This window comes from Chiloscyllium plagiosum, unplaced genomic scaffold, assembly GCF_037043375.1.
Source record: "Chiloscyllium plagiosum isolate Xiang-an unplaced genomic scaffold, Cpla_swu_hap1 HiC_scaffold_30, whole genome shotgun sequence".
Taxonomy (NCBI): Eukaryota; Metazoa; Chordata; class Chondrichthyes; order Orectolobiformes; family Hemiscylliidae; genus Chiloscyllium; species Chiloscyllium plagiosum.
The window spans coordinates 2,947,127-3,235,484 of NW_028270168.1; the positions used below are offsets into that span (position 1 = coordinate 2,947,127).

Sequence of the window (288,358 nt, forward strand, 5' to 3'; positions counted from 1 at the left end):
CTCACTCACACTTACCAATGTTATGTAAAAGCCACTGTTGTAATGACTACTATTCAATATATGAAATAGAAGATCAAGGCAGGAGTTTATGATTATGAATTCACAGCAAGTTTAGCAAAAAAACCCAAATCGACATATAGCAAAGCAAAGCAAATTTTAATCCTATCTTGCTGTAAAATATTGCCAATCTTAAATTGTGGCTGTGAAATTCTGAGAGAAAAATCCTGTTTGAAACTCTTTCTTGGACAAATCAAGTCTTCATTGTGTACACACCAGATACATCAGGTACAGGTGCCTAAACATTAATCATTTCAAAAACAAGAACAATAATACACTTAAAACAACACTACTGATAAATCAATGTGTGCTCAAGCTCAAACAGATCAATTTTAATTTCAGAACATTAATGAAACAGTCCTTTGTTTCAGTGCACTAATTCAGAATGCAATTTATAAAGTTAACTGATCTAAACATTCTTTCAATTTCATCAAAGCCAATTTTTATTTAAAAAAAAACCAAGAACTGGTGCTATCCATTGCAAAGTGGCCCCTACTATATATGTGCAATATGAAATTTTAAACAGGACAAATGATGATTTTTCTGTTTAAATCTTTGTAGTCACACTGTAAAACAATTTACTATGCAAATCTCCATTTGCACAGAACAACTGAATTGATGAGATATAGAGTATATAAATGATCATAATATTCTTCTGTATTTTTTTATTTAACAAAATAATTCTAGCAATACAATTTGAAAGCAATGATCTTTTTATTCCTCAAAATTCCATCTCAAATTCAAAATACTGTGGATCAAAATGATGTATTCTCACGTAACCATCTTCACCTCCACTACTGTAACTGTAAAGAACAAATAATATTGATTAGATTAGGCCCTATCCCAATTTGCATTAGAAAGCAAGGCAATAAACATTTAAGTATAAAGATGGTATTTGTGTAGACATCCACAAAATTAATTACAAAATTAAGTTTCTGCACTCATTCCTTCTTTATCCCACTGCTCATTACAGTCCATTGTTTTTGCAAAGTTTTGATATGAGCTCCCCAGAATTTGATCTGTTCAGGCAAATTTAAATTGTTACCACAGTGGCTGCTGAAGTCATTTGTTGCTCATGATACCCATAAAATAGTGAAGAACATTTATCTGGTGTCACTTTTCCAAGAGTTATGACATGGGGTAAAGCCTTCTGCTAATTTAAACCAGCAACATGGAAAAGGTTCACCCCATGCTGTAATCTGTGGAAATTCGAGAGGCCAAGAACTATTTATTTAAAGTAAAAAGTAACAACTTTATTTCTTAAAATATAACAGAGAATAATTAACCAACAACTATTCCCAACTCCTTCTACGATACCTATCTTTTATTTTCCCTTCTATAATACTAGTCCGATAAAAACCCCCAATTAAGATTTACCAACATTCAAATTTCAAAACTAGGCAGCTGTCGAATCTTCCCTTTTGTATTTTCCTCTGTAGATTTTCTTCTTCTTAGGGATTTCTGTTTCACAGGTCATTGATAGGTAAAGGTACCTTTAAGAGAGCTGTGTTTCTGGCAGTCTATACATGCTGGTGGCTTGGCAGTTCTCCCCTCAACTGTTCAATTTTTCACGGTCTTACATCCCAAAGCACGGATTGTTTCATTTTTTAAAAATATTGTCAATATACTAAATTCAAACTTGATTAGAGGTTGGTATTTTGGAGTGTAATTTAAACTGATTGGCTGAATTTGAATTTGTTTTTGTCTCATAGCAACCTAGTCAGCACTAGCTGTTCTGAACCAAAAGTTACATTGTAAATTTTTCAGTACACTGTGTGCTTCTCCAAGTCCTTGCTAGCTTTCAACTTTCTTAACAGTACACTACCCCCTACACCTTCATAACACAAGCAACCATTTGGCCACATTTTTGTAACTTATGTAATAACGTGATTAGATTAAAAAGGTAAACTAAAGACAATGATGATAATAGATCCACAATATCATTCAATTTACATGATATTCTTTTATTTTATTAAATATCCTCAGAACCAAGAAAACTAGAAACCCCAAAATATAATTGTCTCTAAACATTTCTAAACATGTCTGGAACAGATCAATTGAAAAACAATGACAGTCATGAGTGAAATGAATAATTTATTTTTTTTACAAACCCTTCTGTTAGTTTCAGTGCAATTCAATATACTTCATCAAAAACCTTCAAATGCAATTATCAAATTATTGTGCTAACCTTTTCCCATCAGGATGGAAAGCCACACTGTTGATTGGACCAAAGTGACCCTTCACTCGACCAAACTCCTCTTCAAATGACAAATGGAAAAATCTAAAAAGAGAAAAGGAGTTGGTTAAACTATCTTACAATTCTACAGCAATCCTCAGATAACTGCCCCCTTCATCATTACACTGTATTTTCTCTGAAACTATGAGCATGAATTAGTTGATTTACAGGACTGTCAAAAACTCCAGCCGATATCATCCTGATATTAAAAGGTAAACACCCCAAAGTCTCAGATGACCATAGGACTACTCTCTCATTAGAGAGAGAGAGACAAGTGGAGGTTTACCCGAGAGTCACCATGCCTCAGGTGAGGGGAGAGGTTGAGAAAGAGAGTCCTTCAAGATAACCTCAGCCAGTGCAGGAATTGATCCCGGCATCATTCTGCATCACAGACCAGCCAACTGTGCTTTCCTTGCAAGTAATGGTATTTTCTTGTCTAGAACAGGGTCTTTCCTGTTTACTTTTGTTTCCCTAAAGGTGGGCTATTAATGATAATTTTTAAAAAGACAAACATGTTTGACTATTTCACCATATCTCTGATCAGCACTGGCTCTATTAATTATTAACTTCTCATAATTACTCAATAACAGTTTATAGTGATCACACAATCAAATAGATTAAATCTTAGTTGGAGTCCTTAGGCAATCATGAAGTCAAGAAGCAGAAATATTAATTTAAATGCATGACAAGACTCTGAGTTCAAGGTTAAATGGTCTATCAATAAAGTCCTAACTAATATTAATTCGAAACAGGTATGAAAAAGTATTTTGAAGATTAAAATAAATTCTCTCTCTCAGTCATCAAGACTGGAAAGGTCCGTATTTGAATTGCAGGTTTGTGTCAAAGTAGTTCGATCACAGAAAAGGCAGAGTAACGACAGTCTGGCGGAACAGCCCGCAATTTCAGGCTGTGCACATATGGAGCAACTGACATTCCTGGCATGGCAGTGAGGATAAGCCCAACAAAATACCATGGTCAGGATGGTTTCATTTACCATCAATAAGAGGTAGAACACAGATGGTAAGAGAAGACATGCAACAGAATGATGTCAAAAGTAACATGAAAAATTGACAGAAATAGTGACAAACAACTGAAGTATAGATAATCCAAATTGGAGTGGCATCAGCAAATGACATTCTTCCGTAAGTAAACCTTTCTGAAACACAACAATTCCAAGCTGCACTATGAACAGTACTACCATCTCAACGGCATACAATAATTTCTCTTTAATAGTTGTGAGCAGGACCCCGAGCTTAGTGAGCGAACAGTATGGAAAACAAACAGCAATAATAATGCTGGGCTAAACTCTCAAAATGAAAAGAACATATCAAAATAAAAGGTTAATGAATTAACTCCACAACATTGTCACTTACCGAGCCTCAAACTTGCCAATTCTGGTAGAGGTCGTTGTGACATCCATTGCTTCCTGACCACCACCAAGGACAACCTATTACACCAAAATCCAGTACAGATACAATTAACCAAAGCAAACTGTAAGAATACTATATTAACAGCAGCAATACTTTATTCACTGGTCAGACTGACAGGATGTTCTGAAATGTAGTACAATGACCTTTGGCAACTAACTGAAAGAGAATCATTTCCAGATATGAAAACATGAGTATCACACTGCACAACCCAGTCCAGCTCTGAGAAAAACTGCAATATTCAAATGCATGTTACAGCTGTAAAATGACAGCTTTGCAGAATCAGCTTGGAAATTATATGGCACAACAGGTAAAAATCCTCTACACAAAGAAACATCCTCACAAACTATAAACTGCAAGCCAAACTCTGCACAGTTAACAGTTTAACGGAAAAACACAATCACCCTTTAATGTTCAGTGCATGTACTGCAAAGGGTGGTCTCATCACTATTTAGTTCTATATTGGATATGGTCAAATAAGCAGGGAAGTGTGTCATTTTTCATAAACATTGCTTCTGTACAGATCTGCCCTGAAGATCTGTTAGATGACTTAACAGAGAAATGATTCGTTCTCATGATGATTTAATTTCAAATGAACAGTGTGCTGGGTCACAAAATTACATTGACACTTTAACCTTGACTGAACAAAATTTGAAGACAGCAATGTCAAATAACCAACAATGTTGCAAAACTAAACCCAGCCAGTGTTAGTTCGAAACCATCAATGTGATGGGTTCAGAATCGGTCTACAATCTACTGCATCCTTTTTGCTGGCAGTTCTGATCACAAGTTCTGGATTAGTTGAACTTGATCAGAAGTGGTCAAACTTTTTGACTTTGTAGGTTGTTGAGATACAACCCACAAAGATTACAGTTAATACTCTGATCAACTTGCATACAACTCAAGCCATATACATGATCCTGGTTTTGGATTTAGAATTTTTGCAATAATGATGTAACAGTGGAAAGAGCAAACTTCTCTAAATGGCTGGCTCACAACATTCAGACTGGATAAAAGTGTGAATAAAGTAGTGACATTAGAGCTAAAACACTGGTATTATAGGTCAGATTCCTGACTCCTAAGCTACATGACCCAAAGAGGATAGAGTGTAGAACTCCCCCACCCCTGTGTAAGTAAAGGTTCTGCTTACCATTCCTAGCTGCTACAATAGCTCACTGCTTATTCTTGTACAACCACCTAAAACATACAATGAGGTTTCATTTCTCCTACTTGAAGAATATTCTTTTGGGGAAATCTGTAGATATACCGACCACTCTGATTTCCCCAGCCACAGGATCAACACAACTGACGTTGTGAAAGCTTAGATCTGTACTAGTTCCAGATTCAGAAACTAAAAAGATCAAGCACTGCTTAAAATTTGAATGCTGTTGAATAATTTAGATTAAAAAATGTTCTTCTTGAACCAACAGGCAATATTAAATATTTGCTAATATTCCATGAGATGTAATTTAGTACATTTAGATAAAACAAGTCATTTCTGGGTTAAGGAATTTGATAATAGTTACACTCTCACCATTAGACTGGCTTTTAATTCCAGAATTTATTGATTTCAATTGTCACCATCTGCCATATGGGATTCAAACCTATGCTCACAGACCATGAACCTGAGATTCTGGATTGCTAGTCCAGTTATAATGCCACTATTTCCCTGTTCTCCATTACTAAATCTCCATTTAAGTGAGAGATGTGTTATTTTTAAGAAGTGTTCCTTAGGTCTAGTGAACGCAACAGCTGAATGGACACAGTGCTCTGGTTTCAGATGAACCTGCAATCATGGTTTTACAGATCTGAAAGAATAGGCGAAAGGAAATTTGTAGCTAATGGTTTAAATAATAAATCTATGGTAAACTGTTAGGCTTTGGAAGGGGTGGAAGGTAGCATCATTGCTTTAAAGGATCAAAAATGGAAGCTGAAAACTAGTTGTTGCAATCTTAGATTAGGTCTCAGCAAGTAGAAAAGCAGATAACAGTCATACCAACACATGAATACCTTTCATCTCCAAGCCATTGAGACAGAAACAATTTAATTGAAAACGACTTTTCCTATTAAGTCAAATGCATACAATGCATGATATATGAGGGAGTTATTGTATCCATTGAAGTAATGATAACATTATCAGCTGTCCTCTATCTACACCATCAGTGGAAAAAGATGGTAACTTCTGGGAAGAGAGCTGGAAGGTAAAAGTGAAAGCTGGTCTCCTACATTTCAATGCAGTTAATGAAGTGTAACTGAGATTTAATTTGAATACTAATCCAATGAGACAACCTACACTAAATACAGTAGGACCGGTCCCACGTGAGCGATAAATACAAGTCAGAGTATAAAGCTTAATCATACCCACAACAATCAAACCATCAAAAATTACTAAACAATTATTTTTCATGTAATACCTTTGACTATTTCATAAAAACATCTTTCTACCTCCAGGAATTACATATTTAAGCATAAATGACATTTTTTAAAAATACCGTTAATACCTGGATGTTAGTCTCTAAGCAGATAAATGGGTAGATACAATAAATGCAAACATAAAGCCCTCACACCCCAACTCCATTATAAATGGAAAACAAATCACTTGTTAAAAAGATATGAATGGGTAAGGTCCTCTCCTTTAACACTCCTGCTCTACTCCGCGGTGTATCTGAAAGAGTGATCCTTCTGCGTTATGACAGATCTCCTACTGGACTCACATTTCTGGATGCTTATAAAGCAATAACTACATGAGCCAGAGGCATGAACGTTCAAGGTAATGAGAAGCAACAGTTGAAAGCAATTCAACTTATGGCACAAACTGTATTTTCTATTTACAGTGAACAACAATGTGGCATGAAGCATAGGTGCAAATTGTAATAGCACATCTATCTAAACTTATTACAGACCCCATTTATCCAGTTTGAACATCAATGAAAAATCAGGATGAAACCTGTGACATAGCAGCCAGATTAAATCACACTTAATGATAAAGGTTAATAGGAGGGCCCTGGGGCAGTGTTGTTGAACAGAAAGACCTGGAGGTTCAGGTATAGTTCTTTGAAGTTTGCATCACACGTCAACAGGGCAGTCAAGATGGTATTTAGCACACTTGCCTTCATTGCTCAGACTATGGAGGAGTATAGGAGTTGGGATGTCCTGTTACGGTTGTACAGGACATTGGTGAGGCCACTTCTGGAGCACTGTGTACCATTGTGGTTTCCCTGCTGTAGGAAAGGATATTAGCAAATTGGAGAGGGTTCAGAAAAGATTTACAAAAGATGGCGCCGAGACTGAAGGGTTTGAGTTATCGGGACAGGCTGGATAGGCTGAGACATTTTTCCACTGGAGTGTAGGAGGCTGAAGGGTGACCTTATCGAGGTTTACACAATCATGAGGGCCATAGGTAAGATGTTTAGGAAAGGTCTTACCCCTAAGCTAAGGGAGTCTAAGACTAGAGGACATATTTTTAAAGTGAGAGAAGGAAGATTTAAAAGGGACCTGAGGGGCAACACTTTCACACAGAGGGTGGTTCATGTGTAGAATGAACTGCCAGAGGGAGTAGTAGGTGCAGGTACAGTTACAACATTTAAAAGACATTTGGATAGGTACATGAATAGGAAAGGTTTGGAAGGATATTGTCCAAACACAGACAGGTGGGACTAGTTTCATTTGAGAAACATGGTCAGTGTGGATAGGTTGGACTGAAGGATCTGTTCTGTGCTGTTCAACTCTGTAGAATCCAATTCAATCATGTGAAATAGAAATTGATCAAACAAACCTTTATAGCATACAACAGAATCAGTTATGTAACCATTTAGGTAAATTTGCATGAATTGTACAAGCCATTTGCTATTATATAAACATACTGCATTCAGTACATGAAAGCATGCTTTTCTCATAAGGTATAGGAGTAGCCTTAGTTCACTCGGTCCTTTGAGCCTGTTCAATATTCAATAAGATCGTGGCTGTGCTAATTGTGACTACACATCCACTTTTCTGCCTGCTCCCCATAATCCCAACTCCCTTGTAGAAGGAAGCTGGAACAATTCTGATGAAGCTGATGAATATCAAATGATTAAATTGCACCTGGACTAGTGAATCATGAGAAGTCATTGTGACAGTAGTGAGTTCCCCACTTCGCCAGCCTTTCTTTAAACAAAGGGTTTCCAGAGGATACTGAAATAAACTGAGGTGTTTAAATAAACTGCAAAATATTCCAGGAATCACTGGGCCACAGATAGATTACTCTGATAAAGGGTCATTGGGCCCAAAGTATTGACTCAGTTTCTCTCTCCATAAAAAGCTGACAGTCCTGCTGAGGTGCTCCAGCAGTTTCTGTTTTTGCTTGAGATTGATTACTCGTCATGTGTAGTCCTAAAGACAGATAAGGGAGGTGGGAGGATCATCAAATCAGTAATTCTCACTAAACCCAGCATTGTAACTTAGGACGAAAGTAAATATAGTGATAAAGTGTTGATTTCATGAGTCAGCTTTGAATGGTTTCTCATTTAACATTTTTATTTGTTACTTACATGCTCCACAATAGGTGAAATAGCAGCTGAATTGACAGGCCGTTCAGTCCTGTATGTTTTCAAGTGCTCAAAACTTGCAGAATCAAACAGCTGAAATATGGAACAAAAAATTAGAAAACTTTAAGAAAACTGAAAAAATTAGTTCTAACAGAGTTACCGTGGCGATAGTCTTTGGTGTTGCTATGTCACAAGTTGTGACTGTTCTTAAAGGGAAGGCGGCTAAAGGAGATCTGATAGAGGCTTTTAAAATCAAGAACAGGTTTAATAGGAGTAGATAGTGGGAAACTGTTCCTTCTCATTAAAGGATTAAGAACCAGACGACACATATTTAAAATGAATCCCCTGCCATCATAATCCTGGAGCTCGGTACTGACTAAACTGAACTGGACATGCCACATAAATACTATGGCTAGGAATCCTGCAGTGGGTCACTCATCTTCTTACTCCCAAAATTATGTCAACATGGAATACTCCCCATTTGCCTGGTTGGCGGCAGCTCCAGCAACACAAGAAGCTCAATACCATCCAGCAAAAAGCAGCCCTCTTAATTGGTACCACATCCACAAGCATCCACTTCCTCCACCACTGACAGACACTAAAAACAAGATGCGCTACAGAAATTCAAAGATCTTCCAAATCCACAACCACAAGAGTTGCACATACATGGGAACAGAATCCCCTGCAAGTTTCTGTCCAAGTCACTCAGCATCCTGACTTGGAAATATATCAACGTTACCTCAGTGTCGCTCGGTGAGAATCCTGGAATTCCCTACCTAAGGGCATTATGGGTCAACCTACAGCACATGGACTGCAGTGCTGTAGAAGGCAGCAAGAAGGCAGCTCAACCCTACCTTCTCAAGGGGCAACTTGGGATGGGCAATAAATGCTGGCCCAGCAAGTGACACCCATCTTCCACAGTGAACCAAAAAAAATTACAAAGGAGCAGATATGATGCAACACAAGTATTTTCACATTGCCAGAAGTGAGGGGATGGAATCCATTTGACGGAGGCAAGATGAGTTTAGGTATTCGAGATGGTATAGGATGGTTATTTGAATGGAAGTCGTGAGCAAGGATATGGGGAAAAAGCAGGAAAATGGTACTCAGTAATGATGCCCATTCAAGGAACTGGTGCAGGCATGATGGGTCAAATGGCTTTCTTCTGCAAAACTCTGTGTTAAATTTGCTTGGAAACAGAAGGGGATGGTCATAGGATAGGGTGAACATCAATGTGAAATTTCTGGGTTGGCTTAAGTGGCCCTGATGACCTTTCGCAAACGTCTATTCATAGTTCAAGCTGCACAGAAAATGACACCAACCAAAGTGAGAGATCATTCCTCTACAAAGATGCTTACATTATCAATAAAGAACACTTATTCAACAAAAACCTACAGAATATTTCATAACATAAGTGGTACTTTGCTATCTAGCTTACATTAGATCTAAAAGCACAACACACTTAATAAAAATGCCAACAGTGTGAGCATCAACATTTAGTTCAGGTTGTGCCAGAAACATGCAATTTGAACATGTTCCAGTTCCAACTCACACATGAAGAAAGTGAGGACTGCAGATGCTGGAGATCAGTGTCGAGAGTGTGGTGCTGGAAAAGCAGAGCCGGTTCGGCAGCATCCGAGGAGCAGGAGAATCGACGCTTCGAGCATAAGCCTGATGAAAAGTTTGAAACGTCGAATCTCCTGCTCCTCGGATGCTGCCTGACCAGCTCTGCTTTTCCAGCACCACAGCCTTCGAGTCCAATTCAAACATGGAAACAACAGCTAAATATTTCAGGCTGGGGAATTACTGCCTCCAACAACACGACGACATTTGATGGAATAAGGCATTGAGAAGGTTTAGCAAAATGAATATCTTCAGATAGCCAGGCCAGTCAAACCTTATTCTTCAACAAAAATCCTCCTTTTTAATATTGCAAAACAGACTTTGTCCCTAATGTAATAATAGCTCTACAAACTTAATTTGGAACAGAACATTGAACCTGCATGAATTAACAGTTCAGCTTACACCAGAAAAATGACAAGTTGTGACACTGGAAAACACTGTTTACCTTGGCAGTACTGTCCTTTGAAGCAGTGATAAACATGGTCAGGTCTAAGGAAGTTTGAATGTCATTAATTTGTTTGGTGTGTTCTTTTACTTTTGTCATTATTTCCCCAGACTGTCAATAAAGTAACACAAGTGTCAATAATTGCAAAATAAAACAAATAAATCACCAGTATTCAATCACTTCATATATTTGATAGAACAGGCATGACTCCAGAATAACAAAGGAGTGCTCTTTAAAAATCACTAATCCATGTAGAATTGAGACATTAATACCAGGTCATCCTCTCAAATAAATAAGTTTTCCTCAAAACATTAGATAACGGTATTGGGCATTATCAAAGCTAGTCACTTTGGTGTAATAAAATGTAACTACAGCTTGTAAAGCTTTCTATGTGAAGACAAGCAATAAAAAAGATTATTGCTGAGGAAGGGTCCTTCAAGATGAACCATCCTCAAGAGCTGTGATTTTTCAAACACAGTCGGTTTTAAATTAAAGCTATTTCTTTGCGAAACACCTTGAATTTCAAAGGAAATAGAAGCGCTATTCCTTGTCAAGGGTAATATTAAAATGAATATATAAAATGAAAATGTTAAAATAAATAGAAAGAGGATGGAGGAGGAAATCAGTTATCACACTGAGGCAATCATAATTTTAAATGTTTCAGAATTAACCAATGATTGCAGATGGTGTAGTTTCTCTGGATAACAGTAGCACAGCGCATCATTTATATTCTGTTGTTGCCACTGGATTGCAATCATTGTGCAATTTCTCCTTACCTTAGCACTGTATTGCACTAATTCACCATTTTCATGTCCTGCAATGACAAACTCTCCAAGAGGTCCCCAAACAGCACTGGTTATTTTTGACTCACTGGCTGGAACCTTCATATATGGTTCATTGTTACCTAACAATTAATAAGGAGTGTAAATATAAAATTAAAGCTCTGAGATTACTTAATAAAAGGTCAAAAGAGTCTTACATTTACATAGCAGCCTTCCTAACTTCAGGTCATCTCAAAGTATTGTCCAGCCAATAAGTCCTTTTGAAGTGTAGTTACTATTATCATGTTAAAGAAAGGCAGCCAATGTGTACACAGAATTGTATACACAGAAAACTGACAGTCAATTTGTCCTTAGAAAGCTCTCACGTGCAGGTTTTATCAGGACACCTGACAAAAGTTGATTTGAAGTTTAAATGTATAGTTTATGTTTTTCAAAAAATTAAAAATCAGAGGGGAGCTGGGGTTCAAAAGAAGAGAGGAACGGTGTTTGCAAGCTCCCAATTAATGGTGGAATGGGGACAGTTTGTGGGATGTGTAGGGGATTAGAATCTTGGAGTTAAAAAGATACCGAGGGAATGTAAGGCTGGGTTAAAGTCATGGATAACACGACTAAGATCAAAATAAAAATAGATGCAGGATACAAAACTATGAGAACTTATTACAGCAACATTATTTAACAAGTGGTGGATGAAAAAATGCAGATGGCATCAAATTTAATAGGTTTTCAGTCATTAGAACACAATATTAAATTACCATATATACTCATGTAAATGTCGACCCCTTATTTTTGGCCAAAAAATCTTGTACTTTCCATATATCCCAGGTAAAAGTTGACCCTACTATATTGCGTTATAACCCTCTTACAAAGGAAGCTGCATGTTCCCATTAACCCACTTAAACGAAATCGCATTCATTCATTCATACCGGTAATTCTACTCATCACTCTTGTTTACTATATTGCGTCTCCATTCATTCATAACACTACTTAGCCCACTTGGTTTACTACTGCATGCTTTGATTCATTCATTCATTCAGACCAGTACTACGTCTATTGGTACTTATCGCACTTTCTTCACTAGACACCCAAAGGTTAATATTTTAATTGTGCCATTATATCTGAATAAAAGTGAGATATATTAGCTACATATATCTTTAATTCTTTGACAAAACTGTTCATGTTGCTGAGGTTCATAACATAGGAGAGTAAATGGGAGGGAAACGGAAAAATTTGGCAGGAAAGTTCAAGACACTTACACATTCAGAATTTTATAAATGTTTCATTTTAAGTGTGCCATTATACTAGGCTATGACGATGTTGACTAATGTGATTTTGCAGGATTTCAATGAATCTTTGACCTGTTAGTTTTGTACCCGTATATAAATGAAATTTACAACCAGTAATTCATTATTGTTTCTCTTGCTTTTATACTGTAATTAGCTTTACCGTAATTCATTGTGTATTGCTTCTTTACCTTGGATTAGTTGTGCGATCAAATCGACTTCTGCTAACAATACGGTATTTTGAACTGCAGCATGAATTTCAGCCCCTCAAAGCTAGTACCCGAGTATTAGTCAGCCCTATAAATTGAACTTTTAAAAACAGTCTAAAAAATTCGACTTTTACACGAGTATATATGGTATATAAAGGTTGGTTTGTGCGCTGCAGCATAAAAGTAGGACACAAAGTGAGTATTAACACATGTTGGAAGCAAGCATTGTAACCCCATTTCCTTTGTTCAAGGATTTCACACTGCTGTGTTCTGCGTACAAAACAAATAAATGGCAAAGTCAAAATAACAACAAAAACAAGATCAGGAAAAATATAGTGAGAAAAAGGATAAGCTCCCAAAATTAATGAGGCAACAGTTATCAATAATTGTTATTGATGTGAAATATTTTGTCAAACAGGATAGATACCACACAAGCTTTCTTTATCACTGAAAAAACAGCACCATCAGATGGAGATCACTGTGGAAGTCAAGTCCAATTTCACTTTCATCAATCTGTTCAGGTGGAGGTTAGTTTTAAGGTTAGGCCAATAACTGCTAAACATTTTCAATACCTAGCCCATTTTAAACAATATTAAGATTCCAAATTAACTTTTCAGTTGACAGTTCCAAATTATTGATCTTCAGTTATTGCATAAACAATCATAAATTGATACACACCAAAGAAAATAAAGTATGTATTATCTTTATATTCCCAAGTTCCTGAAAACTCCCTACATAAAACTATAAAATCTGCCCATTTTGTAAATGTAGGTATTGAAAACATTCATTTCATCTGTGTATCTGTAATCTGTATCCACGAAAAAATATGCATTGGTGGAGAAATCGATGAGGATTACAAGATTAGATTACTACATGTGAGCTGCTATTGTACCATATCCCATTAGTTTTTCTTATCTATAATTTAACCAGCTGGTACTAAAAAGTCAGACTTTCTTTAAAAATGCTCTTTAAGATTAACCTTTGAAGAAAAGCTTTTTCTTGCAACCATTAAAACATACTTCCTTACTTATCTGAGCAGGATCTCGAATGTCAAAGAAGCTGACATAACAATGGTAGCCCATCTGCTTGTCAGTTGTAAACATGACGATGTTTCCACTGAAGTCAAATCCACCCGTTCTGACAGCAGAACTTGTTTTAAACAAAGCAAGCTGCTTCCCTAGTAATGAAAATCGTCAATCGAATGAATGCAAAACAAGCCAAACTTGCAAAACAAATAGGCAGCGCTACAAATGGTCAAATATTGCATGAAAATAGAATTAAATACAGCAGATAATACATTTAACAAAATCAGCAAACTTTATTTTAACAGTTATACTTTACAAATTCAGGAGACTAATCCTAACATGAAGATTTACATAACCTTCGGTGTATAAAAGTTAATTGCCATTATATAAAAGTCTTTGCCATTACACATTAACCAATAAGCTGGTAAAATGAAAAGACAGTGCTTTTCATGACTACTGGATGTTTCAAAAAGCTTAACAACCAATCAAATTCTTTCAAAATGTGGTCACAGTTGCAATGCAGGATGTCTGATGGCTTAACAAGTTGACCTCACCACATACATAAAGACTGGAAAATCGCTAATCCAAGTTTTGTTCTGCCCAGTTAGCTAATGTCTGGCAGTGTGGTTATAGGGCGGTACAATTAGATTAAGGGAGAGAGAAAAGGTAAATAGTTGATGACAGTGTCAGTCCCTGACCACAGCTGTGAAGGTGCATGTGGTGAAATGAGGCGGGACTCAGCAGTAACCGTGCAGTAACATCAAACAGCATCCTCACACTTATCATCAAGATCTGCACGTCAATAGTGGTGAATTGAACATGAGAGAAGAGAGTGCAACTGTCAGAAAAGACCTTTTATATGGAATGCCTTTGGAAAGAAAGGAGGAAATCAGGGAAAAATAGAATCTTCTCAATCATCGACTTTTTTTTAGCATGTTCATGGAATATGGGCATCACCGGCAAGGTCAGTATTTTTTGCCCACTCCCTGAGGGCTAGAGTCATTTCAGAGTGCAGTTAAGAAGCAAGCTCATTGTTGTGGGTCTGGAGTCATTTGTGGGCCAGACATGTTAAGGATGGCAGACTTACCTCCCTAAAGAATTTTAGTGAATGAGATGGATGTTTGCAACAATTGACAATGGTTATAGTTGGCCTTAGATGAAATTTAAATTACAGACTTTTATTGAATTTAAATTTTACCACTTGCTATGATGGGATTTGAACCCACATTCCCAGGACATTAGAATGGGACTCCGGATTATTAATTCCATAATAACAACACTGATATTTACAAAGGTGATTGGAGAGTCTAATGATGCAATATCTTAATAAAAACTGAAAGAACTGTGGATGCTATAAATCAGAAACAAAAACACAAGTCGCTAGAAATGCTCAACAAATCTGGCAACATCTGTGAAGAGAAAGCAGAGAAAATATTTCAGGGTTGGTTGCCCTTCCTCAGATGCAATATCTTACCTGTTTCACAGTCCCAAAGTCTGCATGAGTTATCTGCTGAACCAGTTAACACTTGTTTTGTATCCCCTAATTATCAGATTAAGGAAAAAATGAAGAACCTGTTTGGAAATTCAAGACACATGTACACAGAACAACTTTAATTCCTTTGAATAACACTGCTCTACTGAATACTTGTGAGGGATAAGACAATATGCCACATTGAGAAAATTGTATCATTTAATCTGAAGGCCTTCCAAAGTAATCAAGAGATCTCAGGGAACATGAATTTCCTCATTCTGATTAAGCTTCCCTTGTAATATGCAAATAATTTATCTTGACAGGTGCATCCCCTTACCATAAAGAATATTCAGGTTTCTGGATTACTCACAATGTAAAACTGCTAGATTTTGCCTTCAAAAGTTACAAATTCCGAAGGTACAAAAATCAAAGCTGCAGTGATCAAATGAATTTTAGTACACATGAATGCATAACACCATTAGGTCTCATCAGATTTTAGTGGGGGTCAGCACACAAACAATGGATTACATAGACATTAAATATTCTGCTTTGCATTTCACAGATTTAGATAGGCTGAATGGCCTAATTTCTGCTCCTGTGTCTTAGTCATAGAGATGTACAGCATGGAAACAGACCCTTCAGTCCAACCTGTCCATGCCAACCAGATATCCCAACCCAATCTAGTCCCACATGCCAGCTCCTGGCCCATATCCCTCCAAACACTTCCTATTCATATACCTATCCAAATGCCTCTTAAATGTTGTAATTGTACCAGCCTCCACCACTTCCTCTGGCAGCTCATTCCATACACGTACCACCCTCTGCGTGAAAAGGTTGCCCCTTAGGTCTCTTTTATATCTTTCCCCTCTCACCCTAAACCTATGCCCTCTAGTTCTGGACTCCCCGACCCCAGGGAAAAGACTTTGCCTATTTACCCTGTTCCATGCCCCTCATAATTTTGTAAACCTCTATAAGGTCACCCCTCAGCCTCCAATGCTCCAGCGAAAACAGCCCTAGCCTATTCAGTCTCTCCCTATAGCTCAAATCCTCCAATCCTGGCAACATCCTTGTAAATCTTTTCTGAACCCTTTCAAGTTTCACAACATCTTTCCGATAGGAAGGAGACCAGAATTACATGCAATATGTCAACAGTGGCCTAACCAATGTCTTGTACTCAATACTCTGACCAATAAAGGAAAGCATACCAAACGTCACCTTCACAATCCTATCTACCTGCTTATGGTCTTATTACACAGAATTACATCATCACGTGTGGTATCCATTTGTATCAAGGATAAATGCAATCAAAATGGCATTCAGCATTGCAAAAGTAGGCTTCCCACAAGATAGAAACTTCTAAAACTGAAAATGTGCTTTGTTAAAAAAAAAGAAACTGCATAAAAATAGAAGTATTTATTACAGCTCAAATTCCACAATATTGTGGCAATTGCAGCAGCAGTAACCTGACGGTAAGAATGTTTAACATTCAAAATACTTAGTCTTACAATATTGGGAATCTCCCAAAGAATTTCCAAAAGTAAATGCCAATGGGAAATGTAACTTGTACTAAGGAATGTTTAAAAATTGGAACTCTTGGACTGTCTCCGCTGAGAATGGAAAAAAAGCATCAATGGCCCCATTGGGAAACTATCACCCAATTCTAACCAACTACCTTGGTCCTGTCTCCAGACAGGATGACACATCAAAAGTCAAATGAAGCATTTCACTCAGATAGAAAAAAGGAAATTTTTGGCACTGACAGCAAAGATGAGCTGAACATCTGTGAAATACTTGGTTGCATTCTAAAATCCTTCTAAAATCTAAAACCCTTTAGTAACCAGCATGACAGAAAGCACACACATCGTTCTCAATTGTGGGATTCTGGTATTGTGCCTCTTCCAATAAACTCCAATTGCTTTGGTCACTTTGATTATTGTCACGATGTGATACTTGCAAACAAGACTTCAGGCTTTCACTGTAAATATATGTAGTGAATTTATCCATGCAATATGTTGGTTTCTGCTTAATCAGATGGTAAGTATAAATCTAGCCATTAAGGATACAGTCAACATCAACACACCATACTGCTCCAGTGTGCCCATTGTAAGTGCCGAGCCTCTCACCATTCAGAGAATACCAGACATTAACAACCTGTGTAACAGAGAAAAAAACAGAATGACTAGTTGATTATTTCTGAACTTTAACTTTGTTTCTACTTGTTTTCACTTGTCACCATTCAATCCATGAAACTCACTAAAATCTCAAAGCATAAATTTTGTTACAGAAAATCCCATTGCACTGTAAAGTAGCAAGTCAATCTCAATGATTATAAATTTAAATTGTGGGTAACTTCCCTTTTTAATTAAGAAAACTTTTTAATCCAACAACTCCTTGGATCAAAGCAACTATTTGTAAAGAACTGGTCTGATTGAGCCTAGTTATAAATATGATTCCAGTTTAGCGAGTTAAGCATTTATACTACCTACAACATTTGACACATTTTGTACGTACGTGTTTGGCACTACCCTAGAACAATATCTACCTACTCAGGAAGGTTAGTACATGGAATTTATCCATTTGTATAGTATAGGTCTGGGCCAACTGAGAGGCCCATCAATGTGGAGACACCATTGTCTTTTAGAATAATCAAAAATGGACAGTTAGTAAGGATTTCAACAGTCTGACTACACATTACAGGAAACTTTCACAAATATTTAGCTTTATTTCATTTTTCATAGCAGAAAGGGTTCAAGGAAATGTCCTCAAAATGGAGAGAAGAAATTTTCTATAAATCACTGATTCAAAACTTTGGAAAAAAGAATACAAGCATGGACTACTTTCTAAACGGTGAGAAAATTCGTAAAGCCAAACTACAGAGGGATCTAGGAGTGCTAGTTGAGGATTCTCTAAAGGTAAACATGCAGGTTGAGTCTGTGATTAAGAAAGCGAATGCAATGTTGTTAATTATCTCAAGAGGGTTGGAATATAAAAGCACTGTTGTGCTACTGAGACTTTATAAAGCTCTGGTTAGGCCCCATTTGGAGTACTGTGTCCAGTTTTGGTCCCCACACCTCAGGAAGGACATACTGGCACTGAAGCGTGTCCAGCGGAGATTCACACGGATGATCCCTGGAATGGTAGGTCTAACATATGAGGAACGGCTGAGGATCCTGGGATTGTATTCATTGGAGTTTAGAAGATTAAGGGGAGATCTAATAGAAACTTACAAGATAATACATGGCTTGGAGAGGGTGGACGCTAGGAAATTGTTTCCGTTAGGCAAGGACACTAGGACCCGTGGACACAGCCTTAGAATTAGAGGGGGTAAATTCAGAACAGAAATGCGGAGACATTTCTTCAGCCAGAGAGTGGTGGGCCTGTGGAATTCATTGCCGCAGAGTGCAGTGGAGGCTGGGACGCTAAATGTCTTCAAGGCAGAAATTGATAAATTCTTGATGTCACAAGGAATTAAGGGCTACGGGGAGAATGCGGGTAAGTGGAGTTGAAATGCCCATCCGCCATGATTGAATGGCGGAGTGGACTCGATGGGCCGAATGGTCTTACTTCCGCTCCTATGTCTTATGGTCTTATAAAACCTGCATTACCAGAGCTGCGGTTATCCAAAAAATGAGCAGAGGCACAATAAAAGGAATTTATTTTGTGTTATACTGGGAGAAAATGTCTTCTTCTATGGGATGTTGACATTACCAGCAAAGTCAGTATTTGTTGTCCATGTCTTACTGTCCTTGACCTGCGGGATTGCCTTGGCCACTTCAGAGGACATTACCTTGCTGTGGATGTATAGGCCAGCCCATATTAGGTTGACAGAATTCCCTTCATAAAAGGACACAAGTGAACTAGGTGGATTTCAAGGCACCACCACTGCGATATGCTTTGGTTCCAGACTTATTTATTGAACTTAAATTGCATCTGCAGCTGTGGTGGGATTTAAATCCATATTCCCAAATCATAACATAGGCCTCTGGTCTAATAGCTCAGCCACGTTACCACTATGCTACTGCTTCCCATTAGGTTGGGGCAATTAAAGGTGAACGCTGCTGAAAATGCACAGCAGGTCAGGCAACATCCAAGGAGCAAGAGAATCGACGTTTCGGGCATGAGCCCTTCTTCAGGAATGATTCCTAAAGAAGGACTCATGCCCGAAACGGCGATTCACCTGCTCCTTGGATGCTGCCTGACCTGCTGCGCTTTTCCAGCAACACATTTTCAGCTCTGATCTCCAGCATCTGCAGTCCTCACTTTCTCCTAGACGCAATTAAAGGTGAAGACAACCATTTAGGGTTTTAATTTCAACTTGACTTCATCAATTAACTTTATAACAAATTATATTTAATTTTCTCATAAAATTTAATTATTAATTCACCCAAATAGCTACATCTCAGGTGTTAACCTGTTCATTCAGGAGACCTCAATGTTAACCTGGCAATAGGCTGGGCCATTAAGTAGACAGAATTGCGTGACTGAAGCCTCAGCCAGAATACATTAAACTTTAAACAATACTGCCATTAAAAACTTTAGATTTACTTGTGAAACATTCTCACACCTACAGTTTAAAGTATTCGCAGCCAAAGCCACACAAAATCATTTCGACTTGAAATAAATATTGTTCATTACAGGAGAAAACACAAATGGCGTTCTAAAAGTACTAAATAATCAAGGCCTAAAAAGAAGAGTGGAAATAAATACAATAACTATCACTATACAAAATGATCAGAAAACTAAAGACCGGTATTTCCCCAATAGGATGCATCCTAGGATATTAAAGGAAGCAGTTACAGAGTTAGTGGATGCACTGGTAGTAACCTTTCATGAATCCTCAGATTCTGGAAACATTCCAGAGAACTGGAAAATTGCCACCATAAGAACTTTATTAAAATGGGAAGACAACAAATAGAGACAATTGGAGACCGATTAGCTTGATGTGCTACTGAGAAACGGATACAGTCAATTCTAAAGGACATAACAGCAGTTCATTTATGAGAGACATAATATGATTAAGCAGACTCAGCATAGCGTCATGAAGGGAAAGCAGTAGAGGTAATACATTTGGATTTTCAACAACTGTATGATAAGGTACCACATGTTAGGTGATTTAAGATGGCATTGGAGGTAATATATTAGCATGAGTAGACTGGCTAACGTATAGAAGACAGAATTGGGATAAGGGGAGCATTTTTACAATGGCAACCTGCAACTTGTGGAGTGCCATAAGGGTCAGTACTGGGACCACAATTATTTACAACAGATAAGAATGACTTGCATGAGGGAAGTGATGTATTATCTGCAAACTTCGCTATAATACAAGTGCTGAGGATGATACATAGAGTCTGCAGAGGGATATAGACAGTTTAAATGGGTGAACAAAAACATGTGTGACCTTATTGAAACAAACAAGATTCTTAGAGGGCTTGATAATGTAGATGCAGAGTTGTTTCCCCTTGTGGAAGAATCTAGGACAAAAGGCTATAATCTCAGAATAAGGAGTCATCCAGTTAAAACAGATCAGTAGAATTTCTTCTCAGAGTAACCCTACAGTGGGGAAGCAGGCCATTCAGCCCTTTGACTCCAAACCAACACCTCTCAACAGCATTCCTTCCAGACCCACCCCATCCTATCCTTGCATTTCCCATGGTTAATCCACCTAGCCTACACATCCCTGCACACTATGGGTAATTTTGCATGGCCAATCTACCCCTAACCTGCACATCTTTGGACTGTGGGAGGAAACTGGAGCATCCGGAGAAAACACATGCAGACACAAGGAGAATGTGCAAACTCCACAAAGACAGAGGGTGAAATCAAACCCAGGTCCCTGGTGCTGAGAGGCTAACCACTGAACCACCGTGAGGTCAGTGAATCTGTGGAATTCTTTACTGTAGAGGGCAATCAAGGTAATTAAGTACATTCAAGGCTGGGATAGACAGATTTTAGTCCGCAAGGGAATCAAGAGGTTGTATGGAAAAAAAACCTAAAGGTAGAGGTGAGAATGATCAGATCAGCCACAAAAGGCAGAGCAGACTCGGTGGGCCGAATGACCTACTTCTGTTCCTAGGTTTTACTGTTGTAATTACATACATGCATAATGTGAATATAGTCATGAAGATAGCAAATTAATGGAATAAGTTACTGCAACACTCCATAAGTTGTGTGTTATACTTACAGTATCTTTTGCACAAGAGAACACTAAATCACCTTCTCTGTTGTATTTAATTTGAGTGATTGATCTTTCATGACCTTGTAACAGGATGGGCTTCTGCAAAAAAAAATTTAAGAAGCGATGTGTTACAGCAACAAAACAAGATCCATTAATTACTCAATTTCAAAATTTCAATTCATTGATAAAATGCTAAAACTCTGTAAATCTCCTCAGGTTTAAGGGCCACAACTCATTTTTGGACTACAGAACCATACTTCTCTCTCCCTCTGCAATACTCATCATGATCATCCCAGTATATATTATCTACATTATTACATTTTAATACACACCATGACCTCTTTATGTTATCTGCAACATTACTCTTCAATAACTCATATGATAACCAACAAACTGTCTTGGTCTTCCCATGCAACGGTCATGGCAGCGCAAAACGTCTCTTCTTCCACATGAGGCTTCGGAAATTCAGCATATCCATAAGGACCCTCACCAACTTTTACAAATGCACCCAGAAAGCATCCTATCTGGGTGCATCACGGTCTGGTACAGCAACTGCTCTGCCAGGGACCGTAAGAAACTACAGAAAGTTGTGCGCACATCCTATATCATTACACAAGCAAACCTACCATCCATGGACTCCATCTACACTTCTCGCTGCCAGAAAAAGGCAGCCAACATCATCAAAGACCCAACACATCCCGGTAATGCTCTCCTACAACCTCTTCCATCAAGCAGAAGATACAAAAGTTAAAATGTATGCACCAATAAGTTCAAAAACAGCCTTGACCCTGCTCATATCAGATTGCTGAATGGATCGTTCTACTATCAAATATTATGATCTTGTTTTTATGCACCTCCTGTATAGCTATAACTTTGTATACCTCACTCTGTCTAAACACCCTATGATCTAAGTCCTTGTACGCTATGATCTGCCTGTACTGCTCACAAAACAAAATTTTTCAGCGTACTTAGGTACAAATGACAACAATAAATCAAATCAAAAGTACTCACTGTCACCTCTCCATCTCTATATTGTCTACATCACTCTCTAACACTCACTGCATCCCCCCATCACTATATTATTTATATTACTCTCTAACACTATATTCTCTATAATATTACTCTCTAACACCATATTATCTATATTACGGGGGAAAGATTTAAAAGGGACCTAAGGGGCAATCTTTTTGCACAGAGAGTGGTGTGTGTATGTGATGAGTTATCAGAGGAAGTGGTGGAGGCTAGTATAATTTTAACATTTAAAAGGCATCTGGATGGGTATATGAATAGGCAGGGTTTAGAGGGATATGGGCCAAGTGTTGGCAAATGGGACTAGATTAGGTTAGGATATCTGGTCAGCATGAACGTGTTGGGCTGAAGGAGCTGTTTCTGTTCTGTACATCTCTATGACTCTATGGTTACCCTCTAACACCATATTATCTACATTATTACTGTCTAACACTACATTATTACTCTCTAACACCAAATTATCTACATTATTACTCTCTAACACCACATTGTTACTCTCTGATACCATATTATCTATATTATTACTCTCTAACACTCACCATGCTGCTTTTGATGATGATGTGACTCTGAGAGTCGGCCTGAAAAGAATACGGAAGTGACGCATCTGCACGCCGCCGGAACTGACCCTACGTGGGGTCAGGGGTGAGGGGGTGATCCGATGCCATGGCGACGGTCGGTGAGTGATCTCCCCCAGTCTCCACAATGTCCGCCTCTCGATCCCGATCCGGATCCGGATCCCGGGGACAGGCCACCCCCGGGTCACTCTCGGTGTTGTTAGGACTGAAAGCCCCCTCCCTCCGGTGTTAATGAGTCATTGGGATTAGGAAGGGAACCAACACGCTCACATTAACCTGTCAAACACTATCGTACATTTCTAAAATATATTGACACAAACTGTTTGCTGACATCTGCAGCGAGGTTATGCATCACTTTAAAATATACAGGAGAGAGATGAATGTCATCCTTCTTATACCTTTATCTATTTAATGAGACAAAGTTTGTGAGAAGATTTGTAGCTCGTTGTTGTGGTTCTGTTCGCCGAGCTGGGAGTTTGTGTTGCAGACGTTTCATCCCCTGTCTAGGTGACATCCTCAGGGCTTGGGAGCCTCCTGTGAAGCGCTTCTGTGGTGTTTCCTCCGGCATTTATAGTGGCCTGTCCCTGCCGCTTCCGGTTGTCAGTTCCAGCTGTCCGCTGCAGTGGCCGGTATATTGGGTCCAGGTCGATGTGTTTGTTGATTGAATCTGTGGATGAGTGCCATGCCTCTAGGAATTCCCTGGCTGTTCTCTGTTTGGCTTGTCCTATAATAGTAGTGTTGTCCCAGTCGAGTTCATGTTGCTTGTCATCTGAGTGTGCGGCTACGAAGGATAGCTGGTCGTGTCGTTTCGTGGCTAGTTGGTGTTCATGGATGTGGATCGTTAGCTGTCTTCCTGTTTGTCCTGTGTAGTGTTTTGTGCAGTCCTTGCATGGGATTTTGTACACTATATTGGTTTTGCTCATGCTGGGTATCGGGTCCTTCGTCCTGGTGAGTTGTTGTCTGAGCGTGGCTGTTGGTTTGTGTGCTGTTATGAGTCCTAGTGGTCGCAGTAGTCTGGCTGTCAGTTCGGAAATGCTCTTGATGTATGGTAGTGTGGCTAGTCCTTTGGGTTGCAGCATGTCCTCGTTCCGTTGTTTTTCCCTTAGGCATCTGTTGATGAAATTGCAGGAGTATCCGTTTTTGGCAAATACATTGTATAGGTGTTCCTCTTCCTCTTTTTGCAGTTCTGGTGTACTGCAGTGTGTTATGGCTCTTTTGAACAGTGTCTTGATGCAACTTCTTTTGTGTGTGTTGGGGTGGTTGCTTTAGTAGTTTAGGACTTGGTCTGTGTGAGTGGCTTTCCTGTATACCTTTGTGGTGAATTCTCCATTAGGTATTCTCTGTACCATCACGTCTAGGAATGGGAGTTGGTTGTCCTTTCCGTCCTCTCTAGTGAATCGGATTCCTGTGAGTGTGGCATTGATGATCTGGTGTGTGTTCTCTATTTCTGTGTTTTTAATGATTACAAAGGTGTCATCCACATATCTGACCCAGAGTTTGGGTTGAATTTGCGGTAAGACTGTTTGTTCTAACCTTTGCATTACCACTTCTGCTATGAGTCCAGAGATGGGTGAACCCATGGGTGTGCCATTGATTTGTTCATATATTTGGTTGTTGAATGTGAAGTGTGTTGTGAGGCACAGGTCCAGTAGTTTGAGTATGCCGTCTTTGTTGATAGGTTCACCGTCCTGTTGTCTGTTCTGTATGTCCAGCAGGTTTGCTATTGTTTCTCTGGCTAGGGTTTTGTCGATAGAGGTGAACAGTGCCATTACATCGAATGAGACCATGGTTTCTTCCTTGTCTATGTGTATATTTCTGAAGATGTCCAAGAATTCCTGTGTTGATTGTATAGAGTGTCTGGATCCGCTGATCAGGTGTTTCAGTTTCTGCTGTAGTTCTTTAGCCAGTTTGTGTGATGGTGTCCCTGGTAGTGATACTATGGGTCTGAGTGGGATGTCTGGTATGTGCACTTTAGGTATTCCATAGAATCTGGGGGTGTTGTTGCTTTCAGGTTTCATTCTTTGTAGGTCAAACCTGGTTATCTGTCCATTTTTTGTAGGTTCCTCAGTGTGTTATTTATCCTATTAGTGAGCTGTGGGGTGGGGTCAAACTCCATCTTTTGGTAGCAAGACCAGCTATCCCTAGTAGCCACACACGCAGATGACAAGCAATATGAATTCGACTGGGACAACACTACTATTATAGGACAAGCCAAACAGAGAACAGACAGGGAATTCCTAGAGGCATGGCACTCATCCACAGATTCAACCAATAAGCACATTGATCTGGACCCAATATACCGACCACTGCAACGGACAGCTAGAACTGACAACCGGAAGCGGCAGATTCAAACCACTTCAAATGCCGGAGGAAAGATCACAGAAGCGCTTCACAGGAGGTTCCCAAGCACTGAGGATGTCACCTAGACAGGGGACGAAACGTCTGCAACACAAATTCCCAGCTCGGCGAACAGAACCACAACATTTAATGAGATGTCAGTGTAGCTGGCTCATACAGCATTTGTTGCTGACCCCTAATTACACTTGAGAATGTGGTAGTATCACCATCATTTATGCCATAATGAACAGCGATTTGTACAAAATGAGACGTATTTTCAAATGGCCTGAAAAACTCAAACTTTTCATTTCTTGAGTTCCTTGGATGAGTCTGGAAATGGAGACTCATTTTCCTCAAAGTGTCTATCTTCGTCACGTATCAGGCTGTAATGTGATACCTCAGTGTACTTACGTTTGGGTTTACTAGGTAAAGAAGTTTAGAATATTTATTTTAGCTTTTTGGAATCAATTCCTAAAAGCTCAGCAGTCCCCAACCTTCTCAATGTAGTTCTAAGGTTACAAGTAGACACAATCAAGAATTTTGCTATTTACATAAATATAAAAATTTAACCAAAAATTAAACTGGTAATGATGACATGTACTCCTGATGTGCTTTCAAACAGTCGTGTTTTGTTTTGATAAGGGGAGCATGTTGAATAATATCTTATACTGTGCCCTTGAAATGGAGGTTTGAAATTTGTGTTGGTTCATGACATTATTGTAGGTCCTGTATTTCTGCTGTGCATGAGTACAAAGTGCTACACTAATAAGCTGATTTATAGAATTTGAAACTGAAGCACTGCATGCTCACAGGACATTGCATAATTCTTGTCTTCTTTTCTCATTTTACTCAAAATAGCCAATGTGGCTTGGCCACATATTGTAGATATTTTCTTGATATGTCACCAATGGAACAGAAAAATGAATCTATAGGATTTAGTTAGAGTCTTGGTCCATGCCTTTTATTTCAGTGGAAGTTTGCTGCCTGTTCCTTGTGGCACTCCTTTGGGGTGGAACAAACCCCTTTCTGAAAAAGGGCACGGAGGGAATAGAGAAGGTTAAGTCTAGAAACATTGTCATTCAGCTCTTCGCAGAGGTTAAGTTTTTATTTCTTAATTACAAGGTAAGAAAATTACTTTGGAATACTGTACTTTATTGCATTCTTAAAATCATGTGGACTGCCATAAGGAGAATTACCGAGTTTTAGTTTTAGTCATCTCTATTTTAATTGATAAATATTTCTAGGTTGTAAACCTGTCCATGATTTGCCATTAATGCACTTTTACCATCTTCCTTTCTCTACACTAACCAAAACCACAAAGTTAGCGTTCATTTATTATCAGCCCAAGGCCAAGCATGTATCTGTTTAGCACTTAGTTTCCAATAGCCTGCCCGCTGCAGTTATGACAGAATGCATGCCTGCTTTTCATTGCTTTTTCCCTAACCTTACCAAACTGTTCAATTAAACCCATAGAACAATTCACTGAATTGATGTTTTCTTACTGTTGTTGCCCAATTCTCCAACTCTGACAGCCATTAGTCTAACCATGAACACCATGCTTCCCCCAACCTGATCTCCGTCCTGCTCTTTAACTGTGCCAGAATGACTTTGATCCTTGCAGCTAGTCAGTGTTTGCTCCCCAGTCTTTCTCTGACAGAGTTTAAAAAACTGAAAGAACTACAGATGCTGGAAATCAGAAACAAAAAACAAATTGCTAGAAAAGCTCAGCAGTTCAGGCAGCATCTGTGGAGAGGAATCCGGGTTAATATTTTGAGTCTGGTGTCTCTTCCTCAGCAATTTCTGTGTTTGTAGCCAGGAAAAAAGTTGATTGCAATGCAGAAGATAGGCTGGTGGGGCTGGGGGCATGGTAAGGAATAAACGATAGGTGGACATAGAGTCCAAGAGGGAGAATAGTTGGAGTGGATAAAGGTAGGTTCTGGAGCATGAATGCTACCAATGGGGACTAACAGTGGCTAACAATAAGTAGCGTATAATAGCAGACCATGTGATAACAAGATTTGGTGTGTGGGGATTGCCCAATCTATAAATCAGGCAGCATCCAGGGAACAGGAGAATCGACGTTTCGGGCATAAGCCCTTCTTCAGGAATGAGGAAAGTGTGTCCAGCAGGCTAAGATAAAAGGTAGGAAGGAGGGACTTGGGGGAGGGGCGTCGGAAATGCGATAGGTGGAAAGAGGTCAAGGTGAGGGTGATAGGTCAGACTCAGCACCACCTTCCTAACCTGCAATCTTCTTCCTGACCTCTCCGCCCCCACCCCAGTCTGACCTATCACCCTCACCTTGACCTCTTTCCACCTATCGCATTTCCGACGCCCCTCCCCCAAGTCCCTCCTTCCTACCTTTTATCTTAGCCTGCTGGACACACTTTCCTCATTCCTGAAGAAGGGCTTATGCCCGAAACGTCGATTCTCCTGTTCCCTGGATGCTGCCTGACCTGCTGCGCTTTTCCAGCAACACATTTTCAGCTCTGATCTCCAGCATCTGCAGACCTCACTTTCTCCTCAATCTATAAATCAGACAATCTGTCAACTGGTGAGCCACATCAAACAGCACATCTCACTGACCATTCTCAGCTGGAAGCAGCCCATTTATACTCAACCCACCCCATGCTTGCCAGGCTCAGAAAAGTGTATCCGCCATTAAATGTGATTCTGTTATTGTAAGACATTTATTAAACAATTAAGTTTGCACTAAAAGTAAGACTGGAAACCAAGATCATCAGCGTTGCCTGCAGTGCTTATTTTCGAAGCTACGTACAAAAATACTTAGGACCCTGTTTAATGTAGGCAAAAGGAATTTATATGTACATTGCACTGTTTTCATGGAGAAATGATATGGCCATGGGGAACTGCCAATCTTTGCTGTATTCCCATGGAGATACTGGTAAATCAGAATCTACTTGCCTGCTCTGAAAATTAAAATTAATACCATTGGTGTCCCAGCCAATTACCATGCTTATAAAGTCATACAGCACAGAAACAGACTCTTCAGTCCAACCAATCCACGCCAAACATCACCCTCATACACTCCATGAAAAACATCCCAACCCATCTATATAACTCAAACATTCCATACCTGGCAACATCCTGGTAAATCTCTTCTAAACCTTCTCCAGCATAATAATATCCTTCCTATAACTGGGAGACTTAGAACTGGACAAAGTATTCCAGAGGACGCCTCAACAATGTCCTGTATGACCTCAACATGACTTCCCAACTACCAAAGGACTGAGCAATGAAGGCAAGCATGCCTTTTTAACCAACTTGTCTATATGTGTCGCCAACTTTAAACATTATGTACCTGAACTCTTGGATCTCTCTGTTCTAAAACACTACCCATGGCCCTACCATTCATTGTATAAATCCTACCCTACCTCTCCTTGTTAGGTAAACAGCACTTCCCAGCAATACTAGGAATTTTAAGAAGAATCAAAAATTGAAGGAACTACAGTTTTCAACCATTGCTATCCGACCTCGTGTTCAAACATGTCCTTTGAAACTTGTACAAACACATCACAGGATTTTTCTCGATGACATTTTCTGCCAATGATGGATACGGAACAATATCAACATGTAGCTCTACTGGGCGATCCGTATTTTAGTATCGACATACATTTTCTGTATAAATTGGTGTCCATTTTAAACATTTTTTTTGCATTCTAGTTCTTGATGAGAACTGTTTGTCTCCTTTTAGCAGTGTTTAAGCAGGAACTGTTATTATGAATGCAATGGGTAAGCATTTTCAACAAAAAGATTCCACATATGGGCACGGTGGCACGGTGATTAGCACTGCTGCCTCACAGCGCCGGAGACCCGGGTTCAATTCCCGCCTCAGGCGACTGACTGTGTGGAGTTTGCACATTCTCCTCGTGTCTGCGTGGGTTTCGTCCGGATGCACCGGTTTCCTCCCACGTTCCAAAAATGTGCAGGTTAGGTGAATTGACCATGCTAAATTGCCCATAGTGCAGGGGTAAATATCGGGGAATGGGTCTGGGTTGGTGGGTCAGTGTGGACTTGTTGGGCTGAAGGGCCTGTTTCCACTAAGTAATCTAAGTAAAAGTCAGCACTGAGATAAGTATCCAGTTACTCTGTTTGTGGTGATGTGAATTGAGAAGAAATTATGCTTAACACACTGGGAGACAGCTGGATATAATATGTTGGAAGCCTTACTCTGAGAAAATCTTGTCACTGCTTGTTTTAAAAAATTCTCAAGGTCAAGGACCAGGCTCGCAGGAAAGTAGTCTGACACAGAACAAACAGCCAAGAGGCGAGTCTGCTAGAATATAGTTTTATTCCCCGCAGTGTCCCCACAACCAGTCTCGTACTTACAACGGGTCTGGTTTATACTCACTCTACGTGTTACCAAAACTGGGAGCCGTCAGTTCTTGTAGAGCGGTTGCCAACAACCCACGCTCGGCGGTTAAACGTAACCCCGGAGCAGACTCACCGAACTGGAGACTTCTCCAGCTGATATACCCTTTTCCAGATATAAACATTCATGTGAACAGCAGAGCAAGGCTAAAAAACACATTCCATTCTGGTTACATACAGATAAGAAGATTCACACGGGAAGGTGTATAACAAGATTCACACGGGACTAAGCGACACCTTCCATTTTCGGTTAGATTCACACATGTATTGGGACACAATTTTAACCCTTTCACCACATTCCACTGCTTGGCCCAATACATGTGTTGCATAATGATTCACACATGTATTGGGACATAATTTTACACCACATTCCACTGCTTGACCCAATACATGTGTTACATTATGCCCATATGTATTCTTTCTAACAAGCGCCTACGTACACGCCAAATATACAAGCAAGTCAGGACATTACAGCATGTTAAAATCACCAGGACCGCTACCAGGATCGACAAGGGTGGGAACAGGAATGTCCCCGCAGTGGAGGACATACCACTCAATATGTCCCACCAATGATGAGCTGACTCCACGTCCACTACACGGGCAGCATGTACTACCTCCTGTCCATGTATAAAGGTAGACACCGTAACCTTGGTGACATTGGTTTGATGTTTTCGTAATATCTGCTTAAGCTCCTCGGATCGGTCCAATGCCCGCTTAAACCGATCCAGGGAAATGTTCCAGGGGTTCCTCAGCACTTTCCACTGCACCTTGGTAAAGTGGCGAGCACTGCTATAAGTGGTCAACAAATAGGTGTGATTCTGCCAGTGCCACTGATAGACATTTGAGAGGCATCCCGAGAACGGTGCTGAGGGAAGCATAGGATGTGGATTATTGGTAGCCACACAGAGCGTGTGTGGCCCAACCTGCCACATCATGTCCCTTGGAGTCTCAACAGTCCATTCGCACAGGGCCGTTCCCTTAGTCAAGCAAGGGTCCCGATACCTGTCCATCAGTAGGCAAGTTTTCCCCTGATCAGTCTGTTCACAAGCGGACAGATCATAGGTAATATTGGTATCTGGGCTAAACCACTGTCCCCTTGTCTTCAGAAAATAATATCCAGAAGATGTAATCACTGGTAATACATAATATCGACAGACCGTAACAGTGTGGGTTACATTCATGGTAACAAAGTATCCGTTACACATAGTTGCGTTACACCATGTTCGCTCTGGATGGGTTATCATCCACAATTTCTCAGATACATTCCATAGTCCCCTCCACGCCTGTACATTGGGGGATGTTACCACACACAAAAAGCGTTCTTTCTGTATTTGAGCATGCAACATTTGAATATGACAGGCAGTCCAATTTAACTGAGCCGTAATGTTCTCAAACAGTTCCTGAGTGGCGCCCCAGACATCCAGTTCCCATTGCAGAGATCGTATCATTATTTCAGCTGTCTCTCCTTGAGTCATCATTACGGATGGCATCCACCTTCCAATAGTATGTAGTCCTTGTGAGGTGGCCTGTCCCGTGTTAGATAATTTAGTACGGGTTACCTCAGAGTCAATGGCATTCGAGATACCCATAACAGTTCCTGCGCCTCCCAGCAGGGTGTCGTACCACGCTCGTCGCCGCCTCTTGGTATGACACTCGGGTATGAGGGGCAACTGTACCCGCCAATGAACATCAGTGTGCAGTACCGCCCGGGCCATCTGTTGACAAGTCGACATAATAGGGGCCAACTGTGTTCGATGCGACCGCACGCCCCCCGTGGCACCCCTCTTCGGTGCTGGCCCGCCCCGCGTGGGGTTTAATAACGCCTCAGACGGGGCGTTCGTCGAGGGCAGTACCATTATTAACCACATGAATCGATGACGATTCCGAATATCGGTGGCATTGCGCAGCCACAGATCTTCCCCCCGAGCTGTGACGCTCCAATGAGTCCCCGTTGTCCCGCATGTCTGGGTGCGTCGGTCCCACAAACACGTCTTGACTTGGGCATTTACCACCAGGGTGCAATTAGGCGGTATGAACGATATGTCATATTTTTCCCCATCCCGGCGCATGTAGCACTGTGCACACGTGTACAATTGACAGTCGCTGGTGAGAGTCAGAACAACGCACTGCTGACCGGGTTCACATGTAAAGTCGTCCTGCGTCCGTCGCTGGCTACTGGCCTCCCACCGCACCTCATGGCGGGCGACCGGTACCAGCGTCCAGGCCGTGATACCGATGCCCTGGAGTGGCCATCCGATCGCGAACATCGCCAATAGGAGTCGCAATCCCCATGACCACCCCATGTTCAAGGCGGAGGGTCAGCCTGCGGGTGCATAGCAATTACAACATTATTTAGGTCTCACGTAAGTAGCACTGGTTCGCCGGGACGTTTGCCCAGGTCGGGTCTCCGGGGTACATAATGGTGACCAGACTGTCCTTCCCCTGTGCTATGATTTCGGCCGGCCTGGGGGGGCCGGTCGTCTGGCGCACCCATACCTTGGCCCCCTTAGTGTCAGTAGACCCAAATCCCCCCGTCCCACGCTCAGTAACCGTAACGGGAGCTCCCATCTCTTCCACCGTTGTAAGGTTACATGGCTTAATGACCAATTGCGCTATTCTGTCCCCCTTCTGTATCACGTAAGGTTCAGCGGTGATGTTGACCAGGATCACCCCCAACTCCCCTTGGTAGTCTGCGTCAATTACGCCTGCCATCACATCAATCCCCTTTAGTGACAGTCCCGACCGCGGGAGGATATGCCCATAGGTTCCAGGGGGACAAATCAACCCTAACCCGGTCTTAATCACCGTAGGTTTCTGTTGGATCAAAGTCTGGGCAGTTAGTGCTCGTAGGTCCAGTCCAGCCGAAGCCGGCGTGGCCCTTACGGGAATATCAGCTTCCTCAGCGAACTTCCACATTTTAATAGGCTGAGTCTTTGGGGTATCACATACTCGTATCATCCTATTCAAGGGTGTTACCCCATTTCCTAATGGGCGGTTATTAATTTGTTTCACCACCCGAATTAGTTGCTTCCTCCAACCTGTTAAGTCATTGCAACCTCCTGCTTTTCGTAGTGAGGACTTCAGAAGCCCATTCATTCGTTCTATAAGTCCCGCAGCTTGTGGGTGATAGGGTACATGATAAACCCATTCCACGTGGTTATCGTGACACCACTGCTTTACCGCCCTTCCTGTGAAATGGGAGCCATTGTCACTCTGGACCTGTATGGGCAATCCATAAAATTGTTCAATCAAATCTAAACATCGCAAGGTAGCCTGTTGATTGTTGTGACGACAGGGATGGGCTACCAAAACCCCAGACATAGTGTCCACAGCTGTACATATGTGGTTACATCCTTGTGAGGAGGGTAGGGGACCCACAAAGTCCATTTGCCAGCTCTGTCCCGGACCATCCCCCCGATGGATATGTCCCATCATGTGTTGGGGCACTCCCTGCCGCTGATGTTGACACTGCTCACATTGGTTTACTGCAGTCTTAACATCATCTACCATAAGATCTATTCCTCGGTCTCGAGCCCAGTGCAAGGTTCCTTGCACTCCCCAGTGCCCAGCCTTAAGGTGTGCCCATCTAGCTAGGTCCACTGAGGTGCCCCTTTGCACCATCATGGTTCGGACGATACCATCCACATATCGGTTATGTAGAGCTTCCACATCATTTCGAGAGGTATGGGCATCTACGTGGGTGATGTATATGACCAGGTATTGAGCTTTCTCCCATATATCCTCCCATAACTGTTTACCCCACACTTCCCTATTCTGGATCATCCACTGATTGGCCTGCCAAGTTGGCATCCATTGTGTCATGCCGTTAACCACTGACCACGAGTCAGAGAACAAACAAACTCCCATGACCCCTGCTTGCATGACTACCATATGCACTGCCTTTAATTCTGCCCACTGACTACTTTTTCCCTCCCCTAATTCTTCTAGGGTAGTGCCTTGTTTTGGGTTAAAGGCGGCAGCTTTCCATCTACGCTGTCCCGCTTTCCATTGGGCTGACCCATCTACGAACCAAGCCGTGGCTTGTTCATCCGGGGTCAGTTCATCATACCGTTTTCCCATCTTAACGGGTGATTCCTTGTATTCAATCACCTCAAACCGTTTTTCCCCTTCCTCAGGGGCCTCCGCCACTTGCTCATGTAGGACTGACACTCCTTTCTGTCCAGTCCGCACTCTCTCCGACACATACCATTTCCATTTAATGATGCTGCTCTCTTGGGCAGTTCCTATTCGGTGGGTAGTGGGGTCACTAAGTACCCACGGAAGAATAGGGATAGCTGTTCTCATGATCACTTCATGTCCAATGGTCAGGGCTTCGGTTTCCACCAAGCCCCAGTAGCATGCTAATAACTGTTTCTCAAAGGGGGTATACCGTTCCCCTGCCGGGGGTAATTTTCGGGACCAAAATCCCAGTGGCTTACGGGTCCTTTCCTGTTTTTGCCATAAGCTCCAATTGGCATAATCCCCCTGTGCTGAGACTTGCAGTTCTACAGGTCCTGACTGTATCTTTCCCAAGGATACAGCTTGCTGTATCGCTTGCTTGGCCATTTCAAATGCAGTTTGATGGACCTCCGTCCATTCGAACGCTGCCTTTTTCCTCGTAACTCGATACAAAGGTTTTAAAATTTGTCCTAAATGGGGAATATGCTGTCTCCAGAATCCGAATAACCCAATAAATTGCTGCACGTCCTTCTGGGTGTGAGGGACGGCAAAGACCTGAATCTTATTTTTAGCTTTCGCAGTGATTTCCCTTTCCCCCTTGTTCCACACGATTCCTAAGAATTTTACCGTTTGTGAGGGACCCTGGATTTTGGCTGGGTTGATCTCCCACCCATATCCTCGCATATGTTGAACCAGTTGGTCCAGCAATTCCTGAACCTGCTTCTGACTTGTCCCCTGTATCATCATATCGTCAATATAGTGCGAGATCATCACTTCGTCAGGCACTTTAAAGGCAGCCAAGTGTTCTGCAACTATCCGGTGGCAGATAGTAGGGCTATGCAGATATCCTTGGGGCAGTCGTGTGAACGTGAATTGTCTACCCTCCCAAGTGAATGCGAACTGTTCCTGCCTATCTTCGGGAATAGGAATTGTGAAGAAGGCATTAGCCAAATCAATTACTCCGTACCACACCCCTGGATGATGTTGGATTCGTCCTATAATAGTGACGGCATCCGGGACCGCTGCCGTCAAGGCCGGAGTGTGACGGTTTAGTTGCCGATAATCTACCGTCATCCGCCATGACCCATCGGCTTTATGTACGGGCCATAAGGGGTTATTCCACGCCGTGGTGCATGTCCTAAGCACTCCCGCTTCCAAATAATCCTTAATTGTGGCGGATATTTCTTTATGTCCGCCGGGAATCCTATACTGTCTAAGACTTATTACGCGATCGGCGATCGGGATGGGGAAGGGGTCCATCTTAACCTTTCCCACTAACACCGTCCTACAGCGCAAAGCCATTTTCGTGATTCCAAATTCAAACTTCCCTTGTTGGAGGTGAAGTGTTAAACCGGCCAGAATGTCCATTCCCAGGATCCATTCTCTAACCGGTGTAATGATAATTGAATAAGTTTTAATGGGCATTGTACCTATCTTTAGGGGCAATTGTACTGTTCTTCCTTCAATCAGATTACCTCCCAGCCCAACCAGCGTGACTGGGGTTCCTTTAAACTTATGGGGCGTCCCATAGATTAAGGTGGCCTCCGCCCCTGTGTCCACTAGAGCCATAACGGTTTGGACGGATTTGCGCCAATAGATAGTCAATGATACATGAGGTCGAATGTCGTCTGCTGACCATTGGCTCGTTCGTGGGCAAACCCTTGGGGCTTGGCCCGATTCCTATTGTTCCTCCCATTCATCTTCCCCAGACAGCACTGGGTAAAGACGTTTGCCTCGCCCTTCTTTGTTCTTGCCTTTCTTACTAGGTTTCCGGCCACGCCTATCCACTTTATAACACTCTCGGAGGGGAGGCCGTACCTCCTCCTCCTCCTCGTCCTCCGAGGATTCCCACCGCTGGGAAGTGGAAGTTCTACCCCTTCGAGGCTCATTAACAACCGGACCCCGTGTCTGACATTTTTGTGTTAGTAATTCCACTAGGTCTTCCATAGTGGGTCGGGACTCCGTCTCTACCCGGGACACCTTCAGTCCCTTTCGTCTGCATAAGTCTTTTAATTCCGGTGTAGGCAGGCCATCAATCTCCGATGCTGGGACCTGCGCCCGTATCAAAGCTTGCCACAAAGCACGCCGTGAGGGGCCTTGGTTACTTCCTTGATTAGGGTTTACTTTTCCCCCTGCTCGAGCCTCAGGGCGACGCCCCTCCGTGCCCCCCTGAGAAGCACGGGTTGTGGGTCCCCAATCCCCCAAACCACCCATCTCCCTCATCATACTACGGGCATCTCCTAGGGTTTCTCCCCGTCCACTCAACATTATGGTTAATAACAGTGGTTTATAATGGGGGGGGGCAGTCTTCACTAGATGGTCTCTAGTCTGTCTACTAACATTTGTGTTATCTACCTCGTCCAGCACTCCCAGCAACAGGGCATCCCGCACACACAAACGGGTTAGCCTCTGAACCCCTTCCTTAATCGTTGTCCAAGTTCCTTCCAAGGGGGGCCAATCGGACGGGAAGGGATACTGTTCGGCCACTGCCCTGGCATACATCCCAAATAGGGTCCCCATACTGCGATCTATTACCATATCCTTGGCTTGGTTGCGGTACCCCAGGTCTATGGCAGCATCCTTTGCTAATCCACCAAACTTGGGAGCATCCTGATAGTCTACCTGCACTTGTTGCCCCCCTTCCTCGAGGAGCCGAATTAGCCATAGCTCTAACGGCTCCCCAGGATTACGTCGGGTTTTCTGGGTGATAAACAGCACCTCATCGGTAGTGAAGTCTTCCGTTAATTCAGAGAATTCTGCGGGAGGCTGGGCCCGCGGTAATTCATGCATAATTGCCTCCCCTTGTTCATTCCGTATAGGGTTTCCTTTCTCATCTAACATTACCTCCCGTTGCACTGGGAGACGTCTCTGAACCTGCTTTCTCCTAACCACTGGTTTAGCTTGGAGTACGGGTGGGTCCTCTTCGTACTGATCATCTAAATCTCCCCAAATGTTCCCATCCCAATGATCGATATCCCACCGATCCCCGTTATTTAACTGGGCTACAAACGCCCGTACTTGTACCGGGTCCGGGGTTCGAGGGACCTTCCTTTTCTCTTTCCGTTTCTTAGCAGACAAATACATAATAGTTCGTCCTGCTAGTTCAGTTAATGCTGTCAATTCAGCTTTTAACTTCATAATTTCCTGCCTCAACATAGAGGCATCTCCCGAACTGAGTCCCTGCTCATGTTTCAGGAGGGCTAATTCTGCTTCAGCTTTTTGGCGCTTGTCTGACTGTTGTCTACAAGCCGCCGCACAGGCCCACATCCTCCGCTGTACCCCAGGCAATGGGTTCTTCGGCAGGACTGGGATCCTCTCAAGGGTGGACAGCAGCGACCCTGGGGTTCCTACGCCCTCGGCCTCCCAGTCCTCCGGTCGCCCCCCACCATTTCTCAAACAAACTGCCACGCCATGCCACGGCCCATGCCATCCCGGGACGGTCAGGACCTCCACAGTTTGTTCCTCTGGTTTCTTAGCCTTTTTCCAAAACATTGTTCTGTATCAAAATCTTTCCTCAATTGCGATTGATCCTGCCGACTACGCCAAAATGTTTTAAAAAATTCTCAAGGTCAAGGACCAGGCTCGCAGGAAAGTAGTCTGACACAGAACAAACAGCCAAGAGGCGAGTCTGCTAGAATATAGTTTTATTCCCCGCAGTGTCCCCACAACCAGTCTCGTACTTACAACGGGTCTGGTTTATACTCACTCTACGTGTTACCAAAACTGGGAGCCGTCAGTTCTTGTAGAGCGGTTGCCAACAACCCACGCTCGGCGGTTAAACGTAACCCCGGAGCAGACTCACCGAACTGGAGACTTCTCCAGCTGATATACCCTTTTCCAGATATAAACATTCATGTGAACAGCAGAGCAAGGCTAAAAAACACATTCCATTCTGGTTACATACAGATAAGAAGATTCACACGGGAAGGTGTATAACAAGATTCACACGGGACTAAGCGACACCTTCCATTTTCGGTTAGATTCACACATGTATTGGGACACAATTTTAACCCTTTCACCACACTGCTTTGTTAGCAGAACTGCCTGCAATGACCTCAAAGTACTCCTACATTCCTCAATCCTGGAGTGCTACTCTTGTTGATTCCTCCAAATGTTTTCAGATCCTTTTCCTAATAATTCCAAATGACACTTCTCCTGCTAGCAATGCGATATTCCAAAACAGCTTCCACCTTTTTCCCTTGACTTCTCCAGTGCTCTGTCACAACAACCCTGTCCTTCATGGTGAATCTTGATGGCCGTGCTAATTCTCAATTACTGCCACGTGCAATTCCTTTGATCTAATACCTAACCACCTACAATCTGGAGCATCTTGCAACTTCTTTCTCTATGTTCTGTGTTTCCTTTTAAAAATAAAGGTTCAAAGATCTATTGTTCACAATTATCGCCACTGATAGAGTCATACAATACGGAAACAGACCCTTTGGTCCAATTTGTCCACGCCAACCAACTTTCCCAAACTAATCTACTACTTGCCTGCATTTGGCTCATATCCCTGTAAACCTTCCTGTTCACGTACCTGTCCAAATGCCTTTTAAATGTCGTAACTGAACCTGTATCTACCCCTTCCAGCAGCAGTCCATTCCACATATGAACCACCTGTGCGTGAAAAGGTTGCCCCGCAAATCCCTTTTAAATCTTTCTCCTTTCACTTTAAAAATATGTTTTGAACTTCCTAACCCTAGGGAAAAGACCTTTGTTATTCACCTTATCTGTGCCCCTCGTGATTTTATAAACCTCAATAAGGTGACCCTCAACCTCCTAAGCTCCAGTGAGAAAAGTCCCAGCCTATCCAGCCTCTCGTAATAACTCAAACCCTCCAGTCCTGGCAACATCCTTGTAAATGTTTTCTGAACCCTCTCCAGCTTAATAATGTCGTCCTACAGCAGGGTGACCAGAACTGTATGCAATACTCCAAAAGTGACCTCGCCAATATCCTGTACAATCGCAACATGACTCCAATCCTCAATGGAGCAATGAAGGAAAGCATGCTGAATACCTTCATAACCACTGTGTCTACTTGTAATACAACTTTCACAGAACTATTTATCTGAACCCTTAGGTTTATCGACACTCCCCAGGACCTTACCATTCACAGTATAAGTCCTGCCCTGTTCATTTTACAAAAATGCAACAGCTCACATTTATCCAAGTTAAATTCCATATATCACTCCTCGGTCCATTTGATTAAAGCCCTTTTGTAATCTTAGGTAAAATTCTTCACTTTGGTGTCATCTACAAACTTATAAAGATTAGCGTAGATTTAGACTTTGAACAATAAAAAAAATTGCTAATTCAATGCAATATGCCGTAACAAAAAAAATGAGTGTGTGTGGTTTGTTTACCCTGATAATAATTTGAGCATGTTGTAGGAAGGAACAGTATCTCCTCTCTTTGAACACAGCAAATCCAATAGACAATAGGTGCAGGAGTAGGCCATTCTGCCCTTGGAGTCTGCACCACCATTCAATATGATCATGGCTGATCATCCTTAATCAGTATCCTGTTCCTGCCTTATCTCCATAACCCTTGATTCCACTATCCTTGAGAGCTCTATCCAACTCTTTCTTAAATGAATCCAGAGATTGAGCCTCCACTGCCTTCTGGGGCAGAGCATTCCACACACCCACCATTCTCTGGGTGAAGAAGTTTCTCCTCATCTCTGTCCTAAATGGTCTACCCCGTATTTTTAAGCTGTGTCCTCTGTTTCGGCACTCGCCCATCAGCGGAAACATGTTTCCGGCCTCCAGAGTGTCCAATCCTTTAATAATCTTATATGTCTCAATCAGATCCCCTCTCACTCTTCTAAACTCAAGGGTATACAAGCCCAGTCGCTCCAATCTTTCAGCGTAAGGTAGTCCCGCCATTCCAGGAATTGACCTCGTGAACCTACGCTGCACTCCCTCAATAGCCAGAATGTCTTTCCTCAAATTTGGAGACCAGAACTGTACACAATACTCCAGGTGTGGTCTCACCAGGGCCCTGTATAGCTGCAGAAGAATCTCTTTGCTTCTATACTCAATCCCTCTTGTTATGAAGGCCAGCATGCTATTAGCCTTCTTCACACTACCTGCTGTACCTGCATGCTTACCTTCATTGACTGGTGTACAAGAACACCCAGATCTCTTTGTCCTTCCCCTTTATCTAAATTGATTCCATTTAGGTAGTAATCTGCCTTCATGTTCTTGCTACCAAAGTGGATAACCATACATTTATCCACATTAAACTGCATCTGCCATGCATCTGGCCACTCACCTAACCTGTCCAGGTCACCCTGTAATCTCCTAACATCCTCCTCACATTTCACTCTGCCACCCAGCTTAGTATCATCAGCAAATTTGCTAATGTTATTTCTAATACCATCTTCTATATCATTAATATATATTGTAAAAAGCTGCGGTCCCAGCACTGATCCCTGCGGTACCCCACTGGTCACTGCCTGCCATTCCGAAAAGGAGCCATTTATCACTACTCTTTGTTTCCTGTCAGCCAACCAACTTTCAATCCAAGTTAGTACTTTGCTCCCAATACCATGCGCCCTAATTTTGCTCACTAACCTCCTATGTGGGACTTTATCAAAAGCTTTCTGGAAGTCCAGGTACACTACATCTACTGGATCTCCCTCGTCCATCTTCAGAGTTACATCCTCAAAAAATTCCAGAAGATTAGTCAAGCATGATTTCCCCTTCATACATCCATGCTGACTCTGACCTATCCTGTTACTACTACCCAGATGTGTCATAATTTCATCCTTTATAATAGACTCCAGCATCTTTCCCACCACTGAGGTCAGACTAACTGATCTATAATTTCCTGCTTTCTCTCTCCCACCTTTCTTGAAAAGTGGTACAACATTAGCCACCTTCCAATCCGCAGGAACTGATCCCGATTCTATTGAACTCTGGAAAATAATCACCAACGCATCCACGATTTCTCGAGCCACCTCCTTCAGTACCCTGGGATGTAGACCATCAGGCCCCAGGGACTTATCAACAGTCTCTCCAACATCAATTCCTGGCAAATATAAATTCCCTTAAGTTCAGGTCCTTCAGCCACTGTTACCTCTGGGAGATTGCTTGAGTCTTCCCCAGTGAACACAGATCTGAAGTACCAATTCATAAGGATGGCAGTTTGATTAGATTAGATTCCTTACAGTGTGGAAACAGGCCCATCAGCCCAACCAGTCCATTCCGACCCTCCGAAGAGTAACCCACCCAAACCCATTTCCCTCTGACTAATGCACCTCACAATATGGGCAATTTAGCATGGCCAATTTACCTGACCTGCACATCTTTGGACTGTGGGAGGAAACCAGAGTACCCGAAGGAAACCCACGCAGAGATGGGGAGAATGTGCAAACTCCACACAGACAGTCGCCCAAGGTTGTAATTGAACCTGGGACCCTGGTGCTGTGAGACAGCAGTGCTAACCATCGAGCCACTGTGCCGCCCTATCCCACTGGGATATCTCAGTGTGTTGTCTGGCTCTGAGCTGGACCTGGATTCACATTTGCCTGTAAAATAACCTCAGTAATTAATACCTACTACAATTACCTGGATTAGTCTGTCTGGCATAAGGATTTTAAAGGGCAGAGCAAAGTACCAGGCCTATTCCAGACTCCAGCCAACACATAAACAACATCTTCGGATCTTGTGAAAAACAGTGTCTACTTGTTTTTCTTTCATTTAATGTCTTTCAGTATTTAGTGCCTTTTCTTCTCAATCAAAGTGGATCAGTCATCTACTACTTCACTTTGGCTTCTACAGGTTGGTGTCTCTGTTCATTCTAATAAATGCTTTACATTACTGATGTTTTATTAAAGTCATGACTACTTACTGCAGTTTCTTTATCAATTGCCAGTTTTTGAGGCTTTTCCCATTTCTTGAGAGAAAGTGATGGTTATTGGTTTTGTCACTGGACCTAAGTTTTGTCCAGAGACCTAGGTAATGCTTTGGGGATCAAAGTTTGAATCCCACCTCAGCAAATGGTGGCATTTAAATTAAAAGAAAATAACCTGGAATGAGGAGTCCATTGAAGATCATGAAACAATGGTCATAAAAGCCCATCTGTTACACTGATGACCTTTGAGGTGGGCAAGCTTGTACATCTCTGGACCCACAGTAATGTGGTTGACTCTTAACTGCCTTCTGAAATGGGCTATCCATTGTAGCAATTGTAGCAAAACTGGTCAGAAGTCTCAAACATTGTGGTGTACCTATACCACGGCGATTCAATAAAGCAACTCCCCACCACCTCCTCAAGAGCAATTGTGGCATGTGATAGGCAATAAACATTTACCCAGCCAGCAATGCCCACCTCTCACGAATGAATAGAATTCCAACTATTTGAGACTATAAGTGTAATTTGGAGCATATGTGTATAACTTAAAATTATTCCCATCTGTTATTGTGGGTCATCAATAGCCTCAGTTTTATTTATCCACAATTTCTAACCTCATAGCTTGGCACATTTCCCCATCATGCTATTATCATAATGCAAGGAGATCAACCCTGCAACAATTAAGAATGCAGGAGGGCATGTCAGGAGCAGCAACAGGCATTTTTATAAACGAGCTGCCATCCTGGTGAAATGATAACACAGGGCTCCTTGAGTGCCAAACAGCAGAAATTGTGTACGATAGACAGCTAAGTGATTGCACAACCATTAGATCATTTGCAGCCGTGCCATATCTAGTCATAAATGGCCAAATAAAATAAAAATATTGCAGATATTGGGTACCTGAAACAAAACCGAATATGCTTGAGAAACTCAGCTGGTCTGGCAAGTTGTAGAGTGAGAAATAGAGTTCTCAGAATGGTCCTCCTCCAGACCACACACTATCCTGATTTAGAACTACTGTATCTGTGAAATTGTTTCCCGCGATTTACCATGGCCTGACATATTGCAGGGAACATTCTAGAACAAGGGACAGGGCTGCCGGGAAGGTAAAATTCCTATTTAAATGAATGTGTTCACTCCTATCCTTGGTTTCAGGTTTCCGCGGTAGAGTCATAGAGATGCACAGCACGGCAACAGACTCTTCGAAGGTCTTGGAATGTATCCCCCGTGGTTATGGGGGGACTACTGTGTATGCTATGCATTCACTGTCACTGGACTCCCTTCCTAATAACACTGTGTGTACCTACATAACATGGCCTTCAAGATTCTGCACCACCTTCTGAAGGACAGTTAGCGATAGCCCATCAATGCTGGCTGAACTGACGAGATCCACATCCCATGAGTTAATGTAAAAAAGTCCTTCCCGTTTCCAAATGGTTGTGCCTGTGAATGAAACTTAGCTCCTGTAAATAGTGACTGGTATATCTCATTAGATCAATTTCAAGCAAAATTTTAACAGCTTCTAAAATTAAAAATGTCCTCATTGTTTAAAGAATTTTAATTTTGAGATAAATGGTAAGACCAAGGAAAGGTAAAAATATAGGTAAAAACAATGACTGCAGATGCTGGAAACCAGATTCTGGATTAGTGGTGCTGGAAGAACACTGTTTATCTTACATTTTAATTCACATTTGTGATGTGTTCATTGATAATGGACACAACAATTACTCTTCTTTCTGTAATTTTTGAGAGGTAGTTAGTCAATAATAAATATTTATTCGTTGCAGATCTGTCATTGGCTGTGCTTTTATCAAACTCGCTGACATTTCTCTTCACATTACTGACTGGAAAGTTGCTTGGTGAAGAGATTGGTGGCAAATGTAAGTGCAACATTGATACACAATGTTTCTCCTAGTGTTTACAGTATAGAACCAAACCACTTACTCATGAGACCTAGTCAGTATTCAAGTTCCAGTCAAGCATCCTCCTAGCCTTCGTCCTCCAACCCATCAACCTCCCATGTATTTCTTTTTCTCACATACATTTATCTTGTTTCTTCTGAAATGCTAGTGAGCATGGGAATAGGTCGATAGAACAAATAAATGTGTAGCTAAAGAGTTGGAGCGGAATGGAGGGCTTTAGATTCCTGGATGACTTTGTTCATTGCTGGGGAAGGTGGAACCTGTAAAACTCCAAAGGGTTGAACCTGAACTGAAACAGGATTAACGTCCTTGCAGGGGGTTTGGTAGTTCAGTTGTTTAGGGTTTAAATTAATTTGAAAAGGTCATGAGATACAGAATGGAGATACAGTAGGACATAATGCACAAACAGGTATAGAAGATCCAAGTCAGTCTAGAAGGCAGTGCAAATGTAATCGAGTTAAGGCACAAAAGAACCTGGCAAGGCTAGATGGCATTTATTTTAATGCTAGATGTTTTGCAAGTAGTGCAGATGACTTGAGGGTGTTAAGTAATGTGTGGGGATATGGCTGGCGGTTCAGTATCCTAAGATATAAAATCTTTGGGTAAGATGCAAGGTTTGTAAAAGAGGAGATGGTGTTGCAATATTGATCAAGGTGCCAATGATTGCTGTAAGGTGGAGTGATAACTTAGAAGGTTCCTCAAACAAAGTCGTAGAGGTAGAACTTAAAAACATAAAAGGGGCAATCATTTTGCTTGGGGTGTACTATAGATCACCAAACAATCAGGGAGAGATAGAAAGACACATATGGAGGCAAATCTAAGGGAACTGTAAAACTAATGTTGGTGAACAAAGAGACCTTGGAGTGCAGGTTCATAGTTTCTTGAAAGTGGAGTCGCAGATAGACATGATAGTGAAGAAAATGCCAGAAATGCTTGCTTTTATTGGTCATTCATTGGATATAGGAGTTGGAAGATCATGTTGTGGCTGTACAGGATATTGATTAGGCCACTTTTGGAATACTGCATGCAATACTGGTCTCCCTGTTATAGAAAAGATGTTGTGAAACTTGAAAGGGTTGAGAAAAGATTTACAAGGATGTTGTCAGAGTTGGAGGGTTTGAGCTATAAGGAGAGGCTGAATAGGCTGGGGCTATTTTCACTGGAGTGTCGGAGGCTGAGGGGTGACTTCATAGAAGTCTATAAAATCATGAGGGGCGTAAGTAGTGAGTAGCCAAGGTCTTTTTCCAGGGTAGGAAAGTCCAGAACCAGAGGGAACAGGTTTAAGGTGAGAGGGGAAAGATTTAAAAGAGATTTAAAGGGCAATCTTTTAAGGGGCAGAGGGCGGAGTTTGCATGGAATGAACTGCCAGAGGAAGTGGTGGAGGCTGGTACAATAACAACATTTAAAAAGCATTTGGATGGGTATATGAATAGGAAGGGTTTAAAGGGATATGGGCCAAATGCTGGCAAATGGGACTAGATTAATTTAGGATATCTGGTCGGCATGTACAAGTTGGACAGAAGGGTCTGTTTCCATGCTGTTCAGCTCTATGACTCTACTAGGGTAATGATAGAAGGGGATTTCAACTTCTCCAGCATTCATTGGGATGGACAAACTGTGAAAGGCTTAGAGGGGGCTTACAGGAGAACATTTTGAAATAGCATGTAAGTGCTACAAGAAAGGGAATTTAGATCTAATTTTTAAGGAATGAGGCTGGGCAAGTGGTAGCTGTGGCAGTGGTGGGAAGCAGGTCTGTCTGGTAATTTGGTGATAAAGTAAAATTTAAAGTAATTATGGATAACGACAAAGATAAGCCAGAAATAAAGGAAGGCCAATTTTAATAAGACAGGATAGGATATGGCCAAAGTGGATAGGAAGTAGCTACTTGCAGGAAAATCCACATCAGAGCAGTGAGTGTCTGTCATAAGGACGATAACAAGAGTGCCTGGTCAACATGTTGTTGTAAAGGTGAAGTGTGGGACCAACAGATGCAGAGATCACTGGATGTCGGGGGATGTATACAATTGAATAAGAAAAGAGAGGAAGCTTCGGGTACTTATCCAAAGGTTGAGGTAGCAGATGCCTCATTTGGTCTTTTCAGACTGTTCTAATATTTATTATGATGATAGTTGATCATCCAACTCAGTATCCTCTTCCTGGTATCCCCCAGATTGTTTGATCCCTTTAATCCCAAGTGCTATATCCAAATCCTTAACAAAGTCATACAATGTTTTGTCTGTAGCTGCTTTCGGTGGTAGTGAATTCGATAGGCTCATCATTCTCTGGGTGAAGAAATTTCTCCTTATCTCAGTCCTAACTGGTTTACCCCATATCCTTAGACTGTGACTCCCTGGTTTTGAACCATTAGCAAAATCCCTCTTGCATCGATCTGTCTAATCATGTTAGAATTTTATAGGTTTTTCTGTGATACCCCTTTCATTCCTCGGAATTCCAGCGTATAGTGCCCTCACTGATTTACCCTCTGTTCATACATTAGTCCTGTCATCCCAGTTTGCTAACCTTATAGCAAGAACGTTCTTCTTCCGATATGGAGACCAAAAGGTGCACAAAATATTTAAGTTGTTGTCCCATTAAGACTCTGTATAATTGCAGCAAGACATTCCTGCTCCAGTACTTGAATCCTGTCACTGTGAAGGCCAACATTTCATTTACCTTCTTTACTGCCTGCTGTACCTGCATGCTTACCATAGCAGCTGGAGTATGAGGACACCCAGGTCTCATTGCACATTTCCCCTCTATCAGTTTTGCAATTCAGGTAACAATCTGCCTTCAAAGTTTAGTACCAAAAGCTCACATTATATTACATGTGCCATGCTTTTGCGTACTCACTCAGCTTTGCACCACTGCATTGTCCACTGTCTGAGCAGACAGTTTTACAGCAAATGTGTCAATGTGCATCGTCTTCTTTTAAATAAAACCATTGAGGTGGCATTGGGAGTCGTCTTGCTCATTGTACATTTGTCAAGTAATTCTAAAAACATGTTTTTTCATATTTCTTTTGCAGTGGCTCTGATAGGAATGCTGCTGATTATTGTAGGTGTTACGCTGTGTGTTGCCAGCACAGTCAACAAGGAGAGTTAACACCAAGACAGCTAAAAGATTAAATCAAGCTTTTGGTGGTATTGCTGTGCTTGATCAACTCGTAAAATAAAGATGACATGAAGTAAAGAATGGCAAATGAGAACAACTCTTACCTGGACGTAACTAAGAATTGGAGAAGAATAAGTAATCACTCTCTAAGATAAACACTTTAAAGATATAAAACTGTCCCACTATTGTTGTGTTTACATTACATCATAGACCTGTACAGGGGATAAATACTCCAGCTGTCTTCAGTCAGTTGTCAGGTTAGAGTCATTTCTTTTTGGTTAGGAGTCAGCCTTTTTAGATCAAGATCTATTATTGATCTTTATTAAAATGAATGGGAGGAGCAGCCATTTCCTGATATAGAACAATAATGTGTATTTTTTCTCCCCCCCCCCCCGTGATATGTGAGGCTTGCAACACATGATAATCAAATTTTTTAAAGTCATGCTGGAGACAGATATCTCCACTCCAGTGAATGAGTGACATTGAAAAATTGTAATTGATAATGTCAGTTTGCTGTCTTCTGACCTTTTAAATGTAATCCCAGAATAATCTTGTGTGACTAGTATTTTTTAAAAATTCTGTGATGCCTTCTTTCTGCCACTAGATGGTATTAATACATTTATAAATGTACAACTACTGATTAACAATGTTGTCCCACATGTATCCATAAAATCATAGGCATGTGATAGCCATATATTTTCTATGGAATTTCCAAGATTTTCTCAAATAATTTTCTCAAATAATTATGGGCACACACATAAATAATTGCAATTGAAAATACATGGAGTTTCCCACTGGGTGCTCTGGGATATGGAAATAATTTATCCCCTGCATTAAGCAGATGAGTTTATGAATCTGAAGGACAAATTGGACAAAATGCAAATAGGTAATCATTGTGACCTATTGTGAAGGGATCCTTTTAAATAACATTTGTTATCCAGACAGATATAATGTTTGACTAAAAATGATTGTGTTTGACGTGAGTTAATTTAAATAAAAGACCATTTTGTTTTGTATTTATGTTAATCTTTTTAGTCACTAGATACATATGTGGAAGATGTTTCCACGTGGCTAGTTTGTTCCTCTTCTAAGTTATAGATCGGTTTGAAAACTGCAAAAACGCAATGAGCTGGAATATGGCAGGGGACAACTGTTCTCTTTAAAAAAATCCAATTGTATGAACAAATAATGCAGAATATAGCCACATATGGCAAAAATGTAGAGATTAGATTCATGTGCAATGTTCACCCGTTTCCTTACAAACCTGAACATTAAGCTAAGGTACCTCTCACCCTCGGAACGCGCAGCCCTCCACTCCCTCCGTTCCAACCCCAACCTCACCATCAAACCAGCTGACAAGGGAGGCGCAGTAGTAGTTTGGCGCACTGACCTTTACACCGCTGAGGCCAAACGCCAGCTCGCAGATACCTCCTCCTACCGTCCCCTTGACCATGACCCCACCCCCCACCACCAAACCATCATCTCCCAGACCGTCCATAACCTCATCACCTCAGGGGACCTCCCATCCACCGCCTCCAACCTCATAGTCCCACAACCCCGAACCGCCCGTTTCTACCTCCTGCCCAAAATCCACAAACCTGACTGCCCCGGACGACCCATCGTCTCAGCCTGCTCCTGCCCAACCGAACTCATCTCGGCATACCTCGACACGGTCCTGTCCCCATTAGTCCAAGAACTCCCCACCTACGTTCGTGACACCACCCACGCCCTCCACCTCCTCCAGGATTTCCGCTTCCCCGGTCCCCAACGCCTCATCTTCACCATGGACATCCAGTCCCTGTACACCTCCATCCCCCATCACGAAGGACTCAAAGCACTCCGCTTCTTCCTTTCCCGCCGTACCACCCAGTACCCTTCCACCGACACCCTCCTTCGACTGACCGAACTGGTCCTCACCCTGAACAACTTTTCTTTCCAATCCTCCCACTTTCTCCAAACAAAAGGAGTAGCCATGGGCACCCGCATGGGCCCCAGCTATGCCTGCCTCTTCGTAGGGTATGTGGAACAATCCATCTTCCGCAACTACACTGGCCCCACCCCCCATCTTTTTCTTCGCTACATTGATGACTGTATCGGCGCTACCTCGTGCTCCCACGAGGAGGTTGAACAGTTCATCCACTACACCAACACCTTCCACCCCGACCTCAAATTCACCTGGACAGTCTCGGACTCCTCCCTCCCCTTCCTAGACCTTTCTGTTTCTATCTCAGGCGACCGAATCAACACGGACATCTACTACAAACCTACCGACTCCCACAGCTACCTGGACTACACCTCCTCCCATCCTGCCCCCTGTAAAAACGCCATCCCATTCTCCCAATTCCTTCGTCTCCGCCGCATCTGCTCCCAGGAGGACCAGTTCAAAATACGTACAACACAGATGGCCTCCTTCTTCAAGGACCGCAATTTCCCCCCCGACGTGGTCGACGGTGCCCTCCACCGCATCTCCTCCACTTCCCGCTCCTCCGCCCTTGAGCCCCGCCCCTCCAACCGCCACCAGGACAGAACCCCACTGGTCCTCACCTACCACCCCACCAATCTCCATGTACAGCGCATCATCCGCCGTCACTTCCGCCACCTCCAAACAGACCCCAGCACCAAGGATATATTTCCCTCCCCTCCCCTATCAGCTTTCCGTAGAGACCACTCCCTCCGCGACTCCCTTGTCAGATCCACACCCCCCACCGACCCAACCACCACTCCCGGCACCTTCCCTTGCAACCGCAGGAGGTGCAACACTTGCGCCCACACCTCCCCCCTCACTTCTCTCCAAGGCCCCAAGGGAAACTTCCATATCCGCCACAGATTCACCTGCACCTCCACCCACATCATCTACTGCATCCGCTGCAGCCGGTGTGGCCTCCTCTATATTGGGGAGACAGGCCGCCTACTTGCGGAGCGATTCAGGGAGCACCTCTGGGCCACCCGGACGAACCAACCCAACCAACCTGTGGCACAGCATTTCAATTCCCCCTCCCACTCCACCGAGGATATGCAGGTCATTGGACTCATCCACCGCCAAACCACAACAACCCGACGGTCGGAGGAGGAGCGTCTTATCTTCCGACTGGGAACCCTCCAACCGCAGGGGATGAACTTGGACTTCACCAGTTTCTTCATCCCCCCTCCCCCCACCTTGTCTCAGCCGGATCCTTCCAGCCTGGCACCGCCTTCCTGACCTGCAGTCTTCTTCTTGACCTCTCCGCCTCCACCCTACTCCGACCTATCACCCTCACCTTGACCTCTTTCCACCTATCACATTTCCAACTCCCCTCCTCCAAGTCCCTCCTCCCTACCTTTTATCTTCTCCTGCTGAACACTCTCTGCTCATTCCTGAAGAAGGGCCTGTGCCCGAAACGTCGAATCTCCTGTTCCCTGGATGCTGCCTGACCTGCTGTGCTGTTCCAGCAATAAAGTTTCAACAAATATAAATATAGACATGGACTTGTGGTTAAATTTAAGATTATTCTCCAACCCATTTTGCTGTCTCCCTTGTCTATAATGCAAATGCCAAATTTCTTTTAAAAATCTAAAATGTTTGATCTTCTGTACTGATTAGAACTGCAATAAGATTTGCAAATCGCTGAAATTGTTGTATTGAACCAAAATATAATTCAGGGATACATTACAAGTAACTATTGTGCATCCCAAGGTGATAACTAATGGTCTTTCAGTGTATCTGAACAGCAAAGCCTGATTGACTGCTGAAGGTCAAGGGTAAAGAAATGTTAAGGATCTTATAATTAGAGTGGCTAGCTAGAGTTTATTCACAATACCCTTCAAACAACAATATAAGGACATTTGGAGGACAGTTGTACCATGCTGTTGCTGTGGAATCAACAAATGAGGGGTTCTTTGTGAGTGAAGTATTATGTGCATTGTGCCAAAAATTGAAAGCATCTTGATTTTTTTTTTAAAAATGTACTTTTATACAACATTTGGAATTTTACATATTCCTCTCATTTGTTTCTGCCAGTTTTCACCCATCTTTTCTTTGAAGACTTTCATACATTGCTGGGCACAATTTCATTGTGGTCATTCTCCTTTTCTATCTTCTTGAAGTTAAAAATCACACAACACCAGGTTATAATCCAACAGGTTTATTTCAAAGTACTAACTTTCAAAGTACTAACTAGTTACCTGATGAAGGAGCAGTGCTCTGAAAGCTAGTGCTTCCAAATAAACCTGTTGGACTGTAATCTGGTGTGGTGTGATTTTTAACTTTGCCCACTCCAATCCAACACCAGCACCTCCACATCATGGCTACCTTTTTGAAGGTAATGTTGTCTCTTTACTACTGTCCAAAAGACATAATTGATTTCTCGCTGGGTAAGATTCTTCAGTTGGTCTCTTATACCTCAGACACAATAGTAATCTTTCTATGAAGACCTCATCTGTGAGTGTCAGCAAATAGTGAGAAATGAGAAGAGATGGAAACAACTGCACTGGTCTGATTGTTACCCATATATTCACACTTCTTGAATGTCTCAGTGGATAGCTTTTCAGATCAGTGATCCATTTTACCTCTTTAATCTATACAGAGATAAACTATAGCACTCGCACTGGCATGCTAACTAATTCAGCTAATTTAGCATAGACTGTCAATGAAGTCTGGAAGTTTCTAGTTTGTATGAGTCATGCATTAGTCATTAAGGTTCACAAGATAGGCTAAGAGAGCAGTTAATAAGAAAACAGTGTTCAAGGCTTTTTTAGTAGGTGTAAGGATATGAAGATATGAAATAGGAGCAGAAGTACACAATCGGCCTCTTAAGCCTGCTCTGCCAATCAATCAAATCTTTGCTGATTGGTTTGTGTTTTGAATTTTACATTCCCATCAATCCCTGATAACTTTTGATTCCCTTGACTTAAAATAATCTGCGTATCTCTAAAAATATTCAGTGACCCTGCCTTCTGAGGCAGAAAATTCCAAAGTTGGATCATATTATAAGAAGAATTCTCTTAATTTCTATCCTAAAAGGGCAGCCCATAATTTTAAGTGTCTCCTGGTTCTGCACTGACCCACATGAAGAAACATTGCTTCCACATCCACCTTGTCAAGACCATTTTTTTATCGTACATGCTTCAATTAAGTCATCCCACTCCTAAATTGCAGCAGAAACAAGTTCAATGTGTCCAATCTGTTCACATTTGATAAGTTACTCATTCCAGGCATCAAATTAGTAAGCCTCCTCTGAACCCTCTCCAATGCATTTATGTCTTTACTTAAATAATAAGATCAAAACTGCACATAATATTTGAATTGTGTTCTCACTAATGCCTTGGATAACTGATGAATAACATCTTAACTTTTACAATTCCTGTTATAAGAAAGGAAAATATCTCATTAAGTTAGTTGATTACATGCTGTACCTGAAAACCAGCTTTTTTAAAAATTCAGGCACCAGAACATAAATCACTCTGCACCTTAGAATTACACAGTTCTTCTCCATTTAAGTAATACTCTGCATTTTCATCTTTCTTGACAGTGGCCAATATCATATATCCTACAATTTACTCTCATCTTTCAGATTTTTGCCAAATTTTTCTACATACCTAGATCCTTCTGTAAACTCCTTATATTTTCTTCACAACATACTTTCCTACCTATCTTGGTGTGATCTGTAAATTTAGCTACCATGCCTTCACTTTCGTCATCTCAGTATTGATGTGAATTGCAAACAGCTGAGACACTAGTCAGCAGCCCCTCTAATCTGCATATGTGCAACCATTCCAATGGCAATCAGTATTGGCAAATGGCTACTTTTTGCATTGGACTAATGTTATGATTCTGTGATATGGTTGAAGCTTTGGACTGTTTTAAAGAATTCCTTTAAGTATGTCATTTATTCTTTCATAACAGTGCAAGATACAGGTTAACTAAAGAATGAGAGAAAATAAACAGAAAATGAGCCACTTAAGTGTATGCTCCAAGCGAAGGTACATGAGAATACACAATTTAAGGGCCATGTCTTTTTATTTTGTACTTTTAAAAATTGGGGATTGAAATGAGAAAAAGTGGTTTTAAAAGCTAGTGTTTAAGAGTGGCTGTAGTTTTGAGAAGCATCTAACCTGAGATTTATGCCAGACATCATGTTTGAACTGTTTGAACAAGCAGTTATTTTGCAGTTGAAGATGATTTGAAGCTGTAGATGTGCCAAAACAGCTTTTGCTGCAATGCAAAGTTGCTCAGACTAGTGACCAGTTATTGATGACAGAGACCTTTTTGCTTGTTAGCAACTGCATGATTGGTTCTCAGATAACTGCATAGCTTGAAGCTGGGATCGGGTTGTAAATAGACAGAAAGAAGTGCGGCTCTTTCCCAGCTCAGGAGTGGTCTCCCTGTTCTCTGCAGTCAAAACTCACTATAAACCTGAAGACAAACAATTTAACTTCCCTGCAACAGTTGTTTTAATTTTAATTTTAATAAGTACTATATGTTGGCAGTTGATAGTGAAATCACCATAGTCCCACTTTCTCATGAGAGAGACAGACAACTGAGATCAACCATGCCTCAAGTGAGACCTTCATGATAATTTCAGCTGATACAAGAACTGAACCCATAATGTTGGCAACACTGCATCTCAGGTTAGCCATCCAAGTAACCAATCCCTCTGACAGTTTCTAGCTGTTTAACTGTATCTACAGTCTAATTAATTGTGTAAAAATCACTATTTATTACTTAATGCAGAAACCTGATTCACCACTTCTATCAACCTGAGTTTGAAAGTCAAATAAATTATGAAACATTGCCAAAATATTTAACTTTTGAAACAACTCCAGGAACAGCAGGGATCAATTTCCAGCAGGTTACATTAGCAAGTCATAAAACAGAATAAAAGTTAACTATTCTCTAGCTCAAGAATTATAGAATCCCTACAGTGTAGAAACAGGCCCTTCGGCCTAACAGGTCCACAGTGACCCTCCAAAGAGTAACTCATCCAGACCTATTTCCCTGCATTTGCCCCTAATGCACCTAATCTACACATCCTTGAACACGATGGGCAATTTTAATGGCCCATTCACCTAACCAGAGCACCCAGCAGAAACAGGGAGAATGTGCAAACTGCACTGACCTGAGGCTGGAATCAAACCCAGGTCCCCAGCGCTGTAAGGTAGCAGTGCTAACCACTGAGCCACCGTGCCACCGTGTGGTTTAGTTGAAGTGTCCCATTAAAGGCTAATCAGAATCCAGCAGATAACAACGACATCAGGAATCTTTCTGAATTTTACGATAAGTGCCAAGATTAGCTGACACCTCATTTCAATGCGGTGATAATAAAATATTCTTTCAGATAGGATGCTAAACTAAAGGCAATTATTTATTCTCTGAGGTGGATGTAAAATATCTCATTGCCACTACTCAGAGAACTGCGGGACAGTCTCCCTTGCTCTAGTCAATATTTATTTTTGAACAAGCATGACTTAACCATAATCTGGTCATTTCTCTGTTGCTGCTGGAGTTTGCTGTGCTGAATTTCACTGCACTTTCGTTTGCTTTACAATAGTGACATCACCAATTTGGCTGTTGCACACTTTGCAATATCCTGAAGTTGTGAAAATAGCTATATTAATGCAACGTCTTTTAAGAAATTAAGTAAATCCAGCAAAGGACCTTTGATATTGTTTGCAGTGATAGATAAGTATTATATTCTTGGTTAGTGGATTAAAAACGTTTTTTGAATGGTTGGCATATTGTATTATGGAAGCATATCTATGGACCTTTTGTAAGAATATCTATCCATTTTCGAAACTGGAAAAACTGGAAATACATCCAGTATTCAAACTGTGTAATTTTTGTGACTGTGTGTTAGTGGTGTGAAGTCAGAACAGTCTCTTTTAATAATAGAGTTAGACTTTGTTTATTTTGACACAAGGACTTCAGTAGCAGAGCCAATGCTGAATTTTGACACTCTTTGTTGAATTGTAGGGCTGCACTATGTAACTGTGCCAAATGGCTTGGTAGAGCTGTTCATTTAGTACTACTCCTTGTTTTCTTTAAAATTTATGTTTAGGATGTGGACATCTGTGGCGATACCAGCATCTGTTAGTAGTCATCCCTAATTGCCCAGAATGTGATTAAGAGTCAACCACATTTCTATGGGTCTGGAGTTACCTGGAGGCCTGACTAGGTTACAACAGCAGATTTACTTCCCTAAAAGACATTAGTGATGCAGATGGGATTTTACAACAATTGACAGTGGTTACAAGATCCCAATAGGCTAGCTTTTAATTTGAGATTTTTATTGAACTCAAATTTCACTATTTGCAATGGTGGAATGCACACCCTCAACAGGCTTGCTGAATTACTCATCCAGTTTCAATACCATATGTCACCAACTCTTCAATTCTCCATAGCCTTACAAATTTGTTTCCTTCAAACACTTAATCAGATCTCTTTTAAATGCTGCTTCTAAATCTACGCTCCCACAGCGATAGTGGAGGCAGGCCAATAACAGAAACCCTGGAGCCTGTAACCAAGACCCCCACAGCCCGTTACAGAGATTCTGGAGCCTGTTACAGAGACCCCGGAGCGTGTTACAGAGACCCCAGGGCCCGTTACAGAGACCCTGGAGCCCATTACAAAGACCCTGGAGCCCATTACAAAGACCCTGGAGCCCATTACAGAGACCCTGAGCATGTTACAGAGACCCCGGGGCGTGTTATAGAGACCCTGGAGCCTGTTACAGAGACCCTGGAGCATGTTACAGAGACCCCAGGGCGTGTTATAGAGACCCCGGAGCCTGTTACAGAGACCCTGGAGCGTGTTACAGAGACCCCAGGGCCCGTTACAGAGACCCTGGAGCCCATTACAAAGACCCTGGAGCCCATTACAGAGACCCTGAGCATGTTACAGAGACCCCGGAGCGTGTTACAGAGACCCCGGAGCGTGTTACAGAGACCCCGGAGCGTGTTACAGAGACCCTGGAGCGTGTTACAGAGACCACGGAGCATGTTACAGAGACCCCAGGGGTGTTACAGAGACCCCGGAGCGTGTTACAGAGACCACGGAGCGTGTTACAGAGACCCCAGGGTGTGTTACAGAGACCCCAGGGCCCGTTACAGAGACCCCGGAGCCCATTACAGAGACCCCGGAGCATGTTACAGAGACTCCGGGGAGCATTACAGAGACCCCGGAGTCAGTAACCGAGACCCCGGAGTCAGTAACCGAGACCCCGGAGTCAGTAACCGAGACCCCGGAGCCCGTAACTGAGACCCCGGAGCCCGTAACTGAGACCCCGGAGTCCGTAACCAAGAGCATGGAGCCCGTAACCGAGCCCCCGGAGCCCATAACCGAGAACATGGAGCCCGTAACCGAGACCCCGGAGCCCGTAACTGAGACCCCGGAGCCCGTAACCGAGACCCAGGAGTCAGTAACCGAGACCCCGGAGCCCGTAACCGAGACCCCGGAGCCCGTAACCGAGACCCCGGAGTCAGTAACCGAGACCTCGGAGTCAGTAACCGAGACCCCGGAGCCCGTAACCGAGACCCCGGAGTCAGTAACCGAGACCCCGGAGCCCGTAACCGAGACCCCGGAGTCAGTAACCGAGACCCCGGAGTCAGTAACCGAGACCTCGGAGTCAGTAACCGAGACTCTGGAGCCAGTAACCGAGATCCCGGAGCCAGTAACCGAGAGCATGGAGCCCGTAACCGAGACCCCGGAGTCAGTAACCGAGACCCCGGAGCCAATAACCGAGACCCTGGAGCCAGTAACCGAGACCCCGGAGTCAGTAACCGAGAGCATGGAGCCCGTAACAGAAACCCTGGCCGATGTCAAACAGCAACAGAGAATTAGCAGAGGGTAGCAAGAAGGGGTGATGAACCTTATTGCAGTAAAATCTTGCTTTATATTCAGTATTTCAGGATGGCATCAGAGCATGGCGACTTTTTTTTCGCATGCGAGAAAACACTTTTCGCTTTTTTGTATACATGTGACAATCAATCTAAGTCTCAGCTGTCCATTCCAGATCACAACTTTCTGCCGAAGTAATGTTTTCCTCATGTTGTCTTTGATTCTTTCACCAATTAAACCAGGATCTTCTGTCTCAATGACCTCTGTGAACCCCCCCCCCCCCACCTATTTATCTCTCAGCCCCTTTCCTTCCCTCCCCACATTCCTGATGAAGGGCTTATGCCTGAAACATTGATTCTCCTGCTTCTTGGATGCTGCTGGCCCTACTGTACATTTCCAGCACCGCACTCTTTGACTCTGATCTCCAGCATCTGTAGTCCTTATTTTCTCTGGACTCAATGACCTGCAAATACTCAGACTGATCCTTTAGGAAAGCTACTGGAGGCATGGTAATGAATGCTATGCCTGATTCACCTGCTTCCACTAAATTAAAGGATCGTTGCGGCAGGCAGCAAGGCCACAGAGACTGGAAATGTCAAATAGAAGCTTTCTGTTTAAAAAAGCTAGGTACATAGAACTTTGGACCAGAAATATGTTGCTTTGTTTGAGCTATAAGACATGATTTTTGCCATGATTCTTGGTATGTGTCCCTGTTAAAGCCGAGGGGACTTTGGACCAATGCTTCTTGCAGATGGCAGTAAGTCGCGCCAAGTAGAATGCACTTTGAATGTGCTTGCTGGAACAGCCTCGGCAGGAAAATGGGTTCTATATTGAACACATCGTCTAAGGTTTAATTTTAACATTACAGATTTTGACAGACAAGAAGATTGCAGACAAAATTCAAGGAAACATAATAGTTTCCAGTCGTAAGAAACCTTAGGTAGAGATTTTCAGTCGTCAGAAATACTAAAGATTAAAAGGTCAAAGTATCTCTTGTATGATGTCACAATTATTTGTTTAGAATATCTGTTACTAAGGCGATTGCTCGGAAACAATTGTACTTCTCACTTTTGAATCTTTGGTGTTTATGACATATCTGGACATTGCTCTCCTATTGGGTACACTGTTTCAAAACTTGAGGTTGATTTGACTCTAAGAGGTCAATCATTTTTTCCCTTAACAGTTTAGCCTTTACGCTGTGCAACAGGTAAGTTTAACAAAAATGAAACAGAATAAGACATTTCTTTCCCTTGAGGGGTAAGAATATGCAATTTCGTATGGAGTTGTTGAAAGAAAAAGCATAAGAAGGAGATTGGAATAGAAGATTATGGTGATTGGGTAAGATGGAGGAGCGTTGTGTTCTATATATTATGATTAGCATTGACCAATTGAAGTGAATGGTAGGTTTCTGTGCTATGCACTCAATTATCATGATAATATAGAATGCAGACTTTTACTCCTTGAAATCTCATCCACTAACACAAAAGCTCTGGGCTTGAGAGCAGAACAGTTAAAAATGAGCTGTGATACTTGAAAATGGCCACTAAAATCCTGCAAATAGATATACTCTCAAGAATGTACAAGAAATGTTTGATGGTTGGCACTGACGATTACATTCAGAAAAGGCTATCAAAGGGGATAGTCACCTGGACATTAAGATTCATCAGTTGGAATATATAGCTCACAATGAAACCATCAAATGTCTCTGTGGGGGTGAAAGTTCTCCACTATTGGTGTCATTGGAACAAAGACTTCAATCTAAAACCTGTTCTGCAAAGAAGAGTGAAACTTTCCTACTTTCAAAGGATACCAGGAGATCTCCAATAGTGGACCAGAAAAACTCTAGGAATTAATTGTTCCCACTACGGACCACTCACTCAACTCAACGGATCACTAAATCACCTTGAAGCCTCCTTGCATCCTTGTCACAACATTGCTCAAATTTGTGTTGTCAATAAATTTGGAAATGTTGCATTTGGTTCGCTCATCCAGGTGATTTATAAATCTTGAATAGCTGGGGCCCAAGCACTGATCCCTGAGGTACTCTACTAGTCACTGCCTCACTCAGAAAAATAACCATTTATTCCCACTCTCTATTTCCTGTCTGTCAACCAATTCGTGATCCATGACAGTATATTTTCTTCATCCCATGTGCTTTAACTTTGCCCACTAACCTCTTATGAGGGATCTTATCAAAATGGAAGTTATTAAGTTATATTTTTGTTGCAAAGTATGGATCTTCAAACAAAATAACTTGAAGTCTGAATTTTATTTTGGGTTTATTCAATGAAGCCATTAAAAACACTCAACAAAACAACAAATCATATTTGTAGAACCTTTAATGTAGTTACTGTCCTGAAGTGCTTCATAGGAATATTACAAACACGAATTGGCACCAAGCCTCCTAAAGAGGCAATAGGGCAGATAAATAAAAGCTTGGACAGAGACATGGGTTATAAGAAGCTTTTTTTTCCAGAGGAAAGAGTGATCGAAATTTGAAGAACTTTAGGTAGAGATTTCCGGACTGTGGAACCCTGTCATTTGAAGTTACAAGTGACCCAGTGGTGAAGCAATTAAAATTGGGAATGGGCAAGAGCTCAGAATTGGAGGAGCACTGACATCTTGAAGTATTGCTCGAGCTGGAGGTGATTACAAGATAGGGAAAGTAGAGATTATGGAGGGATTTGAAAACAAGGATAAAAATATAAAATTGATGTGTTTGCTTAACTGGAAGCCGATATAGGTCAAGGAGCACAGGGATGATGGATGATTAGCTTACCACAACAGAATCTTTCTCCCCTTGGACCTTACTCACCCTGAAATGCTTTACATCTTGGAAATGCTCCGAGCTACAAACATCACCTTATCACTAATGATCCACATTAAACAAGCACTGGGTCAAACAGGACTGCTCCTCTAATCCTGGTGATCAGGGTAGATTGACTATAAAGTAACAATGCTCCACAAATTGCAGCAAAGATGTTTGAGTGGAATGTAACTCTGGCTTTTTAATTCATTACCATTGCACTAGAAAGATTCAGAAAGGCTGCATTTTGATTTTTGGAAGACATTTGATAAGGTAGCACATAACAGACTACTTATTATGATAAGAGCCCATGTGGTTGGAAGTAGTGTGTTAGCATGGATAGAGGAATCGAGACTGTGGTGCTGGAAAAATACAGCAGGTCAGAAAGCATCCGAGGAGCAGGAGAATCAATATTTTGGGCATAAGCCTTCATCAGAAATGACTAACATTTTCAGATGACAACATGGAACTAGTGGAGTGCCATGAAGATCAGTGCTGGGGCCATAATTATTTACACTTTACAGTAATGATTTGGTTGAGGAAAATGAATGCACCATTGTCAAGTTTATGAGTGATGCAACAATAGGAGGGAAGAGAAGTGGTGAGAATGGCAAAGAGTTTGCAGAGAGATAGAGGCAGTTTAAGTGAGTGCACAAGAACTAGGTAGGTGGAATATAATGTGAAGAAATGTGAAATTATATATTTGGCAAGAAAAATCAAGGAGCTGAATAATATTTAAATGGAAAAAGACAGTGGAGGACATAAGAACAGAGAAATTTGGGAAATCACTACAAGCTAGCATACATGTTCAGCTGGTATAGGGCTGGCAAATGGAGTGCGGGCATCTATTTCAAAGGAATTGGAATCTAAAAACAGGAAAGTTTTGCTAGAACTGTACAAGGCACTAACCATACCACAGCTGGAATACGAAGGAGTCTAAACCTATGAAAGACTGATATTGGAGGCAGTCCAGAGAAACCTCTGGTATGGAGGGACTGCCTTATGAAGAGAGATTGAGTAGGTTGGGTCTATATTTGTTTAAATTTAGAAGAATGAGAAGTGACATTAATGAAACATATAAAATTCTAAAGGAGCTTGACAGGGTAGATAGGGAGAGGTTGTTTCCCCTTGTGGGAGAGTCTAGGTCCAGAGGGCATCATCTCAATAACAGTTACACATTTAAGACAGAGTTGAAGAGGAATTTGTTCTGTTCGATGCTAGTGAACCTTAGAATTCTTTACCACAGAGGCTTGTCAAGGTTGGGTCACTAAGTATATTCAAGGCTGAGATAGACAGATTTTTAACCAGTATGGGAATCATGGGTTATGGAGAAAAGGCAGGAAAGTGGAGTTAAGGATCATCAGATCAGCCATGATCTCATTGGATGGTGGATCAGATTCGATGGGCTGAATGGCCTGCTTCTACATCTCTGACATATGGTCTGTATTACAAATATACTTAGTCTTCTTGTTAAGGTGCCCTAATTTCTGGCAAGGAAGCGATTTTATTCTTCACAATTGAGATGCTGAATATGTAATAGATTCAAAGTTGAGCAAATTAAGTAATTTCCACTTCTATCTGTAAATTACACCAACAAAATATTTTTTGAGAAGAACATTTTAATAGTTAAAAGGCTAAATTTGAGTGGGAATTAACCTCATCCCTAGCTCTTGATATTGTACTGATGATCTGGAGCATGTGTCTTTAGCTCCTCTGGTACTCCATCCAACTGGCTATTATAATGGGAGAGTCTTAACCAATTGCTGAATCATAGCAAGCATGACAATCTCATCCCATTCTGTCCTCACCCCATATACAAACGTATGCACAGAATGGTTTACTAGATAACCGTTACGATTAAGAATTTATCTCTCACCTGCCTATTGGTACCACAATGAATATTGTTGAATTTATAAAAAGATTTATTATGAGCTTGACCCATTGTTTATCTCTCTCACCCAATAATATTGTATTTGCAAATCTTGATAGACCGTACATCTGGTGAAATCTACATTGATGGAGTAATTATGCAACAAAGTGATGTTGTTACAGTGAAATTGAAATGAACAGTATTACACTTAAACGTTTCTCAGCTCCACAGACACTGAAGCAGTCCGTGTCCAAATGCAACAAGACCTCGACAATATTCAGGCTTGGGCTGACAAGTACCTCATAACATTTGCAACACACAAATGCCAGTCAATTACCATCTTCAATAAGGGACAGTCTAACCACTGCCCTTGTGATTCAATGAGGATATTACAACACTGAATTCCTTACTATGAACTTCCTGGGGGTTATACTTGACCAGAAACTCAGCTGGATTCACCATATAAATACAACATCAGATCAGAGGCTGGGATATTGCAACAAGTAACTCACCTCCTGGCTCGTTAAAGCTTGTCCACCATCTACAAGGCTCAAATCAGAGTTGTGATGGAATACTCCCCACTTGCCTAGATGGGTGCAGCTCCACTCATTCAGGACAAAGTAGCCTGCTTGATTGAACACGTCCACAAACACTCACTCCCTACAGTACCAATGCTCAGTACCAGGTCTGTACACAGAAATTCATCAAGGTTCTTTAGACAGAACCTTCCAAACCCACAACCACTATGAGAATAGGAAGGGCAGATACATGGGAACATTACCACCTGCAAGTTCTTCTCCAAGCCACTCACCATCCTGATTCGGAAATATATTGTTCCTTTTGTGTCGATGGGTCAAAATCTTGGCAATCCCTCCCTAAGGGCATTGTGATCCTACCAATAGCACATGGAATGCAGTGGTTCAAGGCAGCTCACCCCCACTTTCTTAAGGGCAAATAGGCATGGGCGATAAATGTTGGCCCAGCCAGTGACACCCACATTCCATGACAGAACATTTTTTCGCAGTATAGAGTATGTGTATAATGTTACATTATATATTATTCAGGAGTTAGTTAGCTCAGTTGGCTTACAGCTGGTTTGTACTGCAGATTGACACCAACATTGAGGGTTCAATTCCCTTATCAGCTGAGGTTACCTTGAAGATTTTCCTTGCCACTTGCCTGAAGTGTGATGACCCTCAGGTTAAACTCACCATCAGTTGCCTCTCTCTAATGAGAGACTAGCATCATGGTGACCTTATTTACATTATGTAAGGAAATTGGTGGGCTGATAAGGCTAGAAAAGATTTCAAATTACACTGTAGATGTTGGTAGTCAGGCTGAAGCAATATTAATGTAAGATTCACAGCTTCAGTAAATTATTCCTTCTCTACAGATTTTTTAGAAGTATGACTGAGGTTTTGGGGGATTCTGAGCCACAAACTGAGTCAGTGACATTAAATTCAGAAACTAAAGCACTTGCCGAGGATGGTGAAGCACCATCGGTACGTACAAAAGTGAAGAAAGATATTGAACAGAATAAAAAATATACATGTGAGGTAAGAGGTAGAAAAATATTTTAATAAAGCAGATGTTTCAGTCTTCTCATTGTAAGAATAATCTTGAACATTTGTGCATGATATTAGATCTTATGCAAGAATCAGTACAGCCTGAGGTAGTTCTAACTGACTAATATAAATAATTCACTATTCTATCCTAGTTTCTGTTTTGGCTTCCAGACTTATCACTGACTAATGTTTCTATTCTCCCCCTTTGCTTATATAACTATACTTAATCTACAATAATTCAGGAAATTCGCAGCAGCCATAAATAGTATTTAGAAACAGTATTTAATATGCCTCAAAACAAGTAATTAGCTTCAATGGCAATTAATTAAGTAATCACTTGCAGAAGATTTTACACTTCTTTCCAAAACATTGGGTAGAATTTTCCCCAGCCTCTGAATGACGTGGGCCATGATGTGAAAATTGGGAGGATCACCTGAGTTAGCCAATCAGGAACAAAAAGGTCAATTTTCCAACCGAGTATGAACAGTGACACAAGATTGTCACGGGGGAACGGTGAGAAGACTATTTACATATATTAACATATATTAACATCTCATTTGGATGCTATTTCTCTTCATTAATAAACAGTTTTCTATGAACTTATAATCACACACGAGGACATATTTACAATGAAGCTCGTCTGTCCAAGCCCTCAGCTTTCTCTGTCCCTCCCAGAGCGTTTTGGTATACTTGAGGTGGAGGGAGCCTGCTCCACCATGGAGCCCACTGACCTTGGAATTTTGGTCCGGGGGTGTTTGCGGTTAGGGGGCCCAGGCATAGTGCACAGGCAGCCTGGAAATGGAACCCCAGTGCAGTGTCCTGAGAGGAGACACCCTGTATGTGCGTCCTCCTGGTCCCAGCCTGTCTCCCTGTGAGATACCTACAGAATTGCCTTGATGGAGCAAGTCCACATGTAAATCCAGCAGATCCTGAGGGGGCTGCACCTAACTGTCCAAGGCAGCCCCCAACCTGTCCATAGAAGCACTCTTTGCATCAAAGACAGTTTGATGCAAACTGCATTGGTGGCGCCCTCAAAACTTCAAGTCAGCTTTCCCCCACCTGCTTCTCCAGTGGGTGTCTGCTTTTGTATTTCAATAAAATCCCTGATTGCCCACACCACGGGCTCCTCTCCTGCCTGGCCCAGCCCTCCAAGCCTGGGCTGGTTCTTCCTCAGCCAGCTGCAGAGACTTGCCAGTGATGTGCTCCTGAGTCTAACTGAGCTGAAGTGGGGGAGCAGGGTGCAGGAGGCAGCTGTACCTCTCAGGGATCTGCAGTTCATCCCTCTGAGGTGGAGGAGGGGGTATGGGGGGAGTGATAGTCTCTGGGCTCCGAGGTCTGTGCAGGTACTTGCAGGAGATGAAAGAGAGAATGTATCACAAACGGGGTAGACCTTCAGGCAGGTTAGAGTGCACTCACAGGAGCAACGACGGCAGAGTAACGCATCAATGAACAGTGGTTCTTTTTTGTTGTTGGGACATGACAGTTTCAGCATCACTGAACAGTCATTGGCCAGGGCCAGGATTTTCTCTCTGTAGGGAATGAGGAGGCGAATGTTTGAGGATCTCTCCCAACTGTAGGCCAATTTCTCTTGGAATGAGAGAAAGATTTGTTTAAACAGAGGTGGCTGGCACAGGTATTAATAATGGAACTGCGTGTGTGCGTGCGTGTGTGTTTGTGCGTGTTTGTTTGTTTGTTGTGGGGGGGGGGGGGTGGAATTGGTGGTGAGCTGTCCCAAGTGAGTGAATAGGGGGTACAGGGCTCGATGGTTGGGGAGTAGGGTAGGATTGAGTGAATGAGTGAGCGAAGATGCTGCAGGTAATACAGAGGTACACTGTTAGCCTTGGTAGGGGTGTGTGCACTGATGGAGATAGAGTGAGTGTGAGGTATCACAGTGAGAGGATGGTGTTACTGAAAGAGTGGAGAAGATCATTGATCTTGTTCTGGCATTGCTGGATATTCTTCAAGACTGTAGGTAGGTACTTCACTACCGAAGTGGTAACCTTGGACCAGGCTGGCAGCATCAGCATTCCTGATGAAGGGCTTTTGCCCGAAACGTCGATTTTGCCTGTCCTCGGATGCTGCCTGAATTGCTGTGCTCTTCCAGCACCACTGATCCAGCATCACCTCTGCCCATCCTGGAGGAAGTGGACAGCCATCATCCTGTGACTCTCTATCTACCAGCACCTCCAGGTTCCTGTCGGCAAAGCAGATTGTCAATTCTCTCCTGCCCAGTATGTCCAGGACAATTGTCAGGAATTGTCTTGGTCCGTGCTGCATAGAACATGATAGCACAGAACCAATCTGATGCTCATCTATCCTATATTATTCCATTATCATCCATATGTTTATCCAATGACCATTTAAATGCCCTTAAAGTTGGCGAGTCTATTAATGTTGCAGGCAGTGCATTCCATGCCCCTACTTCTCTCTGAGTAAGTGCAGTTTAAAGATAGCACCAAGGGATCCTGGCAATGGTGAGTGGATAAGTGGGGTACAACAGGGACATGGGGCACAGGCAGCAAGGTGAGCCTGGGAGGATAATGTGAAAAATTTCATGAGGCCTCATAGAGAGAAACCTTTCAGAAAACTCAGGCTGATTTCCAGTAAAGTTCATTCATAGTTTTCATGCATATCTGTTAACCCACAAACAGTGCTTTCAGAGTTGTTCAAAGAACTTCACAATATGACATCAAGAAAACAGAGTATCATTTTTCTGAAGACAAAGGGCCAGGTGGAGGAGGGGGTATGGGCCAGCATACTAAACTCAAATGGAATATTTACACCTCAGCATTTGATTTGATTTAATTTGATTTGATTTATTATTGTCACGTGTACTGAGATATAGTGAAAAATATTGTCTTGCATTCTAACCAGACAAATCAAACCTTCCATTCTACATCAGGGTAATAGAACAGAATGCAGAATATAGTCTCACAGCTACAGAGAAGGGGCAGAGAAAGATCAATTTTAATATATGAGATGTCCGTTCATAAGTCTGATAACAGCAGGGAAGAAGCTGTTCTTAAGTGTATTCAAACTTTTGTGACTTCTCCCTGATGGAAGAGGGCTCAGGAGTATAACCGGGATGAGAGGGCTCTTTGATTATGTTGGCTGCTTTCCGAGGCAGCAGGAAGTGGAGACGGAGTCAAAAGATGGAAGGCTGGTATGTGTGATGGACTGGGCTGTGTTCATGACTCTCCGTAATTTCTTGCAGTCTTGGGCAGAGCAGTTGCCATACCAAGATGTGAAACACCTGGAAAGGATGCTTTCTAAGGTGCATGTATAAAGATTGACAAGAGTCACTGTGGACATGCTAAATTTCCTTAACCTCCTGAGGAAGTAGAGGCGTTGGTGTGCTTTCTTGACCATAGCATCGATGTGAATGAACCAGGACAGATTGTTGATGATATTTACTGATAGGAACTTGATGCTCTTGACCACCTCCACCTCAGCCGCATTGTTACAGACAGGGGTGTGCGCTCCACTCCGCTTCCTGAAGTCAATGACCAGCTCCTACATTTCGCTGACATTGAAGGAGAGATTGTTGTCTTTACAACATGCGAGTGACCTGTCTGTCTCTTTCCTGTACTCTGTCTCGTTGATGTTTGAGATTCGAGCCACCACAATGGCGGAATCAGCAGATTGTGAAATGGTGAAATGTGGCAAGTTCTGCTGTTTTATATGTTCATTCTACTTGTCATTTCAAATGGACTGCCAGGATTTCAACAGGGCAAGACAAGTGGTCAGTTGGGAAAGAGTAGGTAAGTGGTAATGTCATTAGACCAATCTTTAAGAGTCCAGGCTAATACTCTGAGAGCCAGAGTTCAAATCCCACCAACCTGGAATATATACCATGATTCTCAAAAATCATGGTAAATGGATTGTTTGTAAGAATCCAAATGATTTGCCAATACTCTTAATGGAAGGGATCCTGCCACCTTTAACTGGTCTGACCTACACGTGACTCCAGACCCACAGCAATGTGGCTGACCCTTAATGACCTTCTGAAATGCTTAGCAATCTCTCAGTTCAAAGGTAAATGGAGCTAGGAAAGAAACACCCACCTTGCTAGATGTTCTATAACCTAGGAACAGATAATGAGAAAAGAAAATTAGCTTGACCACTTTTGACATTCATTAAATCAGACAATACTTTGGTCATTTTCACTGTTTAGTTTGCTTGTATCTAAGCTGTACTTTTCTATATAAATATATGTCACAGCATCACCAAAACACCTGCCATCTCTTTCCACAGAAATGCGCTGAATGCGGAAATGGTCAGCACTTAAAGAGAAATTACCAGGGAAACGGTGAACAAACTCCAGCAATTAAGTCCTGCAGGTATTTTATGAATGAGATGAGAAGCAGCAGGAAGGTGTTTGTAAGGATAGGGTCATATTTACCTAAGTTATCGAATTTCACATTATTGTAAATAACAGCTACTTGTTTTAAGAAACTTCTGAAATTCACTTCTTTCTTCGCAATCTTTTATAAAATTGAAGTTTATCTATCAGTGTTCCAAAATACTAAAATGAAAAATAATATAGTAGCTCAGCGTTCACATTTTCTTCTGCATGAAAATGCACTTTGCAGCTAAGGTCAGTCAGACCCAATTAGTGACACAATATTGTTCACTGGGGCTTGGAATCAATGCATTGTATTCAGAGGTGGCTTGTCTTCTCTGATAGCTGCAAGAGACCAAAGTAGAAATCATTTGGAAAATCTTAAGCTACTGGAGATAGACCTATGTTGTTAAACATTCCATAATTTGGCGTAGGTTGTCAAATTGGATATTTCTGTCTGAAAACTGCTTCCATAAGAATGGAAAGTGTAAAAGTAAAAGTGATCTTCAGTGATCAGAGTTCTGACACATTATTGGGTTCTTTAGATCCTTGGTGATCAGTTCTCGTTATTTCTCAGTGCAATGATTAGTCTGTGGGAGTGATGTAACTGCCTTTAGTCTCTGGTAGACAGTTATCACTTGTCTGAAATAGCCCTGTGGTTGTAGCAAAGAATGGTGTAACAACAGCAAATTCCTCTAAAATGTACAGCCTCACACGTTGTGCAGCACCTAGTTGGAAAGGCAAATGGTACACTCACCTTCATTAGAAGAGAGGTTAAAGATGGAGCAATTAGGTTTTACTGCAGTTGTCAGAGACATCCCACCTGGAGTTTTGTCTACTTAACTCAGAAATGTATACTTGTGATAAAGGGAGTGCAGAGAAGGTTTACCAGACTGATTCCTGAGATTTAGAATTTAAAATTCTGGAATCTTAGACTCATAGGACAGATGAAGGACATTCGGCCTCAGGTGTCTGTACCAGCTCCTGAAAGAGCAACGCAGCTACTCCCATTCTCCAGCCATATCTCCGTATTCCTCTAACTTCATCCCTTTCAAATATATATCCAGCTCGTTCTGAAACCTCCTCTGGAATCTGCCTCCACCACTCTCCCAGGCAGCATATTCCAAATCCTGACAACTCGCTGAGTAAAGAAGCTTCTCCTCATCTCACTCCTAGCTCTCTTGCTGACAACCTTGAAATTGTGACCCTAGTTACTGATGTACCAACCAGTGGAAACAGAATATCCTTCTTTATCCTGTCAACATTGTTCATTACACCTCAATGAGGTCATCACTAAACATGGCTTACTCCTGTTCCTAGTTCCGATCTATGAAAAATAATAAAAACACATTAACTGGGAAAGGAGGCTTGAAAATTGTCTTACCTTAAAAAAAAGACAACTTTATGCATTCTCTTGATTTCTCTGTTTCTGAGTCAGCTCTCAAAAGTTTGCTGCATTTCGACTGATTGTCTGTGTCAAATATAAAGAAACAACAAAAAATTACCAATGAGCTGGTGGAGAACACATCAATCAATAAGTAACAAGCAGGAATGAATCCATTATGAATGACAGTTAAAAAGTTATGATTTAAACTTTCTATCAGTGAGATTTATCAATAAAGTTGATTCAAGTTGATCAACATATTTTTTAAAACCTTCTCAGACTTTTCTTAACTTCTTCACTAAACTAAATATGAGAAATATAACTATAATAAAGACATGGAGAATTTAAGGGAAGTTGTTAAGCTTTCCTGTAAAGAATATTTTCTTTGAGGAGCTCTGTATCTTTCAGAAACCTTTATGTTCTCAGACACCCCGAGGCCTTCACTCAGCTGGAAGAACATGTAAAACTTCCAGGAAGGATTGAATCTGTGCATCCATTTGGGAGAAATGTTTTGCCTTTTGATCATAATACTTGCCTGCAGACAAATCAAAGTCAGCAAACGATAAGCTGTTACAGTAATTATGTCTATTTTCATAACTTAATCTTTTTGAGGTATATTTTAACAATTTATTTGAGTTTTTTTATTGCTTAAAAAGAAGGGGAGAAACTTAAATATTTTTCATCAATAATTCCAAGGTAAAAATAAAGAATTCATGGGCCATCGTCCAGCTCTTGCATTAGAGAGAGATGATTGGTGGTGGGTTCACTTGAGAATCACCATGCCTCAGATGAGGGGCGAGGTTGAGAAGGAGAGTCCTTTATGGTAATCTCAGCCAGTGCAGGAATTGAACCCATACTATTGGCATCACTCTGTATTACAAACCAGGCATCCAGCAACCTGAACTAACTGACCCCCAAATTGGGGGAATTTGATATTCAGTCACTGAACCAGTGATCCTGATGATGCACTGTGCATTGTATGGTATCCTGTAATGCCCTTGCCAGTGCAAAACTACAGCTCTCTCTTACACATGACCAACTTTATGCAAACAATTTAGTATAAAACTATAATATATAATGTATGCATACTACTGACAAATAAACATTAACATAGTGGAATTTAAATTTTTAATGATTCAATTAACATAATTAATATATGTTTATAAATAAAGTGATGGTTCAAGTCATTTTTAAATTTTACCAGTGAGGATCGACTCGTAGAAAAGAGAGGTAGCCCAACAAATGGAAGGAAAAGTTCTCAGAAGACCATGAACTACGATGATGGTAGGTCTATGTTCAAGATCCTGAGAAATGATCAGATTCAGTGTCAACACTAAATTACAAATACTGACATAGAGCTCACAATATTGAATGGGCCCCATGTTCAGGAGGCAGCAAACAGCAACAGCTCTTAAATGCAGCACGTACCATGTGGGTATTGTCTTGGCCAACTGAAGACATAGCTGGAACAGCATCTCCTTCAGATGCTCCTTGCAAGCTGCTCACATTGGAAAGGCAGCAAAGGTTGATTGTTCTCAATGAGATGTCAATTTACTTTCAGATCCAGGTTTCTTGACTAACCAAGTAAATACAATGTTCACCAGCAGAAGGACCTGGAAATAGGTTTGTCAGAAACTTTAGCACTCGTTACAAGGTATTACACTTACTGTTCCATTTCACTTTTGAACATACTAACTGTTGGTCCTCAGAAAGGACTTCTTCTGAAGCATTGAATGAATTCCCATATCATTGTGAAGCTCTTTATTCCCAGTATTTAAAATGTATTTCGTGCATGTTTGGAAAGATGAACCTGCAAAGCATGTTTCATTTCTTATTAACACATAATGCACAGTACAAAGTCACTGGTTTATTCCCATTTGACCATGTGCTGCGAGATCTCATTCCTTCTGTTTGCAGTATAAAGCTAGTCAAAACAAAAGAGAGCAGACTTGAATCAGAGGAGGACTTTTACTGCTTAAACTCCTCATATGGTCCAATTACGCTTCATCGGATAGAGAGGATGTGGGCCATTGAAGCTGGAGGACTGAAATATCAGGAAAGTGCTGTTCTTTTCACATGACCCTGTCTCGCCCTCCTCCCACACTCACTTTCCCATTCACACAAATATTTCAGAATCCAATATTGACCAAGCCACCACTCTAACACATTATTCTTTTTTTGTTCTGTAGGTTTATGGAGAAAAAGGCAGCCTGAAGCTAGCACCCCCACAACACTCAGTGTCACTAAGTCCATCCATAGCAGCTCAGTTACATGCACCAGCCTCACCTGGTAAAGTGCAGGGTGTTGAGGTGGATACTTTCCACCAATCCCTGTGAAACAACTTACAATGTTCCACATGTGGGAGTTCTGTAAAATTCACCATAGCAAGAACAAGGAGAACCAAAATAAATTTCTTCCGTTTCGATAATTGTTACAGATGCTGCCTGAACTGCTGTGCTCTTCCAGCACCATTGATCCAGAATCTGGTTTCCAGCATCTGCAGTCATTGTTTTTACTAGTTGATTTTAACCCTACTGCGAATCCTCTTGCAAGGATGCCTGCCTTGAAGAAGTTTTCCTCCTCTCTCTACAAGCCACGCTTCAGGCTCTCTGCCTTTATTCCTGATGAAGGGCTTTTGCCCGAAACGTCGATTTTGCTGAAGCTCCTCGATGCTGCCTGAACTGCTGTGCTCTTCCAGCACCATTGATCCAGAATCTGGTTTCCAGCATCTGCAGTCATTGTTTTTACCTAATTGTTACAGAAAGCCCATTGACCTGGAGGTTTCCCGTGTTTCCGTTGGGGTTATTTTGTCACAGTTCTCTAATACAAGTGCTGCACGATATCACAGAATTTTAAGCGCACCCCAGGGATCGTTAATGGGATCTTTCCTTTTAATGATCTGGATCTTGCTGTGCTGGGGACAATTTCAAATTTTCCAGGTGATGCTAAACCTGGAAAGAATTGTAAACTCTGAGGAGGACAGTGTGGGACTGTGAAAGGACATCAACGAGTTGGTGGCATAAGCAGAAAGGTGGCAGATGAGGTTCAGTGCAGACAAGTGAGAGGTGATGCACTTTGAAAGGCAACAAGAAATAGGGTGTATAATAAAGGTGGTGCAGGAGCAGAAGGAGCTGGGTGTATACATGCACAGATCAATGAGGGCAGCAGGACAGGCAGAGGGAGCCATTAATAAAGCTTATAGTGTCCTTGGCTTTATTAATAGGACATAGGAGCAAGGAGGTGATGATGAACTTGTACAAGACACTTGTTAGACCTCAGCTGGAGTACTGTGTACAGTTGTGGGTGCCACATTATAGGAAAGGTATGAATGCATTGGAGAGAGTGCAGCTTTGCAAGAATGGTTCAAGGAATACAAACATCAGTGATGAGGATAGATTAAAGAAGATGGGAAACACAGGAATAGGAATAGGCCAGTCAGCCCCTAAAGCCTATTTCACCATTCAGTGAGGTCATGGCTGATCTGGCTAAATCCAGATTTCTTTCCTTTGCTCTGTATCCCTTAATACCTCAGCTTAACAAAAATGTACCTGTCTCAGATTTAAAAATAACAACTGATTCAACTGTCTCCTGGGTGAGAAGACAACTGAGTGGAAATTTGATAGAGGTTTTCAAAATCATAAGAGGATTATTTGGGTTGAAATAGTGTACAAGGGTACAGGGAGAAAGCAGGAGATTGGCATCAGGTAATGAAGGCTCATTTGGTAAGAGTTGGTGCAGCCAGGATGGGCTGAATGGCCTCATTTTGTGCCGTAAATATCTTGTGGTTCTGCCAAGAGGTTCAATGGCATTAAATGTTTCATGGTCTTTACACTAGTTTAAAAAACATTAAGCTAACAGTCAGGCAATTGGGAGTTTCTGCTAATTCTGCTTGTTTGCAGATTTTCAAGGAGACTCTGGGTTATCAATATCAAAGAATTAGAATGTCGTTTTACTTAATTTACTGAGGAACTGATATTGTCCTGCAATCTAACTGGAAAACAGCTATTAAATATAATGTTCTATCATTTAAAATTAGGTTGACACAGGATTGACACAAAGTAAAAGTGTTTGCAGTAACAAATGCTCAAACCCACCGTAACTTAAGAGAATCAATTGCACCCAAGGACAGTGGTGCTTTTTCCTATTTGTACATAAGATGAAGTTAAAAATCACACAACACCAGGTTATAGTCCAACAGATTTAATTGGAAGCACACTAGATTTCGGAGCATCGCTCCTTCATCAGATGAAGGAGCGATGCTCCAAAAGCTAGTGTGCTTCCAATTAAACCTGTTGGACTATAACCTGGTGTTGTGTGATTTTTAACATTGTACACCCCAGTCCTACACTGGCATCTCCAAATCATACATAGGATGAAGGCATCATTGACAAAGGCAGCATTTACTGCCCAGAAGGTAATTAAGAATAAACAACATTGCTGTGCGTCTGTTGTCATTAAGACTTCTGTCATTAATTTGAGCACCAAGGTATGGCGATTGACAAAACCTTTCACTCTTTTTTTGTAAAGTGCATGTGACAATGAATTGCTATTCTAATCTATTCTATTCTATAAAGACCAGGAAATTTCCCTTCCCAAAAGGGTGTTAGTGGACCTGACTGATTTTCCTCTTGTGATAATCGGTGCCATTAGGTTAGCTTTTTATTGAATTCACATTTCTGTATCTATACATGAGCAATATTGCTGAGGTGCAGATTGTGCTGTGACTATTTCAGCCCTAAAGTCAAACAGCAGATAGAAGACATTGAAGAAGACATTGTTGATGAAGATCTTGATTTGATTAACAACTTGATCAATCATTTAACAGAGTGGGTTTTGAACCCACAACTCAGAACATTTACCTGGGATTAGGTGGATTATGAGTCCAGTGACATTACTACTATAAACTATATCCCTATGTTTGATAGTTTGATGCCACCTGTCTATTAGATAACCATTTTATTGGATTGACATTAAAAAATATTAGTGATTTCCTCTAATAAGATGGGACAGTGGTGAAAGGATTAGGAGATTAATTTGTGTAAAGAGTCTGAAATTCACCAGAAGTGAATTTGAGTCAGATTTCCACTCAGTGATCTGACTCATCACATCCTGGGGCTGACTGGCTCTCAATCATATCTCAGCATGGTACAGTCCCAGGAGCCTGAAATTGCACTGCTGACTGCAACAGCTTAAAGGGACTGGTCAATAACGGGCTAGTGAGAAATGCTTGAATGGGAGAGGAACAAGGATGATTTGGTAGAATAAATTATGTTTTTTTTTCAGGTGTGTCCATATTGGATTTGGTGCTTGGCAATGAACCATGCCAGGTGTCAGATCTTCTGGTGGGAGAGCATTTTGGTGATAGTGATCACAACTGCCTGACCAATACAATACTCATGGAGAGGGCTACAAGCAGACAGTATGGGAAAGTATTTAATTGGGGACAGGGTTAATTACAATGCCATTAGGCAGGAACTGGGGCACCTAGATTGGGAACAGATGTTCTCAGGAAAATGCACAACAGAAATAGGGAGCACTTCCTGAAGAAGGGCTTATGCCCGAAACGTCGATTCTCCTGTTCCTTGGATGCTGCCTGACCTGCTGCGCTTTTCCAGCAACACATTTTCAGCACTTGCTGATAGTGCAAGATAGGTTTGTCCCACTGAGGCAAGGAAGGGATGGAAGGATGAAGGAACTTTGGGTGACAAGGAATGTGGAACATCTCGTCAAGAAGAGGTTAAGGTTGGGGAGGCAAGGATCAGGCAGAGCTTTAGAGGGTTACAAGGTAGCCAGGAAGGAACTGAAGAATGGACTAAGGAGAGCTAGAAGGGGGCATGAAAAAGCTTTGGTGGGTAGGATAAAGGAAAACCCTAAGGCATTCTACATGTATGTGAGGAACAAGAAGATGGCCAGAGTGGGGTTAGGGCTGATCAGGGATAATGGAGGTAACTTGTGCCTGGAGTTGGAGGAAGTAAGGGAGGTCCTTAATGAATACTTTGCTTTGATATTCATTACTGAGAGGGACCTTGACATTTGTGAGGACAGCATGAAACAGGCTGATATGCTCGAACAGGTTGATGTTATGAAGGAGATATGCTGAAAGGTTTGTAAAAGGTAAGGATAAATAAGTTCCCTGGCCCAGACGGGATATGCCCAAGGTTACAGCAGGAAGCAAGGGAACTGATTGCAGTGCTTCTGGTGATGATCTTTGCATCCTCACTGTCCGCTGGAGTAGTACCAGATAATTGGAGGGTGGCAAATGTTATTCCCTTGTTCAAGAAAGGGAATAGGGATAATCCTGGGAATTACAGACCAATCGGTCTTAAATCTGTGGTAGGCAAAGTATTGGAGAGGACTCTAAGTGATAGAATTTATGATTACTTGGAAAACCATAGATTGATTAGAGATGGTCAGTATGGCTTTGTGAGAGGCAGGTCATGCCTCACAAACCTTATTGAACTATTTGAGGATGTGACAAAGCATGTTGATGAAGATAGAGCAGTGGATGTGGTGGACAAGGATTTTCGCAAGATGTTTGATAAGATTCCCTGTGGTAGGCTCATTCAGAAAGTAAGGAGACATGTGATACAGGGAAATCTGGATGTCTGGATACAGAATTGGCTGGGCCACAGAAGACAGAGAATGGTAGTAGATGGAAAGTATTCAGCCTGGAGCTCGGTGGCCGCTGGTGTACCACAGGGACCTGTATGGGGACCTCTGCTCTTTATGATTTTTATAAATGACTTGGATAAGGAGGTGCAAGGGTGGGTTAGTAAGTTTGCGAATGACACGAAGGTTGGTGGAGTTGTGAATAGTGTGGAGGACTGTTGGAGGATGCAACTAGACATTGACAGGATTCAGAGCTGGGCTGAGAAGTGGCAGATTGGGTTCAACCTGGAAAAGTGAGAAGTAATTTATTTTGGAAGGTTGAATTTGAATGCAGAATACAAGGTTAAAAGCAGGATTCTTGGCAGTGTGGAGGAACAGAGGAATCTTGGGGTTCATTGTCCATAGATCCCTCAAAGTTGCCACCCAAGTTGATAGGGTTGTTAAGAAGCATTATGATGTGTTGGATTTCATTAACGGGGATAGTGAGTTTAAGAGCCACGAGGTTATGCTGCAACTCTACAGAGCCCTTGTTAAGACCACACTTGGAATATTGTGTTCAGTTCTGGTTGCCTCATTATAGGAAAGATGTGGAAGCTTTAGAGAGATGTAGAAGAGATTTACCAGGGTGCTGCCTGGACTGGAGGGTATGTCTTATGAAGAAAGGTTAAGGGAGCTAGGGCTTTTCTCATTTGAGCGAAGAAGGCCAAAGATGACTTGATAGAGGTGTACATGATGATGAGAGTCATAGATGGAATGAATAGTCAGAGACTTTTTCCCAGGACAGTAATGTCTATCATGAGGGGGGCATTTTTAAAGTGATTGGAGGAAGCTTTAGGGGAGATGTCAGAGGTAGGTTCGTTACACAGAGAGTGGTGGGTTCATGGAATGCACTGCCAGCGGTGAGAGTAGAGTCAGAGACGTTAGGGACATTTAAGGGACTCTTGGATAGGCACATGGAAGTTAGTAAAATAAAGGGTTTGTAGGTTAGTCTGACCTTAGAGTAGGATAAAAGGCAAAACACTGAGAGCCAAAGGGCCTGTACTGTGCTGTACTGTTCTACATTCTGTGTTGGTACATGCCAGGAAGTTGTAGAAATGTTTTATTCTTAAATTGTTGGTCTTGGCAATGATGCTGCTTGGTTGCCGTTCACTAACACTCAGCGCACAGTGTCTTAGTAAGGCAAAACCAGACTGGACAATAAGCAGAGTGCAAAGGTCTGTCCTGAAGTCACTCACCAGGTTTGTAATGGAACCGTGAGTGATAGCAGATGGTTTGACTTTGTGGAGTATCAAAGTTGAACTGAAATTGTCCTCACCCGGTTTCCACACGGAAGTTCGTTACTGGCAATGAGCAGCTAGAGCTCACCATATCCAGGCTATCTGGGATATCAAACAGAGATTTCCTGGGTTGTATTTGGCTGCTAAACCATCAGGGGACACCATCGTTTGTGTGTGTCATGATTGTGAATGTTTCAATTTCTGCACAGATTGTGAGCTTCAGTCTGATCATGGGCAATGTAAAGTCCATCACATCAGATGTTACAACTGTGGTCGTAGAAAGAGTAAGCAAGAAGATGATTGTTGTGGGGACAAAGGCAGTTACAGTCATCGCTGTGTCAAAGAGAAAACAGATGAACACTACTTTGATTCCAGGATAAATGATGTTCCCTCGAAACACCTTCAAGAAAAGAGGTTAGTCATAAAAAGATTTTATAAAAGTATGAACACAGGTCTTAAAGGGGCAAATGTTTGCTATCCAACTGCAAACTAATATACGTAAGCATTCCCATGACAATATCATTGTGTACTATCTGAGAGATGCTGTCATTCTGCCCTCTGTGTAACAAGGTTCTGCATGAAGTCCCACTCCAGGGCTTCAGGATAAGCATCAAGGTGACACTCTGATACATTACTGAGGGAATGTGTTACCAGGGTCGCATTTGCCTGCACAGCTGGATGTACATAAAATCCCAGAGTATTAATGTGAAGGAGAGCAGGACAGTTCTCGTTAGTGTTCTAACCAAAATTTACCCCATCCATCAACATCACACAAAACAGCATCTGAGCATGATCACATGTTCCTTTGTGGGATCTTGCTGTGTACCAACTGTCTGTGTGTTCCCCCCATTATAGTAGTATATCCACTTCAAACGGTACTTCACTGGCTACATGTAAAGTGCTTTGGAACATCCAGTGGCTGTGAAAATGACTATAAATATGAATCTTTATCGGCAGAACTTTCAGTAATATCATCTCTTCACCATCATTACTCAATGTCAGTTTAGTTTGATATTAATCATCAGAGTGAAGGCTTTGATTTTATGAGGGTAATTGTTCTCATAATTTGTTGGCACTGTACCACTTTTCTCTTGTTAACTAGGCTCCAGAGCCTAGAATACCGTGGGCAGGGGCACAGGCTCGGAGCCAGGCATGTGCCGTCTGCCATGTTGGGCTGAATCTAATGCTTTTTATTTGGCTAACTGCCTGTTCCATTGAGTTGCTTAGTAAGAAACCTCTCCTTAAAGTCTTTATCCTTCTCCCTGAAGGACTGCTCTCATTCCTCAGCCCCTCAGCCTCGATTCCTGCTGCGATCATACAGAATCCAGCATGCCAGAGGGTGCAGCATCCTCTGTCCCGATTATACCATAGAGCCTTCCCTAGGCCACTCCAAGCTACATCCTCAGCAGCCCTACTGCTGGCCAATACATTACAACTAAAAGAGGTGTGCCTACTGCTCTGCCAACCCCTTTCCCAGGCCAGAACCACATTAATCAATCAACATTTTGTAGCATTCAATAGACTCCATTGTCATAGTCACATGATAATGATGTAGGGATGCCCCCTTCCCCCACAGTACCTTTGGAAACAAGTGATGGGATACTTTTCTACTACAAACCTACCGACTCCCACAGCTACCTGGACTACACCTCCTCCCATCCTGCCCCCTGTAAAAACGCCATCCCATTCTCCCAATTCCTTCGTCTCCGCCGCATCTGCTCCCAGGAGGACCAGTTCAAAATACGTACAACACAGATGGCCTCCTTCTTCAAGGACCGCAATTTCCCCCCCGACGTGGTCGACGGTGCCCTCCACCGCATCTCCTCCACTTCCCGCTCCTCCGCCCTTGAGCCCCGCCCCTCCAACCGCCACCAGGACAGAACCCCACTGGTCCTCACCTACCACCCCACCAATCTCCATGTACAGCGCATCATCCGCCGTCACTTCCGCCACCTTCAAACAGACCCCAGCACCAAGGATATATTTCCCTCCCCTCCCCTATCAGCTTTCCGTAGAGACCACTCCCTCCGCGACTCCCTTGTCAGATCCACACCCCCCACCGACCCAACCACCACTCCCGGCACCTTCCCTTGCAACCGCAGGAGGTGCAACACTTGCGCCCACACCTCCCCCCTCACTTCTCTCCAAGGCCCCAAGGGAAACTTCCATATCCGCCACAGATTCACCTGCACCTCCACCCACATCATCTACTGCATCCGCTGCAGCCGGTGTGGCCTCCTCTATATTGGGGAGACAGGCCGCCTACTTGCGGAGCGATTCAGGGAGCACCTCTGGGCCACCCGGACGAACCAACCCAACCAACCTGTGGCACAGCATTTCAACTCCCCCTCCCACTCCACCGAGGATATGCAGGTCATTGGACTCATCCACCGCCAAACCACAACAACCCGACGGTCGGAGGAGGAGCGTCTTATCTTCCGACTGGGAACCCTCCAACCGCAGGGGATGAACTTGGACTTCACCAGTTTCTTCATCCCCCCTCCCCCCACCTTGTCTCAGCCGGATCCTTCCAGCCCGGCACCGCCTTCCTGACCTGCAGTCTTCTTCTTGACCTCTCCGCCTCCACCCTACTCCGACCTATCACCCTCACCTTGACCTCTTTCCACCTATCACATTTCCAACTCCCCTCCTCCAAGTCCCTCCTCCCTACCTTTTATCTTCTCCTGCTGAACACTCTCTGCTCATTCCTGAAGAAGGGCCTGTGCCCGAAACGTCGAATCTCCTGTTCCCTGGATGCTGCCTGACCTGCTGTGCTGTTCCAGCAATAAAGTTTCAACTTTGATCTCCAGCATCTGCAGACCTCACTTTCTCCATGGGATACTTTTGGCCAAGGTTCATCTCCTTGTAAGTCATCAACACTAACATCTACATCACTGAGATGACAATGGTCAATTTGAATGATCCCATGACTTGGTGTAAATTGCCTTTCACCAGGATTTGAACTGTGAGCACATTCACTCTGTATTGCAAATGATTGGAGAAATTATTGCAGATGAAATGTAGCTGGAATTTGCAAATGTATTTGCCTGTTCACTGTCCAGCAGACATGTACGTAGCAAACTCTCCCTCAAACTGACACCGCCTGGCCCCTTTCTGGGTGTGATCCTGATTGTTTTTCAGTTGTATTTCTCAAACAGAGAACAGGAGGTGAGGGCAGGGAGCAGAGTTCACGGTGAACACCATCAGCACTGGGTGCCACGCGTCACCAGCCAACAACATACCCGCTCTCCCCCTTCCCCCTCCTCCTCACCCCCAAGAGCCTCCATGCCCCCTCTGACTTCGCTCTACCCCGGCAGCTCATCTCCACCCACCTGCACGCCCCATATAGAGAGCCAGTTACCTCCTACTGCCCCTCCGTGCTCCCGAAACCCAGCATTACACCTGAATGATAACCGTCCTGCTCTTCCACACTCCTCCCTCCCCCACCCCCACACTGGAGATCATGGTCGCAATAAGTGCCAATTACCCACCTCCTGGAGCCTGTCATACCCTCTGATGCTGCTCTGCATACCTTCGCCAAATACCTCAAAAGTCACCTATCACAATCCTCATTCACAGATCTAGAAATGCCTCTGGCTTCCCCCCCCACCCCAGCCCTGACTCCCATTGCTGTTTAGTGCTGCCACAAATCGAACCCTAACCCACCTCCCCCAGACCCTGTCCAGATTCCATCCACAACTCGATGGATGCCCAGGACATTTGCAGGCCTAGACAGTTCGCCTAAAAAGCCACTCTTCTTGTGATGCAGTGGTGGCGTCTGAACAAGGAAGCCTGGGTTTAAGTCCTACCTCCTCCAGAGCTGTGTAATAATAACTCCAAATGAAAGGATCAGAAAATATCTACATTAGCAGGCAATCTTCTCAAGTGAGTTCGTGAAAAAACGTTGCTGCAGCTCACTGTTCCCCACTACTGTCTCAACCCTCTCCTCATGACTCTAGTCTGGACCCCATATTCTGGTCTGCCACAAACCAGTCCCTCTCTCTCTCAGTTGTCTCAATCCTATTTTAGCATAAAGCTGAGAGCCACTTTCTCTGATGGCAATTTGCCTAGCAGCTTGCTGCAGGTGAACCCAGCTCCCAGGTTTCCTCGAAATGAGGACTAAGCCACCAGGAGTGGCCAGCACCATCAGGTACCCATTGCTAGGTCACTGTGTAATGCCACTCTATTATGAAAGCAACTGATTATTGTAAATGGTGCTGAGTAATGTATGGGACATCATGTACAGAATGACTAGCCAACCCTGAATTGGGACTGGCTTCTATTTATTCTGCTCAAGAGAATTTTCAACAAATTTCTAACGGTATGTACGAAACAAATCCATTCAAGCACTCAACGCTCAGACTATTCCTTGTGTATGTTATCGGTAAATTGCCTGTCATCGTTCCTCACATGAAGCAACAAATGACTTCATTTAGAAAAGTAATCCATCAGTTGTAAAACCATCTTGGAACATCCTGAGGATTTGATTGTGATTTTATTTTACTTTCATGAGTTTTTCTATAGTCCAGAAGCATTTCATTTTTCAATCAGGTTCTGAATTTCTCAAATCTATATTATGGGTTGTAGCTGTCAGGAATCGCCTTTCTCACTGTTGCATTATCTCTCAAGCATTATGAAATTATAGCAATAGACTAGATCAAGTGTGTGGTATCCTAGATACAGAAACAAACTGAGAGTGAAGAATAAACAAGTTGAGATTAAGGTGGCCACAGAAACCAGTTGAAGTATTTTGAAAAGAAATAACAAATGGTTAGCAGAGTCAGAAAGAACCTCATAAGGTTTGGTCCAGACAGACTTGAGGTAGTAACTCTGAGAGAAGGCAATGGAGAGAGAGAAAAGGTAGAGAATTCACAAGATTATCGTAATTTACAACTGGAATGAATGCCCTTCTGCTACTTCTTCCTCAGGAAATTTCAGTCTCTCAAAAAAAATTCAAGAGAATATTTCGTAAAAAGAAAAACACAGGCTTGTCAGCACCCCAGTCTGATGGTTCCAATGTTTTTAAATGTTACAAGATAAACTTGTTCTTCTGCAAATTGAGCTAAGATTTTCTAAATTATTTCCATTTGTGCATGACAATTTATTTTCACAGGCTATCTATTTATCATTTCAATGTTCCTCTTTCTCTAGTCTCTTTGCTTGGAATAACGCAAATCCTGAAAACCAGACTGGCAGAGCTTGGATCAGGCAGAGTTCCTCACTTCTTCCCTATGACTGGGAGGATGACTGTGAGATGGTTGATTGGGTAATTGATCAGTATGTACAGGATGATCACAGCATCGCTGCATTCTACAAGGGCAAGATCATTCAAACCTTGAATGATGCTTTGGGAATCACATCAGAGACTGCAAACTCTGAAAACCTTCCAAAAAAACTCCAAAACCAATTGCTTGATACAAACATTCCAGACATCCCAAAGGTAGTCCAGCCAATCATGTGCTTTCTTTTTCGTTAAATTTAAGTTGAAATGAAAATGTTCATTCTGTCTTATTTATGTCTTCTGTAGTCGATACCATTGGTTCTGGCTTACTCCCACCTATGGCAACTCAAGCGTCTTTCTTCTTGTAAGAATCTGGATGATAAAAGGTGACAGTTTGCCTACTGTCAGCACTATATCAGCTGAATTCTGGAGAAGAGTCAAAACTGGACTCGAAACATTTGTCTCCCACCACAGACACTGCGGGACTTGCTGAATTTCTCCAGCACTTTCTGTGTTTGCTTCTGGTTCTCCTCTCATTCAATGAGAATGGATGTACAGTTTCCACCAATATTGGTGACAAATTTGGGAGAATTGTGTGATTTAGACAATGAACAGCTTCCCAATATCGAGAGCAAAATGTCCAATTTTCCAGCTGAGTGTTGAAGAATGAGATGTGATTCTCACAGAAAAATGGTGAGAGGGCTCTTTACATACATTAACATATATTAACATTAATTAACAACCCATTATTTCATCACCTCTCCTCACTAATATGCAATTTCCTATTCTACTCATACCTCCAACTCCCTGCAGATAGAAACCAGATGGAGACAATTCCCTATATGAAAGTCCAAATAGGTTCCTGGAGACTCCAGTTCACCTCTTGCCCCTCCAGACCTCCATCAAACACCATCATCTCACGGCACACTCCATAGGTAGTGACCACACACACCTTTCCCCCCACCTCCATTCATCAGGACCCCATGTGCCAATTCCTCTCTGCATGATACACCTGGAACAATTGGCAGGAATTGTATGGGGAAGCTGTGGATAGCCAGCACTTGACTGGGTGCCTGGCTGGACTTTAAAAATAGTGCCAGGAATCCCGGGACATCTCACCAGTGGACAGTGTTTCTGCCTGTGGTGAGTGGGACAATACAGGTGTCATAGGAAGTAATGAGGAGAGTGTGGGAAGATAGTGTGAGCAAACTCAGTAGAACTCACAGAGAGAATCCCTCTGTGAAACTCAACAAAACTGACACTTTATCGATTTCTGGTAAAGTTTAGCCCAGTATTTTTGAGGCCTTGAATATCTACAGTCTATTGGAATGTTGGCCTTTCACCTGAAGGATAAGGTTCAGCACGGGATACTTCAAACTCACGTAACAAGTTGTCACATGTTGGACAATCTGAAATGGAGGCTGGCATTTTCTGAACGAATTTCTGTGTTGGTAGGTGTTTTAGCTTGTGGGGCACACTCTGATTACCACAGAGGGAACCCAGTGGATCTTGAGCCTATCAGAAACCTAATTGGTTTCCTGGTTAGCTTTTTGGTGCAGCAGGTCAGGCAGCATCCAAGGAATAGGAGAATCGACGTTTCGGGCATAAGCCCTTCTTCAGGAATGCATTCCTGAAGAAGGGCTTATGCCCGAAATGTCGATTCTCCTGTTCCTTGGATGCTACCTGACCTGCTGCGCTTTTCCAGCAACGCATTTTCAGCTCTGATCTCCAGCATCTGCAGTCCTCACTTTCTCCCCAAGCTTTTTGGTGCATCACTTCCTGGGATGTTAATATCACACCTTAATGGCCAACTAGAGGCCAGCAGCCTTGGTGAGCAACAGTGCCTCCAGAGGATGAGGTGGAACAGCAACAGCAAAGTCCAGGAACAGTGACCTTTCCAAGGGAGCGCATCATGGGTGGGAGTCATGAGGTCAGAGGGACGCAGTGGTACAAAGGCATGAGGGTTGCTTTATATGAAAGCATCCTAATCCCAACCCCTGACCATCCCCAGACTGGGGAGGATTGAGCCCCCTCAAAACAGCTGGAAGGCTGCTTTGTTTTACCATTCAGGGGATTGGTACTGGGAGCTGAATTCAGTCTGATGACAACTCAGTCAGCATCACTGACTGAGCCCTGAAAGGCCTCAGTGGGTGGTGTGGCAGGCAGGTGAACATTGCCAACCCGAACGTCATTCCTCAGGTGGCAAGAAGATAGCAGGTGACAGGCCACCAATTATCACAAACCTCCTCCCTCCCCACCATGCCCCAGGAGAGGACAGTTCTGCCCTAAATTGTGCTGGCCTATGGGACGGGGTAAAGGAGGGTGGGGAGTGAGTGGGATGCTGTGCAATTGAGAGTGTGCAGTAACTTTGACCAAACAGTGCACAAACAAAATGGTGCATCCACAAAATGGAGCGTGATGCGCTTCTGTACCCAGAAAACATCAACCAATCAGGAAGGGCTGGTTTACTCAGGTGCAGACTTCTTTTGAATGACAGTATGTGAAGTCAAGATTTTTATCTGTACATAGTGCTAATTTTTATTAAATAAAACAGGAATCTTCTCCAGGGGATTGAGTAGCCCAAAGCTGAGGGAGTGGACAACCCCATGAACATGGCACACAGATTCACCTATTTCTCCTACAAACAGGGAATACCTGAAAGACGTAAAAGGTCAGGTTGCTTCTGACAACAGAGTATCTGTTTGTTCCCAATGACCAGAGCATTAACTCGGTCTCATTCCCCACAGACACTGCTAAAACTGCTGAGTGCTTCCACCATTTTCTGCTTTTATTTCAGATATCCAGCATTCGTAGTATTCTGATTTTCACTTAAGTCACCTATTTGTCACTCTGGCTATAGAATGCTGAAGATTTGTTCTTCCTATAATCCAAAATTAGCAAAGTTAATTTGTCATCAGCAAATATTCTCTAGTGTCAGCCCCTCAAGAAAGCCACATTTCTATTCACACACATTTTGAGCATTTTGGCTTCAAGGTGACTGGTTCAGATAGTGCAGCCTCAAATTGGAGAATGTACTGTGTGTGACTGATGTAATATAACAAAGACTAAAGGGCATAGTTAATATGTTAGACAGCATAAGAGCTATTCCACTTATACTAAAAGCTTAGAATAATCTCAAATAAGCTTGTTTCCATAGCGACAGTGTCAGCAGATTACTAACCACACTGCTGATGGAATTGAAGCCTACTGTGGTCTTTTTCATAATGTGGTTGATGAAGAGTTTCAGGACTCTTCACACGGACCTTTGAAGTCTCTGGATTAGTTGCTTTATTTACACGGCTGATATTCCTGACATCAATCCCCCACCTTCTGTTGAGCTCAGTGCTGCAATGATTTTGGTTGCTATGTGACTGTTGTTGAAATTCAGACTTCTATCGTAGCTCAGAATTTTGCATTAGGCAATTTCAACTGAGGTCTGACAGACTGAAGAGGAATCAATTTCCCAATGTTTCATTATTGTGCAGCTTTCAGTTCACAGAATGCCATCCTCGCGATAATTATTTTAATAAGGCACAAAAACAAATCAAATCAAATCCGAAATCCAAATATGGACCATAGCTCCAAGTTTCTTTGGTGAAAACACAGGCTTTTTTTTTAACTGATTAATAATAAAATCAATTTAGGCATTTAATAAACGTTTAGTGCCATGTTAAGGTGTTTGATTAATTTACATTCGTTTTAGCATGTTACAAGTACACACACTTACAAAGTAGACTAGTTTACTGTGATGTAATATTCACATTTACAGCAAAGTAGGAACAAGATTTAATATGATCATAGAGCAAATTGAATATCAACACTTTAAATGTAATTAAGATACATTAGACCTGAACCATGATTTGTCTTAACTGAAGACTTCAGCTCGGGACTTTGCATGTTTGCCACTCCTCTACTTGGCTACATCTTGTTAATTCTTCTCTCATTGTCTTTCCTTCAGCTCTGTTCTGAGTCTGCTGTGAGTGATTGCCAACCAGCTGAAGAACTCCCAGAAATAGAATCCCTAAAACCCCTGAATTCACGCCCTCCAACTCCCTGCAGCAGCCCTCCTGTATTATCAGATATTGCTCCTCCACCAGTTGAGCCTGATATATGCCAACAAGGTACAGTGGCAAAAAAGACTAGAGTTTTTCAGTCAATGTCCCATGTTTATGCCTCACGGTTGTGAACATGTACAGTAATTAATTGCAATTTTTAGAATGTAAAATGTAATATACGTTAGAATAACATATAGCGAATGCCCACTCTTCAATCCGTCACACTTCAGGACATTTTGTCTGGTACAAATTCCTGTGTCTAGTTTTTTAAGAAAGCTCAGGGAAATGGATACACTCTCTCAGGGGATGGAAAGCCCGAGAGCCAAGCTATCTGCAAACTCTGAACTGATTCAGTTTTTACCTGCCAGTTACTGATCTCCAACAAAAACAAATTACAGATTGTTCAATGAACCCATCCCAATGTCACTCTCATCTGAAGCTTTGGTGAGATAAACACCTCAGGCAGCAGAATAAAACCTGTATTGAGGCAATTGTCATCTAATGGCAAACATTATTCATCTCTCAAAATATGGCAGAAGCAGGAGTAACATTGTGGAGAGGGTTGAGCTGTTGGCTTAGCCACTGACTCTAATTTTTGGATGGCCCTAATGAAGATGGAAATATGCAAAAGCTTCATTTCAATATGAAAATGGAGGTCCACTGCCACCGTGAAGACTCAGGACTGGTACTTTAGTCCGGGGTCAGGACTAGTAAGAGATTTTGGGTCCTGACTCCAAACTGAGTTGAAAAGAATTGTTGGAAGCAATTTTCACGAACCTTGTCATTAATTGACTAAGAGGTGGTTAGGTGAAGAACACAGCCCAATGCAAAATCAAATCAGCGAAAGGGTTACCTCAGATTACAACAGGATCTGGACCAGATGGACCAATGGGCTGAGAAGTGGCAGATGGAGTTTAATTCAGATAAATGTGAGGTGCTGCATTTTGGGAAAGCAAATCTTAGCAGGACTTATACACTTAATGGGAAGGTCCTAGGGAGTGTTGCTGAACAAAGAGACCTTGGAGTGCAGGTTCATAGCTCCTTGAAAGTGGAGTCTCAGGTAGATAGGATAGTGAAGGTGGCATTTGGTATGCTTACCTTTATTGGTCAGAGTATTGAGTACAGGAGTTGGGAATCATGCTGTGGTTGTACAGGACATTGGTTAGGCCACTGTTGGAATATTGCGTGCAATTCTGGTCTCCTTCCTTTCGGAAAGATGTTGTGAAATGTGAAAGGGTTTAGAAAAGATTTACAAGGATGTTGCTAAGGTTGGAGGATTTGAGCTATAGGAAGAGGCTGAACAGGCCGGGGCTGTTTTCCCTGGAGTGTCGGAGGCTGAGGGGTGACTTTATAGAGGTTTACAAAATTTTGAGAGGCATGGATAGGATAAATAGGCAAAGTCTTTTCCCTGGGGTCAGGGAGTCCAGAACTAGAGGGCATAGGTTTAGGGTGAGAGGGGAAAGATATAAAAGAGACCTACAGAGCAACATTTTCACACAGAAGGTGGTACGTGTATGGAATGAGCTGCCAGAGGAAGTGATGGAGGCTGGTACAATTGCAACATTTAAGAGGCATTTGGATGGGTATATGAATAGGAAGGGTTTGGAGGGATATGAGCCGGATGCTGGCAGGTGGGACTAGATTGGGTTGGGATATCTGGTTGGCATGGACGGGTTGGACCAAAGAGTCTGTTTCCATGCTGTACATCTCTATGACTCTAAATCAAACATTGCTGCCGTGGAAATTTACATACTGGGCTTCAGATTGGTTTCACAGGTCTGCGCAACAGCTCGGGGCAAAGGGCCTGTTCTGCGCTGTAACGTTCTATGTTCTATAAAGAAGGTGTACAAACAAAAAGGTGGGGTGGTGAGAGTGGAAATCAGAAAGGGACGAAACATTGGTTAATAGATGACAAACATATGCAGTTAAGTCATACTTACAGTCTCAAAAAATTCATTTTTTGGTTTGATCTTTGTCCAGCTGAGGAAGACCAACATTGCAAAGAGAATCCTGAAGAATGTGATTAAACAATGTCTCTTTAAACATCAGTAAAAGAAACTACACCCAGGTAAAGAGGTTTGCAACCATCGTTATATCATGGGAAGGGAAAATCACCGGTTTTGGCAATTAATGCTAAATTATACTCAGCTTTGAATTTCTTTAGAATGGTCATTGGTAGATCAAAGAATCACAAATATGTCTGAACCAGAATCTAAATTCAACAGAAACTAATGACAAAGCGTTGATCAGTAAAATATTTTCATTCCAATTTGTGACTCATTTTCTGACATAAAGACTTCATCATTTTGTTGTAACAGTATTCATTGCTTTAGCAACAAGGTCAAGGTTATTGATAAATAGATACCTATCATGTTGGTTTTATCCCTTTCTATATTTGTTTCCCAGGAAAGCTAACAGCAGCTCCAGCAGAGCTGGACAACAGCAACTTGCTGGTGTTCCAATGTTGCAATGATGATAATGAAACAACTTCAGACATTTAACATGCCTTAATTATTGCCACATTAGCCAAGTTTTGCCAGTTATTGGATAGTGTTTCCACATCACTGGAAGTGACACCAGATAATTACTCCTTGATCAGAAATGGACAGAAATTTAACAGAATACTTAGTATTCTCCCTTTGCATATCCAAGCTACATCAGAAATCTCCCCAACATAACGTGAGGGAAAATTATCCTTGGTTGTTTTAAATGCAAAACTACTTTAAATTTTGGCATTGTGCTTATTCAAATAATGATTAAGTAGTTAAATAATTTACTCATTTCTCTGATAAATATGAATGAAAGAGAATCAATCACTCCTAATATTCATAAAGTAAATAAGCAGAACAAGATTTTAAATCAGAGTTTAATTTTCCACAGTAAACACCACATCATGTGATTCCCAGAGATCAGCTGAAATTGAATGTATATCTAACAGTTTGATAAGAGTTTTATGAAACGGAAGATTATAGTGTTAAAATGTTTATTAAAAATTAACTGCGACTAACATTGCAGAGTACCTTTTTTTGTTGCACGTAGCCCACAATACTCTTTGGAAAAGTTATAATACAATTCAAGCACTTTTTTTAACAAACAACCTTTATTACTGAAATCCATTTACTAACTGCCATTACAAGAGCAAACAAAGCATCAGAGATTGATTGTTTGATATAAAATAATCTAGAAGGTAACAAAAATAAACAAAGAGTTAACAGAATTTAATGTTTTATATTTTTCTGTTCCTTACCACAGGGAAAAGGAACAAAAGATTCTACATTCGTCTGTGACACACAGTACATTAGAAATACCACAATCTGCTAAATCTTACAGCAATTTAGAAATTTAAGTACCCCGACAAAATACCGTGCTGTAACAGTCAAGCTTTTGGGTGCAGGAAATAGTAACTGCTTTAAGAAGTCATGGAAATTAAAAGTTCATCATATTCTCTGGTCATTGTGTGTCTGCACATCTCTGAAAATTGCTTTTTTTTATTTTTTAACAGTCATCAATGCAGTTTTAAAAAATCTCATGAAACCTTTTTTTCATAGTGTCACATTGTTTATATCTCACCCCATTCCATCTTTCCTGATACATTAATACATTAGTATCGTCAATCAGAGATTAGTTTTTGTTCAGGATGGACAGGCAGCTGTAGATACAATGCTGGAAAATTATGCCTCCAAGTCTGATAATTGAAGTAGACAAGAACAAGTGGGGAAATGTATGATGCTGGCAGAATTTGGGTGAAGTGTGAAGATGGCAGAGAAGGTGTAAAATAAACAAAACTGGTTATTTTATAAGGAACCTCTTAATATCACCAAGCTCCCATCATTTCTCACCTTCTTCCTGCCTTGTCTTTTCTTTCTCCTTCCCTTTATTCACAAGAGGAAGAACATGAAAGTGAAATGGATATAAAAATATGTTACCACACCAAGCAGCACACAGAGATAACACAGAGTTAATGACATTTTGTTTGTCCACACAAATCCAGTATTTAGAAATTACATCTAAACTGAAAAATACATCTGACTGTTCAGAGTGAGGTAAAGAGGGAGCCCTAATAAACTTCAAGAGAAGCACCAAACATTGTTAGTTTGAAGGGTTTTCCAAACAGTCTCTTTTGACTTTATGTAACTGAACCCAAGATAAAGAAGAAATGCACACAGAATTATTGTTATCTCAATCCTTTCATGTCAGTATGTCTATAAAAAGTTTTGAAAAACCCCTCATAATCAGAAAGGCCAGTATAATTTCTACCAAGCTTATAATTTGAAAAGTTAACGTGGAGGATTAATGGTAAAATGTGGAAAGTTTCTATGAAAGAATAACAGTGGAATAAAAAGTTATTTCAAAAAATCATGTTGAAAATCAAGCACGTGGTAGATTTTAGAGTTTCATCATTGGATCATGAATTTGATTTCAACCCAATGTAAATGGCCCCACGGGCTCACTGTAAAAGTTTTGGCAATCTCAGTACAGTGTTCACCAGCTGATGCAATTTTCCAGATGCAACTTTACCAAAATTTTATGGATCAGAAAGACCCAGGATGGGGTGAATGCATGAGACCGGGCAAGGATGGAAGTGTTTACTCCCAGATTTAATCATGATTGTATTTCAGCTAAGAAAGAGATTTTGCTGAGAAGGGATGTGAAATTATTGAAGTGTCAGATTTTACCCAGCCTGTTAATCAGAAATGGGAGCAGGTGCAGCTCTCTCACTACCCCGCTCAGCTTTACACTTGACAGAAAGTGCAAATCAAATGAGATTTAAAACAATATCTGAGCAGAACCCATTCCATTCCCACTAGGTTGGTGGCTTAATAACGATCTTCCATGCCCTTGCAATAATCCTCTTGAAAGGATGAATTTCACAAATAAAAACTAATAAAATTCTGTAATCCAGTTGAGAAAAATTCATGAACATATTTATAAAACAAATCCTGGAGCTGGTAGGTGAGACAGTTGAATCTGTTAATCAGAACACCCCGGGTCTAAATGACACTTTCAACATTTCCTTCATTTTCATGTTAATTAAGACCTGCAAGTTTTAGGTAAATTCTCTTTGTCATGGATGTCTAAACAATTGAATTATCAGACAAATGGCACATTACTGAGGGTAGTGCTTCCATGCAGCGCACAGCCCACGTAGTTTTGTGTATGAACTTAACAGCACAATGCCAGCAGAATGCAGTTACAGTCTGCTAATATTCCAGGGAGAGGGCTTCAGTTCAGAGAGATATTCATCCACATCTTTCTCATTTTCCTGCATTCAAGTTATGAATAAAGTTAAAAACAAAACCTAATCTGTTAATAAGCAAACAGAACTGTTATCAGATCATTTGTTCGGTTTGATTACTAAAGACCCAAACATCATTGTCCCATATCTCCATGGTAACTATCCTGTTGAAAGCCAGCAACAACGAAGCTTTATCTATTTTACACATCACCTGAGGATGCTGGAGCACTGCTATATGATGGCGCCATTAGCAGGGTGTAGATCATTCCTTATGATGATCTGATATTAATTCTTGATGGAATTCTATTCTGTGCATTTCTACATAAGGTTAGATGGTATAATCTGTGCCCACAAACTAAAACCAAACTAAGCTCGGATTAGAAATTTGAGACAGAATGCTGTCCCATTTCGAAAGGCGGATGTAGTTGACATGGGGAGTGGGGCTTCACTCCATCCCCATTTACTGGAAATGGGAATGGCTTAGGGTTCAGACACTTTGATTTAGAAGCATGTAACCAAACAATAGATGTAAATTTATCTTATTGACTTGAGCTATGTTCTACTGGCTGCACAACACACAAAGCAACCATTGATGAAAACAGCACCATGGAAACCAAAGGTAGCTTTGCACAGCACAGTCACTCACGGCACTCAATAACTTTCGAAGCAGCTGAAGTATGTGATAAAGGGGAGAAAAGCTGGGCTTAAGTTGAGGGAAATGGCCTCAGCAGGTACCCCTCTTGTGCCTCAAGCAAAGAATGTGGTGGTCTTTAGGAATGGAGACCCTTTCTTCACTGGAAGAAAGCTTGTGGTGAACCAGAGGCAGATCCTGACTTTTGAGTCTTTTTTAAATGAAGTGACCAATAACATCAATGCCCCTGTGGCTGTGAGAAATATTTACACACCAAGTGGGGGACATCGGGTTCTTCAGTTAAATGATCTACAGAATGGATCCCATTATGTGGCTGCAGGATTTGAAAAGTTTAAAAAAATAGAGTAAGTACGTTTATGCATTTCCATCTTACTCTGTCCACGAGCTAAAGTTCCTGTGAGTTTGAAAACCTTTGTGAATTTGTTTTTACAGAGCCAGTAAAAAAAAAACAGACCATGCCTGACCTTCAACATTTGTAAGAAGTCCATAGCGATAGACTAGGGAAGTCACAGTTTAATCCAGTTTACTAAAATTCCTTTAAATTCTGCCTATGCATCAATCCAGATTATTGCAGGACAAATCTCAAATTATTTACTTTCAACTTTTCTATCTTTTTCATTCCTCCTTTTCCCAATCTTTATTTTACTTTCTATTCCTCACTTAAATAGATGGAATTTATTTTTCTCGAGGTTCAATTCATGGTTTGGATTCTGTGAACAGAGCCTTTAGTCCCCGACAGGGGCAAGAGTAGATTAGTCAACATTTCGGGCATAAACCTTTCATCAGGAACGTCGATTTTCCTGCTTCTTGGATGCTGCCTGACCTGCTGTGCTTTTCCAGCACCATACTCTCGACTCTGATCTCCAGCATCTGCAGTCCTTATTTTCTCTTAGTTGGAAGATTAGACAGCAGCTAAATTCATCAATTGCCCCAAGCTCCTTTTCCAGAAGTGGGGCTGTGAGATTGGGATGGGGGTGAGGCCAGGGCTTTGGAGGAATATAGGTGAACATACTTACCATATTGGGCCTCCACGTCAAGGTGAATCAGGCCACTGTACATCATTTGCAAGTTTTAGAGGTTTTGTTTTCCTCTGGGAGGCTGCCCTCTCCCTGAGCAAGTGTAATCCATTAACTTGCTGAATTTTCCAGTCGGGAAACAGGATAAGAACAGGGGGAAAGGTGTACAGCTTTTGAGATCTAAGAGAAGGCTACACTAACTCCACTTCAAAGAGTTGCTCTCTATTGGGACCAGTGTTCAAGCAAACCACTTGACCAGGGAAGTGGCTATGGAGTATAATGTATGACCAGGGAAGTGGCGATGGAGTATAATGTATGACCAGGGAAGTGGCGATGGAGTATAATTAGATTAGATTACTTACAGTGTGGAAACAGGCCCTTCAGCCCAACAAGTCCACACCGACCCTCTGAAGAGCAATCCACCCAGACCCATTCGTCTACATTTACCCCTTCACCTAATGCATGGCCAATTCACCTAACCTGGACATTTGTGGACTGTGGGAGGAAACCGGAGCACCCGGAGAAAACCCACGCAGACATAAGGAGAAATGTGCAAACTCCACACAGACAGTTGCCCGAGGCGGGAATTGAACCCGGGTCTCTGGCACAGTGAGGCAGCAGTGCTAGCCACTGTGCCATTGTGCTGCCAAATGTATGACCAGGGAAGTGGCGATGGAGTATAATGTATGACCAGGGAAGTGGCGATGTACGAAAATGGTAGTTTTTCACTTTGGAAGGAAAGGTAAATAAAAGTATTACTTAAACAGGGAATAACTACAGAATTTAGAGATGCAGAGGGCTCCAGGTGTTTTTGTGCATGAGTTATGAAAGTTGGATTTTTCTACTCATCTATTGGATGCATCAATGATAAGACCAACTTTTATTACCCATTCCTAAACACCCTTAACTGGAACAACTTTCCAGCTCTTTTCAGAGGCCGGTTAAAAATCAACCACATTGCTGTGGGTCTGAACTTGCATGTCACTGCAATCAGTATGCCCACAATGACCGTCACCAATTTGTATAGATGCACATAGAAAGTATTCTATCTGGATGCATCACAGCTCAGTATGGCAACTGTTCTGCCCAAGAACACAAAAAATTACAGAGAGTTGTGAACACAGCCCAGTCCATCATGCAAATCAGCCAACAGAATCAAAGACCACCCCCACCCCAGTTATATTCTATTCCACCCTCTTCCATCAGACAGAAGATAAAAAAAAGTTTGAAAACAGGTACAAACAAATTCAAGGACAGCTTCTTCCCTGCTATTATCAAACTTATGAATGGACCTCTCATATATTCAAGTTGATCTTTCTCTGTACCTACTCTGTGGCTGTAACAGTACATTTTGCATTCTGTTCCATTGCCCTGATGTACTTATGTAAGGTATGATTTGTCTAGATAGCATGTAAAACAATACTTTTCAGTGTACTTTGGTACCTGTGACAATAATCAAATCAAATGTAGGCCAGACCAGGTAAGGACAGCAGATTCCCTTCTCTAAAAGGCATGCATAAAACAGATAGGTTTTACAATAGTCATTACACAGTCCATATTAACCTAACTTTTCAATTGCAATTTCTTTTCTCTGTTGAACTCCAGTCTCACTATCTTTCATGGTGAGATTTAAACCTTATCCCCGAATTGTCAGCCTGGGTTTCTGAATTAATCATCCAATGACAATAGCACTTCACCACCACCTCCCCTTGATGTCACAGTTGATTGAGTATGGCGTCAAGGAGCCCTGGCAAAACTGGAATCAATTGGAATCAGCAGGAAAACTCTCCACTGGTCAGAGTCAAACTTGGCACATTGGAAGATGGCTGTGGTTGTTGGATGTCAGTCATCTCAGCTCCAGGACATCTCTGCAGGAGTTCCTCAGGGTAGTGTCCTAGGCCCAACCATTTTCAGCTGCTTCAGCTATGACCTTTGCTCCATCATAAGGTCAGATGTGGGATGGTCGCTGATGATTGCACAATGTTCAGCACCATTCACAACTCTGCAGATATTGAGACAGTTCATGTCCACATGCAGCAAGACCTGGACAATATCCAGGTTTAGCAGACAAGGGGCAGATAATATACACACCACACAAATGCCCGGCAATGACTTTCAACAAAAGCGAATCTAACCATCACCCTTTGACATTCAATGGCTTTACCATCACTGAATGCTCCACTATCAACATCCTGGGGGTTACAATTGACCAGAAGCTCAACTGGACTCATTGTATCAATACAGTGAGTACAAGAGCAGGTCAGAGATTCAGAATCCTACAGCAAGTAACTCACCCCCGATTCCCCAACCTGTCCATCATCTATGAGGCATAAGTCAAGAATGTGATGGAATACTCCCCACCTGCCTGGAGGGTGATAAGTCCAACAACAAGGATCTTGACATTACCCAGGACAAGCAGCTCCTACTTAATTGACACCATATCCACAAACATCCACTCCCTTTAGCACCGACGCTCAGTAGCAGCAATGTGTACCATCTACAAGATGCTCTGCAGAAATTCACAAAGATCCTCAGACAGCACCTTCCAAACACACAGCCACTTCCATTCAAAGGCAGGCTGCCACCTGTGTGGGTCTGGGAGGGATTATCTAAATAAGGAAAGGTGAGATGCTGAAGGAATTTGAAAGTGATGTTGAATCAATGCATAACTTTATCAGCCCACTGTGGGTTACCAGGCACAGGGATGATCAGTGAACACGGTGTGGTGTGAATATGGGCACAGACAGCAGAGTTTCACCTTGTAAGAAGAGGGTAGGATTTTTGAGGCTAAGATGAAGTGCATTAAAATGGTCAAGTCTAGAGGTGATGACAACCTGAGTGAGGGCTCCTGTAGCTGATAAACTGAAATGGCTGAGGTTATGGATGCGGAGTAATTCAGTCTCAGAAAAATGGGGATGGAATCTGTATTTGGGAAACTTGGTTTAGAAAGGGGATTGAAAACAATGGCTTCGGTTTTACCAATGTTAACCATCAGTCATTTAAAGTTTAATACATTTTTCACAGTTTCCAAATCATGTCTGTATATTTTATCCTTCTTTACAATTGACCCATGTATCATGTTTAATGTTTCAGTGTGTATATCATTCAAATTTAAATGCATCTTTTATCTGTTAATCTGTCTACTAAGTTTAAATGGATTGTTGGAAATGCTATCAATCAGCTTCATAGCATTCACCTGACCACAAGCTGTGGTGCTATCTGAAAGTTTACAATACATCATCATTAAAAGTTCCCTCCACCATATCATTTATGGACAGCGTAAATAATAAAAGGGCACAGATCAGATTCCTGCTCAGATTCATTCATTAATTGCCTTCCAGATAGCCTTTCATATTTCCCTCCTGCTTTCTACTGCCAAGATAATATTCAGTCCAAGTTGACAAACCTGTCCTGAATTCTGCACATGGCAGCATTCTGTTTGAAAATCTTGTGTTTGAACTTTATCAAATACCTTCTGAAACATAATTATTACCAGCTTAATTTTGTCTTTGACTGTTTATTTTTAATCATAAAGTCATAAGAAATAGGAACAGAAGTAGACCATTCGGCCCCTTGACCTTGCTCTGCCATTCAGTAGGGTCATGGCTGATCAAACATTCCTCACATCCATTTTCCCACATTTCTCCATCACCCTTGATTCCCCGACTGATCAAAAATCTATTGATCTCAGCCTTAAATATATACAAGGACTCTAGTCCCAGAGCTCTCTGTGGCCAGGAATTCCAAAGACTCACAACCCTCTGAGAGAAGAAATTCCTCCTCATCTCAGTCTTACAGTGGTGTCTCCTAGAGTATATAAGCTGAAAGTGTTAATAGGTTATGTCAAAATGCTTAATTTAACATACTTTTCATTTATTAGACAATTTGTTTTTGGTGATTTGTAAAATAAATCAAACATTTAACTCCAGACAAAATGAGAACAAAATAACTTCCTATTTGTCCAACTATTTTACTAGTTTGCTACTTGCTCTTAAATTATGGTTGGTACACCTGGCCCAGGCTGCCTGCCCTGGCCATACCCAGTTCCTTCCACTGCTGGTACTATTGGTGTGTGCCAGTTTGTCAGTGCCAGGACTGGTTTGCACCTCATTGTTCACTGCTCAGAGAGATGTCTGTTCCACCAGCATCCCATTCTCTCCTCTGTCTCTCACTGGCTTCCAGCCCCAAGCCCTCAGCACCTCTCCTCTGATTGGTGGTCCTTGTATGTCCTTCATTCCTGAGGGTCCCTTGCATTGCAATCACTCCTGGAGTTTTGCCACTTGCACCGTGCTGTCTCGCTATACAAACCACTCCCACTGTCCTTCTCTCTTTGTTTTACCTGAGTTTGGTGACTGTGTTTTTGATTTTCCTGGCAGCTGTGTTTGGTGAGTTTGCCCATCTTTAATGGGGGCAGCTGTTTATTGTGTTTCTGAGTTTGGCACCACAGGGCAGGGCAGCTAGCCCACACGGGTACTGTAGAGATGGCAGTGCAGTGTTAAAGCCATTGGATGGATAATTCCTAACCTCAGCCTCTCTCATGCTCTGGAGAATCAGATGCTGTCATATCAGCTGTTGGAATTTGAAAGCTCGTCTCAGCCATGGGATCTTATTGTTTGAAGTTCTCACAATACCTACAGAATCGGTTTGCTTCAGTAGATATTTCAGACACTCAGTGCCTTTTAAAGGTGTTTCAGGGTTTTGAACTCATTTTTATGACCAGAGTATGGTAATCAACTGGATTTCCTCTTCTGACACCAGTGGATGCAGGATTTATGTCTTAAGTTCACTTTTTCCGTAAGGTTTTAATCCTTCTCAAGTCATTAAAATATTCCATTTAAAATTATCCAATTGTTTTGGAAACTGAATGGTGCCTCATATCACAACAAACCCTCCAGAATTTCTCGACGTCGAGTTTACAGTGTTACCCCACAAAGTATCTCAATGTTGTAATTCAAGCTGCGGGTCAGATGTTTTGAGATCGTTAACAGTTTGTCTTCCACACATTTATTATTTCTTTTTCCTGAAGGAGTCCATTTCTGTGGATTCTTATACGTTCTCATTAAGTAGCTCTTTCAGTTCCTCCATTTTTTGGAATGCACACTTTCATGATGTCATGAAACTATCATCACATTAAAACCCACCTGGTTCACTAAAAGGCTTTAGGGAAGGAATTCTGTCATCATTCTCTGTCTGGCCTACATGTAACCCCAGACCCACAGCAATGTAACTGACTCTTAACCCTTGTGGTATGAAATGGTCTCTGAGCCAGTTCAATGGGAATTGGGCAGCTCATGTCTCACAGAGGTTTAAAGAAACCAAAGATAAGGTATTCTCTGCAGTTGCTGTCTCACCAATTTCAGCTCCAGTGAAAACGCGGTTTACTAGTAACAGTTTTTTAGTTGAACCAGTATTGTACCACCATCAATCAGAAAGTGTGAAAGACCTGGTGGGTTGTAGTGATCGAAAGGAGATCAGCCAGTTGGTCCTTACAGAAGAGAAGTTCTCTGATTGGGCCTGTTAATCTGGTCCAGTCAGGGATCCCTGGCTGACAGGTACCAACAGGAGTGTCAGAGATTCTGTTCACACAGCCCCATAGCATCATACAGCACAGAAACAAAACCTTCGATCCAACCAGTTCATGCTGACCATAATCCCAAATTAAACTAGTCCCACCTGCTTGCTCCTGACCCATATCCCTCCAAACATTTCTTATTCATGTACATATCCAAATGTCTTTTAAACATTGTAACTGTGCCCACATCCACCACTTCCTCTGGAAGTTCATTCCACACATGAACCACTCTCTGTGTCAAAAAACTGATGTCATGTCTGTTTAAAATCTTTTTCCTCTCACCTTAAAAATATACTCACTTGTCTTGAAATCCCTCACCCTGAGGAAATGATACCTTATTAGATTAGATTACTTTCAGTGTGGAAACAGGCCCTTCAGCCCAACAAATCCACACCAACCTAGACCCATTCCCCTATGTTTACTCCTGCACCTAACACTACGGGCAATTTAGCATGGCCAATTCACCTGACCTGCACATTTTTGGATTGTGGGAGGAAACTGGAGCACCCGGAGGAAACCCACACAGACACGGGGAGAACGTGCAAACTCCACACAGCCAGTTGCCTGAGGTGGGAATTGAACCCGGGTCTCTGGCGCTGTGAGGCAGCAATGCTAACCACTGTGCCACAGTGCTGCCCATATCTATACCCCTCATGATCTTATAAACTTCTATAAGGTCACCCCTCAATCGCCTACGCTCCAAATAAAAAAAGTCCCGGCCTCTCCTTATAACTCAGACCCTCCATTCCCAGCAACATCTGGGAAACCTCTTCTGAACCCTCTCCAATTTAATAATATCCTTCCTTTGGCAGGGCAACCAAAACTGGACACAGTACTCCAGAAGAGATCTCACCAATGTCCTATACAACCTCAACATAATGTCCCAATTTACTAACCATGCCTTTGATATTTTAATCTAAATCATTTTTATAAATGACAAATGAAAGTGGATCAGGCACCAATCCCTGTGGAACACTGCTGGTGACAGGCCTCAGTCTGAAACACAATCCTCCACCACCGTCCTCTGTTTCCTACCATTAAGCCAATTTTGTTGCTAACTGGCAAGATCACCCTGAACTGTATATGACCTAACTTGTCTACTATGTGGAATCTTGTCAAAGGCTTTCCTAAAGTCCAAGTAAACATATCTACTGCTCTACCTTCATCAATCTTCTTGGTTACTTCCTCAAAAAACTCAATCATGGTTGTGAGAAACAATTTCCCTTGCACTCTTAGAGCTGACTCTGAGGGAGTTGGATCTGTGTCAAAGGCTTTCCATGTGTAAATAAAGAGAGACTTGGTGACAGGATACCAGCCTTTGTGGGGTCATTTCAAGGGTGAAGGATCAAACAAATTTACAGAGTAACAATGGGTGCTACAGAAGGAAACTGTGATTCATTGTAACTGTTCCTGAAGAGTGGAATTCAGAATATTCAATGTGTGTGATAGATTGTGGTTTAGTTCAAGGACACTCATCTAACCACAATGATCAAAAGTAGCTTTGTCCTATGCGAAAAAGACAGTGATCGAAGAGAAATTCTCATCAGCACTTAGGTTCACTTCTCAGAATTGTTACCCCTAACAACGCGAGTTTGGCTATTAAAGCCAATTGGGTAAAAGTTAATGCTGTGCTAATTAGCTAAAACAATAATTGTTTGTGAAGTGATTCGCATTGACCTTGATGACCCAGGCTAGTCAGACACTATATTTCCTTCTTTTTCATCTAAATTGAATTGAATTAAATGATTTTTTGTCACTTGTTTTTAACAAATAAACCTTGTGAAAAGAGGAATATGTTGTCACACTCTGATGCCATTTTGAGTTCCGGATGATATTAAGGTAAAAAAGAGAATATAACGAAAACCAAAGGTCCTCCTCCTTCCTTGTGCTCTGTGTGGTATCGTGGTGGGTGGGGGCTACCTCTACAACATGCTCCATGCCCACCAACGCCTCTGTATCACAGTCCATTCCAGGAGCACCACGCTGACGCCACCATTACCACTACCAATGCACCACCAGGAGCACCAACACTAAGCCAGTCACGCTGCCACCGATGTCGATCTGCCGGAGCACCGATTCAGGCGTACTGTATTGCTGCAGCTGAAGGCCAACATCCTGATTCTGACACTGACCGCAGGGTGCCCCCTGCTGTCACCACCAGCCATTTACACTGTAGAAAAATAGTGGAATTAGTATGAGAGGCAACAATCAATGGCAGTTTCAATTTGTCAGTTATAATATCATGCCTTCTGTGAAACTGAAAGGGAAATTTTCCAATAAAAAAGAAAGTTTAACCTAAAAACATGTAATAGTCCCAGTATGTTAAACTGGGGCTTAAACTGCAACAATATAGTTGTGAAATATAAACAGCATCAGTTAGTCCCAGACAGAAAGGAGGAAATGCCTAAAACATTTGAAAGAATCTTCCTGATTCCTAGAGGCTGGGAATATTGAGGTGAGTAACTCGCTTCCTAACTCCCCAAAACCTGTCCACCATCTACAAGGCACAGTCAGGAGGGTGATGGAATACTCCCCACTTGACTGAATGGGTTCAGCTACAACAATACACAAGAAGCTTGACACCATCCAGGACAAAGCAGCCGCTTGATTGGCACCACATCCACAAACATCCACTCCCTCCACCACTGATGCTCAGTAGCAGCAGCGTTTACTCTCCACAAGATGCACTGCAGAAATTCACCACAACTCCTTCAACAGTACCTTCCAAATCCACGACCCTACTTCCATCAAGTAGGACAAAGGCAGAAGGTACAAGAGAACGCCACCCCCTGCAAGATCCCCTTCAAGCCACTCACCATCCTGACTTAGACATGTATCACTGTTCTTTTACTGTCACTGGTTCAAAATCCCTAAGGACACTGTGGAACAACCTACAGTACATGGACTGCAGCAGTTCAGGAAGGCAGCTCACCTCCACCTTCTCAACAGTCATTCGAGATGGACAATAAATCCTGGCCCAGCCAGCAACACCCTGTCTGTGAATGAATAAAAAATTAAAATAGAGAACAAATGTTAATGTACTGACAAAGCTGGGAACTGTGGAACTCAGTGGCATAGTGATGCACATAGCAGTGATATCACTGGAGTAATAATGCACAGGGGGTCAATCTTCTTCCCCCAGTAGGGACAAACCAGTAATCAACTGCATTTTGAAGTGTACAAGATCACTTGGACCAGTTTGTCAGTTTCACTGACCTTTCTTCTTGGGGTACAGAAGATGTTGAAATTTTAATCCAGTTTCGAAAATCTCTCAGAGCCACCTAGTTTCCATTTCAGGAGAAAAACCTGCCATCCTTCCCTGGTCTGGGGTACACTTGACATCTGACCCTGTATCGATGTGGTTAACTCTGAAAGGGCCTTGCAACTCACTCAGTGAGGGTTACCAAGCAGAATAAACCAACCTGATGGTGCTGTGGGCAGAAGTGCACCCCAGACACTGCAAGCTTTAAAACAGGTAGCTTTCCCAACACCTACTCTGGAGCAATTAGGGATGTTCATTAATAACAAATGAAGAACAAAAGTGATTGAATTGGTGAATTGAGTAGATACCAGTATCTTGCGCAGGCTATTTCTCTGTTACAAATGGAAATGTGCTAATTACGGAAAATCACAGACTAATGGAGCACAATTTTTTTCATCTTGTAACTTGCAAGAAGTGATGGGACATCTTTTGCTTGAAGGCAGATGTGCTGCTTTTTGACAGTGAATGAGGAAATTGGGTGTGGGAGTTGGATACCGAACTGCATTTTACACTTGTTAAATTTTCATACATACAACAGATTTTACTGGGCATAATAATGAGATCAAACACATAAATTGTGAAATGTTGAACATAATGAGAGACATTATATTTGTAAAATCAGAACACAAAAGTTAAATTGCACTTATTAAAAGTGCTTGTGAAGCTTTTCTTTGATTGTGGGGTGTGACTTACACCCCCCACTCCCCCTCCCTCCCACCCCAGCAGTGGTTGTACATAACCTGCTGCCAAATGATTCAGAGATAAATATGATTATTAAACGTCTGATCATATTCTCAAGAAATGGAGTTGAAGTTGTTAAGTAAACTTCGGAATATAGAAAGTTGGAACAGCAGCCCTTTTAGCCTGCTTCACCATTCAATGTGATCATGGCTGATCATCTGCCTCAGTCCCTGCTCTCTCCCCCATACCCTTTGATCCCTTTAGCCCTAAGAACTATTTTTAATTCCTTCCTGAAAACATTCAATGTTTTGGCCTCAACTGCTTTCTGTGGTAGAGAATTCCACATGCCAAACAGGGCTGGAGGAGTATTACCTTATCTTTTCATAGAATAGTCATAGAATCCTTAGTGCGGAAGAAGGCCATTTGACCCATCGAGTCTACATCGACCCTCCAAAGTGATCCCATCCAGACCGACCCCCTACCTTATCCCTGACGCCCTGCATTCCCCATGGCTAATCCACCTAGCCTGCAAATAGACACAATAGACAATTTCACATGGCCAAACCATTTAATCTGCACATCTTTGGATTCTTCTTCAAATAATACTGTCGATTATTTATCTCCACCTGAAACATAGAATCAGACTGTTTATCAGCTCTGATTATCCCATGCCTTCTCAGATGTAAAAGCAGCACAAGTCCTGGAGTGGGTCTTGATCCTACAGCATTGACAGAGAAGAATACCTAGAGGGAAACTAGAGGGTATCACTGAGAGACTAATGAAGCATCAGCTTCATTTTAATAAATACACAGAATTTTGTCCAAAACAATTTTTTTCTATAGGCAATGTGATTGAAAATGATACCACGTTAATACCTGGTATGAACTTGATAAACCATATTCCAGCCTGAATACAATATTAGAGCTGAAAAATGTGTTGCTGGAAAAGTGCAGCAGGTCAGGCAGCATTCAAGGAGCAGGAGAATTGACATTTCGGGCATGAGCCCTTCTTCAGGCTTCTGCCCGAAACGTCGATTCTTCTGCTCCTTGGATGCTGCCTGACCTGCTGCACTTTTCCAGCAACACATTTTTCAGCTCTGATCTCCAGCATCTGCAGTCCTCACTTTCTCCTGAATACAATATTACATTGGTACAGGAAAGTTTAAAATGTGACATCTCAGGTAAAATTGATTTTTTACAAAGAGTTGCCACTTAGGTCTCCTTACTCCTTGGAACTTTTAATTTGCATCATCTGCTTTAGATGTGTGAAAAGATAGAGATGTTCAAGAAAATCGAACTAATCTATGCCATGAAACCAATTTAGAATTCAGTCTGTATTTCTTTCACAAAATTAATTAACTAAATTCAGAGAAGGAATATCTTCAGTTTTTGCTGTAAATAATTTAATGGCTTTCTTGCAGTTAAATTTTTCTAGAATTATGTTTGCACTCTGTAAGGGTAGCACTGGATTGTACATTGTCAGCAGTACTGGAGTTTGGAGCTCATCCCATCTTAATGTGCTCTCAACCTAAAGCCAATCTCCAGAAGCAACTCACCCTCGATAAATCGAAGCTCAGCATTGTACCCTCTATTCCTGATGAAGGGCTTTTGCCTGAAACGTCGATTTTCCTGCTCCTCGGATGCTGCCTGACCTGCTGTGCTTTTCCAGCACTGCTCTAATCTAAATTATACATAAGGGATCATACCAGGTCAGCAAGGGGTTATTAAACCATGAGTGCATCGCACTGTCAGGAGCACAGACTTTGAACTATGTTCTGTGGATTTCTCTAACAGATTGGAAACACCAAGCTCCTGAAGAGTTTAGTTCAAGCTAATTAATGGTTTGGCCTAGTTTCTAACCTGTGGAATTCAAAGAAACATAGGAAGTAGGCCATTCAGCCCCTCCTACTTGTTCCACCATTCAGTAAGGTCATGGTGGACTGTGGTCTAACTCCATAGGGTACCTTGGGCTCATTTCCCCGATTCCCTTGCTTCATTAAAATTTGTCTGACCCATATTTATATTCAACAATAAAATTAGCATTAACCACTATTTGAGGAAGAAAGTTCAAAACCTCCACCAGTCTTTGCATGTCAAAGTGCTTTCTAACGTCTGCCCTAGATGGCCTGGCCCTAATTCTTACACTTTGCCCCAATTCTAGAATCTTCAACCGGTGGAATAACTGTAGTCTTTATCTACTCTGTCTTTCTCTGTTAATATGCTGAAGACCTTGATGAGGTCACCCCTTAACCTTCCAAATTCTAGAGATTAAAGCTTTCATCTCTCCTCATACCCTCACCCCTGATGTCTAGGTCTCATCCTTGTAAACCTGTGTTGAACTCCCTGCAGGGCCAAAAACATCCTTTCTAAGGTGTGGTACCCAAATCTGCTCTCAGTACCCTAAATGAAGGCTAACCAGGGTTTTGAATAACTGCAGCATAATGTCTATATCCCCATGTCTCCAGCCTGTTAGATATACAGGGCCAGCATTCCATTCACTGCCCTGAATGGTTTCCATATCTGTTTGTGGCATTTTAAAGATCTGTGCACCTGAATCCCCAAATCTTGTTGGACATCAGTGTATTTAACTTTGTGCCTGATCTATCTTTTTTCAGCCTGGAATGGATAATCTTGCACTTGCGAAATATTAAAATCTGTCTTCCACAGCTTTGTTCGTTCATCCAATCTATTAATATCCTGTTGTAATTTTAAGCTGCTATCAACAATGGCTATAATTCTGCCCAATTTTATGTTATCACAAAGTTGGATAGATGACTTTTATTCCATTATCCAAGTTATTAATGAATATTGTGAATAACTGTGGGCCCAAAATAGATCCCTTGTGGAACACCACTAATCACATTCTGCTAATTTGAGTTTTGTACCTATTCTTACCCATTATTCCAACTCTCTGTTTCCTCCCACTCAGCCAATCTCCTGTCCATGTCAGTAATTTGTCCTCAATTCCAAAGGCTTCCATCTTTGGTTGCTCCATGTCAGGCTAACTGGTCTGGAATTCCCTGGTTTCTCTCTGTCACCCTCTTTAAAGAGCAGAGCGACATGAGCGAATTTCCAATCCAGCAGTAGAGCTCCTGAATCCAGGGAACTCGGAAAGATTATGGTTAGAGCATCGGCAATGTGCTCTCCTACCTGCTATAACACTGGGGATTTGTCAATCTTTAATTCTATTAACTTTCCTATTATTGATGATTTATTTTAGCTCATTTTATTTAGTCCTGCCCCGATCCTCTGGTAATTTCTTTGGGATTTCCAGCAAGCCCTCCTCTTTTTCTGCTGTGAACATTGAAGCAAAATAATTGTTCAATATGTCTGCCTTTTCCCCATAGTCACTAACAATATCCCCACTGTCAGCCTTCAGTGAGCCAATAGCCCTCTTAACCAACCACTTTCCCTTTATATAGCTGCAAAATCTGTAAATTCCCAACTATAAAATCTCTTCTTATTGTTCTTTATGTCCCCTGCAAGTTTCCTTCCATAGTCTTTTACCTGCTGTTATAACTCTCTTTGTGGCTCTTTGTTGGTCTTTGTATTTATAGAACATAGAAGAATACAGCGCAGTACAGGCCCTTTGGCCCTCGATGTTGCGCCGATCCAAGCTCACCTAACCTACACTAGCCCACTATCCTCCATATGCCTATCCAATGCCCGCTTAAATGCCCATAATGAGGGAGAGTCCACCACTGCTACTGGCAGAGCATTCCATGAACTCACGACTCGCTGAGTAAAGAACCTACCCCTAACATCTGTCCTATACCTACCCCCCCTTAATTTAAAGCTATGCCCCCCTGTAATAGCTGACCCCATACGTGGAAAAAGATTCTCACTGTCGACCCTATCTAAACCCCTCATCATCTTGTACACCTCTATCAAGTCACCCCTAAACCTTCTTTTCTCCAATGAAAACAACCCCAACTGCCTCAGCCTTTCCTCATACGATCTTTCTACCATACCAGGCAACATCGTGGTAAACCTCCTCTGCACCCGTTCCAGTGCCTCCACATCCTTCCTATAGTATGGCGACCAAAACTGCATACAATACTCCAGATGCGGCCGCACCAGAGTCTTATACAACTGCAACATGACCTCAGTACTCCGGAACTCAATTCTTCTACCAATAAAAGCCAGTATGCCATATGCCTTCTTCACCGCACTATTTACCTGGGTGGCAACTTTCAAAGATCTGTGTACATGGACACCAAGATCCCTCTGCTCATCCACACTACCAAGTATCTGACCATTAGCCCAGTACCCTATCTTTTTATTACTCTTACCAAAGTGAATCACCTCACACTTACCTACATTGAACTCCATTTGCCACTTTTCTGCCCAGTTCTGCAGCTCACCCAACCTTCTAACCTCTCCTCCAGGTCATTTATAAAAATGACAAACAGCAATGGTCCCAAAACAGATCCTTGCGGAACACCGCTAGTGACGGCACTCCAAAATGAACCTTTGCCATCAACTACTACCCTCTGTCTTCTTCCAGCCAGCCAATTCCTAATCCAAACCTCCAACTCACCCTCAATGCCACACCTCCGTATTTTTTGCAGTAGTCTACCATGGGGAACCTTATCAAACACCTTACTAAATTCCATATACACCACATCTACCGCTTTCCCCTCGTCCACCTCCTTAGTCACCTTCTCAAAGAATTCAATAAGGTTTGTGAGGCACGACCTGCCCTTCACAAAACCATGCTGACTATCCTTGATCACATTATTCCTATCCAGATGTTCATAAATCCTATCCCTTACAATTCTCTCTAAGATTTTGCCCACAACAGAAGTGAGACTCACCGGCCTATAGTTACTAGGGTTATCCCTACTCCCCTTCTTGAACAAGGGAACCACATTTGCTAGCCTCCAATCTTCTGGCACTACTCCTGTAGACAACGAAGACATAAAAATCAAGGCCAATGGCTCTGCAATCTCCTCCCTTGCTTCCCAGAGAATCCTAGGATAAATGCCATCAGGCCCAGGGGACTTATCTATTTTCACCCTTTCCAGAATTTCCAACACCTCTTCTCTACATACCTCAAAGACATCCATTCTACTTAATTGTGACTCAGTACTCACATTGACATCAATGTCCTGTTCCTGATTGAATACTGACGAAAAGTATTCATTCAGTGTCTCCCCAATCTCTTCAGCCTCCACACGCAACTTCCCACTACTATCCTTGACTGAACCTATTCCTACCCTAGTCATTCTTTTATTCCTGACATACCTATAGAAAGCCTTAGGGTTTCCCCTAATCCTACCAACTAAGGACCTTTCATGTCCCCTCCTTGCTGCTCTTAGCTCTCTCTTCAGGTCCTTCCTGGCTACCTTATAACTCTCAATCGCCCCAATTGAACCTTCACGCCTCATCTTTACATAGGCCGCCCTCTTCCATTTAACAAGGGATTCCAATTCCTTATTAAACCACGGCTCCCTTACACGGCCCTTTCCTCCCTGCCTGACAGGTACATACTTATCAAGGACACTCAGTAGTTGCTCCTTGAACAAGCTCCACATATCAATTACGCCCTTGCCTTGAAGCTTACTTTTCCAAGCCACACATCCTAAGTCATGCCTCACCGCATCATAATTTCCCTGCCCCCAGCTATAACTCTTGCCCTGTAGTGCACACTTATCCCTCTCCATCACTAGAGTAAAAGTCACTGAATTGTGGTCACTGTCCCCAAAGTGCTCACCTACCTCTAATTCTAACAACTGGCCTGGTTCGTTACCCAGAACCAAATCCAGTATGGCCTCACCTCTTGTTGGCCTATCTACATATTGTGTCAGGAAACCCTCCTGCACACATTGGACAAACACTGACCCATCTAACAAACTTGAGCTATAGCTTTCCCAATCAATATCAGGAAAGTTAAAGTCCTCCATAACAACCACCCTATTACTTTCACTCTTCTCCTGAATCATCCTCGCAATCCTTTCTTCTACGTTTTTAGGACTATTAGGAGGCCTGTAAAAAACTCCTAACAGGGTGAGCTCATCTTTCCTATTCCTAACCTCAGCCCAAACTACCTCAGATGGCGAGTCTTCATCCATCGTCCTTTCCACAGCTGTAATTTGCCGCATTGTCTGGGATCTGTACTATTCTTTGCATTTTTACAAGCATTTTCTGTTAATTTTATGCCGTCCCTTATCTCTCATATTCCTTTATTTTAATCATAGAATCCCTACAGTGTGGAAACAGGCCACTTGGCCTGACAAATCCACATTGACCCTCCAAAAAGTCTCCCACTCAGACCACTTCCCCATTACTTTTTTTTTAACATTTCCCCAAACTAATGCACATAACCCACACATCCCTGAACACTTTGCACAATTTAGCATGGCCCAATTCACCTAACTTGCACATCTTTGTGACTATGGGAACAAACCAGAGAACTTGGAGTAAACCCAGGCTGACACAGGGTGAATGTGCAAACTCCACACAGACAGTTGCCCGGGGCTGGAATCAAATGTATGTCCCTGGCACTGTGAGGCTGCAGTACTAACCAATAAGCCACCGTGCCACATTGACCTTGCATAACCCACACCAAACAGACAGCAGCAGTTTGAAAAGTCTGCTCATAAACACCTTCTCAAGGGCAACTAGGGATGGGCAATAAATGCTGTCCCAATGTCCACGTCCCATGAAGACATTTTTTTTAAAAACATCACTATTTCTCATAACACCAATTTGATGTTATCAACACGTTGCTTTCTCAATTCTTATTTCCAGAAGATTAGATTACATACAGTGTGGAAACAGGTCCTTCGGCCCAACAAGTCCGCACTGGCCCTCCAAAGAGCAATCCACCCAGACCCATTCCCCTACACTTAACACTACGGGCAATTTAGCATGGCCAATTCACCTAATCTGCACATTTTTGGACTGTGGGAGGAAACCGGAGCACCCGGAGGAAACCCACGCAGACATGGGAAGAATGTGCAAACTCCACACAGACTGTTGCCTGAAGTGGGAATTGAACCCATGTCTCTGGTCTGTGAGGCAGCAGTGCTAACCACTGTGCCACCGTGCTGCCCCAAGTTGCCTTTGTTGTCAAATAATTTTATTTTTAAAATGCAGTGACTATCATTTGACAAGAGCTATAAGAGAATCTGTGCTAAAACTGACAATGAGAAAATGGTAGGGGGAACAATAGTGATGATTGCGATCTTAAAGACACAAGTGAATTAAGGTCAATCTCATGTGACAGTATTTACATTCCATTTGCCTTTGGATATGACAGTTTATATACAACATCTGCAGTGTATAATGAATTATTAACATAGCAAATGGCTGAATTAGTAGTTATTTTTAAAATGTTTTTCGAACAGAGAACCCTAATTGGTGATGTTAATTCTATTTATAATATTAAACCACTTAGTTTAGGTGCTGGAGGGAACTTCTCTCTAGCATCTGGACTGTGTACGGTTTTATGGTCCTTACTTGAGTATGAGTATACTTGCTTTGAAAGGAGGGTCACAGGAGAAAGTGAGGACTGCAGATGCTGGAGACCAGAGTTGAGAAGTGTGGTGCTGGAAAAGCGCAGTGGGCCAGGCAGCATCCAAGGAGCAGGAGAATCGACGTTTCGGGCATAAGCCCTTCTTCAGGAATGAGGCTGGTGTGCCAAGTGGGCTGAGATAAAAGACCTTGGATGCTGCCTGGCCTACTGCGCTTTTCCAGCATCACACTTTTCAAAGGAGGGGCACAGGGTTAGTTCCTGGGATTAAAGGGGCTATTTTCAAAGGAAAGGTTGACAAAGTCAACCTATCCATGCCGCCAGATATCTGAAATAAATCAAGTCCTATTTGCCAGAATTTGGCCCAGATCCCTCCAAACCCTTCCTATTCATATACCCATCCAGATGCCTTTTAAATGCTGTAATTGTACCAGCCTCCACCATTTCCTCCGGCAGCTCATTCCATACACACACTAATCTCTGCGTGAAAAAGTTGCCCCTCAGGTCCCTCTCACCCTAAACCTATGCCCTCTAGTTCTGGACTTTCCCACCCCAGGGAAAAGACCTTGTCCGTTTCCTCTATCCATGCCCCTCATGATTTTATAAACTTTTATATGGTCACCCCTCAGCCTCTGATGCTCCAGAGAAAACAGCCCCAACCTATTCAGCCTCTCCCTATAGCTCAAAACCTCCAACCCTGGCAACATCCTTGTAAATCCTTTCTGAACCCTTTCAAGTTTCCCAATATCCCTCCTATAGCAGGGAGACAACAATTGCACACAATATTCTAAAAGTGGCTGAACAAATATTCTGTATAGTCACAACATGATCTCCCAGCTCCTATACTCAATACACTGACCAATAAAGGGAAGCATACCAAACACCTTCTTCACTATCCTATCTACCTCTGATTTAACTTTCAAGGAGCTATGAACCTGCACTCCAAAATCTCTTTGTTCAGCAACGCTCGCCATAGGACATAGAACATAAATCATAGACCATGACAGCACAGTACAGGCCCTTCAGCCCTCGATGTTGCACTGACCTGTGAACCAATCTGAAGCCTATCTATCCTACACTATTCCATTTTCATTCATATGTCTATGCATATGTCTATCCAATTACCATTTAAATGCCCTTAAGGTTAGCGAGTCTACTACTGTTGCAGGCAGGGCATTCTACACCTCTACTACTCTCAGAGTAAAGAACCTACCTCTGACATCTGCCCTATATCCATCTCCCCTCAATTTAAAGCTATGTCCCCTTGTGTCAGTCATCGCCATCCGAGCAAAAAGGCTCTCACAGTCCACCCTATCTAACCCTCTGATCATCTTATTGTCTAAATTAAGTCACCTCTCAATTTTCCTCACTCTAACAGAAACAGCCTTAACTCACTCAGACTTTCTTTCTAAGACCTTCCTTCCATATCAGGCAACATCCTAGAAAATCTCCTCTGAACCCTTTCCAAAGCTTCCACATCCTTCCTATAATGGGGTGACCAGAATTGTACGTAATACTCCAAGTGTGGCCTTACCAGAGTGTTATACAGCTGCAGCATGACCTCATGGTTCCGAAACTCAATCCCTCTACTAATAAAAGCTAACACACCGTATGCCTTCTTAACAACCCCATCAACCTGGGTGGTAACTTTCAGGGGTCTATGTGCATGGACATAGACATTTCTCTGCTCATCTACATTACCAAGAATTTTACCATTAGTCCAGTACTCTGCATTCCTATTGTTCCTTCCAAAGTGAATCATTTCACACTTTTCCGCATTAAACTCCATTTGCCACTTCTCAGTCCAGCTCTGCAGCTTATCTATGTCCCTCTGTAACCTACAACATCCTTTGGTATTATTCACAACTCTACTGACCTTATTGTCATCTGCAATTTTACTAACCCATCCTTCTACGCCCTCATCCCGGTCATTTATAAAAAAGACAAACAGCAGTGGCCCCAAAACAGATCCTTGTGGTAACTGACCAGTGGTGCACCGCCACTGGGACCTTCCCATTAAGGTCCCATTAAGTGTATAAGTCCTGCCCTGATTAGCCTTTCCAAAATGCAGCACCTCTCATTTGCACAGTTTAAACATTTTGTGAATAAAGTTCATATCTTTGCTTGAATAAGTTTTGATTAAACTAATTAAGGAACGTGGCTAATCTGTTTCTGAAACTGAACCATAACACCGCATAAAATGTCACCTTTTTAAATCAAACTTTGTTGTGGACGCTAGGAGGAAGGAAAGGAATTGATTCACCCCTCCTAACTCCATCGGAAAACTTTTCCAAATAAAAAAATGAATGAACTGCAGATGCTGTAAATCAGAAACAAAAAACAGAAGTTGCTGGAAAAGCTCAGCAGGTGTGGCAGTATCTGAGGAGAGAAATCAGAGTTAATGTGCCGGGTCTGGTGACCCTCTCTCTGAGGACCTGAAACATTAACTCTGATTTCTCTGCACAAATGCTGCCACACCTGCTGAGCTTTTCCAGCAACTTTTGTTTTTGTAAAGCTTTTCCAGTTTCTCCCTTATTAACTGCTTTTTTTTCCCTTTCTTATTAGTTATTTGCAAAATGGGAACCCAAAACCTAAAGAAAACAGAGGAAAAATTGGCATAACGGTAAGTTTGTTAAGTAACACATTGAGAATGTTAATACATTGTATTAATTGTTAAACTGGTTCTTTGCAGAACTGCATTTATTCATGGATAATACTGTCGTCTTCAAAGTAATTGCTGAATTAGCCACAAAATCATTGTTTTAATTCATATTCTGCTCTCTTTTAATTGGAAAGAGTTTAAAGAGTTAATAGAAAACTGTCAGTTGTGCAAGTTAAAATGCTAATCTTCTGAGATAAGGAGGAATTTCTTCACCCTAAGCTTGGTGAGCCTGTGGAATTTCTGTTACAGAAAATGCTTGAGGCTAAAACATTGAACGTTTTCAAAACCAGAGTTTTATATATAAATGTCTTAAAACTAAAGGGATCAAAGGGTATGGGGAGAGAGTGGGTACAGTAGTTGGAAGATCAGCCATAATCATATTGAATTATAGTGCAGGTTTGAAGGGCTGAATAGCCTACCCCTGCTCTAATTTTCTATGTTTCTATATTTAATAATCCCAACGGTATTCCTTGGGCTGCCTTATGAAGCTTCTATGTTCAACTTGGTTTCTTTTGATATCTTAGCGAGATATAACATCTTACTTAGGATTGAATGTCTGAGATGGATTCTCACTTTCTATTTTGGTCAGTATCAAGATCTTAATGAATTGGAGGAAAGATTCTTGGTGTAAATATTGGTTAGTCTAAGAATCAATTAGAGTCATAGCGTCTTAGAGATATACAGCATGGAAATAGACCCTTTGGTCCAACTTGTCATTGCTGACCAGATATCCTAACATAATCTAGTCCCATTTACCAGTATGTGATCCATATCCCTCTAAACCCTTCCTATTCATATACCCATCCAGATGCCTTTTGAATGTTTGTAATTGTATCAGCCTCCACCACTTCCTCTGGCAGTTCATCCATCCTCTGTGTGAAAAAGTTATTTTTTAGGTCCCTTTTAATAACCTATTGTTAATATAACCTTCAGTTGTCGAATGTATCTTTAGAAAGCGAAAATCACAACTGGTCTTGGAGGAACTGCAAAAGATACGGAGGTATGGCATTGAGGGTGAGTTGGAGGTTTGGATTAGGAGTTGGCTGGCTGGAAGAAGACAGAGGGTAGTAGTTGATGGCAAAGGTTCATCTTGGAGTGCCATCACTAGCGGTGTTCTGCAAGGATCTGTTTTGTTGTTTGTCATTTTTATAAATGACCTGGAAGAGGGGTTAGAAGGTTGGGTGAGCAAGTTTGCGGATGATACGAAAATCGGAGGAGTTGTAGACAGTGAGGAAGGATGTGGCAGGTTACAGCGGGATATAGATAAGCTGCAGAGCTGGGCAGAAAGGTGGCAAATGGAGTTCAATGTAGCTAAGTGTGAGGTGATTCACTTTGGTAAGAGTGACAAAAAGATGGGGTACTGGGCTAATGGTCGGATACTTGGTAGTGTGGATGAGCAGAGGGATCTTGGTGTCCATGTACACAGATCTTTGAAAGTCGCCACCCAGGTAAATAGTGCGGTGAAGAAGGCATATGGCGTACTGGCTTTTATTGGTAGAGGAATTGAGTTCCGGAGTCCTGAGGTCATGTTGCAGTTGTATAAGACTCTGGTGCGGCCACATCTGGAGTATTGTGTGCAGTTTTGGTCGCCATACTATAGGAAGGATGTGGAGGCACTGAAACGGGTGCAGAGGAGGTTTACCAGGATGTTGCCTGGTGTGGTAGGAAAATCGTATGAGGAAAGGCTGAGGCACTTGGGGTTGTTTTCATTGGAGAAAAGAAGGTTTAGGGGTGACTTGCTAGAGGTGTACAAGATGATTAGGGGTTTAGATAGGGTTGACAGTGAGAATCTTTTTCCACGTATGGAGTCAGCTATTACAAGGGGGCATAGCTTTAAATTAAGGGGGGGTAGGTATAGGACAGATGTTAGGGGTAGGTTCTTTACTCAGCGAGTCGTGAGTTCATGGAATGCTCTGCCAGTAGCAGTGGTGGACTCTCCCTCATTATGGGCATTTAAGCGGGCATTGGATAGGCATATGGAGGATAGTGGGCTAGTGTAGGTTAGGTGGGCTTGGATCAGCGCAACATCGAGGGCCAAAGGGCCTGTACTGCGCTGTATTCTTCTATGTTCTATGTTCTATGAACCTGTTTGGGAGAGGTCACAACACAGAAACAGATAAGTGAATAGTTTTAAGTATAGCCTTGCTGTTAATCTACAATATTGAATAGAGTGAGTTCTTTATTGATTCTATAATTTATTGAGATATGTCCCTGAAGTCATAAGTATTAAGTTAGCCTGGAGCATAGTTTTCTAGAGGAATAAGATGGTACTATTTTCTGGGTCTGTAGATTGGAAGAAGCAAAAATGGCCTTTAGTAGAGTGATATGCTCTTCTTGTCGGATATGAGTGTTACTGAGGATTATATCTGCAATAAATGTTGTTGGTTCCGGATCCTATCAGATCGACTGGATCAGTTGGAGCAACAGTTAGAGGCAATGAGGAATTTACAAGAGTTGGGGGGGTGAAGGATGGCAGTTATAGGAAGGGAGAAAAGCCGCAGATACAGTCACACAGATGGGTTAACTCCAGGAATGGTAGGGAGGGGTAGGCAGCTAGTGCAGGTGTGTTCTGTGGCTATCCCCATTTCAAACAAGTATGCTGTTTTGGAAAATGTAGGGAGGTTGGATTCTCAGGGGAATGTAGCATGAACAGCCAAGTTTCTGGTATCGAGACAGGTTCTAACGTAATGAGAGGCATGTTGGGTTCCAATAGATCGATTGTGTTAGGGGACTCTCTAGTCTGAGGTACAGACAGACGTTTCTGTGGCCAGCAGCGAAAAATCAGAATTGTGTGGTGCTTCCCTGGTGCCAGGATCAAGGATGTCTCAGAGAGGGTGCAGAATGTTCTCACGGGGGAGAGGGACCAGCAGGAGGTCATTGTTCATATTGGAACCAATGGCATAAGAAGGGAAAAGGTTGAGATTCTGAAGGGAGAATATAGAGAGTTAGGCAGGAATTTAAAAAGGAGGTCCTCAAGGGAAGTAATATCTGAATTACTCCCGGTGCAATGAGCTAGTGAGGGCAGGAATAGAAGAACAGAGCAGATGAATGCATGGCTGAGGACCTGGTGTATGGGAGAAGGATTCACATTTTTGGATCATTGGAATCTCTTTTGGGGTAGAAGTGACCTGTACAAAAAGGACAGATTGCACCTAAATTGGAAGGGGACTAATATACTGGCAAGGAGATTTGCTCGAGCTGTTTAGGTGGATTTAAACGAGTAAGGTGGGGTGGGTGGAGAGGGAGAGGGGATGTGTGTGTGTCTGTGTGTGTGTGTGTGTGTGTGGTGGGACCCAGGGAGAAGTGAAGAAAGAGGTCAATCTGAGACTGATACGGTTGAAAAAAGAAAACTGAGTCAAACATTTAGGGCAGGCAGGGACATAGCAGAGAACAAGGTAGGACTGATAAATTAAACTGCATATTTTTTAGATTAGATTCCCTACAATGTTGAAACAGGCCCGTTGGCCCAACAAGTCCACACCAACCCTCCGAAGAGTAACCCACCCAGTCCCATTTCCCTCTGACTATTGCACCTAACACTATGGGGCAATTTAGCATGGCCAATTCACCTGACCTGCACATCTTTGTACTGTGGGAGGAAACTGGAGCACCCGGAGGAAACCCATGCAGACACAGGGAGAATGTGCAAACTCCACACAGACAGTTTATTACAATGCAAGAGGCCTATCAGGGAAGGCAGATGAACTCAGGGCATGGTTAGGAACATGGGACTGGGATGTCATAGCAATTACAGAAATTGGCTCAGGGATGGACAGTACTGGAAACTTAATGTTCCAGGATAAAAATGCCACAGGAAGGAAAGAAAGGGAGGCAAGATTGGAGGGGGAATGGCATTTTTGCTAAGGGACAGTATTACAGCTGTACTGAGGGAGGATATTCCTGGAAATACATCAAGGGAAGTTATTTGGGTGGAACTGAGAAATAAGAAAGGGATGATTACCTTATTGGGATTGTATTATAGACCCTCTAATATTCAGAGGGAAATCGAGAAACAACCTTGTAAGGAGATTTCAATTATCTCTAAGAATAATAGGGTGGTTATATTAGGGGATTTTAACTTTCCAAACATCCCAGTTCTAAACTGGGACTGCCGTAGTGTTAAGGATTTAGATGGAGAGGAATTTGATAAGAGCTTGCAAGAAAATTTTCTGATTCAGTATGTGGATGTACCTACTAGAGAAAGTGCAAAACTTGACCAATTCCTGAGAAATAAAGCAGGGCAGGTGACTGAGGTGTCAGTGGGGGAGCACTTTGAGGCCAGCGACCTAATTCTATTAGATTTAAAATAGTGATGGAAAAGGATAGACCAGATCTAAAAGTTGAAGTTCTAAATTGGAGAAAGGCTAATTTTGATGGTATTAGGCAAGAACATTCAAAAGCTGATTGGGGGCAGATGTTTGCAGGTAAAGGGACGGCTGGAAAATGGGAAGCCTTCAGAAATCAGATAACAAGAATCCAGAGAAAGTATATTCCTGTCAGGGTGAAAGGAAAGGCTGGTAGATATAGGGAATGCTGGATGACTAAAGAAATTAAGGGTTTGATTAAGAAAAAGAAGGAAGCATGTGTCAGGTATAGACAAGATTGATCAAGTGAATCCTTAGGAGGGTTTAAAGGCAGTAGGAGTATACTTAGGAGGGAAATCAGGAGGGCAAAGAGAGGACATGAGATAGCTTTGGCAAATAGAGTTAAGGAGAATCCAAAGAGTTTTTATAAATACATTAAGGACAAAAGGATAACTAGAGAGAGAATAGGGCCCCTCAAAGATCAGCAAGGTGGCCTTTGTGTGGAGCCACAGAAGATGAGGGAGATACTAAACGAGTATTTTGCATCAGTATTTACTGTGGAAAAGGACTTAGAAGATATAGAAAGTAGCGAAATAGATGGTGACATCTCGACAATGTCCATATTACAGAAGAGGAAGTGCTGGATGTCTTGAAATGCATAAAGGTGGATAAATCCCCAGGACTTGATCAGGTGTACCCTAGAACTCTGTGGGAAGCTAGAAAATTGCGTGCTGGGCCTCTTGCTGAGATATTTGTATCATCGATAGTCATTGGTGAGGTGCCGGAAGACTGGAAGTTGGCAAATGCACTACCACTGTTTAAGAAGGGTGGTAAGGACAAGCCAGGAACTATAGACCAGTGAGCCTGACCTCGATAGTGGGCAAGTTGTTGGAGGGAATCCTGAGGGACAGGATGTACATGCATTTGGAAAGGCAAGGACTGATTAGGGATAGTCAACATGGCTTTGTGCATGGGAATCATATCTCACAAACTTGATTGAGTTTTTTGAAGAAGTCTCAAAGAGGATTGATGAGGACAGAGCAGTGGACGTGATCTATAAGGGTTTCAGTAAGGCGTTCGACAAGGTTCCCCATGGGAGACTGGTTACCAAGGTTAGATCTCACAGAATACAGGGAGAACTAGCCATTTAGATACAGAACTGACGCAAAGGTAGAAGACAGAGGGTGGTATTGGAGGGTTGTTTTTTAGACTGGAAGCCTGTGACCAGTGGACCTGTGCTGGTCCATTACTTTACAACATTTACATAAATGATTTGGATGCGAGCATAAGAGGTACAGTTAGTAAGTTTGCAAATGACATCAAAATTGGAGGTGCAGTGGACAGCGAAGAGGGTTACCCCAGATTACAACAGGATCTGGACCAGATGGGCCAATGGGCTGAGAAGTGGCAGATGGAGTTTAATTCAAATAAATGCTAGGTGCTTCAATTTGGGAAAGCAAGTCTTAGCAGGACTTATACACTTAATGGTAAGGTCCTAGGGAGTGTTGCTGCACAAAGAGACTTTGGAGTGCAGGTTCATAGCTGCTTGAAAGTAGAGTCGCAGGTAGATAGGGTAGTGAAGAAGGCATTTGGTATGCTTTCCTTTATTGGTCAGAGTATTGAGTACAGGAGAAAGTGAGGGCTGCAGATGCTGGAGATCAGAGCTGAAAATGTGTTGCTGGAAAACGCAGCAGGTCAGGCAGCATCCAAGGAACAGGAGAATCTTCAGGAAGGGCTTATGCCCGAAACGTCGATTCTCCTGTTCCTTGGATGCTGCCTGACCTGCTGCGCTTTTCCAGCAACACATTTTCAGCTATTGAGTACAGGAGTTGTGAGGTCATGTTGCGGCTGTACAGGACGTTGGTTCAGCCACTTTTAGAATATTGTGTTCAATTCTGGTCTCCTTCTTACTGGAAGGATGTTGTGAAACTTGAAAGGGTTCAGAAAAGATTTACAAGGATGTTGCCAGGGTTGGAGGATTTGTACTATAGGGAGAGGTTGAATAGGTTGGGCTGTTTTCCCTGAAGCGTCAGAGGCCGAGGGGTGACCTTATAGAGGTTTATAACATCATGACAGGCATGGATAGGATAAATAGACAAGATCTCATCCCTGGGTTGGGAGTGCAGAACTGGAAGGCATAGGTTTAGGGTGAGAGGGGAAAGATATAAACGAAATCAAAGGGGCAACTTTTTCACCCAGAGGGTGGTGCACGTATGGAATGATCTGTCAGAGGAAGTGGTGGAGGCTGGTACGATTGCAATATATAAGAGGCATTTGGATGTGTATATGAATAGGAAGGGTTTGGAGGGATATGGGCCGGGTGCTGGCAGGTGGGACTAGATTAGATTAAGATATCTGGTCGGCGTGGACAAGCTGGACCGAAAGATCTGTTTCCGTGCTGTACATCGCCATGACTCTATATGATTTGGAATGCATTTTGTGGAAAAGGTTTTGGCCAGGTCTAAGACATTTCTGAAGACTGCAGCTTACCAGAAACTGGCTGAGTCATTCTTACTGAGTTTCCTGAAGAAGGGCTTATGCCCGAAACGTCGATTCTCCTGTTCCTTGGATGCTGCCTGACCTGCTGTGCTTTTCCAGCAACACATTTTTCAGTTACTGAGTTACATGGCAGGTTTTTTTTCCATGAGGAGAGTGAGCTTTCTCACATGGTTGTCCCAGACTTGCTGCATTAACTGTGGACCATGCCCCTTTGGTGACAGTGATCCAGAGAAATTGGAGACACTCCTGGGACATCATGGTGGGTAAGAGGGGACTGGGAGCTCTCCAATGGGGGATTTCAGGCCTGTTGGGGCAATTAAACAAGCCTTACATTCACTGATTTGAAAATGCCATCCACAGGCTTCAGTCTGCATTTCATCAGCAGATCATTCATTATCAAGAACTCACATTCAGGATGACTGCCTCAAACAATCATTATCATTGCACTGTGCACACTAATTGCCTCCTCATCATGTCTGCTAGGCAAATTTAATCAGGCAAAGGCACTTAGAAGTAGCAATCCGATGTTTCCATTTCATGTACTCACTCTATAAGATGCATTGGAGTACAACGGCATTTACAGAGTTGAAAGTTTATTGACTGTAATGGATCACGTGTGACACTGATGTGCACTCAGTAACTTTCCTCCCTCTGCCTACTTCTGTGTCTAAATGCAGCCTCACTTTCTGCAGCTGGAGGGTGGGCTGGGGGTGTGATGGGGCTGTGCTTGGCCCTGTTGGCTTGTAAGACTTGCATGGTCAACTCCTGATGCCTTTGGGCCTAGGGGACCAGGCCCAGTGAACATCTCCAGCCCAACTGCAGGCTTACCTTCCTTGGCACAATCTCCCACAGGCTCTGGGAGGACATGACAAGGCCTATGAGTGTTGGAGAATTTGGGTCATTTCTTCACCGTTGGGTTATAGGGATGTGTTTGTCGGATTGCCATGACTGAGTCTCATCCACAAAGAGAACTGACTGAACTGGAAGTCTCAAAGCTGGGGGAGGTGAAAGTGCATTCTCTGAAGGTTCAGTATCTGCCTCCTGAGCTGATGGTCTCCCATGCTACTATCATCTTTGCAGAGGTTCGATGGGTGCTGCTGGGGCCTGGATAAGAGAAGAGAGGAAATTAGTTGCTTACAAGGTTTAAAAGTTTGTACAGATTAAGAATGAGGTTGAACCAATGGGTAAATGGGAAAGCAGCACAGGGAAACCTCCAGGGTTGGTTGACTATTAAAGTCCCAGACGGTGGCCATGCTTGTCTCTGGTGAAATTGAGGATTTTCTCCTTGTCCAGAGAGAGCAGCCAGGGAATGTGTGACACTCCACTACCATCTCAAAAGTCTGGATCCTTGTTGGACAATCTTTCTTGTCATTAAGAAGCAGGAGGGATTGAGGGTGAAGGAACTGGATGCAAGAGCACTTAATGGTGAACCAGGGGAGGTGGTGAGGTGTCCCCAGTCAGTGAGTAAGAGGTGCAGTGGGCATGAAGAGTCAGTAATTAGAGAGGTTCAGGAAGAGGGGAAGAACCAATCATTGGGCATTAAGTTGGCAGTGGTGAGGGTTGGAGCCAAGAGCCTTGGTCAGCGGAATGTGCAGTGAGTGTGAGTGAGTCATGGCCCTCTCAGTGAGAGTGTCAGGCAGCTGGGAGACAATGGGGACACTTGCCCTTGCAAACGTCAGAAGCTCATTAATCCTTTGTGCACATCAAAATATCTGTTTCCGCCCAGGACACAGCCCTGACCTGGGCTGCACTCTGTACCCAGGCTCCTGTATCTGTGCAAAGTGGTATCCTGTCTTGGGCAGCAGGAGAAAGGACTGCCTTCCTCATTGCCACTTCATCCACCAACTCCTGCAAAGCAGTGAGTGACCTCCCTTTGCTCATTGCCACCAGCCACACTGCACTGGGTCAGGGCCAGTTCCAGGCTTGCAGCATCTGAGGTGGGTCCCAGCAGACCAAGCACCATGAACGCCACTTGACAAAATGCTAAAAGGCTAACCAAGAAGGCAAACAGTCCGTCTCACCCTGTGTTTGTGTTCATTCATTGCATCTGGCAATTCATATTTGAAATTCGTCATGTATATAAATGATTTGGATGTGCACATAGGAGGTAAGGCTCGTAAGTTTGCAGATGACACAAAATTGGAGGTGTACTGGACAGAGAAGAGAGTTACCTCAGATTACAACAGGATCTTGATCAAATGGGCCAATGGGCAGAGGAGTGGCAGATAGAGTTCAATTTTGATTAATGTGAGGTGCTGCATTTTGGAAAGGCAAATCAGGACCGGATTTATACACTTAATGGTAAGGTGCTGGGGAGTGTTGCTGAACAAAGAGACTAGGAGCGCAGGTTCATAGCTCCTTGAAAATGGACTCCCAAGTAGACAGGATAGTGAAGAAGGCATTTTGGTATGCTTGCCTTTATTGGTCAGTGTTGAGTATAGGAGTTAGGAGCTGAAACTGTGTTGCTGGAAAAGCGCAGCAGGTCAGGCAGCATCCAAGGAACAGGAGAATCGACGTTTCGGTCAAGGGCTTATGCCTGAAACGTCGATTCTCCTGTTCCCTGGATGCTGCCTGACCTGCTGCGCTTTTCCAGCAACACATTTTCAGCTCTGATCTCCAGCATCTGCAGCCCTCACTTTCTCTCATAGGAGTTAGGAGGTCATGTTGTGTCTGTACGGAACATTAGTTTGGCCAGTTTTGGAATACTGCATGCAGTTCTGGTCTCCCTGCTATCGGAAGGATGTTGTGAAACTTGAAAGGGTTCAGAAAAGATTTACAAGGATGTTGCCAGGGTTGGAGGGTTTGAGCTATAGGGAGAGGCTGAATAAGCTGGGGCTGTTTTCCCTGGAGCATCGGAGGCTGAGGGGTGACCTTATAGAGGTTTACAAAATTATGAGGGGCATGAATAGCGTAAATAACTAAATTCATTTCCCAAGGATGAAGGAGTCCAAAACTAGAGGGCCTAGGTTTAGGGTGAGGGGGAAGGATTTAAAAGAGGCCTAAGGGGAAACTTTTTCACTCAAAGGGTGGAATGTGTATGGAATGAGCTGCCAAGGGAAGTGGTGGAGGCTGGTGCAATTGCAACATTTCAAAGACATTTGGATGGGTATATGAATAGGAAGGCTTTGGAGGGATATGGGCCGGGTGCTGGCAGGTGGGACTAGATTGGGTTGGGATATCTGGTCGGTATGGACAGGTTGGACCGAAGGGTCTGTTTCCATGCTGTACATCTCTATGCCTCTAAATTACACTGTACAAAGATTTGGACTTGAATATTTAATACTTTTTTTATTCATCTCCTTTCTGCATTTTGTTTCACTGAGACACCAAATCATTTATTTTCTTAAAATTGTCTCCTTTGTTAAAATAGCAGTTACAGAAATTGCATAATTACAGACTGAATATTTCGACCATTACCTTCACACAGTAGTTCTAGGGCTACATTTTGATCGGAATTGTTTGAGAATGTTACATTGCTGATCTTACTGTAAACGTTGTAGCTGGAAAGATCACAAATATTGCTTTCATCCACCTCCACAGATTTCATTCCTTAGCCACCAATTTCATCTCAGCCTGTTCCCCTGCCTCACTACTTACTCAGGCTGAACCTGACACTTTGCAGCTAAAACTGTCTGACCCAGATTTGAATGTTCCAATGGGATTTTGAATTTTTATTTATTTTCAATCCTCCTTCTGCTCAATCATTTCCAAACTCCTGCTCTCTGTATCCTAACTCGTACCAAGTCCCATCCGCCCAACACCTCCATGTGTACTTGCTGGACTACAGTGCTCTCTGGTCTAGCAAAGACTCAAGGTCCTCACCCTTGTGTCCAGCTCCTTGGCTTTATCCCTACCTTTCTCTGTTCCCTCCTCCAGCAATAACCCCCCGGGGAACCCCCACATTCCTCCAGTTCTGGTATCCTAACCAACTGGCTTCCTTCGCTCCACATCAGACAGCCATGTCTCCAGGCTTTGGACTGCCCTCTTTAAACCCCCAGCTTCTCTCTCCTTATGAGTCAGACCCTACATCTTCCTGTTCGCGTGTGCCGCGGTGTCACATATATTTGCCAATGTTCTTGGGCAGCACCATGGAATGCATTGCTGTAGTAAAGGCACTATGTAAATGCAACAAGTTGTTGTTTTATATCATCAGCCCTCAACTCTCTAGGAAGAAAGACTGGGCAGCAACAAGAGAAGACCATTTAAACCAAGAGTCCCCTCAGTCCCGCCATTGGCTGAGCCTTGGCTGCAGGGAAGGTATCAGTGAGTTTATTTGTACCTCAGAACTCTCTCAGGCTAACGACAGCGAGAAGTGTTCTTGAGCTGAAATATTAATGTTCAAAAGCTCCTTCTCTGACTCTATGGCTCTCCTTCCCAACCCCTCCCCTACCCGGAGTATCTTGGGCACAAGGAGAAAATTGGAAGGAATAAATTACTGCTCTTTTAAAAAGTCGTGAACCTGATTGTTATGATGTTAACAGCAACATGTTGAGACATGTTTCCTCATGAGGTGAACCGTGTCACTTTGTCAACGTCAGACTATTTTACTCAGTCAGCCATAATTAAAATAAGTCTTGCTTCAATTTCCTTCTTTCAGGAGTAACACAATTAAGCTGTGGTTTGTTGAATTGATGTATTAAGTATTCCTTTGCTGGGTCCTTTAGTCAGCGTGCAATTCTCTGTGTTTGCCGGCCTGTTATTATCTTCTCAACTCTTGTAGAGAACTCTATGGCATCGCCTCTCAGGATCATGAAATATATACCTGCAGGTTCCAGCTTGGCAGATACAACAGCCTATAACATTTCACAAGCAACTAACAATGCACACAATTATAAATGAGGAAACATTCAAGTGAGCGATCAGTGAGTATAACATTCGACTGAAAAGAATCTGAATTTTGCCTTCATGGATTTAAAAGATGATCAGAAAGAGGGACACAGCCACTTCAGTACTTGTAATGAGGGCAGCCAGGTAGACCGCATAGAATAGGAGTTCCCTGATTGGGGCTGTTAATTTTGTCCCATCAGGGAGCCCTGGCTGACAGATATAAACAGGAGAGTCAGGGGTTCTGTTCACATTGAGGGAGCTGGATCAGTGTCAAGGATTCTCCACGTGTGAATAAAGGGGGACTTGGTGATGGAATACCAGCCTCTGTGGAGTCATTTCAGCCATCAACAAATTTATGCTCAGCACACAAGAGTGGAATTGTTAAGAGTGCACATTAATGTGGCATCTTATCTTCAGAATGTGCTCTTGTTTAGCAATTACAATGTTATTGGAAATGGAATCATAATTTCAGAGGGAGCAGTGAGATTTGCAGCTGGCCTGATCTCACCAGAAGGGACAGGTACTGAGTCCACCTGTGGGCCCCGGGCCTGATTTGGCATCTCCTTTCCTGAAAGTGAGAGGCAGGTTTTTCAGGAGTGGGGATGGGTGGAAGCTGGCCTCAAACTCTCCCTGAGCTGGTGGCTTTGTTGTGGAAAGGGCATGGGAAATTACTGGACATTTGGGATTGGAGTGCCTTGAATAGTTTTGTTAGCAACCCCAACCCAGCACAAAGATTGCTTCTCCCCATACCCCCAGCAAGCACACACCCACACACACACACAATCACACACACACACACATACATACACACAATATAACACACATACACACAATCACATACATACACACAATATAACACACACACACACATACACACAATCACATACATACACACAATATAACACACACCCACACACTCAGACACACACACACACCCACACACACACTCACACACCCACACCCACACACACACAATCACACCCACACCCCCCCACACACACACATACACACAATCACATACACACACATAATATAACACACACCCACACATTCAGACACACACACCCACACACACACTCACACACACACACCCACACTCACACACACACCCACACACTCACTCACACTCACACACTCACACACATGCGCGCACACACACCCACACTCACCCACACACCCACACCCTCACACACACGCATGCACACACACAGACACTCACACACACTCATACATACACATACACAGACACACCCACACACCCACATCCACCCACCCACACACACACCCACACCCACCACCCACCCACACATACACCCACACACCCCCACACACACGCAGACACTCACACACACTCACACACACACATTTATTCTCTCTCTCTCTCTCACACACACATACACGCACACACAGAAAACACTCACAGAGGCACACATACACAAACGCGCACGCACACACACAGACACAGACTCGGACACACACACATGATCATGTACACACACACACTCACACACACACATACCCACACACACATCCCCCCCCACACACACATTCCCACACACATACACATCCCCCCACACACACACATCCCCACACACACACATGGTCATGTACACACACACAATCCAGTTATTTTCATGCTGAATTTCCCTATTCTTGCAGCAGTGCATGAAGCACAATTTCTCACCTCCTGAATGCAAATCTCTCTTTATTAATAAAAATGAAATAGATGTGATGAACATTGCCGACTGCTTTGCTCTGGTATGCAGTTTTCGAAACCATAACCTCAGCAGTGGTATATTGAAGCATTGGTGAGTATTCAGAGCAGTGATGGGGATAATTTCAGACTCTCTGGCACTGGGTTATGAAGCAATAGTCAGAACTGAATCTATTTCTATTAAAGAGAAAAAATATTGAGAAAATATATCCATATTTTCAAAATATTGGGAAGAAAGTACAATATAGATATAATCAGGTTATTTTTAACTTAGTCTGTCAGTGCTGAGCTACAGGATATATGTAGAAAATTATCAAGCCTCAGGCAAGACTTGAGGTAAGAAGAAAGGTTTTATTCCCCACAGGAAAGTGAATCTGTGAAATGGGCTGTCAGACTGAGAAATGAACAGGCTGGTGATGAGAACTTTTACAAAAAAGCTGGGTGGGCTTTAAGGAATCTAATGCCAATCCTATCACAAGAGATTAAATCTGAATTTTAAAAATGTAAAAATTATTATTAAAATTACAATCTATTTCAAATAGATTTTAATTGGATGAAGCTAGTTTAAATGGTCAAACTGAACTGCATGGCATCTTCTTTCAAGTTGCGCTGACAATATATTCTAGAACTGTTGTGACAACAAATTCACTGTAAGTATTTTTATCACAGCCATCAGGTTTTGTGAGAGCAGTGTTTAAGTGAAAATCCATAGCTCATTGCTTGTTGAAGTTATTTTGACCTTCTTAGTCTCTTAACGTTGATTTGTACAAGTTGAAATTAGCCTGGGAATCACAACATTTCTGTTCTCTAAGGTCTGCTCAGTGTAACCTTCACCAATTAAAAAATAGTAAACCTTTGGAACAATCCTGAAGCATAGAAATGATTCTGGAGCCTGTTCTACACGTCTAAAGGCTCAAATGATTGTCCTGAAATAGGAGAAAGTGAGCACTGCAGATTTTGGAGATCAGAGTCAAAAGGTGTGTTGCAGGAAAAGCACAGCCGGTCACGCAGCTTCCAAGAATTGATGTTTTGAGCATAAGCCCTACCTCAGGGATGGTAGATGAAGAGCTTATGCTTAAAACATTGACTCTCCTGCTCCTCGGATGCTGCCTGACTGGCTGTGCTTTTCCAGCACCACACTTTTTGACTCTGATTGTCCTGAAATATAAATATATAGACACTCATGAATGGTTTTGTGTGTTTCATTGTCAATCTAATCAGATGCATGCTGACAAGATGTTTGCTGGTTGTCAAGAATTTATATTTGCTTGTGTTAATCAAACCCGGGGAATTCCATGTCCATGCTAACAGGTAATAATTGGCCCCACTTCAGGATTCCTGAAGAAGGGCTTATGCCCGAAATGTCGATTCTCCTGTTCCCTGGATGCTGCCTGACCTGCTGCGCTGTTCCAGCAAAACATTTTCAGTCCACTTCAGGAATGTTAACTAACTGGTTCAGCTACACCATGGGTTACTGACGTCAATATAGGGGATCAACAACATGATTGACATTGAAGCCACACCCACTGGGTGCATTGTCAGATCCCAAAGAGGCTCAATCTAGTAGCAGCTGATTTGCCTTTTTCCTGTCACCAAAACCAAGAGGCAATTTTATTAAGGCGCAGTAAGGCTACCTTTCAGATATGGTAAGAGCATCACTGAGGGCACTGATCAGGATTTTCCAATCAGTCTCCAATTTTTTTTATTCTTTCATGGGATGAGAGCATTACTGGCTGGACCAAGAATAATTGCTGTGGGTCACATGTAGGCCAGACTGGGTAAAGATGGCAGTTTCCTTCCCAAAAAGGACATTAGTGAACCAGAGGGGGTTTTCCTGACAATCAACAATGGATTCAGGGTCATCATTAGACTTTTAATTCAAAACTTCCCACTGAGATGCACGGTGGCTCAGTGGTTAGCACTGCTGCTTCACAGCACTAGGGTCCTAGGTTCGATTCTGGCCTTGGGCGATGTCTGTATAGAATTTGCACATTCTCCCATATCTGTGTGGGTTTCCTTCCACAGTCCAAAGATGTGCCGGTCAGGTGAATTGGCCTTGCTAAATTGCCCATAGTGTTAGGTGCATTAGTCAGAGGGAAATGGGTCTGGGTGGGTTACTCTTCGGAGGGTTTGTGTGGACTGGTTGGGCCAAAGGGTCTGTTTCCACACTGTAGGGAATCTAATCAAACATAATTCTGAGATTTTCGAATGCCTGAAAGTAAACCTCAGCCGCTATGCCAATCCCAACATTCTCCTAAGCAACAGTGGCTCTCAGTAAAGGCTTTGGTCACTTCATGAATGATTAAGAAATTCAACATCATGTGACATCACCACACTATCACCAATCCAAATAGAAAGGCTGGGGTGAAAATTGCCAAAGGAATCATAACAAAATCGAGCAAATTGATAATAATGAAATGAATTAACCGTATCTTTTACCCACAGCTGTACACTGTGTATGTGTCACTCTCTGTCCCACTTCTTTTCATATAATTCCCAAAGCCATGCTATCTGATGGGGTCTTCCTTTTCCACTTTGTTTTTCCTCTGATCTTCACAGCCTTGGCAGGGCCAGGAAAATATTGCTTGATCCTACACTTGACCTCATCAGTACCAAATGAAGCAAAGTCACCAAACTGGATCCAATTACTAACATTGACTTTACCATTAAATTTGTTTTCAGGTGAGGGCTGTTTATTCCAACAGAGTAAATGTTTCAGCTCGATGGAAGAAATATATTCCAATACCATGTATAGTTCAGTAAGTATGACAATCTGTTTTCAATCTTTACTTGGTTACAAAAGGTTGGATCTTTCAGCATTTACCACCCATTTCCTGCCAAAGCCCAGATGAGCATGAGAAATGTGGTGAACAGTGTGGTGCCATACTCTCCAGTCTTCACACCCTCCCTAATCTCCTCTCTCTGTCTACAATTCACATCCACTCAGTGTCCCCATTGTTTATAAAAATTCCCACTGAATGTGATTGAAGAATTTTGTCTATTTTTGGACATAAAACCGGGATTCAATACATCAGATCCACTTTCACCCATGAATATCTCAGTGACACTGGGGATGTAAAGTATTATTAATGTGTAGTCGAAAAGGAATCTCATATTTTATTACAATCAATCACAGAGTTTATTTCTTTAAATTCCAATTTTGTTTCAAGCAGTATTCTCCCCTGGCCCCACTCCACCCTCCCAACGCTCTTTGATGTGTGAAATCTCACAGGACGTGGGGTATTAGTCTGTACCCACTGCTTTAATCCAAATTCATTTGACCCTGGTTAATGAGGACAGAGGAGAGCAGGCAGGTGTGAAATTCACTTTAGAACATAGAACAATACAGTGCAGAACAGGCCTTTCAGCCCTCGATGCTGCACCGACCTCTGAACTATTCTCAGCTCGTCCCCCTACACTATCCCATCATCATCCATGTACTTATCCAAGGATTGTTTAAATCTCCCAATGTGGCTGAGTTGACTACATTGGCAAGGAGGGCATTCCACGCCCTTACCACTCTCTGAGTAAGGAACCTGACTCTGACATCTGTCTTAAATCTATCATCCCTCAATTTGTAGTCATGCCCCCTTGTACAAGCTGACGTCATCATCCTAGGAAAAAGGCAAATGGAGTTTAATTCAGATAAGTGCAAGGTGCTGCATTTTGAGAAAGCAAATCTTAGCAGGACTTATACATTTAATGGTAAGGTCCTAGGGAGTGTTGCTGAACAAAGAGACCTTGGAGTGCAGGTTCATAGCTCCTTGAAAGTGGAGTCGCAGGTAGATAGGATAGTGAAGAAGGCGTTTGGTATGTTTTCCTTTATTGACCAGAGTATTGAGTACAGGAGTTGGGAGGTCATGTTGCGGCTGTACAGGACATTGGTTAGGCCACTGTTGGAATATTGCATGCAATTCTGGTCTCCTTCCTATCGGAAAGATGTTGTGAAACTTGAAAGGGTTCAGAAAAGATTTACAAGGATGTTGCCAGGGTTGGAGGATTTGAGCTTTCAGGTGACGCTGAACAGGCTGGGGCTGTTTTCCCTGGAGCGTCAGAGGCTGAGGGGTGACCTTATAGAGGTTTACAAAATTATGAGGGGCATGAATAGGATAAATAGGCAAAGTCTTTTCCCTGGGGTCGGGGAGTCCAGAACTAGAAGGCACAGGTTTAGGGTGAGAGGGGAAAGTTATAAAAGGGACCTAAGGGGCACTTTTTCACGCAGAGGGTGGTACGTGTATGGAATGAGCTGCCAGAGGAAGTGGTGGAGGTGTTACAATTGCAATATTTCAAAGCCATCTGGATGTATATATGAATAGGAAGGGTTTGGAGGGATATGGGCTGGGTGCTGGCAGGTGGGACTTGATTGGGTTGGGATATCTGGTCGGCATGGACGGGTTGGACCAAAGGGTCTGTTACCATGCTGTACATCTCTATGACTCTATGACTATGACTTTCACGGTCTACCCTATCTAATCCTCTGATCATCTTGTATGTCTCTATCAAATCCCTTCTTAGCCTTCTTCTTTCCAATTATTACCAATCCAACACAACATTTCAATTCCAATCCTGCTGGAACTTGAGAAAGTTACCTTTTAAATGTTGGGATCGAATACAATCAATTTGAATGTCATCATTACTTGGGGAGATTTTGTTCTCCTTCCTCTGGGTATTAAGACTGAGAGAATTGTTGTGGTTCTGTTCGCCGAGCTGGAAGTTTTTGTTGCAAACGTTTCAGCCCCTGGCTAGGCGACATCATCAGTGCTTGGGAGCCTCCTGCGAAGCGCTTCTTTGATGTTTCCTCCGGTGTTTATAGTGGTCTGTCCCTGCCGCTTCCGGTTGTCAGTTTCAGCTGTCCGCTGTAGTGGTTGGTATATTGGGTCCAGGTCGATGTGTTTGTTGATGGAGTTTGTGGATGAATGCCATGCCTCTAGGAATTCCCTGGCTGTTCTCTGTCTGGCTTGCCCTATGATAAGTAGTGTTGTCCCAGTCGAATTCATGTTGCTTGTTGTCTGCGTGTGTGACTACTAAGGATAGCTGGTCGTGTCGTTTTGTGGCTAGTTGATGTTCATGTATGCGGATTGTTAGCTGTCTTCCTGTTTGTCCTATATAGTGTTTTGTGCAGTCCTTGCATGGTATTTTGTACACTACATTAGTTTTGCTCATGTTGGGTATCGGGTCCTTCGTTCTGGTGAGTTGTTGTCTGAGCGTGGCTGTTGGTTTGTGTGCCGTTATGAGTCCTAGGGGTCGCAGTAGTCTGGCTGTCAGTCCCGAGATGCTCCTGATGTATGGTAGTGTGGCTAGTCCTTTTGGTTGTGGTATGTCCCCGTTCCGTGGTCTTTCTCTTAGGCAACTGTTGATGAAGTTGCGCGGGTATCCGTTTTTGGCGAATACATTGTATAGGTGTTCCTCTTCTTCTTTTTGCAGTTCTGGTGTACTGCAGTGTGTTGTGGCTCTTTTGAATAGTGTCCTGATGCAGCTTCGTTTGTGTGTGTTGGGGTGGTTACTTTCATAGTTTAGGACTTGGTCTGTGTGTGTGGCTTTCCTGTAAACCCTTGTAGTGAATTCTCCGTTCGGTGTTCTCTGTACCATCACGTCTAGGAATGGGAGTTGGTTGTCCTTTTCTTCTTCTCTCGTGAATCGGATTCCTGTGAGTGTGGCGTTGATGATCCGGTGTGTTTTTTCTATTTCCGTGTTTTTAATGATTACAAACGTGTCATCGACATATCTGACCCAGAGTTTGGGTTGAATTTGTGGTAGGACTGTTTGTTCTAACCTTTGCATAACTGCCTCTGCTATGAGTCCAGAGATGGGTGAGGCCATGGGTGTTCCGTTGATTTGTTCGTATATCTGGTTGTTGAATGTGAAGTGTGTTGTGAGGCACAAGTCCAGTAGTTTAAGTATGCCGTCTTTGTTGATAGGTTCAGCGTCCTGTTTTCTGTTCTGTATGTCCAGTAGGTTGGCTATTGTTTCTCTGGCTAGGGTTTTGTCAATAGAGGTGAACAGTGCCGTCACGTCGAATGATATCATGGTTTCTTCTTTGTCTATGTGTATATTTCTGATGATGTCCAAGAATTCCTGTGTTGATAGTATAGAGTGTTTGGATCCGCTGACCAGGTGTTTCAGTTTCTGTTGTAGTTCTTTGGCCAGTTTGTGTGATGGTGTCCCTGGTAGTGATACTATGGGTCTGAGTGGGATGTCTGGTTTGTGCACTTTAGGTAATCCATAGAATCTGGGGGTGTTGTTGCTTTCAGGTTTCATTCTTTGTAGGTCAGCTCTGGTTACCTATAGAGGAACACCTATACAAGGTATTTGCCAAAAACGGATACCCGCGCAACTTCATCAACAGATGCCTAAGAGAAAGACCATGGAACGAGGACATACCACAACCAAAAGGACTAGCCACACTACCATACATCAGGAGCATTTCAGAACTGACAGCCAGACTACTGCGACCCCTAGGACTCATAACGGCACACAAACCAACAGCCACGCTCAGACAACAACTCACCAGAACGAAGGACCCGATACCCAACATGAGCAAAACTAATGTAGTGTACAAAATACCATGCAAGGACTGCACATAACACTATATAGGACAAACAGGAAGACAGCTAACAATCCGCATACATGAACATCAACTAGCCACAAAACGACACGACCAGCTATCCTTAGTAGTCACACACGCAGACAACAAGCAACATGAATTCGACTGGGACAACACTACTATCATAGGGCAAGCCAGACAGAGAACAGCCAGGGAATTCCTAGAGGCATGGCATTCATCCACAAACTCCATCAACAAACACATCGACCTGGACCCAATATACTAACCACTACAGCGGACAGCTGAAACTGACAACCGGAAGCGGCAGGGACAGACCACTATAAACACCGGAGGAAACATCAAAGAAGCCCTTCGCAGGAGGCTCCCAAGCACTGATGATGTTGCCTTGCCAGGGGACGAAACGTTTGCAACAAAAACTTCCAGCTCGGCGAACAGAACCACAACAACGAGCACCCGAGTTATAAATCTTCACACAAACTTTGAACTGAGAGAATTGATGAGAATATTGTACAAATAGCCTGCAAAGAGCAGCCTTGATGGTGAAGCTTTTCCATTTTCCTGTTTGCCCTGATTCGAACAAACTTGACAAAGGATAAAATCCAAAGCCTTGCTAATGATCTCAGCAGTGAGCCAGAATGCAAAGTCAGGCTGATGTCATATCAGAACCGTGCCATTTCCCTCCAATCAAATTCCCATGGTTCTGATTTATTCCAGATTTATAACAAAATTAGAAGATGCAAATTTCCTCAATTATATTTCCTGCTCTTGAGTTGCACATTATCTCACTGATATTTCTTTTGACAAGGTCCAATATGGGAGATTGACTGAGAAGGTTAACACACATGGAATTGAGGGAATTGGCAAGATGGATCAGAAACTGGCTTAGTAATAGAGTACAAAGGGTAGTGGGAAAAGGCTGTTTGAGTGACTGGAGGCTGGTGTCCAGGTGTGTACCACATGGATCAGTACTGGGACTGGTTTTGTTTGTTATATACAGAAATGAAATAGAACATGGACGAGTTGGACCAAAGGGTCTGTTTCCGTGCTGTATATCTCTATGACTCTAAGAAAACGTGAGGAAAATATTAAAGAAATTTACAGGTGACACCAAGATTGGTAGAGTGGTTAATAGTGAAGATGATGGTTGTAGATTACAGCAAGATATAGATGGGTTGGTCAGATCGGCAGACCAGTGACGGATGGTACATAACCCTGATAAGTGTGAGGTGGTGCACTTTAGATGAAGAAACAAGAAAAGGGAATATTTAATGAATGGCAGGACTCTGGGTAGCTCAGAGGAACAGAGGGATCTTGGGGTAATTATTCACAGATCCCTGAAGCCAGCAGATCACATGAATAGGATTGTTAAGTAGGCAAATAAGATGTGCTCTCAGAAAGATGTTGTGAAACTCGGGTTGGACTGAAGGATCTGTTTCCATGCTGTACATCTCTATGACTCTATAACTTGCTTTCATCAGTCATGGCATAGAATATAAGAGCAAGGAGCAATGCTGGAGTTGTACAGAATGTTGCTCAGGCCCCAACTGGAGTATGGTATGCAGCTCTGGTCACCTCACAACTGGAAGGGTGTGATGGCACCAGAGGGTGTACAGAAGAGGTTCACCAGGATATTGCCTGGGATGGAGAAACTGGGCTATAAGGAGAGACTCGAGAGGTTTGAATTGTTTTCTCTCCATCAGAGAAGACTGACTGAGGGATATAAGATTATGAAGGCTATGGACAGGGTGAATAGAGAGCAGCTGTTGCCCTTGGTTGAGGGGTCAGTTATGGGGGGACACAGTTTTAGGGCAAGAGGCTGGAGATTCAGAGGTTTTTGGGGAAAAAAACCTTTTCAGTCAACAGGTGGTGGGAATCTGTAATGCATTGCCTAGGAAACCTTACATATTTGGATGAGCGCTTGAAATATCACAACATCCAAGGATTTGGGACAATTGCACGAAGTTGGGATGAGTGCACCATTAGTGGTAGTTATATCGGTGTAGACCTGATTGGCCAAAAGGCCTTCCTGTGCTGTATAAACCTATGAATGTAAGTCCATCTCCATGATAGTGGGCAGACGGCTGAGATTCCAATACAGCATGATCTATAGCTACTCCTTGCATTCAGTGCTTTCCCCAAGTCCTAATTGTTTATGTTCATTTCCCTCTGAATTAGGGCACTTTACATTTTACAGTGTATGCTAATCAGATACTCAAGAAATTGCAGCATAAACTGTAATTGGGACAATCAATATCCCCAGAGAAGTGTCCACACCAACCATTTTCAGCTGCTTCATCAACAACCTTCCCTCCATCATAAGGTCAGAAGTGGGGATATTCGTTGATGCTGCACCATTTCAAACTCCTCATACGCTGAGACAGTCTGGTGCCCAAATACAACAAGATCTGGATGCTATCCAGGTTTGGGTTGACAAATGGCAAACAGCATTCAGGCCACACAAGGGGCAGCCTTCAACAAGAGAGAATCTAATCATCACCCCTTGACTTCCAATGGCATTGCCAGCGCTGAATTCCCCACTATCAACATTTTCAGTTACCATTAAAGAGAAACTGAACTGGACTAACTATGTAAATATAGTGGCTACATGAACAATTCAGAGACCAGAAAACCTGACAGTGAGAACTCAACCCCTAAATCTCCAATAACTAAAAGCAAAATACAGTAGACCTGGAAATCTGAGACAAACACAGGGAATGCTGAAGAATCTCAGCTGGGCTGGCAGCATCTGTGGAGAAAGGAACAGAGTTAACATTTGTGTCCAGTGACCCTTCTTCAGGGGTCAAGGACAAGGGCAGCCGGTACCTGGGAATACTACCTCCTGCAAGCTCCCCCACAAGCTATTCATCCACACAAGCCACCCAGACTTGGAAATATATCACCGTTCCTTCACTGTCGCTGGGTCAAAATCCTGGAATTCCCTCCCTATGACACAAGAGGTGTACCTATACTAAAAGAACTGCAGCGGTTCAACAGGCAGCTCACCACCACTTTCTCAATCGCAACTAAGGATGGGCAACAATCCTCGCTCAGTCCATGAAGCCCACATCCCTTGAATGAGTGAGAAAAAAGGCTACAATTTAAAAGTACATCAGCATAAGTGTGAACAAGACAATTTTGGTCCTTAGTTTAAGAGATAAAAATGAGTCTAATGTTTGTGCTCAACATTAGGGTCCAGCTTTGATCAGATGTTCATTTCCACTTGATTTAAACATCATATTTACAATGAGGTTATCTTCTCACCTTGAATGTACCCTCCAATGAAAGATATTGCAATTTCACAAGGCAATCTTATTTATAATATCCAATACAGTCAATGAACAGGTTGGCGCAACATTGAGGTCCGAAGGGCCTGTACTGCGCTGTAATGTTCTATGTTCTGAGTTCTATAACACTGCAGGATTTTGTTATAATGCCAGAGACCTCTTGCATGTATGTTTTTTACAGTTAAAATATCTAAACAGGTTCACAATATACTTAGTTGACAAGCAGAAAATGTGGCTTCAATTGTTGAACTAATGACTCATTTCGACTCAACAAACACAATGCCAGAGCAATGCACACATGACAACGCACAGAAACCCAAATACTGGGTCCACATAGCAAAACCTGAAAGCAGAAAGTTCATCTACTATAGTTAATCTGTTTAAGTGCAATGATCCTGAAATCCCACACAGACTTGTTTGATTCCTGAAAGGGGAAAAAAACTAATGATTTTCTAATCAGAAAAACACTCTGAAGTATACACAAGTTGTCTTGAAGATCAATATTTCATTTTCGTCTGTGTTTCAAATTGGCTCTGCCCACATTCCCAAAATTAGTTCAAGCTCACCTTGAGGGGTAGTAAGTGGGATACGGAAGAGATATAGTGGGATAATATAGGTGCTGAGGGAAAGGAGTGATTACATTTGAGTTTATAAGAGTAGATAATTGTCCCATAACTTTCTCCATCTATCCTTGTTCCTGCAACTTTTGCTTCTTTCCAAGGTGGCCTGTTTCCCTAAATCTTCAGTATTTTATGAGTATTTCGTCAGACATAGTTTCTGTGAAAATTTGGCTACACAATGTCTTATAAATATATATATATTAACACACTGTCTATACCGAAGTTTCACATATTCCATTCCAATGCCCCATTCAATTCCTGCCCACTGTGTGTCAGACTCTGCTTCCCTTCTATGCCAGGTTCCAAATGTGGTGTTCATGCCAGCTCCCACGCCCATTCTGCTTCCTTACTCCACGTAACTGCACACATCCCCGGTCCCTCTTCCTCTAGCGTGATTTAAGGAAGGACCAACAGCACAAACATCAGACATGGACAGCCAACTGCCACATGCACATACAAGGTTGGAGTCTGCTCACATATATTGTTTTGATAAATTGTAACAAATCCTTAATGCCCAGAGAGAATCAGAATGACACTACACAAACTGCTTGAAAAGATCAATAGGATGATCCAAATGAATCCCCATTGATGGGATTTCACAATGATCCACCAGTCAGTGAAATGATGTCATGGGGAATGATGAATAATTTGGGATTCTGATGATCTAATGAGCTTTTCCATATAACAATTTACAAAAATCTTTTTATGGAGGAAACATTTTGTTTATTTTGTGCTACTTTGAACAAAACAATCTGCTTATCTAGTATTTTTAGGAATGGAGATGTGCTGAATCCACCTTTTCGATTGATTATTCCCAAGCATGTAATGACAAATTGGGATAAGATTCTTGCCATGATAACTGAGAAGGCAAAGATCCAAACTGGAGCTGTTCGCAGGTGGGTGCCATTGGGAAGTGGAATATGATTGCTCTCTCGTTATTTTTCTTTTGTATTCTTCCAAATGTTATATATTATGGAAAAGGCTTATCTCTGTGGATGGAGTATAATTAATTTCTTCTGTATCATTTTCACAGCATTATCACAGTCATAAAACTGTATTCCAATAAGATCTAACAGTCTGTCTTTGCAGTAAGAGAGCTTCATCTCTCTGGAGGGAGGTGATGTGGACTAAACTGTTCAAGGAAACAGTCTTTCACAAATTGGCACATTTTGGTTTTCATTGAGCCCCCACTTCAATTTTGGAGCTTTGTTGTTCATCTCCACAAAAATCACAGATTGAGGAAGATCTCCCTGTTGAACTAAATCCCTCCAGTTAGTTGCATGTGATTGATTTATAAAGAGCAACAATTGTATAGCAACACGTGTTCTCTTTAAACAATGAAAAGTTAAAATATTGAATCTTCAGCATCCTCTAAAATCCAGGCTTCAACAATGTGGAAGATCTCTTAGCATATGACGGATTTTAATGCCATAGAATTTCTCTGAAAGAGCAGTTTTGTACTCTATTTAACAAATAGACTCCAAAAAATGGACTCAATTTGTGCTGTAAACCTCTAGAGCCAAGAAGGCACTGTAAATGTACCCGAGGTACCCATATCTAAAAGATCTCAATTTGCTGTTCTTAATTGTTCTTCTTGGAGATCAGATGGCTAAAAGGAGTCTTGATAGAAGTTTGTAAAATCATGAGAGGTCTGGATAGAGTAGACAATGAGAAACTGTTCCAGCTCATAAAAGAACCAAAAATCAGAGAGATCCTAAAGTAACAAGTGTGATGTAAGGAAACATGTTTTTACACCATGAGTGATTGGGTCTGGAATTATGATGAAGTGAAAGTGCTGGTGTTGGACTGGGGTGGACAAAGCCAGAAGTCACATGACACCAGATTATAATCCAACAGGTTTACTTGAAATCACAAGCTTTCAGAGGGCTGCCCCTTTGTCAGGTGAAGTGAGAGAGAAGAGCACACAGATATAGAATCGATTGGCAGAGAGATCAAGGGCAGAGGAATCAAAAGATCATACAAATGGTGTGAGTGGAGAGTCAGATAATGAGTCTCTGCAGGTACCAGAAGCATCAGATGGTGTGAGTAAAGTGTCAACAGCTGAACAAAAACCAAAGAGATTACCTCGAATCTGATTAAATCAGGGAGAGAGATAATTACAAAAAAATAAAAATAAGGTGGTGCTGGAGACAAACAAAATGACTGGAATAACTTGATAGGTGTAAGGGTCACATGCCAAGGGTCGAACCAAAGTAATAAGTAATACAAAACTGCACAAACTAATGAAGGGAAAGAGATCATAACAATTTATCTGTCGAAACAGGACAATAAGGAAGATGTTACAGATAGAGAACAGTGTAGTGGGGTTACATGAAGTGTAACATGAACTCAAGATCACAGTTTGGGGCCATCTTCATGGGTACAGAACTTGGTTATCAGCTTCTGCTCGGCGATTCTGCATTAGAATATAGAAGATAGAACATTACTGCGCAGTACAGGCCCTTCAGCCCTCGATGTTGCACCGACCCATGGAACTAATCTGAAGCCCATCTATCCTACACTATTCCATTTTCATCCATATGTTTATCCACTGACCATTTAAATTCCCTTAAAGTTGATGAGTCTACTAATGTTGCATTCCATGCCCCTACTACTGTCTGAGTAAAGAACCTACCTCTGACATCTGTCCTACATCTATCACCCTTCAACTTAAAGCTATGTCCTCCCATGCTAGCCATCACCATCTGAGGAAAAAGGCTCTCACCCAATCTAACCCTCTGATTATCTTATATGTCTCAATTAAGTCACCTCTCAACCTTCTTCTCTCTAACAAATACAGCCTTTCCTCATAAGGCCTTCCCTCCATACCAGGCAACATCCTACTAAGTCTCCCCTGAACCCTTTCCAAACTTTCCACATCCTTCCTATAATGCAGTGTCCAGAACTGTACGCAATATTCCAAGTGCAGCTGCACCAGTGTTTTGTACAGCTGCAGCATGACCTCGTGGCTCTGAAACTCAATCTCTACAAAAAGCTAACACACCGTATGCCTTCTTAACAACCCTACCAACCTGAGTGGAAACTTTCAGGGACTTATGTATATAGACACAGACATCTCTCTGCTCATCTACACTACCAAGAATCTTACCATTAGTCCAGTACTCTGCATTCCTGTTGCTCCTTCCAAAGTGAATCATCTCACACTTTTCCGCATTAAACTCCATTTGCCATCTCTCAGCCCAGCTCTGCAGCTTATCTATGTCCCTTTGTAAGCTACAACATCCTTCACTGCTATCCACAACTCCACCGACCTTAGTGTCTTCTGCAAATTTACTAAGCCATCCTTCTATGCCCACATCTAGGTCATTTATAAAAATGACAAACAACAGTGGCCCCAAAACAGATCCTTGCGGTACACTGCTAGCAACTGAACTCCAGGATGAACATTTCCCATCAACCACCACCCTCTGTCTTTTTTCTGCTAGCCAATTTCTGATCCAAACTGTTAAGTCACCCTCAATCCTATGCCTCTGTATTTTGTGCAATAGCCTACCATGGGGAACCTTATCAAACGCCTTACTGAAATCTATATATACCACATCAACCGCTTTACCCTCATCTGCCTGTTTGGTCACCTTCTCAAAGAACTCAGTAAGGTTTGTGAGACATGGCCTTACCTTCACAAAATCATGGTCACTATCCTTAATCAACTTATTCCTCTCTAGATGATTATAAATCCTATCTCTTAAAATCCTTTCCAACACTTTACCCACAACCGAAGTAAGGCTTACTGGTCTATAATTACCAGGGTTGTCTTTACTCCCATTCTTGAACAAGGGGACAATATTTGCTATCCTCCAGTCTTCTGGCACTATTCCTGTAGTAAATGATGACATAAAGATCAAAGACAAAGGCTCTGTTGTTGTGTATTTTAAAGACTGCCTTGGAGGATGCTTACCTGAAGATCGGAGGTTGAATGTCCTTGATCGCTGAAGTATTTCCTGACTGGGAGTGAACATTCCTGTTGTACAATGGGTTTCAAGATGCCCCCAACATAGCCAGAGAGATCCTCACACAGGGTCCATTGCCCGATACAATAGTATGTCCAGGTGTGCTGGATTTGTGTATCTTCGGAAGGCAGTGTAAGTCTCCTATGCAAGAAGTACGCGGGAAGAGAGTCCGCAGGATATGTCCATTGCATATGCTGAGGGCAAGGATGCCCCGAGGCATGGTATATCGATGCAACCATGCAGAAACTATGACAACAGATGAAGGGACACCACGTGACAATCGTCAGACAGGAATGTCTCCTCTCAGCCGGGGAACACCAGTGATCAAGGACATTCTGCCTCTGATCTCTGGGTAAGCATCCTCCAATGCAGCCTTCAAGATACACAATGCAGAATTGCTGAGCGGAAACTGATAGCCAAGTTCCATACCCCATGAAGATGGCCTCGACTGTGATTTTGGCTTAATGTCACACAACACGTGACCCCACCACACTGTTCCCTATCTGTAAAACCTTCCTTCCTGGCCTGTTTTGACACCATCACCTTAATAACTTGTTACCATTTCTCTAATTAATTAGTTTACACAGTTTTGGATTACTTAATATTCTGGTTAGATCCTCGATATGTGACTCTTATACCTATCAAGTTATTCCAGTCATTTAGTTTGTCTCCAGCACCACCTTATTTTTAATGTTCTTGTAATTATCTCTCTGCCTTATTTAATCAGATTGTAGATCATCCCTTCAGTTGTTATTGAGCTGTTACCACTTTACCCACACCATCTAGCACTTTTGGTCACTTGTTTGACTTCACCTGATGAAGGGGCAATGCTACAAAAGCTGGTGATTTCAAATAAACCTGTTGGACTATAACCTGGTGTCATCTGACTTTGGAATTATGATGGAGGCAGAATAAGAGTCAATTGAAATATTCAAGAGGGCATGAGAGAATTGTTTGAAAAGCAAGATTGTGCCAGGTTGGGGTGAAAAGGTAGGTGAGTAACACTGAGGCAAAATGTTTATTTGGAGATCTGGTGAAGATGGAGAGGTGATGGTCCAGTGTTATTATCATTAGACTATTAATCCAGAGACCCAGATAATGTTCTAGGAACCTGGGTTTGAATCTTGCCATAGAAGATGATAGAATTTGAATTGAACAACTATCTGGAATTAAGAGTCTAATGATGACCATGAATCCATTTTCAATTATCAAGAAAAACCCATCTGGTTCACTCATGTCCTATAGGGAAGGAAACTGTCATCCTTACCTGGTCTGGCCTACATGTGACTGCAGACCCACAGCAATGTGGTTGACCCTTAATTGTTGTCTGGGCAATTAGGGATGGGCAATAAATGCTGGGCCAGCCAGATCCTGTGAATGAATGAAAAAAAATGGGCTGAATGGCTCCTTCTACACTGGACTATTCTGTGATTTGACGTTTATGTTTTCAAGTGTATTTGTACGTTAGACACAATTCCAACATTGGTATTTTGTTTTATTTCTAGGCAAGGTTATATTTCTAAGCCTGGTTATAGTTCTATTTTGTGCTAAGAATGTGCAGTTAGATGAACACGAGACTTTTACTCTCTGATTTCCTGCACTGTCAGATTCATATTCAGTGTATTTTATTTAACACTTCAACTTCATAGCTTACATTTTCATACAAACCTCAATTGCTAATGATGGCAACAAATTCTATCAACTTAACTACATGAAACCATTGCCTTGCAACCCATCTACTCCATCCATAGAATCATACAATACTAAAGAGGTCCTTCAGTACATCAAGTCTGCACAGACAAAAACTACTTGGTTTCTACACTAGTCCCACTTTCCAGCACTTGGTCCATTGCCTTGAATGTTTTGACATTTCAGTGCTCATCCACAGATGTTTTAATGGTTGTGAGGTTTCCTGCCTTGACTCTCCTCCCAGGCAGTGCATGTCAGACCCCCATCACCCTCTGGGTAAAAATAGTTTTTCTCAAATCCCCTTTAAACTTCCTACTTTTCATTTTAAAACTATGCGCCTTGTTAGTGATCCTTCAACTGAGAGGAATAGCTTGCTTTCTGTCCAGCCTGTCCTTTCTCCTCATAACCTTATACATCTCAGTCAGGACCATCCTTAACCTTCTCTCTCCAAAGAAAGCAATCTGAGCTTATCCAGCCTTTCTTCACCGCTAACCTGCTCCATCTTAGACAACATCATGGTGAATCTCATTTGCATCCCCTCCAGTGCAATTGCAGCTTTGCCATAGTTTGGTGACCACTCCTGAGACCGCCTCCAACCTCATAGTCCCACAACCCCGCACCTCCCGCTTCTACCTCCTGCCCAAAATCCACAAACCTGACTGCCCCGGCCGACCCATTGTCTCCGCCTGCTCCTGCCCAACCGAACTCATCTCCGCATACCTCGACACGGTCCTGTCCCCCTTAGTCCAAGAACTCCCCACCTACGTTCGGGACACCACCCATGCCCTCCACCTCCTCCATGATTTTTGCTTCCCCGGTCCCCGATGCCTTATTTTCACCATGGACATCCAGTCCCTGTACACCTCCATCCCCCATCACGAAGGACTCAAAGCCCTCCGCTTCTTCCTTTCCCGCCGTACCAACCAGTACCCTTCCACTGACACCCTCCTTCGACTGACTGAACTGGTCCTCACCCTGAACAACTTCCCTTTCCAATCCTCCCACTTCCTCCAAACGAAAGGAGTAGCCATGGGCACCCGCATGGGCCCCAGCTATGCCTGCCTCTTCGTAGGATATGTGGAACAGTCCATCTTCCGCAACTACAGTGGCCCCACCCCCCACCTTTTCCTCCGCTACATCGATGACTGTATCGGCGCCGCCTCGTGCTCCCACGAGGAGGTTGAACAGTTCATCCACTTCACCAACACCTTCCACCCCGACCTCAAATTCACCTGGACAGTCTCAGATTCCTCCCTCCCCTTCCTCGACCTTTCTATTTCTATCTCAGGCGACCGAATCAACACGGACATCTACTACAAACCGACCGACTCCCACAGCTACCTGGACTACACCTCCTCCCACCCTGCCCCCTGTAAAAACGCCATCCCATTCTCCCAATTCCTTCGTCACCGCCGTATCTGCTCCCAGGAGGACCAGTTCCAAAAACGTACAACCCTTCTTCAAGGACCGCAATTTCCCCCCAGATGTGGTCGACGATGCCCTCCACCGCATCTCTTCCACTTCCCGCTCCTCCACCCTTGAGCCCCGCCCCTCCAACCGCCACCAGGACAGAACCCCACTGGTCCTCACCTACCACCCCACCAATCTCCATGTACAGCGCATCATCCGCCGTCATTTCCGCCACCTCCAAACGGACCCCACCACCAAGGATATATTTCCCTCCTCTCCCCTATCAGCATTCCGTAAAGACCACTCCCTCCGTGACTCCCTCGTCAGATCCACACCCCCCACCAACCCAACCTCCACTCCCGGCACCTTCCCCTGCAACCGCAGGAGGTGCAAGACTTGCGCCCACACCTCCCCCCTCACCTCCCTCCAAGGCCCCAAAGGAAACTTCCATATCCGCCACAGATTCACCTGCACCTCCACACACATCATCTATTGCATCCTCTGCACCCGATGTGGCCTCCTCTACATTGGGGAGACAGGCCGCCTACTTGCGGAGCGTTTCAGAGAACACCTCTGGGACACCTGGACCAACCAACCCAACCACCCTGTGGCTCAACACTTCAACTCCCCCTCCCACTCCACCAAGGATATGCAGGTCTTTGGACTCCTCCATCGCCTGACCACAACAACACGACGGTTGGAGGAAGAGCGCCTCATCTTCCGCCTAGGAACCCTCCAACCACAAGGGATGAACTCGGATTTCACCAGTTTCCTCATTTCCCCTCCCCCCACCTTGTCTCAGTCAAATCCATCGAACTCAGCACTGCCTTCCTAACCTGCAATCTTCTTCCTGACCTCTCCGCCCCCACCCCAGTCTGACCTATCACCCTCACCTTGACCTCTTTCCACCTATCACATTTCCGACACCCCTCCCCCAAGTCCCTCCTCCCTACCTTTTATCTTAGCCTGCTGGACAAACTTTCCTCATTCCTGAAGAAGGGCTTATGCCCGAAACGTCGATTCTCCTGTTCCCTGGATGCTGCCTGACCTGCTGCGCTTTTCCAGCAACACATTTTCAGCTCTGATCTTCAGCATCTGCAGACCTCACTTTCTACTCCTGAGACACAACCTAATCTGAACCAAATATGACATCATCTTAGATCATGATGGACGTTTCTGACCTTACACCCTCCTCCATCATAAAGCCACCTGTTTCTCCATTGTCTGCCTGAGTAACCTGCAGCTGAATGACTATCAGCCTGGTTTACTACTGCGCTCAGTGTCAGTTTCGTACCATCACTGTCAAAAACTTTAACTTTGTACCCAGACCCGATCCCGCTCAAACAGTCACTTACACATTGTCCTTTCCACACGAGCAAAACTTCACTCCTGGTTTAACTAATTCCGCTCCACCCCCAGTGCCTCAAATTTAAAAGATACATCCTCAGGTTTAAATCCCTCCCTGGTCTATTCCTCTTGGAGCTCAGTGAACTCTTCCAATTCCACAAATTAACCCCCTCACCTCTCCATTCCTCTGTGGAATCCCATTTTCATGTTCCTTGGCATGATCCCTCAGCTCCCTACAGCACCCAAAACCATCCTACCCCCCACCATCTCCCTCTACTCATTTCAATCCTTTCTTGGAACAGACCTTTGTGCCACTCCTCCTGATATTTGTTACTTTTGGTTTCCATTTTCTTTTCCTTGTGCCTCAGTAAATGGCCTGGCAGTCTTTCTTCGGTCAAAGTGATTTACAGGTGCAAGATGTTGTAATGTTTGATGTTATAAATCCAGTTAATGGTTAAGCCAACTATTCTGAGAGGGGCTTTCACTGTTTTAACTGTATTTTATTAACATAGAACATAGAACATAGAAGAATACAGCGCAGTACAGGCCCTTGGGCCCTCGATGTTGCGCCGATCCAAGCCCACCTAAACTACACTAACCCACTATCCTCCATATACCTATCCAATGCCCTCTTAAATGCCCATAAAGAGGGAGAGTCCACCACTGTTACTGGCAGGGCATTCCATGAACTAACGACTCGCTGAGTGAAGAACCTACCCCTAACATCAGTCCTATATCTACCCCCCCTTAATTTAAAGCTATGCCCCCTTGTAATACCCGACTCAATACGCGGGAAAAGGTTCATACTGTCGACCCTATCTAACCCCCTAATCATCTTGTACACCTCAATCAAGTCACCCCTAAACCTTCTTTTCTCTAGTGAAAACAGCCCCAAGTGCCTCAGTCTTTCCTCATACGATTTTCCTTTCATACCAGGCAACATCCTGGTAAACCTCCTCTGCACCCGTTCCAATGCCTCCACATCCTTCCTATAGTATGGCGACCAAAACTGCACACAATATTCCAGATGCGGCCGTACCAGAGTCTTATACAACTGCATCATGACCTCAGGACTCCGGAACTCAATTCCACTACCAATAAAAGCCAGTACGCCATATGCCTTCCTCACCGCACTATTTACCTGGGTGGCAACTTTCAGAGATCTGTGTACATAGACACCAAGATCCCTCTGCTCATCCACACTACCAAGTATCCGACCATTAGCCCAGTACCCCATCTTTTTGTTATTCTTCCCAAAGTGAATCACCTCGCACTTAGCTACATTGAATTCCATCTGCCACCTTTCTGCCCAGCTCTGCAGCTTCTCTATATCCTGCTGTAACCTGCCACATGCTTCCTCACTGTCAACAACTCCTCCGACTTTCGTGTCATCCGCAAACTTGCTCACCCAACCTTCTAACCCCTCTTCCAGGTCATTTATAAAAATGACAAACAGCAATGGTCCCAAAACAGATCCTTGCGGAACACCGCTAGTGACGGCACTCCATGAAGAAACTTTGCCATCAACTACTACCCTCTGTCTTCTTCCATCCAGCCAATTCCTAATCCAAACCTCCAACTCACCCTCAATGCCATATCTCCGTATTTTCTGCAGTAGCCTACCATGGGGAACCTTATCGAACGCCTTACTAAAATCCATATATACCACATCTACCGCTTTCCCCTCATCAACCTCCTTCGTCACCTTTTCAAAGAATTCAATAAGGTTTGTGAGGCACGACTTGCCCTTCACAAAACCATGCTGACTATCCTTGATCACATTATTCCTATCTAGATGTGCATAAATCCTATCCCTTACAATTCTCTCTAAGACTTTGCCCACAACAGAAGTGAGACTCACCGGCCTATAGTTACTAGGGCTATCCCTACTCCCCTTTTTGAACAAGGGAACCACATTTGCTATCCTCCAGTCTTCTGGGACTACTCCTGTAGACAAAGAGGACATAAAAATCAAGGCCAATGGCTCTGCAATCTCCTCCCTTGCTTCCCAGAGAATCCTAGGATAAATGCCATCAGGCCCAGGGGACTTATCTATTTTCACCTTTTCCAGGATTTCCAACACCTCTTCTCTACATACCTCAAAGCCATCCATTCTACTTATTTGTGCCTCAGTATTCTCATCGACAACAATGCCCTGTTCCTGAGTGAATACTGAAGAAAAGTATTCATTCAGTGTCTCCCCAATCTCTTCCGCCTCCACACGCAACTTCCCCCTACTATCCTTGACTGGACCTATTCCTACCCTAGTCATTCTTTTATTCCTAACATGAAGCTTCAATAGAGATGAGGCAGGACAACAAATTTTGGAATTAAATAATTATCTCAACAGCAATTTGATGATGATGTGATTGCTGTGATCTAATCTAATCTAAAAAAAATCCAGTTGGAGTGACATTGGTAGGTCTTTGGGTCATTCTACAGCTCTCCAGCCAACCAGACCACTGGAATGAATAATCATATTTTTGATATTCTTTTGCATTATTGCCTATTATTACATTTTTGATTTAAAAAATTACTGATAACTCATTCAGGTGTATGTCAGCCTCAATGAAAACTGCTTTATTTTCTGTAGACTTTGTACAGTGAGTGGACAGATCATAGACAGTGGGGGAGAGCTGGAGAGTGGACAGTACTATGTAGCTGTGGGATCTGAGAAGTTCAAACATCTTCCTTACCTTGAACTCCTCGTTTGCAAAATGTCATCACAAAATGCTTACAGGTAATTTCAGTTCAAGCACTTGGTTTTGTATCATTCTGTTGTCTTATGAGCTCAGTTACACTCTCTCACTTGGATGAGAATTACATTGAAGTGAATAATTGGAGCTGAAATTATACTTACAGCAATAAATGAGTGAATGTATGTTTCTCTTCGTAATGCCTACACTGTAAACTCCTAAATCACACAAAGCTCTGCATTCCCAGGTCTTTGTTGAACTGGTATCAGACCATATTGTTCAGATTAAAAGATACTAAACAGTGAATTAAGAGTGCCAGATTGATCTAAACAAGTCAATGCAGTGACACCATGAATTATATGAAGCAATTGACCAGACCTTCATGTTTATATCATCAGCTGCTGGAGCTGTGTTAATGTAATGTTGCACTGACAACATGTTTGAATCTATTCCATCTTATGAAAGGGGGAGAGCATCTTGACATTTTACAAACTCTACCACATACAGTGTAACAACCACAGGGGACACCAAAACTCTTGTTGAATAGCAACACAAGAAGCAAGTCTGAATGGCTAAAATGGACCTTTTCGAAATGGGTTTATCACAAGTTATTACTGTTAATAGGTTAATAGGTTATGCATTAGCCAGGAACATAGTAACACACAGGGGCTGACTTGGTAGCTAAATGTGTTGTTAGTATTTTCTTTCCTTGAAATCTCTAAGCTAAGGAAATGCTGCAGGAAAGGCAATCCTCCTCTATCTGTAATGCCCTGAATTAGCCTCTAAAAGACATCAGGAGCAACCCAGAGACACCTCTCTCCTTTCCCCAGCCCTCGGTAAACAGATACTGATGTATTGTGCCGTCATGGAGAGTGGGGGCATGGCTTTGGCATTTTGTTACCACCTCTGCAGACACTGGTGTTCTGATAATCTCTGTCAATGGGACACAGCACCGTGTGTAATCCCAGGCTGGTACAGACAAAGTGATACATCACTGTAATCTACATCTGATCACACCACCATCATACAGTCTCTCTGCTCCAGCAGTGCAGGCAGTTGAGAGAAGAAAAATACTGGCAGTTTATAAATCGGAAATTATTTCAGTTTCACAATACCATTGAGACATTGAATAAAATAGTGTTATGCAAGTTCCAAAAGTCCAATCCTTGATTATAACTTTGGTTTCTCTGAGAGATTGATGAGTAAAAATCATTTAACTTAGTGCAGAGAAGTTTCCTCCCATTGTCAGTCTGGGTCAGGCTGGCTTATGTCAGGCTGGACTGTCACACTGCCTGCTCTTATTCTGAAGGGGAACCATTAAATCACAGTCCAGCTTCTCATTGCTATTAGTACAGATACTGAGTTAAGACAGGTTGCTCAGGATGGGGCACAAACTCCAAGCTGCCTTTAGTGATGGGAATCTGAGCTCCTTTTGCCTCACCTCCCAGAACTGCACTTGGTGCAGGAGTTGGGAGGTCATGTTGCAGCTGTACAGGACATTTGTTGGGTCACTTTGGGAATGTGTGTGCAGTTCTGGTCTCCCTACTGTAGGAAGGATGTTGTGAAACTTGAAAGGGTTCAGAAAAGATTTACGAGGATGTTGCCAGGGTTGGAGGGTTTGAGCTATAGGGAGAGGCTGAACAGGCTGGGGCTGGTTTCTCTGGAGCATCAGAGTTTGAGGAGTGACCTTATAGAGGTTTATAAAATCATGAGGGGCATGGACAGGGTAAACAGACCCCAAGATTGTTTTTTCCTGGGATGAGAGAGTCCAAACCGAGAGGGCATAGTTTTAAGGTGAGGGGGGGGGGATGTAAAAGGGATTTAAGGGGCAACTTTTTCACACAGAGGATGGTGCGTGTATGGAATGAGCTGCCAGAAAAAGTGGTGGAGGCTGGTACAATGACAACAATTAAAAATTAGCTGGATAGGTATATGAATAGCAAGGGTTTAGAGGGATATGGGCCAAACACTAGGAAATGGGACTAGATTAATTTTGGATATCTGTTCGGTATGGACGAGCTGAAGTGCAGGATGTGTTTCTGTGCTACAGCCTGATGTCTCTATAACTCTATAACTGTCTTTGCCAAGCTCTCAGTCCCAAATTGTTTCCCAGCTTTCCAGAGTGTCCTCCCAAAGTCCTGCCATTTGCCCCTATCTTCTGATGACCTGCTTTAAGGTGTGTTTTCGGGGTATTATAAGGCAATTCAAGTTCAGCCCAAGTGGGATTATTGTCAGGACTGTGGAGCTGGAAAAGCACAGCAGGTCAGGCAGCATCTGAGGAGCAGGAGAATCGATGTTTCGGGCAAACGTCCTTCACCAGATTCTCCTGCTCCTCGGATGCTGCCTGACCTGCTATGCTTTTCCAGCACCACACTCTCGACTCTGATCTCCAGCATCTGCAGTCCTCACTTTCACCAAGTGGGATTGTTGTCTGCCACCTATCTTCACTGCAGTAAAAATGAAAGCTGTTTAACCACATTTGCAAATGTGAACACGAGCAGAGAGTTCAGAAAGAAGACACACTGACTCTTAATGATTTTTTTTAATGAAGCTTTCATATGGGGAGAAACAGAAAATAATTGTGATCTGAATATTCCATTTCCAGGCATCAGCAAATGGTCAAACACAAGAATCTCATCAAAGAGGTAAATCATCACCAGCTGAGTATAACTAAAAAACAAGGCTGATTGTGATTAAAAGCGGGCTGGGTGGGAGGGTGAGCTGTGAGAAGGATGCTGAGAGGCTTCAGTGTGTTTTGGACAAGTTCAGTGAGTTGGCAAATGCATGGCAGATGAAAGATAATCTGGTTAAATGTGACATTACCTGCTTTGATGGCAAAAACAGGCAAGCAACCTTATTGTCTGAATGGTAATATCATGGGAAAGGGGGAGGTGCAGTGAGATCTGGGTGTCCTTCTGCACCAGTGAGTGAAAGTAAATGTACAGGTAGAGCAGGCAGTGAAGATGCCAAATGGTCTGTTGGCCTTCACAGCGAGAGGATTTGAGTATAGGTGCAGGGATGTCTTGCTGCAATTATACAGGGCCTTGGAGAGACTGTACCTGGAGTACTCTGTGCAACTTTGGTCTCCTTATCTGAGGAAGGATGTTCTGGCAATGGAGAGAGTGCAATGGTGATTTACTAGACTGATTCCTGGGATGGCAGGACTGACTATGCAGAGAGATTGGATCAGTTAGGAGAGTTTCTAGAGTTTAGAAAGGGAGGGTTGGGTAACCTTATAGAAACCTTTAAAATTCTAAGAGGATCAGATAGGATAAATGTAGAAGGGTGTTCCTGATCACCAGGAAATCCATATCTGGGATCACAGTCTAAGGATACGAGGGTAGGCCATTTAGGACTGAGATGAAGAAAAATGTTTTCACCCAGAAAGTGGCAAGTTTATGAAATTCCCTGCCATATAAAGTGGTTGAGGCCAAAACATTCCACGTTTTCAAGAAGGAGTCAGGCATAGTTCTTAGGGTTAAAGGGACAAAAGTGTATGGGGAGAAAGCCAGGTTCAGTATTGGATCATCAGCCATGGTCATGGATTTGAGACGTGGATAGAGCAGGGTGAGGAATGAATGTTGCAGGTTTAGATCTTTCATTAAGATCAGAGAAGGTGGTAAAAGAGGGGGAGCTGTGGCTTTGTTAGTCAAGGACAGTATAATGGTGGCTGAAAGAACGTTTGACGGGTACTCGTCTTTTGAGGTGGTATGTGCTGAGGTTAGAAACAGGAGAGGAGAGGTCACACTGCTGGGAGTTTTTTATAGGACTCCGCAAAGTTCCAGGGAGGTGGAAGAGAGGTGGTCATTATGGGGGACTTTATCTTCCCCATCATTGACTAGAAATGCTATAAGTCTAGTATGTTGAATGGATCAGTTTTTGTCCAATGTGTACAGGAGGGTTTCCTGACACAGTATGTCAAAGGGCCGACAAGACGGGAGGCCACATTGGATCTGGTACTCGGTAATGAACCAGGCCAGGGGTTTGATTTAGTGGTAGGTGAGCACTTTGGAGAGAGTGACCATAATTCAGTTAAATTTAGTTTAACGATGGAAAGGGATAGGTACATGCCACAGGGCAAGAGTTATCATTGGGGGAACGGCAATTATAATGCGATTAGGCAAGGCATAGAATGGGGCAGTAAAATGCAGAAGATAGGGACAATCAAAATGTGGACCTGGTTTAAGGAACAGACATTGCATGTCCCTGTCAGGCGGGGAGGAAGTGATAAAGTAAGTGAACCGTGGTTTACTAAAGAAATTGTATCACTTGTCAAGCAGAAGAGCAAGGCTTGTGTGATGTTGAGGCAAGATAGCTCAGATGAGGCAATGGAGAGTTACAGATCAGCTGGGAAGAACTTAAAGAGAGAGTTAAGAAGAACAAAGAGGGGACATGAGCAGTCATTAGCAGGTAGAATAAAGGAGAACCCTAAAGCTTTCTATAGGTATGTGAGGAATAAAAGGATGACAAGGATAGGAATAGGGCCTGTCAAAGACAGAAGTGGGAGGTTGTGTGTGGACCCTGTGGAGATCAGAGAGGTGCTAAACAAATATTTCTCATCTGTTTTCACTCAGGAAAAGGAAAATATTGCAGAGGAGAAGACTGAGATACGGGCTGTTAGACTTGAAAGGATTGAGGTTAGTAAGGAGGAGGTGTTATCAATTCTAGAATGTGTGAAACAAGATAAATCCCCTGACTTGGATGAGATTTTTCCAAGAATTCTCTGGGAAGCTTGGGAGGAGATGGCGGAGTCTTTGGCTTTGATCTTTGAGTTGTCATTGTCCACAGATTTAGTACCAGAGGACTGGAGGATTGCAAATGTTGTGCCCTTGTTCAAGAAGGGCAGTAGAGATGACCCAGGTACTTATAGACCAGTGAGCCTTACATCTGTTGTAGGAAAGGTTTAGAAAGGATTATAAGATATAGGATTTATAATCATCTAGCAAGCAACAATTTGATTGAAAATAGTCAACATGGATTCGTCAAGGGCAGGTCATGTCTCACAAACCTCATTGGGTTTTTTGAGAAGGTGACCAAGCATGTAGATGAGGGTAGGGCAGTTGACGTGGTATACATGGACTTCAGTAAAGCCTTTGATAAGGTTCCACATGGTAGGCTGTTGGAGAAAATGCAGAGCATGGGATTGAAGGTGATTTAGCAGTTTGGATTAGAAACTGGCTTTCTGAAAGAAGGCAGCGAGTGGTGGTTGATGGAAAATATTCAGCCTGTAGTCCGATTACTAGTGGTGTGCCACAAGGGTCTGTTTTGGGACCACTGCTGTTTATCATTGTTATAAATGACTTAGACGCAGGCATAGGTGGATGGGTTAGTAAGTTGGCAGATGATACTAAAGTCGGTGGAGTGATGGACAGTGTGGAAGAATGTTGCAGGTTGCAGCGGGACTTGGATAAACTGCAGAATTGGGCTGAGAGGTGGCAAATGGAGTTCAATGCAGCTAAATGTGAGGTGGTTCACTTTGGGAAGAATAACAGGAAGGCAGAATACTGGGTCAATGGAAAGATTCTTGGTCGTGTGGATGTGCAGAGGGATCTTGGAGTCCATGTACATAGATCCCTGAAAGTTGCCACCCAGGTTGATAGTGCTGTTAAGAAAGCATACGGTGTGTTAGGTTTCATTAGTAGAGGGATTGAGTTCAGGAACAGTGATGTCATGCTGCACTATACAAAACACTAGTGCGGCCTCACTTGGAATATTGCGTACAGTTCTGGTCACCATATTTCAGGAAGGATGTGGAAGCATTGGAAAAAGTGCAGAGGAGATTTACCAGGATGTTGCCTGGTCTGGAAGGAAGGTCTTATGAGGAAAGGCTGAGGGACTTGGGTCTGTTCTCATTGGAGAGAAGAAGGCTAAGAGGCAATTTAATAGAGACATACAAGATGATCAGAGGATTAGATAGCGCGGACAGTGAGAGTCTTTTTCCTAGGATGATGACATCTGCTTGTACGAGAGGGCATAGCTGCAAATTGAGGGTTGATAGATTTAAGACAGATGTCAGAAGCAGATTCTTTACTCAGAGAGTGGTAAGGGTGTGGAATGCCCTACCTGCCAATGTAGTCAACTCAGCCACATTAGGGGCATTTAAACAATCCTTGGATAAGCACATGGATGATGATGGGATAGTGTAGGGTGATGGGCTTAAATTAGTTCACAGGTTGGCGCAACATTGTAGGCCGAAGGACCTGTTCTGCATTGTATTGATCTATGTTCTATGTTCTATGTTCTATGTCATATTGAATGGTAGAATAGACTGAAGGGACTGAATAGCCTATTTCTGCTACTATTTTCTGTTTCGATTTCTGAAACACCACACAATCAGTAACAAAGGCATCTTCATTCCAAGGAGTCAATGCCTACTCATTATGGGCCGACAGTTAGTGTTAGGGTAAAGACTTAAATAATCCTATAACATCATATACCTGTGTATCTCCATCCCTGCTTCATCTCGGGAGACAGCATCAGAATACGAGCCTGGACCCTCTCGCTCGATGCCCAGAGTCAGAGGCGACTGTGGGATTACGCAGTGTGATCATCTCCAGCTCAGAGGTTGTGGACACGGGAGCGATGGGGCTGGTGGTGATGGGAAAGAAACGCATCGCCAGGACCCTGGGAACGATGTCGGACAGCAGTAACTGGAGGAACAGAGAGGGTGGAGGCTACGGAGAGAGAAAGATGAACTTTTGAAGCTGTGTCAGCAATTTAATACCAATTTATTCAGTAGTTTCCCATTTATAAAATTTATTCAGTAACTTATGCTGTAATCCAAGATGGCACCACAATGTAGTGATACTATCCACTTTTCACCGTACCTCGATACAAGTGACAATATTAAATAAATCTAAATCTAAACCTAAATTGGAAGAAATATAGTCGCTTAGTGCTCAAAGCTCCTGTGTTATTTTTAGTAAATTGACTCATATATTTAGGTGAAAAACAGTCTGTATGCTCTTTTAACAAAGCCAAGGGGCTGGCAGCCATTCCTAAGTCAGGTGCTGACTGACAGCAAAGGTTTCTATAACTTGTGTTGACAAATGGAATTTTATATTATGTTTGTTCAAACTGTTCAAAACACAGAGGCACAGAATTCTATTTTTGATAGGAGCATCATCTTTACATTAACTTATGTTAATATTTAATAGCTGTATCTGCTAATAGCTCCAGCTTCCTCCTGAGACATAGGCCATGATCTGATAGTCACCATGTTAATACATTCTGTGTTTCTGATTCAATGGCTCTTACAAATCGTAGCAAATGTGAGAGGGCAAGTCCCTAAGTTCAATTTAAGCAAAATTGATAAACCAACACATTTTACAGTGTGGCAAATGGTTTCAAATTCAATCCAGTATTTAAACCCATTGATCAGAAATTTTCCCAGTTACAGTTACACAATCCTTCTTCACTTAATCGGAACTGGGCAGAATATTTCTGTTGAGATACCGATGGTACTGGATGTTTAACCATTGACAGAAATAAAAATGCTTGCCCAATGTCGAAACCTCATCTTCAACACACAACAGAAGTAATTACAGAACATATTATCATTCCAGCAGTAAGTGTAGACATAAATCATACATGACACCTCCACAAGCACACAGCTATAATTTACAGCTCATTATAATCTCATCTAATCTGATTCTTGCTTGTATGTAGTTAGTCGGTTTGCTTTGGTTAGATGACTAGAGTGTGACACAGAAAATAGGTAAAAGAATTAGCACTTTTCTGGTGCAGGTGGTAGTGTCCCTACATCTGAGCTGAAAATGTGTTGCTGGAACAGCGCAGCAGATCAGGCAGCATCCAGGGAACAGGAGAATCGACGTTTCAGGCATAAGCCCTTCTTCAGGATTCCTGAAGAAGGGCTTATGCCCGAAATGTCGATTCTCCTGTTCGCTGGATGCTGCCTGACCTGCTGCGCTGTTCCAGCAACATATTTTCAGCTCTGATCTCCAGCATCTGCAGACCTCACTTTCTCCCTACATCTGAGCTAGGGGACCAAGGTTCAAGTCTAACCTGCTCTGGAAGTGAGTAATAACACTGAACTGTTTGATTACAAACACCATAACTCAGAGTGTTGATTCGATTACTGTACTGCCTTTGTGGAGGCCTTCCTCATCACCTTATCTCACAGTTGTGGACTGGTTACCCTCACTCTGCATGTAACCAATTCTCTCCCTCCCTAAAGGAAAGAGATACCTCTGGTCCTTTCTATATTATGGCTCCTTCTCAGCTCATATACATTTCCCATTTTATGTTTCTACCATTACTGTTTCATTAATTGTTACTAAGACGGGCAGGTGTCTTCAGCATCTCACCCAAGTAGTTGTTGTTCATCTGTAAACCTTGAAAAATTATTTTCTTTTGAAACTATAAGATTGTGAAATCATGTTTCAACAGTTTCTGAAAGAGCTTTCAGTACACAAGTGTTTAAATGTAATTTAACTTTTATAAGATTGACACAGCGCCTTTTAATTTAAAATTATATGATATGAAAATGAAAAACAAATTATTATGCCACTAATTATTGTCAATTGTTTGTTTCTGTTGTGTGAAACAGTATGTTCTATCCCGAGATGGAATCAGTGATTCTGCGCTGTTGCCTTCAGCTGTTCAGGTAATGATCAGACAGGCTCAGACTCACAGAATGAGCTGTCCCACCTCCTCAGCCTTTACAATGAAGGATGGTGATCTTCCTTGCACTGATAAACTGTTTATTACCAAATCTATTTTATTGAGCAGTGTTTATCATGTGGTGTAATCACAACCAAGGAGAGGCAGCTACTCTTCATGCCACCAGAGGGAATCACTGAGCAAAAAGCATTGGAATTAATCAGAAAACCAGTGCAGACGCGAGAGGGGTTTTAATGAAATTGGTCTGTGATTTCATTACTTTTGCCATGCATCTTTTAATTCTACATCTATCCAAACCAGTTTTTCTGATGGATAAATGGGTGGAACACAACACAGAAGCAGGAGGAAGCTATTCAGCCCTTTGTGACTCTTCTGCCATTCAATGAGATCATGGCCACTCCATTTACCTGCCTTTTGGCCCATATCCCTTAACACCTTTGCTTAGCAAAAATATATCCTTTTCAGATTTAAAATTAAAATACTGATCCAGCATCCACTGTCTTTTTGTGGAAGAGAGTTCCAAACCTCTCCCACCCTTTGCATGTGGAAGTGCTCCCTTACATCTCTCCTGAATGGTTTAGATTAGATTACTTACAGTGTGGAAACAGGCCCTTTGGCCCAACAAGTCCACACCAACCCTCCGAAGAGCAACCCACCCAGAACCATTCCCCTAACACTACAGGCAATTTAGCATGGCCAATTCACTTGACCTGCACATCTTTGGACTGTGGGAGGAAACCGGAGCACCCGGAGGAAACCCACGCAGACACGGGGAGAATATGCAAACTCTACACAGAGAGTTGCCTGAGGCAGGAATTGAACCTGGGTCTCTGGCGCTGGGAGGCAGCAGTGCTAACCACTGTGCCACTGTGGCCCTAACTCTCAGACTGTGTCCCTAGTTCTAGAATCCCAACTGGTGGAAGCAGTTTATCTTTATCTACCCTGTCTTTATCTGTTAATAGCCTGAAAACTTTGATTAGATTATCTCTTAACCTTCTAAATTCCTGAGAAAATAGGCCTCATTTGTGTGATCTCTCCTAATAACCTAACCCCAGAAGTCCAGGTAACATTCTTGTAAAGCTACATTGTACTCCCTCCAAAGCTAACCTATCCTTCCTGAGGGTTGGTGCCCAGATCTGCTCACAGTGCTCCCAGTGAGATCTAATCAGGGTTTTGTGTAACTGCAGCTTAACATCTGTATCCTTGTATTCCAGTCCTCTGCGAATAAAGGTCAGCACTTCATTAGCTTCCTTGATTATTTTCTGTATTTGTTTGTGACATTTTAAAGATCTCTGTACTTGAACCCCCAAATTTCCTTGGATACTGTTTTAAAAAATTCTCAAGGTCAGGTTCGTAGGAGAGTAGTCTGACACAGAACAAACGACCAAGAGGCGAGTCTGCTAGAATATGAGCATTTTATTCCCCGCAGCGTCGCCAAAACCAGGTCTCATCTTACAACGGGTCTGGCTTATACTCACTCTACATGTTACCGGAACTGGGAGCCGTCAGTTCTCGTAGAGCGGTTGCCAACAACCCACGCTCGGCGGTTAAACGTAACCCCGGAGCAGACTCCCGGGTCTGGCTTATACTCACTCTACATGTTACCGGAACTGGGAGCCGTCAGTTCTCGTAGAGCGGTTGCCAACAACCCACGCTCGGCGGTTAAACGTAACCCCGGAGCAGACTCCCGGGTCTGGCTTATACTCACTCTACATGTTACCGGAACTGGGAGCCGTCAGTTCTCGTAGAGCGGTTGCCAACAACCCACGCTCGGCAGTTAAACGTAACCCCGGAGCAGACTCACCGAACTGGAGACGTTTCCAGCTGATATACTCTTTTCCAGATATAAACATTCATGTGAACAGCAGAGCAAGGCTAAAAAACACATTCCATTCTGGTTACATACAGATAAGAAGATTCACACGGGACTAAGCAACACCTCCATTCCGGTTAGATTCACACATGTATTGGGACATAATTTTTAACCGTTTCACCACATTCCACTGCTTGGAATTTTACACCACATTCCACTGCTTGGCCCAATACATGTGTTACATTATGATTCACACATGTATTGGGACATAATTTTACACCACAGATACCCACTGTATTTAGCTTCATACCATCCCCTGATCTGTCTTTTCTCAGCCCAAGATGGATGACCTCACATTTGCTGACATTGAACTACATTTGCCACAGTTTTGCCCATTAACCCAGTCTTTCAATATTCCTTTGTAATTATATGCTATCATCTACAATGTTACCCAATATTGTGTCAACAGCAAATTTGGATATATGACTTTTTATGTCATCACCCATATCTTTAATAAATAATGTGAACAACTGAGGCCCCTAATACAGGTCCATGTGTGACATTACTGGTCACATGTTGCCAATTTGAGTACCTACTCATTATCCTTATTTTCTGTCACTTGCTACTCAACCATTTTTCCCAGCCATGTCAGTAATTTGCCCTCAGTTCCATGGGATTCTACCTTACTTAACAGTCTCTTATGTGGGACTTTATCAAATACCTCCTGAAAGTCCATATGACAACATCCATAGACATCCCCCTGACCATTACCTTAGTCACCTCTTCAAAACATTCCGTGAGGTTTGTCAGGCATGACCTACCTGTCCTATATCCATCTGGCTCTCCCTGTTTAACTGAAACTTTTCAAGATGTTAAGTTACTTTATCCTTGATTATAGACTCCAACTATTTGTCCCACCACAGACGTAAGGCTAACTGCGCTGGAATTCTCTGGTTTTCCTCCTTTGATTTTCTTTTTGCACTTCTCTGTGTTAAACCAGGGCAATGGGTTAGGTGTCCAAATGAATCCAAGATCACTGAGCTGGAATTGCCAGAAGTAACTGTTTTCTTCTGGACAGATGCTGCCAGACCTGCTGAGTTTCTCGAGCTTTGCCTGTTTTTTTATTTCATATTTCAGGATCTGTGGTATTTTACTTTCATATGTTTGGAAATTTGAAAGGATAAATCAGAATTCTGCAACTTCCTTGAGTGGGGCCTAAAGGGGGCTCTGCATTCTGTGGAGAAATAGAACAAAGATAAAAGAAAATTTACAGCCCAGGAATAGGCCCTTCGTCCCTCCAAGCCTGAGCCGATCCAAATGTAATGTCTAAACCTGCTGCCCAATTCCTAAGCATTTGTATCCTCTGCTCCCCACCTATGTCCAGACGCATCTTAAATGAATCTACCGTGCCTGCCTCTACCACCTCTGCTGGCAAAGTGTTCCAAACACCCACCACCCTCTGTGTGAAGTACTTACTGCGTGTATCCCCCTTAAACTTGCCACCTCTCACCTTGAAAGCATAACCTCTCGTTATTGAATCCTTCACCCTGGGAAAAAACTTGTCTCTATCCACCCTGTCTATACCCTTCCTGATTTTTTAAACCTCAATCAGGTCTCCCCTCAATCTCCTTTTTTCTAATGAAAACAAACCTAACCTACTCAACCTTTCTTCATAGCTAGCACCTTCCATACCAGGCAACATCCTCGTAAACCTTCTCTGCACCCTCTCACAAAGCATCCACATCCTTTTAGTAACGTGGCGACCAGAACTGTACACAGTATTCTAAACGCAGCCAAACCAACGTCCTGTCCAATTTTAACATGACTTGCCAGTTCTTATACTCAATACCCCGTCCAATGAAGGCAAGAATACTATATGCCTTCTTGACCACTCTATCCACCTGTGCAACCACCTTCAGGGTACAATGGACCTGCACTCCCAGATCTCTCTGCCCATCAACTTTTCCCAAGACTCTTCCGTTCATTGTATAATTCGCTCTAGAATTAGACTTGCCTAAATGCATCACCTCACATTTGTCTGGATTGAAAACCATCTGCCACTTTTCCGCCCAACTCTCCAGTCTATGTATATCCTCCTGTATTCTCTGACAGTCCCTTATGCTTTCTGCTACTCCACCAATCTTTATGTCATCTGCAAACTTGCTGATCATACCAACAGTGCCCTCTTCCAGATCATTTATGTATATTACAAACAACAGTGACCCCAACACTGACCCCTGTGGAACACCACTGGTCACCTTTCTCCATTTCGAGAAACTCCCTTCAACTACTACTCTCTGTCACCTGTTGCTCAACCAGTTCTTTATCCACCGAGCTAGAACACCCTGCACACCATGTAACTTCACTTACTCCATTAATTTACCATGGGCAACCTTATCAAACACCTTACTAAAGTCCGAAATCCGGCTTCATTAAAGGGGAAGTGAGATGTGTACATTAGGCAGTAAGTAATAGGAAGATAAGGGGAGGTCCCTTCCCAACAGCTCTGTGAGTGTACCTACAATGGTTCAGGAAGGAAACTCCTTCCCATCTTCTCCAGAACGACTGGGTGATGGACGTGTGGGAGCGCAGGCAGCAGCAACCACAACCTGGGAATGAGTTCACAAAAATAAAGTGGTAGCAGTTTTGCAAATGGAATTTTAATGAAGATTCCAATCTATTTCCAGTCAGATAAGAGGAGAGTCCAGTCGACAGGAGATACAGGAACAGGTCAAATCCTTGTCTCGCCTCCGATGGTGAAGAGGAAGGGAAGAAAGAACAACAGCCAGGAATCTATCATCTTTGCAAAGCCCGTTCGAGTGAAATCAAATCGGAATCTGATAAACAATCCACACCTCAGGGATTCTGCCAAAGGTAAGAATTCTCATTTTCAAAGCTGAAGTTTTGTTAAGCACATCTAACACTAACAGGAAATCAAAGTAACACTCTCGCCTTGATAATCTTCTCTCCAATTTTCACCTTTGCTCATAAGGGTTTGAGGTCATGCTATGATTCATGTTGTTTTTGGGATATTTTCATGTTCCTGCCGTGGATGGAATGCAGTCAAATATTATCAACAATCAGCAAATAAAGAAATGTTAATCTCCTGCTCGAGAGAATGAGAGGCTGTTAACCTTGTAAAACAATCTACTTCAGTTTTATTTCACTATCAGCATTCTACATTCAAACACATACCCGAACTCTCTCACTCCCACTCTCTTCTTTTTCCCACACACTTTCCCTCTCTCCAACACACTCTCCCTCTTTTCCTCACACATACACTCACTCTCTCACACACACACACACCACACACGCACACACACGCACACACACGCACACACACCACACACACACACACACACAAGCACACACCCACACCACGCACACACACCACACACACCATACACACCACACACGCACACACACACCCACACACACCACACACAAGCACACACACGCACACGCACACACACACACTCACATCCACCCACACCACACACACACTCACTCACACCCACACACACACTCACCCGCACACACCACACACACTCACTCACACCCACCCACACACACACTCACTCACACCCACCCACACACACACCACACGCACACCATACACATACGCACTGCACACACACACCACACACACACCACACACACACACACACCACACACACACCACACACACACCCACACACCACACACACCACAAACACACCCACATACATACCACAAACACACACCCACACACATACACCACACACCACAAACACACACCCACGCACACACCACAAACACACACACCACACACACACCTACACACACCACACACACACACACACAAGCACACACGCACGCACACACCACACACAACACACACCACAAACACACACACACCCACACACACACGACACACCATAAACACACACACCACACACACACACCACACACACCACACACCTCACACTCACACCACAAACACACACCCACACACACCACACACCACAAACACACACATACACACACCACACACACACCACACACACACACGCACGCACACACCACACACAACACACACACACACACACGACACACCACAAGCACACACACCACACGCACCACACACCTCACACCCACAACACCAAACACACACCCACACAAACACCACACACCACAAACACACACATACGACACACCACACACACAACTTACACACACCACACACACATACACACACACATACACACACCACACACACACCCGCACACACCACACATCCACACACACACACACGTACACACACCATACACACACCCACACACACATACCACAAACACACACCCACACACACACCGCACACCCACACACACGCACACGCACCACACACACCCACCCACACACACACACCACACACACACAAACCCACACACACGCGCGCCGCATACACACACACAACACACACCCACACACACAAACACACCCACCCACACACACAGCACACACACAGCACACACACACAACCCCACACAGACACACCATACACACACGCACCGCATACACACACACGCACATACACACCACACACAACACACACCACAAACACACACACACCACACACCACACACACACACCACAAACACACCACACACACCACACACCATACACACCACACACCACAAACACACACATACACACACCACACACACACCATACACACCACACACCACAAACACACCACACACACACCACACACACCACACACCACAAACACACACATACACACACTACACACACAACATACACACACCACACACACCACACACCACATACACACACCGCACACACACACACCGCACACACACGCAGACCACACACACAACATACACACACCACAAACACACACACACCACATACACACCCACACACACCACACACACCCATACCACAAACATACACCCACACACACACCACACACCCTCACACACACTCACACACAACACACACACACCCACACACACATCCACACACCCACACTGACAAAACACACACACCACACACACATCACACACCCACACACACGGACACACACCCACACACACAAAACACACTCACCACCCACATACCACACACACACACACCCCCACACACCCCCATATACACACCCACAAATACACACACACCCACACACCCCCACACACACACCCACACACACACACACCCACACACCAAGTTGTCTCACTCATTCACAGTCCCATACACACCTGCACATTCATGGAAACACATATTCACAGTCATACACATTTTCTCATTTCCACTCCCACACACACTCTCTCACTCACACATTCTCGCTCAACACACTCTCTCACACATGTCTGGCTCAAATCAAGGTCTGAAGCCCCTTCTGTGTTGGAAATAACCACTGCCCACCATTTTTTTCCAAGTTGGTTGGGTACTAGTAAATGACCAGAGCGTAAACCTGCCATTCAATTAAAGCAGTGGGCCAATAGGAGGCTCTGGAGAATAGCTGTATCTCTCTGACCAAGGAGCCGTTAGTGTCTGGTTCAACACCGTGCCCCCTCACACCATAAGGAGGATGAAGTCAAGAACTGAATCAGGAGGCAGCCGGCCTGAGTACCGGCCTATCTACCCATTGCTAGGACGCTGCCTCCAGGCAGTTACCCTTTCAAAGGCTGCTTCGGGGAGGATGAGATTAGAGTGGTGCTGGAGTAGCACAGCAGATCAGGCAGCATCCGAGGAGCAGGAAAATCGCCGAAAGGCTTTTGCCCAAACGTCAATTTTCCTGCTCCTCGGATGCTGCCTGACCTGCTGTGCTTTTCCAGCACCACTCTGATCTTGACTCTGATCTCCAACATCTGCAATACTCACTTTCGCCTGCTTTGGGGAGGTGGGGGGGGGGGGGGGGGGCACAATTGCTAGCTGGAAAATCTCAGGTATTCTCCAAAATAGATCCGTGACAAGCCGACCCAGCTATACCTGCTCGCTATCACCCAGGTGTGATTGACTCACCCCCTTCCTTGTCCTTCCTCTGGTATAACAGCCATGGGAGACAGTCTCCCAACATCATGGACTGATCTTTACAGACCCATCCGTCTCCCTGCCCTCCCATTGAGTCATAAACGGTTATGGACTCAGTGACCATTTTATGGAACACCTTCGCTGTGTCTGTAGGAACAAGCCTGACCTTCCAGTTGCTTACCATTTCAATAATTCACCATGCTCTCCCACTAACATCTCTATCCTGGGCCTGATGTAATGTTCAAATGAAGCACAACACAAGTTCAAGAAACTGTACCTCCACTGAGGCTCTTAACAGCCTTGAAGGCTCAACATTATATTGCACAAGTTCGGAGGCTGACTACTTTACATCTGGTCTCTATTTTTATTACATTCCCTCCACCGTGACCCCACCCCAACTTTGCTGTGGTTGTGCTTTGTTTACTTTGCTCTCTGTACGGAAGACCCAATGTCTCTCTTTCACACCTCGAGGTACACCCATGTTCCATCTCTTATTGTCATTCTCCACCCCTAACAACCTCTTGGTCTCATACACCGGGACCTCGATGTCATCTGTTCCCGTCACCCCTCCTCCACCTCAATCAAAAATATTTAATACAAATTCCGACTCCTTTCACTCCTGAAGAAGTCGTACCGGACTCAAAAATGTTGTTTCCACACCTGCTGAATTTCTCTGGTAACTTTTGTGTTCATCTGACTAGCCATGTGTTTGAAGACCCTTAGGTCCATCAGGAAAGCAGGTGCTACCAGCCTGCACTTCCAACAAAGCATCAGGATCATTTCCCAGAGCAATTTTAATTTACTTGAGTTCTTTCCTCCTTTCCACTTCTTGATTTTCATCTACTTCTGGGATCCATCCTATTTCCTCCAGTGAAAATTGATGCAAAATACCTGTTCAAATTCATCTGCCATCTCCTTATTTTCCATTATTAATTATCTCATACCAACAACCGCCTGATGAAGAGGTAGTGCCTGGAAAGCTAGCGCTTCCAAATAAACCTGTTGGACTATAACCTGGTGTTGGGTGGATTTTAACTTTGTACATCCCAGCCCAACACCGGCATCTCCAAATCATCACTTCCTTTAGGAACAGTTCTCATTTTTGTTAACTTATCTAAACATCGAAAGAAACTCTTTTATATATGAAAATGAAAGACTGTATGTTTAATGTAGCAATTGCTCAACTTTGAATATGATTTTAATCTGTTTTTATTAATTCCTTAGAAATACTTTTAAAAACTGATTGTTAATCAAGTTATTGATTGAGGAACATGAGAAACTCCAGAATTATTTTCTCAGTTCTTAACTGGATCAGATCTTACCTGAATCAGATAATGTTAAGTTGTTTTAAAAATCTTTTGACCATCTGCAATGTTTTGTTGGTGATGGAGGAACAGCAAAGACAAGAAGCCTTTCACACAGTATAGTGCTTTATCTCATCACAACAGCTCCAGAAACGTCACACAACAACTCGGTTGTACATTGCCTATTGGACAGAAGCAGCGGGGGATGGTGCATCCACATGTAAAAGCCTCAACAATCACTTTATTCCTAGTCGAGTCGGATTTAAGTCTATCTGGAATCTACCTCAAATGTTCCAGTCGATGTTGTTAACATAGTTTGGCACCAGTCAGTTCACCATTTCGTGAGATGATTCAGCAGGTTAGAGGTTTCAGAGGAATTGCTAATGTTGAGCTACACTCCAGCGGTTTTACTGATGAGCTAGCTAGGACAATGTTCCTTGCAATGTGCATGTTAATTGAGATACTGTCATTTTTTTATTTCATTGACTGCTGCAGTCAATTTAATCATCTTTCTATCCATCAGACAAAAGGAGTGTTTTTAAAGTCACTGAGAAACGAGCTGAGCTGCAAGGAGCTCAGGAGATTCCTGATGATGAAAATACCAAGGTGGAACTGCCAATTGATAAGGTGAGAAATTATTTTAACTGCAATGTTACTCCAGGTTAATTTTCAATTTCAGCCTCACTGTGAGCACAGTTCCTTCTCTGTGGGTTTGACAGATGGGAGTAACTTGAGGGGCAGATTTTCCTGTAACCAATGTATGTTCAAGTGGAATAAACGTGCAATGTTAGGCTGCATTTCTGCTTGCTCATAGAGACACCGGTCGGCTGACAAATGCTGAGTGTGATTTTTATTTGCAGGAGAATCAGTTCCTTTCAGTCTTCCCAACTCTATGTCATATCCTGTGGCTGTTTGATTGGGTAAAAATGCATCAAAACTCCCGCTCTGCACTGGATCTCGATTGTGAGGACCTCTGGAAATTGAGTGCAATTCCTCACATTATTGTTGTGTGCTGGAGTGGCTGTTTGAAAATCCCAATACAACCCTTTCCTCTGTGCAGCTGTCACATTCACATCCAGCTGTGCAGTCAAGAACACTCTGGAAAGCAAGTGTTCAATGTTTGATATCTTCAGATGTCACTGTTAGATGCTATATAGTAAGTGTTTTATCATAGGGCTTTCAAATATAAGTTGATTCTTATACTGACCAGCATCACTAATTTTTCTAATATCTTACAGTACTTTTCCCAATGGAGAAAGTAGCACCAGCCATTCAAAGCTGAAGGAAGTTATGCTGGAAACATTGCTATCATACACTGGGATGTAAATTCCAGTTTGCTGTTGAATTTAAAAGCAAAACTAAGTATCTGCACACTTCCCTGCACCCCTCTCCCCACCCCCACCCCCATCCTGCCCACTCAGTATCGGGTCATGTGCTTTGAAATCAAAATATAATTGTATTGGTTCTTTCAAATTCTGGACAGATGGGTGCGAATGGTTTAGTTTGATAGCTGTAACTATTAGGAATGCTTGCCTTAATTTAAAAGCTGTATTTATATACATTCAGCAGGTGATCTGTTGACACAGCCACTCATGGGAACAAAATACTTAAAGAGGTTGTAACAACATAGTTTGCCTTTGATGTGCTTCTAAATACATTTTTATTCATTTGTACAACTTAATGGACCAGTTAACACATTGTGCTTTTCTCTATAGGTATACAGTTTGCAAGGCTAAGAGGAATGTCCATCCAAGGGACTTTGATGGTTGGGATGTTCCCTAGTTTGTATCAATATAAAATAGCCCCTAAGCTTGTATCAATATAAAATAGCCCCTAAGCCTCAGTGAAAGGAGTTACATTCAAAAAGGAAAAGCTAAATTTGAATTTGAATTAACAAACTAAAATTGGATTCGCTGGGAACTTATCTCCATAAATTTCCTGTTACTGATGATATGCCATATATTCAAGAAATAGTCACTTTGTGGGTGGCACGGTAGCACAGTGGTTAGCACTGCTGCCTCACAGCGCCGGAGACCCGGGTTCAATTCCCGCCTCAGGCGACTGACTGTGTGGAGTTTGCACGTTCTCCCCATGTCTGCGTGGGTTTCCTCCGGGTGCTCCGGTTTCCTCCCACAGTCCAAAGATAAATTGGCCATGCTAAATTGCCCATAGTGTTAGGTAAGTGGTAAATGTAGGGGTATGGGTGGGTTGCGTTTCCACACAGTAATGTAATCTAATCTAATCTAAAGAGTATAAAGTGAAATTTAATCCAGGGTCTAGATTAGAGTGGTGCTGGAAAAGCACAGCAGGTCAGGCAGCATCTGACGAGCAGGAAAATCGATGTTTCGGGCAAAAGCCCTTCATCAGGAAATCCTGTGAAATTTAATCCAGCCTATCATCCTACGAAGTGGGGATACAGGCCCTCAAATTATACAGGAAACCACAAATCAATCTGGCAACAGCAAGAAAGCCTCCCACATTTATATCTGAGGCAATAAATTCAGGCCAGCATTCCTAATAGACACAGCTAGCTACCAAAGTATTACATCTACCTGCCCAGAAATTTGAAGGAATCAATTGAACTACATTTCGCTCTCAAAGCAGATCACTTGACATTGACTGGAAGGGTGCAGGTGCTTAAAGCTTTTTTGTCCATTAGCAGGAGAATTTAAATCCTGGCCCAAAATATGATAGGAATATTGCTCAGTTGCCTTTTTCCAGTTTTGAAAATATTGTGGCACTTCTTCCATTGGGAGAAGAACTGTAATTTACATGAATAAATCCATGAAGCCAGACAGTCTAAGGATCAACTTACCATCTCAGAGCAAGACATCAATTAGCAAACCACTGAACAGCAGCTCCGGCTGAATACAAGGAAAGTTTGCAGTGACTCACTGATTAATTGGGAGTCACATGGCTTTCTGCAACTCCTAATGGCTGTTCAGCAAAGCTTGCCTGGTGGTCTGCCTGGGGTCTGTAAGGAGATGTGGCCGGATTGGAAGTGGATGTTTGCGGGGAGCACATTCACATGCACTCAATACATGATCGAGGGACACCGTATCCAGTGTGGCTGAATATCATTTCCTGCCTTGCCTGTTGATTGGGGAAGATTGGCACCTCCAGGTAATGCCACTGGACCAGTCATCCAGGCTAATATTCTAGGGCCATGATTTCAAATCCCACCATGACCCTGACATCTCACAGAACAAAGATGTGCAGGAAGGGGTGGATTGGCCATGGGAAATGCAGGGTTACAGGGGTGGGTCTGGGTGGGATGCTCTTCAGAGGGTCAGTGTGGACTCAGTGGGCCAAATGGCCTGCTTTCACACAGTAGGGGTTCTGTGATATTATGATTCTCTGATGACATCCAATGAGATTTAAACTGAGTGAATTAAAAATACTGAAATCAAAAGCTTACCCTCAGAAATGGTGATTGTGAAATTACCATTGATTTACTGTCATAAAATCATTCCTTTGAATCATTTCATTTTAGTGAAGGAACTTTGCCATCTTTACCTGCTCTGGCCTCTATGTGACTTCAGACCCAAAGGACTGTGGATGACACATCACTGCCTTCTGAAAGTGTCTAGAGAGCCACAAGGTTCAAGGGCAATTAGGGACGAATACCAAATGCTAGCCTTGCTGATGATACTCACCTCAAAACCACAACCACTGTGCCCCTCACTCTGTGGTGACCCCCTCCCTGTGGCTCCTATGCTGCCAGCCTAACCTGTGCCCAGGAAGTCCCTGGTGAAGTCTCCATGCTGGGGTGGGGTACTGCCTTCAATGGAGTCTAGCAGAATGTAAATCTCATCAAGCATTTCCCAGGGAAGCAGCATGGGTCAGCATGCTCTTCCAGCTGATGGGCAACTCCCTTATTGTCCACATTAAATCCTGGCCACAATGCACGCTGGACTCTCAGGTTAATAGAACATAGAACAATACAATGCAGAACAGGCCCTTCGGCCCTCGATGTTGCGCCGACCTGTGAACTATTCTCAGCTCATCCCCCTACACTATCCCATCATCATCAATGTGCTTATCCAAGGATTGTTTAAATCTCCCTAATGTGGCTGAGTTGACTACATTGGCAGGTAGGGCAATCCACACCCTTACCACTCTCTGAGTAAAGAACCTGCCTCTGACATCTGTCTTAAATCTATCACCCCTCAATTTGTAGTTATGCCCCCTTGTACACGCTGATGTCATCATCCTAGGAAAAAGACCTTAACTGTCTACCCTATCTAATCCTCTGATCATCTTGTATGTCTCTATCAAATCCCCCCTTTGCCTTCTTCTTTCCAATGAGAACAGACCCAGGTCTCTCAGCCTTTCCTCATAAAACCTTCCCTCTAGACCAGGCAACATCCTGGTAAATCTCCTCTGCACCTTTTCCAATGCTTCCACATCTTTCCTGAAATATGGGGACCAGAACTGTACGCAATATTCCAAGTGTGGCCGCACCAGCATTTTGTATAGTTGTATAACGGGATGACCTCAGAGAAGAGAACGAAACAGCAAGAAGAAGCTTTTTTACTTCAACAATGGATTCTCTGTGAATCTCAGTCTGACTCTGTGCCTACAAGCCCACACTGCTTCACCTTCCCACTGCGTTGCTTCCAGACATCCTACATATTAATACTTCAATTTATTTTCGTAACTGAGTCTAAATTAAATTGACAGAAAACAATTTACAACCAAAGCATTATCAAAACAAAACACCTGCAAGTTCTACCAACATGTCACTCTGCCCGGAGGCTCTGGATATTAGGTGCATTTAGAAATTCATGTTTGTAACCAAAGTAATTGAAGGAAATTATGTCTGACTTCAGATTATTCCTGAATGTGTGATTTTATTTAATTTTGTGAGGAGATGAATGCTCCGAATGTAAAGGTTATAGGAATAAAGTGGATTATATTCAGAAGATCACTTTGATATTTTGCAGAGAGTAGCTGAAACTGTGGAAGATGAAGTGATTCCTGAAGAGGAGACAATATCATGTTGAAGAGGTAACAGCATCAACTACAGATTGTTACACACTTTAGACATTGCATTGTGTGATAACCCTTCACCTCTTCGAAAAGCAGTAACGAAAGCTCCACAACATACTCCTGCTATGTCATGTTTATGACCATAAACACTGTCCAGACTGAGCAGCAAGACTCCAGGCTGTATTTATGGGGATTGTGCTGAGTGAATTCATCTCAGCTGAGTCAACAATCAGGATTCCACAATTCGCCCCAGGAAGAGAAAGTTCACTGCTCCAAGTTGCTAATCAAGAGTCAATGTGGGAAGGCTGAGTGTGTCAACTGAACGCGAGATTCCAGAGCAGGACTGGGAACAGGATCAGACCCAACTGTAACGCAAGTGGTTAAATATTCACTAGCAAAGCTTAAATGTGGAGAATGAATATTTGGACAATGTGGTGGAATTAAGTTATCAATCATAACAGTCTAATCCTTTGAGTTAATGCCTTTGCAGAAAATAACAGATAATTGAGAGAAAGTAAATTTGAGTTTCCAAATTAATAAACAACATTATTATTTCAGTGAATCCCTTTCACTCTCCCTATCTCACTGTTAACAATAGATTCAACTTGATGACTGTGTCAGCTCACAATAAACATTTCAGCCTTCAAATGAAAACTATTTTCTTGCCCTTTATTCTCACAAACTTTTTCCAAGCCTCAGCTCTGAAGTTGACTGAACCCAGCTGCTTTGACTGAACTGGACTCTCTGAGACAAAGTCAGTCTTCAGCATTAGCGGGGGAGGGAGAGTGGGGAGGGGGAGACTGTGACAGTAACACAGCACCAACCGCCACATCCCCAGCCTGTGTGTCACTCCAATATCTGCCTGAAATGATTTGTAGAAATAAACCAAGTATCTGCATAAAATCACAAAGAATGACACAAGGGCGTGTGCAGTCGACGTCATAACTATAATTTCACTTTCCCGGTGAGCAGCTGTCTGGCCTGTTCATTGCTGCACGTTATTCCACTCCCTTCAGCTCACAGTATCTCAGTCTGCACTGTCCTCACTACAACTGGGTTCAACTCTCGAGGAGCAGGAAAATCGACTTTTCAGGCAAAATCCCTTTCCTGATGAAGGGCTTTTGCCTGAAACATTGATTTTCCTGCTCCTCGGATGCTGCCTGACCTGCTGTGCTTTTCCAGCACCACTCTAATCTTGACTCTAATCTCCAGCATCTGCAGTACCCACTTCTGCTCTGTGTTCAACTCTCTGCCATCCTATAACCCCATACACTGCTATTCCTTCTTGATGTACACATCCTCAAAGAGCTTCATCTATGGACACCTGAATTGGTGTTATAGTGGACAGTGAAGAAAGCTATCTCACCTTGATCAGTTTGGCCAATGAGCCGAGGAGTGGCAGATAAAGTGTAATTTAGATAAATTTGAGGTGCTGCATTTTGGTGAAGCAAATGGGGCATTGCAGTGGCTCAGTGGTTAGCACTGCTGCCTCACAGCGCCAGTGACCTGGGTTAAGTTCCACCCTCAGGCGACTGTGTGTGTGGAGTTTGCACATTCTCCCCGTGTCTGCGTGGGTTTTCTCTGGGTTCTCCGGTTTCCTCCCACAATCCAAAGACATGCAGGTTAGGTGAATTGGCCATGCTAAATTGCCCATCATGTGGGTTATTAGTCAGGGGTAAGTATAGCGTAGAGGGAATGGGTTACTCTTTGGAGGGTCAGTGTGGACTTGATGGGCCAAAGGGCCTGTTTCCACACTGTAAGGATTCTAATTCTAATTCTAATTCTCCCCATGTCTGCGTGGGTTTCCTCCGGGTGCTCTGGTTTCCTCCCACAGTCCAAATACGTACAACTTAGGTGGACTGGCCATGGGAAATGCAGAGTTACAGAAATAGGGTAGGAAGATGGGTCAGGGTGGGATGATCTTTGGAGGATTGGTGTGGAATTGATAGCCTGCTTCCACACTGTAGGAATTCTATGAAAATTAAAAACTTAATGGAAAGGCCATGGGTGGTGTTGCTGAACAAAGAGACCTTGGAGTTCAGGTCCATAGTTCCTTGAAAGTGGAATTGCAGATACACAGGACAGTGAAGAAGACGTTTGGTATGCTTGCCTTTATTGGTCAGTGCATTGAATATAGAAGTTGGGAGGTCATCTTGCAGCTGTACAGGACATTGGTTAGGCCACTTTTGGAATACTGCATTAAATTCTCGTCCCTCTGCTATAGGAATGATATTGTTAAACTTGAAAGGGATCGGAAAGGATGTTGCCAGGGTGGGAGGGTTTGAGCGATAGGGAGACACTGAATAGGCTGGAGCTATTTTCCCTGGAGCATCCGAGGTAGAGGGGTAAATTAGAGTCATAGAGATGCACAGCATGAAAACAAACCCTTTGGTCCAACTCGTCCATACCGACCAGATATTCTAAATTAATCTGGTCCCATTTGCCAGCACTTGGCCCATATCCCTCTGAACTGCTCCTATTCATATCCCCATTCAGATGCCTTTTAAATGTTGTAATTGTACCAGTGTCCATCACTTCCTCTCACAGCTCATTCCATACATACACCACCTTCTGTGTGAAAACGTTGTCCCTTTTAAATCTTTCCCCTCTCACCCTAAACCTATGCCATCTAGTTTTAGACCCCCTTCCACCCCAGAGAAAAGACTTTGTCTATTTACCCTATCCATGCCCTCCTATATTTTATAAACTTCTATAAGGTCACCCCTCAGCCTCTGATGCTCCAGGGAAAACAGCCCCAGCTTGTTCAGTCTCTCCCTATAGCTCAAACCCTCCAACCCTGGCAACATCCTTGTAAATCTTTTCTGAACCCTTTCAAGTTTCACCATGGCCTTCTGATAGGAAGGAGACCAGAATTGCACATAATATTCCAAAAGTATCCAAACCAATGTCCTGTACAGCTGCAACATAACCACCCAACTCTATACTCATAGCACACACATTCACACACACACACACTCTCACACTCACGCACACTCCCTCTCGCAAACACCACTAACACACATACATCCACACATACTGTCACACACACAACTGCATACACAAATACACACACAAATTATTAACACTCATACAGACAGTCAAGTACACTCTCAGACACACCATTCCCTCTCACATACAGATTGACACGCACACATGCAAATACACATACATGCGAACACACATACACTTGTCCAAAGAGGTCAGACATCTCTCATAAACAGAATATTATATACCTACACACTGCCTGGCTGCTCAACATAATATCTTCTTGTCACACTCCCCACACATTTTGTCCCAATTTTATCCCATTACAAATGCGTCCATGTATGTAATGGGATGTGCCTCAGTAAACGCGGAACACTCTGACAATACAATGCTGACTGCCAGATTCTAACAAATCACTCAAAATGTTTTATCTAAAATCTATGGCCCAAAACAGGACCAAGCACTACTTGCTGCTGTCTGTCCTCCACTGAAGCCAAAATAAAATTGAGTTGATCATGTTTTCCTCAACACCTGAAATTTCTAATGAAAATGAATGTTTCACATTAACAACATTAACTGTATCTTTTCAAGCACCTCTTGTCATAATGTATTCATTGTCATTTTTTGATGTGAAGGCCTCAGTTCCTCACAAAAGCCTGGGTTTGAATTTGTAGATTGAGGCCAGATTGATGATCACTCTCTGGATTGTACAATCTCAGTGGGTTTGCTGTATGGACAACTAGCATTCAATCCTCTGGACAGGTGAACAATTTTATTCTGCTTTAATCAAGGTTCCCTGCAAAGATTTTGAGCATTATTTTAAAACAATCCAGAGTACAAATGACAAAATCAGTACTAAAGTGAAACTTAAAGAATGTTTTAAACAGTTTATGTGAGAGAACCAGCAGAGTGTTGGAACATTTGTCAGACACACAGTGAGCTGTAAAGAGTGCAGTCAGCTCAGCGACACACTGACTCAGTGCTGAGCTTGGATTCACTTTCACAGAGTCACAGAATTGTTGGAGCGTTGGAGCACCATTGGCCCATCATGGCTTTTCAAATGAGCATCATGATCTAACACCAATCTCCTGCCTTCCTCCCATACCCCTGCACACCCTTTCCAGCCAGATAATTATCCAGTGCCCCTCTCGAATGCCTCTTGAAGCAGATATTGGGCAGAGTCATCTGAGGTACTGAAGAAGGCTCAATCAGTCCCAATTTGAAATGATCAGCTCCCACTAGAAACAAAAACAAAAGGGACCATGCACTCAAAACTTTAACTCCATTTTTCGCTCCACAGAGGCTGCTGGACCTGTTCAATTTCTCCAGCCATTTCTATTTTGTTCCAGATCTTTAGCATCTGCGGTTCTTTGTTTTATTCAAGCACTAATTACATGCTGGCAAGTAGTTTGCCAATCAGGGTTATGGAAAATCCAGCCACTTCTCCACACAACCCCATGTTTTAAAGAGGGTCATGGGGCAGTGGCAAAGGACTGAGTTTTCTGCCCCCTCTCAAACCATCTTTACTAATTGCAACAAAAACTACCCAACTACTCATCAGCTGATTCCTTCGGTGAAGGGAGGCGACAGCTATCGTTTCCCTCCTCATTGTTGCTTTCACTTTTCAAAAAAAAATTGCATTTAAAAATTAACAGGCTCTAATGATCCATTACCCATGGGTCTTCTTCAATCCTTTCCTGAATAATTGTTTTAGAAGTTTCCCCAATACTGATGTTGGACTGACTGGTTGATAATTGCAGGGCCTAGCTTCGCAATCTTTTTTGAACAAGGGCATAATTATACAAGACCTACAGTGTGGAAACAGGCCCTTCAACATAATAAGTCCACACCAACACTCCAGAGAGTATCCCACTCAAACCCATTCCCCAACTCTATTACTCAACATTTCCCCTGGCTAATGCACACACCCTGAACACTATGGGCAATTCACCTAACCTGCACATCTTGGACTGTGGGAGGAAACCGGAGCATTCACTGGAAACCCATGCAGACACGGGTAGAATGTGCAAATTTAACATAGCCAGTTGCCCAAGGCTGGAATTGAAGTCAGGTCCCTGGTGCTGTGCTGTTAACCACTGAGCCACCATGCCACCCATGCTTGCAAATCTCCAAACCTCCATCTCCCAAATCCAGGGAATATTGAACAATTATTGCCAGAGCCTCTGCAATTTCCATTGTCACTTAATTTCATATTCTTGGATCGGGTCCCAGTGCCTGATCAATTTTAATTACCAACAGCTTATCCAATTTTCTACCTTATCAATTTTCAACCCTTGTGGTGACGGCATTTCCTCCTTTGTCTTCATCTGCCTCATACTTAAAGACAAATGAAAAGTATCACTTTATTCATACTTCTTGGCTCCATGGGTAAACTGCTTTTTTGGTTCCTAATCAGCCCTAATCCTTTTACTACTATTTTACAATTGCTGTCCTAATGGAAGACTTTGGGATTCGCCATTATGTCCACTGCCTGTCTTCTTTATAATCTCTCTTTGCTTCTATTATTTGCTTTCTCACCTCCAACACGTCTGTATATCAGCCCGGGTTCTCTGTTGTATTTACTCACTGACACCTGCGATAAGCACACTTTACCTTCTTTAATTTAATTCCTACCTCCATGACAACCAAGAGTAGTTAATGTGACTGTTGCTCCCTTATGTGTTTGAGGAAATGATTTTCTTTAGCGTCTCAGTGTTTTATCGGTAGGTTATTCTTCTTTAGATGGTGGAGAGACATTGCCATACCATTCTTCCACACGCAGTTTCTCACAGACAGCCTCCACCGTTTTGTGATTTTACTATCAACAAGCTCTTGACATAAACTCCCTCCACCTTGGCATCTCTTTGATACTGCACTCTATTGCTAAGTTTTCCCATTTTATTATCAGTGTACCTGATAAAGTTGTGTTAGTAAACCACATCGTCAGATACTAATTCCTTAATAAGATCAAAATGTTTTGAATTAGTATTAGATAGGGCAGTTGCAGGTAAGATGTTTCCTCTGGGTAGACAGTCTAGATCCGGAGACACCTTTTAAAAAAAGGGGGGATGTCAATTAGGTTTGAGAAGTGGAGAAATTATTTTCCTTCGTACTTTAACTATCTTTCATTATGAACATTTGGAATTCTGAACCTCACAGCACTGTAGAAACTCAGTCTTTGAGTATGATTAAGGTACAGATTGATAGTTTTCAATTGACCAGTAGTTATAGAGATGAGGTGGATAAAAGGTATTTAGATGTTCGAACACCCTTGGTTATGTTGAATGGCAGGGCAGCTGACTCGGGTTCCTATGTTCCCGTGTAGTCTCATTAGTAGCTGAGAAACATTACAGTTTGGGAATGTTTGTTGAGAGCTTGATTCTGTTGCCTGTGTGATTGAAAAGCTTGATGGCCTTCTCTCCTGTGACTGACCTGTGAGGGATAAGCAAAGGTGTCCCTGGCGTCTCCACCAGCCGGTGGCTTCAGGGAGAGAGAAAGAGAATAAACTGGGGCCAAGAACAATCTCAAATTAAAAACAGTTCCGTTCATTTTTGTGTTTCTTTGTCTGTTTATTCATAGTTACCTCGCTCTTTGTCTTATTTTTATGTATCATCACCTCAACAAAGCGACCTGGCCAAATTGAAAATGTCACCCAGCTCAGGCTCAGCTGCACATACTGTTTGGAACAAGTGGCCAGGTCAAGCTTTGGGTTTAAACATCAATATTTCGCTCAAAAGTGAGAATGTTGCACTTTTTGTGGCATGGTGTTTATTGACTTTCATCTGCACTGCACATGGAGATGACCTTTAACTTCCTGTTTCCCTCTCAGGGTTTTAGAACCAAACCGCATCGAGGTCTTGGGGAGAAGCAGATGATTGAGATCAAGGTGAATGTTCACTGATGTGTGTGTGGATTGGCAGGACAGCTCAGTCCATCCTCTTTGTTGGAACTCTATGACACGGAGCCACACACCATCTGCCTATTTTCCCATTGCAATCCTTCACAGAATGACCTGGGAATTCTTACTCTTTATTTCACCCACTGAAAAGGCTGCAAATAACAGACTTTTGTGAACACAGCCTGTTATTGTACTTTAATGAATAACAGTCACTTCACAACATTAGAATTTTAAATAAAATTAAACAAAAATATTTTGAATTAAATGATAATGAATGGAATGTGTTTTCTGGAATGAAGGGTTGGGTTTTACGTTGCTTTGTCAGTGGGACAGCCTGAGTTTAAATCCATCAGGCTCCCTTTCTTAGAGATGGATTTTCACTTTGAGTAATGAAAATTAGGGGTTGTCTTGTTGCTGAGATCTATCTGAATAAATATTCAGCAGAAAACTGCCAGACTCCATGAATACCTGATCTCGTTTCACTATTTGTTCCTGGGGGAGGGTGGGTAGAATCAAACCATTGCCTCGATTTTCCACTTTTTGTGTTCTTAATCTCACACTGTGCTTCAATTCTATTGTAGAGCTGGAGAGGGAAGCAGGATAGAATCCTTGAGGTGGATACAGAACAGAGGAGACCACCTTGAGAGAAATGTATCATTTGGTATTGGAGATATATGTGAAAAGTGATTTTTGTTTTTTGGACTCGTTTTCTGCCATCATGTACAGCAGATTGAAATAAATAAAAATTATTAGAGGGTGAGTTGGACTTCCTTTGGGATTTGCTGTTAGAGATAAGGGTTACAAGGTGAAGTATTCATAGCAGAGTAGGGGGCACTTAGCTCACTCACTTTGGCTGCCACTCCACAGTGTAACAGGATGAGCAATGAGAGTGAACAATGAGCATTGATGAAGAGGTGGAATTCTCCCAGATACACAGTATATTTGATGGCACTCAGTGACCCAGAGCTAACAAGGGGCTCAGCTGATGCATAATCCCAACTGCACGATCCTGACTGGGAAGACTTGTTACCCAGGGATCTGTCAGGATCTTTAGAACTTTGGGAATTTTTTTACTTATTTATTCATGGCCTGCAATCTATTGGGCCAGCAACTTATTGCCCATCTCAAGTTGCCCCTTGTGAAGGTGGGGATGAGCTGCTTTCTTGAACCGCTGCAGTCCATGTGCTGTGGGTTGACACAGAATGCCCGTAGGAAGGGAATTCCAGGATTTCGACCCAGCAAGAGTGAAGCTTGTGGAATAGTTTGTGGTAGAGCCCACTAGGGAAAGGGCAATTCTGGAATTGGTGATGTGTAATGAAGCACACTAGATTAGGGAACTGAATGTGGAGGAATCCAGAGGGGGCAGTGACCATAATATGGTAGAATTCACCATGTAGTTTTAGGAGAAGAGAGTGGAGTTGAATGCAATGGTATTACAATTGAGTAACGGTAACTACAAAAACATGAGGAAGGAGCTGGCCAGAGTTGATTGGAAGGGGAGCCCAGCAGGGAAGCTGGTATAGCAGCAATGACAGATGTGTCTGGGGATAATTCAGGTAGCACAGCAGAAATGCAGCCCAAGGAAGAAGAAAGATACTAAGGGAATGGTGAGGCAACCAAGGAAGTCAGGGACAGCATAAAAGCAAAAGGGTAAAAGCATATAATGCGGTGAAGATTAGTGGGAAGCCAGAGGATTGGGAAGCCTGTAAAAATCAGCAGAGGATAACAAGAAAAAGAATAGGGGGGAAAAGATTAAATATGAGGGTGAGCTAGTTAGTAATATAAAAGAAGATTGCAAGAGTTTATTCAAATATATAAAAGTTAAAAGAGACACAAGAGTGAATATTGGACTGCTGGAAAATGAGGTTGAAGAAGTTGCAATGGGGAGCAAAGAAATGGCAGAGAACCTGAATAGGTACTTTCCTTCAGTCTTCAGGGTGGAAGACATCAGCAACATATCAGAACTTTAAGTGAATCGGGGCAGAAAGGAATGTAGTGGCCATCAGTAAGGAGAAGGCACTGGGTGGCTGAAAGTTTGAAGATGAACAGATCACCTGGATGATCACACCCCAGAGTTCTGAGGAGATTGCAGAGTCATCAGTGGTGACTCAGTCAGGAATCACTGGAGCTTGGGAGGTTCCCAGAGGATTGGAAAATGGCTAGTGTAATACCACTGTTTAAGTAGGGTGGGAGGCAGAAAACAGAAAATTATAGATTGGTTAGACTGACCTTGGTCATTGTAAGATTATAGAGTCCAGTATTAAGGATGAGATTGCAGTGTACTTGGGAAGTGCATGGTAAAATAGGGCAGAGTCAGCATGGCTCCATTAAGGAGAGGTCATGCCTGAAAAATCTGTTGGAATTTGTTGGGGAGGTAAGGGGAGCCAGTGAGCATGATCTATTTAGATTTCCAGAAGGCCTTTAACAAGGTGCTACACAGGAGGTTGTTAAATAAGAGCCCATGGGTGTTAGGAGCAAGGTACTGGCTGACTGGCAGAATGCAGACTGTGGGAATAAAGGAGTCTTTCTCAGGATGGCGAGCAATGACTCGTGGAGTTCTGCAGGCTCAGTGTTGGGACCACATTTATTCACATTACACATTAACGATCAGGGCAAAGGAACTGAGGGCATTGTTGGAGATAGATGGAGGGACAGGTAGTGTTGAGGAAGCAAGGAGGCTGAGAAAGTGGGCAAAGAAATGGCACATAGAACACAGTGCTGTTATGCTCTTTGATAGGATGAATAGAGGGATAGATTATTTGCTAAATGGGGAAAGAAATCTGAACCCTAAAGGGACTTAGAAATTCTAGTTCAGGATTGTCTTAGGGTTAACATGCAGGTTCAGTTGGCATTGAGAAAAGCCAATGCAATGTTAGCATTCATTTCAAGAGAGCTAGAATACAAAGACATGGATGTTCTGCTAGGGATATGTAAGGCTTTGGTCAGACCACATTTGGAAGATTGTGAGCAGTTTTGGGCCCTCTGTCTAAGGAAAGATGTGCTGGCGATGGAAAGGCCCAGAGAAGGTTACAAGAGTGATCCTGAGGATGAGGAACGTGTCCTATGAAGAGCGGCTGATGACTCTGGTTCTGTACTTGATGGAGTTTAGAAGAATGAGGTGAATCTCAATGAAACTAATGAAATAGTGAGAGGTCTAGATAGATAGACATGGAGATGTCTACAAGAGACAAGGACCTGAGGGCACAGCCTCACATTGAAGAAACAACCCTTTAGAACTGAGATGAAGAAGCATTTCTTCAGCCAGAGGATGGTGAATCTGTGGAACTCATTGCTGCAGAGGGCTGTGGAGGCCAAGTCATTGAGTGTATTTAAGACAGAGGTAGACAGATTCTTGATTAATAAGGGGATCAAGGGTGACAGAGAGGAGGCAGAAGAATGAGGTTGAGAAATATATCAGCCATGATAGAATGGTGGAGCAGACCCGATGGGCCGAATGGCCTAATTCTTTTCCTATACTTATGGTCTTGTGGAAGGCATGGCGATATATTTCCAAGTCAGGATTATGAGTGACTTGGAGGGGAACTTGCAGGTGATGGTGTCACCATATATCTGCTGCCCTTGTCCTTTTAGATGGAAATGATCATGGGTTTGGAAGATGCTGTCTGAAGAGCCTTAGAGAATTTCATCTTGTAGATAGTACACACTGCTGTTACTGAGTGTCAGTGATGGAGGGAATGGATGTTTGTGGATGTTACGTCAATCACGTCGGTTGCTTTGTCCTGGATGGTGTCAAGCTTCTTGAGTGTTGTTGGAGCTGCACCCATCCTGGTAAATGAGGAGTAATCCATCAGATTCTTGACTTGTTCCTTGTGGATGGTGGGCAGGCTTTAGGGAGTCAGTAAATGAATTACTCACTGCAGGAATCCTAGCCTTTGGCCTGCTCTTGTAACCACTCTTTGTACAGTGAGTCCAGTTCAGTTTCCAGTCAATAGTTACCCCAAGGATATTGACGGTGGGAGAATTCAGTGATTGTAGTGCCATTGAATGTCAAGGGGCCATGGTTAGACTGTTTGTTATTGGAGATGGACATTGCCTGATTTTAGTGTGCAAGAATGTTACCTGATAAGCTCAAACACACAAGCATTGGATCGACATTAAAACAGAAAGTGCTGAAGAAACTCAGCGGGTCTGGAAGCATCTGTTGAGAGAGAAATAGAGTTAATGGTTTGAATCCAATGTGACTTCTTCTGAACTGTCTGTTGAATTGGTTTATTAAATGCTAAAGATATTTCCTACTTCCCTAGCTAATGAAATCTTGTTATTATCTAATTGCCACAGAGCAAAATAGATCAAAGTCAGTGCTAGGGTCGAGCAGAATGGATAGGTTGCTGTCCTGTTTTGAACATTGAGTTGATCTGAGAGCCTTCTGAAAGTTATATAACTGCAACTTCAGGAAGGTTAGTTCTTCAAGGTGACATGGGTGTGAATGAGGTAGTAAGCGGAAGGACAGGTCCCATGCAGGAAAGACCAGAAAGAGAGGAGAAGCTTCTGAGATTCTGTCAATGCTGAAAACTCCTTGCATTATCTTCTCCCTTTCACAAATGCAACAATTTGTCCTCTTTCATCTGATGGGAATTCCCCTCCACAATGACCAAAAGTCCCAGCTTGAGGAAATCTTCTTTACTCATTCCTCAGACTTGCTGCCATTTTGTTTAAAATCATTCTGCATCTACCCAAAGACATGGAGCTGAAAGTGAATGTTGTATCTTTGCCCTGTGCCTGCAATTATTTCTGACCTTTAACCTTCTCATGTTCCCTCAGTAATGGGATGGTGAGAGGTTAAAGATTTCCAGAGAGAACCTTGGAGAACCAAAATGTTTGCTGATTTACTTTGATTATAAGTTACTTTCTCTTTGAGGATGAAAACAGAGAATCTAAAGATACTTGGTTTCCTATCATTAAAAAATTCAAAATCAATAAACATTCTTTCATCGGGCTAATAGATGAAAAAATACTACTGAAGGACAAAAAGAGGGGTGTAATGGAATTGCATTGCCTCATAGGGTTTTCAGGAAAGTAACACACAGTGTTAGAGACAGGGAGGTAAAGAACAAGAAAAAAGGATCTCTACTTATATACTGCCTTCCACTAGAATCTGAAAGTATTTCGAAACCAATAAAGTAGATTTCCAAAAGTTGTTGCTGCTGTGTTTAGGAAACAATGGCCAATTTATACAGAGCAATCATTCTTTAATTGTGCTAATATTTTGAGTCCACTGACCCTTCCTCAGGTCACGGGGCTTGAAATGTGAACTCTGTCTCTCTCTGCACATGATGCTGCCAGATCTGCTGAGTTTCTCCTGCAATTTCTGATTTTGTTTATTTCAGATCTCCAGCATCTGCAGTTCTTTGTCCTAGCTTCACTAATGCTGGTTGGGTTATAAACATTGGCCAGAAAAGAAGGGAAAACTGCTCTGCTGTTCCTCAATTGGTTCTTTGGATCATTTAGGTTCATCTAAGAGAATAGACGGATTAACAAACATTTATAACCACAAAGAATGACCATCGCACTGTCCTCATGGAGGCAAAGTTCCACCTTCACGTTGTGAATACCCTCCATCGTTCTGTGTGGCACTATCACTGCGCTAAATGGGACAGACTTTAAACAGATCTAGCAACTCAAGACTGGGCATCCATGAAGCACTGTGTGCCATCATTAGCAGCAGAACTGTACACCAGCACAATCTGTAACCTCATGGTCTGGCGTATCCCCCACTCAACCATTACCATCAAGCCAGGAAATCAACCCTGGCTCAATGGAAAGTGCAGGAGGGCATGCCAGGAGCAGCACCAGGCATACCTGAAGTTGATGTGTCAACCTGGTGAAGCCACCAACAGGACTACATGCACCCCAAACAGCATAAGCATCAAATGATAGACAAAGCTAAGTGATCCCACAAACAACCGATCAGATCTAAGCTTTGCATCCCTGCGATATCTTATTGCGAATGGTGTTGGACAATTAAACAACTCACTCGGGGAGGACATTCCTCAAACATCTACATCCACACTGATGGAAGAGCCCAGCACATTTTGCAAAAGATAAAATGGAAACATTTCAGCAATCTTCAACCAAAGTGCCAAATAGATCATCCATCTCAGACTCCTCGGTGGAGCCCAGCATCACAGGTACCTGTGTTCAGCCAATTCAATTTATGCTGTGTGAAATCAAGGAACAGTTGGAGACACTAGATACTGTAAGGGTTATTCTGGCAATACTAAAGATTTGTGCTCCAGAACTTGCTGCTCCCCTAGCCCAGCTCTTCCAGTACAGTTACAACACTGGCATCTATCTGATGATGTGGGACATTGTCCGGATATGTCCTATACATAAAAAATAGGACAAATCCAATCTGGCCAAATATCACCTCATCAGTAAAGTGATGGAGGGTGTCAGCAACAGTGCTATCAAGCAGCACCTGCTCAGCAATAACCTGCTCAGTGACGCCCAGTTTGGGATCCCCCAGGGCCACTCAGTTTCTGACCTCATTGCAGCCTTGATTCAAACATGGACAAAAGAGCTGAATACCAGAGAGGAGGGGAGAGTGACAGCCCTTGACATCAAGGCTGCATTTGAGTGTGGCGTCAAGGAGCCCTGAAAAAACTGGAACGATTGGGCATCGGGGGACAAACTCTCCAGTGATTGGTGTCATACCTGGCACATAAGAAGATTGCTGTGGTTCTGTTCGCCAAGCTGGAAGTTTTTGTTGCAAACGTTTTGTCCCCTGTCTAGGTGACATCCTCAGTGTTTGGGAGCCTCCTGTGAAGCGCTTCTGTGGTATTTCCTCCGGCATTTATAGTGGCCTGTCCCTGCCGCTTCCGGTTGTCAGTTTCAGCTGTCCACTGTAGTGGCCGGTATATTGGGTCCAGATCGATGTGTTTGTTGATGGAGGTTGTGGATGAGTGCCATGCTTCTAGGAATTCCCTGGCTGTTCTTTGTTTCGCTTGCCCTATAATGGTAGTGTTGTCCCAGTCAAATTCATGTTGCTTGTCGTCTGCGTGTGTGGCTACTAGGGACAGCTGGTCGTGTCGTTTCGTGGCTAGTTGATGTTCGTGGATGCGGATCGTTAGCTGTCTTCCTGTTTGTCCTATATAGTGTTTTGTGCAGTCCTTGCATGGGATTTTGTACACTACATTAGTTTTGCTCATGCTGGGTATCGGGTCCTTCGTTCTGGTGAGTTGTTGTCTGAGTGTGGCTGTTGGTTTGTGTGCTGTTATAAGTCCTAGTGGTCGCAGTAGTCTGGCTGTCAGTTCGAAAATGCACTTTATGTATGGTAAACTAATGCAGTGTACATAAATGCCGGAGGAAACACCACAGAAGCGCTTCACAGGAGGCCACAAGCACTGAGGATGTCACCTAGACAGGGGACGAAACGTTTGCAACAAAAACTTCCAGCTCGGCAAACAGAACCACAACATAAGAAGATTTTTGTGGTTGTTGGAGTTCAGTCATCTTAGCTCCAGGACACCTCTGTGGGAGTTCCTCAGGGTAGTGTCCTAGGCCCAACCATCTACAGCTGCTTCATCAATGACCTTCCCTCCATCATCAGGTCAGAAATGGGGATTGTTGCTGATGATTGCGCAATGTTCAGGACCACTCCCAGCTCCTCAGATACTGAAGCAGTCCATATCCAAATGTAGTAAGACCTGGACAATATCCAGACTTGGACTGACAAGTAGTAAGAAATATTTGTGCTTCACAAGTGTCTGGCCATGACCATCTTCAACAAAAAGCAACCCAACCTCCTCTCCCTGATAATTAAAGGCATTATCATTGCTGAATCCCCAATTATCAACCTCCAGCCATATTAATGTGTAGGCTACAAGAATAGGCCAGAGGTTAGGAATCTTGCAGTATGAGAGCTCATTTCCTAACTCCCAAAAGCCTGCCTACCATCGACAAGGCACAAGTCCAGAGTGTGATGGAATACTCCCCACTTGCCTGGATGGGTGCAGCTCCAGCAACACTCAAGAAGCTTTCCACCATCCAGGATAAAGCAGCCCACTTGATTGGCACCACATCCAAAAGCATCCACTCCCTCCACCACCGACACTCAGTAGCAGCAGTGTTATTATCTACAAAATGCACAGCAATAACTCAACTAGGCTTCTTAAACAACATCTTTGTGTCTCAGAGGCAAGTTAACAGTCAACCATGTTTCTGTGAGCATGCAATTATGTATAGGCCAGACCAGGTGAGGGCACAATTTTCTTTCCCTAAAGAGCATTAATAAAGTAGATGAGTTTAATAATCACCAAAATGTGATGGTTACATGGTAGCCAATAGGTGAGCTTTTTTAAATTCTGGATTTTTAATGAAGTCAAATTTTACCGTCTGCCATGGTGGGATTTGAGCCCCTGTCCCCAGAAGATTAATTTGTGGCTATAGATGACTTCTACATCACTGCTGCCCTCTCAAGATGACCACCGCTATCAACTAACCAGGTTAAGTAAAACTCACGACATTATCAATAAACCAGAATCAGTTTGAACTGAATTTAACATGTCATTGGAATGATTGAAAATGAATCTCTTGGATCTGTGTTTCTTGTTTAATTTACACCTGTTTAGAAGTTTCAGTTTTGGGGATGAAAATCCATCCGTAGCTTGTGTGAATTGAAATATCAATGAAGCCAGACATGGCTATACACAAAGGAACTGACTTTCAGGCAATAACTGTCCAAACAGGCAGGCTTGCTTTGTCAGTCCCTGCTTTCTCTCTCTGATTTCTGGAAGACAAAGTCCACTGAAAAGCAAACTAGAGAAACACCCACTCACTAAGTATGGAAAGATAATTACTAATTCTACTATTGTGCACGTACAAATAATGGAGAGCAACAGGGTTCAGACAGGCCATCTTTCCTGACTAAAATGACTTTGTAAAAAGAAAAACATTGACTTAAGATGATCACAAAGATCACCTAACGAGGTTGAGACAAACTCATTAGACCATCAATAAACAAAATTGATCTGGATTGAATTTCATATGTCATCAAATTGAATGACACCAGACTCGCATAGCTGTACTTTCTGATTGATTTATATATTTCTCTAACTTTCACCTATTGGGATGAATGACCTATCTACTGATCATCCAGTTTGGAAACTAAGCAGTGAAGCCAGACAAGTGAAAGCACAAAGGAAGTGTATTTCAGACAACAGCTTTTATTCAGGGCAGACAGAGAAGGATGATGGATTCATAACAGCAGAATTGGTGGGCTTGCTCGCTCCTTTTAAAATTTATATCTGTTTTGTGTTTCATGCAATATTTAATTATTTTTCTCAGAGTTAAGAAGTAACAAAATTCCTGATTCTTTCAGTTAAGAAAACCTTGTAATCAGACCCTTCATTTCTGAACTTGTGAAGCATGTTTTAACTGAAGTGTGGAAGTATAGCTGGATTCTAAAAATATTTTATTTAAACTGGTCTCGAGTCACAGAGTCATAGAGATATACAGCAAGGAAACAGACCCTTTGGTCTAACTCGTCCATGCTGACCAGATATTCTAAATAAATCTAGTCCCATTTGCCAGCATTTGGCCCATATCCCTCTAAACCCTTCCCATTCATACACCCATCCAGATGCCTTTTAAATGCGATATTGTACCAGCCTCCACCACTTCCTCTGGCAGCTCATTTCATACATGTACTACCCTCTGCGTGAAAAAGTTGCTCCTTAAAGTCCCCTTTAAATCTTTCCCCTCTCATCCTAAACCTATGCCCTTTAGTCTTGGACTCCCCTATCCTGGGAAAAAGACTTTGGATATTTCCCTATCCATGCCCCTCATGATTTTATAAACCTCTATGAGGTCACCGCAATAAGCCAATGAAGTTGTGATTAAAAAGAGGGGATGTGATCCATCACTCCTCATTTGGTTGTAAAACTCCAAAGTCACCTACCAATCTCCACAAAAAGAAACAATACACTTATAGAATGTACTTAATTTTGCAACAAACCCAAATTGCTGGGGCCTGCCAATATCTGCCTTCTATCTTAGTAAATTGAAATAAAACAAACTGCATAGGCACTGGCTGAACTGCTCAAAACCTTTGCTTTAAACGTTCTGAACAGTGATCAGTCTGGCCTTAGCTAATCTGAATAATTGATACCTTAAGTCACTCATATTAAAACTAGCCACAGCATGTCATTGAACCAAACCCTCACCTTTTAATTTCTTAATGTGGAGATCCTTCAGTAAAATGATTTTACTGTGTGCGAATCATTTTAAATTGTATGCAGGTTCATCTTTACAAATTACTGTTATGAACAAAATGCTTTCTAAATAATTGGGGTTCCGGAATTTAGTAGAAGGCAAAGCACAACAATTTTCCATTCTTCCTATTTAGCCATCCATCTGTATCAATCACAAGTCACATTTCAGATTTATGATTAAATTACTATAGCTGTTATCATCCAGCACTTAATGTCCTTAACTGAGCTGTTACTGTTACCACACACACACAGCATCCATCACACCTCATAAGAAAAGGATGGCTCAAACCTGGTCAACAACATTTCCCCTCTATCAGTGCAAGTAAGTTATTTATCTCCAGTAAGGAAAAATCACAACCCTTCTCCCACACAGGGGTTTTACAGGATAAACTCTATTTCAAAAACTGCCTTGTGGATTTTAGCCTGAGGGCAATTAGTGTACACAGTGTTCCAGCAGATGAAGTGGATGCAGCATAGATCAATGCAACACAATCGTTGACAAATCTAGTTGCTCCATTCAGTACTGGTATTATTTTGTAATAATGTCTCCTTTTTTGCTTAAAATTCACAAGGCTGGGTAGGATTCAGAGTAATTATGGCTTAGCTGCAGCTGCTTATCGATAAAGCATTGAAGAAGCAGAGAGTTCCAGTGACTTGCATTTAAGCGATTTCGATAATTGATCGGGAAGTGTGGATTTAAATACAATAAGCAATAAGCTGTGAGATAAAGATAGAGAGTAATCTACCCGTTCCGGTAGATAAGGTGCTATTAGGGGCAGACAGGAAACCCGGGTTGAGACCTCAAGTAAATCAGCCATGATTTCATTGCATGGTAGAGTGGTTACAAAGGGCCATATGGCCAACTCCTGTTCCTATATACTCTCCCAATATTCTCTTCATCAATCCTTCAGAAAAATGCTGATGCTTTCTGTTAAACCTAGAAAGTATGATCTGACCATGGACACTGAAGTTTACTCTAAAGTCACTACATTTTCCAAGTAGCTAAGTGACAAAAGCTTCTGCTGATTATTTTTCTTCCTAGTTGGAGAACCAGGGTCCCCAGCTAAATGGCAGCTGAGATCAGTCAACGCAACATAAAACCAACAGCCAATTGGGTCCTTTTATTCTGACAGGTGTCAGGTTATGCCAGTTGGCACCTTTAGCCATTTCTGGGTAAAAACAATGATTGCAGATGCTGGAAACCAGAATCTAGATTAGAGTGGTGCTGGAAAAGCACAGCAGTACTGGAAAAGGCAGCATCTGAGGAGCAGGAAAATTGACGTTTCGGGCAAAAGCCCTTCATCAGGAATACAGGCAGAGTGCCTGAATGGTGGAGAGATAAATGAAAGGAGGGTGGGGATGGGGAGAAAGTAGCATAGAGTACAATAGGTGAGTGGGGGAGGGGATGAAGGTGATAGGTCTGGGAGGAGGGTGGAGTGGATAGGTGGAAAAGAAGATAGGCAGATAAGACAAGTCATGGGGACAGTGCTGAGCTAGAAGTTTGGAACTAAGGTGAGGTGGGGGAAGGGGAAATGAGGAAACTGTTGAAGTCCACATTGATGCCCTGGGGTTGAAGTGTTCCAAGGCGGAAGATAACACGTTCTTCCTCCTGGCGTCTGGTGGTGAGGGAGCGGCGGTGAAGGAGGCCCAGGACCTCCATGTCCTCGGCAGAGTGGGAGGGGAGTTGAAATGTTGGGCCACAGGGCGCAGGGGTTGATTGGTGTGGGTGTCCCGGAGATGTTCCCTAAAGCGCTCTGCTAGGAGGCGTCCAGTCTCCCCAATGTAGAGGAGACCGCATCGGAAGCAACAGATACAATAAATGATATTGGTGGATGTGCAGGTAAAACTTTGATGGATGTGGAAGGCTCCTTTAGGGCTTTGGATGGAGGTGAGGGAGGAGGTGTGGGCGCAGGTTTTGCAATTCCTGCGATGGCAGGGTGGGTTGTAGGGGGGCATGGACCTGACCAGGTAGTCACGAAGGGAACGGTCTTTGCGGAAGGTGGAAAGGGGTGGGGAGGGAAATATATCTCTGTTGGTGGGGTCCGTTTGGAGGTGGCGGAAATGTCGGCGGATGATTTGGTTTATGCAAAGGTTGATAGGGTGGAAGGTGAGCACCAGGGGCGTTCTGTCCTTGTTACGGTTGGAGGGGTGGAGTCTGAGGGCAGAGGTGCGGGATGTGGACAAGATGCGTTGGAGGGCATCTTTACCCATGTGGGAAGGGTAATTGCGGTCTCTAAAGAAGGAGGCCATCTGGTGTGTTCTGTGGTGAAACTGGTCCTCCTGGGAGCAGATACGGCAGAGGCAGAGGAATTGGGAATACGGATGGCATTTTTGCAGGACGTAGGGTGGGAAGAAGTGTAATCCAGGTAGCTGTGGGAGTCGGTGGGTTTGTAAAAAATGTCGGTGTCAAGTTGGTCGTCATTAATGGAGATGGAGAGGTCCAGGAAGGGGAGGGAGGTGTCAGAGATGGTCCAGGTAAATTTAAGGTCAGGGTGGAATGTGTTGGTGAAGTTGATGAATTGCTCAACCTCCTCGCGGAAGCACGAGGTGGCGCCAATGCAGTCATCAATGTAGCGGAGGAAGAGGTGGGGAGTGGTGCCCGTGTAATTACGGAAGATGGACTGTTCTATGTAGCCAACAAAGAGACAGGCATAGCTGGGGCCCATATGGGTGTCCATGGCTATCCCTTTGGTCTGGAGGAAGTGGGAGGATTCGAAGGAGAAATTGTTAAGGGTGAGGATCAGTTTGGCCAGACGAATGAGAGTGTCGGTGGAAGGGTACTGTTGGGGACGTCTGGAGAGGAAGAAACGGAGGGCTTGGAGGCCCTGGTCATGGCGGATGGAGGTGTAGAGGGATTGGATATCCATGGTGAAGATGAGGCGTTGGGGGCCGGGGAAGCGGAAGTCTTGGAGGAGGTGGAGGGCGTGGGTGGTGTCTCGAATGTATGTGGGGAGTTCCTGGACTAGGGGGGATAGGACAGTGTCGAGGTAGGTAGAGATGAGTTCAGTGGAGCAGGAGCATGCTGAGACAATGGGTCGGCCGGGGTGGTCAGGCTTGTGGATCTTGGGAAGGAGGTAGAACCGGGCAGTGCGGGGTTCCCGGACTATGAGGTTGGAAGCTGTGGGTGGGAGATTTCCTGTGGTGATGAGGTTCTGTATGGTCTGGGAGATGATGATTTGGTGATGGGGAATGGGGTCATGGTCGAGGGGTGGTAGGAAGAGGTGTCCTCGAGTTGGCGTTTGGCTTCAGCAGTGTAGAGGTCAGTGCGCCAGACTACCACTGCGCCCCCTTGATCTGCTGGCTTGATGGTGAGGTCGGGATTGGAGCAGAGGGATTGGAGGGCTGCGTGTTGTGAGGGTGAGAGGTTGGAGTGGGGGAGAGGGTTAGACAGGTTGAGGCGGTTAATGTCCCAGCGGCAGTTGGAAATGAAGAGGTCGAGGGCAGGTAATAGGCCGGCGCGGGGTGTCCAGGTGGATGCAGTGTGTTGGAGGTGGGCGAAGGGTTCCTCGAAAGGTGGGCGGGAGTCCTGATTGTGAAAGTAAGCTCGGAGACGGAGGCAGCGGAAGAATTGTTCCACGTCACGGAGTGTATTAAATTAATTGATGCGTAAGGGGCAGAAGTGGCTGTGGAAGCAGCCATGATGGGGGCGGAAGTGACGTCATCAATCAGCGTGGGGATGGTGGCTGCACCAGCCGCATGGCTAATGGCATCCGAGCAGTTCCAGAGGCCGGGGGAATCTTCTGGAATGTTTGAGAAGCGCTGGTTATGGAGGTGGGTAGATAAAAGTTTGTTGTACTTACAGTTTTTGATGTTTGAGATGGAGTTGAAATACTGTTTGTTGAGAGTATGAATTCTCCTGAGGATATAGTAAAGGAGGGGTCCTTCTTTAGCCATTTAATCACCAGGAAAGAGTGGCTAATGCTTTGATACTTTGGTTAAGGAAATTGCTGTAGTATAACAGGAGTATTATAACGATGAGGTTGCAAATGGTATTGCAACTCTGACAGCAACAGAGCACAGCAAGAGATCAGCAGATCAGAGCAGAGAGAAACATAATGGGGACTTGAGTAGAGAAACAATGCACTCGAGAGCTATATTCAGTGTCAGATAATTCAGTGTAAATATAGGGTTTACAGTAGTACAGAGAGTGAATGCTCTAAGTTAAGGGCAAGCCTGGATACAGGGACTCAAAACCCTACCAATCCATCCAAACTGAGCAGCCTCCAATAGGACAATTGTAGGAACTCAACATTCAAGAGAACAAAGAGACTATAAGATTGATGAAGGGGTAAGAATCTGAGAGAAGCACAATTAACAGATGTGGCTGCAGCAGCTCAAGGCATAGCGACCACAGAGTTCAGTCAAAACAATTTCTCTTGATGGAATGGACAGATTCTCGTGTTCTCCCACAATAAATGCACTGTAATGCCTAATTTTCTTTTTCCTGCTCAGTATAACTACAGTATAAATCGATCAAGTCGGTGTTATTGAGTGAACTTTGATGATACACTACCTTTTTTTCTTTTTACCAGGTACATGATAAAAGCGTCCAAGAGTTCCATCAGTGGGAAGTTCTGTATTTCAGTTACAACTAGAGTAAGGCAGCAGCCTTTTGAGATTCTGAAACATGTTGCTGCCAGATGTTCACTCATTCAGCAAAAACCTCCAGCCCCTTGCCCAATTTGATGGTCCATTAACAATTTAATCTGCTTATCCTGATGGATGTTACTATTCAGAGAATAAAACCAGGAACTAGTTCTATTCGAGTCATTTTGTGGAAGATAAAACTCTGGCCTTTGAACAAAATAGAAAACATTCCCTTTTAAATTGGAATTGACATTTCAGTTGGGACTGATTTGTTATTGCCCTGTTCAGGTTTGTTTTGTTCTATTGTTTAGTATTTAACCAGTGTCTCCTCCTGCTGGCAGTGAGTCAAACTGCAATATAGTTTGTTTTGCATTGGCAAAGTCACCTAAGAGCCCAGGGATTGGCTGTTCTCGGGATAGGCAAAAGTGAGGACTGCAGATACTGGAAACCAGAGTTTAGATTAGAGTGGTGCTGGAAAAGCACAGCAGGTCAGGCAGCATCCGAAGAACAGGAAAATCCAAGTTTTGGGCAAAAGCCCTTCATCAGGATATCTAACTATGAGTGGACATTTCAATCAAACATGCTCTTAGTTACTCTCCCAATGTCTATACATCCAAGGCTTGTGCACAGTTTTTTGCACAGTACCCAATTCTCTTTCCTCTGTTGTATTTAACCAGAACAATTTATCATTAATCTGATGATCCCTCTGTGGGTTTTGCATCTCAAAATTAATAAATTTAAACTTGAACTGCAAATGCTACCTGCGTCCTCAACTCCCTAAACAGTCAGAGCCCCCGCAAATGTGCCCTATTGTTTTGGCATCTCAGTTACTCTCTTACATGGAAACATCCACAAACCTAGATGAAGCTCCTGACACTCTCCTCAAGGTAACTAATAAATCTCTTGATGTCTTCGCTCCAACTACCCTTTCTTACTCCTCTCCACTCAGAATTTTCCCAATTTATTTACTTTTCTCCATCTGTTTCCTATTGATTTGTTATAATTTGGCTTGCAGAAAGAGATAGGTCATATCTGCGGAGAGATAAACTTGTCACGAAAGGTTGTTCAATTGCTCATTCCAGACTGGCTGCCTGGCCTGCTGCATTTTCTGTTTTTACTTCAGGTCTCCAGCATATGCAGTGTTTTGTTTTTATGGGATATAATCTGATTTAGCACACTATTGCCATGGCATGGCTGCAAATGTTCACTTCTCAATCCCATTCAAGATGATGCTCTTTCTTGGATAGAGAGCAAGCTATAGTTTGGTGGGGGGACAGCTGGGGGTAGTGGCTGGAGGGTGCTGGTGAAAAAAAGATGTTGAGCAAAACATCAGCGTAGGCATTCCTCAAAGGGAGGTTACAGTCGATTAAACAAAATGTCGGAACAAATAACTGAAGATGGGCCAGGCAGCATCCATGGGGAGAGAGCAAGCTAATGTTTCAATTCTAGATGATGCGTCATCAGAAGTAAAGTGTGTAAAGTTGTTTAATCAACTGTGACTTCTCTTCAAGGATTGCCTACCCTGAAGAAGGTTTGCTCAATATCTGTTCTTCACTGGCATCCTACACCCACTACCCCCAGCTACCCCCACCCCACCCCAACCACCCCCCCCCCCCCCCCCCCCCCCCACCACCACCAAACTATTGCATAAATGCAGCCTCCTCCACATTTGATGTTAACCCTGCTGAAGAGTCATCTAAGCTCGACAAATTAGCTTGCTCTGTCTCCATGGATGCTGCCTGACCCGCTGTGATCCCCAGCATTTGTTGTTTTCAGTACAGATTCCAGCATCTGCAGGAATTTGTTCCCACGTTTCTTTTCCCTGTTTAGTGCGGGAACATTGAGGTTAGCTGTATCTCAGATAAACCAAACAGCCAGACATCAAACCCAGGTTCACGATGAGTCAGTACCACATCTTCTGCTACATTTATCTACGACCATTCAGTGGATCATTTTCAGTTAAAGGTAGACGGCACAAAATCAATTGCAGAAACACAATAAAGCTGATGGAAAAGGGGTCAAGGACAATCAAGAAGCCTGTTTATATGTCTTTAGGAGGAGAAAGTGAGGTCTGCAGATGCTGGAGATCAGAGCTGAAAATGTGTTGCTGGAAAAGCGCAGCAGGTCAGGCAGCATCCAGGGAACAGGAGAATCGACGTTTCGGGCATAAGCCCTTCTTCAGGAATTAATGAAGAATTCCTGAAGAAGGGCTTATGCCCGAAACGTTGATTCTCCTGTTCCCTGGATGCTGCCTGACCTGCTGCGCTTTTCCAGCAACACATTTTCAGCATATATGTCTTTAGGATGTCTTGTTATAGACTGTAATGAAAATGCTTCAATTGAACTTTCTACCTATGTCTGTTATGTAAAATTGAGATTGAATAAAATTTGTAACTTTTAAAGCTATTTATGAGGTGAGTAACTCCAGCTGAGAAAGTGCCACAAAACTGCCCATTCATTTCATATGAGTAGCTCGATCCTGCAGATTGCCGAACATGAAGGTAGAGTCATCCTTTAAGAACAAAGTTGTAGGCTATGCCTCTGTCTGTGGGTATAGTGTTATGTTGCAGATTGGTATCATTTGCTGAAACTGTGGCTTTGTAAAGCTGAAACTAGCTGCCAGTCAGTGTTCTAATGTTAGCATCCAATCCCAGTTCAGGGTGGGAAATCTAGCCCCATGGTTACAGTGACTGTATGCCTCTGGTCCCACACAATCACTTTAGAGTTAACGTGGCAGGAATATTATCTGCAGATGTGCATGTGTGCAATTCTCAATATTTACCTGTAAATTACGTATAAAAGAGAAATATTGTCAAAGCCTTTCATCTTACACTCAACGACAGATGCAAGAAAACCAAATCTTAAAGGGGACAGCAATTTATTCTGAAGGACAAAAGGCTGCTGATTGGTGGGTGAGTCGACTCAGAATGCACCAGAGAACAGTTGTGCACTTGCTATCTTTTAACTCAAAAACCTACAATGGCTGGTCATGTTTACACCTTTTATTTATTCTTTTAACAGATGAGGTCATTGCTGAAAAGGGCAGAAACTGTTGTCCATCGCTAATTGCCCTTGAACTGAGTGGCTTGCTCAGCCACTTTAGAATCAACCACTTTGCTGTGGGTTTGGAGTTACATGTGTGCCAGACTATATACTTTGTACATTCACAGGATGAGGGCATCGCTGGCTAGGCAGCATTTATTACCCATCCCTAATTGCCCCGAGGTAAGGGTTAACCACATCGCTGTGGGTCTGGTGTCACATGTAGGCCAGACAAGGTAAGAATATCAGATTTCCTTCCCTAAAACACACTACTGAACCTGATGTGTTTTCATAACAATAATTTCTGGTGACTTAGGCAAGATTTTTTTTTAAATCCCAGATTTATTAATTGAATCCAATTTTCCCCACTACAATGATGAAATTCAAACACATGTCCTCAGAGCATTAGGTTTTGTGTCTGATCCATTGACAGTACCACGACACACTGGGTTTGTTTTCCCTGGAGGAGTGGAGGCTGAGGGGGCCTCTAGTTGAGGTATTCAAAGTATTGTGGGGTACAGAGAGGCTAGATCTTTAGCCCATGGCAGATTTACTTCAAATCAGACAGCATATGTTTCAGGTGAGGAGTAAGTGATTTAGAGGGGATCTGAGGAAAATGCTTTTCACCCAGAGGATGGTAGAAACATGAAATGTGCTGCCTGAGAGGGGGTAGAGGCAGATACATTTAAGAAGCATCTGGATGAGCACTTAAAATGCTAGGGCATAATAGGCTATTGACCAAATGCAGCTAAGTTGGATTAGTGTGGGTTGGTGCTTGTTGGTTGACATGGACATGGTGGGAAGAAGAGCCTCTTTCTATGGTGTATGAATCTAGGAAATAGTGTACTTCAAAGCCTTTCTGATGCCTGCTTAGATCACAGCACTGCTCATTGTGCATTACTCAGATTCATCAATGCACCTAAAGCTACCCCCACTACCCCCAGCTACCCCCACCCCACCCCAACCCTCCCTCCACCAAACTATTGCATAAATGCAGCCTCCTCCACATTTGATGTTAACCCTGAGAAGTGGCAAGTCTTCCGTAGATAAAGATAAAAGGTGAACGGTCTCAAAAATGTAAACAGAAAGTGAAGCTAACTGTTTCATACTCCTATTGTGCGGTAGCAACAAGAGTGATTTTCTGCACAAAAGTGATGCTGCAATCAAGCCAAAATGATACGCCTTGCCTCACAATTGAGCAGTGGTATGTATGAGATGAAATGTGCCAATGCAATGCCAGGTAAATAAGTTGTATGCTTTAATGATTGGTGCATTATATCGAAAAGCACATCCCACCACCTGGCCACAGCAGTCAGAGTATTGACGATACCAAACCACCCAAAGTTTGTAAAACTTTGAACACAGAGTCCAACAGAAGATTTTTGTTTATATTGGACCATACTTGCTAACAATCCCGAGTCTACAAGACATTATACTAACAAGCAATGTAAAATAATTAGAAGAAAGTGAGGACTGCAGATGCTGGTGTTCAGAGTCAAAATGTGTGGCGCTGGAAAAGCTCAGCAGGTCAGGCAGCATCCAAGGAGCAGGAGAATCGATATTTCAGACATGAGCCCTTCATCACGGCTCATGTTTGAAACGTCAGCTCTCCTGCTCCTTGGACGCTGCCTGGTCTGCTCTGCTTTTTCAGCGCCACACTTTACAAATGTAAAATAATCAGTCAGTTTTGTATTATGGTTCACTTGTACTTGTTCAGACCACATATAGTCATTCTTCAGGTAGGATCATCCCACAGAAAGGCTTTGAAGTACACTATTTCCTAGAATCATACACCATAGAAACAGGCTCTTCATCCCACCATGTCCATGTCAACCAACAAGCACCAACCCACACTAATCCAACTTAGCTGCATTTGGTCAATAGCCTATTATGCCCTAGCATTTTAAGTGCTCATCCAGATGCTTCTTAAATGTCTCTGCCTCCACCCCCTCTCAGGCAGCACAGTTCATGTTTTGCCCATCCTCTGGGTGAAAAACATTTTCCTCAGATCCCCTCCAAACCACTTAGTCCTCACCCGAAACCGACGCTGTTTGATCTGAAATAAATCTGCCATGGGGTAAAGAACATTACAGCTATTCCCGGAAATACATCCAGGGAAGTTATTTGGGTGGAACTGAGAAATAAGAAAGGGATGATCACCTTATTGGGATTGTATTATAGACCCCCCAATAGTCAGAGGGAAATTGAGAAACAAACTTGTAAGGAAATCTCAGCTATCTGTAGGAATAATAGGGTAGTTATGGTAGGGGATTTTAACTTTCCAAACATCGACTGGGACTGCCATAATGTTAAAGTTTTAGATGGAGAGGAATTTCTTAAGTGTGTACAAGACAATTTTCTGATTCAGTATGTCAATGTATCTACTAGAGAAGGTGCAAAACTTGACCTATTCTTGGGAAATAAGGCAAGGCAGGTGACTGAGGTGTCAGTGGGGGAGCACTTTGGGGCCAGCGACCAAAATTCTATTCGTTTTAAAATAGTGATGGAAAAGGATAGACCAGATCTAAAAGTTGAAGTTCTAAACTGGAGAAAGGCCAATTTTGACGGTATTAGGCAAGAACTTTCGAAAGCTGATTGGAGGCAGATGTTCGCAGGTAAAGGACCGGCTGGAAAATGGGAAGCCTTCAGAAATGAGATAACAAGAATCCAGAGAAAGTATGTTCCTGTCAGGGTGAGAGGGAAGGCTGGTAGGTAGAGGGAATGCTGGATGACTAAAGAAATTGAGGGTTTGGTTAAGGAAAAGAAGGAAGCATATGAAAGGTATAGACAGGAGAGATCGAATGAATCCTTAGAAGAGTATAAAGGAAGTAGGAGTGTACTTAAGAGGGAAATCAGGAGAGCAAAATGGGACATGAGATAGCTTTGACAAATAGAATTAAGGAGAATCCAAAAGGTTTTTACAAATATATTAAGGACAAAAGGGTAACTAGGGGGGAATAGGGCCCCTCAAAGATCAGCAAGGCGGCCTTTGTGTGGAGCCACAGAAAATGGGGGAGATACTAAATGAATATTTTGCATCAGTGTTTACTGTGGAAAAGGATATGGAAGATATAGACTGTAGGGAAATAGATGGTGACATCTTGCAAAATGTCCAGATTACAGAGGAGGAAGTGCTGGATGTCTTGAAACGGTTAAAGGTGGATAAATCCCCAGGACCTGATCAGGTGTACCCGAGAACTCTGTGGGAAGCTAGAGAAGTGATTGCTGGGCCTCTTGCTGAGATATTTGTATCATCGATAGTCACAGGTGATGTGCTGGAAGACTGGAGGTTGGCTAACGTGATGCCACTATTTAAGAAGGGTGGTAAAGACAAGCCAGGGAACTACAGACCAGGGAGCCTGACCTCAGTGGTGGGCAAGTTGTTGGAGGGAATCCTGAGGGACAGGATGTACATGTATTTGGAAAGGCAAGGACTGATTCGGGATAGTCAACATGGCTTTGTGCGTGGGAAATCATGTCTCACAAACTTGATTGAGTTTTTTGAAGAAGTAACAAAGACGATTGATGAGGGCAGAGCAGTAGATGTGATCTGTATGGACTTCAGTAAGGCGTTCAACAAGGTTCCCCATGGGAGACTGATTAGCAAGGTTAGATCTTATGGAATACAGGGGGAACTAGCCATTTGGATACAGAACTGGCTCAAAGGTAGAAGACAGAGGGCGGTGGTGGTTGAGGGTTGTTTTTCAGACTGGAGGCCTGTGACCAGTGGAGTGCCACAAGGATCGGTGTTGGATCCTCTGCTTTTTGTCATTTACATAAATGATTTGGATGTGAGCATAAGAGGTACAGTTAGTAAGTTTGCGGATGACACCAAAATTGGAGGTGTAGTGGACAGCGAAAGGGTTACCTCAGATTACAACAGGATCTTGACCAGATGGGCCAATGGGCTCAGAAGTGGCAGATGGAGTTTAATTCAGATAAATGCGAGGTGCCGCATTTTAGGAAAGCAAATCTTAGCAGGACTTATACACTTAATGGTAAGGTCCTAGGGAGTGTTGCTGAACAAAGAGACCTTGGAGTGCAGATTCATAGCTCCTTGAAAGTGGAGTCGCAGGTAGATAGGGTAGTGAAGAAGGCGTTTGGTATGCTTTCCTTTATTGGTCAGAGTATTGAGTACAGGAGTTGGGAGGTCATGTTGCGGCTGTACAGGACATTGGTTAGGCCACTGTTGGAACATTTTGTGCAATTCTGGTCTCCTTCCTATCGGAAAGATGTTGTGACACTTGAAAGGGTTCAGAAATGATTGACAAGGATGTTGCCAGGGTTGGAGGATTTGAGCTATAGGGAGAGGCTGAACAGGCTGGGGCTGTTTTCCCTGGAGCGTCGGAGGCTGAGGGGTGACCTTATAGAGGTTTACAAAATTATGAAGGGCTTGGATAGGATAAATAGACAAGGTCTTTTCCCTTGGGTCGGAGAGTCCAGAACCTAGGGCATAGGTTTAGGGTGAGAGGGGAAAGATATAAAAGAGACCTAAGGGGCAACATTTTCACACAGAGGGTGGTACGTGTATGGAATGAACTGCCAGAGGATGTGGTGGAGGCTGGCACAATAACACCATTTAAGAGGCATTTGAATGGGTATATGAATAGGAAGGGTTTGGAGGGATATGGGCCGGGTGCTGGCGGGTGGGACTAGATTGGGTTGGGATATCTGGTTGGCATGGACGGGTTGGACCGAAGGGTCTGTTTCCATGCTATACATCTTTATGACTCTATGACTCTATAACTCATGATGTAGCCTCTTTATACCCCACAATACTTTGAATACCTCAACCAGAGGCCCCCTCAGCCTCCGCTCCTCAGGGAAAATAAACCCAACCTATCCAGTCTCTCCTCATAATTAAGACTTTCCATCCCAGACAATATCCTGGTAGAAGAAAGTGAAGTCTGTGGATGCTGGAGATCAAAGTCTGGAGTGTATTGTTGGAAAAGCACAACAGACCAGGCCGCATCCAAGGAGCAGGAGAGTCGATGTTTCGGGCTGGAGCCCTTCATCATTCCTGACATGCTATGCTTTTCCATCAACACCCTCCCGACTCCAACATCCTGGTAGATAATATCCAGGCTTGGACTGACAAGTGGCAATTAATATTCACATCACACAAATGCCAGATAATGACTATTTCCAGGAAGAGACCATCTAATTCATTGTTCCCTTGATACTCAATACAGTTACCATCACTGAATATCCCATTATCAACATCCTTGTGGTTATCATTGACCAGAAAATCAAACTGGATTTGCCATATAAATACAGTGGCTACAAGAGCAGATCAGAGACTGGAATACAGGGCCCATAACTCACCTCCTGACTCCCCATAACCTAATCATCATCTAAAAACTTCAAGTCAGGAGTGTGATGGAATACTCCATACTTGCCTGGATAGGTTCAGCTCCAACAACACTCAACACCATCCAGGACAAAGCAGCCCACTTGAGTGGCACTACATCCACAAGCATCCACTCCCTTCATTGCCAATGCTCAGTAACAGCAGTCTGTACCATCTGCAAGGGGCACTGCAGAAATTCACTGAAGTTCCTTAAACAGCACCTTCCACACCCTCAACCCACAAGAACAGTAGCAGCAGATACATGCGAACACCACCCCTTGCAAGTTCCCCTCCAAGCCACATCACCAACTTGACTTGGAAATATATCACTGTTCCTTCAGTGTTTGAATTCCTTCCCTAAGTGTTTTGTGGACCTACCTACACCATGTGGACTGCAGCAGTTCAAGAGCGCAGTTCATCACCACCTTCTCAAAGGACAACTAGGGGTGAGCAATAAATGCCAGCCATGCCCACGTCCCACAAGTGAATTTTAAAAATCCCTCTGCACCATCTTCAGTGCTTTCATGTCTTTCTGATAAAGTGGTGATCAAACCTACACTTAGTACTCCAGCTGTGGCATAGCCAATGTTCTATAAAGCTGCAACAAGACTTCCTTGCTCCTATATTCTATACCCAGTTAATGAAGGCAAGCATCCCATATCCCTTCTTCCTCACCCTGTCCATCTGTGCTAACACCTTCAGGGATCTATGAACTTGTACACCAATGTCCCTTTGTTCCACTGTACTCCCCAGGGGTCGACTATTCATTGTGTATATCCTTCCCTTACAGGACCTCCCAAAATGCATCATCTCATTCTTATTGGGATTAAACTCCATTTGCCTTTGCTCTGCCCAATTTTTCATCTGATTGTAGCCTGAGACCATCCTCCTCACTATTAACAACATCAGCAATTTTCACGTCATCTGCAAACTTAACTCATTATACCTTCTATATTCACATCCAAGTCATTAACATATATTATTAACAACAAGAGTCCCAGCACCGACCCTGTGGTATATCACTGGTCACAGGCTTCCAATCACAAAAAACAACCCTCCACTATCATCCTTTGCTTCCTATTTGGAAGCCAATCTTGGATCCAGTTTGCTAACTTTCCTTGGATTCCATGGGCACTTACCTTTTGGACCAGCCTTCCACGTGGGACCTTATCACATGCCTTACTGAAGTCCATGTAAACCACATCAACTGCACAACCCTCATCAATATATTTAGCCACCTTTTCAAAAAACTCCATTAAATTGGTCAGACAGAATATCTCTCTAATAAATCTGTGCTGACTATCTCTGATCAATCCCTGCCTCTCCAAGTGTTGATTAATCCTGTTCCTTCGAACTTTTTCCAATAATTTCCCTACCACTGACATCAGACTAACTCATTTGTAATTACCTGGCCTATTCCTGCCGCCATTCTTGAACAATGGAACCACATTAGCTACCCTCTAGTCATCTGGCACTTCACCTGTGGCCAATAAAGTATTAAATATATCGACCAAGGCCCCAACAATCTCCTCCCTTACTCCCATAACAATCTGAGATGAATCTCACCAAGCCCTGTATACTTATGAAAACATAATATCTCTTACTTAGTAATCTTATCATGTTCTAGAACCTCACCATCCCAACTGATATCCCCAGCTATAATGTCTTTCTCTTCTGTGAACACATAGGAAGTATTCATTTACGACACCACCAACATCCTCTGGCTCCATGCACAGATCGCTCCTTTGATCTCTAATAGATCCCAATCTTTTCCTGGTAATACATTTGCTTCAAATAAACAGCAAACTTTGTTCTAACCGGCACTTTTTGAGGGGATATTCTTGTAAATCTGTCCTGATGGGTGTAAATATTTGATAGAATTGTACAACTGAGTGACCGTGTGTTCACGGAGATCATTCATGTTGTTTTTTGCCGTACTTGATCCATTTACTGAACAATCAAAGTTTGGCATCAAGTTGAGAGAAATGTTGCTTTTTAATTTTGTTAATACCTAGAATGTCCATTTTCCAAAATGATGGAAGGAAGGTCATAGGTACCTTCACGAACTCCAGTCCAATTGATTTATTTTACCAACTGGAATATCACTTTCGTAAAGATAATGTGGTCATTTTTCAATTTCATGTTCTTTGTCAACATGAAAAGTTCATTTTTCATGAAGCACTTGAATTAGAGCAGGTAGGTGGCTTGTAGTTTTTCTGTTAAAAATTTTAAACACAGTATTTGTTGTGTACAACTGTCATGGGCTAATAAGAATAGATGTTGTCTTATGAACACATAAAACAATATGGATATAACCCAGGAACTATCAGAGCCCAGTTAGTATGATATACAATGTGTGTAGTGACACTGAAGATGTCCTAGTCATGCATGAGAAACATCATATCATTGACTAACAGCACCATTTTCCCCATCAATTATTTTTAATCACTTAGGCAATAGATAAATTTATTGATTCATCAAACATGTTTGATGTGATAAATGGAATCTAAGGTTAAAATGCAAATTTCCTTCCAGAAGAAAGTGGTGATCAAATGGAAAGTGTCAGTTCTTTTTCTCCCTGCAACAAGAAAAGTAAATTGGCTCTTTCCACATAAAATTGAAAAGAGAAGCTTCGAAACCTCATTCTCATTTGAGAATGTTAATATGCTCTGGAGAACAAGGTCCAGTTCTGCACAGCTCAAGAGATTACACTCAAAGGTTTTGTAAATTTAAAATGTGATACAAATGGAACACAATGGGCCAGCAGCTATTATAACCACTGTTACTTTGAGATTCTGTTTGCAATCTGTTTTCATTGCAAATTCAGAGAGGAAATGAATTAGTTCCAAACCTGGAGATTTTAGAACTAACAGACAGAATAAATATAGAAGCTTGAATTTAGAAATATTTGATCTTATCACGAGATGGTGCAATGGAGACAAGAGTTCCATTACCAAATATCAGTGGAGAGGTTTATTTGAAATCGTTTCTCCCATCTACTTCCCTGGCCCAGAATTTAAAAGGTGACTGTCTCATTTTTATTTTTTTCATTCATAAGCAAAATAAAACAGACCAACTTACTTGATCTCAAGGCAAGGAAAATAATTCACCTTCCCCAGCAAGAAAAACAGTCTTTATATTTCTATCATTTTTAACAGCAGCAGGTCAGAGACTTGAAGACTAGTCCCAAAGCATAAATAGACCAAGAGAAAAACAATGCTTTGTGGACTTATCATCAAGTTTGCTTTGATTTTAAAATATTTGATCAAAACCAAATTGAACTCATCAAACCCTGAGCTTCACAAAATCCAATTGCAAAATAAAATAAAGAAAGCACAGACAGCACATTCTTTATTTAAAATTAATAGTACTTGTTCCATATGACTGCACAATGTTGGCTTGTCTGGTTAGACAGTGTTGTTCAGTTATTGGACAGACATAAAAACAATTCTGGACTGATTTAAGGAAGGTTATTGGAGAATTGGAAAATTGTATTCAGTTGGAATAATTCAGGTTCAAATGACTTGCCCCTTTGAAGAGAAAATGTTTACCTTACCCTACCACATGACAAGACAGTGCCGCTCCTGTGGAAACATACACCCAAATGAAATTTGAAAGTAAACTGTTTTCACGAAGAAACAACACATTGCAGAATAGGACGAGCCAATACTTGACACGTGCTCCAAGCTGTGAATATGCTTGCACTCATTTTCATGAAAACAACAAATGATCTATGGGGGTTTACAGTGTGGAATTTTCTGACAGATGGGATCACTATGATTTAGGTTAAACTACACTATACAATCCTGGTCTCCACTGTGTGTCTGAATAACTTAGCTATGGTCCACGCAGACTGATTATCATTCCAATGGGTACCACAACAGGAGATGTATTTATCTTCCTAAAATTAGTAAAATTGAAGAATAAAGTAAAAGGACAAATGTGATCACTAACATTGTTTGGTCCGGTTCATTGTCATAGTGGATGCCCAGTCCACCATACGGCTGAACTCAAAATCATCGGATATATAAACCGTTCTTTCTCACAATCCCTCCACTGCTTTATTGCTGGATTAGCTGGTTGTTTTTGCTGCAAAATGCAGTAATCCACAATTAAAATATTCAAATTAAACCCTTAACCGTGGCACGGAAATGAATCTGGGACAGTGTCTGAAGCTTGTGTGAAGCTTTAATTACTGGTTCCTGGAAAATTCAATCCAGAGAGTTTTACAGAATAGGAACTGCATGGATTTAATTCCTGAGGCTTTCCATACACAATAGATTACGACTGAAGGTTGATTGAGATATGATTTGCCTAATCCATTATATAATATTGATTGGATGAGAAGCACAGGCATCAGCCTCTATCTGGAGTATGGGAGGCCAATTAATGCCATCTTGATCAAAAGGTTATAATCTATACTAAAATAGGACAAAGCAGTGAACTGGTACATTTAATGCTTGTTCTAATGTTCAAAATGTCACGAGAGGCCCACTTTTCATTTTCCCAGCATTGATCTCTCCGCCTTTGATGTGTAACAATGACACAGCCAGTTCCTTTGAAAGCCATTTCCTCTAGCCCCTTCCAGCACTTACTGCTAATTTCTGAAAGCCATTTATTTTATTAAATGCAGTCATATTGGATGAATATGGAGGTTACGTGAAAAGATGTTAAGAATAACGGAGGGGTCCATATTCATTGCTGTCCAAAAATAATTCTACAAATCCTTGGACTGATGAATTATGTGCATCCAAACATTTATTTGCCATTTGTCCTTGCCTGATGTGGACCCCAGAGTCTGAATATTGTGTCTCACTTTCTGTGCTGGAGCTGTGAGGTTTCAGGCACAATCTTCTGTTTGTCCGTTCATTAAGGACCCAGCTCTAGGGGCAGCATTTGATGAGGGATGGCCCCTTAGGAGGATAGCCAGCAGCCCACACAATGTCAGCAGTGTGAACCGGCTGCGGAGCAGGAACACATTGGTCTGGATTTAATTGCCACAGCACCACATGAGTGACCATATAGGCCACTGGGCCTGACCACTGGCTTGCTCATCCACCGCCCCCACCCCCCCCCCCCCCCCCCCGCCCCCCACCCCCCGGCCGGATTGGAAAAATAGCAGGATTATGTCAAATAAATCAGTCAGCACCCCAAACCTTCCCCACTCTTGATTTAATTGGTGAAGAATGGAGTGGGAAAGAGAAAGGGTTCATCTCTTCATGTCCTTTCTCTGCCCTCCGCCCAACTCCCAGACACATCAGAACATTTCCAAAACATGAGGTCTCCCCAGACATTGTCGTCTCTGACCTCATTGACACAGTGCCAGCCATTATCTCCTATTGGTGGCAACTCCATCCGGCTGAATTTAATACCACCCTTTTAATGGATGGATGGAATTTGGGACTGGGGAGGGAGGCAATGTTGGAAAAATTGCTGGATTTCTTTCCCACTTGTTTCTGCTGCAGAGGTCTGGGATGTTGGCATTTGAGCCAAAACGTAGAAACATCATGACAAACCAGGCTAATGTGCTTTCTGAACATGTCTCTAACCTATTTCCAAAGGCCTGGGAAAATGTGCTCTCAAGGAAAGCAATAAATGAAAAGATTCTGAATATCTCCTTGTTCCCTTCCATCCTTCAAGGAGAAAGTGAGGTCTGCAGATGCTGGAGATCAAAGTTGAAACTTTATTGCTGGAACAGCACAGCAGGTCAGGCAGCATCCAGGGAACAGGAGATTCGACGTATCGGGCACAGGCCGAAGAAGGGCCTGTGCCCGAAACGTCGAATCTCCTGTTCCCTGGATGCTGCCTGACCTGCTGTGCTGTTCCAGCAATAAAGTTTCAACCCTTCCATCCTTCAACCTCACTTTCCTTTTGTCAACAGGAAGAGCTGAACTATGCAGAGACCCAAAGTTAGACCACATCCTGTAAATGAACAGGGCCAATTTTCAAATGGACACTGACAACACTCAGCTCTCCCTCACCACCTCACCCCTCGACTCCTCCACTCTCTCAAAATGATCAGACAACTTACCCAACGTTCTTGATGACTAGAAACTATCTGCAGTTGAATCTTGGTAAGGCTGAAGCGATTGTCTTTGGTCCCCTGAACACACTCCATTCTCTAGCTAGCAACACCAACCCTCTCATTTGCAATTGGCTGAAGCTCAACCAGTCTTCTTGCATGTTGGTGCCCTATTTGGCCCAGAGATGATTTTTTGACAAAAATCCAGCTTTTGCTGGAAAAGCTCAGCAGGTCTGGCAGCATCTGTGTAGAGAAATCAGAGTTAACATTTCCAGTCAAACAACTCCAGTTTCACTCCACAGATGCTGCCAGACCTAGAGTCACAGAGTCATAAAGATGTACAGCATAGAAACAGACCCCTTGGTCCAACCCATCCATGCTGACCAGATATCCCAACCCAATCTAGTCCCACCTGCCAGCACCCGGTCCATATCCCTCCAAACCCTTCCTATTCATATACCCATCCAGATGCCTCTTAAATGTTGCAATTGTACCAGCCTCCACCACTTCCTCTAGTAGCTCATTCCATACCCGTATCACCCTCTGAGTGAAAAAGTTGCCCCTTATGCCCCTTTTATATCTTTCCTCTCTCACCCTAAACCTATGCCCTCTAGTTCTGGATTCCCCGACCCAAGGGAAAAGACTTTGCCTACTTGCCCTATCCATGCCCCTCATAATTTTGTAAACCTCTATAAGGTCACCCCTCAGCCTCTGATGCTCCAGTGAAAACAGCCCCAACCTGTTCAGCCTCTCCCTATAGCTTAAATCCTCCAACCCTGGCAACATCCTTGTCAATCCTTTCTGAACCCTTTCAAGTTTCACAACATCTTTTCAATAGGAAGAAGACCAGAATTGCACACAATATTCCAACAGTTGCCTAACCAATATCCTGTACAGCCGCAACATGACCTCCCAACTCCTGTACTCAATACTCTGACCAATAAAGGAAAGCATACCAAACACCTTCTTCACTATCCTATTGACCTGCGACTCCACTTTCAAGGAGCTATGAACCTACACTCCAAGGTCTCTTTGATCAGCAACACTCCCTAGGACATTACCATTAAGTGTATAACTCCTGCTAAGATTTGCTTTCCGAAAATGCGGCACCTCACATTTATCTGAATTAAACTCCATCTGCCACTTCTGAGCCCATTGGCCCATCTGGTCAAGATCCTGTTGTAATCTGAGGTAACCCTTTCGCTGTCCTATACACTTTCAATTTTGGTGTCATCTGCAAACTTACTAACTGTACCTCTTATGCTCGCATCCAAATCATTTATGTAAATGACAAAAAGTAGCGGACCCAACACCGATCCTTGTGGTACTCCACTGGTCACAGGCCTCCAGTCTGAAAAACAAACCTCCACCACCGCCCTCTGTCTTCTACCTTTGAGCCAGTTCTGTATCCAAATGGCTAATTCTCCCTGTATTCCATGGGATCTAACCTTGCTAATCAGTCTCCCATGGGGAACCTTGTTGAATGCCTTACTGAAGTCCATATAGATCACATCTACTGCTCTGCCCTCATCAATCCTCTTTGTTACTTCTTCAAAAAAACTCAATCAAGTTTGTGAGACATGACAAAGCCATGTTGACTATCCCTAATCAGGCAGCATCCGACTGCTCATCGGATGCTGCCTGAATTGCTGTGCTCTTCCAGCACCACTGATCCAGAATCTGGTTTCCAGCATCTGCAGTCATTGTTTTTACCCCTAACCCTAATCAGTCCTTGCCTTTCCAAATACATGTACATCCTGTCCCTCAGGATTCCCTCCAACAACTTGCCCACCACCAAGGTCAGGCTCACTGGTCTATAGTTCCCTGGTTTGTCTTTACCACCCTTCTTAAACAGTGGCAGCATGTTAGCCAACCTCCAGTCTTCCTGCACCTCACCTGTGACTATCGATGATACAAATATCTCAGCAAGAGGCCCAGCAATCACTTCTCTAGCTTCCCACAGAGTTCTCGGGGACATCTGATCAGGTCCTGGGGATTTATCCACCTTTACCCATTTCAAGACATCCAGCACTTCCTCCTCTGTAATCTGGACATTTTGCAAGATGTCGCCGTCTATTTCCCTACAGTCTATATCTTCCATACCCTTTTCCACAGTAAATACTGATGCAAAATATTAATTTAGTATCTCCCCCATTTTCTGTGGCTCCACACAAAGCTGCCTTGCTGATCTTTGAGGGGCCCTATTCTCTCCCTAGTTACCCCTTTGTCCTTAATGTATTTATAAAAACCCTTTGGATTCTCCTTAATTCTATCTCATGTCCCCTTTTTGCCCTCCTGATTTTCCTTTTAAGTATACTCCTACTTCCTTTATACTCTTCTAAGGATTAATTCGATCTATCCTGTCTATACCTGACATATGCTTCCTTCTTTTCCTTAACCAAACCCTCAATTTCTTTAGTCATCCAGCATTCCCTATACCTACCAGCCTTCCCTTTCACCCTGACAGGAGACCTGCTGAGCTTTTCCAGCCATTTCTCTTTTGTTTCTGATTTACAGCATCCACATTTCTTTTAGTTATTATGAAAATGAAACTAACTGGTTGTGGGTTTTTGACGAGAGGGTAACATTATCCATCAAGTCTTTGAGGGGGGCAGTTGGAGGGGATGGTGGGGATGAATATTTTCATTTTTAATACAACCAGAATCAAATTGTATTTATTTTGAAATCAGTCAGAGTATTGCATTTTCATCATGCAGCAATGATACCTATTGAACCCAAGGGTATTGAACATATATTAACTGAAAATAGGAATAAAATCAGCTATAACGTAAATGACTAATACCAAAGGATTTTCTGTTCTTGTTTTATTTTGTTAACTTTAAGCACAGAGAATGTATCCTGTCCCTGGTGGAAACGTTAGGGGGGTGTACTATTATTTGGTTGATATGAAAGTCTATTGAAGTGCTCTTTCTTATTTTTATGAAACCATATCAGAGCATTTCAAAATACTTTTTTTTAACACAAAAGAGAATTAAAATAACTCAGGAAATGTTTCAGCACTGTGTCCAGTACCACAACGGGATATTGAATGTCTGAATAAACTATACAGTTTAGTTTGCATTTTTGCTTCATAAATCTGCGTTGACATTTAAGTCATAGCAAGTTTTACGGTAGTGTTTATGTGTGGGATTAAACAGCTTCTAAAGTGCTGGTTCAGTTCTAGTATAACTGTCAGGTTATGACAAATGGGCAGGAAGCCTGAATTAAACAGTTCTGCAGAAATGTACTCGTGCGATGCTAAACTCTAAACGATGTGTTTACTCCTGTATGTTAACGTACGCCTTTACGATGTTCCAGACTTAATTGATTCAGCCTGTTGAGTAACAATTTACAAATGGAGGAAAAGTCTTTGTAAAAACAAACAATAACAATCCATTAAATGTAAGGCAGTTACCTGAAAGAGACCAGAAACTTGTGCAAAAAGCCACTGACATTGGCAGATGGAGAATAATGTGGGAAGTGTGAGGTTATCCACGTTGGCAAGAAGAACAGAGAACCTGAATATTATTTAAATAGAATTACATCAGAAAGCTGCAGCACAGGGAGAGTTGGGGGTGGGGGGGGGGGGGTGTCATCATGCATGAATCACAAAAAGCTGGATTACAAATTTAGCAGGTAATAGGAAAGGCAAATGGAATGATGACCTTTATTTCAAAAGGAATAGGGTATAAAAATAGGGAGGTCTTGCTGAATGATACAAACACTAGTCCAACCGCAGCTGGAATAGTGTGAACAGTTTTGAGACCTTATTTAAGAAAAGATACGTTGGCTTTGGAAGCAGTTCCAAGAGCGTTCACTCGGTTCATCCAGGGCATGGAGGGACTTTCTTGTGGGATGGTATTGAGTGGATTGAGCCAGCACCCATTGGAGTCAAGAAGAATGAGAAGAGACCTTATTGAAACATATAATATTCTTAAGGGGCTTGACAGAATGGATGTGGAAAGGTTGTTTCCCCTTATCTATTCAAGGCTGAGGGAGACAGATTTTAAGCCATCAAAGGGAATCAAGGGTTATTGGGAAAAAGCAGGAAAATGGAATTGTAGATTTTCAGAGCACGGTGACCTCATTGAATGGCTAACCTGACTTAATGGGCCAAATGGCCTACTTCTGCTCCTACACCTTCTGACTGTCGGGTGTTACATGGCTCTTTGGCTGCCATTTCCTGCATCCAGAGTCATCTCAGCATAAAAGTAAAATGGGAAAGGTAGTCTGTCCATGGTTACCAACAGGAATTAGGAATAGTGTTAGATCCAAGACAGGGGCATATAAATTAACCAAAAGAAGCAGCACACCTGAAGACTGGGAGCAAATTAGATTCCAGCGAAGGACGACAAAAGATTGGTTAAGAAGAGGAAAATAGAGGACCAAAGTAATCTTTTGGGAACAGACAAGCTGATTGTAAAAGCTTCTATAGGTATGTGAAAAGAAGAAGGTTAGTGAAGACATAAACAGGGAAAACTGCAATAGGAACAAAGCGATGGCAGGCTAATTAAGTATATAGGTTCATTCTGGCTTCTCAAAAGAAGACACAAATAATGCCACAAAAATGTTGGGGAACACAAGGTCTAATGAGAGGGAGAAACTAAAAGGAATCAGCAGGAAGTGGCCCCAGAAAGGAAGTGGATACATTAGTGGTCATCATTCAAAATTCTGCAGACTCTGGAATAAGCTCCTATAGATCGAAAGGACGCTAACACATGCCCATTGTTTAAAAAAGGAGGTAGAGAGAAATTTGGGAATGGACATTGGTAGTTGGCAAAATTATAAAAGATTTAATAGCAGAGACTTGGAAAACAGTAACTGGATCGGACAGAGTCAATATGCATTTAAAAAAGGAAAACCGTGTTTAACAAACCAACTGGAATTTTTTAAGGATGTGACTGGTAGATTTGATAAGGGGAAGCCAGTAGATATGGTTTGCTTGGACTTTCAGAAGGATTTTGATAAGGTCCCACGTAACAGATTAAAGCGAATGGACATGGAATTGGGGCAGTGTACTGACCTGGAAAAATAACTGGTTGGCAGGCAGGAATTAATGGGCTACTGCAGGGAAAAGTTCTTGTATCGCAGCTAGTCACAATATATATGAATGATTTAAATGAGGGATCGAAACATAAATCTCCAAACTAGCAGGTGACACAAAGTTGGATGGGAAGGTGAGTTGTGAGAAGGATGCAGGGACGTTTCAGTGTGATTTGGACAAGTTTAATGAGTGGGTGAATGCATGGCAGATGAAGTATAATGTGGATTCATGTGACATTATCCAGTTTGGTCACAAAAACAAAAAGGCAGATTATTATTTGCAAGATGATAGATTAGGAAAGGGGAAATGCAATGTGACCTGGGTGTCTTTGTACATCTGACCTTTATTAGTCAGAGTATTGAGGTCATGTTGCGGCTGTACAGGACATTGGTTAGGCCACTGTTGGAATATTGCGTGCAATTCTGGCCTCCTTCCTATTCGGAAAGATGTTGTGAAACTTGAAAGGGTTCAGAAAAGATTTACAAGAATGTTGCCAGAGTTGGAGGTTTTGAGCCATAAGGAGAGGTTGAACAGCCTAGGGCTGTTTTCCCTGGAGCATTGGAGGCTGAGGGACGACCTTATAGAGGTTTATAAAATCATGAGAGGCATGGATAGGGTAAATAGACAAGGTCTTTTCCCTGGAGTCGGGGAGTCCAGAACTAGAGGGCATCAGTGAGAGGGGAAAGATATAAAAGATCAAATTGGCAACTTTTTCACTCAGACAGTGGTGAGTGTATTGAATGAGCTGCCAGAGGAAGTGGTAGCGGCTGGTACAATTGCAACATTTAAAAGGCATCTGGATAGCTATACGAATAGGAAGGGTTTGGAGGGATATGGGCTAGGTGCTGGCAAGTGGGACTCGATTGGGTTGGGATATCTGGTTGGCATGGAGGAGATGGACTGAAGGGTCTGTTTCCGTGCTGTACATCTCTATGACTCTATGACTCTAGTGAAAGTAAGCATGCAGTAGCAGCAGGTATAATGGTGTTTATGGCAAGAAGATTTGAATCCAGAGCAGGGATATCTTTCTACAATTGTACAGTATCTGGGTGAGACCACAAATTGAATATTATTGGAGTTTTGGCCTCCTTAACAGAGGAAAGATACTCTGCCTCATGAGGGATGTAACAGAGGTTTACTGGACTGATTCCTGGGATGGCAGGACTGACGAATGTCGAGAATCTGGATTGATTAGGGCTATATTCACTGGAGTTTAGAAGAATGAGGTGGAAATCTCACAGACACCTGTAAAATCACACTCTAGAGATTTGGGGTAGACCATTTAGGAGTATCCAGGAAGAGGTGAACCTGTGGAATGCTTTGCCACAGAGAACAATTGAGGCAAAAACATTGAATGTTTTCAAGGAGTTAAATATAATTTGTCAGGTTAAAGTCATCAAAGCATATGGGGAGAAAGCCAGAACAGGATACTGAATTGGATGAACAGCCATGATCATATTGAGTGACAGGACAGACTCATAGGGCCAAATGGCCTTCTCCTGCTCCTTTGTTCTACATTTCTATGTTGCTGTGTTTGCAGCTCAATGAGTCAAAACCCAGTGGCCTTGCAAGATCTGATCAGCCAATTTACAAGTACCATTACTGTTGCTGTCAGTTTTACAAAAGCATAATGTTATGAATATGTGTTACCTAAAATATTAATTTATTACATTATTGGCTGGAGATATTGATTCATTAATTTATAATAACATCAGCTAGATGTGCTTGTCATTAACTTTTGAAAGCTAAAGACTTTTGTGACAACAGCAAACATGTTACATTTGTGAAGAACACAAGCTGCCACTTGGAGAAATGAAGTTTTCAATGCTGTCAGAGAGAGGGTCCATGACACAGTTTGTTGGTGTAAAATGTATTGGTTTTGAAATAGAAACTGCCAAGAACAAAAAGCCTCTACCCTCTCTCTCTTTCTCTAAAACCCCCTTTCCTGAAATTGTGAGGTGAAAATCTAATCATGACAATGGAAGTTTCTTAAAGGAGTGTCTGAACCGAAGTCATTGTCTCCAGATTAAAACGAAACTTTAACCAGCTATAACAGAACCAATACCAAGAGCTTGTGTGGAAAGTCAGGCTGCAGACCAGTGTTTGGACAATCTGTGGACATGAATTTTCGCTGATCTTGTCAAAAATCACACAACACCAGTTTATAGTCTGACTCCCTCGTCAGGTCCACACCCCCCACCAACCCAACCTCCACTCCCGGCACCTTCCCCTGCAACCACAAGAAATGCAAAACTTGCGCCCACACCTCCCCCCTTACTTCCCTCCAAGGCCCTAAGGGACACTTCCATATCTGCCACAAATTCACCTGCACCTCCACACACATCATCTATTGCATCCGCAGCACCTGATGTGGCCTCCTCTATATTGGGGAGACAGGCCGCCTACTTGCGGAACATTTCAGAGAACACCTCTGGGATACCTGGACCAACCAACCCAACCACCCTGTAGCCCAACACTTTAACTCCCCCTCCCATTCCACCAAGGACATGCAGGTCCTTGGACTCCTCCATCGCCAGACCATAGCAACACAATGGTTGGAGGAAGAGCGCCTCATCTTCCGCCTAGGAACCCTCCAACCACAAGGGATGAACTCAGATTTCTCCAGTTTCCTCATTTCCCCTCCCCCCACCTTGTCTCAGTCAAATCCCTCGAACTCAGCACCGCAATCCTAACCTGCAATCTTCTTCCTGACCTCTCCGCCCCCACCCCACTCCGGCCTATCACCCTCACCTTGACCTCCCTCCACCTATCGCATTTCCAACGCCCCTCCCCCAAATCCCTCCTCCCTACCTTTTATCTTAGCCTGCTGGACACACTTTCCTCATTCCTGAAGAAGGGCTTATGCCCGCAACGTTGATTCTCCTGTTCCTTGGATGCTGCCTGACCTGCTGCGCTTTTCCAGCAACACATTTTCAGTCTGACAGATTTGTATGAAATCACAAACTATTGGAGCCTTGCTCCTTTGTCAGGTGCTAGTGACTTTAACTGTGTGTGTTATTTTTAAGAAGGGTAGTTAAAGGACTAGTGAACATTTTGACTTTTCTTCTGAACTTGCTGCATTCTGTTCTCTCAGGGTCTTATACTGACGTTGGTTTCAAATCTGCCCAGCCAGGTATTTCTGTTGCTTTCTGGCAATCTGACCCCCACCTGGCAGAGGTGGAGTGCAAACTCAAACCCATCCTCTTATCTCCCCCCTGCATCATGACCCCATCATTGAATATGAGGATGAAATTTCCAGGACTGACACTAACCTTATCTCCAATTGAAATCTCCCCTCTACAACTTCCCACCTCATAGTCACCCAATCCCACAAGCCTTCTCAAAATCCACAAACATAGCTGCCTTGGAAGAGACATTGTTTTAGCCTGTTCTTGCTTCACAAAGTAATTTTGTCCTCTCTTGTCTCTGTTCCTGCCCCTCCCCCCTCCCCTCCCTCATTTCCTTTTTCAGCTTCTTCACAAGTACACGTGCTCTTCTGATGCTTTACTTTGAGTCCCCAATCTTTAATCTCCCTCCTCTCCATCACTTTCTGATTTTGTTTCAGATTTTCATCATCTCTAATATTTTGCTTTTAAGTGGACACACTTACATATTTCAGAGTCTTGTTAATCATTTTGCTTGAGGTAGATTTCTGTGTCATGAAAATAATTCTATCTTTGTTAACGTAAGAAATCCAGCTGGCTTGTACCTGATGCTGAGTTATACACTGTCTAATATATATCCCCAGAGATCCCTAAATGTAACAGGTCACATTAATAGGGTGTTTAGGTGTGCATATGGGACACTTGTCTTTATCAGAGTTGAGAGCGTGGAATCTTCCTGACGAAGGGCTTATGCCCAAAACGTCAATTCTCCTGCTCCTTGGATGCTGCCCGACCTGCTGTGCTTTTCCAGTGCCACACTCTCAACTCTGATCTCCAGCATCTGCAGTCCTCACTTTCTCCTATTTCTTTATCAGTCATGGCATAGATTATTAGAGCAGAGAGGTTATGTTGGACCTGTGTAGACCTTTGGTTAGACCACAGCTGGAGTTGTTTTTGTTGCTCACTAGCAGAATGTGGACATCGCTGGCTGGCCCAGCATTTATTGTCTATCCCTAGTTGCCCTTGAGAAGGTGGCAGGTGAGGTACCTTCATGAACTATAGTCTATGTGCTGACCCACAATGGCCTTAGAGTGGGAATTCCAGGATTTTGACCCAGCGACACTGAAGGAACAGCAATTTATTTCCAAGTCAGGATGGTGAGTGGTTTGGAGGGGAACTTTCTGGGGGTCATGTTCCCATGTACCTGCTGCCCTTGTCCTTCTGTAAAAAAGTGGTTGTGAGTTTGAAAGGTGCTGCCTAAGGATCTTTGGTGAATTTCTGCAGAGCAACTTGTAGAAGATATACACTGCTGCCACTGAGCATTGATGGTGGTGGAGGGAGTGGCTGCTTGTGGATGTGGTGCTAGTCTAGTGGTCTGCTTTTTCAAAATGAAGGGCTGATGAAGGGCTTTTGCCTAAAACACCAATTTTCCTGCTCCTCAGATGCTGCCTGACCTGTGCTTTTCCAGCACCACTCTAATCTTGACTCTGATATCCAGCATCTGCAGTACCCACTTACATCTTTTTCAAGATGGTGTCAATCTTCTTGAGTGTTTTCGGAAATGTACCCATCCAGGCAAGTGGGAGTATTCCATCACACTCTCTCACACAAACTCATATCCCTCAACACACACACACACACACATATAAGTTTGTGGGGTAAATTTGTACTTGCAGAATTACTTTTTATTTTGCTCAAAAACTGCATGAATCCATGTAAGATTCTGTAAATCCGTTTTTTTAAAGAAATAGAATCAATCTGAACTTTGGGGTACAGGCAGCCTCACACCTTCAATGCATTATCTGAGATGACATGACACCTATTGTTAAAATTCACTTGAGAATGTAACTTTTAAAAAAGCTCTGGGATTTACATCTGAAATAACTGAAACAAACATGGTCATTCTAAAAGAAGAGAGACTTAACAAACAATCCAGGTCTTTTTCAATATATACTTTCAGTGGCATCTCACTGTAAACTTTTGCTATAAATTCTGTGACTCATGATCTTATTCTCCACAACCACCTGATGAAGGACCGTCGCTCCAAAAGCTCGTGCTTCCAATTAAACCTGTTGGACTATAACCTGGTGTTGTGTGATTTTTAACTGTTGATGACACCGTCCATCACTTTGCTGATGATCGAGAATAGACTAACACAGCAGTAATTCGCTGGGTTGGATTTGTCCTGCTTTTTGTGTACAGGGCATAATTTTCCATTTTGTCGGGTAGATGCCAACGTTCTAACTGTGCTGGACCAGCTTGGTTAGGGAAGCGGCAAGTTCTCGAGCACAAGTCTTCGGTATTATTGCCAGAATGTTGTCAGGGCCCATAGCCTTTCAGTATCCAGTGTCCAGTTTCTCCAACTGTTTCTTGATATCACGTGGAGTGAATCAAATTGGCTGAATTCTGGTATCTGTGATGCTGGAGACCAATGCAAGAGGCCAAGGTGGATCATCTAATCAACACTTCTGACTGAAGATTGCTGCGAAAGCTTCAGCTTTATCTATGCAATGATGTGCTGGGCCCTTTCATCATTGAGGATGGGGATATTTGTGGAGCCTCCTCCTCCTTCAGTGAGTTGTTTAATTGTTCACCACCATTCATGACTGGATGTGGCAGGTCTGCAGAGGTTAGATCTGATCTATTTGTTATGGAATTACTTAGCTCTGTCTATCATTTGCTGCTTATACTGTTTGGCAAGTAGTCCTGTTTGGCAGGTTCACCAGGTTGACACCTCATCTTCAGGTATGCCTGGTGCTGCTCTTGGCATGCCCTCCTGCACTCTCCATTGAACCAGGGTTGATCCCCTGGCTTGATGTTAATGGTTGAGTGGGGCATATTCTGGGCCATGAGGTTGCAGATTGTGCTGGAGTACAATTCTGCTGCTGTTGATGGCCCACAGTGCCTCACGAAAGTCCAATCTTTTGTTAGATCTGTTCAATGCTTGTCCCATTGAGCACAGTGATAGTGCCACACAACACAATGGAGGGTATTCTCAATGTGAAGGTGGAACTTTGTCTCCACTAGGATTGTGCGTGGTCACAGTTACTGATACTGTCACGGACAGATGCATGTGCAGCTGGCAGATTGGGAAGGATGAGGTGAAATATGTTTCTCTCTTTTGTTGGTTCCCTCACCCCCTGCCTTTGACACAGTCTAGCAGCGATGCCCTGTGGTCAACCCACTATGAAAGGTGTGATTGCACTAGAGGGGAAACAGAAAAGATTCACCAGGATATTACAGGAACACAGAAACAGGAATAGGCCATTCAACCCCTCAAGCCTGTTCCAGCATTCAATGAGATCCTGGCTAATCTGTGGCTGAACTCCATATCCCTGCTTTGACAATAGACAATAGACAATAGGTGCAGGAGTAGGCCATTCTACCCTTCGAGCCTGCACCACCATTCATTATGATCATGGCTGATCATCCTCAATCAGTATTCTTATCTCCATAACTCTTGATTCCACTATCCTTGAGAGCTCTATCCAACTCTTTCTTAAACGAATCCAGAGAGTGGGCCTCCACTGCCCTCTGGGGCAGAGCATTCCACACAGCCACCACTCTCTGGGTGAAGGAGTTTTTCCTCATCTCTGTCCTAAATGACCTATCCCTTATTTTTAAGCTGTGTCCTCTGGTTCGGGACTCACCCATCAGCGGAAACATATTTCCTGCCTCCAGAGTCCAATCCTTTAATAATCTTATATGTCTCAATCATATCCCTTCTCAGTCTTCTAAACTCAAGGGTATACAAGCCCAGTCGCTCCAATCTTTCAACGTAAGATAGTCCCGCCATTCCGGGAATTGACCTTGTGAACCTACGCTGCACTCCCTCAATAGCCAGAATGTCTTTCCTCAAATTTGGAGACCAAAACTGCACACAATATTCCAGGTGCAGTCTCACTGGGGCCCTGTACAGCTGCAGAAGAACCTCTTTGCTTCTATACTCAATCCCTCTTGTTATGAAGGCCAGCATGCTATTAGCTTTCTTCACTGCCTGCTGTACCTGCATGCTTACCTTCATTGACTGGTGTACAAGACCACCTAGATCTCGTTGTACTGCCCCTTTACCTAACTTGACTCCATTTAGGTAGTAATCTGCCTTCCTGTTCTTGCCACCAAAGTGGATAACCACACATTTATCCACATTAAACTGCATCTGTCCACTCACTAGCCTGTCCAGGTCACCCTGTAATCTCCTAACATCCTCCTCACATTTCACCCTGCCACCCAGCTTTGTATCATCAGCAAATTTGCTAATATTACTTTTAATACCATCATCTATATCATTAATGTATATTGTAAAAAACTGCGGTCCCAGCACTGATCCCTGTGGTACCCCACTGGTCACCGCCTGCCATTCCGAAAGGGAGCCGTTTATCACTAGTCTTTGTTTCCTGTCAGCCAACCAATTTTCAATCCAAGTCAGTATTTTGCCCCCAATACCATGCGCCCTAATTTTGCTCATTAACCTCCTTTATCAAAGGTTTTCTGAAAGTCCAGGTACACTACATTCACTGGATCTCCCTTGTCCATCTTCAGAGTTACATCCTCAAAAAATTCCAGAGGATTAGTCAAGCATGATTTCCCCTTCATAAATCCATGCTGACTCTGACCTATCCTGTTACTGCTATCCAGATGTGTCGTAATTTCATCCTTTATAATTGATTCCAGCATCTTTCCCACCACTGAGGTCAGACTAACTGGTCTATAATTCCCTGCTTTCTCTCTTCCTCCTTTCTTAAAAAGTGGGACAACATTAGCCACCCTCCAATCCGCAGGAACTGATCCTGAATCTATAGAACATTGGAAAATGATCACCAACGCATCCACGATTTCTAGAGCCACCTCCTTCAGTGCCCTGGGATGTAGACCATCAGGCCCTGGGGACTTATCAACCTTCAGACCTAACAGTCTCTCCAACACCAATTCCTGGCAAATATAAATTCCCTTCAGTTCAGGTCCTTCAGCCACTGTTACCTCAGGGAGATTGCTTGCGTCTTCCCCAGTGAACACAGATCTGAAGTACCAATTCAACTCTTCTGCCATTTCTTTGTTCCCCGTAATATATTCCCCTGTTTCTGTCTTCAAGGGCCCAATTTTAGTCTTAACCATTTTTTTTCTTTTCATATACCTAAAAAAGCTTTTACTATCCTCCTTTATATTTTTGGCCAGTTTACCTTCGTACCTCATTTTTTTCTCTGCGTATTTCCTTCTTAGTAATCCTCTGTTGTTCTTTAAAGGCTTCCCAGTCCTCTGTTTTCCCACTTATCTTTGCTATGTTATACTTTTTCTCTTTTGACTTTATATGTTTCTTAACTTCCCTCGTCAGCCATGGCCACCCCTGCCTCCACTTCGGATCTTTCTTCCTTTTGAAAGTGGGCGGCACAGTGGCACAGTGGTTAGCACTGCTGCCTCACAGTGCCAGAGACCTGGGTTCAATTCCCGCCTCAGGCAACTCTCTGTGTAGAGTTTGCACATTCTCCCCATGTCTGCGTGGGTTTCCTCCGGGTGCTCCTGGTTTCCTCCCACAATCCAAAAATGTGTAGGTTAGATGAATTGGCCATTTTAAATTGCCCGTAGTGTTAGGTGTCGGGGATTGGGTCTGGGTGGGTGGCGCCTCGGCGGGTCAGTGTGGACTTGTTGGGCCGAAGGGCCTGTTTCCACATTGTAAGTAAGTAATCTAATTAGTAATTGATCCTGCATCTTCTGCATTATACCCAGAAATACCTGCCATTGTTGCTCCACTGCCATACTTGCTAGGGTATTGCACCATTGAACTTTGGCCAGCTCCTCCCTCATAGCTCCATAGTTCCCCTTATTCAACTGAAATATTGTCACTTCCGATTGTACCCTCTCCCTTTCAAATTGCAGATTAAAGCTTATTGTATTATGGTCACTACCTTCTAATGGCTCCTTCACTTCAAGGTCCCTGATCAAATCCGATTCGTTGCTCAACACCAGATCCAGGTTTGCCTTCTCCCTGGTAGGCTCCAGCACCAGCTGTTCTAAGAATCCATCTCGGAGGCACTCCACAAACTCCCTTTCTTGGGGTCCAGTACCATCCTGATTCTCCCAGTCTACATTTAAATCCCCCATAACAACTGTAGCTATACCTTTGCGACAGGCCAATTTTAGCTCCTTATTCAACTTACACCCTACATCCAGACTACTGTTTGGGGGCCTGTAGATAACTCCCATGAGGGCCTTTCTACCCTTAGTATTTCTCAGCGCTATCCATACTGACTCTACATCCCCTGATTCTAGGTCCTCCCGTGCAAGGGACTGAATATCATTCCTTACCAACATGGCCACCCCACCCCCTCTGCCCGTCAGTCTGTCCTTACGATAGCACGTATAGCCTTGAATATTCATTTCCCAGGCCATGTCCACTTGAATCCACGTTTCTGTTATCCCCACAACATCGTAACTGCCATTTCCAAATGAGCCTCAAGCTCATCCACCTTATTTCTAATGCTTTGTGCATTCATATATAATATTTTTAATTTGTTACTGCCCTCACCCTTCCTATCAATCCCTATTTCACTCAACCTTACGGCATGATCCTTTTTTGAGTTTTCTGCTCCACTGATACCGTTGTCTTTCTTGACTTCTTTTGTTCTAACTTTCCCTTCAATTTCCTTCTTAAACTTCTAGTTTGTCCCCTACCCCCTGCTATTTAGTTTAAATGCAGCTGTGCTGCAGTAGCACACCTGCCTGCCAGAATGCTGGTCCCCCACCTATTAAGGTGCAACCCGTCCCTCTTGTATAATTTATCCTTACCACAAAACATACCCCAGTGATCCAAGAATTTAAACTGCTTCCTGCACCAGTTCCCCAGCCACACATTCAAGTCCATTATCTCCCTGTTCCTGGCCTCTCCAGCCCGAGGAACTGGAAGCAAACTGGAGATAATCACCCTGGACATCCTGCTTTTCAGCCTTCTTCCGAGTTCTCCGAAGTCCCGCTGTAGAATGTCCCTCCTCTTCTTCCCGACATCATTTGTGCCGACATCATTTGGCCCATATCCCTTAATACCTTTGCTTAACAAAACAAATCTCTCTAAGATTTACTATTATCAACTGATCCAGCGTCCACTGTCATTATGCTGAATAGAGTTTCAACCTCTCCCAGCCTTTGTGTGTAGAAATGCTTTCTAACATCTCGCTTGAACAGTCTGGCTCTAAATCTCAGAATTTCGCCCCCGAGTTATCGATGGGCTGAAAGGCCTCTTCTAGATTGTATGACTTTATAATTCTACATAATTGGCAACATCACCTCCTTTTAAATTTACACTGTGGTTGTGCACAGTGCAGCAATGGGACAAGGAAGGAATCAGTCCAGTCCTGCTAAAGTGGACACAAAATAGGAGCAATGTGAGGACTGCAGATGCTGGAGAGTCAGAGTCAAAAAGTGTGGTGCTGAAAGAGCACAGCAGGTCAGGCAGCATCTGAGGAGCAGGAAGTGGACGAAAGGCTTATGCCCGAAACGTCGACTCTCCTGCTCCTTGGATGCTGCCTGACCTGCTGTGCTTTTCCAGCACCACACTTATTGAAAGAGAAGGAGACCACGTAGCCCCTTGATAACCAAGTAGACCATGGCTGACACCATCAATATACCTTGGTTCTGAAATCGCCCATAGTGTTGCCTAATAAAGAGCTGTCAATCTCAGGTTTCTACAGCCGAGCTCTTATTTTTAGCCATGTCCCTTTAAAGGTTTCACAAAACTGTCTGTTAAATTGCTTGTTAAGACTAGCCATCTGGAAGATTCACAACAATCTCACTCAGACCTGTACTATTTAACTTTAGTTAACAGCCAAATCAATTACAACTGAATTGGAATAAGATCACCAAACCAAGGGACAAATGAAACTAAACATTTTTCTGTTTCATCCTGCCCTTCAGCTGCTAGGTCAAGTGAAGCTGATTGTATCTTAGAAAAACTGATAAGATTGCCTGGGGGTGTCAGTGTAAAATAATTAAATGACAACTTTGTATTGACTGTGAAATGTTACTCATGAATAAAGTAACACTTTCTGCCCATGTACAATGGGTGAATTCACAAACGAAATATCACTCTCACATCACACACACAGGACTGACTGCAAAGCCAAGGAAAGACCTGAATATGGATTAAACCTTCACAGATATGAAAAATCTCCAGTGCTCCATTATATTGCATCAAACAATGATTATTTTATAGCATGCTGAAGTAACTAACTTTGATCAAACCTTCATGGGTAGCACAGTGGCTCAGTGGTTTGCACTGTTGCCTCACAGCGCCAGGGACCTGGGTTCAATTCCCATTTCGGGCAACTGCCTGTGTGGAGTTTGCACGTTCTCCCCGTGGGTCTGCATGGGTTTCCTCCCACAGTCCAAAGATGTGCAGGTTAGGTTGAATTGGTCATGCTAAATTGCCTGTAGGTTAGGTGCGTTAGTCAGGGGCAAATGTAGGGGAATGTGTCTGTGTGGGTTGCTCTTCAGAGGGTCGGTGTGGATGAGTTGGCACCAAGGGTCTGTTTCCACACTGTAGGGAATCTAATCTAATTGTTTACAAAGATTATTCCACCTCAAGCTTTTATTGGGGAAAATCCTAAATGTCTTGGCACTTTTTATATGGAAATATTGTGTAAATCTCTCTCTGCTATTGTGATATTCACAATGTGGTACATTTTGGGAGGAAAAATGAGGAAAGACAATATAAAAAGTGGATACAATTCTAATGGGTAGGGGTTCTAGAGGTGCAGTGGTAGTGTCTCTACCTCTGATCTAGGAGGTTGGCTTCAAGTCCCATCTGCACCAGAGATATGGTATAACATCTCTGAACAGGTTAAGTAAAACATATCTACATTTCTAATGGGGTGCAGAAGGTTTAAGTGAACAAATCATTAAAAGGTGGCAGAGTAAGTTTGGGGTCAGAACTTTATAAATAGAGGCATGGAGTACAGAAGCTATGAAATGATGATAAACATTTATCAAACACTGGTTCAGTCTCAGGAGGAGGATTGTTTTTAATTCTGAGCACCATAATTTTGAAAATGTTAAGTTTGATTGTTTGATTATGTCTGCCTCAAGTGCTCGTGGTGAAATGTGCTGTCAGTCATGTCTAAGTGTAGTTACCCATTTTAATTTCCCTTGAATTGAGGGGCTTGTTCAGCCATTTCTGGGTGTCAAAGACAGCCACATGTAGGCCAGACCAGGTGAATTGGACAGATTTATTTCCCCAAGGGACATTAGTGAACTAGATGGGTTTCTGCAACAATAGTAGTTGCATGGCCACGATCACTGTGGCAAGATTTAAATCCTTTGTGTAATTAATTGAATTTAAAGTCTACCAACAAGTCCTTACAGTATGAAGCTAGGCCTCTGGATTACAAGTCTCGTGTCATCCCCACGATACTGCCATCTCCCTAATCCCTGAATACAGAAGTAACTGGCCGTGAGACCCATGGTGATGATCCTGCGAAATGATAAAGCTTGATAAAAATACATTATTTCTTCATTTTCCTCTTTTGTTTTACCTCCAACGTTTCTGCCCTATAACACTATAGATCTACCAAGGCTTCACTAATTGCTGAGATCGCTACTGTACTGTCTCAGAGCTCCACAACCCATCCAATTTGATTATAAATCTGTCACTGAACATTGATTTATTTTCTACAGTTCTATTCTCCAACAAAGCAGCAGGGATGAGGGTTGTGTTATGTGTGGATGGGGACTTCAGAGTTGAATTATGAAGTGTAAAGTTGAAATTCAACACAATGAGCTCATACAATTCCCTAGGACCTACATTTTGAGTTAATATGTGCATTATGTGAGTATACCGAAATGAAATGTTTGACTAGCAATGGCAGAGCCCTATCATTCTATTAGATTTTTAACACTGTAACCACAGAGGATTTGATTTGTGTTAATGCTGAAATTTACCAAAGCTCCATAAACAGCAACTTCCCACAAATTATGACCATCTAGAAGGACAAGGGCAGCAGGTATATGGGAACACCACCAAGCCACTAACCATCCTGACTTGGAAAATATATTGCGGTTCTTTCAGTGTCACCAGGTCAAAATCCTGGAATTCCCTCCCCAACAGCATTGTGGGTCAACCTACTGCACATGGACTGCAGCAGTTCCAGGAGCTCACCCCCACCTTCTCAAGGGCAACTAGGGACAAGCAATAAACTTGTCCCAGCCAGCAATTAGCTTAAAAATGTGTTGCTGGAAAAGCACAGCAGGTCAGGCAGCATCAAAGGAACAGGAGAATCGACGTTTCAGGCATAAGCCCTTCTTCAGGAATGAGGAGGGTGTGCCAAGCAGGCTAAGATAAAAGGTAGGGAGGAGGGACTTAGGGAAGGGGCGTTGGGAATATGATAGGTGGAAGGAGGTTAAGGTGAGGGTGATAGGCCAGAGAGAGGGTGGGGGGGGGGGGGGGGGGAGAGGTTGGGAAGAAGATTACAGGTCAAGAAGGCAGTGCTGAGTCTGAGGGTTGGGACTGAGAAAAGGTGGGGGGAGGGGAAATGAGAAAGCTGGAGAAATCTGCATTCATCCCTTGTGGTTGGAGGGTTCCTAGGCAGAAGATGAGGCACTCTTCCTCCAGGTGTTGTGTTGCCATGGTCTGGCGATGTAGGAGGCCAAGGACCTGCATGTCCATGGTGGAGTGGGAGGGGGAGTTAAAGTGTTCAGCCACGGGGCGGTTAGGTTGGTTGGTGCGGGTGTCCCAGAGGTGTTCTCTGAAACATTCCGCAAGTAGGCGGCCTGTCTCCCCAATTTATAGGAGACCACATCGAGTGCAGCGGATGCAGTAAATGATGTGTGTGGAGGTGCAAGTAAATTTCTGATGGATTATGGAAGGATCCCTTGGGGCCTTGGAGGGAAGTGAGAAGGGAGGTGTGGGCGCAAGTTTTGTATTTCTTGCAGTTGCAGGGCAAGGTGCCAGGAGTGGAGGTTGGGTTGGTGGGGTGTGTGGATCTGACGAGGGAGTGGTCTTTCCAGAACACTGATAGGGGTGGGGAGGGAAATATATCCTTGGTGGTGAGGTCTGTTTGGAGGTGGCGGAAATGACGAAGGATGATACGATGCATCTGGAGGTTGGTGGGGTGGTAGGTGAGGACCAGTGGGGTTCTGTCCTGGTGGCGATTGGAGGGGCGGGGTTCAAGGGCGGAGGAGCGGGAAGTGGAGGAGATACAGTGGAGAGTATCGTCAACCATCCCATGAATAAATAAAGAAATGCTGCTTTGTGCCATATGTGATGTAACCCGATGGCTAATATAACCTGCTTAAACTTGTTCCTCCATCTTTAACTTTATCATTTCATTTGCATGGTAGGTCATTGGAAGTACAAGCAGCTAACATCAAAGAGAGGACAACAAGTGTTCTAGGACTTGAGTGAACCAGAAAAGAAAATAAAGTCACCACAGTCTTTCAGCCTGTAGGGCTGCTCTATCAATACAGCAATACAATGATTAGTACTTTAACCTGAGGGTCAGGTGAGGAGAGAGGTTGAGAAGGACAGTCCTTCATGGTAACCTCAGTTGGTGCAGGAATTGAACCCACACTGTTGGTGTCAATCTGCACCACAAACCAAATGAACTGATTGACTTCCACCAATAAAAGTGCAGTGTCCAACAGAGTATGCCTTAACCAGCTGATAGGATTTTAAAACAAACAGGATAAGGGCTGAAATAGTAGATCTAATCTGTAATTAGTGTTGGTGAATTCAACATCAAACCCAGGTACTGAAAGGGAAGTAACTTTGGGGGGGGAAAGAGATCGGATTGAGAGAGATGGAAAATGTATAGAAAGGAAATTATTAGAAAGAAATACAATTTTAAGGTTTAAAAATCTGACAACAAACAAAGCCTGAAGAATTGAGATTCCACCATGGAATTTTCAGTGCTGGAGAGATTAATTGGTGCTAATCAGTGTTTAACCGAAAGCTAGCTTTGATATTTAGACTGAAATGGACAAGGCTATTTCCTGTGATGAGATTAATTTGTGTCACAGAGAATGCCCTACATTTCTCTGGTATGGCACACACCAAGGGGCAGCTTTTACAAAGCTGGTGGCAAACCTTTGGATATTTGAGTTTGACGACATATCTGCCTCGGTGCACCAGTGAAGTTGTGCATCATTTGAGCTCGAATATTTGAGTGCAACATTATCCTTACAGTTATTTTGACAACAAATGTTAGTCCACTGTTACTCCAGCTTTAATTCAGGGTCAGGGCCTCCCTGTAATAAGTGCATTTGATAAGGTTTTTAATGGGATTCAGGTGGTGGGTATTAATTGAGGATTCACTTGTACTCTTTTACATAGAAGCAGCCTGTTACTGTGATGGCTTGTGGGGTTGAAAGGAAATATTTAAAGCTGTTCTTGAATTGGCCTAAGCACAAGAGGAAGATTTACTACTCATTAAGATTGAACCTCACTTCTGTCTAAGATATCATATGGGCATTCCTTCTGTAAGACATTGGCAACTTAGACTAATCAGTAAGAAGGATTGGCAGTAGTGAATCTACCCAAGACATTCCTGATGTTAGCTGCACCTTGAAATGGTGCAGGTTTTAACCAGGCAGTACTAGCCTGAAAAAAAATTCAGCCCCACAAAAGCAACAGCAATTCATAGGGAAGAACAAGGAAGACATACACTCAATTTTCTGATTTGATTCTTTAAATGTTTAGTAGCTTCAAAGCACACAAAGCCTGTTACCTTCTGTGAAAGTTGCAGTATGAAGGCTCAGGGAGCCATACCAGCTTTAAGACTGACTGTAAAAGCTTGAATAGGCTAGAAATAGTGAAAAAAAATGTTGGAAAAACTGGTACATACCAAATGGAGTCTTGCTAAATCTGTCAGGAGAAAGCTCAGAATTGTAATCTTGAGATATAACAATTGATTTTACAATTGATGTGAGTTAAGTGCTTTTGAAGAGAAGATAAATGATTTTCATTTAAAGGGAAAATTTTAGGCTAGACGAAGGTTTAAAATGCTTTATTAAGCAAATAAAAACAGTTATAGTTCATTCAAATATAAGGAATAAGGGAAGAAACTTTTTTTAAAATCAATATTAAGAAAGTTGTGAAAGTTGCAGTATAAATCAAAGTGGGAAGAACTGAAGGGAGTGGAAGAATTTATTAGAATTTGGAAGACAGAATAATTTTTATTATTCAACTGAAAAATCTTCCTTTTAAGAAGACTTCAGCCTAACAACATCTTATTCAATGTGAAAAGCAAAGAGAAATGTGAAGAGTGCAAATCCTCTTTACAGTGATTTAAAATGACACAAATATCAAGGTAAACAAACAGGAAATGACATACTGTAAACAGATCCCTCCATTTTGTGAAAAAAATTAAAATGTCAAGGATCTTCATTTTTAAAACATTTCAATGAATTTTAAAAACTTAACAATTTCAGGTCAGAAATAAGAGGCTAATTCTGAAACATGTAGAACTTGGTCAACTTTAACAGAAGTTGAAGTAAACTTTTGAAAGGGAAAATAAGAAAGAAGAAAAATATATTAAAAAGCCTAACAAATCTCTTAAAGATAAAGCTTAATCAGCATTCATCTTTAATTTCTAATAATTAAAGAAAATAATTAAAATCTTTAGAAAAGTTGCTGAATAGGATTAATTAAATTGAAATTATTGAACAATTTTAAACTGGTTATATCTACAAACAAGTGGAACATTCCTGTAACAGCTTTTAGGTCTGCTAGATCATGATAAAATGTAAGAAAAGAGATACTTCTTAATAAAGAACATTTTAATAATTACTTACTGGATGTAATGTAACTATTAAGCAGCATGTAATAGATCTATTTACTGTACACTAAGACTGAGCCTTCTACATCGTCTGGGCATCCTTCCCCACTAGACATCAATACATGAGACTAATATTAATAAGAAGGATTGGTGCTAGTGAATCTACTCAAGACACACCTTTATAACAAAAGACACCAGGCAGTTGAAATGAAAATGAACCTCTCTAAATGTAGCACTAGCACAAAGTTGAAGTGCATTGGCATCATTGTGGCCAGCATGATGCTGCTAGACCCTGGAATGGCATGAAGTTAATCAATTTTCCTTGTATCATAATTGAGCATCCTGTTTATCTGCTGCCTCATTTTATCCTTCTGCTCTCTTTCCAATGTGAGCTTCAGACTTTGTTCATGTCAAGTCCTGTCTCCCACCATTACCCAGACCAGTGCCTTTCTCTGGAGGTTTAATTTCCAGTTAAAGAGGCAGAACCTAGTGTGAACAAACGACAACACTTTGCCTGGTTCAGCTTCCCTGCTATAATCTTTTCAAATTTAAGAATATATTACAAGATGCTACTATTAGCAGTAACTTTGCTGAATTCATTTGGAATGTTAAAGAGAATCCGACTTTGGAGGCTCTCTACCAGGACACTGCCCATTTATTTCACTACCAGTGGGTTTAAAACAACAATTTTAGCTCCACCTCTGATCCAATTCCCAGAAACTGAAGCCAGAGTGCTGTGATGTTGTTAAAAGCAGTTCTCTGGACTGTGGCTCAAATCAGACCATTGCTAGGCTTGACCTGGGAGTGATTGACGCAGTGGTATGCTTTCAAGTCTATAAAACTGACAATTAGCAGCACATAAACCTTGACGAGATTATGTAACGATGTTTGTGATCTCCCAGTGTCTTTGTGCATAAGGATGCCCTTGTACTGAGTCACACCTACTATAGCACTCCAGATCCAACCCCTGGTCTGTATGGAGTTAATTCCAGCCAAGCTAGCACTCAAAGAACCGCAGTAGAGCTCAGTGCCTCCCGGGCTATGGAGGGAATAAGGGTCAACAAGGGTTTCCATTTCTAATCTCCAATCTTGTGGCCTGTGCTACATGAACGTCTGTAACGAAGGATAAATAATCCGCAGCCACTCATTCCCTAAGTATTGGTCACATGGGAGTTTCTATAGGTTGCCATGGAACTGTACCCCAGCAACGAATCAGCACCTTCAGGAGAAAATTGAAAACTAAATAACACTCGTACACTCAGCCGTAGCGCATTAAAGGTTTTGGAACATGACATTACTGTGAATTAAAATAAATAAACTACAGTCATCGATGGTTGTGCAGAGTCCCTGTTTATTCAGCAGGCTAGGGTTCTATTTTAAACAGGGCACATCAGAGTTACAGTTTACTGAAACTAACCAGTCAGTTCGCGTTTAAACTTCAAAGCATTTATTGAGTGATAGAATAGTCTCAAGGAACAAGAGAACAAAATATTCCATTTCACAATCTTGTAGAGTCACGCAGTCTGTGCTGATGAAGTGGTGGTCTCACTTTGCGTTTCTTTTTGGAAAGAGAATGAGGATGTTTCTCTGTTAATGATATGGGCTTTAGCTAATGTACCCAGTCAAAGCGGCAATCCATTCGATGTGACTCAAAGATTGCTGATTTGTCAATATCTTCAACCAAAAAATTATCTTTCTGCCATAAAGATGGAGTTTGATTTTCTGCTGAACAAAGCCTTAAAAATACTATACCCTTAGGACATACAGGTTGGAGTCAAAGAGGAAACGGTTTCTGATGACAGTACCAGTGCTGTTCCTTTTGAAAGCTAATTCAAATGTTTGTTCAATAATCCTCTTTTTCTCAAAAGGAAAAGCCTTTATCTGGCTGAATAAACTATCTGGGTTAATTAACCGACCTCTTGTCTGAAATGTTACGTGCTGGTGAGTTCTCCATTTGTGGTTTGATTTGGAGATGCTGGTATTAGACTGGGGTATACAAAGTTAAAAATCACACAACACCAGGTTATGGTCTAACGGGTTTATTTGGAAGCACTAGCTTTCGGAGCGCTGCTCCTTCATCAGGTGGTTGTGATTTGGTCTGCTCTTTTTTGTTTTAATTGCAGTTGTTCAGTCTCGCGGTCTAAAGGTGATATTCCAGTCCATTGTGAATGTGATGAAATGTAATGAAAAGCTTTTACCCTGTGTCTGTGCACGTTCTCCCTGTGTGTGCGGGTTTCCTCTGGGTGCTCCAGTTTCCAGCCACAGTCCAAACTCTGTGCAGGTTAAGTGGATTGGCCATGTGACATTGTCCATAGTGTCCAGGGATGTGCAGGCTAGGTGGGTTAGCCATGGGATATGTGAGGTTGAAAGAATAAGTTACAGGTATGGGTCTGGATTGGAGACTCTTCGGAAAGTTGGTGTGGACTTGAGGAGCCAAATGGTCTGCTTCCACACTGTAGGGATTCTATCATTTATCATTCACCAGATCTTTGTTATCATCTTACTAGTTTCCAGAAGGGCAAACAATGGTAATGACAGAAAACCTAAATCCCAGGACATACAGACTTTCATCCTATTACTGTAGAGGCTGTCAGTAAAATGCTTTTCAGTGAGAGGTGAACTTCTTCCTACACATATTACAGAAATAATGTAAGCCCCATTTGACACACAATTCTCAGATTGAGGGAGATCATTAAACAATTTCTATCTTTTTGAATGGAAAGTTGTTGGGAAAAGATTTTGTGGTTGTAAGCGCAATGTCCTATTTAGTGTCACACCTCAATATGCATCACCCACCTGGTGTCAACACATCAAGATGATGTGAAAACCAGCTCCATTCCCAAAAATAACAAGGCAAACCAAAAGCCCAGGTGTCTCCGTGAGCTTTTCTTAGATATCCCACAGCCAAACTCCTGTATCTGATCATCATCCACAGAGATGCTCACAATTATAGTGGCAAAGTCCAATTTCCTTTAGTAAAGTGATAGAGTCAGAAAGCATGGAAAGAGACCCTTCAGTCCAACCCATCCACGTCGACCAGATTTCTTAAAACTGAAGTAATCTCATTTGCCCACATTTGATCCATATCCCTCTAAATCCTTCCTATTCAGGTACCTATCCAAATGTCTCTTAAATGTTGCAATTGTGCTCAACACTACCACTTTCTCTGGCAGCTCATTTTCATTTCATGTACGCAGCACCCTCAGTGGAACAAGTTGCCCTTGGGTCCCTTTTTAAATCTTTGTGCTTTCACCTCAAACCTATGCCCTCTAGTTTTGGACTCCCTTCTGCTGGAGAAAAAGACATTGTCTATTTACCTTATCTATGCCCTCTTGATTCATTTTGAACAGATTAACTGTGCAAGTCCTGTCCTGTTTATGTTAGGGCCCTGGGGAGTGTTGTTGAACAGAAAGACCTAGGGTTACAAGTTCATAGTTGAAAGTGGCAACACAGGTACACAGGGTGGTGAAGAAGGCATTTGGTACACTTGTCTTCGCTGGTCAGAGCATCGAGTTTAGAAGTTAGGATGTCATGTTCCGACTGTACAAAACATTTGGAGTGCTGTGTACAATTCTGGTCACTTTGCTATAAGAAGGATGTCATTATACTGGAAAGAGTGCAAAAAAGATGTTGTTGAGACTGGAGAGTTTGAGGTTTAAGGAAAGGCTGGATAGGCTGGGATTTTTTGCCTCGAAGCAAAGCAGGCTGATAGAGACAGAGGGACTGAAACAAACAATGATTTTCCACATTTCCTCTATTTTCAGAATCTCAGTAAACTCTGGCCAATCACCTTCCTCGTAATGGCGTGCACTTGTGTCTGTCTGGGAGCAGGTAGCTAATTCTACCGAATTGGGCCAAAGGAATGGGAAGTCCCCAGAATGCGGAGTTGCTCGAGTGCTGTTTCATGACAACTTATAATATGTTGCTATGTGTGTCTCAACCAACTTCCAAATCACTCAACCAGACTCTGACCAGAGATCACTCCCTCCCTCACCAGAGAACAGTGGCAGCTCTGTATGCTGTCTACAAGATACACTGCAGTCACTCACTGTCGCTTTGACAGCACCTTCCAAACCCTCAACATCTAATGTCTGGAAGGACAAGGGCAGCACACACATGACAAAAATTGCCTTCTGTAACTTCCACTCCAAGCTACATACCATCCTGACTTGGAAATATAACATTGTTCCTTCACTGTCACTGGCTCAAAATCCAGGAACTCGCTCAGTAACAGCGTTTTAGGTGTCATTACATTTCGTGGACCACAATAGTTCAAGAAAGCAGCTCACTGCCACATTTCCAAGGGTACTTTAGGAATTGGCAAAATACTGGCCTAGCCAGTGAATCCCACATCTCTCAAATGCATAAGTAAAAAGAACTTGCATACAATAATACTAGGGGAATTGCTGACTAAATCCAGGCCCATAATCATTTGGCAGTTAGTTCTCCCAAACAGTAATATTGTATAAAAATATTTTCTCGAGGAGAAAGCATTTTAATAATGTAAATAACAAAGCATTAAAGTGTAGAGAAGGATAAAAAGTTAATTACTGAGGTTTTTGCCCATTTTCTTTATTTCCATTTATGTTTAATTGGTGCAATACAGAGTTGTTACATCTTTCCACCAAATATCAAATTATCTTTTATTACAAGTGTGCTTCAGTCACAGCATGTTACCAATTGTTCACACACGACTTGATTTTCACAACTATATTTTTTTTTGTTGCAGGCAATTTTTAAAAGAAAAATCCAATGACATGGTATCAGGTTATCTACTCAGACAAGCTGCAGCATATATTCCATAGAGGAAACAGACAGGGTGCTTAACTCCAGCTGGATGTTTTAAAGTGTGAAATAGTATCTCAAGTATCAGTTGTAATCTTGCACTGGAGCATTGAATATAACTGCGTGATGTACTCAAATAACAAAATGCGTTTTGCTATTTCCAGCTGATTCACAGGGGAGAATTCTAATCCTTGCAAAATGGAAACAGACAGCTATGAACATAATACTATTGCCTTGTAAACGAATTCACAACAGAATAATGGTTTTATTCTGGAGCAAAATTCTAGAAATATTACATGCTTTTGAATGCTGTGCTGCTGTAATATTATTTTGATGGTTATACAAGTGCTTTGTTTTAATGCTTGAAGCAAAATGTTGAGAACATTATTGCACGTTTATCATGCACAATATTCCAACAGTTGGAGCTGGTCTATTCCAGTAACATTTCATCAATGGACCCATAGGCTTTACAGATATAGCAGTTCTTCAGAAACATTCCAAAAACTTTTTTTTCAAGGAAGAGGTACTTTTTTTGAGGCAGGACATGAAAGGTTATCAGGGATGGGCAGGAATGTGGAGTAATCAAATTAACCGTGAGGTTACTGAATGGCTGATCAACCTGCTCCTGGTTCTAATTCATATCTTTATATGCTCATATACTCAGTGACCACTTTGGAAAGCAATTCTCACATTATGGGTGTATGGTGGCTCAGTGGTTAGCACTGCTGCCTCATACTGCTTGAGACCGAAGTTCATTCCACTCTTTGGCAACTGTGCAAACTCCACATGGACATTCTCTCTGTGTCTGCGCGGTTCACTCTGTGTGCTCCAGCTTCCTCCCATTGTGCAAAGATGTGGATTGGTTAGGTTAAATTGCCCCAAAGTGTCCAGCAATGTGTAGGTTGGTTAAGTTAGGTGGATTATCTGTAGGAAATGCAGGGTGATACGGTAAGGGGCTGGTTGGGATGCTTTTCAGAGGGTCAGTGTGGATTTGATGGGCCAAGTGGCCTACTTCCACACTGTAGGGATTCTATGGACCAAATTGCAAATCAATGTGGCACTAATAGCAATTCACACTAATATGCATTGATCTCCATTAAGTTGTAAACAGACAGAAGTTTTAAAAATCGTCTCAAATTATCTCTCTGCTTGTCTTGTACTCTTCTAACTGTTCTAACCTCCCTTTTTCAGTCTCACTGGGTTGTCTTGTTTTACTGTAAATATCTACATTTCCTCATTAGAGAAATCACCTCCTTGCCTTGCATATTATTTGCTCAGTAGTTATCCTCTAATCTGTTCAGGAGGCGGCTGCAATTCTTGGATAGAAGTGCAAGCAGACGTGATGACATCACGAGGAAAATGCAAACAAGGATTCGCCAGATCAATGCAAATGATTCTGCTGCCAACTCATGGAAACATGATGCTGACAAATTTAAAAAAATAAAAATTGAATACGTAATTACATAACATGTTCTTCAATTTAAAAATGATTACAAGATTATGGGTAAAATACTGTATTTCTAAAATGCTTTTCACTATCACAGGATATACCGAGAATCTATGTGCTGTAATGTAGGAAATGGGACAACTAATTTTATGTTTAGCAAGATGCCAGAAATAAAAATACAATGCATAACCCATTCGATGTTAATTTGAGGAACAAGGAAGGATCTCTGAGATATCTCCCCTGCATTCCCTCCAAATAGATTGGTGGGACCTTTTGACAGAAACACATTGATGTCTATTGTTCAGACATCACAGCTACACAGAAATCTGGGCAACGTATCTGTGGTGATTGGAATGAGGTCAACCAAGTGGATCTCATAGAATATGTGTGACCTGTTTGGGGCTATTAATCCAGTCCAATCAGGGAGTCCAGGCTGACAGAAACAGGAGTGTCGGGAGCACTGCTCAGTCTGGGAGCCGGCTCTGAGCTAGCTGGGTCAGTGTCATGTACTTATGCATGTGTAAATGAAGGGCCACTTGTGACAGGATATCGGCCTTTGTGGAGTTATTTTAATATCCATTGCTCATTAGGCAATAAGTAGATATAGGATCACAGAGTGTGAGCATTTTATATGACATTACATATGAACAGAATACATGACCAATATAGAACATGGCAAAGTAAATTTACAAATCTCAATTCAAAAGACATGACGGCTCCAGAGTTGCTGTCTCCTTTTGTAATCTTGATCTCTTGAGTGTGATCTGTACCTGGGATTATGGACTAGTTAAATTTTTCATTTCGATACAATATTGCATATTGTTTGTGTGACATATTGTAATATAGAAAGAATAGAGGATAATTACACTTGGAGAACTTGATTGATGTATGAGGTGAAGGTATCGGTGTTGCCTGAGGAAAGAGCAACGCTCCGAAAACTTGCGGTTTCAGATAAACCTGTTAGACTTTAACCCAGTGTCGTGTGATTTTTGACTTTGATATAAACTAGGATTGATTTGGGTGCTATGCAGTGAGCAACATGGGCAAAGTTCTGGTGATGAACATCTACCTCCTTGATAAATGTTGTGCAGCAATTCATCCACATACCATCCTGGAACCAAGTGAGAGCAGAAAGAGTTATGGTCACATTGAGTGCCATTTACAATACGCTCTGGTTAGGGCAGCTTGGCTAGAAACATCCTTGCAGCAGACAGCACAATTCTGCTCAAGGCACTTTCCTATCCCAAAGCCAGCAAAGGCAATATCTCATCACTAGGTGCTATCAGTGTCAATCCAGTCGTTGATCAAATTGATTGGTACTGCTCTCTCTGGTAACTCAGGGTGAAATATAAAAGCCAAGTTATCATACTGCTGGCACTTTAGAACTAAGCCCATATTGTTAGTTTTATTTATTGTCTGGTTAACTGTGAAATGCTGGAGCATGTAATGGAGGTTTTGTTTCTTCCTGAGTTTCAATGAATGTTTGTTTGTTTGTTTGTTTGTATGGCAAAAGCCATTTCTCCTTCTGGTAAGTTACCAACGTTTTTCCAATCCTGTGAGCTCTTTGTGACTGAACTATGGATAGGGGCTTCCCTAACATTTGGCAGACAGTATTCAGCTGATGCTATATCAATCAAAAACAGTCTGAAGGGAATCCACTTCTAATATCAAAATAATTATTTTCTAATCAGAGATTTATATGAATGAATTGGAGATGGGTGTTGAGGGCAAAACCTCTTTAAATTTGCAAATGATATGAAGCTTGGGAGCATAGTGAATTGTGAAGATGATGCTCAGTGACTTCAGAGAAGCATTGACAGGTTAGCCAAATGGGCAGACACCTGGCAGATGAATTTCAATGCAGGAAAATGCATTTTGGTAGAGGACACATACAAGGACGATACACTCACAACAGGACAACTCTGAGGGGGGTAAGGAAGCTGACGGATCTCCGGGTTCACATGCATGATTCTCTGAAGGTGGCCAGACAAGATGAAACATTTATTGTGATAACTTCTAGGATCCTTAGGTTTGTGAATCGAGGCATAGAGCATAAAAACAAGGAAGTGTCCTGCCTCTAGAAATCACTGATCAGATCACATTGTATTCAGTTCTGGGCACCTCATTTAGGGAAGGATGTTAAAGCCAGGGAGAGAGTGTAGAAGGAGATTTACTACAATGATGTCAGGAATGAGAGATTTTAGATATAAGGAAAGGTTAGAGAGATTGGGCTTATTCTCCATGAAGCAGAGAAGATTAAGAGGTGATCTTATTGAGGTTATGAACAATTTTGACAGGGAAAAGAAAGATATTCTATTTCCACCAGTTGGTATATCAATAACTAGGGTTCACAAATTCAAGATTGTCAGCAAGTGAGATAGGAATGAGGTGAGGAGAAACTTCTTTACTCAGAGTTATTAGGATTTGGAATGTGCTGCCTGGGAGAATGATAGAGGCAGATTCAAGAGCAAGCTTCAAAAGAAAGCTGGATATATTTGAAAAGTGGTGAACTTAGAGGGTTACAGAGATAGGGCTGGAGAGTGGAACTAGCTGGGAAGCTCTTTCAGGAGCTGATATAGACCAGATGGATTGAATGGCCTCTCTTTGTACTGTAAATTCTATTTAATTACACATCTCTGGAACGGGTGGAACTTGAACCCAGCTCTCCAAATACAGAATGGGCGCATTAAGCATTCCTTCACACATAGAGTTTATCCTTACACTGTTACTGCAAGGGAACAGGATACAATGAAGCAGATGGAAAATGACACAACATTAAAGGTTTTCACCTAAAGGACTGCCCAAAGGACAGTGCACTGTGCTCAGCAGAGAGGTTACCAAGACAGAGGACTCATCCACAACTTCTCAACACCATCTGATACACTTCCCATTCATTGTAATGATCCCTGTAAGCTTGGAAATATACTTAATGTTTGTCAAATTTCTAACCTTTTAACTTGCAGGAAAGATCGGAGACTAAGTTCACAAGAATGCAGGAATACTGGCTCTCTGGAATACTGTGGCAACATGAGCCTAACAGGAGATATTGTCTGTTCCTCCAACTGTTTCTGATTTCTTTTTCAGCCAAAGGGGTGCCTTTCAGTTTGAATTTCAAATAGGGATTTTTGGCCTGTGACCTTTTAATACCAGGTTTGATATAATTAACGAGTGAATGGAAAGATTTCATACTGACTAACCAAATGAGAAATTGATATTTTCTGCTTCCCGCAATACATTAGGTCCACCACATGTGGTTGTACAGGTACTTTGCTTACCAGAATATTATTCACCAAATAAATAACCAGTCTGTAATCATAGCAACAGTCCAGTGATAGAAACTCAGTCAACAGAGGCCACTGTACACAACATTTCTCATCTCGTTTAACTTAATTCTGAATTTCTCTTCGAGTAACAAAATAAATGGCCTGACAGATCATCACAAACAGAATGTTTGTCACAGAAAATTAACTGGAACCTTACACTAAATGTGAATGATGCATTTATTCTGGGTTTTTTTGGCAATTTAATATTGTTGAATTATGAAAAACATTGTCTGTTAACTAACACAGTCAGACCTCATTAAACTGGCTCCTTTGTACTATCATGCTGTTCTAATGTGCAGCCTTAGGAGGGGAATGAGCACTAGAGTGACTCTCAAATCTTGCTTTGCAATGGTGGTTCATTGCAACGCAATAATAATAATAATAATGCAAACACTGGTACATTGTAGGGATTCACTGGCAAGTCAGAGATTCAAAGTCCATCTTTCATATTAGATTCCTTACAGTGTGGAAACAGGCCCTTCAGCCCAACAAGTCCACCCTCTGAAGAGCAACCCACCCAGACCCATTCCCCTACATTTACCCCTTCACCTAACACTACGGGCAATTTAGCATGACCAATTCACCTAACCTGCACATTTTTGAACTGTGGGAGGAAACTGGAGTACCCAGAGGAAACCCACGCAGACACTGGGAGAATGTGCAAACTCCACACAGACAGTTGCCTGAGGTGAGAATTGAACCCGGGTCTCTAGTACTGTGAGGCAGCAGTGCTGTGCCACCGTGCCACCATGCTGCCCGCTTCTTTGAAAGAATGATAGCACAGTATGGTTGTGACACAAATTAACCTTGCTTTGCAGAATCACATCATACTTCATAGCCCTCCAACGAGTAGTTGAGCAGCACAGCAGTGTTATCTTAACATCACCAGGTAATTAGGAACACCATCTGTTCTCCTCCAAACCACTCACCATCCTGCCTTGGAAATATTTCACCATTTATTTCAATGCGTCTGGGTCAGAATCCTGGAACTAATGGCATTTACCAACAGCACATGAACAGCAGCAGTTCAAGAAGACAACTCACCACCACCTTCTCCAGAGCAACTAGGGAAGGACATTAAATGCAGGGATGTCCACATCCCATCAATTATTTTTTTCTCAAAGTCATTGACCCCACCCCACCTCCCACCTTCAGAACTAGATACTAGAAGGTACCTATGCTGAAGAAGGGTTACTGGATCTGAAACCTTCCCTCTGCTTTCTCTCCACAGATGCTGCCAGACCTGTTGAGTTTTTTTTCTAGCAATTTGTCTTTTCTTTCAGAATCCTCATTTAATGTAATATAAATTGTTGTTCCCTTTGTGATTTAGTATTTCTGCAGTTTAATGTCAATGACTGGAAGGCAAAAAGCTTCCAATTTGAGATCTCCTTTCACAGGGATATTCATTGGGGAGTACTAAGTAACTATTTGTATAGCTGTTAATTTATTTAAGGAATCAAACCCAAAATTAATCTCACAGGTTATATTAATCAAAGGCACTGGTCTCAATTATAAATTTATGATCAGCTAACAGCTCAACCTGAAGCACTTGTCTTGGTTAAACCGCCTTTGTGGTGCTTTCATCTACTACATAGTAATTATTTACATGCTCAGATTCTGCTTTGGGTGCAATTGAGAAATTGTGGTATCAAAATACACTCGATATTGCATGAGTTAGGTCAGAGTTCAAGTTTCCATTAATCATTTGCATAATGAAGACACGTTGATGTCAAATATTATCTTTAATTCATTAGCTAGAAACAGGATTTGGACTTTTTTTTAAACAGTCTGATGTAAATTTTACCTCTATCAATATCAGCGACACCAATTCTTTTCAGCTTACACATTCCACATTTCACGCTAATAAAGAGGTGATGGCTAGTCTGCAAAACTCAAAGGCCATGATCTCCTGGGAACTGTGAAAGCAAAATACTGCGGATACTGGAAATCTGCAATAAAAACAGGAAGTGCTGGAGAAACTCAGCAAGTTGGACAGTATCTGTGGAGGGAGAAGCAGTGAGCATTTCGAGTCCTGTATGACTTTTTTTGAACTTTGAAAGATTTTCCTTCACGTATTATTGACGGAAGTCACTTACAGTATTCAGCAACTGAAGATCAACTATTCAAAGGCTAGTTGCTTGGATGGGGAAAAAGTGTTCCCCAAATGGGCTAATTGAGTTATAGTTGGAATATTCCATTATACATGAATTATTGCAGTTGGAGAGAGATCCCATGAGCCCAAGTCCTTTGTGCGCTTCAGGTGCAGGTTGTTCTGAGCAGAAATGAGCGAAGAAGATCAGTGAAGCCTCTGCATTCTCTCTCCTATCTCCATCTCCTACCCCTTCCCCTTCCTCTTCCCTCTCTGTCCCGCAGCAGTGAGGATTGGACCCTATTACTTTAACATTGTTGCAGTTTTTCCTACAGAGAGAACTGAGCTGCACAGCAGCAACTCGAGGAAGACAGACCGACCAGCAACAGCTTTTAAGCCCCTCGCCATTGACAGCAAGAGCACGGAATTCTGCCTGCGCTCAGCAGAGCAGCAAACTACAAACTCTGCATTCCTTTCATTTCTTACGGACTACAATTTGGCCAAATCTATCCTTGCTCCTCTGTATTTTTGTGTGCCGGGAGTTTGAGCATGTGCACGTGTGGAAGTTGGAGCATATTGCATTACTTTCGTTGCATCATTTTTAGTTGAATAAGCAAATTTCTTTCTTTGATAAACGCAAGTAAACATTCTGTCTGTTTCTTTATTATCATGGAACATAAACAATTAAATACACCCTGAATTGACAAGATATTCACATTCAAAAACAACACTGGTGTAGACAAGGAAAGAGAGCGGATTGAGGAGACCCTTTGTTAATGATCAAGCAAGGCGGGTCAAAATCCTCATTAAACCGACACAATCAATGGTCATCTCCTTTGTTACCGTAAAAGCTTGCTTCTTCATATATTTAAGAAATTTTACTATTACAATTGACTATGGGTTTCCAATTCTCCTTTCTGTAACATGATGTAAGAATCACTGCCCTTTTTAGTCACTGCATTGCTGTAAACGTAGCAGTTGCTTGTAACTTAAGCATTCTTGATATAAACACATTTTAAAGTAAGCCACCAGTGCCTGTGCAGCTCAGAAAATTTGCAGGATTTTGAAGAGGAATTGTTACATAGCAGAGGAATCAGTAGAATCTCATAATTTTAACCTTGAAATGGGATCATGTATGTCTAATTAAGATCTGAAGTGTGTAAAACTGCACGGAGGAAGAATGCAAATGGTTTTGTGTGTGATTCCAATTTCCTGTGGTGGTTTGGCCAATTCTATGAACAATTAATTCTTTGCCTTTCTTGTTGGAATTCTCCTGAGACAATGGCTAAGAACGGGTTAATTCATTTACTCAGTAACGTGGACAGATCCATGATGTAAATGCAAACAGGATTATTGTGAGTCAAACCTTGGCATCAGCAGTAACCAGACACTAACTGGGTATTAACCTCAGATAGCTGTGTGGACAAGGAGTTAGGGTAAGGTCAAGGATTTGTCTGGTGGCCTCAAAGAATATTCTCAGTCAGGTGTTAAGCTGAGTGCTCTTACAATGCCACCAGTGTATAAGGATCACAGCATTGAGAGAGCCACAAATCACCCACATCTCTGCTTTGTGTTCCTGGTGAGCAGGGAGCTGGGAGAACCTTTCTAAGTGTTACCAGTATTCTTTGGGCATCTTAGTCAGAATCTGGAAAACCTTATGGGAACCTGGGAAATATTCTCAGCCAACCCTGTGAACTCGTTGCTGCTTTTTCCCTTGTGAATTCTTTTTATAGAATTTGTATTTATTTTACAAACGTTTTAGACATTGCTATAATATGCAGTTACTTGATACACATCAGTAAAGAAAATGCCTTCCCAGACAGACTATCAGAGATAGGGATGTTGTAGCATTACCCAGCTGGGGGGATTGCAGACTAGTGGGCTCCTTAATTAATTGATGCAAAAATGAGTGATTCATCTATTATAAATATTTCAACCAAAACACGTTATGGCTATACTTGAACATTTTATTCTCTGTATTAGACAGGGAAGATTTATTTTGTATTTAAATGTTCAGACCTTAGAGTTTTAAATTAAAATCTTACTCCAATTACTCCCCCATCCCCCGCACCCTGAGATTAATTTTAAAACTATTCTTGACCCTGACCCATGTATTTTCTAAGAAAACAATGGCCAGATTTAGGTGGAATCTGCAGCTGTTACACTTCTTCAGAGATAATGACCAGAGACAGACTCGATTACACATAGGCAACTACAATCTGCATTCAGTATCCACCATATCTCAGCTGAAGGTGCTGAATCTTGGTGTAGCAGAGTTACACGTGAATAAACAAAAAGAATAAACCAGAACAAATACAGGATTAAGCCGAAGACTAAATTAAGATATTTTTATTTCACGCAGCAATTTCTTTCAAAAAGAATTTACAAGGCTTTTTGAGACGTTTCTTAAAAGCTCAATAAAACAATATCAAAATCTCCCTGATTATTTATTTTTAGAGATACATAGGAAAAGTAGATTGGAGATTCAAGGTTGTTGTGTTCTATGGACACAATTAGCCCTTTGATTCCTCAAAAAGTATGGCCATCTTTTATATTGTTACAATCTGTGTAGAGATTGCCAAATTTATGTTACAGATGAGTTAGAAACCAGCACCATTTTTTTGTTTAAAGCTGATGAAGTTTGATGTGCAAGAAGCTTTCTAAGAGATTAAAACCATAAGCTTCCATAGTTCTTAAACAAACAAAATAAAATGTATTATATAAGGTTAGAAAAGTAAAACTATCCATATACAACTTATCCTCTAAAATGAAAAATTAACGAGGTAATTATGGATCAGACACCCTGTACAGCATATCAAATGAGATCAAGGCAGATATCATGGTTTTCTCAGACACCCAGGTGGTATGGACACTGTAGGTTACCAAATCTCCTCAAAGCATTGCCTCTTCCCTGTGGGAATATTAAAGCTTTACTTTTGAAGATTAATGTCTGAATTTTCTCAACTTCTATTCAGCCTGAAAGCCTTCCTGCTGTTTCTTCAGCCTGTAAGCATCTTTCAGTCAACAGGACTCAAACTTAGAATGTCCAACAAGTGCCCCCCATCGATCTGCTCAACCTCCCCTTCTGAGACTGTGTCCCATTGGACTGACCAGGTTTAACACAAGTTCACCATGCAGCAGGGTCAAATAGTGTATTGGAAAACACAACCAATCAGGCAGCATCCGAGGAGCAGGAGAGTTTTGAGCATAAGCTCTTCATCTGGAATGTGCAGCAGAGAAATCATTCAGCTGAGCTAGGCTGACAAAACCACTGGCTCTTCTGAGCACCAACCTTTCTCAGCTGTATCAAACAAACACTCTTTGTGTTCCTCCTTACTCACACTCTCCTCTTAACCGACTGGTTCCCAGGGTTTCTGATAGCCTTATCGCCACAAGGCTAACAGCATCACCCTAGCAGCACAAGAAGTCATTTATATCTTTTACCTCAGACCACCCAGATCAGTTCAAGTCAATCAAAACTCTCCAAGAGAGTCCCTTGTTTCTAAGCTAGAACGATTCTGTCAAATATTGGAGTACCCTCTACCCAGCCAGGAAACAGACCCTTCGGTTCAACTAGTCCATGTCAAACATGATCCCAAACCAAACAAATCCCACCTGCCTGCTCCTGGCCCATATCCCTCCAAAACTTTCCTATTCATGTGCTCATCCAAATGTCATTTAAATGTTGTAATTGTCCCTACATCTACTACTTCCTCAGGAAGTTCATTCCACACACAAACCACCCTCTATGTAAAGAAAAGAAAATTGACCCTCTTGTCTTTTTTAAAATCTCTCTCCTCTCACCTTTTAAAAAATGTGCCCCCTGGTTTTGAAATCTTCCATCCTAGGGAAAAGCCAACTACCGTTAACTCTATGCATACCCCTCATTATTGTTACTGTCTGCACAGTGAACAGCTTCTGTACAACTGCCAACATCAAAAACACAGAACAATAATTGATTTTATCACAATATGTGGAGCCAGAAAGTAGTTACCGCTGTACTATTCAATCAAGAAGTGGAAACGTTGACTTGCCTTTTCCCAACTCTCTGTCATTGCTGTTAATTCTGATCATTGCCTCACTCTATCCTGGCTGTGGCGAGCAGATATAGCATAGGCTGAGAATTTAAACTGGAATCTGATTGATGCAAAAAGATTGCCTGGATAATTTTATGCATTAATCGAGGAATTTTGCTGTGGGTAATTCACCTCCTTACTCCCCAAAGCCTGTCCACCAGGTGTCAGGAATGTGGTGGAATATTCCCCACTTGCCTGGATGAGTGCAATTCCAACAACAATCAAGCTTTACACCATCCAGGACAAAGCAGACCCCGCTTGATTAGCATCACATCCACAAGCATCTACCCCCTCCATCATTGACACTCAGGAGCAGCAATGTGTACTATCTACAAGATACATTGCACAAATTCACCAAAGATGCTTAGACAGCACCTTTTAAACCCACATCCACTTCCATCTAGAAGGACAGGGCAGCAGATAAATGGGAACACCACCCCCTGCAAGTTCCTCTCCAAGCCACTCAAATCCTGACTTGGAAATATATCGCTGTTCCTTCAATGTCACTGGGTCAGAATCCTAAAGTGATTCAAGAAGTCAGCTCGCCACCAATGTCTCGAGGGCAACCAGAGACTGGCAAGAAATGTTGGCCCAACCAGTGACACCCAGATCCCATAAATAAATTACAAAAGGGAATTGGTAAACATGTGAAGCATCTTGGTGATTTTATTGCTTTAAAGATGCTATATGAATTGCTGTTGGAACAGTTGCAGGGCTATGGGGAAACAGCAATGAAATGGAACTAAGTGAATAGTTCTGTCAAAAGCATGACAGTCTTTGTGGTATCATTCTGCATACTGTCAATTTAAAACACAATTCTGTTGTACTCTTGGAATCACATAAGACACTTCAAGTCTAGTACATGTTAGTCTAGTGAATACATTCACTTTATTTCACTGATATAAAATGTAAGTGGATTATGTGTTTTCATAGATCAGAACATGTTCATGTCCTCACGATTGCGAAAGTGCGCAAATATTTCACTGACACTTGTGTGCTCTCCTCTCATTCCATGAATATGAAGACACTGTGTGGCATTGGCAATGGTAATCCTATAAAACAATGTGTTTGGTGATGGCTTCACAAAGTGCGGATATGATTCACTTAGCAGCTAATGAACTACTCTAAAATCTTGCGGCCGTTAACTGAATAATAATCCTTATTCCTTTCATGTTGTGCTAGACTGTAGCTGCGTCACATTTCAAAACTTATTTTATTTGTGGAAAGGTGTAGAATAGAACAAAAAGAGCAGATGAACATACCTTTCACTGGGTCCTAATAAAGGTAGAGATATCTGCAAAACTGTATTTGCTTTGAACAGAATGTGTTTTTATTTCCATGCACATGCAGGATTCCTGCATTTTCAACTGTAGAAGCAAATGGTGACCCAAAACCAATTCCAACTTATAAGGTAGGCCAGTGCTAGGAAATCTCAGCTGCTGCAAACAGAAATTGAACAATTATCGGAGCCAATTAATATCTCCCAAACGTATGAAACATACAAAATTCCAAGGGATTACAGTAGAGAAAAATAAACAGTATTTCTAGTCATGATTAGTATCTTGTGACCTGTGACTTTTTTGCTGGAAATTGCTCGTGATTATATTTCACATAATTACAGATTGGAACGCCGATTAATGTCCTCAAAACTGTGGCCACGACATTATCCAGAGCTCTACTCCAGCTATTGGTAATCATCATTGCCCAGTTAGAAGTGTACATGTTTGAATGTGGAGTGAGAAAGGGGTCATGCTCCATTTAAGAAGGTTGAATAGATTATGAATGTTCAATAGCACACCTCTACTGCCATGTCAAATGCCATTCTTCACAGTTTTGTTTGGTCAATGATTGGCCGCTCAGTTATGGAAAGTTCATTGATGGTTCAGATGCATTAATGCAGCAACGTTCTGGGTGAACTCAGATAACTGAGTTGGAAATTGAATTCTGAACTGGTTAGTTTATTACTCACCTAGAAAATGACATTTCATGGAATCCGCGATGTGGACAAAGCCAGAGGTCTCACAACACCAGGTTATAGTCCAACAGATTTGTTTGAAATCACAAGCTTTTGGAGCAGCACTTTTGAAAGCTTGTGATTTCAAATAAACATGTTAGACTAATAATCTGGTGTCCTGTGATGTCTGATTTAATGGAATGGAATGGCATCCCTGCAGTGTGGAAGCAGGCTATTCAGCTCATTAAATCCACCATGACCCTTCTAAGAGCATCTCACCCAGACTCACCCCCTTATCCCACATTTCCCATGGCCAATCCATCTCACCTACACATCTTTGGAATGTGATAGGGAACTGGAGGAAACTCTTACAGACACGGAAGAATGTGCAAACTCCACACAGTCACCCAGGGGTGGAATCAAACCCAGGTCCCTGGTGCTGTGAGGTAGCAGTGCTGCCCGCTGAGCCACTCTGCTGCCACAATTATATAATAGACTGTCAATGGTTGCACATATTAATTGTAAGTTCAATTTGGTTACAATCACACAATGATATTCATGCCCTGTTATTAACAAGAAGTATAACAAACAAATCCACCCTGACAAACACCTTACACATGCTGTCAGAAGATCGACCTCCTAACACTGGAGTTCTCCACTTCATTAAACTCACAGCTTTACAGAAAACCTTGCTCTTTAAAACCCATCACCATTTCCAAACAGAATTGACTGAAATGTTCCCTCGTATGGATTTGCCGATCCATTGGAATAAACATTGTGGATGCTATGTTTTGATTGATGAGCTCTGATTTTTCAATCATGCTTTTCTATTTCCATGCATGTTATTGCAAGCACAGGTTCATTTCTCCATGCACATTAATCTGTCAGCAATTCCATCACCTCAGTTCACATACAAATTTGTAGATATTTCATGATGTATGGAAAATGAAGACAATTCCAATACAAGTGCAATGTATGGAAATGTTATAAATAGTCCATTTGTAGCTACTTACAATGTCCTTATATAACTCCATTTAACCCTTCCCTGACACAAGTTTGCCACTAGGATTGAAGTAAGTTACATTTTGAAAGCATAATATCTTCATTCATACCAGTATTTTGCAAAGTGATGATGATCAAACTGTTGTGTTCACCGTTGTGACTACACCAAACCTGAAAGTGACTTGCCTGATACATTTACTGGAATTCTTTGAGGATGCAATAAGGGGAATAGATAAAGGGAAAGCAGAGGATGTGACACATTTGGATTTCTAGAAGGTGCTTGAATAAGGTACAATACTTAACAGCCCATGGCATTGAGATAATATTTTAGCGTGGATATAAAATTGTCGAACTCATAGAAAACACAGAGTACAGGTAAGGGCTGAAGGTAGCTACTTGTAACTAAAGGAGTGTCACAGGTATCAGTGCTGGGACAACAATTACCTGCAATATATATATTGATGACTTGGATGAGGAAAATAAATGTATTGTAGCCAAATTTGCAGATGACACAAAAATAGTTGGGAAGTGATGAGGAATGTAAACTGGTTACATAAATGGGCAAAATCTTGGCAGATGGGAAGTAATGTGGAGAACTGTAAGGCTATACACTTTGGCAGGATGAATAGAGGAGTTAACTATTATTTCATTGAAGAAAGACTACAGAAAGCTATAGAACACTGGGATTTGGGAATCCTTGTGCATAAATCACAAAAATGCAAATGCGGCAAATAATAGGGAGGGCAAACCGAATGTTGGTCCTTTATTTCAAAGGGATTGAAGTATAAAATTGGGATGCCTGGGTAAAATTATACGAGGCACTATTCAGACCATAGCTAGAATACTGTGAGCAGGCTTTTCTGCCTGCCGCTAATGGAAGGTATTAGCATTGGAGGCAATCCAGAGAAGGTTCGCTACATTGATCTGAGATATAGAGCAATCTTCTTATGGAAGAATTTGAGTAGGTTGAGTCTGTCCTCACTGATGTTAAGAAGAATGAGACTAGACCAAACTGAAGCATACAAGGTCCCTAGGAGTCTTGAAAGGGTGGATGCTGAATGGTTGTATGCCCTTGTGAGAGATTCTAGGACCAGAGGGCATCACCTCAGAATAAGAGGTCACATGTTTAAGACAAAAATTAGGAGGAATTTCTTCTCTTCAAACGTTGTGTATCTGTGGAATCCTTTGCTGCAAAGGGCTGTTGAGTTTGGGTTATTAAGTATCTTCAAGGCTGAGATAAATGGGTTTTTAATCAAGGGTTATAGGGAAAAAGCAGAAAAGTAGAGTTGAGGATGGTCAGATCAGCCATTATTCCATTGAGTAGTGGAGCAGATATGATGGGCAAAATGGCCTACTTTTGTTCCCATGCGTTATGATCTATTGGCAACTTCTGGAGATTCCACATCAACCACAGCATCTATATATGCTTCTAGTTACATTGTAAAAGCTCTTGAGAAAGTTACCCGTTGTTGAATGAGGTTTTTAGCAGTGCATGAAGTACATATCAATTATGAACATTTTCACTGGCCCTGAGAAGCTAATTTTATATTTGCAGAGTTTCAAATTTCTCCAATAATGGTTTTAAAAAAACAAGTATTCTAAAAATACTTAAATTTAACTTTATTTTCACATCTTTCATAATCTGACTATCATTCATTTTATTATATAATGAATACAGTTGCTGAGGGGTGTTGCTAGGATTTTAAATGCTCATATCACATAGAAGACCACAATCAGAGAGTAAATATTTATGTGTTCCACATTTCATTTTAAGATTAGAATATCATTTCAGCAATAAACTCCACCAGGCTCACAATCTAGGAATTTTAAATTTGACTGCACCATTTGTGCAGAAAAGTGCATCAGGGACTGAACACCGAAGACTCCGAACAGCCCATGTAGGAATTTCTCATATTGATTCATTCAGATGTAAATATCATGGTTAAGTTCTGCTGTGCAAAATCAAATTCCCTTCTGTGCATGCAATAACTTATAAACCAAATCATTATGTAAATAGTGGTTGCAAGATAACATGGTCTGACTAGTGAACCAAATCACATCGACTTTGAAAGTTATCACCAATACAAATCTGTTGCAGCCTTTTACAGAGACCAAACTCTTCCTTTCAAATCATTTGTTTTAGAGAGCTGGTGCCCACAATTATACAGTAAGATAGATTAGAAAGAAATATTAAAACCGTCGACTTCTATTCCTTATTTTCATCTTCTTCCGACAGTCAGATTTGTACCCCCCAGTTTGATTTGTCCTGCTCCAACAAACATTCTCTTTGTTTAGCGAACTGGGTCGATACATTGTACTGCATGGTGCAGGTCCAAAATGAAAGGCTTGTCCAAAATGGATGTATGGGCATTTCAGGTGTCTACAGCAATAATATTGCCCAACAATAATTATGAAATTGCATGTCCTTCTGGAAGTCAATGTCTTTGCATAGTGTATTGTGGAAAGGAACAATGGTGATTTTGTTGCTGGAGAGGTAATTTATGGCTTGTGTATTGTGAAACAGCTCCCCAAATAAGCCTTTCTATACTGAGAGTGGATACTTCTGCTGTTTAATGAAGTGACATCCAGTACAGCTGCTTTCTAGGGCCAAGTTGTGTGAGGTAATAAAAAACACAAACACAGAGTAAGAGTCAAAAAGTGTGGCGCTGGAAAAGCACAGCAGGTCAGGCAGCATCTGGGGAGCAGGACAGTCGACGTTTCAGGCAGCAGCCCTTCATCAGGAATATGGGAGGCGAAAGGGGGATGAGAGATAAATAATCCGAGGGGGTTGGGGCAGCAGCTGAGGAGAAAGATATAAAAGAGACCTCACGGGCAACTTTTTCACACAGAGGGTGGTACTGTATGGAATGAGCTGCCAGAGGATGTGGTGGAGGCTGGTACAATTGCAACATTTAAAAGACCTCTGGATGGGTATATGAATTGGAAGGGTTTGGAGGGATATGGGCCGAGTGCTGGCAAGTGGGACTAGATTGGGTTGGAGTATTTGGTTGGCATGGACGGGTTGGACCGAAAGGTCTGTTTCCATGCTGTACATCTCTATGACTCTTTGCCTCTCAACAGAGGCAGCAGGCTGTCACAGCAGCATTAATCCCTGCAGAGATTAAAGGGTATCACGGCTGATCTTCAAAGGGATATTTCAAACTATGCAGAATAGGCTCAGCCATACCCTAAAGGATAATTTGAAGGGCAAGTCAATTTGTGGTTAACCAAAGAAATTAAGGAAAGCATAGGACTTAAGGAAAAAGCACATAATTGCCAAAGAAGGGTGATTAAGACGGGAATTTAGAACAGTGAGAACACAGGTTAGTGCAGTTGAATGTTCCTCCTGCAGTATGTGGGAGGTAAAGGTCACCACTAGTGTCCCTGCTGACTGTATCTGTGGGAAGTGCACCCAACTCCAGCTCCTCAAAAGTCGTATTAAGGAACTGGAGCTGGAGGTGGATGAACTTAGGATCATTTGGGAGGCGGAGGGGGTTATCGAGAGGAGTTACAGGGAGGTAGTCACACCTCAGGTAAAATAAGAAGGTAGATGGGTTACCGTCAGGGGATGGAAAGGGAACTGGCAGGCAGTGCAGAGATCCCCTGTGGCTGTTCTCCTCAATAATACTTACTGGGATGACTTACCAGGGGTCAGCCATGGGGTACAGGTCTCTGGCACAGAGTTTGTCTCTGTTGCACAGAAGGGAACGGGGAAGAGGAGCAGACCATTAATCGTTGGGGACTCCACAGTTAGGGGGACAGATAGGAGGTTCTGTGGGAATGAGAGAGACTCACGGATGGTGAGTTGCCTTCCAGGTGCCAGGAGAAAGTGAGGACTGCAGGTGCTGGAGATCAGAGCTGAAAAATGTGTTGCTGGAAAAGCGCTGGAAAAGGAATTCCTGAAGAAGGGCTTATGCCTGAAATATCGATTCTCCCGCTCCTTGGATGCTGCCTGACCTGCTGCGCTTTTCCAGCAACACATTTTTCAGCTTCCAGGTGCCAGGGTTCATGATGTCTCAGATCCACATAGGCACCAACGACATAGGTAGGAAAATGGAAGGAGATTTAAGGCAGAAATTCAGGGAGCTAGGGTGGAAGCTTAGAGTTAGAACAACAGAGTTATTATCTCTGGTTTGTTGCCTGTGCTAGCAAGGTGAGGAATAGGGGGAGAGAGAAAGAGGAGCTGAACATGTGGCTACAGGGATGGTGCCGGTGGGAGGGTTTTCAATTCCTGGATAATTGGGGCTCATTCTGGGACCTCTATAAACAGGATGGTCTTCACCTGAACAAGAGGGGTAGCAATATCCTGGAGGGATATTTGCTAATGTTCTTGGGTGGATTTGAACTAACTTAGCAGTGGGGATGGGAACCTAAATTGTAGTTTGAGTATACAGGAGGTTGAGAGCAGTAAGGTCTGAAAAAAGGTTTCAAGGTCGCAAGAGAGCACTGGCAAGCAACAGCTTGGTTTGAAGTATGTCCTCTTCAACGCCAGGAACATCCAGAATAAGGTGGATGAACTTGCAGCTTGGGTTGGTACCTGGGATTTTGATGTTGTGGCCATTTTGGAGACATGGATAGAGCAGGGACAGGAAAGGTTATTGTAGGTTCTAGGATTTAAATGTTTCAGTAAGAACAGAAAAGATGGTAAAAGAGAGGGAGGTGTGGCATTTAGTCAACGACAGTATTAAGATGGCTGAAAGGACATTTGAGATCTAGTCTATTGAAGTAGTATGGGCTAAGGTTAGAAACAGGAAAGGAGAGGTCACCCTGTTGGGAGTTTTCTGTAGGCCTCGAATAGTTCCAGAGATGTAGAGGAAAGATTATTCTGGATAGCAGTGATAGCAACAGGGATAGTTGTTAAGGGGGCTTTAACTTTCCAAATATTGACTGGGAATATGATAGTTCAAGTATTTTAGAAGTGTCAATTTTTGTCCAATGTGTGCAGGAGGGTTTCCTGACATAGTATGTAGACAGGCCAACAAGAGGCGAGGACACATTGGATTTGGTACTGGATAATGAATCCGGCCAGGTGTTTGATTTGGAGGTAGGTGAGCACTTTGGTGATAGTGACCACAATTCAGTTATGTTTATTTTGGCAATGGGGATGTATATACCGCAGGGAAAGAGTTATAGCTGGGGGAAAGGCAATTACCATGTGATTAGGCAAGATTTAGGATGCATAGGATGGGTAAGGAGACTGCAGGGGATGGGTACAATTGAAATGTGGAGCTTATTCAAGGAACAGCTACTACGAGTCCTTGATCAGTATATACCTGTCAGGCAGGGAGGAAGTTGTTGAGCGCAAGAGCCATGGTTTATGAAGGAAGTTGAATCTCTTGTCAAGAGGAAAAGGCAGCCTTATGTAAGAATAAGATGTGAACGCTCAGTTAGGGTGCTTGAGAGTTACAGGTTAGCCAGAAAATACCCAAATAAAACGTTAAGGAGAGCCAGAAAGGGACATGAGAAGTCGTTGGTGGATAGGATCAAGGAAACCCCTCAGGCTTTATGTAGCTATATCAGGAATCAAAGAATGACTCGAGTAAGATTAGGGCCAATCAAGGATAGTAGTGGGAAGTTGTGTATCGAGTCAGAGAGATGGGGAAGCACTAATCGAATATTTTTCGTCCGTATTCACACTAGAAAAAGACAATATTGTCGAGGAGAATACTGAGATACAAACTACCAGACTAGATGGAATTGAGGTGCATAAAGACGGGGTGTTGGCAATTCTGCAAAATGTGAAAATAGGTAAGTCCCCAGGGCTGGATGGGATTTATCCTCGGATTCTCTCGGAAGTCAGGGAGGAGATTGCAGAGCCTTTGGCTTTGATCTTTATGTTGTCATTGTCTACAGGAGGTTGGAGGATAGCAAATGTTGTCTTCTTGTTCAAGAAGGGGAGTAGAGACAACCCTGGTAATTAGAGACCAGTGAGCCTTACTTCGGTTGTGGGTAAAGTATTCTAAAGGGTTATAAGAGAGAGGATTTATAATCATCTGGAAAGGAATAAGTTGATTAGGGATAGTCAACACTGTTTTGTGATGGTTAGGTCGTGCCTCACAAACCTTACTGAGTTATTTGAGACAAAAACCAAATAGGCAGATGAGGGTAAAGCAGTTGATGTGGTGTATATGGATTTCAGTAAGGCATTTGATAAGGTTCCCCACAGTAGGCGATTGTACAAAATATGGAAGCATGGGATTGAGGATGACTTAGCAGTTTGGATCAGTAATTGGCTAGTAGAAAAAGGACAGAGGGTGGTGGTTGATGGGAAATGTTCAACTGGAGTTCAGTTACTAGTGGTGTACCGCAAGGGTCTGTTTTGGGGCCACTGCTGTTTGTCATTTTTATAAATGACCTGAATGAGAGCATAGAAGGATGGGTTAGTAAATTCGCGGATGACACTAAGGTTGGTGGAGATGTGGATAGTGCAGAAAGATGTTGTAGGTTACAGAAGGACACCAGATAAGCTGCAGAGTTGTGCTGAGAGGTGGCAAATGGAGTTTAATGCGGAAAAAGTGTGAGGTGATTCACTTTGGAAGGAGCAAGAGGAATGCAGAGTACTGGGCTAATGGTAAGATTCTTGGTAGTGTAGATGAGCAAAGGGATCTTGGTGTCCATGTACATAGATCCCTAAAAGTTACCACCTTGGTTGATAGGGTTGTTAGAGGAATTGAATTTCGGAACCATGAGGTCATGCTGCAGCTGTACAAAACTCTGGAGTAACCACACTTGGAGTATTGCGTACAGTTCTGGTCACCATATTATAGGAAGCGTTGGAAAGGGTTCAGAGGAGATTTACTGGGATGTTGCCTGATATGGAGGGGAGGTCTTATGAGAAAAGCTGAGGGACTTGAGGCTGTTTTCGTTAGAGAGAAAGGTTGAGAGGTGACTTACTTGCGACATGTGAGATAATCAGAGGGTTAGATCGGGTGGACAGTGAGAGCCTTTTTCCTTGGATGGTGATGGCTAGTATAAGGAGACATAGCTTTAAATTGAGGGGTGATGGATATAGGACAGATATCAGAGGTAGTTTCTTTACTCAAGAGGGTAGTCTGAGTGTGGAATGCACTGTCTGCAACAGTAGTGGACCCGTCAAATTTAAGGGCATTTAAATGGTCATTGGATAGATATATGGACGAAAATGGAATAGTGTAGGTTAGATGGGCTTCAGATTGGTTTTGCAGGTCGGTGCATCATTGAGGGCCGAAGGGCCTGTACGGCGCTCTAATGTTCTATGTTCTAAGTCAGATGATTGGACATAACATTAAAAAAAAGCAGAGGATGACTAAAAGATTAATCAGGAGAAAGAAATGAAGAATATTAGAGGAAGCTAGTCCAGAATGTAAAATGGACAGCAAGCTTTTCCACAGGCATTTAAAAAAGGTTTTAAATAAAAGTAAAGTGAGAGTGGTTCCTCTAGAGACTGGGAATGAAGACTTGATAAAAGATAATAAGGAAATGCAGAATAGGGTGGACACGTATTTTGCTTCTATCTTCACTGTAGAGAATGCAAACATCATTCCAGTGATTGCTGTATCTCAGGAGGGGAAGGGAGAGAGGAACTTGGTGAAGTTATAATCACAAGGGAGGCTGTATCTGATGGAGCTGTGGCTTACCACTCCCTGAAACCTGACAGATATCATCCCAGGATCTTAAAGGAGGTGACTAATGAGATAATAGATATGTTGTTGTTAATTTTCTAAACTTCCCTCAACTTCAGGAAAGGTTCCGTCATACTGGGAAGTAACAATTATAACCCCTCTATTCAAGAAGGGATGCAGGCAGAAAGTAGGAAACGTGTGGTCAGTTAACTTAATTTCTGTGGGGAGGAGTGTGGTAGAGTTGATCATTAAGGAAGTTACAACAGGGGCACTTAGAGAAATGCAAGATAATCAGAAAGTGATAGAACAGGTCTGTGAAAGAGATGTCTGGCAGTTTCTTACAGAGGTCTGAACAACATGGTCAATGGCCTGATTTGAAGCAGAAGCATGTGAGATGTTTAGAAAGACATGTCTTGGGGTCAGGAGTAACTTGTTCCATCTCTAAAGTATCTGCCAAATGGCAAGATGAGTTTCTCGTTAAGTAGTGGTCAGTTGTCAGTCACCAGGAATTATTACTCATTAACACCACCAGTCATCTCATCGATTTTCAGCTTGCTAACTTGCCAAATGATCAACACTGAGAATCTTCAATGTGGGAACCTGCCTGCAAGATGCACCAAACAGTACTTCAGGGCACGGTCCATGGCACCATCCATGCACACCCGTCATCGACAGGCATTGACATCAACATTGCCAACACCTCAGGATCCTCAAAGTGCCTCGCCCAGCCACTTGCAGGACACTTACGATACACAGACCTGCATTGTGGTGCACCAGCGTTGATGGACTCTGTTGACAGACAGCTCACTGATTGGACCAGGCTTTCTCTCAGCACTTGCTCGTTGGCACCTACCTGGACAGTCCCAGCATCTATGCCTCACTGTGCTAAGGGAACAGTCACAGAATCTGGCAGTCTGCCTTGCTGGTCATCAGGGCCCAGTCAATGGAGTGGCCATCTTGCTGTATGTCAGTGTTTGATGTCGATGCCACACTGACACCAGCAGCTACCACGGTAAACACACTGTGTGTGCAGCATGTGGACCGACAAGGATTAAAGGAGAAATTCTCATCCATGTCCATGGATGCACTCCTCTGCCTGGTGCTCTGGCACAATAAGACAAGGCAGCCCCCAACACCACCACAGGGGATTGAACAAAGAACATTACAGCACAAGAACAGGCCCTTCAGCCCTCGAAGCCTGCGCCGATCCAGATCCTCTATCTAAACCTGCGCCTATTTTCTAAAGATCTGTATCGCTTTGCTCCTTGCTTATTCATGTATCTGTCTAGATACATCTTAAATGACGCTATCGTTCCCACCCCTACCACCTCTGCTGGCAACACATTCTAGGCACCCACCACCCTCTGCATGATGAACTTTCCACGCATATCTCCCTTAAACTTTTCCCCTCACACTTTGAACTCATGACCCCTAGTAACTGAGTCCCCCACTCTGGGAAAAAGCTTCTTGCTATCCACCCTGTCTGTCCCTCTCATGACTTTATGGCCTCAATCAGGTCCCCCTTCAACCTCCTCCTTTCCAATGAAAATAATTGTAACCTACTCAACCTTTCCTCATAGCTAACACCCTCCATATCAGGCAACATCCTGGTGAACCTCCTCTGCACCCTCTCCAAAGCATCCACATCCTTTTGGTAATGTGGTGACCAGAACTGTACTCTGGTATTCCAAATGTGGCCAAAGCAAAGTCTTATACAATTATAACATGACCCGCCAACTCTTGTACTCAATACCCCATCCAATGAAGGAAAACATGCCATATGCCTTCTTGACCACTCTACTGACCTGTGTTGCCACCTTCAGGGTAAAATGGACCTGAACACCCAGTTCTCTCAGCACATCAACTTTCCCCAGGACCTTTCCATTTACTGTCTCCATCACCTCACATTTGTCTGGATTGAACTCCAGCTGACATTTCTCTGCCCCACTCTCCAATCTATCTAAATTCTGCTGTATTCTCTGACAGTCCTCTTCACTACCTGCTACTCCACTAATCTTTGTGTCATCTGCAAACTTGTTAATGAGGCAACCTACACCTTCCTCCAAATCATTTATGTATATCACAAGCAACAGTGGTCCCAGCACGGATCCATGTGGAACACCACTGGTCACAGGACTCAATTTTGAGAAGCTCCCTTCCCAACTACTCTCTGTCTCCTGTTGCCCAGCCAGTTCTCTATCCATCTCACTAGTACGCCTTGGACCCCATCCAACTTCACTTATCCATCAGCCTACCATGGGGAACCTTATCAAATGCTTTACTGAAGTCCATGTATATGACATCTACATCCCTTCCCTCATCAATCAACTTTGTCACCTCTTCAAAGAACTCTATTAGGTTTGTAAGACATGATCTTCCCTGCACAAAACCATGCTACCTATCACCTATAAGCCCATTTTCTTCCAAATGAGTGTATACCCTATCCCTCAGTATCTACTCCAGTAGTTTCCCTACCACTGACGTCAGGCTCATAGGTCTGTAATTACCTGGCTTATCCCTACTGCCTCCTTAAACAAGGGGACAACATTAGCAATTCTCCAGTCCTCTGGGATCCCCACCCATCCCGTGTTCAAGGATGCTGCAAAGATATCTGTTAAAGCCCCAGCTATTTCCTCTCTCGCTTCCCTCAGTAACCTGGATAGATCCCATCTGGACCTGGGGACTTGTCCACCTTAATGCCTTTTAGAATGCCCAACACTCCCTCCCGCTTTGTGCTGACTTGACCTAGAGTAATCAAAGGTCTATCCGTAACCTCAACATCCACCATGTCCCTCTCCTCAGTGAATACCAATGCAAAGTACTCATTCAGAATCTCACCCGTTTTCTCTGACTCCACAGATAGCCTTCCCCCTTTGTCCTTGAGTGGGCCAATCCCTTTCCCTAGTTATACTCTTCCTTCTTATATATGAATAAAAGGCTTTGGGGATTTTTTTCTTAACTCTGCTCACTGAGGATATCTCATGACCCCATTTTAGCCCTCTTAATTCCTCGTTTCAGATTGGTCCTACATTCCCGATATTTTTCCAAAGTTTCGTCTGTCTTCAGTTGCCTAGACCTTATGTATGGTTCCATTTTCCTCTTAACTAGTCTCACAATTTCACCTGTCATCCCTGGTTCTCTAATTTTGCTATTTTTATCTTTATTTTCACAGGAACATATTTATCCTGAACTCTAATAAATCTCTCTCTAAAAGCCTCCCACATACCGAATATGGATTTCCCTTCAATCAGCGGCTCCCGATCCATATTCCCCAGCTCCTGTCTTAGTTAGCTATAGTTGGCCTTCCTCAACTTTAGCACTCTTCCTTTAGGACCACTCTTGTCTTTGTCCATGAGTATTCTAAAACTTATGGAACTGTGATCACTATTCCCAAAGTAATCCCCTATTGAAACTTCAACCACCTGGCCGGGCTCATTCCCCAACACCAGGTCCAGTATGGCCCCTTCCAGAGTGGGACTAACTGGCTGATGTCAGATGGTGTTTTTTCAGAGAAAGAGTCTGCATGCCTCTGCAGGGACTCCAGGGATAGAGTCACAGTCAGTCCTATGGCTCCATAATGAAGGGGACTGGGGAGGGAGAGGGACACCAATAAGGTTAACATCACTGGGAGCTAGGCAGCTCCCAGTGCCTAGCTCTCCTTTCAGGTCCCAATGGTCAGTCCAGAGGATGTGTTAGGAGAAACTAGGGAGCTCAGGAGGGTGGGAAGACACTGGGGACAGAGACTCCAAACCTAACTGTAGAGACTGGTGCTGTCGGCTTGGAGGGGGTAGAATTGTGAAGGGGGGAGACAATATTGTAAAGTGGGAAAGGGTTGGTGAACCATGGATGGGAACAGGGCAGTGAGGTAGGGGGTGCATCAAAGAGGGACTGTGTGTGTCCATATTGGACATGGTCTCATCATATGCCAGGGACTGGGGAGGGGTGGGGGGGAGGTTGGCAGCTGAGAGGTCATATTGATAGAATTGGGTGGGGACCCTGGAGTGATGGGGGTGGGAGAGGGATACTTCGAAAAAGCAGAGTATTATTTTCATGGGGAATGACAACAAAGTTCCTAAGGTCTCGAGGGGTCTAGGTATTCTAGTGCACAATTCACAAAAAGTTAGCATTAGGTTCAGAAAGGTTTTACAAGGATGTTGCCAGGGTTAGAGGATTTTAGCTAATAAGGAGAGGCTGAACAGGCTGGGGCTGTTTTCCCTGGAACGTCGGAGGCTGAGGGGTGACCTTATAGAGGTTTATAAAATCACGAGGGGTATGGATAGGATAAATAGACAAAGTCTCTACCTTGGTGTAGGGGAGTCCAGAAGTAGAGGCCAGAGGTTTAGGGTGAGAGGGGAAAGATATAAAAGAGACCAAAGGGGCAACTTTTTCACAGAGAGGGTGGTTCGTGCATGGAATGAGCTGCCAGAGGATGTGGTGGAGGCTGGTACGATTACAACATTTAAAAGGCATTTGGATGGGTATATGAATGGGAAGGGTTTGGAGGGATATGTGTCGGGTGCTGGCAGATGGGATTAGATTAGGCTGGGATATCCGGTCAGCATGGATGAGTTGGATCGAAGGGTTGTTTCCGCGCTTTACATCTCTCTGACTCTAAGTACAGCAAGTGAGTAAGAAAGCTACTTGAACAGAAAGCTATCCTTTATTACAAAATTAGAAAAGAAAGAATATTATGCTTCAGTTATAGAGGGCATCAGTGAGACTGCATCTCAAATACTGTGTGGGGTTTTTGCTGCCTTATTGGATATAAATGTGTTTGAGGAGGTTTACTGGACTGATACTAAGCGTTGTTTATTTTATGAGGATGAATTGTACAGTGTCTGGACTTGTATCCACTGGAGTTTTGAAGGGTGAATGATGATTGGATTGAAGAGTCCAAGATGCTGAATGGTCTGGAAGGTGGATGTGAAGAGAATGTTTCCTCTTGCAGCTGAATCCAGAACACTAGGGGGCACTGTTTTAAAATTAGGGGTCACCCTTTCAGAACAGATACAAACAGAATATTTTTCTCTGAGAATTATGTAACATTGCAACTCTCTGTTTAGAAGGCAATGGGGGTGAGATCATCTTTTAGAACATAGAGCAGTAGAGCACAGTACAGGCCCTTCAGCCCACAATGTTATGCCGAGCATTTATCTTAATCTGGGATCAACCTAACCTACACACCCCTCAATTTACTGCTGTCCATGTGCTTGTCCAGCAGGCACTTAAATGTCCCTAATGTTTCTGACCTACTACCATTGGCAGTGTGTTCCACATACCCACCACTCTTTGCGTAAAGAACCCACCTCTGACATCTGCCCTCCAATCATCTTAAAATTATGATTTCTCATAACAGCCATTCCTGCCCTGGAGAAACGTCTCTGGCTATCTATTGTACCTATACCAAGGGTTTGGAGGAATATGGGCCAGGTGCTGGCAGGTGGGGCTAGATTGGGTTGGGATATCTGGTCGGAGTGGATGGGTAGGACTGAAGGGTCTATTTCCCTGCTGTATATCTCTATGACTCGGACTCTATCTCTCATTACCTTGTACATCTCTACCAAGTCACCTCTCTTCCTCCTTCTCTCCAGTGTGAAAAGCGGTAGCTCACTCAACCTCTCTTCATAAGACAAGCCCTCCAATCCAGGCAGCATCCTGGGAAATCTCCTCTGCATCCTCTTTAAAGCATCTACATCCTTCCTATAATGAGGTGACCAGAACTGGACACAATGTTCCAAGTGTGGTCTAACCAGGGTTTTATAGAGCTGCAGCAAAATCTTAAACTCAATTCCCCTTCTAATGAAAGCCAAAACACCATATGCCTTCTTAACAACCCTATCAACTTGGGTGGCAACTTTGAGGGATCTATGTATGTGGATCCCAAGATCTTGCTGTTCCTCCACACTGTCAAGAATCCTGTCTTTAACCCTGTATTCAGCATTCAAATTTGACCTTCTAAGATGAATCACTTCACATTTATTCAGGTTGAACTCCATCTGTCACTTCGCAGGCCAGTTCTGCATCCTGTCTATGTCTTGTTGGAGCCTGCAACAGCCCTCGACACTATCTACAATATCACCAAACTATGTGTCATCAGCAAATGTATTAACCCACCCTTCCACATCTTTATCTAAGACATTTATAAAAACTACAAAGAGCAGAGGCCCAAGAACAGATCCCTGCAAGACACCACTGGTCACCGAGCTCCAGGCAGAATACTTTCCATCCACTACCACTCGCTGTCTTCTTCCGGCCAGCCAATTATGTATCCAGACAGCCACATTTCCCTGTATCCTATACCTTCTAACTTTCTCAATGAGTCTACTGTGGGGAACCTTATCAAATGTCTTACTGAAATCCATATACACCACATCCACTGCTCAACCTTCACCAACTTGTCTTGTCACATCCTCAAAGAATTCAAGAAGGCTTGAGGCATGTTCTATCCCTCACAAAGCCATGCTGACTATCTTTAATCAAACTATATTTTTCCAAATCGTCATAAATCCTGTCACTAAGAACCCTTTCCAGTACCTTGCTTATCACAGACGTAAGACTGGCTGGTCTGTAATTTCCAACAATTTCCCAATTCTCTTTCTTGAACAGAGGAACAACCTTAGCCTCCCTCCAGTTGTCTAGTACTACCCCCCGAGGAGAGCGAAAATGCAAAGATCATTGCCAGAGGCGCCCAATCTGATTCCTCGCTTCCCGTAGTAATCTTGGATATATCTGGTCAGGCCCTGGGGACTTATCTATCTTGATGCTTCCCAGAATTTCTAGCACACCCACTTTGTTAAGATCAATCTGGTCAAACTATTAATCTGGTCCACGGTGTTCTCTCAATCAACCAGCTCCCTCTCTCTAGCGTATACTTGAAGCAAAAAACCTCCTGGGACTCCAGGCACAAGTTCCCTCCACTCTCCCTGATCAGCCCTAACCTGTCTCTGATCATTCTCTTATTCCTCACACAAGTAGAACGCCTTTTGGGTTTTCCCTAATCTTTTCTGCGGAGGCTTTTTTGTGCTCCCTCCTAAGTCTCCTCAGTCCATTTTTGAGTTCTTTCCTATCTACCCTGTAATCCTGTAAAGCTGTGCTAGATTCTTGTTTCTTCAACCTTAAGCAAGCTTCCTTCTGGCGATAAGCTCCTCTTCTCATGTCATCCAAGGCTCCTTCACCTTACCATTCCTTGCCTGTCTCGGTGAGACAAAGTTATCCAACACCTGGAACAAATGCTCCTTAAACAGCCTCCCCATTTCTGTCATTCATTTCCTGTGGAACAATTGTTCCCAATTTACACTCCATAGCTCCTGTCTAATAGCAGTATAATTTCCCCTCCCCCAGTTAAATACCTCCCCATATTGTCTATTCCTATCCCTCTCCATGGCTATGGCAAAGGTGAGGCAGCTGTGGTCACTGTCACCGAAATGTTCTCCCACCAAGAGATCTGACACCTGGCCTGGCTTGCTGCCTAGCACCAAATCCAGATTGGCCTCCCGCCCCCCTCCCCAGTTGGCCTATCTACGTATTGAGTCAGGAGTCCTTCCTGGACACACCTGACAAATCGGCTCCACCCAGACCACCTGCACGAAGGAGATCCCAATCAATATTGGGAAAGTTGAAGTCACCCATAACAACTCTGTTACATCTGCCCCTTTTTGAAGATCTGCTGTCCAATCTGTACTTCCATCTCTCTACTGCTATTGGGGAGTCTATAGAAAACCAATAAAGTGACTGCTCCTTTCCAGTTACTGACTTCCACCTACACTGACTCAGGACACAAATCCACCTCATCAACCTCCTTTTCTGCAGCTGTGATGCACTCTCGAATTAACAATGCTACTCCTCCTCATCTTTTACACCCCCCCCCCCCATTCTTTTTAAAAGATCTAAACCCTGGAATATCCAACAACTCTTCCTGCCCCTGTGAAATCCATGTTTCTGTTATGGCCACAACATCGTTGTTCCAAGTACTGATCCATACTCTTCATCTCTCTTATTCCTGTCACTCCTTGCATTGAAACAGACACACTTTAACCCATCCCCTTGTCCTATCAACTGCGTATCCTTCCTGACAGACTCTCTGCATTCTATTTCTCCCCATTCAACAATTACCCTCTCCTCTGATCTGTAGCTCTGGTTCCCATTCCCCTGCCAAACTAGTTTAAACCCTCCCGAAGTGCTCTCGCAAATCTTCTGCCCAGGACATTAGTGCTCCTCCAGTTTAAGTGCAACCTGTCCTTCATGTACAGGTCCCACCTTCCCCAGAAGGTACCCCAATGATCTACGTATCTGAAGCCCTCCCTCTTGTACCAGCCCTGTAGCCACGTGTTTAGCTGCACTCACTCCCTGTTCCTCGCCTCACTAACACGTGGCACCAGTAGTAATCCTGAGATTACTACTGGTGCCACGTGTTAGTGAGGCGAGGAACAGGGAGTGAGTGCAGCTAAACACGTGGCTACAGGGCTGGTACAAGAGGGAGGGCTTCAGATACGTAGATCATTGGGTAGTAATCCTGAGATTACTACTCTGCTCGTCCTGCTTTTTAGCTTCCAATCTAATTCCCTGAAATCACTTTTTAGATCCTCATCCCTTTTCTTGGCTATGTCATCGGTTCCAATATGAACCATGACTTCTGGCTGCTCACCCTCCCCCTTCAGAATCTTGTGGACTTGATCAGAGACAGCTTGGAGCCTGATATCTGGGAGGCAACATAACTTCCGGGAGTCCCGTTCGCAACCACAGAATCTCCTGTCCGTTGCTCTAACTATTGAGTCTCCTATCACTAGACCTTTTCTATTCTCCAGGCTCTGTGCTAGAGACTTGGCCACTATGGCTTTTAAGGTGGAGATTTTAAAGCAAGGGAATCTGAGGCTATCAGGAATAGATGGGAATGTGGAATTCAAAACTCATCAACAATTATCTCATTGAATGATGGAGCAGGCCTGAGGGGCTGAATGGCCTACTCCTAATTTCTATGTTTGCATGACAGGGAGGATTGAGCCAAGTCTCTGTGTAATTGGTGGAAGCAGTTTGAGGGGTTTTCCTTTTGAGGTTTAGACTCCTGTTTCTCTCTCGGCCTCCCACAGGAAATTCCTTGCTTTATCCAGCTCCTCCTCCCAGATTCCGACCTGCAGTTTTAGTCTGATGTTACAGCAGCTTCCCTCTTCAAGCCTCTGTTAGAATTCCACAAACATCCCAGAGCAAAGGTTTGTATTAATTCATGAGCTCCCACACATTCCCCTCACATTCCTGGTTTTGCAAAACTCCACAATCTCCTGCGACAGACAGCAGACTAATATTGGAGACAGCAGGGAGAGGATTGAGTTTAAAATGGGTAAGTCACCTACTCATTTTAAACTGGCTCCCACCCAGTGGCTACAGTTAGGTAACTTTACAATGGGCCCTAGTGTTTCATTTTCCCTGAGCATCAGTATTAGTGTCTCAACATCAACTTTTGAAATTTCAAAAACAATATTTAATACATGATTTTACCATTCATATTTCTCCACTGGCTAATTCTCTGTGGTTTGATGTTGCTTTTGAGTAGGTTTGCTCAAACGCCAAGAGGTTGATGAACCTCGGTTCCTGTATCACTATGGCTCTGACCTGCTCTCTCATCAAATAGAACCTGCCACCAGGAGCTCACTATTGCTGGATCTACCCTCACATTTGTTGCCATTTCTGTATATTTTATTCATCTTTGTATTGTCAATGGCCTTTCACTGCCTGACTGACATGACCTTTATTTATCATCCAGCACTGGTTACCTCTTCCTCATTTTTAAAATATAATCCATTTGCAGATTATTAAATCCAATGGTTCCCTTGTCACATCGGTATGCTCAATCTTTAATCTGTTAGTCTTCCTCCACTGTATGTTTGTTGGTCTTTAGAAAATTATTCTGCTCTTTGCCACGAGTTTGGAATTTTTCAAAAGAAAGTATGAAGCTGCCATTTTTCTTCTTGAAAGCTGTATATTTGGAGGATGCTGTGTATTTGCACATGCCGTGTACTAGATTGTGTCTCCAAACCCCCTGACCTTGAGCTGAATTTCTGTCTCCAACACAAAGCTTGTCTATTCCCACCTCCCTGATATCACTGTCACTAACTCTTCCTCAGCCAATCTGACAATTTGCCTCTGCTCCCTCCAGATTGGGTATGCAAATACTTTCCTGCTCAATTCCAGTTTTTCTACTCTCCATGAACCTGAGCTTATCCTGAACCACATGGATTCTCTCTCAAACCCCACTAGATCCCACCTCTCAGGACTCATGTACTTCCATTCATTCTCACCTGGAATAATCTACAGCAGACAAGACCATTTCGCCCATTGAATCTATAGCAGCTCCCTGCAGAATATGCCATCACGTAAAACCCATAGGCTTGTAAGCCCTTTAATGTAGAGTTCTCAATCAATATGTTCAATTCCCTCATGAGCTTTATCTTCCCTATCTCCATAATCTCTTCTGGTTTTACAATCTGCCAAGACCTCTCTGCTTTGAACCGTCTTTCACGTTTCCCAGTCCTTTTGTCAATTACCAGTAACACACCTTCACCTGCCTGGACTCCAAATCTGGAAGTTCCTCTCAACACCTTTTTGTCTCTCTCTTTGGTATGTTTAGTCAGGTTACCCTATTGAAAGAAATCTTCCTATATTAAATAATTTCCTTTAATTTATTCCCTTTCCATACTAAAATTCTAATATCTATCAGAAAATGAAGTGGGAATCTGTAATTAATATAACAAGGGTTAATTCAAACACTTTGTAAGTCTTAACATTTGAAAATATTTAATTGTCTAAGCAATTGCACTATTCATGTTTATGGATACTTACTATAATATGGTGTATGTAATTTATTCAAATTGCATCATGCAATCCTTGCAGTTACTCAGCATGTTGTTCTGCAGTAGTATATATTAAACATCTCTTCACTTCCTCCAATCCTTTGAATTAGGTTTAGATCCCATGAGGCAAGAGTCACTTCCTGCAACATTTATAATGAAAACAAAATGTGACCAATTTGTAATATTTGCAGCTTAATAAATTTTATTGAGATCATTGATATAGAGGCAGCAAAATTAAAATATGTATAAGTTATTAAATTAACACAGTAGGATATTTTACATTATATCAATTCTTTTATGAACCTCTTCCTTTGCATTTCTATTTTAAAAAAAAGAATTTAAATAGTTCAAAAAAGCACTGTGCAATTTGATCATGTATCTCCTATTAAAGTGAAAGAATATGGTGCCAGAGAATTGTATTTAGATCAGTAACTGTATCAAACACTCCCACTGCAGAATTAAACAGGATGCTAAACTCCCATGTATTGCCCTGACAGTGAACCTTGGCTCTGACCTTTGAAGAACCCTCCCATGTTGCACCACTCTATCTCATGGTCCTTATGGTATTGCACATGAAATTGCTAAATTAGTGTTAATTAGCAGCAAATTTGAGAGCAGTTTTGCACTGTGCACACATGTCCACGAGGGACTGGGTTAAGATTGGCTGAATTCATTTCCCTTTGAAATCATAACAACTATTGCAGAGCAAGAGACCATTATCATCAGTCAGTTGACAAAAGAAAATGTATTCTAATTATTTCATGTATTGCAAAGGCAAAGGACTAACATCTTTAGGATATGAAACAGGGGAAGTTTTGAGAGAAAGTGGATTCTGATCCTGAAGCAAATGGTGGTGCACAATTTGACACCATCTTAGTCCGTCACACACACAGCCGCTGCACATTGAAGCTTCTAAAGACGTAACAAATGGCTGGAGGTGAACAGAATCACTCTGTCGTGACTCTCTTTATGCTTGGCTGCAGGGTTTAGCAGAGTCAGTGTTGGGGGCTCAATGACCAAACTGTGTATTGATAGTTACCGTCCTCCAGGTTCATACATGTGCACAGTTTGTGTACAGTACAGTTAGAGAGCTGCTGTCTGTGAAGACAGAGCCCAGCATCAGATGTCAAATGCAGGATTAAAAGGACAAGTGCAGTGAAAAGAAGTGGGGACTTATTTTTAAAATGGCAGTGATGTTGCAAAGGAGTATGACTAACTGAAGTTCTCTTCGATTGGCGATAATCCATCTGCAATAATTATCACTGTAAACAATTCCAGCAACAACATGCATAAAATATTCAATCTGACTGCTAATTGGATGCATGCATTTTGAATGACAGAATTTTGAAACAGACATTAGGAATCCACTTGTGTTTCATCATGAACACATTCAGGGTAACAGTAAATTTAATTATACCGAAGTATGTTTCAAAAATAGGCTGTGTGAAAAGGATGCCAGCTGTAAAATATGCAACGTCGAAAAGCCATTCAATGGGACTTCATAACAAAGGGATAAAGCAAATTTGATCCACCATTTACTGTGTCAATGCCTTCAACAGATCATTTTTCAGATGAATACAAATGTCATACTTCAGTGGGGGGTCAAGGTTAATGGTAGTCATGGTAACACAATGGTAACTCTATCCTAATTTTTCTCAATCCCAAGATGCCTTAGAAATGGATCATCTCTTCATTCAGTTGTACTGCATCTCTGCTGAGATTTTTTAAATTTCAATTTACCTTTTACTGACCTGTTTTCTTTTCTCTCTGCCTCATACAATCAATCAGTTCAATCCCTCTTAATGGCAGCCAGTCTGTGTACAAACCAGCTCCCACAGAATGTCAGTCCAAGAGAGCTAGACCTCCGAGTAGACAATAATTGGAGTTCACGTTGTGTTTCAGTGTCTCGAGGTGAAGAATTGTGTTCCTTTGCACCAGATTGATAAAAGGCAGCAGCAGCTGGGAGAGCAATCCCAGTTCCTCCATGATAACAATCTAACCCTTTTTGCTCACGGGCTGCAGGCCTGTGACACTGTAGCTTCCTGTTCTCCCACTCTCTATCCATACAAACAGATGAATATTGCAAGAATTTTAAGAAATTGGTGATAAGGCAAAGCAAAATAATATGAAAACAAAGTGTTGAATATTCCAAAGCAATGCATATATTAAGATTTTTTTTATTCTTTCATGGATGTAGGTGTCAATAGCAAGGCCCATCCCTGATTGTGCCCCAACTGATGTCAAAGAGTGACATGCACAATCATTTCAAAGGCTACCTAAACCTCATGGCTGCGGACTGAGACATAGGAGCAGTAGGCCATTCAGTCTCTCAAGCCAGACTCGCCATTCAGCCTGATCATGGCTGATCTGCCCTAGCCTCAGCTCCTCTTCTGAGGAACTCATGTATACATTAGGGAACTCATATACTTCTCTAAAAGTTATTTTCTCCCATCTGAGAAAATACCTTACATGTTCAGAGATATAAGGCAAGACTTTGCAATAAACGCTGATGGATATTCTATTCTTAGATATTATTACCTCTTTAATTCTTTGCTTTTCTCAGATATTCCTTGAGTAGTTATAAATAACATCAAACTGAATTCTATTAGATTTGGTATTAAACAGTTTGATAAGACTTTGACATAATAGTATACAATCCACATAAAAGATATTACTTGTTAATTACTGTTAATAAAATTGTGAAATTAGTAAATTGTCTCATTTAAGTTTTTTGTTTGGTTAAAACTGAATCTCTTCTACATTTCCTTAAGTGGAGAAGTGCATTTTCTGAAGAGATTATTAAAATATCTGGGATGTTTATATCATAGTTAAGGCATATTAAGCCAGCTATTTGGAGATTGATGATATTTTTGGGCAACAGCTTTTCCCATGGGATGATGTGAATCTTACAAACACAAGACCTTAAGCTGTTGTCAAGTTGACTTGCTTGAGTTCAGCAGACAGAAGTTACCAAGATGTCTTGTTGCAATTCTATAGGGCATTGGTAAAGCTGCATCTGGAATACTGTGTGCGGTTTTGGCCTCCCTATCCTAGGAAGGATGTTTTCCCTACTGAGGGAGTGTAGTGAAGGTTTACCAGATTGATTCCTGAGATGGCAGGACTGATGTATGTAGAGAAGTTGGATTGTATTCTCTGGAGTTCAGTAGAATGAAGGGGTTTGCCTAGAAATCTGTAAATTTCTAACAAGACCAGAGAGATTTAGATGCAGGAAGGATGTTGCTGATGGTGGAGGAATCCAGAAGCAGGGATTGCAGTTTCAGGAGAAGGGGCATACCTTTTAGGACTGAGAGCAGGAGAAATTTCTTCACCCAGAGAGTGTGAGCCTGTGGAATTCATTGCTACATAATGTGGTTGAGGTCAAAATATTGTGTTTTCAAGGAGGTAGATACAGCTCTTGTGGGTAAAGGGATCGAGGGGCGAGAGGGGAAGGGTGGGATAAGGACATTGATCTCAATGATCAGCCATAATCATACTGAATGGGGCAGGCTTGAGGGGCCAAATGACTTACTCCTCCTATCTTCTATGTTTCTATCAGGGAAATATTATCTGATAGACTTAACCTAGTTTGTAAAAAACGTTAAAAGCTATAAAGCACATCAGGTGGCACCCAACTTGTTGGTTTAGTCACTTGTTAGCGATTCTCATATTTGCATTTAAAATACAAAAGGTTGTCTTGGATTGTAAGTATAGAAGGTGGTGGAAGTCAGTTCAGTTCATCTGCCAGGTTTAGAATCTAGAACATAGAAGAATACAGCACAGAGCAGGCCCTTCGGCCCTCGATGTTGCGCCAACCTGTGAACTAATCTAAGCCCATCACCCTACACTATCCCATCATCATCCATTTGCTTATCCAAGGGCTGTTTAAATGCCCCTAATGTGGCTGAGTTAACTACATTGGCAGGTAGGGCATTCCACGCCCTTACCACTCTCTGAGTAAAGAACCTGCCTCTGATATCTGTCTTAAATCTATTGCTCCTCAATTTGTAGTTATGCCCTCTCATACAAGCCGTTATCATCATCCAAGGAAAAAGACTTTCACTGTCTATCTAATCCTCTGATCACCTTATTAAATCCCCTCTTAGCCGCCTTCTCTCCAATGAGAACAGACCCAAGTCTCTCAGCCTTTCCTCATAAGACTTTCCCTCCAGACCAGGCAACATCCTGGTAAATCTCCTCTGCACCTTTTTCCTATGCTTCCACATCCTTCCTGTAATGGGGCGACCAGAACTGTACACAATATTCCAAGTGAGGCCGCACTAGTATTTAGTATAGTTGCAGCCTGACATTATGGCTCTAGAACTCAATCCGTCTACCAATAAAACCCAACACACCGTATGCCGCCTTAATAGCACTATCAACCTGGGTGGCAACTTTCAGGGATCTATGTACATGGACACCAAGATCCCTCTGCACATCTACACTACCAAGAATCTTTCCATTGACCCAGTATTCTGCCTTCCTGTTATTCTTCCCAAAGTGAATCACCTCACATTTAGCTGCATTGAACTCCATTTGCCACCTCTCAGCCCAGTTCTGCAGTTTATCCAAGATCCCCTGCAATCTGCAACATTCTTCCACTATTCCACCGACTTTAGTGTCATCTGCAAGCGTACTGAGCCATCCACCTATGCCTGCATCTAAGTCATCCATAAAAATGACTAACAGCAGTGGTCTTAAAACAAATCCTTGTGGCACATCATTAGTAACTGGACTCCAGGTCGAATATTTTCCATCAACCACCACTCGCTGCCTTCTTATGAAAGTCAGTTTCTAATTTAAACTACTAAATCACCCTCAATCCCATGTCTCCACATTTTCTCCAATGGCTTACTACGTGGAACCTTATCAAAGGCTTTACTGAAGTCCATGTACACCACATCAACTGCCCTACCCTCATCTACATGCTTGGTTACCTTCTCAAAAAACCCAATGAGGTTTGTGAGACACGACCTGCCCTTGACGAAACTGTTGTCTATCTGAAATCCAATTGTTACTTGCTAGATGATTATAAATCCTAACTCGCTTCATCCTTTCCAAACTTTTCCTACAACATAAGTAAAGCTCACTGGTCTATAATTACCTGGGTCATCTCTACTGCCCTTCTTGAACAAGGGCACAACATTTGCAATCCTCCAGTGGATAATGATGACTCAAAGATCAAGGCCAAAGGCACCACCATCTCTTCCCTAGCTTTCCAGAGAGTCCTCAGATAAATCCCATCCGGCCCAAAGGACTTACCTACTTTCACACCTTCTAGAATTGATAACACCTCCCCCTTACTAACCTCAATCCTTTCAAGTCTAATTGCCCGTATCTCAGTTTTCTCCTCTCCAATATTCTCCTTTACTTGAGTGAAAACAGATAAGAAATACTCATTTAGTACGTCTCTGATCTCCACAGGGTTCACATACAACTTCCCACTTCTGTCTTTGGCCCTATTCCTACCCTCATCATCCTTTTATTCCTCACATACCTATAGAAAGTTTTAAGGTTCTCCTTTATTCTATTTGCTAAAGACTGCTCATGTCCCCTCCTTGCTCTTCTTAACTCTCTCTTTAAATCCTTCCTAGCTACTCTGTTACTCTCCATCGCCTCATCTGAACTATCTCACCTCAACGTCACATAAGCATCCCTCTTCCACTTAACAAGAAATACAATTTCTTTGGTAAACCACAGTTCCCTTTCCTTATCATTTCCTCCCTGTCTGACAGGGACATATCTATCAAGGACACACAATATCTGTTGCTTAAACCAGCTCCACATTTTGATTGTTCCCATCCCCTCCATTTTGCTACCCCATTCTATGCCTACTACATCTTGCCTAATCGCATTATAATTTCCCTTCCCCCACTATTATTATTGCCCTATGACATGTACCTATCCCTTTCCATCGCAAAATGAAATGTAACCAAATTATGGTCACTCTCTCCAAAGTGCTCACCTACAACTAAATCAAACACCTGGCCTGGTTCATTATCGAGTACCAGATCCAGTGTGGCCTCCCCTCTTGTTGGCCCTTCAACATACTGTGTCAGGAAACCCTCCTGCACAAATTGGACAAAAACTGATCCATCCAACATACTAGAGTTGTTGTAGTTCCAGTTAATATTGGGGAAGTTAAAGTCCCCAAAATGACCACCCTGTTCCTTTCACACCTGCCCAGAATTGTTTTGCCAATCCTCTCCTTCACATCCCTGGAACTTTGCAGAGGCCTATAAAATGCTCCCAGTGGTGTGACCTCTCCTCTCATGTTTCTAACCTCAGCCCACACTACCTCAGTAGACGAGTCCACCGTTGTATGTCCTTGGCTAACAAGGTCACACCTCCCCCTCTTTTACCACCTTGCCTGTTCTTAATGAAAGATCTAAACCCTGGAACTTGCAACATTCATTCCTGACCCTGCTCTATCTATGTCTCCAAAATGGCCACAACATTGCAGTCCCAGGTACCTATCTATGCTGCAAGCTCACCTACCTTATTCAGGATACTCCCGGCATTGAAGTATACACACTTCAAACCAGTTTGCTGTCTGCCAGCACATTCCTGTGACTATGAAATCCTGTTCATGCCCTCCCTACTCTCATCCTCCTGTGCACTGGAACTACACCACAGGTTCCCATCCCCTTGCTGAGCTAGTTTAAACCCACCCAAATAGCACCAGCAAATTTCCCACCCAGGATATTAGTACCCCTCTGGTTCAAGTGAAGACCAAGGTTTCTGGAGATGACAGGCTGTTGACTTTGGCTTGTGGAGATTGACATCTGGCTTCATTAGAATTGGCATTTTGAGGGAAGGAAAAGTCCTTTAAAGTTTGAACGAAACCCTGAATTAAAGTTAGGTCCTGACATGACTATACCAATTGACATTGTTTTCAATTATCATTTGCTAGATCTGTCTGGGTTTGTTTGAACAGGTAGCATACTGTGATCCCAATTCATGTGGCTGGTCTGGTAGTTATATTTGAGATACAGAGTTTTGATCTTATAATCCAAAGAGGATCTCACATGGGACAGAGCAATCCAGATAGTGGTAGAAACTAAATTCCCAAAACAGGACAAGAGAAAATCAATCTAGCTCAAAAACATCATCAAAATTTGTCAAATTTCTAATTTATTAAAACATTTAAGCATCACATGATAGACCAACACAAAAAAATCTCCAGACTCTGACACAAGAACATTCAGTCCAAAGGAAAAACACCACCAGAAACATTGTGCAGCTTTATTACACAAATTATATTTTTGGAAGAAAATTGGACCTTTCTAGAGAATGTGCAAATGTGAAAAACACCCACCCTTGATCCCACTGAATAATGATGCATTCTTACATAGAGAGGTTAATATCTTACAGTTGATATGTTTGAAAGAAATCCTAGACTATTTTGACACATCTTCATTACAACACAGTACTTATACGATGATATGCCACTTACCAAAGATACATCTCGTCTGAATCAGATACAACTTGGGTCATAAAAGTTCATGCTCATCCAAATAAAACCCTGATCTGCTGATGTTGGAGATCTGAATCAAAAACGTAAATTGCTAGAGAAACTCAGCCGGTCCAATAGCAGATGTTTTGCCAGCAATTTAGTTTTTGTGAACAGTCATCCAATGCATTTCAGACTTGAGACAAGTAATACCATATTATCTTCAATTACCAAATGATTGTTGAGAATGGAAGCATAGCCTCCTGTTTTACGCACTCAACACCATTCAAAATCAAAGGAATATGTGAGTAGCCTTAAAAGATAGGCATCAATACTATGTGAAACAGATATACATTGGCTAACACCAATACTCACGTCAGAGTGGAAGAAACATAATGCTCTTAAATTCTACAGTATGTTGAAGGACCTCAACCAAGCTCAGAAGCCAAACACCAATGATCAATGTAATTTGATTTAACAAGAGAAAGATATGAGATCTTAGAAGAATGTTCATTCAATCCTAGATAAAACATACACCAGTCAAAGTTAATTATGTTAACGTGTGACAATTCTTTCTAGCTAAGAGATCAGAAGATACTCTTGGTTTTTGAAGCTATTGTACAAGCTGCAACCAAACCGACAAAATTTGATCATCAGACATTTATGACAGTGCAACCACCAGGAGTTAGTCATAGATTCTTGATACAGTCAGCCCAGCTTTTAGAAAAAACTAATATCAAAGCAGCACAATCACCTTTTTATTATCTGTTTGAACCTGATAAAACGATGGTGTCACCGAAATGTAAACCTGCAAGAATGGAAGTTGAGCTGCGAGGTTACCTCGTTACTCTGTCAACAGGAGAAGATGACTTCTTTCAGAAACCCAACAATCTTCTCTGGCACCATTTGAGAAAAAGAAAGATCCTCCAAAGGTGACAAATGTTCAACAGCAACATCGACACCAGAAAATATCACTGCAAAGGGCATTCAGGAAATCAAAGATCCACTAGGCTTTCAGTTTAGCAATGATCAGAACCTGAGTGTTTTATCTTAAAGCAGCAGACAGCTAACCCAACCAAGACATTAGCCATTTGAAAATCAAAGACTTGTGTAGGTTTGGGGAATGGCTTGTTGGTGTAATGATACACCTATTTGGTAAATCTACTTTACATATTTTATATGAAGTTGTATGAAACCTTTAATAATCAGAACAAAGCTTGGGGCAGAAATGTTCTGTTATTTCCTGAAAGTGACATTACAAGTTAAACTCTGTCCCTAAGGATGTAAAAGGACCACTCCTGGGAGGAGCCTAGGAGGGCGGTATAGTGGCTCAGTGGTTAGCACTGCAGCCTCGCAGAGTCAGGGACCTGGGTTCAATTCCCGCCTCGGGCGACTGTCTATGTGGAGTTTGCACATTCTCCCCGTGTGTGTGTGTGGGTTTCCTCCGGATGCTCCGGTTTCCTCCCACAGTCCAAAGATATGCATTTCAGGTGGATTGGCCAGGCTAAATTGCCAATTGCGTTAGGTACATTAGTTAGAGGAAAGTGGGTTACTCTTCAGAGGGTTGGTGTGGACGTGTTGGGCCAAATGGCCTGTTTCTGCTCTGTAGGGAATCTAATCTATCGATATGTGTGTTTCTGCATGTGTGCACTACTTCTTCACCTTAAGCGTAGCTTAAGGTTTCACAAAAAACTGGATCTTAAAAAACTATCATGTAACTCAGATATGATGTAATTTTCTATTGAGTACCAGGTAATACAACTGCACAGTTCAACAAGATATAGCCACTTTTCTCCTGGTCTTTGTAAGGGCATTCTTCCCACTTGATATCAGTAACTTCCAGCAAGACCAATGAGAGGAATTGACACTGAATCTGCCCAAATGTCTTGCAAGGTATCTGGGCTCAACACAATGTGAACCAAACATGTTGGGTTGTCTTCTTTCTTTTTACTGTGAGTATGTTTCACATGAAAAGGTACCTTTGATAGAAAGTGTTTTCTCATTTCCTTTGAGAGCAAGATGTTAGATTAGCAATTAGCTCTCCAGAGTATCTCTCTCTATGGCATTTGCTCTCTGACCAATTTTTAAAATGTCTGTATTCTTATACAGCCCAACATCAGATCATCTCATTGATTCGCGGTTGACAAAACAGTAAATTCAAACTCCATTGAGTTTTAGTACCTTGGGGCATAATTTAAACTGGTCAAATTCGAAATGTTGTCAAATCAGCAACCAAACCTCAGGTATCCATTTCGCAGCCAAATGTTACATATTTTCAATTTTCCAGTACACTCTGGGACTGCCATCTAGTCATATACACAGGTGCTTGTAAGCTCTCAGTTAAGAACAGCATTTTCTCTCTCTTAAAGGTACAGTACACACCTTCAACTTCATAACAATTAGCAGACCAGTAATACAATCAATGTGCTATTGATGGCCAATCCAAACTGATCCAGTGTTACAGTGATGAGGTCAGGGTTGACGTCTTAGTCCAGCCAATGATATTTTGGATGTGATTTGGCCACAGTTTGGACTATTATGTGCTCAGAATATCCTGGCTCTTAAACGTGTATCTGAGCAAAGTCATTCTGTACTTGAAGATTGCAGACTTCTGTGTTGTAATGAATGGCAGATAGGAATTTTTAAAAAGCTGGTGTTACAACAAAGATCCTGCTTTGATTGTAAAATGAAAACATACCTGGAAGCTGCTAGGTCAATGATAACGGTTTAGCTCCTAGGGAAATATTTATCTTACTGATAGCTGTGATATAGACAGACAAGTAAACAATAAGTGGTAAATGTATCTATCCTCTGAGCATCAATCTGGGTGGGCACTCAGCATCTATGTTTGGGCTGCATTCATCTGAACCTTCACAGCCTTTTTGAATTTGTCAGAATTTGGGGTGAAGGTGTGGTCATTGGTCTCTGAAATTGCACGTAATGTGGCCTTGATGGCTACATTGATACTTTTCTATGGAGCCTTTAATTGTGTACTCCAATTCCAGCTTTAATCTTAATTGATCAATTGTTCCCAGTCTTGATGATTTCAGATCTACTTCAACTAGAAAATATGTTCCTATACCATTTTGACTTGTTCATGTGAAGACTGAACATTTGCATCAGATGCTAACAAACTCTTATGGACATTTGGAAAATCTCTAGCAAAAATACCTATATATGTGTGTGTACATGTGTAGCGTACATATCGGTACGCCATCTAATGTTGATGGTGTTTAGTTTACATATGATTATGTAGAAGGTTAACATTGCTTCATCTAAATCAACTTTTTAGCATCCAAATACAGAGAACAGAGGTTTGATGCAGTAACTGATCAGAATTATTTCCATTCTCATAATGCAAACAGGGTGTTTTATTCAAGGAAATTTGAATCCTCTGTCATCCTCTAAGAACCTAACTGCTTCACTAGTAGATACAGTTGATTTTTAACACCACACAGTTACTATAGAAACTAATAGGGTTTTTCTGTAGGGTTCATAAAAGGAGGTTAAAATTGTCATCTTTCATTCTGTCAGATAATTACAATGTTAAGTAAGCACCTCTCTTCTATGCATCCAATTCATAAACAGGAGGAAGATTTACAGACACAAAGTTGATGTCAACAACAGATTATATCAATCAGTTCTCATGCCATTTGCCCACATTTATGGGACTATAGTCATTATTGAGGTTTACTTATTGTGATTTGTGCTTTGGTCACAAAGCCTGACTTAACAATGATGGATTGATTTTTTTTTTGTAACTTAGAAAGCAGATTTTGATTTGTTATTTTGGGACCTTGCTTGTTATTTCCCTTCCCTTCACCATCCTGAGACAATGTAGCTATTTTAAATGTGCTTCTGACAATATGTGCTGTTTTTCACTTAAAGTCTGATTGTATTGGAGGTTAGAAAATATTTACTGTTATACTTAACCTAAATCACTTGAAGACAAAGGCAACAGATACATGGGAACATCACCCAAGCTCCCCCTCTCCCCTGCCCCAAGCCACTCAACATCCTGACTTAGAAATATAATGCTTTTCCTTCACTGTGGCTGGGTCAAAATCCTGAAACTCCCTTCTTAACAGCGTTGTGAGTATGCCTACAGTACATGGTCTGAAGGGGTTCAAGAAGGCAACCATGTTCTCCAGGGCAACTAGGGACAAGTAATCAATGCTGGCCAAATCACCAATGCCCAATTCCATGAACAAATGAACAAAAGGCTGCAATATGGGACTTAGGTTTACATATCTAAAATTATCTTAATGATGATGAAAGACAATTGTGGAACTAACAGGTGTGATTAAACTAATCTAATATCAGAGAAATAGCTTTTCTCAGTTTAAACTCAAAGAAGTTTACATATTCTGAGACTAAAGTAATTCATTAAAATCATCTTTTTCAAAGGAATCAAATAAAATTCTGTGTTAATTTTCTCGTAAATAAACAAAACTTTCCCACTTATTGCTGAGACAAAAAACTGCAAATGCTGGAATCCAAGACAGACAAACAGAAGGCGGGGAGAACCCAGCAAGCCAGGCAGCATTAACAGGGACAGGCAGGAGGCTGGGGGAACCCAGCAAGCCAGGCAGCATCAGGAGGGACAGGCAGGAGGCTGGGGGAACCCAGCAAGCCAGGCAGCATCAACAGGGACAGGCAGGAGGCTGGGGGAACCCAGCAAGCCAGGCAGCATCAACAGGGACAGGCAGGAGGCTGGGGGAACCCAGCAAGCCAGGCAGCATCAGGAGGGACAGGCAGGAGGCTGGGGGAACCCAGCAAGCCAGGCAGCATCAACAGGGACAGGCAGGAGGCTGGGGGAACCCAGCAAGCCAGGCAGCATCAGGAGGGACAGGCAGGAGGCTGGGGGAACCCAGCAAGGCCAGGCAGCATCAGGAGGGACAGGCAGGAGGCTGGGGGAACCCAGCAGGCCAGGCAGCATCAACAGGGACAGGCAGGAGGCTGGGGGAACCCAGCAGGCCAGGCAGCATCAGGAGGGACAGGCAGGAGGCTGGGAGAACACAGCAGGCCAGGCAGCATCAGGAGGTGGAGAAGTTGATGTTTTGGGTGTAGCCCTTCTCCAGGACTCAGGTCCTGAAGAATAATTATACCCAAAATGTTGATTTCTCCAGCTCCTGATGCTGCCTGACTTGCTGTGTTCTTCCAGCCTCCTGCTTAGCTATCTTGAAATGCTAAAGTTGTTGAGGCATAGGGACACCCACAATGTGGTTAGATAGGGAATTCCAGGATTCTGATCCACAACACCTTTAACATCATAACTCCAAACAAACTCATCTCCAAACTCCAAGTCCTAGGACTCTGCTCCACCCTCTGCAACTGGATCCTCGATTTCTTGACCCACAGACCATAATTAGTAATGTTCGCCAGCAGCATCTCCTCCACAGTAATCCTCAACACCAGTACCCTACAAAGCTATGTACTCAGCCCCTTATTATACTCCTTGTACACTCATAACTGTGTGGTCAAATTCAGTTCTAACTCCATTTACAGATTTGCTGATGATGCCACTGTAGTGGGTTGGATTTTAAACAACAACAAGACAGAGTACAGGAAAGAGAGAGTGCTCAGTAGCATGGTGTAAAGACAACACCCTCTCCCTCAATGTCAGCAAAATGAAGGAGCTGGACACTGACTTCAGGAAGTGGAGTGGAGGACACACTCCTGTCTGTATCAATGGGGCCAAGGTGGAGATGGTCAAGAGCATCAAGTTTGTCAGAGCAATTATCACCAACAATCTGTCCTGGCCCATTCACTTCGACACTATAGTCAAGAAAGCACACCTTAGGAGGCTATGAAAATTCAGCATGTCCATAATGAGTCTTACCAATTTGTACAGATACATCATAGAAAGCATCCTATCTGGATGCATCACAGCTCAGTATGGTAACTGCTTTGTCCAAGACCGCAAGAAATTACAGTGAGATGTGAATGCATTCCAATCCATTACACAAACCAGCCTTCTTTCCAATGACTCTGCTTACACTTCCTGCTGCATTGAGAAAGCAACCAACATAAGCAAAGACCCCTCTGACCCCTGTTATAATCTCTTCCAAACTCTTCCTTCATGCAAAAGTTACAAAACTTTGAAAACATGTACTAACCGCTTTAAGAACAGCTTCTCCCCAGCAGTTATTATACTTCTGAACCTCTCTTATGTTAGAGTTGATCTTTCTTTTCACCTTCTCAGTAGCTGTAACACTCTATTCTGCAATCTGTTCTATTTCTGTAAGGTATGATTTGCACACACAACAATACCTTTCACTGTAGCTCGGTATGTGACAACAATAAACCAAATCAATGCTGAAGGTGTGGTGATATCTTTCCAAATTATGAGGATGAGTGGCTTTGAGGGGAACCAACAGGTGGTGCTGCTGCCCTAGTCTTTCCAGATGGTAGAGGTTCCAGATTCGGAAGGTACTGCTGAAGAAGCCTGACTGAGTTACTGTCGTGCATCTTGTCGATTGCATATACCGCTGACACTGTGTGTCAATGATGAAAGGAGTGAATGTTGAAGGTGGTGGATAACATATCAATGAAACAGGCTGCTTTGTCCTGGAAGATGCCAAGCTTCTTGAGTGTTGTTGGAGATGACCAACCTAAACATTAGTACTCCATTATAGCTGACAGCAAAGCATATTCTCAATTCCCAGTTCCCAACTTTGCTAGGGCTGCTTGATGTCATACTCAGTTAAATATGGCTTTGATGTCAAGGGTAGTCACTTTCCGGTCACCTCTGGAATTCAGTTCTTTTGTCAATGTGTGGATGAAGGCTGCAATGAGGTCAGGAACTGAGTGACCCTGGCAAAACCCAAGCTGCCTGCTGCCCTCTAGTATTTGGCACTGCTCTGCTTCATTTTGTTTTCTTTTATCATGAAGCGTTATCACCTCCAGATAAAATTTCCTCTGTGTTTCTGTAAAGCATATCAATAGAGTTCACTCTGAGGTTTGAATCATTCCATTAGTTTTCTCAGATCAAATGAAACTCAATGAATGAAAGTGGCCATTAGTCACAATCCATTCTGAAATCATTCTGAAGAAGTCTGAACAGATCCTCCCTCTCATTGACATTGAGGACATGGTTCAGAATGCAGGGAGTCAAGCTCATTGCTTAGGAACGTAGTGGGCAATCTGTCTTTTACAATAATGTAATATTCTGCATTGCTGCAATCATTATCACTCCAAAATCCAGCGACTGGTTTTCCATCACCTTTGACAATTAATGGGAGGGTTGGAAAATTCAATCTCCTTTTGTCTTTGAATATTAAGATTATGTGAATTGCTAAATGAAGAAAGACTGAAGTCCATGGGACCTTAAGATACTGGAGTAGAATTAGGTCTTTCAGTTCATCGATTCTGCTCTGCCATTTGATCATGGCTGATATGTTTCTTATCTTCATTCTTAGCGAGTTTTGAGAAGATTTGTAGCTCAGGTTGAGGTTCTGGATGTAGGTTTGCTTGCTGAGCTGGAAGGTTCATTTTCAGATGTTTCATCACCATACAAGGTAACATCTTCAGAGACCCTCTGGATGAAGCTTCACCTGGTTGATATTACCTAGTATGGTGACGAAACATCTGAAAATGAACCTTCCAGCTCAACGAGCAAACCTATATCCACAACTTCATTCTCCCAGTAATCCTTGATCCCCCTACTAGTCAAGAAACTATCTATCTCTGTTTCCGTGCTGTATGACTCTACACCTCCACACCCATAGCCTCTGCAGCAATGAGGATAACAATCTGACCCCTCCTCACTGCTCCTTCACAGAGCCCATCCCCTCTCCTCAGGGGCAGGAGAACATGGGCTGAGGGGAAGGAGTTGTCTGTTCAGCCCCACTCCCTTAAGATCGTGGCTGATCTGCCTGTGGCCTTAAGATCAGATCCCTCAATCTTCTTGGGCTGTATTTGGATTCCAGCGGCAATGAGGTTCAAATTGTAGAATCATAGAATCCCTGTGACAGTACACCATTTGGCCCATCGAGTCCACACTGACCCTCTGAAAAAGCCACCCAGACTCACTCCCCCCACCCATCCCATAACCCTTCATTTCCCACAGCCAATCCACCCCAACCTGCACATCTTTGGACTGTACCACCCTGTCAAATGCAGATGTTTGTGTTCCTTTACAGGATGTGGGCACCACTGGCTCGCACCTAATTCATTTCCTAATTGTCCCCTGGAGAAGGTGACTACTGTCTATGATCAGTGGTAATCATTGATACTGTATAACATTTGATCAAATTATAGACAGTCCTATTACTACTAAGTAAACTAAGAACTTTTAAATGAAAAAAGATTCTACATTTTAAAAATATAACTTTGGTATTTATTTCTTAAGAATATTAACAAGTCTGTACAATATATATTCATGCTGTTCAAAGATGAAGGCACTCTATTACAGAAAACAACAACACAATGGTGGTTCATGACAATATATTAATATTTGAAAATATTTGTATATAACTGTGTGAGGGTAAAGTCAGATGTTCTGCAATTGTTTTTGTGATTATGATCTCTAGCCCAAATTCCACATTGACAATCTAAGAGCTGGCCAAGCCCAAGGTACAATGCCTTTTCCACGATCAGATGTTGCTTTGATGCTGTTCTTATGCTAGAATGAAGCTGAAGAAGAGATGAGTGGGTGGAGTTAGCCACTCCTGCTATTGGACAGCAGCAACAACTGAGTGGACCAGCATGTGGGCTGAGAGCCTTAGTAGTGCAGTCCAGTGCTGTATAGAGAGGTACAAGCAATGGGTTTTCTGTGCAGAGGGAGCTGTCTGCATGGAATTAGACAAGAAGGGTTTACTGTGCAGATTTCAAACTGCCACAAGCCTCATTAGTATGTGAATGCATAATGCTGCAAATGAGGCAAATATGTGTAATTTGCATAATCTCTTTTCTCGCTGGAAAGAGATAAATGAAGTTGTGTTGCAGGACCCACATATATAACAATTTAGGAGTACCATTTTAAATTATCTTCATAACCAGCAGAATTGGGATTTAATAAAAGGCCATTTTGAGACTTATTTATGAAGATAGTGCCAATGGTTTAATGGTGAAGACGGTCTCCGGAATCACTGAGCTAAAGATATCCTGTTTGATTCTTTGTCTGCATCGAGCCAGCTGATCATAACCAAGGCAGTGACAGCCATGTGGCTCAGCATCCCTGGGCAGAGCAAAGCATAATCAGCCAGGTTTCCTGCTCCTCATCACCCAGTGACTCATGCTGACAAAATCACTTTTTTTTTGGCAACTTCAGTTACTGAAAGAAGTGAGGAAGGGGGCTATTGAGGAACATGCATTTTACTTGATATAATATGTGCATGCTTCTGATTTGCTACAATTTCCTCAGTATGTTGAATGTGAATGTGCACGCAGTGCTACAGTTAGAACAGATCCCTGGGATAAGCAAGCGCTGCTTTGTGTTATTTCCCCCTGTGGTTTGTTCCCAGCACAAGAACTAACTCAATCCAGCAGCCCAACGCACTTTAAAATGTTTAATTACAAGGCTGGCACATGCAAGGCAAGAATGATACACCATCCATTTGTTACCCATAAAGATGAAACCATCCTTTTATTTCCTATCGTGGTAAGTGGTTTAATCTTTGGGGCTTCCAGCCAATATGTATACTGTAAGGTATTTCGGACAAAGGTATCAGGGAATGGTTACTGTGCAGAATGAGGCCACGCAACCCATCCAGCCTGCACTAGCTCTCTGAATGAGCATAATGACTGTCCTATTCAGTCACCTTTTGCCTGTAATGCTGCACATTATTCCTTTTTTTCAAATAATGACCTAATTTCCTTTTGAAAGCTTCCATCAAAGCTGCCTCTACAATTTTTTTTCTCAGGCAGTGCATTCCAGATCCTGACCACTGACTGTGTGGGAAGGTTTCTCTTTATTCAGAAACATAACGACATGGAAATTAGGAGCAGGAATAGGCAATTCAGCCCATCAAGCCTGCTGCACCATTTGACATCATCATGGCTGATCTTATCCTGGTCTCAACTCCATCTCCTGCCTGCTCCCCATAGTCTTTTTTTTCCTGCCTTTCCTCAGAAATTCAAGCTATTTTCTACTTGAATCTGCCTCCACTGCTTTCTGGGGCAGCAAGTTCCACAGATTCACAATCTTCTGAGAGAATTACTTTCTCCCCATCTCAGTTCTGAACCTACCTCTTCTCACTCTCTCGATCTATAACCAGTTGTTCAAGATTATTCCATAATAAGAAAGGTAAACGGAATCCTAGCATTTATTGCAAAAGAACTGAAGTATAAAAGTAAAGAAATGTTGTTGCAATTGTACAAAAGTATTGGTGAGACCAAACCTGGAGTATTGTGTCCAGTTCTGGTCTCCTTACTTGAGGAAGGATGTGGTGGCACTGGAGGCAGTTCAGAGGGTGGGGCGGGGGGGGGTCACCAGTTGATTCCAGGGATGAAAGGGCTGTCAGACCAGGAGCAGTTGAAGAGTTTGAGCTTATATTCACTAGAGTTCAGGAAAATGAGGGTGGATCTGACTGAGGTATATAAAGTGATAAGGGGAATTTATAAGGTGAATTTTGAACAGATATTGAGGCATTTCTAATGTTGGCAAAGTTTCTGCCTATACCATGGGCCCTGTTTCTGGCACAGCTGCCCTTCTGTCACCAGACGTATAGCTGTTCCAGTCCCGTCCTGAGCACCGTACTTGCCCCCCTCCCCAACTCCTCACCCACATATACTGAACCCCTTAGAGCCTCAGGCACTGGTAATTGAGACATGATCTCCACCTCCACCGACTTATCATCCCATGCTCCATAAACAATCCCTTCTCAACTCCTCTTTAATCTTTCCACTAATTATTCCAAATCTATTAGTTATTGACCTCTCTCTCAAGGAAAAGATTGCTTCCTGTCCACTGCATTCCTCCCTGTCCACTTTAACCATGGCTGCTTATTATCTCAGCTGCTCAGATTTTATGGAGCTTGATTAAATCTTCCCTCAGAGTCCATTCTTCCAAACAAACAGCCCCTTTCTGATTGGCAACAGATTTCTGTCAGTGCAACAAGTTTGAAAAGTGTGATTGGGGATATACAATTTGGAAAAATGAATTTGAATCAGTTCCCTGTCTTGAAACTGTGTATGTGAATGTGTGTGTGTATATGAGGGTGTGTGTGTGTGTGTGAGAGAGAGAGAGAGAGAGAGACACCATGTCTGTCTTTCTTTATCTCTCAAATGCATGTACACATACACACACACTCTCAGTGTTTTTTTAATTCATTCACAGTATGGGATGTCTCTGGCTGGGCCAACATTTTTGCCTTTTCCTAATTACCCTCTAGAAGGTAGTAGTGAGCTGCCTTCTTGAACTGTTGGTGAGGGGATAGCCACAATGCTGTTAGAGTGGGAGTTCTTGGATTTTGACCAAGTTACACTGAAGGAACAGCGATACATTTCCAAGTCAGGATGGTGAATAACACTCTGTTACCAACATTTGCACATTGCAGATGATCAATTACAGCTCTCTAGTGTCATGTTAGTCCTCTCTCTTCACTTCTCCATTTGCTGCCTTTCTTGCTACCAATGTACATTATTTCAATAGTCAACTTGAAATAGTAACGGCGGCACAGTGGCACTGTGCCACTGTTGCCTCACAGCGCCAGAGACCCGGGTTCAATTCCCAACTCAGGCGACTGACTGTGTGGAGTTTGCACATTCTCCCCGTGTCTGCGTGGGTTTCCTCCGGGTGCTCCGGTTTCCTCCCACAGTCCAAAGATGTGCGGGTCAGGTGAATTGGCCATGCTAAATTGCCCATAGTGTTAGGTTAAAGGAGTAAATGTAGGGGTATGGGTGGGTTGCGCTTCGGCGGGTCGGTGTGAACTTGTTGGGCCGAAGGGCCTGTTTCCACTCTGTAAGTCTTGACTATGGGATTTGGACAATCTGGGATTCTGACTGGATAGGCTGATCTTGTTCACATGTATTCAACATTACAGTGACAATCTTGGATCATGTCTGGAATAAGTTGTATCACTCTGAGCTCTGGCTGATGTAATATATGTACAGATGTCCCATACCCTGTGACCATCAGACTCAGCCTAATTTCTTGACTTGAGTAAAATGAATGCCTTCCTTTTGTTTCCCAATGTCCTTTCAGTGCATTGATGATATTGGATCTCAGTTGTTCTGTTTATCTGAGGACCTTAGCCACCTGTCCCTCAACCAGGTGTTCTGCTCCGTCTTCAAGATTGACAAAAGTTTCAGACCAATATCTAGTGTTATACCCCCCTCTGCTGCTTTTGTACATTTCACGAGTTACTTGACCTTCTCACTGTATTGAGATGCTATGTTTCACCTGAGGTAGTGTTCTAAAACTGACACATCTGTTTTTCACCTCCTTCTGATTACCAATTCCACTGGGTGGTACCCATTCTTCAATGATGTTGCTCTGGAACAGGGTTCCAGAGTCATTGAGATGTCCATCATGGAAACAGACCCTCCCGTCCAGCTTGTTCATGGCAACTAGATATCCTAACTTAATCTAGTCTCATTTTCCAGCACTTGGCCCATATCCCTCTAAACCCTTCCTATTCATATACCCATCCGGATGCCTTTTAAATGCTGTAATTGTATTACCCTCCACTGAACTGAGCTGGATTCTTATGTGTCAGTCACTTCATAGTTTTGACTCCTTTTTCTGCTTCTCTGTTTGACTGAGAATGAACTGGAGATCTATCAGCTGGGGTCTCAAAGTCAATACTGCTTTGCTCACTGTGGTCTACCCAACAGCGGGGTGGTGTTGCAAAACCTGGCTCAGCAATTACCTCTCAACCAGAGGAGAATGTCTTCTCTGAGAAGTATTGAGGATTCTGGCACATTGAGACCAATTCAGCTTCCTGTGTGAGAAAACATTGAATCTCCTGATGTTCACCAGAAAGCTCATCCCCCTCAAAGAACACCACTAAGCTGACAACTAAAGAAATACTGCTATTGGCACAGGGTCTCAAAAACAAATCCACCTATCTTTCTGAAATCCTGACTGGAACACACTCCAACACATTTCACACCCTACAAACTGATGCCAGACCCATCTCCCTGTGATAGTCCTGCTTGATAGCCAATGACTCCTGAATATATGCAAATATTAAATAATGAGATTAAGTGCAAATTTGATCACTTGACTTTGACACTCGATAGTAACCCATTAATTTGAACCTGACTGGTTTACTCTGACTCTCAATTTTGGATGCCAAGCATTATGTGTATTCCTGTAGTAGATATAGTGACATCTGAGAAGTAAAAATCTCAAATAGGTTTCAGCTGTGTTTAACTTGTAATTCAAAGCACAAAGTTGACTGAAGTGATAGTCAATTTATTTTCTTTTGCTTTGACATTCCTTACGCACTGAGATAGCTCCTCAGTTGAACATTGAGTATCAAATTGCCAAAGATGTTGGAACCCCACCATCCAGACCTTCCGTATCACAATGTAAAGTCAGTGCCACCAGGTTATGAAACCATTGAGGGCATGACAACTGTGACGAAATCTGTTTAGCCCCTAACATTTGCACAAATAAAGCATCAAACAGATATTGCCCTTTCTCGAAAGACAAGACCCATTAGGGCCATTAGCACCTTAGCTGAGTTCAGAAAATAGAATTGTCCAGTCATTCACAGCTCCTAATCTCCCTATAATCTCACTATGCACTGTCATTATCATGTCTTTATTGCTACCTTTGCTTCTGCAGTCATGACTCACCTTCTCTCAGCCTAGTATAAATACCTCCCTATTTCTCCCTTTATTTTTGGCTATGACAAAGGGTCAGTTAGACTTGAAACGTCAGCTCTTTTCTCTCCTTACAGATGCTGCCAAACCTGCTGAGATTTTCCAGCATTTTCTTTTTTGGAATTGTCCAGTATTTGGCATCTTAATCAAAGTTATTTATTGATTTTTTTTGAGAATCCCTAAAGTGTGGAAACAGGCCCTTCGACCCAACAAGTCCACACCGACCCTCCGAAGAATAACCCACACAGACCGGGTGGGTTATTCTTCAAAGGAGTGGCACAGTGGCTCTATAGTGAGCACTGCTGCCTCACAATGCCAGGGACCCAGTGCCAGACAGTTGCCCAATTCCAGGTGCTCCTGTTTCCTCTCACAATCCAAAGATGTGCAGGTCAGGTGAATTGACTGTGCTAAATTGTCAACAATGTTCAGGGATGTGTAGGTTGGGTGCATTAGTCAGGGGTTAAATGTAGGGGAATAGGTCTGGGTGGGTTACTCTTCAGAGGGTCGTGTGGACTTGTTGGGCCAGAGGGCCCATTCCCCTATCCAATATTTACTCCTGACTAATAACCTACACTATGGACAATTTAGCATGGCCAATTCACCTGACCTGCACATCTTTGGATTGTGGGAGGAAACTGGAACACCTAGAGGAAACCCATGCAGACATGGGGTGAACGTGCAAACTCCACACAGTCGCCTGAAGCTGGAATCAAACCCAGGTCCCTGGTGCCGTGAAGCAGTAATGCTAACCACTGAGCCACCATTTCCGCTGCAGATATTTCAAAGACTACTGCAAATTTAATGAGACTCACTTGATGATGCAAGTACTCAAGGCATCATTTTTGGAATCTATAGAAATCCATTCTGCAGGCATTCAATCAAGTCACACACTGCATGATGTAATTTAAGGGATCCACCCTTGTCTGCATACTCCCCAGCCACTGAAGATGAGGTCATGCCAGGAAATTGGACCCAACCTGTTTTACTAAGTCAAGGTCATTCACATTTCATTGAACTTTGAAGGATTCCTTTGTGTCACTTTCAGCATTATTTATTCCAGCTTTGGAAATCTTGTATAATTTACCTTCCCTATGAATTTTTGCATTTTTGCCAAAGCCTTCAAATTCCTTGCCAAAGTGTTTCTGGAGTCTGGCCAATAGCTGCTACAGCTCATTGAGCAGGGAGCTGGGGAATCTACTTGACATTCTGGAATCAGACAGAACCCATTTTCACCACCCACAGCAAGGCTTCTCTCACCATCTCTCTTTATATCCTTATATTCCAGGACTGAACACAATACTTCAACTGTGACTTAACTAATGAATTCCATAAGTTCATTATAACATTCTGGGTTTTGAATATACCTCAGGATCCCATCTTCTTTAATAACTGTCCTCATGGAGTCATATAGTAGACAAGAGGTTCTTTGGTCCATTGAGTCTGCACTGTCCTATCTACATTAATTCTAGTTTCCAGCACTTGGCCCATAGCCTGCATGTTATGACATTTCAAGTGGCTCATCCAACTACTCTTTAAAGGTTGTGACGTTTCCCACTTATACTGCCCTCCCACGCAGTGCACTCCTGATTCCCACCATCCTCAGGCTGAAAAAATCTTTCCTCAAATCCCCTCTAAATCTCCTGCTTTTCACATTAAAATTCTGCTCTCTCATAATTAACCCTTCAACTAAGCAGAACAGCTGCTTTATATCCACCATTTCCATGCGTTTTACAATCTCATACATGTCAAACAAGTCCCCCCTCCCCCCGCCTTCTCTGCTCTAAAGGAAACAACTCAAGCTTATTCGGCCTCTCTTCATTGCTAAAATACTCCATCCCAGGTCACATCCTGGTGAATCCTCTTTGCACCCTCTCCAGTGTAATCTCATCCTTCCTATCATGTAGTGACCAGAACTGCAAGGGCAGCAAGACCAGGAGTACCCTAGATCGGTATGGATTTCAGCAGCAAAGTGCTCTGGCAGTGATAAAGGGGAGTGTTATAATGATGGTCGAAATGGGAGCTTTTAGCAATACTATGAAAATTATGTCCAAAGCACGTTCTGGGTGTTAGGTACATGACCACATTCATAGACAAGTGTTCTAGTCTCAGAAAGTTGTTTTG

At 42.6% G+C, this 288,358-nt stretch overlaps 4 protein-coding genes across 7 annotated transcripts; 3 read left to right on the forward strand and 1 right to left on the reverse strand.

The window, feature by feature from the left end:
- Nucleotides 1-696: 696 nt before the first annotated feature.
- Nucleotides 697-22,880, reverse strand: eif3i (eukaryotic translation initiation factor 3, subunit I). Its single transcript, XM_043717203.2, has 11 exons — nucleotides 22,825-22,880; nucleotides 21,263-21,355; nucleotides 17,145-17,232; nucleotides 15,085-15,150; nucleotides 13,613-13,762; nucleotides 11,091-11,218; nucleotides 10,315-10,425; nucleotides 8,250-8,339; nucleotides 3,667-3,740; nucleotides 2,246-2,338; nucleotides 697-860 (listed from the first exon to the last, which is right to left on the reverse strand). The coding sequence occupies exons 1-11, from the start codon at nucleotides 22,825-22,827 to the stop codon at nucleotides 779-781; spliced, it is 978 nt and encodes a 325-aa protein (XP_043573138.1). The 5' UTR covers nucleotides 22,828-22,880; the 3' UTR covers nucleotides 697-778.
- Nucleotides 22,881-22,920: 40 nt separating this feature from the next.
- On the forward strand, nucleotides 22,921-47,671 carry tmem234 (transmembrane protein 234). 2 transcript variants are annotated; one of them, XM_043717204.2, is made up of 5 exons: nucleotides 22,921-22,961; nucleotides 26,168-26,319; nucleotides 41,483-41,549; nucleotides 43,410-43,502; nucleotides 46,570-47,671. In XM_043717204.2, exons 1-5 carry the CDS (start codon nucleotides 22,949-22,951, stop codon nucleotides 46,644-46,646), a joined length of 402 nt encoding a protein of 133 aa, XP_043573139.1. In that variant the 5' UTR covers nucleotides 22,921-22,948; the 3' UTR covers nucleotides 46,647-47,671. The 2 variants fall into 2 exon arrangements, with proteins under 2 accessions (XP_043573139.1, XP_087832786.1); XM_087976660.1 differs by lacking the exon at nucleotides 22,921-22,961 and having other exon boundaries at nucleotides 26,152-26,319.
- A 19,295-nt stretch (nucleotides 47,672-66,966) lies between these two features.
- On the forward strand, nucleotides 66,967-89,086 carry LOC122563402 (uncharacterized). The gene is made up of 7 exons (XM_043717140.2): nucleotides 66,967-67,047; nucleotides 69,638-69,717; nucleotides 76,529-76,733; nucleotides 81,471-81,759; nucleotides 85,499-85,661; nucleotides 87,576-87,663; nucleotides 88,848-89,086. The coding sequence occupies exons 2-6, from the start codon at nucleotides 69,702-69,704 to the stop codon at nucleotides 87,620-87,622; spliced, it is 720 nt and encodes a 239-aa protein (XP_043573075.1). The 5' UTR covers nucleotides 66,967-67,047; nucleotides 69,638-69,701; the 3' UTR covers nucleotides 87,623-87,663; nucleotides 88,848-89,086.
- A 2,463-nt stretch (nucleotides 89,087-91,549) lies between these two features.
- On the forward strand, nucleotides 91,550-176,854 carry dcdc2b (doublecortin domain containing 2B). 3 transcript variants are annotated; one of them, XM_087976995.1, is made up of 12 exons: nucleotides 91,550-91,827; nucleotides 112,056-112,113; nucleotides 128,179-128,255; nucleotides 136,730-136,861; nucleotides 146,976-147,122; nucleotides 149,684-149,723; nucleotides 151,653-151,715; nucleotides 155,648-155,704; nucleotides 160,222-160,408; nucleotides 165,398-165,501; nucleotides 169,821-169,884; nucleotides 176,681-176,854. In XM_087976995.1, exons 1-11 carry the CDS (start codon nucleotides 91,550-91,552, stop codon nucleotides 169,878-169,880), a joined length of 1,203 nt encoding a protein of 400 aa, XP_087833121.1. In that variant the 3' UTR covers nucleotides 169,881-169,884; nucleotides 176,681-176,854. The 3 variants fall into 3 exon arrangements, with proteins under 3 accessions (XP_087833121.1, XP_087833120.1, XP_087833122.1); XM_087976994.1 differs by lacking the exon at nucleotides 176,681-176,854 and having other exon boundaries at nucleotides 169,821-170,508; XM_087976996.1 differs by lacking the exons at nucleotides 151,653-151,715; nucleotides 176,681-176,854 and having other exon boundaries at nucleotides 169,821-170,508.
- The last annotated feature ends 111,504 nt before the right edge of the window (nucleotides 176,855-288,358 follow it).

Excerpts from the sequence above, each read along its gene's own strand:
- eif3i (XM_043717203.2), bottom strand. Across the intron at positions 11,219-13,612 it reads TCGAGATCCTGCTCAGATAA|GTAACAATGAACCATATATG; the intron begins GTAAGGAAGTAT and ends ATTAATTGTTAG. Across the intron at positions 10,426-11,090 it reads TAGTGCAATACAGTGCTAAG|TCTGGGGAAATAATGACAAA; the intron begins GTAAGGAGAAAT and ends CTTTATTGACAG.
- tmem234 (XM_087976660.1), top strand. The coding sequence starts at position 26,152 with ATGCCTTTTATTTCAGTGGAAGTTTGCTGCCTGTTCCTTGTGGCACTC. Across the intron at positions 26,320-41,482 it reads TTTTATTTCTTAATTACAAG|TATTTAGTGCCTTTTCTTCT; the intron begins GTAAGAAAATTA and ends AATGTCTTTCAG. Across the intron at positions 43,503-46,569 it reads TGAAGAGATTGGTGGCAAAT|TGGCTCTGATAGGAATGCTG; the intron begins GTAAGTGCAACA and ends TTTCTTTTGCAG.
- LOC122563402 (XM_043717140.2), top strand. Across the intron at positions 76,734-81,470 it reads AAACACCTTCAAGAAAAGAG|TCTCTTTGCTTGGAATAACG; the intron begins GTTAGTCATAAA and ends CTCTTTCTCTAG. Across the intron at positions 85,662-87,575 it reads GCCTGATATATGCCAACAAG|CTGAGGAAGACCAACATTGC; the intron begins GTACAGTGGCAA and ends ATCTTTGTCCAG.
- dcdc2b (XM_087976995.1), top strand. The coding sequence starts at position 91,550 with ATGGCCTCAGCAGGTACCCCTCTTGTGCCTCAAGCAAAGAATGTGGTG. Across the intron at positions 91,828-112,055 it reads GAAAAGTTTAAAAAAATAGA|TTATTTGCAAAATGGGAACC; the intron begins GTAAGTACGTTT and ends CTTTCTTATTAG. Across the intron at positions 160,409-165,397 it reads CCTCAGGGATTCTGCCAAAG|ACAAAAGGAGTGTTTTTAAA; the intron begins GTAAGAATTCTC and ends TCTATCCATCAG.